This window comes from Heptranchias perlo, chromosome 10 (assembly GCF_035084215.1).
Source record: "Heptranchias perlo isolate sHepPer1 chromosome 10, sHepPer1.hap1, whole genome shotgun sequence".
NCBI classification, from domain to species: domain Eukaryota; kingdom Metazoa; phylum Chordata; class Chondrichthyes; order Hexanchiformes; family Hexanchidae; genus Heptranchias; species Heptranchias perlo.
In genome coordinates this window covers 52,915,616-53,203,973 of record NC_090334.1, presented here as the reverse complement: position 1 = coordinate 53,203,973, position 288,358 = coordinate 52,915,616, and the positions used below count along the sequence as shown (strand labels likewise).

The window sequence follows — 288,358 nt, the reverse complement described above, 5'->3', positions numbered from 1 at the left end:
TAAAATTTACCCCCAGGAGTGTAGGACTGAAGTGCAGCCAAAAGTTGAGGAGCAGCCCCTTGAAATAATGGAAGAGGAGCTGCAATCTCTCACACTCCATGTATATATGAAACATGGACTCGTCCAGGCCGCAGAAGTCACAGGCGGCCTGGGAGTCCGTAAAGTGACTTAAAACCCTATTTGTCAGTGCTGTTCCGTGCAACACTCTCCACCCAGATCCCCAATGGTGCATGGGAGGACTCCCGCGTAGAGAGCCCTCCATTGGGTCCCCCACGTCCGATGGATGGCAAGATAGCAGCCTATTGAATATCTCATTGCAAAAGCAATGCAACATTACTGTTTTTGTACATTTTTGGACCAATGTTTGTTTGAGTACTTGAGTTTTGTTTTTCCAATAATGTACAGTGGTTTCAAGATCTCCACTAACTGCAGTACTTTGTGACTTTTCTCTTGTGCAAGATCTGATTCCAGGAGGACATCCAATAGAAAAGACTGGAAAAAAAACTTTGAAGAGATTGAATCAGACAGACCTGCATCTTCTCACATGCCTAAAAATAAAAAGGAGGCCTGCTCCTACAGAGTCTTCAGAACAATTCCTAATCTACCTTAGGGACTACAAGGAAAGTAGGCTGTTAAAACTCTTGATAAATGTACTCGTCTTTCCCCCTCCACCCTTCGCTTCATACCCGGTGTCTGTAGTATCATCTGCAATTACAGTAACTGAGAAACACTCAGTACTCATTCTTGACAGCAGCGTTTTTAAAATTTACACAATGATGTAGCTACCTCCCCTATGCTTCCTGTATATAGGCCCACTGTGATCATTTGTATCCACTCCATGACATGGAATGATTCAGTGCAGCCAGGCAATGCTGTTGGTTGCTGGTATCTCGATTCTATTTTGAGAAAGACATTTAATAAAGGTAGTCACAAGGGGGAGTAGCAGACACACAGTAACGTCAGGACTGAGCACAGCAGAAGGCTGATAAGAAAGAAGAGAAAGAATTTGCATTTATAGAACACCTTTCATGTCCTCAGTACATTACAAAATGATTCCTAACCAATAAATTAATTTTGAAGTGTAGTTACTGTTATATAGACAGTTGATTGGATTTAAAAGGGATAAACCCATGACAAAGTACAATACAGGCGTTTGCAAGATACCAGTGCAGTAAGTTTTCTGCTTTCAAAATTTACATATTTTCATTTATCAGACAAGTAACGTATAATGCAGTTTGTGAAGAGGAGGGAAGGAGGTCTGTATGAATTTATGAAAAAGCTGTATTTAGAGAAAGTTTAACCTGTGTAATTTGTTTGCACAGTTCCTCTTCTCATGAGTTATTTTTTCTAACTTTTTGCTTTTTTGTTTTGTTTCCCATTTCACAACAGGGGAAGTTTTGGTGAAATTATGACAAATCAAAATGCAAGGAGTTTTGCTGCATCTGAATAGTGAGCTGCCATTGTCAAAATTCTGTCAGCTCAAGATTGGACTGAACTAGAAGATGTTGCAAGAAGTAGTGTTCATTTTGTTTTCAAAAGAAAAGGTTCATTTGGATATGGTGATGAAATAATATTGGAGAAGGATTTGCTGTAGTCACTATGTGTAGTCACATCACAAGTGCATTCAAAAAGAACCTGTTTATAATTTTTTCACTTCTCTTTCTCTGCTCTTCCTTTTTTTACTTTCCCTTTTCCTCTTCCTCTTTCACCCTCTTCTCGTTTTACCTCTCTCATTTGTCTTAGCAATCCATTTTCTGCACAATTTGCCCTGCTGTATGGGAAAGCTACGGGGGTAGGGAAGGAGCATCCCAGGGCTACTGAGCAAGAAGCGCAAAGGAATATGTCATCAAAACTGCAGAAATGTTGGAAACTAGCAGTGGAGCCCTATAAAAAAAGAAGAAACACAAATACCTATGTGACTCTGCTGAGGCAAGGAGCTTAATGTGACTGACATGGGCACTAGCCAAACTTGCATTTATATAGTGCCGCTAATGTAATACCATTATTCAAGAAGGGGAGTAGGGAAAAACCAGGGAACTACAGGCCAGTGAGCCTAACATCAGTGGTAGGAAAATTATTGGAAAAAATTCTGAAGGACAAAATTAGTCTCCACTTGGAGAAGCAAGGATTAATCAGGGATAGTCAACATGGCTTTGTCAAGGGAAGATCATGTCTGACTAATTTGATTGAATTTTTTGAGGGGGTGACTAGGCGTGTGGATGAGGGTAACGCAGTGGATGTGGTATACATGGATTTCAGTAAGGCCTTCGATAAAGTCCCCCACAGGAGACTGGTCAAGAAGGTACGAGCCCATGGAATCCAGGGTGCCTTGGCACTTTGGATACAAAACTGGCTTAGTGGCAGAAGGCAGAGGGTGATGGTCGAAGGTTGTTTTTGTGACTGGAAGCCTGTGGCCAGTGGGGTACCACTGGGATCGGTGCTGGGTCCCTTGCTGTTTGTGGTCTACATTAATGACTTGGATATGAATGTAAAAGGTATGATTAGTAAGTTCGCTGATGATACAAAAATTGGTAGGGTGGTAAATAGCGAGGAGGATAGCCTCAGTCTGCAGGACGATATAGATGGGTTGGTCAGATGGGCGGAACAGTGGCAAATGGAATTTAACCCGGAAAAGTGCGAGGTGATGCACTTTGGAGGGACTAACAAGGCAAGGGAATACACAATGAATGGGAGGACCCTAGGCAAGACAGAGGGTCAGAGGGATCTTGGTGTGCAAGTTCACAGATCCCTGAAGGCGGCGGAACAGGTAGATAAGGTGGTAAAGAAGGCATATGGGATACTTGCCTTTATTAGTCGAGGCATAGAATATAAGAGCAAGGAGGTTATGATGGAGCTGTATAAGACACTGGTTAGGCCACAGCTGGAGTACTGTGTGCAGTTCTGGTCGCCACACTACAGGAAGGATGTGATCGCTTTGGAGAGGGTACAGAGGAGATTCACCAGGATGTTACCAGGGCTGGAGCGCTTCAACTATGAAGAGAGACTGGGAAGATTGGGTTTGTTTTCCTTGGAGCAGAGGAAGCTGAGGGGGGACATGATTGAGCTGTACAAAATTATGAGGGGCACAGATAGGATGGATACTAAGGAGCTTTTTCCCTTCGTTGAGGGTTCTTTAACAAGGGGACATAGATTCAAGGTAAAAGGCGGGAGGTTTAGAGGGGATTTGAGAAAGAACTTTTTCACCCAGAGGGTGGTTGGAGTCTGGAACTCACTGCCTGAAAGGGTTGTGGAGGCAGGAACCCTCACAACATTCAAGAAGCATTTGGATGAGCACTTGAAATGCCATAGCATACAAGGCGACGGACCAAATGCTGGAATATGGGATTAGAGTAGACAGGGCTGATGGCCGGCGCGGACACGATGGGCCGAAGGGCCTCTATCCGTGCTGTATAACTCTATGACTCTATGACTCTAATATAGAAAAACGTCCCAAGGTGCTTCACAGAGGCTTAATCAGAAAGAGATATTAAGAGAGATGACCAAAAACTTGACCAAACAGGTGGGTTTTAAAGATTGAAAGTAAGATAGAGAGAGAAAGTGGCTGTATTTAAATATTTTTTGAAAATTCTAGTTCTTCTTCAGGGGTTCAAATCACAATTCCAACCTGGAACCCCAGGTAAGCCCCACTTCTGGCATTCAGTGGCCTGGTCTCACCAGGCATATTGGCTGCCGATCCTTCTGCCAATTTTGAGGCCAGGGACATGGAGTTCCGACATTCAGAGTTCCCACCCCCTCTTATGTTGTTGGCTTATAAGTGACAGCCAGAGGCTCGGCATCTTACAAAGCACCGTGGGAATTCCTGCACAGGGCCAGGACCCGACACAGTCAAGTCCTGGCCTAAATTCTTGCCCTCCTGGCAGACTCCCACTCAAGTTACGGCAAGAGTAAATCAGAAGGGCTGCAAATTTTCAGTGCCAGGACATGAGGAGATCAGGCTGAGAAACATTAGAAAAACTGCAGCATGATACTTACAAAACAGCTGCACTTGTAACTGTAACATTTACCACATATAAATTAGATCCCACATGTGCACAGGAATTGCACTTTCATTTAAATAACTGTACATGTTAACAATGTGGCCCATTTCTTGTTCCTACACCATCTCCGTTCTTGCAATTGTAAACAATTTTACAACACCAAGTTATAGTCCAGCAATTTTATTTTAAATTCACAAGCTTTCGGAGACTTCCTCCTTCCTCAGGCAAATGTTTTGCCTGAGGAAGGAGGAAGTCTCCGAAAGCTTGTGAATTTAAAATAAAATTGCTGGACTATAACTTGGTGTTGTAAAATTGTTTACAATTGTCAACCCCAGTCCATCACCGGCATCTCCACATCCGTTCTTGCAGACAGGAGATCAAAGAAAGCCAAAGGTGCATTCAGGACAGAACAAGGAAAAAAATGATAGAAAACATTTATTTGAAATTAAACACAAATTAGTTTGTTGCATAACCCTGGGGTTGGAACTCTGCTATGGTGAACTAATGGCAATGTGTTCAAATTTTCCTGGAGTGTTAGTGATGTTAATTGATACTGATTTGTAAAAGCTTGCAAACCATTAACAGCCAGAGGTTGTGGTCCATAGAATGACATAGGTAGAAAGAGGGATGAGGTCCTGCAGGCAGATTTTAAGGAGTTAGGAAAGAGATTAAGAAGCAGGACCTCAAAGGTAGTAATCTCCGGATTACTCCCGGTGCCACGCGCTAGTGAGTGTAGAAATAGGAGGATAGAGCAGATGAATGTGTGGCTGGAGAGATGGTGCAGGAGGGAGGGCTTTAGATTCCTGGGGCATTGGGACCAGTTCTGGGGGAGGTGGGACTTGTACAGGCCGGACGGGTTGCACCTCAACGGAGCTGGGACCAATGTCCTCGTGGGGAGGTTCGCTAGTGGTGTTGGGGGGGGGGGGGGATTAAACTAATTTGGCAGGGGGATGGGCACCAGGATGTAGCATTGGAAAGGAGAAACAAGGGGCACAAAGGATAGGGGGAGAAAAATAGCACTAAAGCAAGTAATAGTACAGTATTAGGTGGGATCAGACTGAGAGAGTACAAGAAAGTCTATGACTGGTTTGCAGTGCATTGGTGTAAATGCACGAAGCGTGGTAAACAAGGTTGGTGAGCTGCAGGTGCAAATAGCCACATGGGAATGGGATGTCGTGGCAATAACAGAGACCTGGCTCAAAAAAAGACAGGATTGGGTACTAAATATTCCTGGATACAAGGTGTTCTGGAGAGAGAGAGGATGTCCTGGAGGGGTCAAGGAAAGAATCTATTTGTTTAGAGTTAAGAAATAAAAGAGGTGCCATTACACTACTGGGTATATTCTATAGGCCGCCAACTAGTGGGAAGGATATAGAGGAGCAAATTTGCAGGGAAATTACAGAGGTGGAAAAGCTATAGAGTAGTGATGACTGGGGACTTCAACTATCCTAATATAGACTGGGATAACAATAATAATATAAGAGGCAAAGAGGGGGAAGAATTTTTGAAATGTGTTCAGGATAACTTTCTTAACCAGTACCTTTCCAACCCAACGAGGAAGGAGGCATTGCTGGACTTGGTCTAGGGAATGAGGTGGGCCAAGTGGAGCAAGTGTCAGTGGGGGAGCATTTAGGGAACAGCGATCATAGTATCATAAGGTTTAGAATAGCTATGGAAAAGGACACGGACAACTCTAAAATAAAAATACTCAATTGGAGGAAGGCCAATTTCAATGTGATGAGAACAGATCTGGCCCGTGTAAATTGGAATCAAAGATTTGCAGGCAAAACTGTAACTGAACAGTGGGTGGCCTTTAAAGAGGAAATGGTTCGGGTACAGTCTAGGCACATTCCCACGAGGCAGAAAGGTAGGGCAGAGCTCCCTGGATGACAAAAGAGATAGTGAGTAAGATAAAGTGCCACATGGTAGGCTTATCATCAAAATTGTGACCCATAGATTAAAGGGGGCAGTAGCAACATGGATACAGAATTGGCTAAGGGACAGGAAACAGAGAGTAGCGGTGAACGGTTGTTTTTCAGACTGGAGGGAGGTGTACAGTGGTGTTCCCCAGGGGTCGGTGCTGGGACCACTGCTTTTCTTGATATATATTAATGACTTGCACTTAGGTGTACAGGGAACAATTTCAAAATTTGCAGATGACACAAAACTTGGAAGGGTAGTAAACAGTGAGGAGGATAGTGATAGACTTGAAGAGGATATAGACAGGCTGGTGTCATGGGCGGACACGTGGCAGATGAAATTTAACGCCGAGAAAAGCGAAGTGATGCATTTCGGTAGGAAGAACGAGGAGAGACAATATAAACGAGAGGGCACAATTCTAAAAGGGGTACAGGAACAGAGAGATCTGGGGGTATATGTGCACAAATCGTTGAAGGTGGCAGGGTAGGTTGAGAAAGTGGTTAAAAAAGTATATGGGATCCTGGGCTTTATAAATAGAGGCATAGAGTACAAAAGTGTGGAAGTTATGATGAACCTTTATAAAACACTGGTTCGGCCACAACTGGAGTATTGTGTCCAGTTCTGGGCACTGCACTTTAGGAAAGATGTGAAGGCCTTAGAGAGGGTGCAAAAGAGATTTACTAGAATGATTCCATGGATGAGGGACTTTAGTTATTTGGATAGACTGGAGAAGCTGGGGTTGTTCTCCTTGGAACAGAGATGGTTGCGAGGAGATTTGATAGAGGTATTCAGAATCATGAAGGGTCTAGGCAGAGTAGATACAGAGAAACTGTTCCCATTGGCGGAAGGGTCAAGAACCAGAGGACATAGATTTAAGGTGATTGGCAAAAGAACCAAAGGTGACATGAGGAAAAACTTTTTTACACAGCGAGTGGTTAGGATCTGGAATGCACTGCCTGAGGGGGTGGTGGAGGCAGATTCAATCATGGCCTTCAAAAGGGAACTGGATAGGTACTTGAAAGGAAAAAAATTGCAGGGCTAGGGGAATAGGGCAGGCGAGTGGGACTAACTGGATTGCTCTTGCATAGAGCTGGCGCGGACTTGTTGGGCTGAATGGCCTCCTTCCGTGCTGTAACCTTTCTATGATTCTATGATTAACTTCATTTTAATTGTTTTTCTCAAACAGATGGATGAGATGGGGATTTCCCACATTACCATGTCTTGAAGGTGAATATTACCCTTTCAACTGGGAAAGATCAAAAGTATTCAAACTGAACTAATAAAATACTACACTCAGTTATTCAAACCTTGTCTTGTTCTATGGTTGGCTTTAAGATTATTAATTACCCGACTGCCGGGGACATGTGGGAACAGTTCCTGGCAGTTAAGTAAGTGGATCGGGGAGGGGCTCTGTATGCGATTACGGTCATGGGAGGGGGGTGTGGGGATAACCGGAGCAGGGAGGCCCAAGATTTCCTTTTGAGGTCCGGAGGAGCCACTCCTGCTCTTCCTGATCCAGATGGAAACCCTTAAAAAAAATTAATTTCTTACCTTTCCAGCTCTCTTCTGGGCTCCATGGTGTCTGTTGATGCTGGTGCCGACCTCGCTGAAAAGCAGTTAAAATGGTGTTGATATCTGAATGACATCATCTCACCCCGACTTTTGCATTTGAATTAGGCCCTCACCTATCTGGGGTGAGGGCTCGACATGCTGCCCAAAACGGGTCTGCCAAAATCGGTGCAGATGCAGTGTGTATCACGCTGTCGCGATTTTATCCCCTGCATACCCTGTTCTCGATGGGGAGGGGGGCCGGGGAGGGGGGGTTAAAATCAGGACTCAAGTTTCTACAGCTTTTCCTCACTTCTCCACCCTCGCCTCACGGTCAGGGATGTTACAAGGCAATTGGAGACTGAATGAGAGGAAAGAAACGGAGAAAAATCATTAAAAAATTTTAGGTGGCTATGTGGGCGTTACATCCTTTTCAGGATCTGCTAGGAGACCTTGACTGAAACTATTAATTTACTCAAAATTCTTCTCTTACATATTACATTTCAGACCTGTAATTAGCCAAAATCAAAGCTCTGAATCACAGCCTATTCAGGTTGATTAATGCAGTAAAATCAGTGCCAGCATAAAAAGACCCAGCTCAGTGGATGGTGTCCTGTTCGCACGAATTCGAATAAATGTCAGTAAACCTGCTAGTGAACTCCCACACTGCAGCCAGGATGCAGCTGAACATGAAGTGGCAAACACAGGACTTCTTCCCATAAAGTGACTGATGTCAAATTTGGAAGAAATGTAACTATTTTGCCTTTGTATAAATTCCTGAAAGTAATTATTCACAATGGTTCCATGCCTCACTGACGACAATAACTATGTCTGGACTGGAGGCAGCCTATGAGCAAATTATTAGACACATTTTTGATCAGCAAGGGAGTCAAAGGATATGGGGAAAGGGCGGGAAAGTGGAGTTGAGGTAAAAATCAGATCAGCCATGATCTCATTAAATGGCGGAGCAGGCTCGAAGGGCCGAATGGCCTACTCCTGCTCCTATCTCTATCTCTTATGGAGCATCCTCAATAAAAGCATGTTCAAGAATGCAATGAGTCACATCTAAAGAGAAATGAGAGGTAGCTTTTTATGATACAATGGGGAGAATTAAAGCACCATCAGTACTTGTAGTAATAAATATTGAAAAAAAATTAATTATTTTATACAAAATCAAATTATTCCCACACCTGTTAAAAAAATAGAAAGCGAAATGAGGACTGATGTAATAGTCAGTTTAATCCACCTGTGACTTTGTCACTCATGGATTATGAGAATTTTATCACTATGTAACTGGAAAATGTTACTTTCCATCTTTTTTCTGTCATTCCCTATACAATTTATACAAAGACAAAGGGCCCGATAATAACACGGAGGCAGGTTCGGGGGGGTGGCAATAGCGGGTGCGAGACCTGGAAGAAGTTTTGGCGCATCGGAATGTTCGATTTCAACATGGATACCTAATTATAATTTTACTTCCAGGTTTCACGTCTCCGATGAGCGTCAGTGGGCATGATGCGACCCCACATGAAGTGATCGCAACTCGACTATTTAAAGGGCCAAGATGGAATTTGAAGGATTTGGGAAGTTCTGTAAAGAGATGGCAAACTTTCAAGATGGACTCAGGACGTTCAAAGGCTGCGCCCTGCTTTAACGATGCATCACTTGATGTGCTCCTGGGTGCAGTAAGGAGCAGGAAGGAGATAATCTTTCCCAGCAATGGGAACAAGAAACCTGCTGCTGTCACGAAGAAGGCATGGTTAAAGGTGGCTGAGGAGGTCATCAGCAGGAGAATTGTGTCCTTTACCTGGATCCAGTGCAGAAAGCGCTTTAATGACCTAACCAGGTCAGGAAAGGTGAGTACAGTTGCAGATTCATCTACATCCTGTATGCACACCGCCCAACCCCCTTTTGTCAAGCGTACTCCATCACATTACTCCTCACAGCCACTAAACTTTGAAGAGCATCCATTGTTCACTTTCTGTACACTTCCTCACCTCCCCATTTATCCATCCACCACTGCCATTCGCCCCAATCCTTATGCAATGTGATGCATCTGCTTGATGGTCACCCTCACGAATGCATTGCATCCATCGGGTGAAGACATGCCGTACAGTTATTCATAGATCTGTTGTTCCCTCGTTGCAGAAGAGAGCACAAAATAGAAGGGAGAGGGAGAGGTCCAGAGAGGGCCTGCCACAGATAGTGCAGCTGACATCATCAGAGGATGAGGTCATGGAGATCAGTGGCATCTCTGCGTCCCTGACCATTGGAGATGGAGAGACTGGGACTTCGCAGCTGCCTGGTGACAGAATTAAATATCTCCGACCCACATCTCATACAGGACATTAGTAACATTGACTTGATTTCAACAACGAGTATATTATGATAATCGTGATTATGCTAAGTAGCAACATTTTACATTGCCAGTATTAATTCATAGCCATCTCTTCTCCCCTCCAGGGCCTTTCCCAAGTAGAACAGCAGAACATGGACTAATGACGATTCCTCAGAGGACCAGATTCCTTCTGAGGATTCACCATCACAGGACACATGCTCACCAGGCACCAGTGCAGATACTCGCACTTCGGTGGATCCTGTTAAACAGCTAGTTGGATTTTCATCTGGTGAGTCACAGTTCACAAGTGAGCACGAGCAGAGAGTGGTGGTAGGGACAGCTGTGGAGAGTCTGCCACAGAGGGCGCTCTCTCCTCTCCAAGCTCCGCTCAGCTGGACGTAGATGCTGAACCCCGGGGGCCATTGATGAAAAGGAGAATCATGGAGGGATAGCAGCAAATTTGCAAGATGTTGGCAGACATGCCATGCACACTCTCCACAATAGCAGAGAGTATGGAGGAGTCCACGTCGAACATTTGATGTTGCAGGCCATTGTGAGAATGTCTTTCATGAATAGATTGGCCTCCTCCACGGAACCTCAGTCGGAGCAATCTGATCAGTCCCTGCAGGTCAAGACCACGGCCATGCAGACTATGGATGTCACCAAGTCAGTCGCCTTATACAGGATGACAGATACCTTATCCATGGCCTTACAATGCGTCACTGATCTGCACCAAGCTGCTCTCCAGCAGAGTGGTAGGAGTGATGTGCCACTGGCCCTGGAGAGGGATGATGGCAAAAGGGGTCATGGAAGTGGGGACTCCACTCAAAGCGCTCTCGTGTCTTACCCGTTGCCTCCCCCCCCCATAACTAGTACCCAACATGCTGCCTCCTCTCCCGAGTCTGCCCCTGCAAAGGTGCAGATGAAGCAGTCTTTGGCGGGGCCCTCACAGGCTCCAAGACCCAGAGGTCATAGGCCAAGGTCATCTCAGCAGTCAGAGCAGGGATCTGAGCAGCCTGCCTCTATCTCTGCTGAAGCCACAGGGGTTCACCACGTAGGAGCGGTAGGAAAGCAATAGAAAAACAATGTAGTTCACCAAGGATATGCACATGGGTGTTTGTGAAAATGTTATGATATTAAGTTTCCTTTGTTTATGACCTCACATAAAATTTATTAATATGCACCACTTCCCTCTGTTGCCCATTCTTGCGGGTCGAGTGTCAACTCGCCTTTTCAGTTGCCTGGTGGTGAATGTGAAGACGTGAATTGACGGGACCAATTGGTGGATGTACAATGGGTGGATGATGGATTAAAGTACTGCTTTGTATGAGGTGGGAGGTGGGGGGTGCGGGGGATGTGATAGTTACTTTGGTCCAGTCTGATTGACTAACTGAACCTTCGAGCTGTTAGGGAATCCCTGGCATCCCAAGCAGCAATGTGAGCGCTGGTCTGGTGTTGGGTGCCCCATCTTCCTCCTCCTTGTCCTCCTCGTCCTCCTTCTCTTCATTGGAATTGTCATAAGATAATGAGTGATGAGTGCCTTGTTCCTCCTCCAACTCTAATCCTCGCTGCTGCGCAATGTTGTGCAGAATACAGCACACCACAATCATTCATGGCTGTCGTTGTATTGTTCTTGGGGTTCATTGGTGGGGTTCCTCAGAAGTGTCATCAGCCAGGTTTGAAGTGGGTATCCATTGTCGCCTGGCAGTCACCCCTTAAGGCTGGTTCCAGGTATGAAGAGGTCACGTATGTCGGACTGTTGCAGGATGAAAGCATCATGGCAGCTCCCAGGGAATCTGGCCCAGACCCGCATGATCCTTTTCTTGTGGTTGCACACTAGCTGAACATTGATGGAATGAAATCCCTTGCAGCTGATGAATACTCCTGATTGAACTGGCGGTCCTCGGATTGCTCCGTGTTTGCGATCGATGACACCCTGTACCAGTGGGAAGCCAGCCAGAGATGCGAATCTGAGTGGCCGTTCATTCTGGCTATTGTCATCACATGGGAAGTTGACATAACTCGCAGCCCTGGCAAACAATCCATCCATCACCTGCCCTATGTATTTATGTGCAGCCAACTGGGAGACCTTCGATATGTCTCCGGTAGTGCCCTGGAAGGTGCCAGAGGCAAAACAATTGAGGATAGTGATGACTGGTAATGCGAGACCACCAGGTCCAGCAGAGAGCAGCTCTTCTGCTAGGAGGCTGCAGAGGTCTCTGTTGCTCCCCTCCCTGTTGATCTCCTCTCTGTTGCTCCCCTCTCTCTTGCTCTCCTCTCTGTTTCTGTCCTCTCTCTTGCTCCCCTCTCTGATGCTCCCCTCTCTGCTGCTCCCCTCTCTGTTCCTCTCTTCTCTCTTGCTCTCCTCTTTGATGCTCCCCTCTCTGTTGCTGTCCTCTCTGATGCTCCCATCTCTGATGCTCCCCTCTCTCTTTCTCTCCTCTCTTGCTCCCCTCTCTGTTGTTCCCCTCTCTGTTGCTCTCCTCTCTGTTGCTCTCCTCTCTGATGCTCTCCTCTCTGTTGTCCACCTGCAGCTCCCACCACAGCACGACCTTGCTGCTGTGGACAGTGATTGTCTTCCTCATCTGAAGTCCAATCTAAAGCAGCCATGGTGGTGCCACCCATCCTGATGCTCTCTTTGTGAAAACCTCCAAACTTCTCCAATACGTCTGTCACCACAAGAACTCTCAGCAAACCGTTTACCAGAGGGAAATGAGAAAGCAGCTGTGAGCACTGAGCCTTTATTCATATCGGGACACCTGACCTTTAACCATCCCCATGAAGTGCCGCTCAATCTCACCTCCGTTTTACTGCCGAGTGTCCCAAGTCCTGGGAAATCCGTGCAGGAGACGTTAATCTCAAATTGCTGCCAAAATCTCACGACAGGATCCTCATTAACATATTATAATGACGGACCCACCTCTCAAGAGCGGGTTACTCGGCTGCACCCAAACCCACCTCTGTTAAAACCGGAAGTGGGCACGTTGGAGGTGGGTTGGGGTCGGATTTCAGATTTGTGAAATTTTAACCTATCCCCCCGCCACTGTCCTGCCCATCGTGGGGGGTAAAAATTCCCCCCAAATAGTCCAACTTCTTCCAGGTTTACTGGCATTTGTTCAAATTTGAGCCAGCATGAAACTATCCACAGAGCTGGGTCTTTTTATGCTGGCAATCATTTGGAGCACATAAATAAACCTGAAATCAATCACACACAAATGCTGGCCAACCATTCCCACACCTCTGCCAAAAGCACCCTGATCTTGTTAAGTTGCTAGGCCAGTGCACATTAATTCAAATTTTGATTCCTCTTTTACCGCACTCACCTCAGTGTCTCCTCAGTGCACTTTCAGTGAGAATCTCAATATTGAAGTGGAACCCTTATTCATATTTGACCAATTATATACTGCCTTCATTTAATATTGTTGTTCGCACTTTTTGCAGACTTTCTGTGTGTGACTTCCTTTTGGTCTAATTCATTTGAATTATGCAAAGAAAGTTTGGGAAAAAAATAACTGTTTTAAGTTGAGGAAGTTTGGTTGTTCTTCTCTTTCAGATTTAGCCCTTTAGCCTTTTTCTTCCTTTTTCTACTATCTTTTCTAATATCTAAGTTTTTGGGAGATGTGTCTTACACACAACTACAAATGATCTGAACAGCACAAATCCATATTTCTTCCATTTGTCATGCAGAACTTGGAAGAGAAACTTACAGCAGACACCCTGTGCTGCACAGCTGGTGAGTATTTGATCCCTGCACCGTCTTTGTCAATTCCACAAAAGCAATTCTCACAAAATGTTTCACAGAACAAGAAAATTAAATTAAAACACCCCAGGATCAGTTTTGATTTTATTTTTTCTCTGCTTGTCTTTCTCTGTGTGTCTCTGTACTTTGAGTTCCCAGTTAACCAAATAATTTGAAGTTGTCTTACCAGCTCACAAAGTAGGATGTGAATCTAAAATGTCTTAAATATATTTCCACAGAATGCTCAATATGCAGCCAGCCAAAGGAAAATAAAGAATTTCTGTCCCTTCTGTTTCGCTGTGTTATTTTAGCTCGTTTGTCTTTTGATTTCTTACGATGACTTCTTCCAACTCACCTTCTGACTTTTGGCTTTCACCATAGAATCTTCATCCTTTGCAGTTTGTTTCTTATTATCTCCTGTCGACATCTTAACTATCTGTCTTCCATTCTTCACATCTGAAAAGTCACCATCACTGAAATATTCCTGTTTGATCTAGATAGAATGTCTTTTCTTCTTCACCTGATCCAGATTTCTTCTTGATTCGTCTTCACCTGATCCAGATTTCTTCTTGATTCTTCTTTACCTTTTATTGCACTGACCTCTGTCTGCTGCTAAGTTCTTTTCCTTTCTGTTTTCATTTTGTTATATCTCAAATTTGTTTTCCATGAAAAGAATTTTCAGACAATGGAAGTCCCTTCCCAGTTAGGAGTCTGGGTCTCGTTGACCACTACAGTGCAGATCTACCTATTAACCCATTCTTTGCAATGTCACTGTGTTGCAGTAGCAGACTGTACATTTAGGGATTTATACGATATTTAGATTACACCCTGCCACCAGAGGCAGTCCTGGCTCTGGCAGCAATGCTGTAATGTAAGCAATATAGCTCCAGTGCTACTGGTGACATGGATATCCATTTCAATAGATTTTTTTTCACCATCACCAGTAACACAGCGCAATGTATGCACAGCTCTGCCGAGGGGAGGATCTTGTCATCGGTATGGACTACAGACAATCAAGAGGAGCCAGGGCAGCCCACCCTTATTGTCCCTGGAAAACATACAGAACACCAATGCTTCAGTTATGCATTATCTGTTAGCTTTTCAGTTTTTAAACACATAAAAGCATCTGCCTTGTGTATAGTGATCTATACAGACCAGGATCAATCCCTAGTATGTGCTGAATTAATCAACTCAACAGGACAACAGTAGAGTTCACCCTGAGTTAAAATAACACAGAGAGGAACTCGGGTGCTAACAAAGGAAATGAAACCCCATTTTGTTTAATACACGGTTCATTCAGAGAATGCTGCGATGGTGTCATAATTCACTCTCTGAGTAAAACTAGAACACCATCAGAAATCATGTTGCCACTAGGATTTCAATAAAGTGTAACGTTGCCTGTGTAAAATTTTCATAATTTGCCCACTTGACTTGTGAAAAATATTCAACAGATTCTGTCTTTTCAATCTTGGCCTGTGCCTTTAGAGGGCTTTTTGATCAATGTAACACTAGGGTGAAGTGCTAGAGCTTAATGTTACTGGTGGTGATTGTGCTGGGAGCAATTTAAGGTGGTGAAGAACAGCGCACAAAATACATTGACACAAGAAAAAGAAACTTGCATTTATATAGTGCCTCAACAAGACTTTCAGACTCGTCTTAAAGCATTTCACATACTGTAAATTATTTTGTAAGTGCATTGACAGTTATAATGTCGACAAACGCAGCAGGTCTTCTGTGCTAACAGTGTCCTAAAATGAGATGAATGACTAGCTGATCTATTTTTTGTGGTGTTGGTTGAAGAACGAAAGTTGACTAAGGCAATAGCATCAGAGCCATGGGAGAGCTCCCCGCTCTACCAATAGTCACAGCGATCTTTAACATCCACCTGAGTCACCGAAAGAGGCAGATGGAGCCGTCTTTAATGTCTCATCTGAAGAACTGCACCTCCATAAATGCAGCATTCCCTCAGTACTTCAATGGAGTGAGCTCAAATTATGTGCTCAAGTATTGGAGCAGGTCTTGAACCCACAACCTATTAAGTGACATCAAATCAACTTTTCAATGTATTTTTCAGATATTGTCAAAATTGTGTTGGTAACTAGGATATAAAAGATTATTATATGCTTGAAATTTTTAAAAAACTGCTGGAAATTAACTTTGATACTAAAAATATAGGGGTATCATCCTGGGTACAAGCATACAAGGATATTGACTGCTTCGTACTTGATATTATTAAACTAAAACAATAAATGTTGAAGACTCACGTAGTTTTATTAACTACGATTGTCTTAGTTTATCAATATCAAGCATGAGGCAGTTGATATACTTGCACTCAGAATGATTTCATAGGATCATAGAAATTGTAGATGAAAAAAGACCAAGGTCCACCTAGTTCGCCTTCTACCATCCTGATAATCATATGATACAATGATAATGAAGTTGTTGACTAATCATAGCAATCAATCTCTATCAATTATTCTACAACAGACCCAGACATGATGTGAGGAAACCCCCATTGATGGAGAGCTTTGGGAATCATAGCTCCAATGTCACCTGTTCCCCCCAAGCATGCGACACCTACTACATGCCATGTCTCAAATTGCTCATATACTGTATCCCAAAATGTTATCCCAAAATGTTTTCCCCATATTTGCTGTGGAATTGCACCCTGTTTCATTCATTTTGCTGTGGAGATGCCGGTGATGGACTGGGGTTGACAATTGTAAACAATTTTACAACACCAAGTTATAGTCCAGCAATTTTATTTTAAATTCACAAGCTTTCGGAGGCTTCCTCCTTCGTCAGGTGAACGATGTGACAGAATCTTGCTGACAGAATCCCTCTTCTAGTAATGGTGGCTTACCCTAAACACCTGTGGAAAGTGATGAAAGACCTGCATTTACCTACAAAGCTTTTATTGTAATTTTTTAAGCTGTGCTCCCAATGAAGAAAAAAACCTCCCAACTAATCAAATTGTAGACAAAGAAGAAAATGAAATGCTGGAATTTTAGAAACAAAATAGAAAATGCTGGAAATACACAGTGGGTCAATCAGCGTCTGTAAAAGAAGCACAGGTTAATGTTTCAGGTGTGACCGTTTATTAGTCCACCCAATCAATCTCAACAAAAAAATCTTTTCACCAGGGCTTGAACATCCTTTTTAGATTTTTTTTACCAAAACAAATGGATTGGATATCCATGTTATTTTAAATAAGAAAGAAGAAGAAAAGAATTTAAAATTTATAGAATGCCTTTCAAATCCTCAGGGTGTTTCAAAGCACTTCACAACCAATGAATTTTGAAGTGGAGTGACTGTTGTTGTGTCAACAAACACAGCAGTCAATTTGATTAAACAGTTCCCACAAACAGCAAATGAATGGATGGCCAGATAATATTGATGGTTCTGTAAAAGCCTTTAATTATATCACTGCTCTTACCTTTCAGACACCTAATCCACACTGCACAGTAGGGGAGGAAAGTTTCTTGTTTTCCTGATGGATTAATTTGCTGTGACCGATAAACCTTGTGGACTCAGTTGCAACACCTCAAGAATAAACTGTATGTTTGAATCCTCTCCACATACATTTTAATGTTGTTGCTCAAAACAAAACAAAGGTCTGTTCTTTCCCTGTGAAATTGCTTTACATTTGGCCACTAATCTAATGTGCATATAATCTGAAGTCATCAGAAATCTCTTTGGATGACTAAAGGTTGCTGATGAAATCCTGAGTGCTCAGTAATTTAAGGTGAAAAACTGTAGACCTTTCATTTAAATGAATTTCTTAGCTTTTTTTATCGACACACTCAGTACATGACGTAGGAATGTAGGGGGCTTTGCTATTACATTTTAGGTCCAAATGTAAGGAATCTTACAACACCAGGTTATAGTCCAACTGATTTATTTGAAAATCACAAGCTTTCGGAGGCTTTCTCCTTCGTCAGGTGAGTGTGGGATTCCAATGAAGGTTACCGCATTTATAGTCAGAGAACAATACCTGGTGATTACAGATAATCTTTCCAAGGTCCAGATCTTGGAAGAGCGACTTAAGCATTGCTTTGTTACTGGAGGGGGAAATAATCACCTAGGGTTCCCACTCCTGATTATTATCCAGTGACTCCCCTGCTGGAAAAGGCCACATGTGTGGACATCAGGATGAGAACAACAACAAGCTCTGCTGTGATGCCTTCAACAGAAAATTAACCTACAACACTCACTGTCCACAACATTATTTTTCATTTGTATAATATCTTCAAAGTAAAAGAGTCTCAGGACCATCAGAGTATATAAAGGTGATTGGAAAATGAAAGCTGAGCCAGGAAAGGACAGATTAGGAGGGGTGACCAAAAGCATGATCAAAGAGATGGGTATTGAGGAGGGTTTTAAAGGAGGAGAGAGAGGTGAAGAAATGGAGATGCTTATGGGGGGAATTCCAAAGAGTTGGTGCCAACACTTTGCTGCTGATGTCTAGGTTCACATATGAAGAGTGGCCACTTGATGAAAGTACTGGAGGGCTGTTGGCACCATTGAGATTGTACCCAAGCAAAAGTCAGCATCTTCAGGAGAGAACCAACTGCTAGCCCTGTTACTGAAAACTGCCAGCACAGCGGCACCAAGTTCCAGCAAAAAGGGGAGATGGGACCAGAGCTAGAATTCTGGCAGTCACATATTTAGAAATTTTTGAAGGGGGACAGCAGCACTGAGATTAATTTTTGTGATTTTTGAAACTTTTATTTGGTGCATTTTGAGATTGCATTATTTGTCATTCTCTTTTGTCCTATTTCTTTCATGTTTCAGCAAATATGCCTGGATGAGTGCAGCTCCAACATCACTCAAGAAGCTCAACACCATCCAGGACAAAGCAGCCCACTTGATTGGCTCCTCATCCACCACCCTAAACATTCATTCCCTCCACCACTGGTTGCAGTGTGTACCATCTATAAGATGCACTGCAGCAACTCGCCAAGGCTTCTTCGACAGCACCTCCCAAACCCACGACCTCCACCACCTAGAGGACAAGGGCAGCAGGCGAATGGAACAACACCACCTGCATGTTCCCCTCCAAGTCACACACCATCCTGACTTGGAAATATATCGCTGTTCCTTCATCATCGCTGGGTCAAAATCCTGGATCTCCCTACCTAACAACAATGTGGGAGAACCTTCACCACACGGACTGCAGCAGTTCAAGAAGATGGCTCACCACCACCTTCTCAAGGGCAATTAGGATGGGCAATAAATGCTGGCCTCGCCAGCGATGTCCACATCCCATGAATGAATTTTTAAAAATGGTGATTTTGTGGAACCTCTTGTCCAACTCATTATCAACTATCGCTAGATAATCCTTACCCATCACCCCTGTGCTCGCTGACCTACATTGGCTCCCGGTCCGGCAACGCCTCGACTTTAAGATTCACATCCTTGTTTTCAAATCCCTCCAAGGCCTCACCCTTCCCTATCTCTGTAACCTCCTCCAGCCCTACAACCCTCCGAGATCTCTGCGCTCCTCCAATTCTGGTTTTTCATCGCTCCACCATTGACGGCTGTGCCTTCAGTTGCCTAGGCCCCAAGCTCTGGAATTCCCTCCTGAAACCTCTCCGCCTCTCTACCTTTCTCTCCTCCTTTAAGACACTCCTTAAAACTTACCTCTTTGATCAAGGCTTTTGGTCACCTGCCCTAATATCTCCTTATGTGGCTCGCTGTCAAATTTTGTTTGATAACGCTGCTGTGAAGCGCCTTAGGACATTTGACTACATTTAAGGCGCTATATAAATTCAAGTTGTTGTTGTTGTACTTAGTGGAAACCAGATTATCCTCCAGAAGTCTTCTGTTTCTTTTGCACTTGCAGTCAATTTTCCAAAAACTAGCCTTCAATACAGCCACAGTCTCCTTAAGATCAGTAATATATTTAATTTTCAATTTTGCTTTTTGCATTTCTTGGAGTTTTTCACAGTCCTCAGGAATGTTTTCTAGATTGGGCTTTTCACCCAATGCACTTGTTCCCTGCATTTCTATAATTTTGGACCTTCCATTCTTGTCTTTGTAATTTCCTTGCACAAGAAATCAGATCCTCCTCCATCATTCAATGGAGGAATGTTTGATTCACTGGTTTCTGAGTTTGTTTTCTTTCCTGATGAACTTTTGTATTTTCAATTTCTGACATTTGCTCCAAGAGTTCTTTGTTTTCCAGCTCACAGGTGTCAGTCTACAACTACAGGTACTGTTTCTCACCTAAACAGAGCAGCTCACCTAGAAGTCTGATAGAAGTCACAGCTAAATGTCTCCCTGACTCATCAACCTTCACAGCCTAATAGCATGTTGCTTATCTGGTACTTCCGACAGCTGTGAGACTCAGCTCCCAAACAAAGCTGAAAAATTACAATATTTTATCCAAAAGTGCATTTCTATAATGCATTTAACATAGAAAAATATCCCAAGGTGCTTCACAGAGGTATAAAGAAAAATGTGGATACCAAGCCAACGTAGATATTAGGAGAGGTGCCTAAAGATTGGTTGAAGAGATAGGTTTTAAGAAGGGTCTTAAAGGAGGTGAGAGAGGCAGAGGGGTTTAGGCAGAGAATTCCAGAGCAGGTTTACTAACTGAGTGAACTGCCAGTAGGCGGGGAGATTATTGAGTATGGGGGAGGCACACAAACAGCTTTATTTTGTTCCCTAGATTTGTGATGATCTAATATTTCAATATCCTGGTACAGTAACATAGTGGTTCTGTTACTGCACTAGTAATCCAGAGGCCTGGATTAAATATGAGTTCAAATCCTACCATGGCAGTTTGAGAATCAGATGTGGCTATTTTCTGCTGACAGTAAACCAACACCATCTACCCCTAATAAAGTTGCAACTGATATTGGTAAAATTAGATTATGAAATAGTACTACAGCGCTACATAGGTCGTGTGAAAAAAGAATAGCTTTAGCTCAGTGGTAGTACTTTTACCTCTGAGTCAGTCTTTTGGATGGATCATTAAACCAAGGCCCCATTTTCCTGCTCAGAAAGATGTAAAGGATCCTATACCACTATTTGAAAAAGAGCTGGGAAGGTATCATGGATAACATTTATCCCATAACCAAATATATAGATTACTTTAGATTAAAATAGATTATCTAGTTGTCTATCTTGTTATTGTTTGTGGGACTTGTTATATGCAAATTGGCCTCCATGTTTGCCTACATGAAAACAGTGACTACACTTCAAAAATAATTAATTGGCTTTGAAGTGCTTTGGGATGTCCTAAAGATGTGAAAGGTACTATTTAAACGCAAGTTCTTTCTTTCTCAAAAACTGCGGGTATCTGTAGCACTAATCTACCATCAGCCATGAGAGGCACCAGAGACCAGGGCCGGCCTAACAATAAGTGGTACAGTATAGCACCCAATAAAGTAAGAACTGGAATGGCATAATAGACCATTCTAGCCGACTTTATCACTGCCGTTCCTCTTCTGAAGATCCTAACTCATGAGGAACTTTGATTCCATATTTACCAGCAGCAGTCAGGTAGCTCATGCAAGCGCCCATTCTTCCTGTGTGAGCCTTGGCATTGACTGTTGGTAGACTATTCAAGTGTGAGGACATCAAATAGAGTTGTATATCCAAATTTTCAGATAACACTAAGTTAGAAGGCACAGTAAGTTGTGTGGATGGGAGCAGGAAGTTATAAAGGGCCATAAACAGACTAAGTGAGTGGACAAAACTATGGCAAAGGGAGGTCAATGTGAGGAAGTGTGAGGTCATCCATTTTGGATCTGCAAAAGACAAATCGGAATATTTTCTAAATGGTAGCGAATAGGAGCTGTGGAGGAGCAAGGGGATTTAGGTGTACATGTAGAAGTGGGACGGGTTACACCCGAGCAGGACCGGGACCAATGTCCTCGCGGGGGTGTTTGCTAGTGCTGTTGGGGAAGGTTTAAACTAGAGTGGCAGGGGGATGGAAACCTGAGCGGGGAGTCAGAAGGGAGTAAAGTTGAGAGCAGCAAGAGAGGGGAAGACCCAGGGGCAATTTACAATACAAATAGTACAAACAGTTGTTCAAGAACAATTGAAAAGGAAAAGCGTAGAGCAGCAAAAAGAAAGTGTACTTTAGACACTACAGATAAAGTGAAAACTAGAAGGCGTAAGGCAATTATCCCAGCATCAAAGCTGAAGGTCAGGCTAGGGTGTGTGGCCCAACTAAGAGTTCTATATACAAATGCACGGAGTATAAGGAATAAATTAAATGAACTACAGGTTCAAATTCAAATTGAAGGGTATAACATGATAGCTATTACTGAGACATGGCTGCAGGATGGTCAGGATTGGGAACTAAATATACCGGGTTAAAAGGTCTACAGGAGAGATAGGGAAAATGGAAGAGGGGGAGGAATAGCCTTAATGATTGGAGATTAAATCACTTCAATGATAAAAGAGGATAACGAGAGGTAAGCAGCCAACAGAAACCTTATGGGTTGAATTGAGAAATAGGAAAGGATCTAAGACTATAGTGGGAATTGTGTATAGGACCCCTGGCAGCAGCTCTGAAGAGCTAGATTGTATAAATGCAGAGATTAGGCAAGCGTGTAAGAAAGACATAGTGGTCTTAATGGGGGACTTTAACCTTCACATAGATTGGGAAAAACGGACGAGCAACTGTCGGAAAGGTAGTGAATTTCTTGAGTGTATCCGGGATAGTTTTCAACAGCAGTATGTCCTAGAGGCAACAAGGGGGAAAGCCATACTAGATTTAGTAATGAGCAATGAACCAGATTTAGTTAACGGCTCAACTGTACGCGAACATCTATCCAATAGCGATCATAACATGATCGAGTTCAATGTGGTGTTTGAAAGGGAAAAAAATGAATCAGCTGCTAAGATTGTAGACTTGGGTAAGGCTGACTTCAATGGGATGAGACAGAGACTGTCCACAGTAAACTGGGCAAATCTGTTAATGGGTAAAACGACTGATGGTCAGTGGGAAATGTTTAAAGAAACATTTAACGTGATACAGAATTGGTTTATACCTCTGAGGGGCAAGAACTCTACTTGCCAAAAAAAAACAGCCATTGACAACTAAAGAGGTAAGGGACAGTATAAGACATAAGGAAAGGGCATAGAAAAAGGCAAAAAATGGCACAGGTCCTGGCGAATGGGAAAGACACAAAGATCAACAAAGGGTCACAAAACGGATAGTAAGAGCTACAAAAAGAGAGTATGAAAAGAAACTTGCAAGGGATATCAAAACCAATATGAGGAACTTTTATAGTTATATTAGGAAAAAGAGGGTGGTCAGGAGCAGTGTTGGCCCCTTAAAAACTGAAAGTCGGGATATTGTCATTGACAATGGGGAAATGGCAGACATGTTGAACAATTACTTTGCGTCAGTATTTACAGTAGAAAAAGAGGATAGCATGCCGGAAATCCCAAGAAAACTAATATTGAATCGGGGACAGGGACTCAATAAAATTAACATAAGTAAAGCAATAGTAATGAAGAAAATAACAGCACTAAAGAGTGACAAATCCCCAGGACCACATGGTTTCCATCCCAGGGTTTTAAAGGAAGTAGGTGAGCACATTGCAGATGCCCTAACTATAATCTTTCAAAGTTCTCTAGATTCAGGAACTGTTCCTCTAGATTGGAAAATTGCACATGTCACTCTGCTTTTTAAGAAAGGAGAGAGAGGGAAACCAGGGAATTATAGAACAGTTAGCGTAACATCTATTGTGGGGAAAATGCTGGAGTCTATAATTAAGGATAGGGTGACTGAACAGCTCGAGAATTTTCAGTTAATCAGAGAGAGCCAGCATGGATTTGTGAAAGGTAGGTCGTGCCTGACAAACCTGATTGAATTTTTTGAAGAGGAGACTAAATTAGTGGACAGGGGAATGTCAATGGATGTTATTTATATGGACTTCCAGAAGGCATTTGATGAGGTCCCACATAAGAGAGTGTTAGCTAAGATAGAAGCCCATGGAATCGAGGGAAAAGTACGGACTTGATTAGGAAGTTGGCTGAGCGAAAGGCGACAGAGAGTAGGGATAATGGGTAGATACTCACATTGGCAGGATGTGACTAGTGGAGTCCCGCAGGGATCTGTCTTGGGGCCTCAATTATTCACAATATTTATTAACGACTTAGATGAAGGCATAGAAAGTCTCATATCTAAGTTTGCTGATGACACAAAGATTGGTGGCATTGTAAGCAGTGTAGATGAAAACATAAAATTACAAAGCGATATTGATAGATTAGGTGAATGGGCAAAACTGTGGCAAATGGAATTCAATGTAGACAAATGTGAGGTCATCCACTTTGGATCAAAAAAGGATAGAACAGGGTACTTTCTAAATGGTAAAAAGTTAAAAACAATGGATGTCCAAAGGGACTTGGGGGTTCAGGTACATAGATCATTGAAGTGTCATGAACATGTGCAGAAAATAATCAATCAGGCTAATGGAATGCTGGCCTTTATATCTAGAGGACTGAAGTACAAGGGGGCAGAAGTTATGCTGCAGCTATACAAAACCCTGGTTAGACCGCACCAGAGGGAGTGCAGCCTAGGTTTACTAGAATGATACCCGGACTTCAAGGGTTAAGTTACGAGGAGAGATTACACAAATTGGGGTTGTATTCTCGAGAGTTTCGAAGGTTAAGGGGTGATCTGTTCGAAGTTTATAAGATATTAAGGGGAACAGATAGGATGGATAGAGAGAAATTATTTCCACTGGTTGGGGATTTTAGGAGTAGGAGGCACAGTCTAAAAATTAGAGCCAGACCTTTCAGGAGCGAGATTAGAAAACATTTCTACACACAAAGGGTGGTAGAAGTTTGGAATTCTCTTCCGCAAACGACAATTGATACTAGCTCAATTGCTAAATTTAAATCTGAGATAGATAGCTTTTTGGCAACCAAAAGTATTAAGGGATATGGGCCAAAGGCAGGTATATGGAGTTAGATCACAGATCAGCCATGATCTTATCAAATGGCAGAGCAGGCTCGAGGGGCTGAATGGCCTACTCCTGTTCCTATGTTCCTATATACACAAATGACTAAAAGTTTGTGTGCACATGTATAAAAAGTAATCAAAAAGGCTAATGGAATGTTGGCCTTTATCCCAAAGGAGTTGGAATTCAAAAGTGAGGAAGTAATGCTTCAGTTATACTGTGCCTTGGTCGGACCCCATCTGGAGCACTGCGTTCAGTTATACTGTGCCTTGGTCAGACCCCATCTGCAGCACTGCGTTCAGTTATACTGTGCCTTGGTCAGACCCCATCTGGAGCACTACGTTCAGTTATACTGTGCCTTGGTCAGACCCCATCTGGAGCACTGCGTTCAGTTATACTGTGACTTGGTCAGACCCTATCTGGAGCACTGCGTTCAGTTATACAGACCCTTGGTCAGACCCCATCTGGAGTACTGCATTCAGTTATACTGTGCCTTGGTCAGACCCCATCTGGAGCACTGCGTTCAGTTTTGGACAGCTCAGGAAAGATATATTGGCCTTGGAATGGGTACAGTGCAGATTCATCAAAATAATACCAGGGCTTAAAGGGTTAATTTATGTGGACAGGTTGCATAATCCTGACTTGTATTCCCCTGAGTTTAGAAGGTTAAGGGGTGATCTAATCTAGGTGCTTAAAATGATAAAGTTATTCAATAGTGTAGATACAGAGAAACTATTTCCTCTTGTAGGAGAATCAAGAACAAGGGGGCAAAATTTTAAAATTAAAGCTAAGCCATTCAGGAGTCAAATCAGGAAGCATTTTTTCTCATAAAGGGTAAAGGAAATCTGGAGCTCGCACAAAATTCTGTGGATGCTGGGTCAATTGAAATTTTCAAGACTGAGATCGATAGATTTTTGTCAGGTAAGGGTATCAGGGGATATGGAATAAAGGCAGGTAAATAGGGTTGAGGTACAGGTAAGCCATGATGTCATTAAATGGGGGATAGACTCAAGGGGCTGAATGTCCTACTCCTATGTTCCTATATGTAAAGCTGAACCTAACGGTTTCTTCACCTTGCATTTCTACGGGTGCACTTCCAGTAGGGACCTGGATAATGATGAGCAGGAACTCTAACTGATTCCACCCCACCCCCAAGCCAATTGCACCACCTCTGAGGTTGACTAACAGCTCAAACCAGAGGTAGAAACTGAGACCTTCCTGGACTGTATGCATCACCATGTAGCGTAGCATTTAGTATTTCAGGCAAATTTAGATATTAAAATAACAGGTTTAGAAGCCAAGAGCAAAATAGCTGTGACTCTTTTCTGCTGACAATAAGCCAACACTGTTTACCCAGAGTAAAGATGTGGCTGATACTGGTAAAATTAGACTATAAAATAGCACTACAGTGCTGCACAGGGCACGTGTACAGTGTGAGGAAAGGAATAGCAAGCTGCTCTGTAATTGACAAAGCCTGTCATCCCCTTTATCTTGAAGTCAGATCTCTTGAATCTGAATATCGCTAACATGCTACTTTAATAAAACGTATTTTTCAGTAAAAACGCACAATATCTTAGAAAGAAAACAGATCAGATCAGGTTTCAGGAATGTATAGAAGAATTGGTGAGGAATTCCCAACACTCATTGTGTAGCAATCTTCACTTTGTAAGGGAAAGGTTCAGTGAAGTGTTGTCACTGTGCCTGAGACAGTGGATCAAATATACAGAATTTTTTTGCTATGAGGGTTGAATGAATGTAACCTTGGGGGGTGGGTGGGGGAGGTGGTGAGTAATAGCCTCAAGATGTATCCTGAGCCATACATTATCCAAAATTAGAACGTCTGAACTGAAAGATAAAAATGACTGCAGTGCAGTTACATGAACGAATTAAACAAGTTCAGTGAAGTTTGTTTTTACTGATCTATGATGTTATCTCAGTGTCTGATTCAAATTACTGACACCCACATGTTGTACAGACTTGTAAGACAATTGAGCACTGTTTATTCACTCAAGTTTATCTCCTTACACATTACAGACAATGAATGAGTTTGGGAGTATCCTGGCTTTCAAACCAACATTTTTAATCCAGGTTTAAACTGTAGCTGCTTTTATATTAGGTTAACTGCAATGTTTCCAAAACTGGGGTCTTACACAGCTGGTGGCAATACCTTGAAAACTTATAGGATTTGCTAACATCATTTGTTGGGAAGGCTGATCTTTTATTGGGTGTTCCTGGCAGCCAGCCTTAGCAAACCTGGCACGTTTACTTTTGGGTTGTCATTGGCTGCACGAGATCCAAGAATTGGGAGCTGGAAGCCCTAGAATATTTCTCATGCAAGTTAAAAGCAGCTTAAAACTTTGTTATGGATTAAACCTATCTTGATTTAATTCAATATTAACCAGAATGTTTGATTCCGGTGTAAAACTGGTACAAAAACCTATCTCAAAAGCTGTAGATTTGGTTTTACATCAGACTATTGATGATATGGGGCCACTTTTAAGTCACTGCTCCCGGCAGGAAAAGGGCAGTTTTCTTTTAAAGGCTGCATCTCTGTTCTTGGTAGATCAAGGAGCTGAGCTTGCCCACTGGCGAGCAGTCTCCTGGGCTTTCTAGCTCCTGCTCCTGCTCACTTGTGCTCTGTGATTCACCATATGCAGACCTTTGTAATTCACTATCCATCCCACCCGATTTCTGTGCTGGTGCTTGGTGGGGATGGATTGAGTGCCAATGCTTCTTCAGGAGGATTGTCCCCCTCCAAGTCATGTTCTGATGGGTCCAAATCTTTGGATTGCACTAAAAAAAGGGGGAAAAGGGACAAGGTTCAACATTGCATGGAAAGGTTAGGCAGGAGCAATTGGTTGGCATTACTGTGCAGCACCAGAATGCTTTGCTGCCTGGAGATGTGATGGTTTGAGGAAAGAGAAAAGGTACAAATAATAGGTAAACACCCTGCTGAGCACAGCCTCCAGCCATGCCATCGTCAATGTTCCTTGATCTGCCTGCTCCAATGATGTCCATGACTTCCTTCTCCATCTAGGTGAGGACCTGGTTTGAGGCTAGCTCTCCCCGCGTCGAGTCCTCTCCTACTTGTTGTGAGCCAGCTTCTCCTGCAGAAAGAGAGTGAGAGAGTTAGTGTGTGGTTCTTGTACAGGATTGTGCAGATGTGTGAGGCAGCTCCTTATAGTGTGCATGCTAAGAGGGAGAAGCAGCAAGATGTGAGCAGGATTATAGAGTCATAGAGTCATAGAGTTATACAGCACGGATAGAGGCCCTTCGGCCCATCGTGTCCGCGCCGGCCATCAAGCCCTGTCTAATCTAATCCCATATTCCAGCATTTGGTCCGTAGCCTTGTATGCTATGGCATTTCAAGTGCTCATCCAAATGCTTCTTGAATGTTGTGAGGGTTCCTGCCTCCACAACCCTTTCAGGCAGTGAGTTCCAGACTCCAACCACCCTCTGGGTGAAAAAGTTCTTTCTCAAATCCCCTCTAAACCTCCCGCCTTTTACCTTGAATCTATGCCCCCTTGTTATAGAACCCTCAACGAAGGGAAAAAGCTCCTTAGTATCCATCCTATCTGTGCCCCTCATAATTTTGTACACCTCAATCATGTCCCCCCTCAGCCGCCTCTGCTCCAAGGAAAACAAACCCAATCTTCCCAGTCTCTCATCAGAGCTGAAGTGCTCCAGCCCTGGTAACATCCTGGTGAATCTCCTCTGCACCCTCTCCAAAGCGATCACATCCTTCCTGTAGTGTGGCGACCAGAACTGCACACAGTACTCCAGCTGTGGCCTAACCAGTGTTTTATACAGCTCCATCATAACCTCCTTGCTCTTATATTCTATGCCTCGGCTAATAAAGGCAAGTATCCCATATGCCTTCTTTACCACCTTATCTACCTGTTCCGCCGCCTTCAGGGATCTGTGAACTTGCACACCAAGATCCCTCTGACCCTCTGTCTTGCCTAGGGTCCTCCCATTCATTGTGTATTCCCTTGCCTTGTTAGTCCCTCCAAAGTGCATCACCTCGCACTTTTCCGGGTTAAATTCCATTTGCCACTGTTCCGCCCATCTGACCAACCCATCTATATCGTCCTGCAGACTGAGGCTATCCTCCTCACTATTTACCACCCTACCAATTTTTGTATCATCAGCAAACTTACTAATCATACCTTTTACATTCATATCCAAGTCGTTAATGTAGACCACAAACAGCAAGGGACCCAGCACCGATCCCTGTGGTACCCCACTGGCCACAGGCTTCCAGTCACAAAAACAACCTTCGACCATCACCCTCTGCCTTCTGCCACTAAGCCAGTTTTGTATCCAAAGTGCCAAGGCACCCTGGATTCCATGGGCTCGTACCTTCTTGACCAGTCTCCTGTGGGGGACTTTATCGAAGGCCTTACTGAAATCCATGTATACCACATCCACTGCGTTACCCTCATCCACACGCCCAGTCACCCCCTCAAAAAATTCAATCAAATTAGTCAGACATGATATTCCCTTGACAAAGCCATGTTGACTATCCCTGATTAATCCTTGCTTCTCCAAGTGGAGACTAATTTTGTCCTTCAGAATTTTTTCCAATAATTTTCCTACTACTGATGTTAGGCTCACTGGCCTGTAGTTCCCCGTTTTTTCCCTACTCCCCTTCGTGAATAATGGTACTACATTAGCGGTTCTCCAGTCCTCTGGCACATCCCCTGTGGCCAGAGAGGTTCTGAATATATGTGTTAGAGCCCCCGCAATCTCCTCCTTTGCCTCACACAGTAACCTGGGATACATTTCGTCCGGGCCTGGGGATTTATCCATTTTTAGGCCTGCTAAAACCGCCAATACCTCCTCCAGCTCGATATTAATATGTTCGAGTATATCACAGTCCCCCTGCCGTATTTCTATGTCTACATCGTCCTTCTCCATAGTGAAAACAGATGCAAAAAATTCATTTAGAACCCCTCCTACATCTGCCGGCTCCACACACAGATTGCCATTTTTGTCCCTAATGGGCCCTATTTTTTCCCTAGTTATCCTCTTACCCTTAATATACTTATAAAACATCTTAGGATTTTCCTTTATTTTGCTCGCCAGTGTTATTTCATGGCCCCTCCTTGATCTCCTAATTTCTTTTTTAAGTATCCCCCTGCACTTTTTGTACTCCTCTAGGGCTTCCTCCGTCTTTAGCCTTTTGTATCTGCCAAAAGCCCTCCTTTTTTTCCTAATCCATTCTCATATATCCCCTGACATCCAAGGTTCCCTGGAGTTCTTGGAACCACCCTTGACCTTTACAGGAACATGTTGCCATTGTATGGTCTCAATCTCCCTTCTGAAAGACTCCCATTGCTCCGATGCGGATTTTCCTACAAGCAGCTGATCCCAGTCCATTTTGGCCAGATCCTGCCTTATCCTATTAAAATCGGCCTTCCCCCAATTTAGAACCTTTATTTCCGGCCCCACCCTGTCCTTTTCCATGACCACCTTAAATCTCACCGAATTATGGTCACTGTCATCAAAGTGCTCACCTACTAGCACTTCTTCCACTTGGCCGGCCACATTCCCTAGAATTAGGTCCAGTACCGCCCCCTCTCTTGTAGGACTTTCTACATGCTGGCTCAAAATGCTCTCTTGGATGCACGTTAAGAATTTTGTACCCTCTAAGCCTTTTACACTCTGAGTATCCCAGTTAATATTGGGGAAGATTAGGAGATGGTCACGTGCCAGAAAGTGGCTCCAGTGTGAAATGAGAAAGCAGTCAGCAGAGGAGTGAAATGCTTTTCAGTTGCTACTCGGTTAAAGCAGAATGCTGCTTGTGCCCGTTCTGAGTAAGCGACATGTGAGTGTGTGATTAGAATGAGAAGGAGAGTTGGTACAATGTCCCCTTGTGATTGGAAGAGACTCATGTCGAGCCGAGGGGAAGAGTTTGGTGCTGAGGGAGGGGGAGTACTGTGGCAAAATCTAATGCAGAGAAATAGAGACAGGAAGACATGATTCTCGCCCTTGCTGTCCAGGTCAGGTCATTGAAGTGCTTTCAGCACTGAACTCATATGCTGGGGGTGATGGTCCAGGCATTGACAATCTGCCACCTCTCTCCAGGCCTGCTGCAGTATCTGCTTGGGCACCCACCCTCCTGCCATCCAAAGGGGAACAGGATCTGTCTGCATGCCCTCACCTGCTCCACAAGCACCTCCACCACTGTGTTAGAAAATCAAGACACTCTTGCCTGCAACATGTTGCCCTCCATAAACCACCCAGGAGCAGCACAGATTTACACAGAGTTGAATGACACCTCGTTTTACCAGGTGCATTCACTTTTCAAATGGGCACCGGGTCTGCTGGAAATCCCATCCTCTAATTGGGCAGGATGCCCATCACCCATGGAAATGTGTGGGCAGCTCGCCAATGAAATGTAAATGAGGCCCAACCATCAAAATGGTTCAGGCCTCCTGCTAATGATATTGGGCAAACGGCAATCACCCACAGTGAAAATCTACCTCTATGTGTTTCTGGATGACTTAATAGGAAATGTTTGGATTTATGTAGCTGTTAACCGTGTCAGTGGTTCAATTCCTAGTAGGTCCATAGTTAGCTTCTTATCTGAAAAGAGCAAAGATATGGGATTAGAGTAACTATTTAAACTGTAGAACCAGTGCTGGCATTGGCTGAATGACCTTTTGAGCTCAATTGTACGCTATAAATTTTAGTGTTGGTGCAAAGTGATTTTGGTTTTGCACAGACACTAAAGTTACAGTGTGAATCTAGGGTCAGGAATCAGGATCCGACTGGGTTCTGGAGTGAAGCAGAGTAAGACTCCCTAGAGGCAGTAGTCTCGCACCAGTTTAGTTTGACACTGCAAGAAGTGTAAATCTAGTGCAGTGTTGAAACTGGTTTACGAAGTGCTCGGGGGATCTGTTGGATCCTCAAACCCCCCCTCCCCCCCCTGCCCCCTGCCCAGCACTTTTTTAATCTAAATGTTCAGAGCCCTGGAATTCTCTCCTCCCTGCTATCTAAATATAAATTTCTAGCTGTTGGTAGAGAGCTGTATGCACAGTGTACTTAGGCAGGTGTAGAGCTCTCTCCCAAATAGGGTAGTTAGGGGGTAATTTTCTGAGTATGCACTAGTAGTAGGGAACCTGGCCTACTGTCGGCACATATCAGAACATCGGGGATGCGCTGCCATGAATTTCCGATGCACGACTGGAACTCACTCAGATAATTATCCCTTTAAAGTTCCAGGCTGGCAGGAGTTAAATAGTGTAAACAGGGTTCTGCCTGGCTGGAATCCTAACATAGCGGCTATTGGCCTGAGCATTGTAAATGCACCCATAAAACTCTCTTCCTGCCCAACAATCTTATCTCATAAGCCTGGATGTTGCTTATTTGTGCCACAAAGTATATCGCTATTATCTTGCAAGTTTCCTCGTGTTGTATTTCCTGTGTATCTGGGTAGCCCCTCTTATCTCAACTACCCTAATGTAGGGGAAATGAGCAGCTTGGGTTTTGATCTGATGTATTGGTGTAAATTATTAGCAGTTTCACCGGTGCTTTGCTAACATGTTAATGATTCAGTTATACTTCCATTCAGTTCAGAGCAGGATGACACAAACTGAATGCAACACCTGTGGATTTATGGTGATGACAGTCTATCATAAGACTGGAGGTATTGACTCAGGCTAATATATCTACTGGGTTTTCACTGCCATCTAAAATCAGCAACCATTTCACATCAACCACTTATATTCCAATGTGACCTTCTGTTTTGCCGCACTAAATTCCCTTGTAAGCAAATCTGAATGTAGAGAATAACTGCATGATAATACTCTAGAATCATAAAATCATAGAATGATACAGCACAGAAGGGGGCCATTTGGCCCATCGTGCACAGAGCTATCCAATTAGCACCGCTCCCCTGCTCTTTCCCCATAGCCCTGCAAATTTTTCCCTTCAAATATTTATCCAGTTCCCTTTTGGAAGTTATCTTTGAATCTGCTTCCACCACTCTTTCAGGCAGTGCATTCCAGATCATTACAACTCGCTGTGTAAAATAATGTTTCCTCATCTCATCTCTGGTTCTTTTGCCAATTACCTTAAATCTGTGTCCTCTGGTTACCGGCCCTTCTGTCACTGGAAACAGTTTCTCTTTATTTATTCTATCAAAACCCTTCATGATTTTGAACATCTCTATTAAATCTCCCCTTAACCTTCTCTGCTCTAAGGAGAACAACCCCAGCTTCTCAAGTTTCTCCAGGTAACTGAAGTCCTGCACCCCTGGTACTATTCTAGTAAATCTCCTCTGCACCCCCTCTAAGGCCTTGGCATTCTTCCTAAAGTGTGGCACTCAGAATTAGATACAATACTCCAGCTGGGGCCCAACCAGTGATTTATAAAGGTTTAGCATAACTTCCTTGCTTTTGAACTCTATGCCTCTATTAATAAAGCCAAGGATACCGAATGCTTTTTTTAACAGCCTTCTCAACTTGTCCTGCCACCTTCAAAGATTTGTGTGCATATATCCCCAAGTCTCTCTGTTGAGCAGAGTGGCTTCTATTTCACTTTAAATTTGCAGCAATTTATAGCGTAAGCAGGTTTTAAATGGGACTCTAGCACTTTGATCCAGTGTTCCTAAGTTTGAGACACTTACAGCCCCAATACTTGAGCTTGGCTGTTGCAAGTTGGGATGAGTTTCATCAGTTCCTGGCTAGGCTGCTAGGTGGAGTACATTATGAGTGCTACAGTTTTATAAGGGAGGACAGAAAAACTGACACATGCTCAGTCTTACTCGAAATAAAGGGAATTAGGGGTTACGGGGAGCTGGCAGGAAATTGGACATGAATTTAAATTTGAGGTTAGGATCAGATCAGCCATGATCTTATTGAATGGCGGAGCAGGCTTGAGGGGCCGATTGGCCTACTCCTGCTCCTATTTCTTATGTTCTTATGTTCTTTCATGCTGTTATGTTACAACAACAAGAGCAGTATAATAACATCAATTGACTGAATGAGTTCAAACAGTGCCACTTCACCTTTGTGTTACACTAATTTCAGTTTGGGTTTTTCATCCAGAACATGCTAGGCCTAAGACCTGCTTTCTCTGTTGGGTATCGGAAGATCCCAAGTAATTTTCATCCAGACTCTTAATAGGTGTGAGTTCAGAACATTGCCTATGATTGGCACCTAAAACAATTGGCACTTTAGTTGCTACATTTCCAATAGTTTAAGTTTCTAGTAGTTAATCACTACTGTTATGTAATTGTCATTATAAGGAAATTATTGTCAAGAATAATGACAAGAAAAATGGGGTATTTTATATTTACTAGGAGGATGAGCTAAGTAACAAATGCACAGGTTTTGTATTATCACTTTAGATCTCTAAAAGATAATATCTGCCAGCTTTTGTTCATGTTTCTAATAATACAGACATTTTTCTTAAGATTCTTTCTGGTTTGTGGTTTGACAGTTTTTTGAAGTGGTCTGAGAACACAGTTTGAAATGGAGCCCATTAAGACTGTCTCCACGGAAAGCAAAATGTTCTCAGTGTAGGAATCATTGCCATATTCTTTCGAGTCGGACATTTTAAGTGGGAACATACTTGGTAATAAAACCAATGTGCGAGGACCCAAGTGCAGACACATTTTCTGAAATATTTCCAAAGCATAAATCATATATTCAGAGGGGAAACAACATTACAACAAACTGTCAAATATCTCCAGCACAATATCAATGTCCATGCCCAAAATTACAATTGCAAATGTACAAGGATATTGATTCAAGTTGTGATCTAATGCAGATTGTAAGTAAAATGATCCTGGCATTTACTGTTCATGCAGAAAGTAGGTTATAGACCCTAGACAGGTGAATATGGTGTATTTCCAGTAGTGGTAAAGGTAACGAAGACTAGATGCTTCCGGGAGTATTGCAAAGTGAAATCCTTTAAATATCAGCACTGCCTTTTAACTTTAACTAAACTTCACAAGGCCGAGTTTCGAACAAAGTATGACAAATGATGGGGCTCTTTGCTCAGCACATTCCCCTCTGCAATTCTTTCTGTGTGATCTGGAAAACAATATACTGGTTGTATTTTTTCAAGTTTATGGGGTCATCATATATTTAATATGCCGCAATATTTGCTATCAAATGCAGACAGTTATAAAGTAGATTGAGCTGAATGATGTATAAACTTCCGGTGACAACAAATTTGGAAAGTTCCAGCAAATTGAAGAATTTCCATTTTTTAACATTCTATTTTTAAATCTGCCAGGAATCCCACACAAGAACTGCTTAAAATTGTTGGGCAACCCTTCTTTAAAGAGCATAAAGTATTTTAAACAATACTTACAACAAACTTGGCCATATGCATTTAAGATTTTGTTTCTTTCCAATTTCCATGAAGCAAATTCTACCCAATTATACAAAATATTATGCAGGAAAGGAAAAAAGTTGTTTGAATGCTACACGGGTTCCAGAATTCAAGTCAATTAATGTTTCACCTGAGCCAACTCAGACACTCCATTTATTAGAAATGTTTGATAAACCTGTCTTCATTTAATAAGTACAGGATGCAATAAAGAAAATTGTATCAATGCAGAAAGACCCTGAAATTACGCTGGATAAACATGAGCATGTGAATTTGTAATTACAGTGGTATGAAATTCCTTTGTCTACTATTTTAATAGAGGCATTAAAATAAACGGTCATTCTTCCGTTATAAAGGACAGAAAAATTGCATATGGGCATATTAAAGATCTGTAAGCTAATTTTGTGCCTTGTTTCATTTGCACATGACTTTATTGTGACAAAATGGTCTAGACATTCGATCACACCTGAAAATGGGCATGCAGGAACGAGGGTGTGTGCTACAAGCACGTGTTCACATGGTCCCAAAGATAATGGGCTCGATTTTGAAAGGGTAGCAGGATGGTAGCAGAGGGGTGGTCAATGGGCGTGTGGGTATCCCGACTAATAACCACCTACCGTTTCCCACGCGATCGCAAGTTAATTGGTGGCCTTTTATGTGGCTTCCGGGTTTGCTGTCCGAAAGTGGGCAGACAGCGCACCTGCATGACAGGCTGTCAACTGGAGCGGCTCTATTTAAAGTGTCAGCAAACACCAAGAATTCACAATATGGAGCAGCACAGGGGCAAGGCTGCTCCAAGGTTCAATGATGCCTCTCTGCAGCAGCTACTGGCCGGGGCGAGGAAGAGGAGGGAAGTCTTTTACCCCGAGGATGAAAGGAAGTGCCCTGCCTCTGCCATCAAGAAGGCCTGGCTCGAGGTGGCAGAGGAGGTCACCAGCAGGAGCAACATCTCCAGCACCTGGGTCCAGTGCAGGAAGCGCTTCAATAACCTAACTTATTGATTCTCCTGCATTCCGTGTTCCATATCACAACCCCCCACCACCCCACCAACTCATTCTGCACTGCCAAGACTACTCCATCACATCACTCCTCACACCCACTTAAGGCTCATCCTCAACTTACCTGCACTTCCTCAGCACTTCCTCACCTCCCCATTAGTCACCCCAACACTACCCCTCACCCCAATCCTCATCCAATGTGATGGCTCTGACTCATACTCACCCTCTGTTGCATCTCTTTCACGGTCAGCCTCACCCAAAGCAATGCATTCAACAGCTGACCACTTCACCATCACTCATCACACGTCTGTACTTTCTCCCCTTGTAGGAGAAGAGAGCTCAGAATGCACGCGAGAGGGCGAGGACTGGAGGGGGGCCACAGCAAATAGTGGTCCTCACAGACACGGAGCAGGAGGTCCTGCAGATCAGCCGCCTCCTCGAGTGCCTGTCTGTCGGGGACGCCGAGACTGGCACCCCATAAACGTCTGGTGACACAACTTTCACATTCATTACACACAACATGAATTGATGTTAAGAATGCTTGGCATGTCGAACACCTCAGTATGCTCATCGCAGCATCACACATCTGTAATGATGTTTAATATTGCCTTCTGTTCTCTTACAGGCCCTTCAACGACTGCAGTGATGGCAGAGGGCGATTCCTCAGAGGAGGTCCAGGCCTCTGAGGGTGCACTGTCACATCTTAGCGAGCCATCCACCAGCGCAGACACTCAGACCTCGGTGGGTCCTAGTAGTCATTTAGTTGGGTTGGCACCTGGTGAGTCACCACACACAAGTGAGCACGAGCAAATATTGGTGGCAGGGGCAGCTGTGGAGAGTCTGCATCGATGGGAGCACATTCCTCTCCAGGCTCTGCTTAGCTGAACCCCGGGGGCCATCCTTTAAAAGGAGAATGATTGAGGGACAGCAGCACATTTGCGAGGTACTGGAACAGATGCCACGCACACTCTCCACAAAGGCACAGAAAATGGAGGAGTCCAACTTGTACATGAGTGGAATGGTGGCGCAGGTACAGGAGGGAATCTATGAGATAGTGTCGCAGAGACATGAGCAACTGTCTGAGATAGTGTCGCATGTAACTGCTGAAATGTCTGAGATAGTGTCACAGATAAGTGTGGGAATGTCTGCGATGGAGAGAGGGCTAACCTCTGTTGAGCTTCAAGCACGGCTTGCAAATGAATCAATTCAGGCCCTGACAACGGCCGTTCGGACTCAGGGTGAACAACATTCTGCTGCCTTAAATAGGCTGTCAGATACTTTAGAAGTGGCCTTCCAAGGCATCACGCATGTCCTCCAAACTGTTGTCCAGCAGGATGATAGGAATGATGTGGCGAAAGGGGACATGGAAGTGGGGACGCCACTCAAAGAGCTCCCGTCTCTCCCCCGTTGCCTCCCTCTCAACCAATACATTCAATGCTGCCTCCAGTCAAGGTGGACAAATCAGCCGCTGCACAGGTGCAGGTGAAGCAATCTTTGGAGGGGCCCCTCACGGGCTCCAAAACCCAGAGGCCGTAGGCCAAAAACTTCTAAGCAATTAGGGCATGAACATGAGCAACCTGCCACTACCTCTGCTGCAGCCACAGGGGATGCACCACGTAGAAGTAGTAGGAAGAGAAAGGCTAAGGTTTTGTGATCACGAAGGGTATGCACAAGGGTGTCTGACAGACTGTCATGTTTTTCATTTATATTTGGGGTTTTTTATAATCACATTAAATGTTATCATTCTCACCACTACTGCCACATCTTGCCCATTCTTGACTGGCTTTTGTGATAGCGCCCTTTCATGAGGTTCACCATGAACAGCGACACTTGATGCCACCCATTGGGTCATTTTACAGTGGGTGTATGTGTAGTTGCAGGACTGTTTTGTGCAGGGAGTGGGGGGGAGGGGGGCTGGTGTGGGCGCTGGTCTTTCCAGGTGGTGTGAGGACTGGATTCTTCACACTTTCTGATGTTAGGAGAACCGTTCACATATGAGTGAAGCCACGAGAAGCCAGGTGGGCTGCTGCTCTGGCTATGGGTTCGTCCTCCTCCTCCGCCTCCTCCTCCGCCTCCTCCTCCTCAATGTGGATGGCAGATGTGGATGGGGCCTCCTCAAGCGGCACCCCTCTCTGTTGTGCCCTGTTAACACACTACTATAATGCGTCCCACTCTGTCTGGTGCATATTGAAGCACTCCCCCAGAACGATCAAGGCACCTAAATTGCATCTTGAGCAGCCCTATAGCACACTCAATAGTGGACCTGGTGGTGATGTGGCTGTCGTTGTATCGACGTTGTTGCTCAGTGATGGGGTTCCTCAGAGGTGTCATGAGCCACGTGTGCAGGGGTTATCCCTTGTCCCCGAGGAGCCAGCCCTTAAGGGTGTTCGATGCGTGGAAAAGGCCCGGGATGTTGGATTCCCTCATAATAAGGAATCTTGGCAGCTGCCAGGAAATCTGGCGCAACCGTGAAGGAATCTTTTGCGGTTGTCACAAATGAGCTGAGTGTTGATGGAGTGATACCTCTTTCTGTTGATGAACAGTCCTGGCTCATGTGGAGGTGCTCATATTGCTATATAGGTACAATCGATTACACCCTGCACCCGTGGGAAGCCAGCCACAGAGTGGAATCCCACTGCCCTCTTCATCTGGCTGAGGTAATCCATGGGGAAGTTGATGTACTGTGAGGCTCTGCGAAACAAGCCGTCGGTGATCTGCCTTATGCGCTTGCGTATAAATGACTGAGAGACCCCGGCAATGTCCTCGGTGGCACCCTGGAATGATCTGGAGGCGAAGAAGTTGAGGGCAGTGGTGACTTTAACAGTGACGGATAATGAGATGCTGCCAGGCCCAGTCGGGAGCAACTCGACATGAAGGAGGCTGCAGATGTCTTTGACCACCTGGCAACTCACTCTGAGCCTCCGTATGCACTGCTCCTCAGAGAGATCCGGGAAGCTGAGCCTCGGTCTGTAGACCCTGTGGTGAGGGTAGTGCCTCCTGTGATGGGGCTCCCTCTGTTGTTGCCCTCTGTGCTCTTGTGCAGGTGCCTACGGTGCAGCACTGTGTTGTGGAGTTCTAAGTGGCGGAAGTGCACGCCGTGCCTGGCGAGGATGGTGATGTTCCTCGTCCTCCGATGTAGTGGTGAATGAAGCCATCGCGCCCCCCCATCCTGATGGTGTCAGTTTGAGGGGGTCCGAAAATTTGGTAAATTTGTGTGAACAGAAGAATTCTGAATTTTCAGTCTAAACACAAAGATCTCCCAGCCAAAAGTTTGTCTGAGACACCTGAGTGCCTTGCTGCAATAACTCACCTTTTATCCTCATCTGTCAAACAGGCATTTAAACGTCCAACTGGCTGCCGGCTGAATCACGTCTCCTTGAACATGGAGTGTTTCCCACAGCATGGGAAGCGCAGTGAGGTTGAATTAAAATCGCATCCCTGCCTCAATCTCCACAAAATTAACGACTTAAACAAGATTAACGATGGGAATAAGTGGTTTAAATATCATCCCACCGGCTTTAGTTGCCAGCCGGACTTCCGGATTCGTGAAGTGCGCACGCACACAGGTGCGTCTGTGGCAACCTTAGAAGCCGACGGGTTGGAGCCGGCTTCCGAACCCGTTCGGGAATTTTGCCATTTTCGTAACACTCCACCCACCCCCAACGCAACTGCAATTTGATTTTAAAATTGAGCCCAATGATTCAGGCATGCAACCAGTGCTATGCATGCATGTTTGGGGGGATGGGGGAATTGCGCTTCACTGACACCACTTAAAGGCAGCCAGCACCTCTTAAAGGGGAGGTGCACACTGGTTGCAGACAACAGGGAAACTTGAAAAATGGCTGGAGGTCCAGACAGGGCACCCAGGTTCTTTGATGCTGGGTTGGAGGCCCTGGTCTAGGCGGTGGACAGGAGGAGGGAGATCCTGTTCCCCAAAGAGAGCAGAGAGCCCTCCAGGTAATACCTCCACTGTCAGTAGGAAGAGGTCGCTGAAGAGGTCAATGCCAGGAGCTTAGTTCCCAGGACGTGGCTGCAATGCTGGAATAAGTTCAGTGACCTCACTAGAGTTGTCAAGGTAAGAATACTGCTCTCTTACTGTCTGCTCACAACTCCACCACCTCCAGCCTCACTACTCACAATACTCCCCTCCCCCGCTTCCCCTCACTCGCCTACAATCACGGCACCACACTTCACTCCACCTCCTTCTCCTCATACTCACACACTTACCATTATTGCAACCCTCACTTCCCCACACCTCACGTCTTGCACACTACATACCAACTATTCTACCATGACAGGCATTTTCTCTAAACACCTCAAAAGGATGTCACTAGCACAGTCCCTTCTTTCTTGCAGGAGTAGGTCGTGCATAACTTGCACCAGGAGGTTCCAGCAGAGGAGGCCTAGCCCACCTGCACATCCTCTCTCCTGTGGAAGAAACACAAATTTCTAGGCCAATGACTCTGGCTTCGTCTCCTTCTCCAAAAGGCTGGCAAATGCTTTTTTATGAAGCCAGTATTCTTGAATTTCCTCATGGTTCCAGTCGGTAATTCAGCACGTGTGTAACAGTGTCAGTTTGCCTCAGTGGTAGATCAGTGGAAGCACTCTTACCTCTGAGTCAGAAGGCTGTGGGATTAAGCTCCACTTCAGAATCTGTGCATATAATCCAGGCTCACATTTCAGTGAAGTACTAAAGGAGTGCGACATTGTCAGAGGTACAGTTTTTCAAATGAGACATTAAACCAAGCACATCTGCCTGCTCAGGTGGATGTAAATGATCCCATAGTACTTTTCTGAAGAACAGCAGGGAGTTCTCCCAGTGTCCAGGCTAATATTCGTCCCTTGACCAACACACCAAAATAGATTAACTGGTCATTTATCTCATTTATGTTTATGGGACCTTGCAGTCCAAGAATTGGCTGCTGTGTTTTCTTACAAAAACAACAGTGACTACAGTTTAAAGGTAATTAATTGATTGTAAAGCACTTTTGGACCACCTGTGGACATGACAGGTGCTATATAATTGCAATTTCTTTCTTTCTCTTTCTTAACTGAGCCACACAGGTCACAAATTCCAAGGTTTGATTCCCAGTTTGAGTTATTTGATCTCAGCCAAAGCACCATCAATGGCAGGTCTATTGCTGCTTCAGCTAAGATTAGATAACTCAACACACAACTCCTAGACCACAGAGTGAAAAAATCAGGCAGGGTTTCCACTGCTGGTTGATATTCAATGGCTCCTGATGGAAAGTGCAGCCAGGGGAGTAGTACTTTGTACCTGAGTTAGGGAAGGGAAAATCCTCCCAGGTGAATAGTTTGCCGAACTCAGTGTCTTTTTTAAAAATTCATTCTTGAGATATGGGCATCGCCAGCATTTATTGCCCATCCTTAGTTTTCCCTGAGAAGGTGGTGGTTAGCCTTCTTCTTGAACCACTGCAGTCCATGTGATGAAGGTTCTCCCACAAAGCTGTTAGGTAGGGAGTTCCAGGATTTTGACTCAGCGACGATGAAGGAACAGCGATATATGTCCAAGTCAGGAGGGTGTGTGATTTGGAGGGGAACTTGGAGGTGATGGTACTCCCATGCATCATGAGTGTTATTGGAGCTGCAACCATCTAAACAAGTGGAGAGTATTCCATCACACTCCTGACTTGTGCCTAGTAGGTGGTGGGGAGGCTTTGGGGAGTAACGAGGTGAGTCACTCGCTGCAGAATACCCAGCCTCTGACCTGCTGTAGTAGCTATTGCAATTATATGGCTGGTCAGTAGCAACCACCAGGCTGTTGATAATGGGGGACTCTGCAATGGTAATGCCATTGAATGTCAAGGAGAGGCGGTTAGGCTCTCTCCTGTTGATGGTTTTTGTCTGACAAAAGTTCAACTGATCTTATAAGATTTTGTTGCAATAACTATTTTTAAACTGATTTGAATGCTCCACTTGAGGGAGCGAGTAGTAATCAAACAATGGTAAATACTTCCAGACTTATTTTGTAGACTCATCTACAAATGTACTCTGTTTAGGACTGTGTTTAGGACATTAAATAGATGGAATGTATAAGGAAGCAATGGCCTATATTAAGCAACTATCCCCATACTGCTCAGCATTTTGAAATAGTTGCTGTTAGTGTCCACCTTGGTTCTCATGTGTTAGTTGTTTGGAAAGTAATGGCCCAGATTTCTCTGTATCAGGGCATCAAACAGCATCTGCCATTAGTTAGACTTGCCCTTGCACATTTAGGTTTTTAAATTTTTTGCCCACTAAGTTGCTGAAAGAGCGAGCTGATAACAGCACAGAGACGGGAACCGGGCATCTGGGACCTGAGTGAATAGGGCAAGCAACTGTGTATCTCCTTAACCAATCAGATTGAAGGATTGCGAAATAAACAGTGCAAGGAATGAGAAGGAGGTGTAAATTAGAGTGGGTGAATTCAATGTTAAAAAAAGGCACAGAAAGAGAAATAAAGAGGGAAAGAAAGATTGGATTAAGAAAGAGAGAAAAAAGAGACAGAAAGGAACTGAGAAAGAACTAGAATCAGCCTGTTCCATTGGAGGAAGCACTGAGGGTAGCAAGGGCACAAAATGTACTCTGGGTGGGGAACTTCAATGTCCATCACCAAGAGTGGCTCGGTAGCACCACTACTGACCGAGCTGGCCGAGTCCTGCAGGACATAGCTGCTAAACTGGGCCTGCGGCAGGTGGTGAGCGAACCAACAGGAGGGAAAAACTTACTTGACCTCGTCCTCACCAATCTACCTGTCGCAGATGCATCTGTCCATGACAGTATTGGTAGGAATGACCACCGCACAATCCTCGTGGAGATGAAGTCCCGCCTTCGTACTGAGGACACCATCCAACGTGTTGTGTGGCACTATCACCGTGCTAAATGGAATAGATTCAGAACAGATCTAGCAGCTCAAAACTGGGCATCCAGAGGTGAGGTGAGAGTGACTGCCCTTGACATCAAGGCAGCATTTGACAGAGTGTGGCACCAAGGAGCCCTAGTAAAATTGAAGTCAATGGGAATGAGGGGGAAAACTCTCCAGTGGCTGGAGTCATACCTAGCACAAAGGAAGATGGTAGTGGTTGTTGGTGGCCAATCATCTCAGCCCCAGGACATTGCTGCAGGAGTTACTCAAGGCAGTGTCCTAGGCCCAACCATCTTCAGCTGCTTCATCAATGACCTTCCCTCCATCATAAGGTCAGAAATGGGGATGTTCGCTGATGATTGCACAGTGTTCAGTTCCATTCGCAACCCCTCAGATAATGAAGCAGTCCGAGCCCGCATGCAGCAAGACCTGGACAACATCCAGGCTTGGGCTGATAAGTGGCAAGTAACATTCACGCCAGACAAGTGCCAGGCAATGACTATCTCCAACAAGAGAGAGTTTAACCACCTCCCCTTGACATTCAATGGCATTACCATTGCTGAATCCCCCACCATCAACATCCTGGGGGTCACCATTGACCAGAAACGTAACTGGACCGGCCATATAAATACTGTGGCTACAAGAGCAGGTCAGAGGCTGGGTATTCTGCAGCGAGTGACTCACCTCCTGACTCCCCAAAGCCTTTCCACCATCTACAAGGCACAAGTCAGGAGTGTGATGGAATACTCTCCACTTGCCTGGATGAGTGCAGCTCCAACAACACTCAAGAAGCTCAACACCATCCAGGACAAAGCAGCCCGCTTGATTGGCATTCCATCCACCACCCTAAACATTCAATCCCTTCACCACCGGCGCACAGTGGCTGCAGTGTGTACCATCCACAGGATGCACTGCAGCAACTCGCCAAGGCTTCTTCGACAGCACCTCCCAAACCCGCAACCTCTACCACCTAGAAGGACAAGAGCAGCAAGTACATGGGAACAACACCACCTGCGTGTTCCCCTCCAAGTCACACGCCATCCCGACTTGGAAATATATCGCCGTTCCTTCATCGTCGCTGGGTCAAAATCCCGGAACTCCCTTCCTAACAGCACTGTGGGAGAACCTTCACCACACGGACTGCTGCAGTTCAAAAAGGCGGTTCACCACCACCTTCTCAAGGGCAATTAGGGATGGGCAATAAATGCCGGCCTCGCCAGCGACGCCCACATCCCATGAACGAATAAAAAAAAATTCACATAATTTTCAAAATTGTGAAAAATTGTAAGCAATTTCTGACAATTTTAATACCTTTATTAAGTAATGTCTGGTCCTTTGGTCTTACGTGCAGCTGGAGCTCTACACTGTGCTAAGCCAATTTAATGGGAGCTGTGCTAAGGTGGACAGAATTTTGCATCCTTATTCCATGAATTTATTGTACATATAATATTAGAGAATCCCAGTCTTGTGTGTCTTCCTTTCAATAGTGCTTGAGATAAGTAATCATTTCCTTATAATGAGACTTCTTTTGTTTACTGTCCATTTATTTGACATCTTCACATTGAACATTCACTGAAGAATGTGAATTTTGCAGATGAATGAATATAAAATGCTTTTATCTGTATGTGCCTCAGGTGGAGTGAATTGAAACAAAAGATATGAAACTGACTCCAACATTTGTTCAAAGTAAAAGCTGAATGGGCACATGTAGGGGCAAAATGACTTGGATCAACCACGTAAAATACAGCTGTACACAATTGAATAATTCAAAGAGGATCTTTTTATGTATACATAGCTTTAATCTCCCATCCTACTTAAAGATTTAGAAACGACAGGCAATAATTTGAAACTAGAAAGGCCTCTAGCATAGTGGCCACAGGCCAATAGAAATATTGTACATGCACTAATCCTTTAATCAACATCTTTTTTATCAAAGGGGAAAATCCTAAAACTTAATTATTAGGACTTACTTGATTTTTAGCAATTCTACATCCACATTACTTGTAATCTTGTTTTGAAAATCTTTCACAAAAAATGAGTTCTGTAACTTCAGTAACTTGCTTAACTGCAAAAAATATCAAACACAAACCAAAGTTTAACATGCATTTTCATATTCTGATTCCTCATTAAAGCAAAGGATTCTTATAATTTGCTTACTTGAATATTTGTTTTATTTATTTGAAAAATGTAGCAATCATTCAACAATAGTAACGGCATATCCCTCTGAGGATGCATGAAACAAATTAAATTCATTTTTACATATTCAGTTGTTTCAATCACTTTGACATTTTTGCCCTTTTTTATTTTGGTTTTCTCTTAGTTCTCCTTCACGAAGGTCCATTCTCCAGTGAACAGTGGCAATCTGCTTCCAGAGCTGTGCCAATGTCATTCTTCAGCTATCAGCTAGGCAACACATTAAAGTGACCCAGGATGACTCAACCTGTAGGCAAGTGCCTAGCCTCCATTCTGTTCTTCCATGCAACAGTGCAGCTGAGATCAGAAACTCTCCAAGTAGCTTATGAGTATCAGTGGGAGGCCATATCCTGTCATCCCATCTTACAGTGAATCGGTACACAAATGAGCTACATCACCTGATCAGCCAGCCTTTAATGCACAAGGATCTGAAAACACATTGGAAAAGAATATTTGCCAGATCACATGTTGCCTTTCACGTTTAGAAATAATTGTATTGACATGAATGAGGGAAGAACCCTGAGATAAAGAGGACAAGACAATCTGTTGAGCAAGGGAGAAGATAAAGAGAAAACATGCTTGGTTGGTATTTCCGCTTCTGCTGGAAACAACAGCAGTGGTTGCTGTCAGAGTCTAGCGAGCCCAAATTATAAAATAGTGTGTCCTCCGACTTACCATGAGTAAAATCACAGAAAATCCACTAGTACATATAAAAACTATTGAGGAGCTCCATCAATGACTGAGTGAGTTTATCCAGTAAGTATCTGAACTACATAGACCAGGAAGCTCCAAGTTTAAGCCGTGGTCTATGCTGAGTTCATTGGCCAAAAGTAGGGTACTACAATTGACCTCAGTTGCCCTCACTTAGGAAAGAGAAAATTGTCGAAGGTTCCCACTCAGTCACCCCTGCTGGAAATGCACATGTGAACATCAAGTGAGGACAGGATCAGGCTCAGCTCGAATGGTCCTGTGGTGCATAGCTGCTGAAACTCACTATCAAGGCTTACAAGTGAATAATACTGCCACTTGAGCCAGTTATGAAAGGACAACCTGCATCCAGTGAATGACTGCAGGAGAGGAAGCGGTGGAAGGATCTAATGGATGGTAGGGAACAATTAAAAGGCTGTCATTTTCTTTCTGGGTTCAGATGACATCCCATAAAACAGGGCACTTGTGGTTAATGCAGACATCTGATTGCCTTCATTAAATCATAGCCATATTATTCACTACCACTATATTTATAAATATAGTTCAGCTGCTTGTGTTTTAATACAGCATAAAATTCATGTTCTGTGACAGTTTGAATGTGATACATGAAGACAAATACATTTTTTTAATTCAAAGGAACAGGAAACTTAACAAGAATTTGAACAGTTGGGAACTCTGCAGATATATGTGTTAGTAAAGCATTGGGAGTAAACTGAGGCAAGAACTTTAATGAGCAAAATAGCCGAGGTATCAGGAACTGAATATAGCACAACATCAAAACACTCGCATTGTCAGTGGTATTCCAATGTCCCATTGAGTCCCCATCATCCCTTTTTGACAGAATAAGGATTAAGATTTGTACAGCTTGTTGATGTATAACCCCTACTACCCATATTAGAGTGTTCAGAAATTCTCTCTGGGCCATTATCATCCTTTTAATCTACACAGTAAGTCTTGGAACTGTCAGTTAAACTATAGAGGTCTGATGGATCTCACCTCTTCAAAGAAAAAGGATCCACTTGCTAAAGATATAACTTTCTGAAGAGCTGCCATGGTTCACAGGGAACCTTTTCCATCATCATTGTCATTAATTCTATGGGTCTAACGCACTCATGGAATCTCGGTTTTAATGGTCTCTTAATAATACCGATATACGGGCCCCGATTATCAAATGAAATTGCAGGTGTGTTGGGGGGCGGGGGGCTACGAAAATCGGGACAATCTCGAGTGGTTGAGGAAGCCGGCCCCAACCTGCCCACTTCCGGGTTTCCCACAGACGTGCCTGCGTGCGTGCATGCTTCCCGAATGTGGAAGTCTCGTCGGTAATTAAAGCCGGCGGGATGATAGTTGAAGAACCAAATGTACCTCACTGAGGTACTTAAGGTACTTTATTTCTGACATAGTAGATAGTTAAAACAATTTTAAACTTACCTGAGCGGCTTTCCCACAGCTTCCAATTCACCCCTGGGTGCCCAGATCAGGCAAAAATAAAGTAAATAAATTAAATAAAAAACCATTGCACAAAGTTAAAAAACTTCCACCGATGTTACCTGCAATCCCCTGCTCCAATGTCCGATGTCCCCATCTCTGATGTGCTCCTCTCCCCTCTGATGTCTCCCTCTCCGATGTCCCTCTCAGCCCCCGATGTCTCCCTCTCCGATCTCCCCCTCTCCCTACCCTATCTTCCCCTCTCCCCCGATCTCCCCATCTTCCCCCGATCTTCCCCTCTCCCCCCCCAACCTTCAGTACCCTTCACTCTCTGTTCCAGTGTCAGATGACGTCTCCCTCTCTCTCTTTCTCTCCCCCCGCCCCTTGGCGTTGCAGCTCCTGTCAGCAGCCAGCCTGTCAATCAAGCTGGCTGCCGGGCGCGAAACCCGGAAACAACTTTAATCACCATCAATTACATCGCGATCACGTCGGAAAAGGTAACTTTTTTTAAATTCGGATTTGCCATGTGCACATTCACCGCCCCCCCCCTCCCACTCTGATATCCTGCCATCATTTCAAAATTGAGCCCAATATGTTATTGATTTTTTTTTAAGGTTAGTTGAACCCAAAATCAGGAACTCATTAAACTTTTCACTGAATTGAAATTCTGACATTTGCATATTATCATACAGCCTCAAAAGCTCAGAGGGTAAAAGCACAATGTAATAGAGCACTGAACTATACACCAGTTTATGATCTGAGCTGAATTAGCTGATTTTAGCTGGAGAGGCAATGCAAGCACTATAACTACCTGCAGCTTTCTTGGAGTAGGGAGGGAAAAAAATCAGCCAAGCTTATGATCTTAGTCACAATTCAATGGAAAGTGCATGCATGGACATTGAGTGAGAAGAGTATTGGGCTCTGTTGATGCTTAATAGACTTCTGGCAATTGCTGTCCAGTCTTACACATGAAGAATGGCAACTAAGGTGACACACCAGAAGGCCACTGCTGATCATGATGGCATAAATCACCCTATTCAGGAGAGGAGGGAAGAAAGGGAGGAAACTACGAAAAAGACCTAAACCATTCCTTTTTAATATAAACAGGATACATTAATTACTTGAAATGAGGATATTTATAGTCTAATGTGAAGTAAACCAATAATGAAGAATTACAAAGAACTCTAGTTTCAAGGTGGAATTGACAGTATGACAGTGAGCTACACATCACTTGACGATGCATTAACACAGGACAAATAACCACTTTCTGCTGTAAGTGTTTATAAAGAGCTACACTTATGCCCTCCTTATTGATTTCATTTGAGAACTTCTGTTGATTCACAAAGAAAGGTATGAGAGTAGAGAATTTAAAAGCTGTAAATCAAAAAGTGGAATTGGGTCTCAGAGGATGTAAGCTGATACAAAATAAACATTATGGATGATTTACAGGGACAGGATAATGACAGCATATACAAAGACGAGGCAAATGCATTTTCTTTTCAAGTAATTCGATGTTTATCCATTGTAAACTTAATAGACTGAATAGTTACATGACCCAACAGTAACTTGATGTAGATAAGAAAAAATTGTATTTAGTTTAACCCTTGCCAATGATCCCTAATGGTTTCTTAGCAAATCAAAATCCATCTGCAGCTGAGCTTTCAGAAAAGGGAGTTTACTAACAGTCTGAAAACATTCCTAAGTCAGGTGAAAGTATATGTTAGCAATAATAGTGCAAAGATGAGAAGATCATTATTAGCCATAAATGCTGTTGACAAATATACTGTTACACATTCATAAAAATACTCTGGGATATACAACACACATAGTAATTGTTGCCCAAGTGCAAGTGGTGTTTTCACTTTATAAATTATTTTTATGTCTATTGCTAGAATAAATGAAAGATGGAGCCTCCAGTGGTTCATTAAGTAAAACACGCTGCCATGTGTTACACAAACCCATCAGAAAGGCACCAGGTTTAATATTTGATCTGCGCTGACTTGGCTGACCTTCACCAGGGTAGTCAGTGCTAGAGTTGCTCTTAGCATCGCTGGTTTAGAGATGGGGATAAAATCATCCAGGGTTTCGATGTAGTTATTGGGTGAAGACAAAGTCAAGTTTGGCTGTGATGCCTCTTTCTGCTCTCTATCTTGCTGCACTCATTGTCTACAACAACTGCTTGCACTTCTATAGCATCTTTAATGTAATAAAACACCCCCAGGTACCTCACAAAATAGAGAGTGGACCAAGCAGTAACAGAGAATTAGGAGACTTTACTATTGCTTAGCAAAAAAACAAATTTCAAGGAGGCTTTTAAAGGTGAGCAGCAAGTCAAAGTGTTTAAGGATTGAGTTCCAGAGGGTAGGGCCTACATACCTCAAAACTCTGCCATCAAATGAGGAATGCCTTGAGGTGGGATGCAGAGTTGGATACTGTAGGGCATGGGCTGGGATGTAGGACTGAAGGAGGTTGCAAAGATAGGCTTAGACAATGCACAGAAAAAGTTGTAAACAAAGAAAAGAATTTTGAATTCAGTACGGTGGAGTACATTTTCTGGGAGGGCCTTGTGTGGGCAGAACTTCCTCCCATCCCTACGAGGCCATTGACATAAAGAGTGGCAGGGCCTGGGCAGAAACTCCCTAACTTGCAAGTTCCTGTCCCTGGGCCCTCAATCGGGAACTGGCGAAGCATTGGCGCAAGTATGCCTGGTCTCCTCTTGGCCAAAACCGATGGAAGTGGGGCCCACCCACAGGTCCGTCTGAAGATGAGGAAGGAGAATAAATTTTAATTTTTTAATTTTTTAAAGCAGCCTCCTGACACAGGGAGCCAGCTTCTGCCAGCATTTTGGGTGGCTTTGGCAGCTGGATGCCCCAGATGTGCTGCTGGAGGTCCCTCCCTTGAATCTGCAAACTTCAATGAGGTCACTGGTGGAGTTACATGGTGGGCGTGATCCCGACAAAACTTTGAGGATTGCACCCTGCAGATTTTCTGGGTCAAACAATCAACCAGAAAGAAATTATTTCCTTAGGTGATTTTTTGGGTTCAGCAAGGTGAGAGATGCCAGCACTGGGAAATGAAATGCTTTCTGATTTCAGGCAATCCCAGGTCAAGCTAGCTGCAGAGTAAATCTGCCTCTACTTTAGGAGTCATTTTCAACTTTCTCCTATTGAAGTCAATGAAAAGCAAAGGAAAATTGGGTGGGTGTATAACTGATGTCTAATCTGCTACTGGCAGTTTTCTGTCCCTACTGAAGTTGAAAACGACAACCCTTACCAACAACTTTTAAAGAAGTATTCCCGACATCACCAGTGTGACATTTCACATTTCCCACATCAACTGCTATGGCCTCTCCGAGTGAGGTTGCAGTAGGCACATTGGACCTATGCCAACAGGTACTAGGTTGAGACTTCCTAAACTCACCTCACTCAAAACCCTTACAGCTGACAGTCAAAAGACTTTCATTCCACCAGCCTAGACTGCATTTGAACTCAGGTTCTGAAGGTGAAAGGTCAACATACTAAACTACTGCATCATCCAAGTCCATCTTATTAGAAAAAGATTCTTATAAGCAGTGGTAGAAATTCAAGTTTTCATTGGTAGATTTTCATCTTTACCCCTGGGTGTTAAACACTGCCTGGATGGATTGCAAAGAGGAAACTCTTGCAGGGAGGATCTCACACACGAAACAGAACCAGCCTGATTTTGCTTCCATGTGTTACGAAAAGGAAATGTGAAATTACATTAATGAAGGAATGGTTATCTAAGGTCTCCTGATGGCTCAGCTGGTTATGTGATTAAGTAGTAAAATAGTCTGACAAGGATCACTCTCCAAGCTCACACACGTAGATTGCCCATGTGGCAAGGTACCAGAGGGCATCATCGAGGGTACCCTTGCAAGGAATCATGCCTCCAGAAGTGGGGGAGGGGAATAGTTGCCAGATAGAAGAGATTATTAATTCAATAAATATAAAGAAAAAATATCAGGTGATAAAGAACAGATTAAACAGGTTAACAACATAAACAGCTTTATTAATTGTTAGAATTTGAGAAATATTGCACCAGAAAGTAAATTCCCAAATTATTTGGGGACGGGAAAGAATGGAGCTATGGGAAGGTACTTCTTGCATTTATAGCATATATTCATTACACATGCTGACCTCCCACTCATTCTGAGGGACACTTCATGAAATCACCTTCTTGGCATTCAGTTATTCAGCTGGCATTATTTCTCCCTTGACATTGAGCAACAACAATATATAGATTAGGAGTGAACTCTGACCTTACATCGTGGCTACTTACATATCCACACACCTTCTAGGAGACTTACGTAGTCCATGCACAATTGTCAGTGATGGTGAATGATCAGTAAGATTACATTACAGTATGAACTGTGTGCCCCCACAGAGTCATAACCTTCAGCAGAGGAGGAGAGAACAACTTGCATTTATACAGCATAGTTGCCTTTAATATAGAAAAATGTCACATGGCACTTCACAGAGGTAAAATCAGACAAAAATTGATGCCGAGCCAATGAAGGAGATATTAGGAGGGGTGACCAAAAGCTTGGTCAAAGAGGTGGGTCTTAAGAAGGGTCTTAAAGAAGGAGAGAGAGGTGGTAAAATGGAGGGATTTAAGGAGGGGATTCCAGAGTGTAGAGCCTAAACAGCTGAAGGCACATAGAATCATAGAATCATCCAGTCTGTCCACGTAACTGAAGTCCCTCATCCCTATCATTCTAGTAAATAATGCCAGGATAAATAAACCACATATGCCAGTGGTGGGGCAGAGAGTGGAGCATGGAAGGAAGCCATTCGGTCCATCAAGTCCGCGCCAGCTCTACGCAAGAGCAATCCAGCTAGTCCCACTCACTTCCCTTATCCCTGTAACCCTGCAAATTTTTTCCTTTCAAGTACCTACCCAGTTCCCTTTTGAAGGCCATGATTGAATCTGCCTCCACCACCTCCTCGGGCAGTGCATTCCAGATCCTAACCACTCGCTGTGTAAAAAAGTTTTTTCTCATGTCACCTTTGGTTCTTTTGCAAATCACCTTAAATCTATGTTCTCTGGTCCTTGACCCTTCCGCCAATGGGAACAGTTTCTCTCTACTCTGCCGAGGCCCTTCATGATTTTGAATACCTCTATCAAATCTCCTTGCAACTGTCTCTGTTTCAAGGAGAACAACCCCAGCTTCTCCAGTCTATCCACGTAACTGAAGTCCCTCATCCCTGGAATCATTCTAGTAAATAATGCCAGGATAAATAAACCACATATGCCAGTGGTGGGGCAGAAAGTGGAGCATGCACAAGAGGCCCGAGTCAAATGAATGGGGAGTGCTTGGAAGGCTGTAGGACTAGCAGGAGGTACAGAGGTCGGGAGGGGAGAGGCCATGAAGCGATTAAAGCCAGAGAATGAGAATTTTAAAAATTTGAGGTGTTGGGGGGAACCAGGAGCCAATGTAGGTCAGTGAGCACAGAATAAGGGGTGAGCAGGACTTGGTGCATGGTAGGATATGGGCAGCAGAGTTTTGGAGGCACCCCTGATAATATGATCAGACTTATTAACTATGCAGCAAAAGGAAAGCAGATATGGATTCTAAAGTTATTAATCATTCAGCATTTTTATGTAATTCACAACAACTTGTATTTATGTACGGCCTTTAATGTGGAACAACGTCCCAAGGTGCTTCACAGATAACTATAATTTACTAGCTCATCTGCTGTTGAAACCCTCCTCCATGCCTTTGTTACCTCTAGATTTGACAATTCCAATGCTCTCCTGTCTGGCCTCCCATCTTCCACCCTCCATACACTTGAGCTCATCCAAAACTCTGCTGTCTGTATCTTAACTCGCACCAAGTCCTGTTCACCCATCACCCCTGTGTTCTCTGACCTACATTGACTCAAGATCCAGCAACACCTCGATTTAAAATTCATATCTCTCCATGACCTCACCTCTTCCTATCTCTGTAACGTCCTCTATGTCTACTACCCTCCAAGATCTGATGCAATTATATCGTGTTTTCTTTAATAAAGCGTGATGATTGCAAGTGTGACTATAATGCTTTATAATGAATATTACAATAAATTCTTTATCCAATTTTGATGGAGGCAATTTAGTTTACCACCAGACTTCAATTTAATGTTACTAAATATAGAAAAATGTAACTGTTTGACATATGATTCTCTAACAAGGTGGGACTTCATGGTGGCTGCGCAATAAACCAAAAACTCCCTTTTGCTTTTACTTCTGTGAATTTTATTTTATTTTCTGTGAAAGTCAGAAAAGCATAACATAAAAGTTTTGAAATGAAGATTTTAAACACATTACACTTTTTCATTGAAAATACATCTGTAACCTGCAAGGTTATTATTCAATACCTTTCCAGTAATCAATTCTGAAAATCTCCTGTAGAACTCTCCCACTTCCAGTTTTCATAGTGAAAATACGTGGCAGATGCAGTATAATGTGGATAAATGTGAAGTTATCCACTTTGGAAGGAAAAAAACAGAAAGGCAGAATATTATTTAAATAGTGATCGATTGGGGAATGTTGATGTACAAAGGAACCTGGGTGTCCTTGTACAGCAGTCACTGAAAGCAAATATGCAGGTGCAGCAAGCAGTTAGGAAGGCAAATGGGATGTTGGCCTTCATTGCAAGGGGATGAGTGTACTGGAGCAAGGACATCTTACTGCAGTTATACAGGGCCTTGGTGAGACTATACCTGGAGTATTGTGCGCAGTTTTGGTCTCCTTACCTAAGAAAGGATATACTTGCCATTGAGGGAGTGCAATGAAGGTTCACCAGACTGATTCCTGGGATGGCAGGACTGTCGTATGAGGAGAGATTGAGGCAACTCGACTTGTATTCACTCGAATTTAGAAGAATAAGAGGGGATCTCATTGAAACATAAAATTCTGACAGGGCTAGACAGACTGGATGCAGGGAGGCTGTTTCTCCTGGCTGGGGGGGGGGGGTCCAGAACGAAGGGTCACGGTCTCAGGATACGGGGTAGGGCATTTAGGACTGAGATGAGGAGAAATTTCTTCACTCAGAAGGTGGTGAACCTGTGGAATTCTCTACCACAGAAGGCTGTGGCGGCCAAGTCACTGAATATATTTAAGAAGGAGCTAGATAGATTTCTAGTCACAAAGGAATCAAGGGGTATTGAGATAGAGGATCAGCCATGATCATATTGAATGGCAGAGCAGGCTTGAATGGCCTACTCCTGCTCCTATTTTCTATGTTTCATAGAATCATACAAAGATTACAGCACAGGAGGAGGCCATTCAGCCCATGGAGGCCATGCCAGCTCTATGCAAGAGCAATCCAGCTAGTCCCACTCCCCTGCCCTTCCCTGTAGCCCTGCAAATGTTTTTCTTTCAAGTACTTATCCAGTTTCCCTTTGAAGGCCATGATTGAATCTGCCTCCACCACCCTCTCAAGCAGTGCATTCCAGATCCTAACCACTCACTGTGTAAAAAGGTTTTTCCTCATATCACCTTTGGTTCTTTTGCCAATCACCTTAAATCTATGTCCTCTGGTTCTTGACTCTTCCACCAATGGGAAGAGTCTCTCTCTATCTACTCTGTCTAGACACTTATGATTTTCCTTCTGAAGACTCAAAGTGGCAATCCACCTCCTTGCCTCAATTATTTTTGGCAACAATTATGACCCACTCTTCCCTGTCCCCTCTAAATTCCAGAATTGCCTCCGATGTTACCCTCCAACCCTTTATATGAGGTTGTACCCCCTGTATACATGTGACCATTCTTCATGAAATGGCCTAGGCTCACACATCACTGCCAAGCCCAACCCCATCCTCAACCGCCATCTATATGCTCACTTCTCACTGAATGGCAATTGAGTTTGGGGACTCTGGGCAATGCCACTCTCTAGCCGGTGATATTGAGGTCAATTGTACTTCCCCTATCTGAGACTGATATCTCGGCACAGGAAAAGGATCAAAACTAGGACTGTAGGGTCCTGTACATTATCTACTGAGTTACCAGACCAACTAAAGTGAGCATCTCATCTGTTGCTGCCTCAAGGGTAAACTCTGAAATAACCTTAGGTTGCAAATGCAGTCGAGTCAAACAGTCCATGTTGAAAATGCTGTGAAAGCAGGAGTGCTACTCTGCTGTAAACAAATTTATATAGAATTCTTTCTTAAAATGTAATTGTAATACTAGCGGTTTGATTCTACCACCTACGCCAATTAAGAAACATTCCCTGAAGACTCCCATCATATATTAATGTTCCAGTAAGCGTCTTCAGACTGGTGATCATAGCACATTCTTCTTTGGAGTAGATAATTTCAACATTCTCACACTCTGGTCCCAGTCAAAAAGTCTTGAAAACCTGGCATATTGATCAAACAGCAGTAGTATGAATAAATGAAATAGCATTTAATTCTTGAAACTGTAATTAGTTTCAAATTTCTTTCAAGATGAACTACTCTTATGATCCTGATTTTTCCACATAGGTGCCTTTAAGCTACTAGACTTCATGTAGACAGTTGAATTAATATCCAGTATCAGATCAGTGCTGCTTCTGAATGAAACCAAGTACCGCCCTGTAGAAAAATAATGCAGTTATTAATCTGGCCAAATTAAGTTCCCAATATTAACAAATGCTGCACTTAGTATCAACATTCCAGATTTTGCAGAAATCAAAAATGTTTGCCATCCGTACAGAAACTATTCAGAGGAGGCAGTCTTGAACATGTAGTACCATGCAATTGACTACATTCTAATTTATAAACTTTACCTAAACTTTTAAAGTAAACACAACCGTGAGCAATCACTATCCAGTTTAATTTGTGAAGACAGAAAAAACGTTAACTATCCCACTGGCTCTTTTCATTGTGAGTAATCCCACGAATGGTTGTAGCCCAGTAATTAATGCACCATAAATACATCTGAGCATGTGTGGCGGTCTGGCTTCTTGCACGCAAGAACAACATGAGCAAGCAGTGTAACCGCAGCTCCCTCCCTACGTTGCTTCTAAAGTCAATACTGCTCAGTTTGGTGCTAAATGCCCGGACCATAAATCTCCTGCTTATTTTTTAAAAATTAGTCAAGGAATACTATGATAGTCAATGACAGAATTGGAGGGTTTTGCTGAAAGTAAAATTGTTGTGCAATAGATGCTACCATATAAAAAAAAACTATGGGAATATCACGACTGAATATTTTTAGCAACTCCATCCATTGAATTAGTGAACTGCTCATGGGTTAGCCTCCAGTTTTGGAGGGCTGCTTTATACTGGCACCTCCAAAACCCAATCGGAGTTGGTAAAGATTTTTTAGATTCACATCATGGTGATGGCATAATGCATGTGCACAAATCAGTTCAGTTAATTTTGTGGCCATTAAAATATTTTATTATATCCAGTAGGAACAACCAATTGGGGAATCATCTTAGACATTAATGTTTTTTTCTCCCTTACCCTGGTTTGACTTTGCCCTTGGGGATCTCAACTGCAGACAATTGTGTTTACATTGCTGCCCGAGACCTTCACTTTGGGTTTGGAACCAGTTAGGTTCCAAAGTTAGGTTGGGAGATCAATTAGATCTACCTTTTTAGCTCAGCATCTTTAGTATTGCACTGAAGTAGGAACCACTTCGCAGCAATGCTATAGATGGTGCTATGAAACAGCTATATACATCAGCATATTATCAATATTGAATGTTCTTTTTCACTCATCTCCCATGTGCTGTCCCTATATCCAAAAACAATATTCAACTCCTTTCAAAGTCTCTGCTGGCTGTGTTTATTGTGTTGGAAGCAGTCATTCTACTCATAAGAAACTCATCTTAAGCCCCATATTCCCTATAATTTAATCCTATATTATATTTTCCACACAAACTTTGTTACAATTATGTGGATATGATTTAACCCTACATTTTATATGTTTATGCTATTTGCCAAGCTACTGTGCTAGGCCATTAAGGTAATTGGGTGCAAAGTCATAAAGTAAGTACTCCAGTCCAGAGTCATAAAACTATAATCTAATTGTATGCTCTATTCCTGCCTCCATTATATGGTTAATAGGTCCATCATTGCCTTTTCTGCTGCCAGCCTGTGAAACTCACTTACACTTAGTAAAGCCAATCCTCAGCAGTATATAAACTGTCAATTCATGGTCACAACTAAAACACATCCAAAATTGGGATAGTTCATTGCCTCCTGAATTTTTATGCTATTTGCTCTTTTAAAAAAATATTCCATCTTGTAGCAGCTGTCATATTAGTTTACCCTAATACTTATGTCATTCCAAATTCATCAGATTTTTCTGCGCTAGCACTAACCAGTAGAGCTAATTTCATGAGATATTGGTCCTTATTACAGTTGCCATCAGCTGCACCAAAGAGGAAAAAAATAACTGTACCAGACCATGTTGTCTGATGGGTAATAATGAAGCTTTGGCACTGTTGTTGAGAGTGGCAGATTGCTGCAGCCTCCTCTCTATTATAGACTGACAGCAAACAACCCTGGTGGTTGTAAGATGGCCAGCATTTGTAGTCAGTATTTTCTTGAATGCGAAATCCCTCAAATATCTTATAATCTGAAAGACAGTAACAGCAAAAGTGTTACACATTTTACCTTTCATGCATCAGCACAATTGAGCTTTGAAGTTACATCCAAATGTGAATTGAACAATGTCAGAATTCAAAACCTGAAATTGCTCTGGACTATAATCCATTTAGCACCTCCAAATGTAGAAGTCATCTAATTGTGCTCCCTTAATTTTAAGCAAGATCAGTAATAAGTGCAGCACATTAATATTTACAAATATCTGGTCAACAGGATAGGTTTATCAAAAATATTGCAAAGTATTGGATATCAAATTCCATTATTTGCATACTACATCTTGACCACTAGCTGTGATGCCACACACGCACCCCTACTACAAATTAAAATCTTTGACAAAAGTTACACACTTGTGATATAAATGGACCATTTAATTTAGTGATTTGATATAGAATTTATCCCAGTTGAGATATGCATGTGCAAATATATAGTGAAAAAAAATCACACATCTTCCAACTTAGAGTCACTGCAATACCACAAAGCCTTCTCTGCATGACATAATAGAGAGGCACAAAATACAGGTGGCATAGCAGCACTGTTTATCAGAGCACCAGCACATCGTTCAATTCATCATCTGAGCTACAATGGGCATCAAAGTGTCAAAGAGATTGTGTGGCATCTATGTGGAAAGGAAGGAGTAAGATCAGCAGCAAAATAGGTTTGTGTTGTCTGGATGGTACCTTTTGCCTCATTGTAGCCATCCAAACAGAATTGATACTGACCTGGAAACAAACTGCCGCCCTGTGCACTTGGCAGTGGAGGCATGAAAGTGAGATGCGCGTGAATTGAAAATACACTGAAAATATTGCAAAGAGTATAGAGAAAACCTGTTGAGTCAGTTCAGATGATTTTTTATTGCATTTAAAAAGAGTTGTATGAATTACTTAGATGGGGATGGATCAAGGTGAATCTCATTCTTAGAATTCTGTATCAAATGCTTGAACACAAAATATGTCAAATTATCCCCATGATATTGGGACCTACATTAAGATTTTTGTAGATGTTTCAAGTGTGTATTTGGCCAATCTATAATGATGAAAGTTCACATTAGTTCCATTACAAATAAAATATATTTTCTTTTCCATCTATATCTGTGCAGTGTGATATGCCATTAGAAGGCCTGAGTTATACTGCTAATTCATTCAGCGGGTCACACAGATCAGCTTTTTTTTTTTATTCGTTCATGGGATTTGGGCATCGCTGGCGAGGCCGGCATTTATTGCCCATCCCTAATTGCCCTTGAGAAGGCTGCAAGGAGGATTTGTATCCGAGAAAGACTTTTTGTCCCCGCTGAAGGAATAATAAATTGGGGGAAGGAGGTAAGAATATTAAATCTAAAGCAATACCTTCCAGCCAGGACTGAGAATGATTAATACGATACAGTCCAGATTTGTAAAGATGCAACACTTCTTCAAAAGTTTCTAGCGTTTTATTAATCCCATATCGTAGGTCTCCTGGGGGCAATATAAAAGAAACAGTCAATTGTCGACGTTACCACTTCTCCATGGAAAAAAAATGCAAGTAAAGACAGTCATTACCTGTTGCATTCATAATTTCATACAGGAGAGGCCTTAAGGCAGAGGGTGCACTGTAGGGCAGCAGGTATGTGAAAAAATACCTTTAAAAGGAAATGGAAAACATTAATGGAGCAAACGCAGACAAAACTCAACACAAAAATATACATGTGGAATGTATATGGGTAGAATACAAGTGAATTTAATCGTTATGTGAAAGGAAATTAGAATTTCAGTTTTAATGGCTGTGTTGAAATGACAGTGAACATCAGAAGTTAAAAATGTACAGGAAACGCGACTGTCATGGACAATGTCCAGGTTTGTAGATACCTGAATGCGTTGTAAAGGTTTCTTTTTTCGTTTATTCTTTGACATTTCCCTTCGGCTGAACATTGAAGATTGAAATTCCTGGTGGGAAACTCCAGTACACAGTCACTGTCTGTCTTGCAGGAAAGTTCTTCCGTGCTGACATCGTCCAAGTCCGTCACTTTGAGTTCTCCGTCCACAATGACAAATTGACGCGGCTGGAAATCCAACAGAAGCACCGACCCAAAAGGCGAGTGAGCCAAGTAATGGAGCAGCTTCACTAGACTAAGACAAATCTGAAACAGATACAGCGCAGCATAGTACAAGCACGTTATCCTGGAACCGATACAGTCTACCCCGAAAATATAGGAATCATGACACCTGTAAAACGCCCCGGGGCATTCATTAGCATCTAAAAGCGGAAGTGCTGCCCGAAATTTTTGGGGGTCAACAAGTGTACTGCTAATCGTTTTTGTTTGCCAAGCGTTAATATTAAGCAGTTGGACAACACATTATAAATTCTTCTTGGGAAGCCCTCGTGGCTCAGTGGTTACAGCATTTTTTGAGTGCAATACTGAGCCGAACAGATTAGGATAGTTGTAGGTTCCCATGTTCACCATGGAGGCTCACACATGTAGAATGGGCGGTCGGGTCAGGTACCCGAAGGAACCGTGGCCCTGCAGTTCTTTATAAAAAGGGGAGAAATTTGGTGGGAAAATATCCTTTTAGCATTAGAGGAATGTGACTTTAAAATATAATTCTAACAGACTGAATGTTTCGACCGCTTTTTTAATTGATTTGTACAGTTTTGTATTCTAACTCTTGAGTGACGATATTCCTTTCCTATGAGTTTTGTTGGTGTGTTTGCCTGACTTAGAAGCTATTTCAATAACTAACCTTCAGCCGGTGGGTCTAGCTCTATCTACAGAACGGGTCAGTTTCAACCGGACCTTGTGAAACTGACAAACGCCTTCACTCACTGTAGATTTAGTAATGGTGAATTCTCCCGTGTGACTCCTCTCTGCAATGACACACACACGCCAGTTTTGCCCGGTTTTGTGCCTAAGACCTATTGATAATTAGTTATCCCATTTGGAGTACTGCATTCAGTTCTGGCCGCATCTCAGAAACGATATATTGGCCTTGGAGAGGATGCAGCACAGTTTCACCAGAATGATATGGGGGCTAAAAGGATTAAATTATGAGGAGCAGTTGCATAGACTAGGCTTGTATTCCCTTGAATATAGAAGATTAAGGGGTTATCTAATTGAAGTGTTTAAGATGATCAAAAGGAGTTGAAAGGGTAGGTAGAGAGAAGTTATTTCCTCTGGTGGGAGGAGTCTAGAACAAGGGGTCAAAACCTTGATTAGAGCTAGGCCATTCAGGGGTGATGTCAGAGAGCACTTCTTCACTGAAAGAGTTGTGGAGATCATAACCACTGCTCCCAATTTTTCAGTCAGCAGGTGCTGATAATGGTTCTGCTGTTGCCATTTACAGCTCCTCTAGACCCATCTTTGAGAATCATATAAAGGTTACAGCATGGAAGGAGGCCATTTGGCCCATCAAGTCAACACTGGCTCTATGCAAGAGCAATCCATTACCTGTCCCATTACAACCCTCCTTGCCTTGCACCATCATCCCTTTTATCATTTAATCACTCCTGCTCTCCACCCTATCACAGACCTTCCCTTTTGTTCTTTCCACACCTCCCTCCACCCCCATTTGCCTGGCTCTGGAATTCTCACCCCCAAAAAGCTGTTGAGGCTAGGTCAAATGGAAATTTCAAAATTGAGATTATAGATTTTCAAAAGCAAAATACTGCAGATGCTGAAAATCTGAAATAAGAACAGAAAAAGCTGGGAATACTCTAAGTCAGGAGACATCTGTGAAGAAAGAAACAGAGTTATCATTTCAGGTCAATGACCTTTCGTCAGAACTGGAAAAGTTAAAGATAACAGTTTTTAAGCAAGTACAGAGCCAGGCAAATGAGTGTGGGTGGAGGGGGAGGTGTGGAAAGAACAAAAGGGAAGGTCTGTGATAGGGTGGAGGGCACAAGTGATTAAATGACAAAAAAGGGATGATGGTGCAAGGCAAGGAGGGTGGTAATGGGACAAGTAATGGATTGCTCTTGCATAGAGCCTGCGTTGACACGATGGGCCAAATAGCCTCCTTCCATGCTGTAACCTTTATATGATTCTAGAAGATGGGTCTAGAGGAGCTGTAAATGGCAACAGCAGAACCATTATCAGCACCTGCTGTCCAAAAAACTGGGAGCAGTGGTTATGATCTGAAATTGTTAATTGATAGATTTTTTGTTAGGCAAGGGTATTAAGGGTTATAGATACATATCAGCCATGATCTAACTGAATAGCAGAACAGGTTTGAGGGGCTGAATGGCCTACTATTGTTCCTATGTTTCATTTTCTTACCCTAAATCTCTCTTCCCAAGGAGTTTGCAAAAGCTGAATCATCTCCACTGGAGTTCCCAGTTCCATCACTGCAGTTATTACAGGCCCATCTTCCAAACTACCATAGTAGCACTGACCATATAACTATATGGGGACAAAGGCTAAATTAGATAGGAATTACATACCAAAAACACAAGGACACAAAGTCAATGTAATGCTTTCATGTCAACATCATAGATAACAAACATAAACTTGTCCCATCCTATGGGTTGTCTTCATCAAACAGAACAACAACAACATCTACTTGCATTTATATAGTGCCTTTAAACATAGTAAAACATCCTAAGGACTTCACAGGAGCATAAATCAGACAAAAAAGTTGACACCATGCCAAAGAAGGAGACATAAGGACAAATGATCAAAAGTTTGATCAAAGAGGTGGGTTTTAAGGAGCATCTTAAAGGAAAAGAGAGAGAGGTGGAGAGCTTAGGGCCTAGACAGCACACAGCCTAAACAGAGGACCAGCATTTCCAGATATTCCTGCCCAGTAACAAATTAATCTGGGCAGAATCAAATAGCACAAAAGATTGCAGAATTTTAAGCATAAGTGAGTTGCACCCATAACTACTTTATGCTCAAGTATCTGTGATCTCAAGCTAGTTCAACAGTCTCTTCACCCAAACCCATCCCCACTCACAAAACTACCCAAGTTTAGTTTTTAATTGAGTTGTATCAAAAACAGCTTTTTACTTTTTAAAAAAAACCACTCAGCTCAAAAGTGTGGGATGGAAGTACAGCCAGGTTTTTTCTGTGTGTTTTTAGCCCCCCCCCAAGTTGAAAAAGGCAAGTTTCTGTTGATGAACCTCCTGAATGAGCACAATCACATTGCATCAGATTCCCAGGCACACAAGCACCTGTGGTCACATTAATCCAGCCATAATCACCTGCCCAGCTGTCAATTGAAGCTAAAGGTCTTGACCTGTTGCAGCAGAAATATCAGTTAGTTAATTGATGACCAGCAGTCGTTTGGAACCGCTGCTGCTGTAATCATCAATTAATTAATTTAAACAGAAAACCCAGTACTGCTTCCCTTGTCATCTCCAGCCTCACTCTGAAGGGGAATTGTTTTCCTTTACCTTTTATATTACCTCACTCTAGCACCTTGAAGCCTCATTGGTCCTGTTCTCGCTTTTTGTCACTTGTCCGAATATCTCTTTATGTGGCTCGGTGTCAAATTTTGTTCAATAATACTCCTGTAAAGCGCCTTGGGATGTTTTATTACATTAAAGGCGCTATATAAATGCAAGTTGTTGTTGTTCCAGTCACCAATGGAATACCTTCGATTACACTACTCGATTGCGCTGATTCATGGGAGATTTTACATTCAGGCTTATGCTAATAAGATTAGGCACAAACTTGGGCGTAACTTCACCTTGGCAAAACCAGCGCAGTGTCGGGTGCAATTTGCTGATTGCGCCCCTAGCGGAAACTCCAGACCCTCATCCCATTAACAAACCTCTGACACTGCTTGTGAAGTTGAATTCTTTTGGAATACAATACTGCTCACATAAAAACGATCACAATATAAACAAATGAGGTATTAACCAATAAGGTTTCTAATAAAGACGTCCAGTTAAAAACAATCACAATTCAAACCCAACAGGAATAAGAAAGGAGTTGTGGATAGTGGTTTGTAAATAGTTTACTCCCGTACTGTGCAATCCAGGATGTGATTGACCAAAGTAACGTGAGAATACTGCAATAGGAACAACAGAAGCACTGGTCGAGGAGGCAAATTCTATCTTTATTGTACAGGATTCTTGGATTTTTCCGTGCCTTGGGGATTACAAACTTATTGTTTACAATTAGAGACATTAGTTTATAGTAACTGAATAAGTTAAATTCTGATTCTGCTGTAGTGCGACTTTTACCATATTTCTGGGATGGAAATCCGTGATTAGGACCATTTTTCTGTAAAACCCATAAATCATTCCTGAACATTTAACCTACGAATTGAAGGAATGCGAACACTAGCAACGTGTTACCCGATCTTTAGAACAATGATAAATTAATACATTCTTAAATGATTAGAAAGCGACAACTCTCACCATCCCCACTACTGAATAATACGAATATAGTTCTACTATATATAGATTATCTATAAACAGCAATCATATTCACTTTGAATTCTGCCAATTGCCTCGCTATTTTATTAAATTAAATGTTACGTCTGCACAATTATAAGTAAATTAATTATAATAACGAATTATATTTTAAGTGCCTTTAACGTAAAAAAAAGTCCTACAAATGGAGATGGATGGGTAAGATGAATTTTGTCAAGTATGAGCTACTGACTTTAATTAAAAGGAATCTGTGCCACAATTCAGTGGGAGATAGGGTTACCTGGATGATATTCGGATGCCGAAGTTTTTGGAGCAGAGTAATTTCCTTGATGATTTTATAAGCTGCCAGTCTGTAACAATCCCTAGCTTGCCCATAACGCCGAATACAACGCATTACTTCGTCCCCCTGGCTGTTAACAGCTTTCAGAGCGATGGCGGTGCCGTCCTGCAGATTCCCTCTGAGAACAGTTTTAGTATAACCAGAGCCCAGGAATTCAATTCCTGTGATGTTCCTAAAGTCACTACATCCGACAGTACCCCTGATCAGATTACCCGCAGCTCTTCTCGTTTTCTCCCACAAAACACTGAAGACATCGACAGCAGTGTGAGATCTTCCGAATGAGGATTCCCGAGCACGGTAGGAATCAGAAAAGCCCACAGGTTGTCCTTTAGGCAGTGGTTGGCGTACGGGTTCTTGATAACGAATAATTTCTTCTACTCTTTCTTCTATTTGGTCCACGAGTTCACGTTGCCGAGAGCTAAAGAGCGACTCATGATTGCCAGAAACCCAACTTCTTTCAGCGGCACCCCTTCGCCACTGAGAGCTAGTGGATAATTTCAGAATCAGAAGTGCTACAGTGAAAAAGAGAGCTGCAGAAACAAAAACGAAGTAAAGCTTTCTCATCATGACAATCTTGCGCCGGGCCATTGCTGAAATGGCATTACTGCATCTGGTTGTAACAGGCTGTCACAGCAAACCCAACTGTTCCCAATCCATGCCAGATATCCGATCCTTCCCACAACATCCCGGAGGCGTGTCTCTGACCTGCTCCTCCCTCCCGAATACTGTACATACATAATTACCTGGGCGCAGCCCACGGCGCATCATGAACTATTTTATTGTACAGTCAATTAACTGATGTGTAACTGTAATTTACACATTTCATTTCTTGCTATATCATGGTTACGTTATTTGGGGGAAGGGTTCTCTGTGCAGCTTTAACATGCTCGGTCGATTGCTATGAGCATGCCTTTGAAGATTATATCTTGTTTGTGTTTCACTGAAGAGTACGGTTAAAAACTTTAAAAAGAGCTTAATCGTTACTTTAAATGTTTAATGTTTTATTGATGTGGATGACGCCTAAACATGAAATACTGCCTAAACTGACATTAATCGTTTAAATGCAGACATCGTAACTTTTTGATTCCCTGGTTAATGAAGTAGTTATGGGCGGAATGCAGTTATTAATACCCAAATGCCATAACAATGGCTGTACCGAAAACAGAGAACACTTCTCACACCATATTGGCACTAAAAAGCATCTCTTCTGTATCTTTCAAAGGATGAGGTGTCCTAGTGAAATGCCCCTGGATTTTATGGGTCGTTAGTTTCTCCCATCCAACCAACGCCAATGGATTCCAAATCTTTAGGAGAGATTTATTTCTCACAGCTCTGCTCTCTGACCAACGCTGTGAAAAATGTTGGCATTCTGCTCGACTCAGCTAAGTTTCAAACTTACACCCTTTCCATCAACGGACAGCTTACTTTCACCTCTTTGACATTGCCCGCTTCTGCTCTGCTGTTGCTGAGACCCTAGTCCGTGTCTTTCGTAGCTCTAGTTTTGATTTCTCCTTTCTGGCTTCCCATCCTCCACTCTTCATAAAAACTCCAACGTATTCATAACTCAGCTGCCAGCAAACTGTCCCGCACAAAAATGTTTGCCCATCACCTCCATCCTTACTGGCCTCTGCAGTCTCCTTTAGCCTTATGTCCCCCACCTGTACCTTTCAGTTTTCTAAGTCTGGCCTTCTTGTACATCCCCCCACCACTGGTGGCAGAGCTTTAAACCACCTGGATCTTATTCTCTGGAATTCCCTCTTTAAACCACCCTGCCTCTCCACTTCCCTCTCCAGCTTTAAAAATGTTCTCAAAACCCTTCTTTCCAACTAAACTTTCAGTCACAATTCGTAATTTCTCCTCCACATGGATCATCATTCATTCCTTTTATCTATTTGTATTCTTGTTATTCTCCCTCCCCCATGTAAATCACCTTGGGTCATTTTCCACGTTAAAGGTGATCTATATATGCAAGTTGTCATTGCATTTAAAGATTTTTTAAAAATATATTTTTTTTGTATACATATGAAAACCTTTTTGGAAGAAACTTCTATTTTGTTCAAAGCAATTTTGGATTCAAAAATAGATTACTATGTAATCGGGGTTTTGCACGCAGTTCAAACTTAAATCCATTTATGGTTGAATTGTTTTGAGAATCTGCATCTCTGTCAACTACTTTTTCTTTTTTAATACATTGATTTTTTTTCCAAATGCTATGAATTTTGTGCTCATCAAGTGAGGGATGTTAGTGTTTTTCACTTCAGACACCTCATGTTGATTTTAAAAACCTCATAATATGTAGTTCATATTATGCAGAGTACAACTTTGACTGTGTCTCCAATAATGAGGCTCAGCCCCAACCTCAGAAAAGCCAGTTTGGCAATTTTCCAATTTGCCTTTCTGAGTGAGATTGCCAATTAGACACAAGTTCATTCTTGTGCTGTGGGTCCATACTCACTAGAAACAGGATTTCGACTTCCCAAACTCATTTCAGACAGGATCCTAAAAGCCAGCAGAGAAATGAGCTTTCATTTGATAAGCCTGGGCTAGATTTCTTTTACGTTATCTTGTATGATATTTTTGTTTTATTATTATTGTTTTGTCATCACAAATAATACTCTTATTGCAGTCATTTTGTAAAGACTAATATATTAGGCTATAAATGAGTGGTCTACCAAAACATAATAAAAGATTGATATCTTCTTGCCTTAAGTGCATTATCTTGTATCCACCTTCCTTGTCATTACCATGAATGAAAGATAACAAAATCTAAAGATTACTTTCTTTGGTGTTCTCTTGGTCGTTACACAATCTAATGGTTAATGTGTGCCACCTTTCCAAAACTATTGAGTTTCTAATGTAAGTTTAAATCTAATTATTAATAACAATGTTTTATAATATAATCAAGCACCCTAGTTAAGGTGTCAGCCTTGGCTCAGTGTCACATTCATATCGTTGGCTCAGAAAGTTGTGGGTTCAAGCCCCACTCCAGCACTTGAACACAAAATCCAAACTGATACTTCAGTGCAGAATTGGCAGAGGTGCAGTCTTTCAAATGAGATGTTAAACCAAGGCCCCGTCTGCTTGCTCAGGTGGGTGTAAATGATCCCATGGCACCATTTCAAAAAGAGCAGTGGAGTTCTCCTGGTATCTTGGTCACTATTTATTCCCTTAACCAACATCACTAAATCAAACTATCTGGTCACTTATCTCATTGCTGTTTGTGGGACCTTGTGTGCAAATTGACTGCCACATTTCCCTATGTTACAAAATGATCACACTTTAAAAATACTGCACTTCATTGGCTGTGAAATGTTTTGGGATGGCCTAAGGTCATGAAAGGCACTATATAAATGCAAATTCTTTCTTTAACTTCCATTTTTAGCAGTGCATTTGCAGAAAACTGGCTTTTGATGGCACATGAAGTAAGTTGTATTTGTGTTTGCCTTAATTTTATTCAGAAGGTCTTTTCAACTTCTTATCCATCATGCCTCTAACTGTGGATTTTGACTAAATACCGAATACGTGTTTTGCCTGCAAATTGATCAGTCAGACTGTTAGGAAACCCTCAGGCTCTTTTTGTACAGAGGTCAAATGAGTGCTTACTGTCAAATTAAAGCAAACTACATACTGCCTGTTGACAGTGTGGTGACTGTCATTGTGGTTCAGTAATTGTAAACAATTTTACAACACCAAGTTATAGTCCAGCAATTTTATTTTAAATTCACAAGCTTTCGGAGGCTTCCTCCTTCGTCAGGTAAATGTTCAGGAGCTCCTTGAAGCCTACGCATTTATACATCACAGAACAATACATGGTGTTTACAGACTGCCCCTGCAACTGCCCGTTGCCAAGGCAATCACCGTGTTCAGACAGAGAGGTGTCACCTGCAGAACCCCCGAATACACATTCAACAAAAAAACAAACAGGGAAAAAAAACAGAGAGAGGCAGAAACATCCGGAAGGCAGAGAAAGCCAGCAAATGACCCATTATATTAAAAACAGATAACATTTGTTCGCTGGTGGGGTAACGTGTAGCGTGACATGAACCCAAGATCCCGGTTGAGGCCGTCCTCATGGGTGCGGAACTTGGCTATCAATTTCTGCTCGACGATTTTGCGTTGTCGTGTGTCTCGAAGGCCGCCTTGGAGTACGCTTACCCGAAGGTCGGTGGATGAATGTCCATGACTGCTGAAGTGTTCCCCGACTGGGAGGGAACCCTCCTGTTTGGCGATTGTTGCGCGGTGTCCGTTCATCCGTTGTCGCAGCGTCTGCATGGTCTCGCCAATGTACCATGCTCTGGGGCATCCTTTCCTGCAACGTATGAGGTAGACAACATTGGCCGAGTCACAGGAGTATGAACCATGCACCTGGTGGGTGGTGTCCTCTCGTGTGATGGTGGTATCTGTGTCGATGATCTGGCATGTCTTGCAGAGGTTACCGTGGCAGGGTTGTGTGGTGTCGTGGACGCTGTTCTCTTGAAAGCTAGGTAATTTGCTGCGAACGATGGTCTGTTTGAGGTTGGGTGGCTGTTTAAAGGCGAGTAGTGGAGGTGTGGGGATGGCCATAGCGAGGTGTTTGTCCTCATTGATGACATGTTGAAGGCTGCGGAGAACATGGCGTAGTTTCTCCGCTCCGGGGAAGTACTGGACGACAAAGGGTACTCTGTTGGTTGCGTCCCGTGTTGGTCTCCTGAGGAGGTCCATGCGATTTTTTGCTGTGGCCCGTCGGAACTGTCGATCGATGAGTCGAGCGACATATCCCGTTCTTACTAGGGCGTCTTTCAGCGTCTGTAGGTGTCCATCGCGTTCCTCCTCGTCTGAGCAGACCCTGTGTATTCGCAGGGCCTGTCCATAGGGGATGGCCTCTTTGACGTGGTTAGGGTGGAAGCTGGAAAAGTGGAGCATCGTGAGGTTGTCCGTGGGCTTGCGGTAGAGTGAGGTGCTGAGGTGCCCGTCTTTGATGGAGATTCGTGTGTCCAAGAAAGAAACTGATTCTGAGGAGTAGTCCATGGTGAGCTTGATGGTGGGATGGAACTTGTTGATGTTATCGTGTAGTCTCTTTAGTGATTCCTTGCCGTGGGTCCATAGAAAGAAAATGTCGTCGATGTATCTGGTGTATAGTGTTGGTTGGAGGTCTTGTGCAGTGAAGAAGTCCTGCTCGAACTTGTGCATGAAAATGTTGGCGTATTGGGGTGCGAATTTGGTCCCCATGGCTGTTCCGTGTGTTTGGGTAAAGAACTGGTTATCGAAGGTGAAGACATTGTGATCCAGGATGAAGCGGATGAGTTGTAGGATGGCTTCCGGAGATTGGCTGTTGTTGGTGTTGAGTATTGATGCTGTCGCAGCGATGCCGTCATCGTGGGGGATACTGGTGTATAGTGCCGAGACGTCCATCGTGGTGAGAAGTGTTCCTGGTTCAACTGGTCCGTGGGTACTGAGTTTTTGTAGGAAGTCTGTAGTGTCGCGACAGAAGCTGGGGGTTCCCTGTACGATGGGTTTCAGGATGCCCTCGATGTATCCAGAGAGGTTCTCACACAGGGTTCCGTTGCCTGATACGATGGGACGTCCGGGTGTGTTGGCTTTGTGTATCTTTGGGAGGCAGTAGAAGTCTCCCACGCGGGGATCACGTGGGATGAGAGTGCGTAGGATGCTTTGAAGGTCTGGATCGAAGGTCTTGATCAGTTTGTTGAGCTGGTGGGTGTGTTCTTTGGTCGGATCTGCGGGTAACCGTCTGTAGTGCTCCTGGTTGTCCAGTTGTCGGTATGCTTCTTTGCAATAGTCTGTTCTGTTCTGTATGACTATGGCTCCTCCTTTGTCCGCTGGTTTGATGACGATGTTGCGGTTGGTCTTGAGAGCGTTGATGGCGTTGCGTTGTGCTCGGGTGATATTCTGGACTGTCTTCTGAGTGCGGCTGATGAATCTGGCATTGACGCATTTCCTGACAGCTTGAGCATACATGTCCAGCTGAGGGCAGCGACCCTCCGGAGGAGTCCAGTTTGACTCTTTCCTCTTCGGTTGCTGTACCGCGGATCCCTCTGTCTGCTGTTCCGGATCGTCGATTGTCTCATTGGGTTCGCTGCTGAAATCTTGGGGTTTGTGGTAGAATTCCCGGAGCCTCATTCTCCTGATGAATTCCTCTGTGTCCGCCGCGAGACTAGTGGGATCCATTTTGGTAGTGGGGCAGAAATTGAGCCCTCGGCTGAGAACTTCGATTTCGTCTGCTTGAAGGGTGTGGTCGGATAAATTGACAATAGACTTCCCTGTGGTTGCAACCGTGGTACCAGGGGAAGCTTGGTCGTTGCTGGTGGTGATGCCGAGTTTCTCAAGCTTCCTGCTCTTGGTTTTCATGTAGGCAGCGTAGTTCCGTTGCCTCGTCTGTTTGGCGGTATAACGTAGCTGGTCTGCTAGTTCAGTATAACGTAGCTGGTCAGTATAACGTAGCTGGTCTGCTAGTGCAGCTGGTTCAGTAAGGAAGCTCTGATTTCAAACACTATCTATGGTTGCCAACTCTGGTTAGGCATATTCCTGGAGGTTTCATCACATGACCTCCCAACTCCAGCCCAGTCAAAAGCCTTTTCTCCCATCTCCAATATTTTTTAACTAATAAATGAAAGCATTCAAAGAAAATGTAAAAAGCACACCGTTTTTTTTAATGCCCCAATGATTTTTCTGCCCGGTTGCTTGCAGCAGTGTCCAGGAAATTAATCTTTAATTCCAGGAGACTCCAGGACAATCCTGGAGGGTGGGCAACCATAACACTATGAGATAGAACGGTCCATGTGCGAGCCTGTCCAGAAATGCCTGAATGACCCAGGATCAGAAATAAGAACCTGGTCATAGCAAAAGATTTGATACAGCTGTCCTCTCAGATTTAAGAGAAAAGATTATTTAAACCCATTTGAGATGTTGGTTGAGAGTGTGCTAACATGCACCATATCAAAGAATGTAAGGTTGGGATGTGAACTAATGATGTTGAGTACAATTCCGAGAGAACTGCACTGATATTTGATCATTCAGTTCATCCTTGCTGTTACATCGATAGTTGGTAGCTGGTTGCCACCAGCTTTTATATTTAGGGAGTCTAAGGAAGGTTATCTGTTTTCCTTTAAAATTAGTTTGCTGAGTGTCCAACTTGCATCATTCTTTTAGACAGAATTTGTATTATATGGTTCCTTTCATGTTCACAGGACCTCCCAAGCCTTTCACAGACAATTAAATACTTTTGAAGTGTAGTCACTTGTAAAGTAGATACATTTCATTTTATTGAATGCTTTGGGAGAGTCTTTGAGAGATCCTTGCTGAGTTGATATTGGGCTAAAATATATCAGCGTTGTTAATTTGTTAATTTTTTTTTGCTAATATTCCCCCACCTCTCCGGCGGAAACCGAATGGGACATACCTACCGAGGTCCCGTTCTCTTCCCGCAGGTACCGATTTTAACCTGGGCCCCACAAGGAATGTTTAGGCTTCATCTGCCACAGGCTTCCCCCCTCTTCCTGATCACGAGACCCTTCCGAACTCCCTCCCTGCGACTCACCTGAGTGGCAGGAACTGTCCTTTTAGTTTCCTACGCCCGATATTGTGCTCCTGCCTGCCGGCCAGCAGCTGCTTCCCTGCGGTTTTGGGTGGGAGACTGATGGGGCCTATCAAATGATGCACTGGAGTTAAAATCTCATAGACCTCACACTGCCGAGGTTAGGATAGTTTGCTGCCTGCCTCAGCGCGCGCCCGCCCGACTCCCACGCTGAGTTAAAATCGGGGCTCATATATTCAATATGAGTTCCCGTAGAATTGGGATTATGTCACCAATGTTTTAGTGTTAAGGTCAATGCACAATTCTTTTTGTGATGTTTAAGGTCACAGCAAAATACCTATTTTGGCACTTGCTACTTCGTTCAAGCCAATTTGTTCTGTCATGACTGTTCCGATATTTAACGGCATAGACATTAGCCCAACATCAACAGCAGCAATAATATTATGACATGTTGATAAGGTGAGATGAAGTAAAGTGAGAGCAGGCTCGTGTGGAGCACAGACACCGGCATAGACCTGTTGGGCCTCGTGGCCTATTTCTGTGCTGTAAAATTCAATGTAATTCTATGTAATATTATGATTTTAAATATGGCTTATACTGTCACAAAAATAAAACATGGGCCACTCAAATATAATGTATATCTAAATCAAATACTTTTTTATAATTTGATCAATCAAAGGTTTTAATATCCAAAATAGCCTAAGGGACTATTTGGAATAAAATTCCAAAATGAATAAATAAATTGATAGGGTATTGAGGAGCTTTGAATTCTTATAATATGTTTGGCACTCACACAATCCTGCCTCTTAAAGTGTGCTGGTACTATCTTAGCTGAGATATAAGTACTCTTTATTCTCCCCTGTCACCTTTGTGCCCTTTACAAAGACCGTCTACTTCAACTTCTGTGACCTCGCCTTCCTCCACCCCTACCTCAGCCCATCTGCTGCTGAACCCCTTATGTTTGCCTTTAATAGTTCCAGACCTGAGTATTCCAATGCTCTCTTGGCACACCTCCCATCCTCCATCCTCTGTAAACTTCAACTCATCCAAAACTCTGCTGCTCATATGCTAACCTACTCTAAATCCCGCTCACTCATCACCCCTGTACTCACTGACCCATATTGGCTCTTCGGCCACCTATGCCTCAAATTTAAAATTCACATTTGAACCCCTCCATGACCTTAACCCCCACCCACCTTCAGCGGATTATTAGCCGAGGCTTCTGCCACCTAATCCCCATGCTCTAGAATTCCCTCTCTAAACCCTTCAATCTCTCCACCTTCCTCTCCTCCATTTAGACCTTCCTTAAAGCCCACCTCTTACATCAAGTTGTTGTCACCTTTCCTAATCTCTGTTTTGCCTAGGTGTCCATTTTCTTCTGCACCTCTGTGAAGCACCTTGGGGTGTTTTGCTACATTAAAAGCGTTTTATAAATGCAAGTTGATGTTGTTGTAGCAGTACTTGTAAAGATTTCTCTTGGGTTAAAGGTCCCATATTCATGGCAACAGCTATTTAAACATTGATACAGGGCTTCTATGCAAAATCTTCTACCAGTCTTCAAATCTGTGCTCTGAACCACAGTTAATTCATTGAGCTGGGCCACCCTTTTCAGATACTGGAGTCTCTTTACAACTGTAATCTCATTTGCCTCCTGTGCAGGTCACTCATTCAGCTTTCTGTCTGGACTTCAGAGTCAGCAGAGGGTACTTTTAACCATGGCAGTGTAATTTAGCCTTCAAGCAGTAGGACAAGGATCTGCACAGCCATAAGTGTCCTGCCTTATCCCCTCTGCCACTCCACCTCCCTCTCCTCCTTTAAGACCCTCCTTAAAACCCACTTCTTCTATTTCCTCATATTTGCATCATAATAATCTAATTCAGCATGTAGTATTCTTATAATCAAACATATTGATCCAAATCAAATCACGTGACAAACTAACAAATAATATTTGCATGACTTTTAGTACAAAAATAAAATCTCAATTTATCTTTACCATAATCTTTTTTAAAAATGTAGATTTGATGGATCTTAATGAGTATATCAGCCAATGCAGTATGTCATGTTAAAATCTGTATTGGACATTATTTATTCATCATTTCATTAATTAGATTACAGTTGGAAGGCAAAATATTCTCTTGATCTTTTCATTGTGAACTGCTGGCGTGACATCAGCCGTCTCAATTGCTCTACTCCCCTCACTCACTCTAACCTACCTATCTCTGAACTTGCAGCACTCCGGTCTCTCGGGTCCAACCCTAACATTGTCATTAAACCTGCTGACAAGAGTGGCGCTGTTGATGTGAGGCAGACAGATCTCTATCTTGCGGAGGCTGAACGCCAACTCTCCGACACCTCCTCCTACCTCCTCCAGACCATGACCCAGCCGCTGAACATCAAACCATAGTTTCCCAGACCGTCACAGACCTCATCTCCTCTGGAGATCTTCCCCTCCCGGCCTCCAGCCTCATAGTCCCCCAACACTGCACAGCCCACTTCTACCTCCTTCCCAAGATCCACAAACAGGACTGCCCTGGGAGACCTATCGTTTCAGCCTGTTCTTGCCCCACGGAACTTATTTCCTCCTATCTCAATTCTATTTTTTCTCCTCTTGTCCAGTCTCTTCCGACCTACATCCATAACTCTTCTGACGCCCTCCGCCACTTTTAAGAGTTTCCAGTTCCCCGGCCCTAACTGTCTCCTTTTCACCATGGACGTCCAGTCCCTCTACACCTCCATCCCCCACCAGGACGACCTGCGGGCCCTCTGCTTCTTCCTTGAACAGAGGCTCAACCAGTCCTCATCCACCACCACTCTCCTCCACCTGGCTGAACTTGTTCTTATGTTGAACAGCTTCCCCTTTGACTTCACTCACTTCCTCCAGATAAAAGGTGTCGCTATGGGAACCTGTATGGGTCCTAGCTATGCCTGCCTTTTTGTGGGATACGTGGAACATTCCTTGTTCCAGTCCTACTCAGGTCCCCTCCCTCACCTCTTTTTCTGGTACATTGATGACTGTATCGGTGCCGTTTTCTGCTCTCGCCCCAAACTGGAAAATTTCATCAACTTTGCTTCCAATTTCCACCCTTCCCTTGCCTTCACATGGTCCATCTCCGACTCTTCCCTTCCTCGACTTCTCAATCTCCATTTCTGGGGATAGGCTGTCAACCAATATCTATTATAAGCCCACCGACAGCTACCTTGATTACACTTTCTCCCACCCCGCTTCCTGTAAGGACTCTATTCCCTTCTCCCAGTTTCTCCGTCTCTGTTGCATCTGTTCTGATGATGCCACTTTCCACACCAGTGCTTCCGATATGTCTTCCTTTTTCCTCAACCAAGGATTCCCCTCCACTGTAGTTGACGGCCCTCGACCGTGTCCATCCCATTTCCCGCACTCCTGTCCTCACCCCTTCCCTTTCCTCTCAGAACTATGATAGGGGACCCCTTGACCTCAGCTTCCACCCCACCAACCTCCACATTAAACATATCATCCTCAGCCTTTTCCGCCACTTCCAGCGCGATCCCACCAGCAAACACATCTTCCCCTCCCCTCCCAGCATTCTGAAGGGACCACTCCCTCTGCGACACCCTGGTCCACTCTTCCATCACCCCCAACTCCCGCTCTCCTCCCCACGGTACCTTCCTGTGCGAGTGCAGGAGATGCAACACCTGCCCCTTCACCTCCTCCCTTCCCACCGTCCAGGGCCCCAAACACTCCTTCCAGGTGAAACAGTGATTTACTTGTACTTCTTTCAATTTAGTGTACTGTATTCGCTGCTCACAATGCAGTCTCCTCTACATTGGGGAGACCAAACGCAGACTGGGTGATTGCTTTGCTGAACACCTCCGCTCTGTCCGCAAGCGTGACCCTGACCTGCCGGTCGCTTGATTCCCTGTCCCACTCCCACTCTGACCTCTCTGTCCTCGGCCTCTTACACTGTTTCAATGAAGCTCAACGTAAGCTTGAGGAACAGCACCTCATCTTTTGTTTAGGCACTTTACAACCTTCCGGACTCAACATTGATTTCAATAACTTCAGATCACATCCACTGCTCCCATTTTTTTGGTCAGCTAGTGCTGGTAATGTATCTGCTGCTGCCATTTACAGCTACCCCTGATCAATCTTTTGTTTCTTAACCTGTCCCATTACCACCCTTCTTTCTTGCACCATCATCCCTTTTGTCATTTAATCACTCCTGCCCTCTACCTTATCAGAGAATCTACCTCTTTCCTCCCCTCCCCTGGCTCTGTACTTGCTCAAAAACCTTAACTCTTTTAACATCTTCCAGTTCTGACGAAAGGTCTTTGACCTGAAACAGTAACCCTGTTTCTTTCTCCACAGATGCTGCCTCACTTGCTGAGCTTCTCCAGCATTTTCTGTTTTTATTTTATATTAAATATTTTCTGATGTGGTTTTCCAATCGCATTAAACTTTTAGCAATTGTGACGGTTCATTGTTAAGTGCATTAACTCACACGCTCAGAAAACGCAAATTACACAAAAATAAAAATAGAAAATGCTGGAAATACACAATGGGTTTCAGCCTCTGAGAAGAGAAACAAAATCTTCATGTTTTCCGCATGCACTCTTGAATCCGAACTGGAATATTGAACATCAATGAGATTTTCCACTTCTGAAAAAAGTTTTACGTTAAACGTCCGTAGAATTTGATAAACCGCCAGAATTTTATGTTATCACAGACTTCAAGCGTTAAAGGTTTATTTTCTTCATTCTCTAATTCGAAGTACATGGACAATTCACTGTTCAGTAATTACTGCAACAGGTTTATTTTTTGATGCTGTCATGTGCAATATCACCACCAATCTACAGCGCCCGGCTAGCTCAGTCGGTAGAGCATGAGACTCTTAATCTCAGGGTCGTGGGTTCGAGCCCCACGTTGGGCGAATTGTTTTTTTCAACTTCTTCATATCAACATTTTTATTCTTTTAAATTACAAAAGTATAAAATCTAATATACAGGCAACGTTTTTAAATTATATTTTTTCGCCAAATGTTATTCTTTCACAGTCATTAGCTTTCCCCGTTTTAAAAGGTGTTTTAAATTTATATTAAAATGTGATCGAGAACGTCTGCTCACTGGTCCGAACAGTATTTTAGCTTTTACTGGAGACCGACACATCTCGGCTCCAACAGCCGCAATGTCACGCCGCTTTCGCTTTCTGCTCCCCGTCCAGCAAACGCAAACGCGAATCTTTACGTCATCCGCGTTCTTTTTAAACTTTGTCGGCACCCGTACTCCGGCTTTGCGCCATGTTGTGTCTACGCCCGTGACGTCCACATAACGACGGCTTTTTTTGTGGAAACGGATTAATCTTTTCCGCGCTGCTTTGACCGATTTTTTCGGTTTCAGTTACTGTTTGAGGGTTATTTTACCCAATTTCAATCTCGGCACCGCCTTTGGCGTGAAAAAAATCTCGATAGAGAAATTAGGATTCCCGTTCCCGACTCCCTCTGCCTGAAAACACGGACGCCAACATGGCGGACGAGGAGGAGAGCAGCCTGACGACAGATGAGGGGGCTGTTACCGAGAAGCAACATGGCACCAAGCACTTGGAGACTTTGGGACAGCAGGGACCTGAACCACACACTGGCTGTGCCAATGTGCCCTGCAAGCAGTTCGAGGTCCACCCTTGCCAAGTGCTGCCAGAATATGTGCAGGTTGCTGTGGAGGAAGGGGCGACTCAGGTGGTGGGCACGTTAGCCGATGAAGGGGACGGGCTCCTGAGTGCCAGCGGGATTATGAATTCCTTGGTGGAGGCACCTCCAACTGCTGGCACCATGGCGGCGGTGAGCACGGGTGACTTCTCGGTGGCGGAGGAGCTGGAGAGCATTGCTATCGAGTCCACCCCCAGTACCATTATTTACGTGCAGCCCGATGGCACTTTCGTGGAGGGCACGGGATTGACCCCGGAGGAACAGCAACAACTGGTCGAGCAGTTAGCGAAGCAACAGGGACTGGTAGAAGTAAGCGAAAGTGAAGCGGCTCAAATGTTTGGTAGTCATCACCAGCAGCCACACGCTCAGTTTGTGCAGCATGTGGGGCTGACAGATGAACTGCAGCAAGTCATCGCTCATGTTACTAAGTCTCAGCAACATGCGACACATTTCAGTAAAACCAATGTTGTGCAATTGAACTCCGAGCCTGCTGAAAATCAGATTCTGCAGAAAAGCAGCTTGATATCATGTGTTCCCCCAGAAACTCGAGGGCTTTCCACGGAGCAACATCAGATGATACAAGTGCCTGTGTGCAATGCTATGATGCAGCAGGTGCATACGAGTGTTCATCCGAGTCAGGTTGTCCAAAGGATTGATTCTTACAACCCGGCTCAAGTTCAGCAAATAAATATTTCTACTCAGTCTTCTACAGTGAACCGGCCCAGTCAATCTAAGATTCTAACGGCAGTTTCACAGCAGCAAGCAGTCTTTACTCAGCCGTTGACTATCATTCATAATGCAGCGCGACAGTTGCAAAATGCTGCTCACCAGGCTGTCCTTCAGCAGAATCTACAACAAAGCATTGCACACGTACAGCAAAAGATGGCCCCATTGCGAGTAACACCCTCAACGCAGGTACTGGTATTTCTAGGTACTTTAACTGTAGTTTTTTAAGTGAACATAGATGATGGCTGTGAATAACACTTTTTGCAAAGTGTATATCAATACTATTTATAATCTAGTTCTGTACTTTTAAATGAATAGAATACATTGTGGTTCTTGTCAAAATTTAAAGTTAGGACACAACCTGATTCCAGAGCAAAGCAGAATAATACCACCTCCTCTGCAGTCTCACCTCACTTCTATTTTTGTCCTTTTTCTTTGAAAGTAAAAGCTGTTGGGCTGAAAAACCACCAGCCTACACAAACACATGATGCTACATGCAATGCTGGCATGCTTATTGGGTACCAATCCAAAGTATACAACATTTGCATAACTCTAGGCCTAGAAGTTTTTGAAATACAATCTACCATAATGTAAGCGTAATGATCTAAATTACTGCTGCTAATCCAATGGTATACCAGATTGATTTTGCAAAAGTTCACACAAGACTAAATCAGATGTGAATCACTCAATACACCTCCATATCACAATCCAGTTATGGAATACAACTGGTAACATGCCATTATTGTGGTTATCCATACAAGTACTTCAGGACAAAAAGAAAACCACAGTTGCTGGAAATTTGAAATAAAAAAATGCACAAGGGGTCAATCAACATATGAAGATAGAACTGCTTCTGGTAACGTCATCACATCTAGCTAGTTCTAATGAGTTATGAGGAACCTGGTTGCAATGATCAAAACTACCACCACAATGCTTAGGTCATTGCGCAGTGCTTCACACCAAAATTAGTCTTGGTGTGAACTTTGCAAAGTTAACTGAATATATCTTCCAATGGATCTGTAGCAGTAGTTTTGATTATTGCTCGATTATAATTGCTCAAGTTGCATAGTGTTCTTTCTGACAACAGGAGGTGCAGAGAACTCAAAACTGAAATGGCTATACTTTCATCACATTTGTATTGTCAATGCAAAGCTATTTTGTTTTGCACCAGTGGTAAGGATTTGTAGTATAAATCTGGAATCAGGGCCTGGCTGTAGCATATATTGTTCAGTACTACAGGCAGCATTGTATGTTTATGCGCACACATGCATTTTTGGCCCTACAACAACTTTAAATTTACATTACTGGTCGTGGTCTGGTAGTGGTAGTTTTACTGGTAATCGACAGGTGTTTTTGTGACTGGAAGGCTGTTTCCGGTGGGGTTCCGCAGGGCTCCGTACTAAGTCCCTTGCTTTTTGTGGTATATATTACTGATTTAGACTTAAATGTAGGGGACGTGATTAAGAAGTTTGCAAATGATACAAAAATTGGCCGTGTGGTTGATAGTGAGGAGGAAAGCTGTAGACTGCAGTAAGATATCAATGGACCAGTCAGGTGGGCAAAAAAGTGGCAAATGGAAATCAATCCGGAGAAGTGTGAGGTAATGCATTTGGGGAGGGCAAACAAGGCAGGGGAATACACAGTAAATGGAGGATACTGAGGGGTGTAGAGGGACCTTGGAGTGCATGTCCACAGATCCCTGAAGGTAGCAGAACAGGTAGACAAGATGGTTAAGAAGGCACATGGGATACTTTCCTTTATTAGCCGACGTATAGAATATAAGAGCAGGGAGGTTATGCTAGAACTGTATTAAACACTAGTTAGGGCACTGTTTGAGTACTGCATACAGTTCTGGTCACCACATTACAGGAAAGATGTAATTGCACTAGAGAGGGTGCAGAGGAGATTTACGAGGATATTTCCAGGACTGGAGAATTGTAGCTATGAAGAAAGATTGGATAGACTGGGGTTTTTTTTTCTTTGGAACAGAGGAGGCTGAGGGGTGATTTAATTGAGGTGTATAAAATTATGACAGGACTAGAAATAGTGGACAGGAAGGACTTATTTCCCTTCAGGGAGAGGTCAATAACCAGGGGGCATAGATTTAAAGTAATTGATAGAAGGATTAGAGGGGAGCTGAGGGAAAAGAAAATTCACCCAGAGGGTGGTGGGGGTCTGGAACTCACTCCCTGAAAGGGCGGTAGAGGCAGAAACCCTCATAACATTTAAAAGGTGCTTGGATGTGCACTTGAAATGCCGTAATCTACAAGGCTACGGACCAAGCTGGAAAGTGGGATTAGGCTGGATGGCTCTTTTTCAGCCAGCACATACACAATGGACCGAATGGCCTCCTTCTGTGCCGTAAATTTCTATGATTACAACTTCTTATAGTCATTGAGAAGTGAAACTACTTTGCATCAACACTACAGTTGTGTAAGTGGAGCTTAAGATATATTTCAATGCATCTCTGATGAGTTTCAAAAATTCAGGATCTGAAAGCTTCATTTTGTAAGTAGACTGATTGCAGCACTCTTGGCAGGCCTACATTATTAGATAAGGAGTTTGGAGTGCAACTTGTCCGAGCACCCAGATTCACGGACCGAAGATTCACAGTTATCAGAAAGTTTACAGTGCCTTTTACGTCAAAAAAATGATGAAAAGTATGCAGGGGATCACAGTATGGGTTATTCCAGTGTAAGTATTCCTTGGAAAACTCAGACCTGAAGAGAAACATGTTTGCATAACATACAAGAATTGTAGTCAAATTTTTTTAAGGAACTGTAGTTACTTGCCCAGCATGAGTAGTTGTCTTCAGGAGAGAAAGGGTGACTCTGTGCATTGTTTCTCAGTACTTTGTAGTTTTAATTGTTAATTTTGTTCACTGGTTTACCAATATAATGCATGTTTGACCATATCTATTCCTATTAGTTTGCTGCTTCAGAAGCAGATCTAACTGAAACAGGCTTTTTTCCCCCTTGAGTTGGTTTCCAGATTTTATGTTAGATTCTAGGGATGTGGAAAATCAAATTTAAAATAATCACATTAATATAATGCAAGTCACATGACATTACTCTGCAGACATCATTGGATAACAATCTAAGAGTTTTGAAAACTTTAATGCCTTGTGTGAAAGTATAGCAACACATTTGATTCAAGTTTTCTTCTATAGTCAGTGTCAAATTTGCAACATTTACAGTTTGTGTTTATGCAGTTTTTTTTAAAAGTATGCTGGCTGTCTATGATGTTGCATTTATAGAATTTTGGAGCCAATCAAGCTGAAATTGGGTGCGAAAAGTTCAGTTAAATTAAGAAAAATGATTTAAGATTTAATTAAAATTTTGTGATGTATTTTATTTTCACAACATTGTATAATACTCCCGGACACTTCTTTAGAGAACATGATCAAAATTATACAATGTACATCTGTAATTAAAAAGTTTAATAACCGTATATGCATCTAAAATAACTTGTTTTAAAATGTGGAATTGTTTCTTTTGTCTTTGTCTCTGTTCAGATGAGTGACTTATTTTTGTTGCTGATCCACAAGTTATGTGCCCATAAAGTTGCAGCTATGTTGGGAGAGCAGGAGTGCTACTCAGCTTGTAACTTTATTCTACCAATTCAGGTTGAGCAGTTGTAAAATGAACTCTGTTAATTTTTGTTTGATCTTGAAAGTTGCCCGTTTTAGCTTTTAAGCATCAAGTTTGAAACGTATGAGAATGTGAAACTGACAGTGAAAAAGTGCACATTTTTTGAAGTACGATTTTACCTAAACTTTTTACATTTTTTTGTAATACTGTTTTTGATTTCATATTCCTAAAGGACCCAGCATGTGTTTTACTTCTCTCTTTCTCTTCTCTTTCTCTCCTCCTCCCCCCCCACCCCCCCACCCCCCCCCCCCCCCCACTTCTCTCCTCTACCCCCTTATTCAGCCTGGACTGCTATAAAGTTGTGCCATACAAGCTGCAAAATGTTCAAGAAAAGTGTATTTAGATTTTTGTATGAATTAAGATAACCTACTAAATTGTATGCTAATTTCTATATTGCAAGCATAGGAATGTAGAGGTGATTGTGCTGAGTTTAAAAATGTAACCAGCTGTACGGTACTTCAAAATTGAGCTTTCAAATACCGAGTGTTAACTCATGAAGTTTATGCCCCATTAATAATTATCTCCATGTAAGCTTCAAAATATAATAATCTTGATAATTATTTCTAAATCTATTTTCATCCCCATACCCCTTAAATGCTGAAACTTTTTAAAAATACCCCATGTCTAGTAAATGTTGTTCTTATGGTTCATGTTGATTCATTTTATCCTGTTACTGTGCAAATCTAACATTTATTTTTCCAGGAGCAAGTACTTATCACTGATACAGTTTTTTTTAAATCATTTTTTTTCTCCTCATCTCTTGAAGGTATTAACTCCTTGGTAGGATAATGTTCAGCATAAAATTGACACCATCTGGTACCTTGCCCATGTAGCTATTCTTATGAGCTAGATAGCAAATGTTAGTGGGCTATTTGACTTCAGAGGGCATCCATACAGTGCAGTTCCAGCAGTAGTTGCAGGAGCATGATCAGGAGTGGGAACCTGAGTGCCAATTATTTAATTTATTTTTCTTCTCTTCTTACAGGTGTGCTGAGGCCAATTGTAATACCACCTAATACCCTAGGTGGCTCAGCTAAATCAGCACAGACTATGGATCAAATCTAGAACCTTCCTGATCTATATGGCTCAGTGACTTAATCATTGAATCCTAGGGGGAGCCCATCCTAGTTTTTTATGCTTTTAATATCTCATACGATCATAAGTGGTGCATTTGTGCATTGAAATAGAGCAATATTAGAAATACATACAAAATATTGATCTAATGTACTGAAATCTTCTAACTTGCTCAAACTAATTTATTAATACTTGCCTTTTAAAGATAAGCCAATAATACAAAATTATTCTGTTTTGAAAAGGGCATTTTAATAATGTACAGCTAAATTATTATAAAAGTAACTAAAATTTAATGGTTGTGAATATCTTTTTATTTCCCCACCAATTTTTTCTCCTTCCCTCTCCTGAAGGCCTTGCCTAATATTAAGACTCCAAATGGCCATTGTTTATGTGCAAACCTTAACACTAAGCCTTGGCCTTTTGACTCAAAGGGGGAGGTGTCTCGCAGCCAAATCCTCTTCTGTGCTCACCCAGCGTCCAAAGGCACGCTTCTAGCAGAGGTCATTTGATGGCAATTAGCAATGGGAACCCTGACTGATTTTGCTCTCCAACACATGGCAGCTGAGGCTGTCTTATTCCTACCCTGACTGAAATCAGCTCACTCAGTACTCTAACATGGGAACTTTCTGAACTGTATGGCTCAACTACTCATTGAATAAACATGCTGTGGTTGTGAACTTTAAGTCAGTGTATACTAAGTTCTCTCTTTTTAAAAATTTTCTTGCAGCATCAACTAGAAACTGTCCAAGTTCACATACAAACAGTCCAGGAGGAAAAAGATAGGCCTATGCCACCTCTAGCAGTGGTGCAGCCTAAAACAACAGTATCTGGTCAGCTGGCTAACCAAAGCACTGCTCTTTCAGGAGGAGTTAATATTTCTGGACCCCAAATCATTAGAATCCAGCCTCTTTCAACATCTGGACCACAACAGTATATTTTGCATAGCTCTTCTGAACCCCCAATTCAGCTACTTGTTCAGCGCCAGCCTCCGCCACTTGCACCCGTAAACTCCATTCGTGTGATTCCTGGGGTAAGCATCAGTGGACAATCTGGCATTTTCACTAATACTGTAACCACCAGCACATCTGCCACTACAACAGCTGTAGCAAATTCAGTTTCCTCCAGCCATTCCAAGAAGCATGAAGCTAGTGATAAATCAAAGGAGAAAAAACCTGTGAAGATCAAAACTCGATCTGGTCGAATATCACGACCTCCAAAATACAAAGTTAAAGACTACAAATTCATAAAAACTGAAGATTTGGCAGAGGGCCATCAGTCAGATTCCGATGACTATTCCGAATACAGTTTTGAAGAAGAAGATATAAAAACAAAAGTAGCTGATTCAAGCCTTTCGTTGCCTTGTTCTTTCAAACCCAAAAAGTTTAAATGCGACACTTGTGAGAAGTCCTATATTGGAAGGGGAGGATTAGCCCGGCATTATAGACTCAACCCATCTCATGGACAGCTGGCTTCTGTCTCTGAGGAACAGAGAACCTCTGTGAAAAAATCCAATGGAAATGTGATTGTTGGGGACAGTGGAGGAGGTGGTGATAGAAATGGCAAAATAGCTCCTGGACTAGTGATATCATCTATAAATACTGACACCACACCAGTGATGGTGGGGAGCACAGCCCCATCTGCCCAAGACTTCCAACAGGTGTGTAATGAAATACTATTCAGATTTTCTTTTCTCTTCTCTCACTAAGGTGGTGACATGCTGGAGTATAGTCCCAGGGGTACTGGCAGTGCTCTGACTGGGTATGAGGCAGAGGCATCACAGCAAATTCTTTCCTTGCCGAGCAGTTCTCTTTCTGTTTACCCGCTCCTCCTTGCCACCAGATCCACATACTTTTCAACAAAGTTCACTGGTTAGCAGTCAGGAGGAGGAAGTGTAACTTTTATTTAATTTTCGTCCACCCTTACCCTAGAGCATTGAAGCCAATGTAATGCCCCTATCGCTACTCTGGCTGACTCAGCTTACTCAGCACAGACTAGTGATCTAACTTGGGACCTTCCTGGTCTATATGATTAAGTACCACAATATGCACTGCGTTCATTGACTGAGATATTGACAGTAAGCATGATTATTAATTTTCAAAACTGTATACTGTCACTGACTAGGAGGTAAAATACAACATGGAAGGTACATATTGTTCAGAATTATGGTTCAATAATTCAGTCAAATAGCAAAGATATGAAACTATTTACTGGTATCAGTTTTTTTTCTCTTAAAATTCAGGTTGTCACTTACTGCTCAAATCACTCATCTGTTTAGTGTCTTAGAATCTAAATTCTGGTGGTCTTAGATATTCTGTGCAATGTATTGATTTTTGAGTGAAAATTTTTTCAAAGGAGTATCATGTTTTTTGTCATTCAGTAATGTTTGCACACTGATCAACTTTATTCTTGTGGCTTAAGCCCTAATTTGAACTCATCTGAATGTTTCTGCTTTGTAACACTGATAGCCACTTCTTATGGCAAAGGCAGTAAATCCTCTAGCAATCATTTTAAACAGCAGTACTGGAGGGAGACAGGGATAATGTAACCTCCATGAAATGCTGATACTGTATTCTATGGAATTATACTAAAAAAGGATACTGTATAGGTTTAAATTATCGCAAGTATTCAGGAAAGATGCATTTTATTTCTAGTTCTATAAGTGGTTTTATATGTTATAGCTAAGTTGTGGAATTCCTTATAAATGCAACATGAAAGGGACAGATTTCTATCTATCGTCACTATTCAGCACCACTGCCAACTGACCACAGAGCTGCATTGGCAGAGGCAATGGAGGTATCTGTAGTTGATTGTTCTCTCTGCCAAGGTCCAGTGGATGGTCTGGGGGAATAAAGAAAACCAATCTCAATTTGAGATAACAGTTGCTGTATTGCCATTTTCACTAAGCACTTGCCTTCCTACCTCGTATTAAAATTACTAAAGACTAGGATTGAAAAAAAATCTTTGGAACGTTCATTACTTTGTTTTTAACTGAACAAAAACAGCCTTTGCTAGAAGCAGTTGCATTTTGAAACCGATTCCAAAGGAGATTTCAAAATTGAAGAATAGACAATATGGAAAAGTAAAATTGAGCGACAGCAGACTTTATAACCTACCAGCTTTGGGAGCAAATAAACGATGTGCTCCAGTGTCATTCAATTTTATTTTTCCATCAACAACCTTTGCAAGTAGTTTGATTTGTACTGCAGTGTGCTTACTGGGCTAACATTTTAAATATTCCTACATTGTTCTGAAATTGGATATTTCAGAGGTAGGTATTTGCAGGCTCGTAGCAGAGAGAAAGAAATCATTGTTCATCAGATTGCCTGTAACATTTTAAATTCTGACAGTAACAGCAGTCTGTGTTTGTCTGTTTCCAGCTGCATAAGTGACTGTCAGTAATTGCAGCCTAGCTGCTGAAATGCCAACAGTCATTGCCTTGATCTGTTTCTGGTATCAATGGAGGTTTTGAAGTGCAGATATATGCTAACCTTCTGCTCCAAAGTGAAGTACCTATTCAGTTTGATTCAGATGCAACCAAATGCTTACTACTTTTGGTACTTTGGTTCAAACTCTTTCCCCTAAGTAACTTATAACTGCATTATCAAGCTCCCAATTGCCTAGCCTTTGGCTCTCCATTTGCCACGATACTTCAGTTGTTGATCTGCTCAACCACTTCCTCATTTCCACCTTTGATGCCTTTGTCCCCAACAAAACCTTTACTCTCCCTTTCTTCTAAGATTCTTGAACATATTGTCACCTCCCAAATTCTGTGTCCATCTTTACCACAACTCTAGGTTTCAATCTCTCCAATTACATTTCTGCCCCTGCCACCGCACCGAAACAGCCTGAACCCAGGTCGCAAATTACATCCTCTGTGACGGTAGTGCATTAGTCCTCCTCAACCTCTCTGCAGCCTTCGATATGGTCAACCACACCATCCTCCCCCATTGTTCCTCCTCCTTTGCCCAGCTCGTTGAGAGTACACTCACTTGGTTCCATTCTTACCTATATGATCATAGTTGGAGTATCTCCAGCAATGGCTTCCCTTCCCACCAAGGATCTAGCCTGGGCTCCTTCCTCTTCTTCATCCTCATCTACATGCTGCTCCTTGGCAACATCATTCACAGGCATTAGGTCAGCTTCCACAGGTATGCTAACGAAATCCAGCTCTACCTCTCCACCACCCCTCTCGACCCCTCCACTGTATCTATGTTGTCAGACTTATTGTCCGACATTCAGTCTTGGATGAGCCGCAATTTCCCCCAGCTAATCATGGTAAGACTGAAACTATTGTATTCAACCCCACCACAAATCCCATGCTCTTGCCACTGATAAGTACCACATAACAGACTTATTCGGAAAATAGAAGCACATGGGATTAAAGGGATGGTGGAACGCAGTTGACTAAGGGATAGAAAGCAGAGAGTAGTGGCGAATGAATGTTCACTAGACTGGAGAGAAGTATGCAGTGGGGTCCCCCGGGGATCGATATTGCTCTTTTTATAGGTAAATGATCTGAATTTGGGTATAGGGAGTACAATTTCAAAGTTTGAGGATGATACAAAACTTGGCAATGTAGTAAATAGTGAGGAGGATAGTAGCAGACTTCAGGAGGACATACAGACTGGTGAAATGGGCAGACACATAGCAGATGCAATTTAAGGTGGATAAATGTGAGGTGATGCACTTTAGGAGGAACAACATGGAGAGACAGTATAATCTAAATGGTATTATTTTGAGGGGGGTGCAAGAGCAGGGGGTGAGGATGCATATTCTCAAATCTTTGAAGGTGGCAGGGTAAGTTGATAAGGCGATGAAGAAAGCATATAGGATACTTGGCTTTGTAAATAGGGACATTGAATACAAAAACAAGTAAGTCACGCTAAATCTTCACAAATCACTCAGCTGGAGTATTGTATATACTTTAGGAAGGATATCAAGGCTTTGGAGAGGGTACAGAGGAGGTTTACCAGGATGATACCAGGGATGAGGGACTTCAGTTATGTGGAGAGATTGGAGTGGCTTGGATTGTTCTCCTTAGAACAGTGAAGGTTAAGGGGAGACCTAATAGAGGTATTCAAAATTATGAGGGGTTTTGATAGAGCAGGTAGGGAGAAACTGTTTCCTCTGGCAAGAGGGTCGGTAACCAGAGGTTATAGATTTAAAATAATTGGCAAAAGAACTGGAGGTGAAATGAGACATTTTTCACACAGAGGGTTGTTACGATCTGGAAAGCACTACCTGAAAAGGTGGTGGAAGCAGATTCCATAGGAACTTTCAAAAGGCAATTGGACATGTACTTGAAGAGGACTAATTTGCATGGTTATGGGGGAAAAAGCTGGGATTAAATTGGACAACACTTTCACAGAGCCGGCACAGGCATGACAGGCCAAATGGCCTCTGTCCTGTATGATTCCATCTACCCCGTCCACTGTCTTGGGTTAAACCAGATTGTTCCAACCTCAGCCTCTTATTCTACCCTGAGTTGAGTTTCTGACCCTATATTCTCCCCAACATAGAGATCGCCTATTTCCATCTCCCTAACATGGCCTACTTCCACTGTGCCTCAACCCATCTGCTGCTGAAATCCTCATCCATGCTTTTGTCACCTCCAGATTCAACTATTCCAAAGCTCTTCGGGAGGTCCTCCTATCTTCCATTCTCTGTAAACTTCAGCTCATCCAAAACTTTGGTGCCTGTATCCTGCAGCAAGACTTGTTCACCCATTACCCCTGTGCTTGCTGATCTCCTCGGCATCTCAAATTTAAAGCTCTCATTCTTGTGTTAAATCCCTTAATAGGCTTGCCCTGCTAAACACACTGTTCCTCTGACTCTGGCCTCTTCTTCCTTCCCCCCGCCCCCACCATTGGCACCCATGCTTTCAGCCACCTTCGTCCCAATCTCTGTAATTCCCTCCCTCTCCTCTTCCTTTAAGACCCTCCCTTAAATCCCATCTCTTTGACCAAGTTTTGCTCACCCCTTCTAATAGCCTTTTCTTTGTTTCGTTGGGACTTCTTTTCTGCATTAAGGTGCTATGTAATGCAAGTTGTTCTTGGATGACATCCATTTATTGATATAAAAACCTGACCAAGTAGTTTTCAAATCCAAAAAAAGCTCTGACATTGTGATTGGTTTACATTAAATATACAAACTTAAATCCCTTTACCTGTGATTACACTAGCAGTAAAAAAAAATTACTTTTCTTTGTCAAGTCACAATTTTATTTTCTTTAAGAAGGGAGCAGGAAAGAAAAGTTATATTCATACATGTATTTTAAGTTGTCACTGTACATATCTATATTTAATGAGGCCAGTATACGGTTTATGTCCACTTTCATTTTATTTCCCAGTATGATTTTTATTGTGACGTTTTGGCTGTAATGTTCTTCCTTGTCCCCTATGTTTCTGAGTAATTTACTGTGTTTCTAAGATTTAATTCAAAGATTGCTTGTTGAGATATATTGAATATAGAATTCCACTGTTTTGAGAAGGATTGAATTCATAGGTATGAACGTTGAGCAGGTTACTCTGATGTGGGATACATTCTGTATATAGCTCTTTTTGGAGGAGGAGTTTACTGCCTCCTGTGTTGTTTTACATGTATTCTGCTTTTGTCTTTAGACTGGTAATAAATATATTCCACTCTGTTATTTACTGACCCAAATACAACATTTATTGGCAAACCATTTCATATTCATCTCTGTGCATTATCTCTTCGCCTTTTGTACCTTTATAACAATACTATGCTTTATTTATGATGTGGAGATGCCGGTGATGGACTGGGGTTGACAATTGTAAACAATTTTACAACACCAAGTTATAGTCCAGCAATTTTATTTTAAATTCACAAGCTTTCGGAGGCTTCCTCCTTCCTCATGAAAGTATTTCATTTCGTTCACCTGAGGAAGGAGGAAGCCTCCGAAAGCTTGTGAATTTAAAATAAAATTGCTGGACTATAACTTGGTGTTGTAAAATTGTTTACAAATGCTTTATTTAGTATTGGGTGTTAGCCATTGTCCATATTGGAAACCACTTGATTTCAGGTAAATAGAGGTAAAATATGCAAGTTTTCTTTCTTATAGACTGAAAAGGTTACATTAGCACGACATTTCCCTGGACGCCGGCGAACTGTACGACGTGGCCGACCTCCGAAACACCACAACAATACTTATCATCAAGAGCAAGTCATGAAGAGGAAAGCAAGACTAAAAGAGGTATGAGATTTTGTAAATGTGGCTTGGTTAAATTTAGGTGCAGATTTTAAATCTAGATTGGACCTAAAATTTACTTAATGACCATTTCAAAATGTTCGAGGTGCTGGGAGGATGTAAAGGAGGGCAGATAGTGGAGAGGGGAAGGGTGCTAATGGGGTGGGTGTTATAATGGGGAGGAGGGAATGGGGGAAAAGATGAGGGGGAGAGGGGAAGGGTGGTGAGCAGGGAAAGGGACCAAGTGAGGGCTGGAAAAGCCTGAGCAGGATTGGGGATTCTGAGCTTGAACTTTGACTCTGGTGGGGTGGGTGACGGGCTCCTATTTGTGTCTCGGGAAGGGGTGATCAGCGAGAGAAGGGGAGGAGTTAGAGTCTGAGGGGAGGGGGAGAGAAAGAAGGGAATGGGGTGCGAAAAGAGGACGAGACCAGGAGTTTACTTCAGGGGTGGAGGCACCTAAGTTTGAAATTTGCTTCAGCTAGCAGGGGGATGCAATGTCCAATTCCTATCAGTTCCTATTTGTGCCTGAACTTGGAGGGTGTGCCTACGATTTATGTCTCAGCCAGGGTTGGGGGGTGGTCGGAGTTCGATTCGTGCATTAGCAGGGAGGTTCCTTTTTGTGCCTGTGTGGAGGGAACAGGTACGTGGCAGCCATCAATTTTAGTCACATGGGGAGGGGAACGAGGACATATAGATAATTTTAATCTCATAGGTAAGTGGGGACACACCTGCAATCAATTTTACTTTTCGCAGGGGGAGCATGCCAACCATTTAGGGAACGGGGGCATGCCAGACATCAGTTTGTGTTTCGGTGCGGGGTGCCTGTGGTTGGTTTGTACCTCATCCTGTTTCAGTGGCCATGAGAGCTTCATTCCTCTTTGCCTATGGTTTGGTCGCCTTTTCTGTCAAGGCTGCCCTGCTTTCCTTCATGCTCAGCGATATAGATTACAAGCCTATGAGCATTTGTTTTCATTCTGTTTCGTTAAATTTAAGTTTTACCAGTGAATGCTGCGGACACCAGGGAGAACTTTATATTCTTTGCAAAGTACTGCTTCGTTCCCTTGTCCAGATGTGACAATACCATCAAAATCTTTTACGATGCCGATTTTGACCATGTGTTCCTTTCTTTTTGCTCCTATTGATTTTTTTTTTTACAATCTTTTTCAATCTTAAAAGGTGCTTCATACTTTTTTTACAATGTCCATTTGTTTTTTTTATGAACCTTTCCATTTTTTTTTCCTGTTTGGTTCCGAAGGTGGGTTTCCAATCTTTCCCTTGGGTGGCCTGTCACGTAACATTAGGTTACATAATGTTATATTTACCACGCCACCTATAGATGCAATACCTTTGGCATGTTGAGACCACTCACCATTTTTAATATATGTAGCGATAGTTAGGAGTTTTATCAACAGTGTGATGATAAAGTTACAGGAATGAATTGTGATATTTACTAGAAGTCTGTGCTAGATGCAAAATTTCTAATATTAATAGTAGACAGATTATTTCTTAACATTTTTTCTCCCCTGACACCCCAAAATATTTAAACAAAAGCAAAATACTGCAGATGCTGGAAATCTGAAATAAAAACAGAAAATGCTGGAAATACTCAGCAGATCAGGTAGCATCTGTGGAGAGAGAAACAGAGTTGACGTTTCAGGTCAATGACCTTTCGTTAGACCTGGAAGTTAAAGATTGAACAGTTTTTAAGCAAGTACAGGGGGAGGAGGAGGACTGTGATATGGTGGAAGGCAGGAGTGACTTAAAGGGATGATGGTTCAAAGTAAGGAGGGTGATAATGGGACAAATAAAGGAACAAAAGATGGGTCCAGAGGAGCTGTAAATGGCAACAGCAGAACTATTACCAGCACCTGCTTTGGAAAAGTGGAAGCAGTGGTTATGATCTGAAGCTACTGAAATCAGTGCTGAGTCCGGAAGGTTGTAAAGTGCTCAATCAAAAGATGGGGTGCTGTTTCTCAAGCTTCCATTGAGCCTCATTGGAACAGTGTAGGAGGTCAAGGACAGAGAGGTCAGAGTGGGAGTGGGACAGACAATTAAAATGACAAGCGACCGGAAGCTCAGGGTCACTCTTGTGGATTGAATGGAGGTGTTCAGCAAAGCAATCACACTATCTGCGCTTGATCTCTCCAATGTAGAGGAGACCGCATCGTGAGCATAAGAAGATAAGAAATAGGAGCAGGAATAAGCCATACGGCCCCTCAAGCCTGCTCTGCCATTCAATAAGGAATGGCTGATCTTTAATCTCAACTCCACTTTCCCGCCCGATCCCCAAATCCCCTTGGTTCCCTTAGAGTCAAAAAATCTATCACAGCAAATACTGTACTAAACTGAAAGAAGTACAAGTAAATCACTGTTTCACCTGGAAGGTCCTAGATGGTGGGAAGGGAGGAGGTGAAAGAGCAGGTGTTGCATCTCTTGTGTTCACACGGGAAGGTGTGCTGGTGTTGGGGGTGATGGGCAAGTGGACTGGAGTATCTCAGAGGGAACGGTCCCTTTGGAATGCTGAAACGGGAGGGGAGGATAGATGCACTAGGTGGTGGCATTGCGGGGGAAGTGGCGGAAATGGCGAAGGATGATCCGCTGAATGCGGAGGCACTTCTGACGCCCTCCAACATTTTAACAGTTTCCAGTTTCCCGACCCTAACCGTCTCCTTTTCACCATGGGTGCCTAGTCCCTCTACACCTCTATCCCCCAGCAGAACGGCCTGCGGGACCTCCGCTTCTTCCTTGAACGGAGGCGCAAGCAGCCCCCATCCATCACCATTCTCCTCTGCCGGGCTGAACTTGTTCTTACACTGAGCAACTTCTCATTTGACTCCACTCACTTCCTCCAAATAAAAGGTGTCGCTATAGGAACTCGTAGCGCTTGTCTGCCTTTTTGTGGGCTACGTGGAACATTCTTTGTTCCAGTCCTACTCCGGTCTCCTCCCTCACCTCTTTTTCCGGTACATTGATTACTGTATTGGTGCAGCTTTGTGCTCTTGCTCCGAACTGGAAAATTTAATCAACGTGGCTTCCAATTTCCACCCCTCCCTCGCCTTCACGTGGTCCATTTCTGACTCTCCCCTCACCTTCCTCAACTGCTTTCTGGGGGTAGTCTATTAACTAATATCTACTATAAGTCCACTGACTCTCACAGCTACCTTGATTACACTTTCTCCCACCCCGCTTCCTGTAAGACTCTGTTCCATTCTCCCAGTTTCTCCGCCGTCTTCACATCTGTTCCGACAATGCCACCTTCCACACCAATGCTTCCGATATGTCTTCCTTTTTCCTCAACTGAGGATTCTCTCCCATTGTTGTTGACCGGGCCCTCGACTGTGTCCTTCCCATTTCCTGCCCTTCTGCACACGCAACCCTTCACCTCCCTCCCAGAACCATGATAGGGTTCTCCCTTGTCCTCACCTTCCATCCCACCAGCCTCCACATTCAACAGATCATCCTCTGCCATTTCCGCCACCTTCAGCGCGATGCTACCACCAAACGTATCTTCCTCCCCTTCACTTTTCAGCATTCCAAAGGGACCGTCCCTTCCACGACACCTTGGTCGACTTGTCCATCACCCTCAACACCCGCTCCCCTTCCCATGGCACCTGCCCGTGCAAGCGCAGGAGATGCAACACCTACCCTTTCACCTCCTCGCTTGTACGTCTTTCAATTCAGTATGCTGCATTCGCTGCTCATGATGCGGTCCCCTCTACGTTGGGGAGACCAATCGCAGATTGGGTGATCGCTTTGCTGAGCACCTCCATTCAGTCTGCAAGTGTGACCCTGAGCTTCCGGTCTCTTGCTATTTTAATTCTCTGTCCCATTCCCACTCTGACTTCTGTCTTTGGTCTCCTACACTGTTCCTTTGAAGCTGGTAATAGTTATTTTGTTTCTTTACTTGTCCCATTACCACCACCATCATCCCTTTTGTCATTTAATCACTGCTGTCCTCCGCCCTATCACAGACCTTCCCTTTTGTTCTTTACTCGCCTCCACCACCCCCCATTTCTCTTTCCCTGGCTCTGTGCTTGCATAAAAACTGTTCAATCTTCAACATCTTCCGGTTCTGACAAAAGGTCATTGACCTGAATCGTTAACTCTGGTGTTCTCTCCACAGATGCTGTGTATTTCCAGCATTTTCTGTTGTTAACCTAAAATATTTCTGCTGAGTATTTCCAGCATTTTCTGTTAACCTAAAATATTTCTTCCAACATCTCATCTGGAGTAAAAATAACACTGATACCATTTTGACTCAGGGCCCACCAGTTTGTTTGTTACATATTTGTTACATATATATTGGTTATTGTAGGGTGGTAAACACCTTGGAAAATGAACTCGGGGCATTTAAATTTCAACGGTTGCCTTTGTCTTTGCAAGTTTTTGTGGAGCTATCCATCTGCATCACATAAAATCATGTTTCAGTATTTTTTATACGTAATCGTACCTAATATCTTATATAATAGACTTGTGATCTAGTAGCAATGACAAAGCATGTTTATAAAAAGAAGAAAGAAATAACTTGTATTTTATAGTGCCGTTCACATGCTCAGGACATCTCAAAGCACTTTATCGCCAATTAATTATTTTTGAAGTGTGGTTATTTTGTAGGCAAACACAGCAGCCAATTTACACACAGCAAGGTCCCACAAACAGCAATAAGAGGAATGACCAGTTAATTTGTTTCTGGTGGTGTTGGTTGAGAGATGAAATTTAGCCAGGGCACTAGGAGACCTCCCTTACTCCCCTTCGAATAGAGCCTTTTGATCTTTTATGTCAGGCACATTTGAAAGACATTGTGAATATATTATACACCAGGAATTTTTTTCAACATCTTATTCCACCTTGTGCCAAAAGAATTTCTGGCATAGTTATCCTCTTCCCCCTTTACACATGCCTTGTTGTTCATTCTTGCCTAATTGACCAATTATGTTTTGACTTCAAATGTACCTAATGTTTCATTTTTTAAGTAAAGAGTAGCCTTTTCATTTTGGTGCTGTGAAACTATCGTATTGAAATTGCAGTACTGTTTTGTCCAAAAGCTTCTTGCAGCTTTTAAACTTTAAAACAAAGGTTTGTGTGTCAAGGACATTTGAATAGTCTAAGAAATAGGATCATGAAATCTTAATTTGCAATAGCTACTTTAAGCGATGTTACTATAATTCAGTCAAAATATGTATATCCTAATGTAGTAATTATAGTACCTTCATTGCAGGATACTGACTATCATGTTTTCTGACCAGCACATTAATTAAAATTATGTTTTAACTAGCTCCTAAAACAGTGTGATGATGAGGAACTGATGGAATTGGCTCTCCCCAGGCTTACAAAAGTCATTACTCTCTGGGAATTTCTGTTGATGAAGGTAAGCCACATTATCCTTGGAGCAAATGTGGACAGCTGTATTTTGAGCATTAATACAGAATAATTTTTACATAACTAACCGATGAATATTCAGGTCCAATTCCTAATATTTCATCCAAAAACTAAATTACCAGAATATACTCTCAGCTATCAAGCCTGAAATAAACTCTTAACAAATATCTCAGAACTGTCAACTGTTGCAGATTTTCTGCCATTCCAATATCTGCACAAGTTGTTCTTCCAATACAATTGATACAGGCTGTTCTGTACATTTTATTGCTGAATTATACTTAGTTCAAAATTCTCCTAAAGCTATTGTAGTTTTAGTGTGGAAATGCTATAGCTATCAAACCAATTTGACAATTACAATATTTAAGCAAATTTGCCCACAAAACATGCTCTCTTATGCTAATTTATATAAAAGATTGATGACGTGCATGATAATAGTTTCACAATAGGCCAAGTAATCTGAAGCCATTCAGAAAATTATTAATCTGCAGTTGATCATTTTATTCATCCAACATTATAAATACAGTAACATGCAAAGCATGGGAAACTTTAATGGATACATTATGCTGTTTCAGAGACAATAACATTTTTTATATTTGTTGGATTTATTATTTGTAAAACTTGAATGTCTGAAGGTTTTCATGGTTGCTTAAAGATGCATTCCTTCCTGGCTCCACTAGAAATAGACAAATTAAATACTGCATGATATTGCAGACTTACCATGCTCTGGAGGACCCTAAACAAAGATCTACTTTTTATTTAAAAACCTCAAGTGTGCATGTGTATATATGTGCATGTAACATCCCTCAATTCACAAGTTATTTATAAATCCACCATTTTGCAAGTCTTTCCACCCCTGTCGCAAACTGGAAATAATGGTGACCGAAACAGAATCCTCGGTGAGAATTGTTAGCAGTACGTCAGCTGTGATGGTTTCATGAAAGCTGCCACCCTGTGGTGCTGTACTCAAAATGGTGGACCTAGTAATTAAGGTGAGGAGTTCTGACTTTTCTTCCTAACTACTTCTCTCCCCTCCCAAAAAAAAAATCTGCTAAAAGCAGAGGGATAATGTAGTGTGCAGTCTGTCTGTAATTCCAGTATATGACCTTTCCTTTGGTTAAAATATGAACATATTTCCTTTTACCTTGGCCTTGGATGAAAACCTATCCTCAGCCAAAATGGTCTGGATTGATTGCCAGTTTTTGTATTGCTTAAGTCTCCTTTCTTGTGGATGAATTTCTCCCATTCCGATAGCCCCTCTGGGTGCAAACCACTTTGTGGATTTGGCATTGGTACATAATTGTTCTGTAATGCTTTTTCTCTCCTCATACTGCCACCCCTTCAGCACAGTTTTTTTTGTAAGCAGTAACTTTTTAATATTGTGACAAGTTTGTGTTCACAGAAAGATAGGTTTTAAATGGCTTCTGAATGATTTGCCCTGCCACCTTCCCAAGTCTTTTGGCAGATGGAGCAAAAACAGAAATGCCAGGAATACGCAATAGATCAGTTATCTGTAAAAAGAAGACAAATTAATGTTTTAGGTGTAACTTATTTGTTCTGATTGGTTACACCCAAAACATTAACCAGTCTTTTCCCTTTACAGATACTGATTGATCTGCTGTACTTCCTGCATTTGCAGGTTTTTTTTTTAATTTGAACTCTTTTGAGAGGTGGAATGTTTAAGAGCACGACTTGCGTTTCTAGTTACGAGTATAGTGGTTGCCACGGTAGCAGCAGCAGCTGAATTATATGCTTCCAAATTATTAATGGTCTTAGTATCTAGGAGCCCATTATGAAGGAATGCTCCTTTAAGGTTGTTCATACATCTCCCAAGGTGTTATTTTAGTAATGAAAATACTTTGTGGGTTTGGAAGAAAATGTGCCATTAATCAGGAACGTTGGCCTGTTGGGAAACCAGTGCACATAACAGAATTCTCACTTGAACAATAACTTGAGCAACTATTATGTTGTACAATAGTTAGTTACTCTTTTGTATTGTACGCTATAACAATTATACAGTTGGATCTTTAGGCATTCAAGTCATATAAGGGATAGATTTTGTTCTCCAGGAGAGCTGGATTTTCACGTTTACTGCTGAATTCCTAGGTTGAAAAAGGACGGCCTGCCAGACCACAATTTCCAGATGTGTATAAAGAGTTTGAGATGCTGCATAAACATGTTAAGAAAATGGCTGAAGAGCACTTAAATAGTTCCATTCGTATGATAAATCCTCAGCAACCCTTACAGATCTCTTGTCTACAGGTAAATGCTTTTACATTTTTGCCTATAGATCAAATATTAAAATAACAAATTTAGTTCCTAAAATTTTTCTTTCACCTATTATGCCATTGCCCATTTTTTGCATGAAGGTAATTAAGGACCATCAAATATACATAGGAATAATTAATACTGAAATAAATCCCTCCACTCTCCAGATTTACTGGGGTTGCCTTTTATTGGTATCTACAGTTTTGTTGGTGTTGGATATTTTGACCTTTTTTGCCAGCTACTAGTGCTTATTTATTGTTTACAGGTATCTCAAATTCTAAAACAGAAAAATATTTTCTGCTGGACCATTTTGTGTTATAATAAAACCTGTGTAATGTCATTTTCCAGCAGTTCAAGCCTAAAACCAGTAACTTTAAAGAGATTCTCACTAAGCCCAAGGGTTATATTTTATGCACGAGTATCTCTGCACTCCTCCAATTCAGGCCTCTTGTGTATCCCCTATTTTCTTCTCTCCACCATTGACTGTTGTGCCTTCAGCTGCCTATGGCCTAGGCTCTGGAATTCCCTCCCTCTGCCTCTCTGCCTCTCTCTCTTCCTATAAGACGCTTCTTAAAACCTATCTCTTTGACCAAGCTTTTGGTCACCTGTCCTAATATCTCCTTATGTGGCTCGGTATCAAATTTTGTTCGATCGCTCCTGTGAAGTGCCTTGGGATGTTTTACTACGTTAAAAGCCCTATATAAATGCAAGTTGTTGTTGAAGCATAGGTTAAATGAAAATAAAGCACCTCAATCATTGTTTCAACAAGGGAACCTTCAGGTCTCTTTCAGGGTCATTTGACTCCCTCTAAAGCCACATTTTTGGCCAAACATAATTGAATTGCTTCAGAGAGCATTTATTAAGCTGCACTTGGAGCAATGCCTGTTCTTTAAACACCTTGGGGTATTTTATTAAGTTAAAGGTCCTACAAAAGTACAAGTTGTTGTTCTGAAACACAATTGCTTGGTTCTTTCTGCCAAAGAGGATTTGCTTTTTGGTTGATCCGTGCATTTGTTTTTCCAATTATTTCCCATCTTCTCCTGAAAGCAACGAATTACGGTTCCATGGGTACTAGTGCACTTCAGTCCCTCACCCAAGAAGCCACTTGTCATGCGTTAGTCTAGGCAATGAAGCAGCTGCTCAACTCAATCAGCTTTAAGCAGGCTGGCCAAAGACCCCAGAATACAGTGCCTTGCTATCTTCTATAGCTGTTTACCAGTTGCCATTCTTCCAATCGGGTCTTCTCCTACGCATTCCCACCATCTCAGTTTTAGATTGCCACTCAGTCTTTTCCGGTATGGAATCTATTCTATCACCTGCCTGTTGCAGTCTTCTCACTGTAGCATGTTCTGTTACTGCACTCCTGCCACTGTTTTATTCTCTTAACTTGGCTACTCTGACCCCCAGCTGATACTAAACATCTCTATGTAATGTTGTCCAAAAGCATACAGCCGTCGGTTCTGTCTAATTCTTGGGGACCAACTCGGCACCATCCAGAAGTATTGGGCACTATCCTCGTTCAAATTCCTTTTCATATCCGATGATAGGTGCCTCCTGCAGAATGGTATCTCTACTTCCATCAAAAATATTCCTAGGTAGAATCATAGAATGTTACAGCACAGAAACAGGCCTTTTGACCCAGCAAGTCTGTGCTGGATTTTCTGTACATGGGCTGTCTAGTCCAATCCCACTCCCTTGCTTGTTCCCCATTCCCTCTAATATTCTTCTCTTTCAAGATAGAGTAACATGACTGTACACTGTTTTCTTTTCCTCTTCACTCATTATACAACTTTCTAGGTAAATTAAAGTCACTTTCACCTCGATGTTACCTGGATGAACTCCCTTCAGTGGAACCATTCTGTCATCAGTATTAACTTTCTTCAGTGTTCTTTTATCCTTCCGAATTCTTATTTGTACTAACCGCATATCCTGGTCTTTGAAAACTGATGTGGAGCCCCACTTCTTTTCCTTAACACTAGCTCCTTAATCATCATGATGGAAGTAACCAAGGATCCAGCAGGGATATTTGACCACAGATCCTTAACAGATACCAGCCTATCCTTACAATTTAGGGCTCATTGGTTACATCCATTGTCTAGCTTAAAATATATGGTCCAAGACGTGTGATGAAATGCAACCTTGACAGACTTCTCTCTTCATTTAAACCATTCTGACACCTTTTCTTCATTCTTTAGACAGTTCTTGGTTACCTTGTTCATCTCCTCTAGTAGTCTGGTATTGTAGCTATTCCACAAGAGTTCCAGCAACTCCCAGTTACCATCTTTCCACATTGAGTCATTACACCTGCTCAAAGTCTGCAAAACTTAGCCATGGATATTTCACATGTTTTTAATACTTTCTATTAAAGATCTGCTATCTGCCACAATACTCACGGTGTAAAAGAGAACATCTCTTTACTTCAAAATTTAGCTAGAGTTCATGAATAGTGTGAGTAAGTGTATAGCATTGCAATAGTTTTATGAATTGAGCAGAAGGAAATTGTAGCTTTTTCATGTCTTTCTCTCCCGCAAATGTTCTAGGTTGCCGAGTCATTAGGAATAACTGAGTATATGAACAAAGAAAACCAGCAAGATGCAAGCATGTCTCTGACTTACAGATTAGTAACTGTGGATGACCAAAACCATCTAAATTCATCTGGAGAAAAGCATATCATGGAGGTACATGAAAATTAAACTTTCGACGTAACGTAGTGATATCTATATTGCCTTCCGTCTTCTAGAGTAGCTGCTACAAACCTTTTCCTCAATCAAACAATAATGACTGTGTAGGAAGAGCAATGTTAATTTATCAATAATCTTCCATCATTAAATATTAACCTGTGCTTAAATGGATGACATGAGGTTTAACATCTGACAAACAGGAATTTAGGTTCAGTGAAACAGCAACTACAAGTGAAAAGGTTAATGAGGGGAATATTCCAAACCAATAATAATATGGTTTTGAAAATCCCCTCTTAGTTAAAATGCATGTATGTTTTGCTTTGGCAATACCATAAAACAACCACCACTTGCACCAGACCGTTCAGTCTTGGTATTTTGAGTTTCGAAACCCATATCATTTCCATCCCAAAGACTACCTATTTCCACTTGCTTGGAATTGTGTGCATCCATCCCTGCCTCAGCCCATCTGCTTCTGAAACTCTCATCCATTGCCTTTGTTATCTCCAGACTTGATTATTCCAATGTTCTTCTGGCCAGCCTCCCATCTTCCACCCTCTGTAAACTTGAGCTCATCCAAAATTCTGCCCATATCCTAACTCACATTACGTCCCGTTCTCCCGTTACCTCTGTGCTCACTGACCTATGTCGGCTCCTGGGCCAGCAAAGTCTCAAATTAAAAATTTTCAACCTTGTGAACCATTCCCTCCATAGCTCCTCCCCATCTCTGTAACCTCCATCAGCCCCGACAACCCTCCAAGAACGCTGCATTTCTCCATTTCTGGCCTATTGTGTATCCCTGATTCCCTTCGTCCCACCTCTGGCGGCCTTGCTTCAGCTGTCTAGGCCCCGAGCACTGGAATTCCCTCCCTAAACCTCTCTGCCTCTTATTCCTCGTTTAAGACGTTCCTTGAAACCTACCTCTTTCCTGTCCTAATATATCCCTGTGCAGCTCGGTGTCAAATTGTGTCTGATAATGCTCCTGTGAAGTGCCTTGGGATGTTTTACTATGTTAAAGATACTATATAAATGCAAGTTGTTGTCCATTTTTGTCTGATTACACCTCTGTAAAGAACTGTTGGATGTTTTTCTACATTAAAGGCACTATATTCCATCTACATTAGCAAAACATCCCAAAACGCTTTCCAGAGGATCAAGGAAAAAATGGATGCTGAGCCAAAAATGGGATATTAGGCGGCGTGACCAAAACCTTGGTCGAAGAGGTGGATTCTAAGGAAGTTCTTGAAGAGGGCAGGAGAGAGGTTTAGGGAGGGAATTCAAGAATGTAGGCCTTAGGCAGCTAAGACACAGCTGCTGATGCTGGGGTGAAAGGTGGAGGGATGGCTCAAGAAGCTGGAATCAGAGGAATGGGGAGTTGTAGTGCTGGAGGAGTTGAGGGATGAAGCCATGAAGGGATTTAAGCACAAGGATGAGAATTTTAAATTTAGGCATTGGGAGACCAGGAGCCGATGTAGGTCAGCGAAATCAGGGATGACAGGTGAGTGAGACTTGGTGCAGGATAAAGTACAGACATCAGTTTTGGAATAACCGAAGTATATGGAAGGTAAAGGGTGGGAGGTTGGTCAGGGGAGCATTGGAATAGTTGAAATAAAAACAGAAAATGCTGGAAATACTCAGCAAGTCAGGCAGCATCTGTGGAGAAAGAAACAGTTAACGTTTCAGGTCAATGACCTTTCATCGGAACTGGAAGAAGTTAAAGATTGAACAGTTTTTAAGCAAGTACAGAGCCAGGCAAAGAGATGGGGAGGAAAGAACAAAAGAGAAGGTCTGTGATAGGTTGGAGGACAGGAGTGATTAATTGACAAAAGGGATATTGGGGAAGGCAAGGAGGGTGGTAATGGGACAAGTAAAGAAACAAAAGATGGGCCTAAAAGAGATGTAAATAGAAACAGCAGAACCATTACCGGCACCTACTGTCCGAAAAAATGGGAGCAGCGGTTATGATCTGAAGTTATTGAAATCAGTGTTGAGCCTGGAAGGTAGTAAAGTGTCTGAAGGAAAGATGAGGTGCTGTTCCTCGAGCTTCCATTGAGCTTCATTCGAACAGTGGAGGAGGCTGAGGACAGAGAGGTCAGAGTGGGGCGGAGAATTAAAAATGGCAAGCGCCTGGAAGGCCAGGGTCACGCTTGCAGACAGAGCGGAGGTGTTCAGGAAAGTGATCACCCAAACTGCGTTTGGTCTCTCCAATCTAGAGGAGACTGCATCGTGAGCAGAGAATACAGTATACTAAATTGAAAGAAGTACAAGCTGTTTCACCTGGAAGGAATGTTTGGGGCCCTGGATGGTGGGAAGGGAGGAGCTGAAAGGCAGTGTTGCATCTCCTCCACTCGCACGGAAAGGCGCTGTGGAAAGGAGAGCAGATGTTTGGGATGATGGAAGTGTGGACCAAGGTATCGCGGAGGGAATGTTCCCTTTGGAATGTTGAAAGGGAGGGGAAGATGCGTTTGGTGGTGGGATCGCGCTGGAGGTGGCGGAAAAGGCGGAGGATGATGCGTTGAATGAATGTGGAGGGTGGTGGGGTGGAAGGTGAGGTCAAGGGAGACCCTATCGTCGTTCTGGGAGGGAGAGGAAGGGATTAGGGCAGAAGTGCGGGAAATAGGACGGACACGGTCAAGGGCCCTGTCAACTACAGTGGAGGGGAATTTTCAGTTGAGGAAAAAGGAAGACCTATCGGAAGCACTGGTATGGAAGGTGGCATCGATGGAACAGATATGATGGCGACGGAGAAACTGGGAGAATCCTTACAGGAAGCAGGGTGGAAGGAAGTGTAATCAAGGTAGCTGTGGGAGTCGGTGGGCTTATAATAGATATTGGTTGACAGCCTATCCTCAGAAATGGAGGTAGAGAAGTCGAGGAAGGGAAGAGTCGGAGATGGACCATGTGAAGGCAAGGGAAGGGTGGAATTTGGAAGCAAAGTTGATGAAATTTTCCAGATTGAGGTGAGAGCAGGAAACAGCACTCATACAGTCATCAATGCACTGGAAGAGGTGAAGGAGGGGACCTGTGTAGGACTGGAACAAAGAAATATTCCACCTATCTCTCAAAAAGGCAGACATAGCTAGGACCCATAAGGATTCCCATAACGGCACCTTTTATTTGGAGAAAGTGAGTGGAGTCAAAGGAGAAGTTGTTCATCGTAAGAACAAGTTCAGCCAGGTGGAGGAGGAGGGTGGTGATGGGCCTCTGTTCAAGGAAGAAGCGGAGGGCCCGCTGGCTGTCCTGGTGGGGGATGGAGGTGTAGAAGGACTGGACGTCCATGGTGAAAAGGAGATGGTTAAGGCCAGGAAACTGGAAACTATTAAAGTGGCGGAGGGCTTTGGAAAAATCGCTAATGTAGGTCGGAAGAGACTGGCCAGGGGGAGAAGAGAGTCGAGGTAATAAGAAATAAGTTCCCTGGGGCAAGAACAGGCTGAAATGATGAGTCCACTGGGGCAGTCCTGTTTGTGGATCTTGGGAAGGAGGTAGAAGGGGGCAGTACGGGGTTGGGGCACTATGAGGTTGGAGGCCAAGGAAGGAAGATCTCCAGAGGAGATGAGGCCAGGGACTGTCTGCGAAACTATGGCTTGATGTTCTGTGGTAGGGTTGTGGTCCAGGAGGAGGTATCGGAGAGTTGGCATTCAGCCTCCGCAAGGTAGAGGTAAGTTCGCCAAACAATAACAGAGGTGTCCATGTCAGGGTTGGAATAGTCACATTGGAATGGCTGGGTCTGGAGGTGACAAAGGCATGGATGAGGGTTTCAGGGGCAGATGGGCTGAGGTAGGGGTGGAGGTAGGCAATATTGCGGAAGCATGTGGTGAAGAGGATCTGGAGTCATAAGAACATAGGAGTAGGCCATCCGGCTTCTCAAGCCTGCTCTGGCATTCAACAAGATAATGGCTGACCTTCAACCTCAATTCCACTTTCCCGCCCGATCCCCATATCCCTTGATTCCCCTAGAGTCCAAAAACCCTCTGAGTGAAGAAATTTCTCCTCATCTCAGTCCTAAATGGCTCACCCCTTATCCTGAGACTATGCCCCCTAATTCTAGACTCTCCAGCCATGGGAAACAGCCTCTCTGCATCTACCCTATCAAGCCCTCTCAGAATCTTGTATGTTTCAATGAGATCGCCCCTCATTCTTCTAAACTCCAGAAAATATAGGCCCATTCTACTCAATCTCTCCTCATAGGACAACCTTCTCATCGCAGGAATCAATATACTGAACCTTTGTTGCACCCCCTCTAAGGCAATTATATCCTTACTTAGGTAAGGAGACGAAACCTGTACACAGTACTCCGGATATGGTCTCACCAAAGCCCTGTACAATTGCAGCAAGATTTCCTTATTCTTGTACTCCAACTCCCTTGCAGTAAAGGGCAACATACCACTTGGCTTCCTAATTGCTTGCTGTACCTGCATGTTAACTTTGTGTTTCTTGTATAAGGTCACCCAAATCTCTCTGAACACCAACATTTAATAGTTTCTCACTATTTTAGAAATATTCTGATTTTCTATTCTTCCTACCAAAGTGAATAACCTCACATTTCCCCACATAATACTCCATCAGCCAGGTTCTTGCCCACTCACTTAACCTGTCTATATCCCATTGCAGACTCTGTGTCCTCCTCATAGCTTACTTTCCCACCTAGCTTTGTATCATCAGCAATCTTGGATATGTTACACTTGGTCCCTTCATCTAAGTCATTGATATATATTGTAAATAGCTGAGGCCCAAGTACTGATCCTTGCGGCACCCCACTAGTTTTTTTTTATTCGTTCATGGGATCTGGGCGTCGCTGGCGAGGCCGGCATTTATTGCCTATCCCTAATTGCCCTTGAGAAGGTGGTGGTGAGCCGCCGCCTTGAACCGCTGCAGTCCGTGTGGTGACAGTTCTCCCACAGTGCTGTTAGGAAGGGAGTTCCAGGATTTTGACCCAGCGACGATGAAGGAACGGCGATATATTTCCAAGTCGGGATGGTGTGTGACTTGGAGGGGAACATGCAGGTGGTTGTTGTTCCCATGTGCCTGCTGCTCTTGTCCTTCTAGGTGGTAGAGGCCGCGGGTTTGGGAGGTGCTGTCGAAGAAGCCTTGGCGAGTTGCTGCAGTGCATCCTGTGGATGGTACTGCAGCCACTGTGCGCCGGTGGTGAAGGGATTGAATGTTTAGGGTGGTGGATGGGGTGCCAATCAAGCGGGCTGCTTTATCTTGGATGGTGTTGAGCTTCTTGAGTGTTGTTGGAGCTGCACTCATCCAAGCAAGTGGAGAGTATTCCATCACACTCCTGACTTGTGCCTTGTAGATGGTGGAAAGGCTTTGGGGAGTCAGGTGGTGAGTCACTCGCCGCAGAATACCCAGCCTCTGACCTGCTCTCGTAGCCACAGTATTTATGTGGCTGGTCCAGTTAAGTTTCTGGTCAATGGTACCCCCCAGGATGTTGATGGTGGGGGATTCGGCGATGGTAATGCCGTTGAATGTCAAGGGGAGGTGGTTAGACTCTCTCTTGTTGGAGATGGTCATTGCCTGGCACTTATCTGGCGCGAATGTTACTTGCCACTTACGAGCCCAAGCCTGGATGTTGTCCAGGTCTTGCTGCATGCGGACTCGGACTGCTTCATTATTTGAGGGGTTGCGAATGGAACTGAACACTGTGCAATCATCAGCGAACATCCCCATTTCTGACCTTATGATGGCGGGAAGGTCATTGATGAAGCAGCTGAAGATGGTTGGGCTTAGGACACTGCCCTGAGGAACTCCTGCAGCAATGCCCAGGGGCTGAGATGATTGGCCTCGAACAACCACTACCATCTTCCTTTGTGCTAGGTATGACTCCAGCCACTGGAGAGTTTTCCCCCTGATTCCCATTGACTTCAATTTTACAAGGGCTCCTTGGTTCCACACTCTGTCAAATGCTGCCTTGATGTCAAGGGCAGTCACTCTCACCTCACCTGTTACAGCCTGCCAACCTGAAAATGACCCATTTATTCCTACTCTGTTTTCTGTCTGTTAACCAATCCTCTATCCATGCTAATATATTACCCCCAACCCCATGAACCCTTATCTTGAGTGGCATCTTATTGAATTTTGAAAATCCAAATCTACTGCATCCACTGGTTCCCCTTATCTACCCTGCTAGTTACATCCTCAAAAAAAAAAACACAATTTCCCTTTCATAAAACCTTGTTGACTCTGCCTAATCATATTATGATTTTCTAAGTGCCCTTTTACCACTTCCTTCACAATAGGTTCCAGCATTTTCCCGACGACTGATATCAGGCAAATTGGCCTGTAATTCTCTGTTCTCTCTCTCCCCTTCTTTCTTGAATAGCGGTGCCACATTTGCTACCTTCTAATCTACTGGCCCCTTCTAGAATCTAGGGAATTTTGTAAGATAACAACCAATGCATCCATTATCTCTGCAGCCACCACTTTTACAACCCTAGGATGTAGCCCACCAGGTCCAGAGGATTTGTCGGCGTGTAGTCCCATTAATTAATTTCTCCAGTACTTTTTCTTTACTAATATTAATTACTTCAAGTTCCTCCCTCATTAGACCCTCGGTTCCCCACTATTTCCTTATTCCCCATTATGATTTCTCCTGCTAAGTGTTCCATGTTTACTTTCTCTTCCTTTTTGTATAGTTGTCGAAGCTCTTATAATCTGCTTCTATATTTCTTGCTAGTTTACTCTCATTCTGTTTTCTCCCACCATCAGTTTTTTGGTCATCCTTTGCTGATTTCTAAAACTCTCCCAATCCTTAGGTTTACTACTCTTTTTGGCAACATTATCATTCTCTTCTTTTAATCTAATACTATTCTTAACCACTTTAGTTAACCACGGATGGATCACTTTTCCCGTGGAGTTTTGATTCCTCAATGGAATGTATATTCATTGAGAATTGTGAAATATTTCGTTAAATGTTCGCCATTGCTTATCTACAGTCATATCTTTTAATTAATTTCTCAATCAACCGTAGCCTACTCGTCCCTTATACCTATGTAATTTGCTTTAAGTTTAAGACACTAGTTTCAGACTTAAGTATGGCACTCTAGAATTTCACATTGAGTTCGATCATATTATGATCACTGACCCCCAGAGGATCCCTTACCTTGAGATTACTAATTAACACTGTCTCATTCATTACACAAGACAAGATCTAAAATAGCCTGTTCCCTGGTTGGTTCCATGATGTATTGTTCTAGGAAACTGTCTCAAATGCATTCCATGAACTGGTCCTCCAAACTACTTTTGCCAATTTGATTTGCCCAGTCTTTGTGAAGATTAAATTCCCCCACAATTATTGCATTACTTTTGTTACAAACTCCGCTTATTTCTCGATTTATACTCTGTCCCACAGTATAACTATTGTTAGGTGGCCTATAAACTCCTCCCACCAGTGTTATTTCTTATCTCCACCCATACTGATTCTACTTCCTAATCTTCTGAGCCAAGATCCTTTCTCACTACTGTCTTTGTTATCCTTTATTATCAGGGCTACCCCCCCCTGCTCCTTTTCCATTTTGCCTCTCTTTTCGAAAAGTCAAGTACCCCGGAATATTTAGTTCCCAACCTTGATCATCTTGCAACCACGTCTCAGCAATGGCTACTAGCTCAACTCTGGGTTGAATTGAACACCAAGGTTGCAAACTGCCTCTTTCAGACAGTGGCTTGGTGAGGGGGATGGAGTCGGTCATGAGAGTACAGAGTTTTTGATGGGGGCTGCATGAATTTGTAGCTCACCCAAGACAACCAATTTGATAGCACAAAGGCAATGGATGCATTGAGAGAGGTAGGGGAAGCATGTGGATGAGGAAGAGGGAGAGGGCTGAGGATGGATCTGTGGGGGATTCCCAAGGTGATGGGACGGGAGAGGGAAGAGAAGCCAATGCTAGTGATGCTCTGGCTATAATTGGATAGGTAACAGTGGAACTAAGTAAGGGCAATCCCATTGAGCTGGACAACACAGGAGAGGCATTGGAGGAGGATGGTGACGACACATTTACAGACTTTGGAGAGGAAAGGTAGGTTGGGATGGCAGCCTGCGAGGACAAAAGGGTCGAGAATATGTTTTTTGAGGAGGGGGTGTTGACAGCGATTTTGAAAAGGGAAAAATGCTTCAGAGGGAACAATTTATAACATCAACTAGCCAGGGGACCAGGCGGGAATTGGGTGGTCGGCAGTTTAATGGGAATGGGGTCAAGGAAGCAGGAGTTGGGTATTGTGGATGAGGTGAGCTTGGAGAGGGGAGATGGAAGGGAAACTAGAGAAAGGCATGGGTTCAGAGCTAGGGTAGGGGACCTGGGGATAGGTTTGGCTTGGTGGGGAAGAGGAAGGTGGGAAAGCAGCAGATGTAGCTGAAAAGACCGTCCCTATCTTGGTGATAAAGAAAATCTTGAGTTCCTCACATTTGATGGGCACAATTAAATCCAACAATGAGTAGTTGCAACTTTAACATAAACTGTCAGTATACAGCAGGGAGAAATTGTCTTGACTGTTCCACTCTCCATACTTTTTTAATCTCACCCCTCGCAGTGTTCCCCCCGCCCCCCCCCCATCTTATGCAGGATTCAAGAGAATTGTGCACATTATATGGGTAGGCTAAGAATAGCAGATGTATTTTACTGAGAATAAATGTAATACAATGCATGTTGGAATATAAGTGAAATGTTAACACTGCTAATAGATATTCATTAAGGAAGATAACAAAAAGGTTTTGTTATGGACTATTTGCTGGCAGTGTTCTGTCATTGTGGTGCTCTTGTGAACAATGCTGATCAAGTAGTGTGATGCATCTTGATTCTTTGTTTACAAAAGACCAAATTTAAAATATTTTGTGCAGTTTTGGGCACCCTGCCATCAAAAAGAAAATTAATATATTCAGGAGAGTTCATAGAGAGTGATTAGGTTGATTCAGGGACTTTTCACTCGAGTCAAAGAGACACTCAGAACTGAACTTGTTTTAATTGGAGAAAGAAGATCGAAAATTTGCAGACGACACCAAATTGGGGGTATAGTTAATACTGAGGCAGACTGCAACAAAATACAGGAAGACATTAATAAACTTACAGAATAGGTGTGTAATTGGCAAATGAATTTCATTATAGATAAGTGTGAAGTATTACATTTTGGTAGGAAGAATAAGGAGGCCACATATTCCATGGATAATAAGAGTCTACATGGGGTAGAGGAGCAGAGGGAAATGGGGGTACAGATACACAGGTCACTAAAAGTAATGATGTGGGGTAATAAGGCCATTTAAAAAAAAAGCAAACCAAGCACTGGGGTTCATTTCTAGAGGGATAGAATTGAAAAGCAGAGAAGTTATGTTAAACTTGTATGGAACCTTGGTTAGACCACACTTGGAGTGCTATGAACAGTTCTGGTCTCCATATTATAAAAAGAATATAGAGGTACTAGAGAAGGTGCAAAAAAGATTTCCAAGTATGATACCAGAACTGAGAGGGTATAATGATCAGGAAAGACAGAACAGGCTGGGGCTCTTTTCTCCTAGAAAAGAGAAGGCTGAGGGATGACCTAATTAGAGGTCTTTAAAATTATGAAGGGGTTTGACAGTGTAGATGTAGAGAAGTTGTTGCCACTTGTGGGGAGTCCAAAACTAGGGGTCTACTACAAATTGTATATGTGCACAAAAATTGGTTTAATAGTTTAAATGGCCTCATCCTCTTTCATGCTTTTTTGTGATGCATTTCATATGAACAGATGAATGAGTATATTGATTTCCTCATAAAATATGTCAACAATATGAAGGAACTTGCAATATAATGAGATTCATTTCCAATATGACTGATTAAATGATTGTTGTGTCACGATAGCTGGTGGTATTGTTTCTTTAAAACTTTAGTAGGAACAAAGAAAAAGCAAATTGTTCCTTCTGCGCCACTTTTAGACTTGCAAAACCTTTAACTTTTCTCTTTTCAGCAGCACAATTTTCTTAATTTGTTACAGAATTAAAATCTGTTTTATGAGCTTGTATACTCAGCATAACTGTTCTGTTCAGCATACAAGCACTAATCCGCAGCCTGAACAGTGTGCTACTGTTTTTTCAAACACTGTCTCATGATGAACCTCCCTTGAGAAATGTGTTGAGAAACTTTCAATTAATTAGATTTATTTCCTTTTAAAATGATCTGTTTGCTCTTTTTCAGAGAGATTTTGGAACCTTATCCCCTTCATCAAAACGAATGAGGATAGATGACTCTATAGCGGGAACAGAAAACAACTTTAACCAAAATGGAATAGAGAGAACTGGAGAAGTAGAGTCACAAAGCTTAACTACTGAAGCGGGTAACATTGCATATATTGTCAATAATTTTACATTTAGACAGTCATTCTGGTATAACATATTGTCATGCCTTACCACTAATCTGGAAGAGCAGGATATGAATCCCAGCTGCTGCTGATGCATGCACTTGGAGCTCAAGCCAGGTGTAGCAGCCCTCCTTTCTCAAAAATAGAGTTTTAGCACCTGGTCGCAACCATTTTATGGTTAATAGTCTGGATTTAAATCAGGACAGGCTAGTTTTCCTGAGACTCCCAAATTTTGAACACTGTCCCAGCTTCATGTAAGACACTACAAAGAATTACTTAGAATTACATTGAATTTACAGCACAAAAACAGGCCACTTGGCCCAACTAAGAACATAAGAAATAGGAGCAGGAGTGGGCCGAGCAGCCCCTCGAGCCTGCTCCGCCATTCAATAAGATCATGGCTGATCATCCAACTCAACTCCACTTTCCTGCCCTATCCCCATATCCCTTGATTCCCTTAGTGACCAAAACTCTATCAATCTCAACAACTGAGCATCCACAGCCCTCTGGGGTAGAGAATTCCAAAGATTCACAACCCTCTGAGTGAAGAAATTTTTCCTCATCTCAGTCCTAAATGGCTAATGCCTTCCCTTGAGACTATGACCCCTAGTCCTAGACTAGGCTATACCGGTGTTTATGCTCCACACGAGCTGCCTCCCACTCTAGTTCATCTAACCCTATCCGCATATCCTTCTATTCCTTTTTCCCTCATGTACTTTTCCAGCTTCCCCTTAAATGCATCTATGCTATTTGCTTCAACTACTCCATGCGGTAGCAAGTTCCACAAGTGCAATATTATTGCAGTGAACCTCGCATAGTTAACCAAAGAGATCAATTAAAAGTGGTTAACTTAGTGGGGTAATGGATTAAAGGACACAGGCCACCCATCGTATAGTAGTTTGTCACCTGACTTTTTTTCCAGAGAGGTTTCCTTTCAAAGCTCAGGTCCTTTCTACTCCAGCTCTTCGATTCATTTCTTCCAGTTCTCAAGTATTTATTTAGAGATTTTAATTATTTTATTTAGATTTTTTAGATATTCCACGGATTGGTTCTGGTTTTCTGTAATGATTTCCACGATGAACAATTGCGGTGCATCAATCTGTATGTTGGTGGGGGGAAAAAAGTTCTTCATAGTACAGCTGATATCGCAGCATGCAAGTGTAGAAAAAAAAGTTCTTTTACATTCTCTTATTTCTGTTACCTTAACTTTTATTCTAATCAGCATCCACTTTATATCTTCTCGTACCTTTTAATGTTTCTGTAGTAATGTCTCTATATTGGTGTTTCTGCTGCTCATTAGTTGTCAACAACTGTATAGGATGACTTTATTTTGATGTCTCAAAAAGAAGAATCTTAGCGCTTGGAAGTGAATACTTTTTTACGTTTTGCGCCATTGTCACTATCGAGCACTCCCAGCTCAGATTAGATGCAGGACAAAGCACCCACACTCGTCAGAAATAATTTGCCTTAATCCCATCCTCAGAAGCACACTACTAAATAAGTGTGACATCCTTAAGGGAGAATGCCAATTTGATGCAACAAAAAAAATCAACCATACTGGGGATTTGTGCCTACTTGGAGCTGGATTGAGGCAGCCCAAACTAATTACACCTGGGACCCTTGCACATTAAGTTGTGTTGGATTCTCCCAGAATATAAAAAAAAGTGTCATAACCCACTGTACTGTATCCCCTCTTTTATTTACTTTTTTTAAAGAAATGTTCTACATCTTTAAAAATGTTAGTGGTTGGAGTTACTTCTCAAACCAGACCTGAAAAACATTTGCCCTCCTAGACCTCGGCCAGTCTGGTATAATTTAATAGCCATTTTTACAAAGAAGGAAAGTAGTTTTGTGAAATTTCTAGCTTTTGCATTTCATTGCCTATAACTGACCAGGAATGAAATGCTGTTTCAGATGTAATAAGAAGCAAATACAGTTTGGAAAACTGGAATTTTTATTTGTTTGGGGGGTGGGGTTGGGGGGGGGGGTGGTGAAGGTGATAGAAGATTCATTCTGCTACCACAGTGACTTTAGTTATATGAACTTTATTGGTGTCATTATATACATGCAGCTATATTTGATTGGTTTACTTACACTAGTGTACATATGTTTTTTTTTGTAGGCCAGAAACGAACTGAATATCCTACACTGAATGCTTGTGATACACATACAATGTATGGACCGGCAGCTGTTCAGGTAGTAGATAAGCATACAGATGATGGAGTGTTACTTTCTGGGAATAACATTAAAAATTCCAGTTCCGTGGAACAATCTAATTCTGATGAATTGCGTTACCGGGTAACACAAGTAACCCTGTCGAGTACTCAACTCCCCCTGTTGGAGCCACACAATCAAGTCCTAAATAACACTATTCAGGGACAAGATGATGATTTTTTAGCTATGGACACAGATATTACCGCAGAGGAATTGGTTCAAGAACAGTTGTCTAGTCAAAATATGTCTGAGCAGCTGAATAATACTGAACTAACCTCCACAGTGCAATCAGAGGATGAAATGACCAGTCAGAATTCACTTCTTCCAGATATGGCTAAGGGCAACCAAAAAAGATCTGAGGCAAGCAACTCTGTTCAGGATTTGCAGCATCAGATGGGCAGCCAGGATCCACTTGGCAATCAGGAACAGACTGAGCAGCTCAATGATTCTGACATAGCAGACCAGATGCAGCAGCTTGAGAAGGCTCTGTCTCGGGATGTGGAGCCCATAGGACAGGTTTGTAGCACTGAAAATGACCATTTACAGCAGCACCAAACTGAACAGACTTTTGAAACTGAAATCTCCACTCAAGTAGATCTTGATAGTCAGTTACCTTCTGAAGAGATGAATGGATTGCAAGTAGCCAATCAGAATAAAATGATGGGTCACTTTGAACAGAATGCTGATCAGAGAGATCAGGAGGGTTCAGAAGATATTCTAGAAAGCACAGTGTCAGAAGATATTCTAGAAAGCACAGTTACAGAAGATGGAGCATTAGAATTTCAATTACCTGTTGGAAGTCAGGAATTGTTGGCTCAGGGACATGAACAGATCTTCATTCAAACTTCCGAGGGACTAATTGTGTCACATGAAGGAACTGCCGTTGTGTCACAGACATCTGAAGGCATTGTTATAGTAACTAATGCTGATGGTACTACAATGCACATTCGAACACCTGATGGTGTTCCCTTTGAAACTGTAGAAGCACTTCTTGCAATGGATTCAGAAGGACAAACTGAAGGCCTGTTAGTTTCACAAACACAAACTGAAGTGGAACAATAATTGGGCTGTCCTGACCCCCATCTCCAAAAAAAAAATTAACAAAAATAACTACAAGGAACTTTGCTCTTGTTCAGTGAATTGCTGAAATACAAAAATAGGGCTGTTCAGTTTTGTAAAAGAAACTTGATATTTTCTGTTCCCTGTTGTGTTAAGGTGAACATTTATTACTTAATGTATTTTGTGTTAAACTTTACCGTCCCACAAGCTAACAAGTCTGTGGTACAAAAGTGGGTGTAAGGTTTCAAGAGTGGTTTACCTGAATGTTGCAATATGCCTGGCAAGGTATTTGAAAGAGTGAATTTCATAAACTGAATGAATCCAGGTACATTTATTGAAGTTTGTACTCTGGGACATAGATGTGACTGCAATAGACCAGAAAATGTGATGTTGCTGCACTGAATTTGAATGTTTTTTTTTTGCATCTTTACCTTCTACTCGTTGCTTACTGGAGATGACTATTTTGCCAAAATAGTATTTGTATACATTCTACTGCCTATTTTTGAAACTGCCATTAAAAGATTAATTGTACTTCCATGAAAAATTTATAATAAATATAAATCTCATGATGTTGCTTTGTTAATTGAAATTTTTGCTAAAATTTTAATTATTTAACCTCTGTAATTCATCTCAAATAAAACAGGAAAATGTTAAAGCTAACAGGTACTTAAAATGTCTTTAGATTATAAAATATTATTTGTAAATGATACAAATCTTTTAATTCCTTTAAATTTGCAAAAGGCCTGCAAGTTGCATGAAGATACTTGGTAGTTTCTGATTTAAAACATTGAATTTAAATTGCAGTTTTGAAAACAATTCTGAAGTACAAGGGTGGGTTTTGTATTTGTTTCACTATATAAAATTTAACATTGCCCAATTTGATCACTTACTAATTTTAAGAACTCATGGCCAAAGAAATTGGAATTAAACCTCAAAGATCAAAGAGCACAGTACTTTTAATATCATTTAATTAATTAATTAGATAACCTGCTACAAAAGTTTTTTTTTAAAAAGCCTGCAGAAGGGACTATAACTGAAGATGAAATGTTGAATATTAGTTCTGAAATGCTTGGGTTTTACCGTAAGTAAAATTTTACAAAAAAATGTGGCACAAACACATTTTTGGGCTACAAATTTGTAATTTTCTGATAGGGTTCATAAATCTCTAATTGTATCTTCAATTCAGGATTAGTAGACAAGTGTAAATGTATGGTGTTTGCTGCTTTAATGAGAAATTCCTTTTAAGTACAGTTCTGCATTGCATTTCAATCATTTACATTTCCCTTCTTTCAGTGCAAAATGTGGGTTGGAGTCCTCTGCAGTTTCTGCTCTTTCACTTGGTTTGCAGTCTTGCATCCATAAGTTTAAAATGGAGGATCTGATTTTCTGAGATGCGACAGTTGCAGTCAGTAGTGCTGGAGTAATGTTAGTTATCACCCAATGTAAACTTTGAGAACAAAGATTAAAGTGAGCCCTTTAACCTCTTAGTTACAAAGCTGTAAATAGGGCATGCCCCCATGCAGCATGTTTTCAATAGTGCCCAATACACATTCCTTTTTTTCCTACAACTGGTGTGAGTGATGCATTTAATGTGAAACTTGGTGTCCTTTTGTATTGGTTTGAGAGGATGTGGAAATGGGAAAGTTACATTATTATGCTATGTACATATCAGCTCATTACCTGTGAAGGCTGTTCATCAAATATGTATTAAGACTGTGTTGTGCATGTGAGAGTAGTTTCCAGTTTCTTCAGTGTACAATAAATCTTTATCAAAGAGCTGTAATTTGACTATTGTAAATAATGAAACTATTTAAAGACTGATGATATGAAAATAGCAGAAAATGGAATTTATTTTCTATTTTTAATTATAATATACATACAGATATAAAGTATTTTGTAATGTCTTGCTTGACTTATCAGTACATTGTAATCTTGACAGACAGCTTTGTTGCCTTAATTTGATGGGGTGGTTAAATGTCATCAATATTTTTCAGTCCAATTGGATGGGGATCTGACAACTTCATTGATGGACTGGCGGTTAATCATCGCTTGCTTAAAACAATTGACATTTACTTGTTAGAAGTCATTACAAAATGGAACTGCTCTCTGTCAAGGATCAACTTTGTAACAGGCCAAAGGTTGGTTTGTACAGTGTATTATGAACCTTTGTTAAAAACTGTTATAAATATTTGCTGTAGAATTTAATGTAGAGCACTTGTGCTTTTTTAGCTACGTGGGTCTTTATATTTTGAAAAGCTGCCTTGCTGTTTTAATCGGGTGAAAAACTTACAATTCTACCATCAAGCTCCATTAAACACTAGCAATATATGGAACAGTTTAAAATAAGCCGCCACAACAAATTTTTTTGCAGTTTTGGTATTCTTCACATCGCTTGAGAGTGCAAGACAAATACAACTTTAAATATCTTTCAGGACCATTGTTTAATAATTTCAACAATTATTTTTTCAGCATAAGTATTTCAACAAAGTTTCTAAAAAAGGAAATAAATAAATATATTTTTTCTTTGCCTTTTGTCATAATCATTGTCTTACTGGATTCTACCCTACTTTTAAAGCACAAAATTTGATAATGGATGAAACTTCTAATGATTCTTTTGCTGTTAATGTAAGTTATGTTCAATTATTTACACAAGCTTTAAGGTTAAGCTTGCGTAGGTGTTTAAACTTGTGCTAAGCTATTTTTTAAAAAAACTGCATGCTTTCTCAAATCAGAACTACAAGTTTTGCAGCAATTCAGTGATTTCTCTCAGTACCAGTTATGTAAATGTCTTCTCTTCCACTTGTGATTTTGTTACAGAAACCTGTGTCCAGTCTCCAATAGCATACTTTCAATGAGAAGTCTGGCTTTTTCTTCTATATAAGGCTGATATAGCCAGGCAGACAACTGCACCATCATAAGATCACAGCTACTGGTGTGGGCGATCTCTTGAACAATTAAGCTCTTGAGTTGCAGTTCTTTTTTGTACATCTCAGATAACTGAACTGAGTTTTCATCTGAAACAGAAAGTAGTTACAAATGACTAATCTGTTGAGTTAAATTCTCTTACATGCTTTTAAATCTACAGCATTAGATCATATTTCCAGTCTAAGTACATAAATGTTAAATAGTTAAACTAACATCTTAATACTGAAGCACTTGCCTTATAGTTCAAAGTCATAGTTTTAGTCTTTTGAACAGTTACACAACCACCCTCTGATGATTCAGCCAGTCAAGACAATTAGTTGCTGAACCTTTAGAGTCAAAAAGTCCCTGGTCTGTGCTAGGGTGACGTTAGGAATGCTACTGTTAGCCTCAGTGCCTCTGGGTTGGAGGGGAAAGCCAGTGTGGATTTCTGCACCCGGTCACTATCTAACAATTCATACTGGAAGTATGTACGTGTGGTCATTAGGAGAGGGCTGTATTAGATTAAATTATAATTTGCCCCCCCCCCCCCCCTGCCACGGTCAACTAGCCTGCTGGTTATTATGGGCTAGGTCTCATGAAGAATAGTTGCTTCAAGTTACTGGAAGGCAATACTGCAACAAGTGGTCCATGTCTTGGAGCACCGGTGGGAGAAAACTCAGAAAAAGGAAAGGGATGAACAATTTTAAAACAGTAGGTTGCACCCCAATATTTACACCAAGCAGAGATGGTTTATTTACTTGGGAAGAATAATCTTAAATACTCATTCACTTTCAGGATATGCCTCTCATTCTCCACACTTTAAAAGTAGGGTAAGAATGCTCATTTAAATTACAAAATCAATAGAAACATGTTAATGCCCTATAATTCCATTTAAAATTGTAAAATAACCACCTTCCTATGAATCAACAATTTGCAATTGGGTACCATTCCTAGTGCAAAAGAATGAGCATGTCACAATGAAGTGGAAGCAGGTAGTAAGGAAACCATGTGACTTATTCAACAATTTATTATTCCAATATAGAGAACACTGATTATAAAAGAAAAATAAGACAGTGGCACATTTCTGGATTATGATACCTATTAAATTACCCATACAGAAATATTTTGTAGGCCATGTGTGAAAGAGGGGCATTTCCCTTCCCGTTTCACCATATTGATAGGTCTCTAGGTCATATATTCCCTTTGTGGTTGCACATAGCTTCTCCATCTTTAATACCAGTTTGATCTGAAAAAGATTATACAAGAATTGTAACATTTAAACTACACATTGGCCTTCATTTAGGCAAGTGGGTTTGATTTTACCATTGTTCTCAAACAATTGAGTTATTGATAATGGATACTTCACTATTCTCACTGTAGCAAGAATTTACTTAAATATCTGCTTGATAACTGCAATAGTAAACTTGTAAGATGTTCAAAACATTACTGCTGAATGGTTTATCCAGGAAACTTAGGAAAGTTATTTCAATTATATAAAAGCTGTCACAAGGCACAAGTTTATTCAAGTAATAAAATGTCTCAATTAAAAATAAAATTTGCCTTTCACAAAACATATCTGGAAAAGGTGATCTGAGGTCATTGTGGTAGATCATTCAGGGAGATATGTTACAGAAAAGTAATGCAAAACTGCATTGCAGCAGGTAGAAAGCTGGATGCAGGATTTTCTGACCAAAAGGGTAATTCTATGCCCATATCTTTTAAATGTATCAAACTGAGTAAAATGGTTGTTTAAAAGTACGTGCATGGTTACAGAAATATCTTTTTAAAAACTTTTTGCTGGAAGATTCTTCAAGTAGGTGCAATCACCTAGTTACGAAGAAATCTGCAACACTAATGTCACCTTGGTAAGGGGCACTTTCACTTTGCTATGTATGATCTTTATTCTTTATCTCTTCCTTAATTCTCCCATTATCAACAGTTTTTTAAAAAAAAGACAGGCATGTTCCCTATATTCAGCATTTTTCTGATGCATAAGGTGACAGGAATATACAGCTTAGTTCTATAAAATGTTTTTGGTTTTGAAAACTCATTGCAGCTTTTAAGCATTTTTGCCATTTCACAATTTAAAGATCTGCATTAAATAGGGACTAATCCCACCAATGCCCCCAAATCCAATTATGTTGCCTTCTGCCACTGTACGCTTTTTAAAATGTTGACCAAAGCCTATTCTAACACAGCAAAAAGGGTTCGGATAATCTGATTTACCAGACCATCCAAGGATTTTTCAACAATCACACCTCTGCCCTCGGTCAGAAAAAGAATTGGTTTTGATTGGATGTGCTTCATAAGCTGAGCAATGCTCTACACTCACAGGTCTGCAACCACTTTAGTGCTACCTCACACAGGAACAAGTAATGGCCTAGAAATTAGATGCACTGTGCCTGTTTTTCAAGCATAAAATGGGCACTCATCCCAGGCCTTAAGCGCACCACCCGCCCTATTGATTGGACTGCTTTGTAGATGCCCAGAGAACAATTTGGGAAACTCATTCAAAAAAGGTGTAGGACCTTTTTGTGAAATTGGCCTGCCCCAGCACCTGACTTGCCACGTGATGAAATCACCCAGCAACTCCTAGTGCTAAGTCAATGAGGACCCTGCAGGAGTGCTGCTTAATGGGCTCAATCCTCCATATGGGTTAGTTGCTAGTTTGTCCTCAGACTGCAAGTTAACTTTTTGGGCCTTTTTTTAAGGCTATTTTCTGCATTCCACAAGTGGATTTTGAAGTCAGATCAACTTTGTACTGGCGATGGACTTCTGTCTGCCTTAGAAATAGTTGATTCCAGTCCTTGATAGACCGGTGGGGCTGGAAGAGGAGGGGGGGGGAGCAGCTGAGAAAAGTGGTAGGAGGAGAGCACGGCCCAGGAGGCCATACCCACAGTGCATCTTCAAGGAGTACATCTCATACCTCAACTTCACCAACGAACAATGTGTGAGGCACCTGCCTTTCACCAAGGAGACTGTAACCGAGCTCTGTCACCTGCTGCAGCCATAACTGGAACTCCAAATCAAGGCATAGATAGCACTGCCTGGGACTGTCAAAGTCACCGTAACCCTTAACATTTACGACATGGGGTTGTTTGCAGCAGGTGACACCACTGATAACTCAGTTTGCTGTGCATCACTATGTTATGAGGTCATGGAGGCTCTTGACATCAGGAGGAACACATACCTGGTTGACAAAAAAAACAAGGGCAAAAAGGTGCAGAGTGTATGAGCAGAAGGAGAAAAAGGTGTGGTGCAGTGATTATAGGAGAGTGAAGGGAAGCTGGGGAAGAGTGTTGAGAGTAGTGGGGCTGCAACTGGTGCAGGTACAAGCAGAGAGTAATTGAGATGGGAAGTAGGATTCTTGCCTTAACAACTCTGCTGAGGTCATTAAAGTTCTTTTGGCATTGCAGCCATGTCCTGGGCACTAAGCTCCTTGCATTGACCTCCTCAGCCACCTCTTCCCACTGGCGACAGTGGTGCTGCCTGCAGGATTTCTGCCCGGCACTCCCAGCCCTCACCCTCCGCCCCACGTGGGGAACAGGATCTCCCTCCTCCTGTCCACCGCCTACACCAGGGCCTCCAAAGCAGCATGCGCAAACCTGAGGGCCCACTCTACAGGTCTTACAGCCATTTCTCCCTTCAGATTCATTCTCTCCTGTCTGCAGCCATAGTACACCTCCCCTTTAAGAGGTGCTGGCTGCCTTTAAATGGCATCTGCGAAGCCAAATTTCCTGCTCCCCCCCCCAACCAAACAGATGCTCAGCTAATAAGCAGCATGGGTAGCGCTGGCTGCACACCTGACCTATTACAATGAGTTGCCAGTACCAGGAACAGGCACATGCAGCATATGCCCCACCCCATGTGCCAATTTTTGGGCACAATTAGATTTGTAGGCCAATGACTTCGGCAAACTATGACAAAGCACAAGTGGTTTTATTACAATCAGAAAGCCCAGGATTCTCCTAGGGTTCCCTCTTGGACTTTTCGAAGGATTTGTTTACTACCACCAAGTCTTCCACCATAGGGAGCTTCTCAACCTGTGGTAAAGTTCCTGCAGATAACCACTACTGTACTTCCTGCAGCCTTGGTATTAACAGAGCACTTCACAAGCCCATTTGGGCTTTATCTCCATGTATTACGTGCACCGATACACTCCCTTTATTCTAACCACGCAGTAGCCGGCGGATAAATTATTAGTTTTAAGATCCTTTCTCTGCCTCAAGTTCAATTTCCACATAAAGCTCCTACCTGACTCAGCCCTTCATCTTGCTTATAACCTAGTGCTTGCATGCAGTCATTTATGTTGCTTACATTGTTGCAAGGTCTGTTGGCTGTTTTCTCCAGGCAAAGAATTAAGGATATGGATCAGAATGAGCCTTCTCTACATTAGAGTGAATAATAGCACCTAAACAAAAATGCACAAGTTTCTTAAGTATGGTTTTCCTTGTGTTCCTTTAAGTGGTTTTCCTTGGCTGACTGCAATTCCCATCATTAAGATGGGAATTGCAGGATTAATATAGACATTAAACTTCTTGCCAAGTATGAAAAATACCATGCCAACATAAGTATTAACATTCTGTTGTGGTTGATGTACTTATGACAAACAAAGATCTTTTCAGTAAGTTCCTGTAACAATGTCATATTTCTTTCTGTCCTGTGTTTATTTTTTGTCAGCCAGGTATGTCATGCACAGAAATCTATCAGCATGGTTAAGAGTCTCCAAACTGAGGTAATGAGAAATCTACACAGGTAGGGTTTTTCTTTGTTCAATATGGAGGGCACACTCTCTTACCCTTAGGGACATATTTCACTTATGAAACATAGAGACTTTAGACACAGATTGATAGGGAGAAGGCTCAAGGACAGCAAAATAAATGCAGCCCATCAGCACTAGCAAGCATCCCACTGCTCACAGCCAGGATCACCCTACCCATTAACAAATTTGCTTGCAGGCTTATCTGGAAATTAGTGGGAAGAATCCTATCCCACAAAAGGTCTATTCCTCCAGATTCCAACAGTGAGCCAAGCTGGCTGGTCAACCAGTAGTGCCCTGGAGTACTGCAGACCTGCCTAGTTCAAGTATCAAATTACTAAGTCTACCACAGAGGGTTGACTTGGTATCTTGGAGCCACCTCAACTCAAACAGATTCTTGTTAACCCATGTTCTCTTCCCACACCCACCCCCACCTTTCCAAACTGATATATGAGCAGAACCTATGGTGATTTCCTTCCATTTATCCCCTCTTCCTCCCTTTGCTCTGAAGAAAATAGTCTCAGTACACCACTCAGTACCTTTTTATGTGAAACCAAGATTAGACACATAAGGGATAGAGAATTATGGCTACTGACAGATTCACTAATTTGATGACTGAACCATCCTCAGCCTATTTTTCTTTTTTAAAACTTGTTCCTTCCTGGAAGTGGGGAGATGGTTGAGGCTACGAATTGCTCCATAGCCAACACTGATGCTGCTCTGTGATCATCCAACAGATTTAAACTTGTGCAGGATGACATTACTTTGCAAAGTCCAATTTTTCCTTCCCTCAAGCTGAACACTCCACTACATGGTACTGTTTCCAGTAGCCCTGCGGAGAACTGAAGGTTGTCTACTTTTGTGGGTAAACTAATTTAATTGATAATGCTGTGGTTCTAACTCATGCCTTCTGTTGGAAGGCCAAGGCTCCACCACTACAGCAACTGAGCCAATTGCAACCATACTTTATCTTTACCAAAATATGACCAAGTTTTTTCACAATTCATTCAAATTCATACCATTTTGTCATGGATATTGAGCAACTCAGTGCAACATTCCTCCAGTTCTTTGTTATACTGAAAGTTAGCCTTTCCATGATTAGAGCTAGTATCTTCTCCTTCTAGCTTGGCTTGACTTTCACGCCTAAAGAAATTAATACATGAGTAGAATATCAATATCATGAATCGTTTAAAGGCAATGCTCAGGTGGTGAACAAATTGTTCTGTTTAATACAGCTGAACAATAAACACTACAAATAGATAAAAGGAATAAATCTGGACAAATTTTGTTTTTATTAAGGGGCACAGAGTACACCTTCCTGTGGTCATTAATGCCTAGCTACCCAAGAATATTACTGATTTAGGATTTTCAACAAATCAGATCTATCATTATAAATACCAAACATTAAGGTCTATTGGTGCTTTTTCTGATTATGTAACCAACCATTGTCCTGCCTAAATGAGAATAATCAAATAACTTAGATTTGTTTGTCCAAAGTTGTTTCCTCATTAATTAAACTGTCTTGTGGCAAATATAATTGTTCCAGGACTTAAAATTAGATTGAGGAAACAATCAAGTCTTACTTTAGCTACCAGTGACAACCAACATTTAAAATATTAGTAATAATTCAATTATGTCATGTTTGTTATTTTCCAAAGATGCAATAATGGTGATCACTTTAAAGCACATCAGCTTAAACTAGAATCTTATACAAAAGAGAGGCATAAGATAAGGCATGCATTTTGAATAAATTCACCAGAGGGAATGTACTTAAAAAAATCTTAAATATATTTGATACATAACACAGCTAGATATAAAACTTTGCAAAGACAGTGCTTACTGGTTGCTGAGTTTAATGTTAACAATTTTATTCACTATTGAGAATCCTGCATCATTAAATGTTTCCCATTTCAGCATGAAGTTATGCCAGTCTGCAGCATTGTCCTTTATTTTTCTGGCACTGTTGTTAAAATCTGTTTTTCTTGGAGTTATTAAACATGGACTAGTACATGCACCTATTAAAAAGCACAAATACAATGTCATTTGAAAAAAAGTGACAAGCCAAATATTGTAATGAAATCAGCAAACCTTAACTGAGTTACCATAAATAAACTAATGCTTAACTTTGCACAGATGTATCCACAGAAACAACATTATTTTTATAAAAGTTATTTCACAAACATAGTCAGCTTATTGCATTCTCACATCAATTTATCACATATGACAAATGTTCAACAAGAACATACAAGACAGGGTGGCCTGAAGTCAAGCTTGGTGATATGTTTTCATTATTTCAGACTGGGGTAACAACCTTATCACAGGAGTTTAATAGGGTCTATGGGGGATCCCATTAAACAACGTGCTGGCTCCAGTTTAACAGCTGCATAATAGCCTGCATTTCCCTCAGCACATTTTGTCAATAAGGATGGATTTTTGGCCTTTCAGCTTCTCTGAGATTTAGGGATACCATTCCTTGAGCAGCCAGAGGGAGCTGATCTTAATCTGCCCATTGTACAGTTTACCTCCAATGAAGACACAATGCGCTGCCTCAGATATGATTTTTTACGTTAAAAGAAATTGAGCTTAATCAAGTACCGTCGAAATAATTGTTATATCCTCCAAAATAGAACACTTGTAATCAATCACTATATTTCAAAATAGGCCACAGTATACCAAGCGGATTGAAATGTGAGACGTGATAAATCGTAAATCTTTCTAAATTCTCCCTAAAATGTCGTACGAAAGTTTATCAAGTTCCAACACAAAATACTTCACCTTCCATCTTCAACACAGCCGCGCATCCCAACCTCCAATAACCGCTCACTTCCGCTCTACCGCCGACCCGCAAACACGCTGACATCACTTCCGGTACCATCAAGTCGCCGACCTGAATGGCGGGGTTTGATTGGTGGAATGGCTGATTGAAGGAGGAGATGCGTTTGATTGGTTGGAGAGCCTATTGCAGGTGGCGGTCAGTCGAGTCTCATTGGCGGAGCTGCCAGTAGAAGAGAATAAGCGGATCTGATTGGCGGAGAGGTCCAGTGACGAAGATAGGCGGCGATCTGATTGGCGGAGCGGGGTGAGCGGGCGGTGAGTGAGGCGCTGCGCGGTTTGTGGAGGTTCTGGATCCGAAGGGGTTTCGCGTCAGACTCAACATGGCAGCCGCACCGTAGGGGTGGGGGAGGAGAGCCTATGATGACCTGAGGCTCGAAGGGTCCAGCTGGGAAGACTGTAAGTGGTGATGGGAGTCTGTCTGACAGACATGGGGAAGCACATCACTCACTTAGGCCTTACGCGCGTTTGCGTGCAAAGGGGAGGGGCAGGAATGGGAGCCTGGATAAGTGGGATAGGTACCCCGTTACTGCTAGGGCCGGCTTAGGGTACAGGAGACTTTTAGTGGCGTCAGTTTAACTGTCAGTGATCGGTTGAACTGTTTACCAAGTAAGTTATTGTAAAATGTATTTAACAAAAACACTTTGTTACAATTCACAAATGTTTGATTGTAGACAGGAGGCTGTAGGTTAAACTGTTTATAATCTTTAAAAATAATTGTCGAATCATCGCATTCTGATTGACAGCTGTAAGGTTAAAGATGTCTTCCTGTGACATGTAAAATTGTTTATATCCATGTATGTCCTCCACTCCAAAATTTGTACAATAATGGGTGATATTATCTGCTAAACCTAAATAAATTACCCAAAAAGTCTTCCAGTGCAAAAGAACTATGTAATATTCTGGAAACAAACAAAACTGATAATCACAAGTTCTGTGGCTACTGTTAGATGTAAGTTTAAAAATAAGTTACTAAAAGTCTCCTGTATCCTACTTTAAAGACCGGACTCTTTGTTACTGCTTCTTACAAAGCTATAGGGTTGTTACAAAGTGGAACTAAAGCAATCCTGAAGTAACTTCAAACATTCTGGCTGTAGACAAACACTAAGTTTTTACTTTAAAAGGATAAGCTGTACTTTGTGAATATATTACGTTATAGAGAGTAAGACTGCAGACTAGGCTTTAAATATTCACTGAATTCTGGAGAACCAATTCAAACATAGAGTGGAGTGAAGAACAACAAATTAAGATCAAGTACAGATTTACTAACCACTTTCAGAAAGGCTGATTGACAGCTAATGGTTTTAAAAGACTCTTAAACAGATTTGAAAGTTTTGTCAGGTATATGTAATGGCATGAGTCAGTGGCTTCCCAAAATGGAAGGGAAAGCCATTGTATATGAGTGCTAGAAATCAGCAGGAAAACTGGAGGGATAATTATGGTCTGAAGTTGTTTGTCAGTGTTCAGGCCAGAGGTTGAAGAGTCTCCAGAAGTAAGATGAGATGCTGTTGCTAAAGTTTGTATTAAGCTTTGGGGTAGAGGAGGAGGCCATTGATAGAAAGGTCAGAGTTAGAATGTGAGGGGAGTCGAAATGATGAGTCATGTGGATGTCAGGATCGTGCTTGCTGTAAGATTACAGAAAATCAGTTGCCATGCTGGTCAGTTTTAGTTTTGCAAATTACTTAGTGGTATTTCTTATGCCTGAAATTAAATCTAAGGAAACCAGAAAATACCTCCAAGGAAGTGTAATTGAATAATCGAAATGTTGTGTTATACTATTGCAGGAAATTGAAGATAAAATGTTAGAATAAAGGACAAGAACTGTAGTATTTATCTTCAGTCCAGCTGTTAACTTTCAGTTCCTGAGATCAGTGCAAAAATAAAGTACTGTCTTCCACCCACCCATCCTCCTGTTTTGGGAAGGAAGACTGAAAGAGATGAGGCATTCCATAGTTTTAAGATTCTTGCAGAGAATGAGTTAAAACAAGAGATGGTGCTGAGAGAGTTACTTGCTGAACTTGACTGAATGAAGGCCTGAAATGGTGGGTCCCTTTTTCAGGTGGTCTTTTCCTCCTACAATCTGCAGGCCTTTAAAACTCAACTTCGGTGTAACCTACTCATTACTTCTTGATTTATCTCATCTTCTCTCCTAATTTTTGCAACCTTGGCCCATCATCTTAGTTTCTTAATTTTAAAAAGCACCATCTCTGGTCCTGGAATATGAGAAATTTCAGTACTTTCGGAAGTCTCCTATCTTGTAGGGCATACTTAAATATTTAAATTTGTGGTGAACAGATCCTTGATTAGAGTTTGCTGTTTTGTAAAATTGACATTGTGCTGTATTTTTGTACATGTAGGATTGCTTCATTAAAAATATTATTTTGGTGTAAAACTTGTGCTAATACAAAACTAATGGAAGCTGATATGCAGTTAACTAATTTTCTCCCTTCCCCTTCTGAATTTGTTCCCACAGGTACGTGGTTACTTGCAGTACCTAAGAGCCATGGACATTTTACTACGTTAAAGGCACTATGTAAATGCAAGTTGTTGTTGTTGAGGTGGTTGTTTTTAACATGTGAACCGTGACAGAGTGTTGGCAGGCTATTCAATCGCTGCTAAGTTCCATCCTTTCCTCACTGGATATTAACATATGGGGTCAATTTTAACTCCCACCACTTGGTGGAAACCAAGCAGGGGCACGTAGATAAAATGGAGCAGGGAACTTATCCACTCCTTTCCCGCCCTGATCTGGCTGACTTCAATTTTAAATTGCAGGCGGCAAGGTCACCCGCCCCAAGCCGGGGTCCTCTCTAAATATGCAGATCGGGCTTCAATCTGCTACTTTAAACTGAGGCCTGAGCAGTGGTGGCTTCCCTGCCAGGCCAAACCTGCTGGGAACAGCAGTCAGTGCCAGAAGAGGCTCAGCAAGGTGAGCCGCCTGATTTTCACAGCTGGGCAGCCGCTTCCAGCCGAATTCCTGGCTGTTTTGGTTGAGAAGTCGGCAAGTGGCATGTTAATGAGGCCTGGCGGAGCCTCCCTGCAACTGCTCCAGGATGGGCCCGCCGCTCGCCTTGCAGCGTTCCTGCCCAGGAGTCAAAATCGAGCCCATGGATTCTTCCAGCACGGTTCACTGGATTTCCATCAGGAGCAAAAGCTCTGGCTAATTTTCTCCTCCCAAGCCCAGGGGCAGTGAGGCCAATTTTAACACCCATACCGATGCCCTGATTAAGTCAGCTAATTCATCACAGATGGGGAAATCGAACCTGGGACCTTTTGTGGCCTATTTGATTGATCTGCTCACTGTATAAACCCACTGACCTATAGGGGGAGCAGGTCATCTATCTAATATCCAGACTGTTGCAACTCTTCCAGGTTCACATACTAAAACCTTCAGTTCGACATTAGTTAGTTTTTGTTTTGTTGAAAAATCAACATATAGGGATCCTTTGGTGCTGGAGTTTTTTTTTAAGTTCTGAACGGTACTGATGAACTATTTGAAGTTCCTTTCATCTTTGTCCTCCCCTCAAACTTAATGCAGTAATGTTTTTCATGTAGTGCATCACAGTACAGTAAAACATGTAATGGTAAATGCAGTAGTCTTTCACTAGTTTAAAAGTCTGTTGAAAAGAAAATTGTATTTCTCTAAATTGGTAAATACATCAGATACCTTTGGTATGTCTCAATTTGTCTTTTGATACTCTGTTTTGAAACTGCTTCCAGGGATGGCCTGAGAGTTAATGGTTTGAGTAAGGCGCGCCTCCCTGCCCCCAACTCCTCCCTCCCCATAGCATAAATTGAAAGTCACGTATTGTGGGAATCATTACCTATTCATGATGTCTTGAGGCAGAACAGATATGTACGAAAATGCCTAATCACAGGCTATTCTGACAGTACCTTTATGAAGTACCCTGAAATGTGGGAACAAGGGTCGACAGAACAGTACTAGTATGTGTGCAGCTTTGCTATTTTTATCCCATGTGGGGTCTCTATGCTGATTTAAAAAAAACACCTGTTGCATAGGATTTTTGCGAGGATTATTTTAATTCTGTACATGACCATGTGATGAGATTAAATGGCTTGACGGTTGCTAGCAGTCCCCTATGAATCACTTCAATTCAGTGTGCTACAAGTACAATTTCCTTCCATCGCTACTATAGCAATATCACTTTTGTTTAATGCTTCTCTTTATCCCCAAGACCATTTCTTTCATGCATGCGATCTGGATGAATGCATTGCTATGCTATTCCTCCTGCAATGCTGTCCCTACATCGAATGAAATCTACCAAAACATAAGAAATTTTGAATTATATTCTTATAGCAGAAGTCTATTAAAAAGTGTAAATCTGGATACATTGATGTTTGTCTTTACTTTCAATAATTTTGTGTCCTTTGCAAATATTAGGTCATTGAGATGTTTCCTGTTCATTGCACAGGTCTCATTAAGCTTATTCTTTTGAAAATGTTTTTCAAAAATATCCTGTCTTACAACATATATTTTCATTAAATTCAAACTTTTAAAAACAAGGATCTGCCTTTTTTCTTTAAAAGGCTACTTTAAACAGTTCATTTGCCGCACCAATTAAATCAATGGACCCAATCCATTTAATGCCTTAAGTTTTTTTTAAAAAACTAAGTAAATGTAAAAAAATTTACAAAAAGTAGAGTTCCAGCAATGCTAACCAAATCTGAAAGAAAACTAGCTCAGACACTGTGGTAATTGAAATCCTATTGTTTTCTGACCCAGCCAAATTTTATGTCCACATGTTCTGAAAGCACCCACTCTTCCTATGGGTATGATTCCATAAGCTCTGGCAGCTTTCTGGTACCTCACCAAAGTGGCCATCTTTCATGTATGAACATGGACTGAGAGTATCAGTAGGCTATTCAACTGTGGAGATTATCACAGTGGAGCAGATCCTGTCCTCATTTGATATCCATGCACACACATTCGAAATGGGTCATCGAGTAGCAATCAGAAGTGGGTACCTTGGCCGTGTGACATTTATTTTGAGCCTAAGGGTGTCGAGGCAGTTCCAGTTCTGCAGCTGCTGCCTTAACTGAGATGAGCTAACTCGGCACAGACTTGAATATAACCTTGAACCCTTTGATGTAAACCACTTTTGAAGTGCAGTCACTGTAGGAAAAAGTACCTGATTGTTCACAGGAATGTTTTAAATGAAAGGAGTACCATTAGCTGCAGATACATTGTTCTCACACCATCAATGGCACTCTTAAACATAAAGCAGGGAACCGCTAGTGGTCCACCGGTGTCTAAAACACACGTTATTGTAGGTCCTGTGCGCTCTGGTCAGGTTTCACTTATTCAATGCTAATTTTATTTAGGAGTGGTAGCAGCAACAACAAACAATAGAGATTCTTGAGTGTCCATTTGGATGTTTTCTGATGCTGTATATTTAATATAAAAGTGCCTATGGAGGTGGTGCCAGAAATCCTGACTCTAAAGGCCTTTGTACATTATGCTGCTGCTGATAGAAGCCTAGACTTTGACAGTGCTCTAATGTAAATGTGGTGCCGTACTGCTTCTGGAGGTGCAAACCTCTAGATGGTTTTCCTTGGCTTGTATGGAAATAGCAGTTCTTGTGGAAGTAAATAAATGCCCATCTCCCATTATGAGCAAGCATTGCTGTTTTCTGCTTTCTGGGTATATCTGCTACAGGCATCAGGGAAGATTTGTAGCTGGAAATGTAAATTGTGATTTGTGGCTTTTAAACACGTGCATTGTGTACAAAATAGTGCTTGCATAGTTTTGTTGTTGCTAGTGCCTTTAAAATTTGTCCTGCAGTGTAAATGGGATGGGTTTCCTAGCACCAGGAATTCCAGCATATTACATAAACACATGAAGTAGGAAAAGGCCTGTAATATAAACCGGGTATAACAGTTTGCTCCTCAGCTATGAGAGCAGTTGGAGCTCTGGCTCCAGATTCTTCCTGTGATAGGCTACCCTAACTGGTGTTCCATGGGGAGCTAGCTGTTGGGCTTTGCTCAGTATGGTTTGCATTTTAAGCATTGGTTTGGTGTACGAAGTACTTCAACATTGCAAGACGTACTAGGGCAGTGTTCTGTTATTCATCTTATACTGCGTTGCTGCCTCCAGCCTAAATGAAAATGATCCTAATTCTGGCCAGCTCTCGTACATGGGACAATGGGATGATCTCTGTGAACACCATGTTTCAGGAGCTGGCACCTCAAGATTATCTATCAATTTTTTTTTTTTTAAATTGCCTTCAAATTTCAAGATTCTACACCTGTAACCATTTCCAAATGCTGTTTTACTTTAGATGTTTATCCCATGGTGGTTTTATGATGTTGGCAAACTTGTGTATGTTTGCTTACAGTACAAGCTGCTTCTAACAAACTAACCATTCAGTTAAGATTTTGCCTATTATACATGGCTGCTGGTATGCCCATTAATGATTTGTATTTTCTTGCTGGTACAGGTTTCTCTATACCAGCATGCCAGGTTTCAGTTGCAACTGTGTCATTGTGTTTGTCACATTATAGCTGCAGTCAATAATCCTGTTGTGCTATATCAGATCCCACTTCTGATTCTGGTGTGCATATCTTGGATCCCAAAATGTTCCATAGTAAATTAACTACTTACAGCAGCTAATTAAAGTGAAATTAACATCCATTATTAGCAATTAACTTACTTTTGATCTTTACCTCCTGAGTTTGGAATTTGTGATATTTGTCTGAGATAACTGACTATCAACACTATCCTTGTCAGAATCTTGACTATCCAATATAAACATGTCTGGTGTAGGTGGATTGTACCATGTATGAAGTTTGTTTGCCTGGTGTTAGAGTATTTCTAATTACATTTTCCTTTTTTTTTTGTTTTTTCCATATAAACAGTGTCTCATTGTTTGCCATGGCATTAGATGTGCGCTTCGCAACTTTTAAGGAGTTCAGTCCTTTATATTACCTACTTAATGCTATCCCTGCAAAAGTACAAAAAGGATTTCGAAATGTACTCGTGCATCTCACAGCGCTTGATGCCAATAAAGACTACATTGCAGTGGGCAGCAATATTGGTATGCTTTATCTCTACTGCAGACGGCTGAACAAGATGACAAAATATAATTTGGAGGTATGTTTGGGCATTAGCCTGTTGCTGTAGTTGTGTGAATAAAACTGTTGCTTGGGATCAGGTGATACCTTGGGTTAGATATTAACTTTTGACTGCTAGGACTTGGGCTGAAATTCACAGATCAGTGTGATGCAGTGAAAGTGTCCACTGTATCCTGCTATTAGGGCCTTCCATGCAATTTATTTTGACAGTTTCAATTCAGTTTCTAATGGGCATGGACTCACAAAACAAAACTGCCCCTAATTCAGTACTAATAGTAACTAAATGAGCAATTTTACTTAAAGACCACAGGATGACTGGTGTTGGAAATGGAAAAATGTCACACAAGTAGGAGCTACTGTGCAGAACTTGAAAGTACTATTCAGGCACATTGGAGTAGAGGGTATTTTTATCCTAACCATGCTACACCTGCCTTGGAGAGCTAGATGCTGACACTGGGTGCCCAAAATGGAAAGTGCTCCATTTCCCACTGCTGACATTCTTCACCTTAATGAGCACAAAATTCACAAAACAATTTTGTTTCTTTTATATAAAAGTGCTCAAGCTACTTAACAACCTGGCAGTATATGAGAATTGTATGATTTATATCAATGAGTGTTAATTGTATTCAGGTGGTGGGTATCAATTGGGGGCGCTCTGGTATCCTTTTTATAGGAGAGCTTATCTAGGGGGTTGTGTGTGTAATCTCCATGAATAAAAGCTTGGAAACAATGAAAAGACCAGGCTTGAGTATTCTATCCTTCACCACATGGCTTTCCATTTATAACAATGCAGTGCATTATAATTAAGACTTACTCTGTTTTGCAAGCTCACTTTTTTAAAAAATCAATCTAAAATCAACTATATGGTCCATATCTTGTTAAAAATCTTTCCTGTGTACAATTTCTGTCTGTTCAACTTGTCTCTGTATTTTATCAACATTTAGAATGGAAAACAGCGTATGTAACTTGTCACGCTCTAATTATATCCTCCCCCCAGTGGAGGCAGTTCAGTACCTCCACTGGCAGAAGGGTGTAATTATAACATGTCAAATTTACATAAGCAGTTTCCATTCATAAACGAAATATAAAAATAAAGGCAGAATGACTTGAAAATGGGGACTAAATTACACCTGCACGCTTGTGAACCCTGCTATACTTGGTCTTGGCCTTCACTCCCTGTGTGCAACACCACTGGAGATCAGCTAATGGTAAAAGCAGATCTTTTGAGTTTCAAACGTGTATCTACAGGAAAAAAAAACAAGTATGTTGATAATTGCATTTTATGATTCTGGTCTTTTACTGATCAGTTTCAAATGAGTGTGTTTTATTTAGCAGAGTTTTAAGAATTAATGTTGGGCTATTCTAATGCACTTGTAGGTAACTGAATCTAGTGTAAGCCACACAGACCAGAAGGGTCCTTGGTACATAGTAACTGTAGTAGGATAGTTGGGCCGAATGGCCTGTTTCCGTGCTATGGACTATGTAATTCTGTGTAATTTGGCCCATTGAATCTGCTCCACTATTTCTCTAGCCTTGGTAATTCTATATCTTTTAAAATCCATACCCTTGCTCAACATTCCTTAATATCCGTACTTCCCAAGGAAATATCTCTTTCCTTTTAAATACTTCAGTTTACTTTGTATCTATGGCCTTTTAGGGCACTGCATTCCACATCCTCTTAACCCTTAATTATGAAGATTTGCTTTTAACTGGCTTTGCTGTATTTGCTTTTAACTGACTTAATTCTAATTGTTCCCATGTTCTGTATTTCCCCTACTAGTGGAAAGAATCCTTTCATTATTTTAAACATCTTTATCAGATTGCCTTTATACCCTCATCTTTAGAGAATATAACCTAAGTTTACCCACTCCTTTATCATAGGTAAGCCCCTTCATCTCTGGTATCATTCTGGCAAATTGCCACTGCACTCCATCCAAAGCCAGTACATCCTTTCTATAACATGCTCCTGACTGTCTTAGCTCTAATTTTAAGATTATGACCCCTTGTTCTTGATTCCCCCACTAGTAAATAGTTCTTCCATATCTGCGCTATCAAATCCTATTAACATTTTAAACACCCCTCAATCTCCTATACCCATGGGAATTCAAGCTAACTTCATGCAACCTTCCCTTGTTTTTACATCCTCTTGTCAGAAGGCTAACTTCCTGTTAACCATTTTTTTAGCATCTGCGACTCAGCTTTGAATTAGTTTTGTATCTGAACCCCCAACTTCCTATATTCAGTTTCCAATCTCTGCTGTGTTAGTTAATTACGACCAGGGCAGTAATTAGGGTTTTATTTCAGATTTTCAGCATCCACAGTATTTTGCTTTTATGTTGGGGTACTGCAATTGGCATCGGTGACAATTGACAATTGAAGGATTTTGCTCGCAATTCTTTATTGTTGGTGATATTTTATCATTAGCCAAAGGATTGAGAAGAATGTCAATGACTCGTCAGTCCCACTGTTTTGAGATTCTGGTGTTTTTGTGGATGTACCCAAATATACCTTAAGTGTATCTTCAAAATAAATTAAAATGAGCAGACTTGTATGTTTCATAAAACTTGTGATCTAGTTTCTTGTTAAATTCATTTTTTGTTTATTAAGGGTAAAACTGAGATTATCCGAGTGGTGAAATTGTTGGCCTGCTTTGATGACCTTGTTGCTGTTGGGACAGCTTCGGGAAGGGTGGCACTTTTCCAGTTGGTTTCCCCATTGCCTGGAAGAAACAAGCAGGTAAATTATACATGTAAAGCTTTGGAATCAAAGTTTATTTTCTTCATAGCTTCCAAAATTTTGCTCTTGTGTGTGATAGACACTTGCAGATTTTCTCCTTTTTCAGCAAAAGTAAAGAAGTTATTTTATCATCAGTTTCTGTAACCACCAAAGCAGTTTGATACTGTATTAGGTGTACAGTTTTAGTTGGGATGAATACATTTGCTCTGGTGCTATTTTTTTTCTTTTGATGGGTAGATTTCCTTCCAGTTTTTTCCTTGTTTATCTTCTCTTTTGGAGGTCTGTACAAGCTAGACGTTACAGCTGAAAGTGCAATTGGATAACCTGCTTCCTGGTCTCTTGCAATGACTGCAGCTTTCAGCTGCTGATAGGAAGTGTATGAGTGGCCTGACTTTCTTCTGATTTTTCCTCCTTTCCTCCTCCCCAGTGAGTTACTAATGTGGGGAAATGAGATGTTATTCACTTTGGTAGGAAAAATAGAAAAAAGGAATATTTTTTAAATGATGAGAAACTATTAAATGTTGGTGTCCTTCTACATGAAACACAAAGTTAACATGCAGGTACAGCAAGCGATTAGGAAGGCAAATGGTATGTTGGCCTTTATTGCAAGGGGGTTGGAGTACAAGAGTAAGGAAGTCTTGCTGCAATTGTACAGTGCTTTGATGAGACCACACCTGGAGTACTGTGTACAGGTTTGGTCTCCTTACCTAAGGAAGGATATACTTGCCGTTAACGCGGTGCAGCGGAGGTTCAGTAGATTGATTCTTGGGATGAGAGGGTTGTCCTGTGAGAAGAGATTGAGTAGAATATATTCTCTGGAGTTCAGAAGAATGAGAAATGATCTCATTGAAACGTATGAGATTCTGAGGGGGCTTGACAGGGTAGATGCTGTGAGGCTGTTTCCCCTGGCTGGAGAGTCTAGAACTAGGGGACATAGTCTCAGGATAAGGGGTCGGCCATTTAGGACTGAGATCTGAAAAAAAAATTTCACTCTGAGGGTTGTGAATCTTTACCCCAGAGGGCTGTGGCTGCTTAGTCATTGAGTATATTCAAGACTGAGATGGATAGATTTTTGGACTCTAGGGGAAATCAAGAGATATGGGGATCAGGCGGGAAAGTGGAGTTGAGGTAGAAGATCAGCCACGATTGTATTGAATGGCGGAGCAGGCTCGAGGGGACTACCTCTGCTCCTTTTTCTTGTGTTCTTACTAGGTTGTGGGTTCAACCTCTACTCCTGGACTGGGGGAGTGCTGTGGTGTCAAAGATGCTGTTTTTCAGATGAGATGTTGTTAACCAGGTCCTCAGTGCCTGTTCAGGCAATATTAATGATCGCATAGCACTCTAAGGAAGAGCAGGGGAATTTCCTCACCGCCACCACCACCAATTACTCGGCATTACTGTAATTACTGTCTGTGAGATCGTACTGTGTGTAAAATGGCTGCTACGGTTACCTACCCAAGTCGTTGCACTTCAGAATAATGCGTTGTATGTGAAGTGCTCGGAGACAAAGATGCTCTGTAAATGCAAATCGTTTTCTGCCATTTATTAATCAAAACAAATTTCACACAAGAGCCTGATTCTATGGAAAACGTTCACCATATTGCCACTCTACATTTAACGTTGCATTTTGCATAAGCAAATTGAGTTAAACAGATGGCTTTCAGTGGAATGCAACCTTTTGTTTTGTAATCCTCACTAACAAAATTTGCTTAATTCATGATGTCTATTGGTATATTTAAGGAAAGAGGAATGCACTGATGAATAATTCATTTTTCATAGTGTTTTTTATTTCATCCATGGTCTGCCAAAAATGTTGTGGAGATGCCGGTGATGGACTGGGGTTGACAAATGTAAGGAATCTTACAACACCAGGTTATAGTCCAACTGTTTTATTTAAAAATCACAAGCTTTCGGAGGCTTTCTCCTTCGTCAGGTGAGCGAGTGTGGGATTCCATGGAAGGTTACCGCATTTATATTCAGAGAACAATACCTGGTCGTTACAGATAATCTTTCCAACTGCCCGTTGTCAAGGCAATCAAAGTGTTCAGACAGAGTGATGTTACCTACAGGAACACCGAATACACAAACGGCCAGAACACAAAACAGAGAGAGAGAGAGAGAGAGGGAGAGAAACATCCGAAAGGAAGAGAAAGACAGAGAATGACCCGTTGTGTTAAAAACAGATAACTTTTTTTCGCTGCTGGGGTCACGTGTAGCGTGACATGAACCCAAGATCCCGGTTGAGGCCGCCCTCATGGGTGCGGAACTTGGCTATCAATTTCTGTTCGATTTTGCATTGTCGTGTGTCTCGAAGGCCGCCTTGGAGAACGCTTACCCGAAGATCGGTGGCTGAACGTCCTTGACTGCTGAAGTGTTCCCCGACTGGGAGGGAACCCTCCTGTCTGGCGATTGTTGCGCGGTGTCCGTTCATCCGTTGTCGCAGTGTCTGCATGGTCTCGCCAATGTACCATGCTCCGGGGCATCCTTTCCTGCAACGTATGAGGTAGACAACGTTGGCCGAGTCACAGGAGTATGAACCATGTACCTGGTGGGTGGTGTCCTCTCGAGTGATGGTGGTGTCTGTGTCGATGATCTGGCATGTCTTGCAGAGGTTGCCGTGGCAGGGTTGTGTGGTGTCGTGGACGCTGTTCTCCTGAAAGCTGGGTAATTTGCTGCGAACGATGGTCTGTTTGAGGTTGGGTGGCTGTTTGAAGGCGAGTAGTGGAGGTGTGGGGATGGCCTTAGCGAGGTGTTCGTCGTCATTGATGACATGTTGAAGGCTGCGGAGAACATGGCGTAGTTTCTCCGCTCCGGGGAAGTACTGGACGACGAAGGGTACTCTGTTGGTTGCGTCCCATGTTAGTCTTCTGAGGAGGTCTATGCGATTTTTCGCTGTGGCCCGTCGGAACTGTCGATCGACGAGTCGAGCGTCATATCCCGTTCTTACGAGGGCGTCTTTCAGCGTCTGTAGGTGTCCATTGCGTTCCTCCTCGTCTGAGCAGATCCTGTGTATTCGCAGGGCCTGTCCATAGGGGATGGCCTCTTTGACGTGGTTAGGGTGGGAGCTGGAAAAGTGGAGCATCGTGAGGTTGTCCGTGGGCTTGCGGTAGAGTGAGGTGCTGAGGTGCTCGTCTTTGATGGAGATTCGTGTGTCCAAGAAAGAAACATATAGACACAGACATCAAGTTTTTACAGAGCTGCAAAAAAGCAGACAAGATCCCGAAAGGACTACAGATCACGAACCCACTCAAGTCGACCTACAACTCAGATTACGCTGAGAGACTCTGCCGTCGTACCTCTCGCACACTCCGCAACCATCTCGTACACCAACTCTACAGCAGACGCCGCAACCTCGAAACCAAGATAGAGTCCATAATCTGAACCTGTACTCAGGACACAGCAGACCAGCTACGAAACACCGCCAAACAGACGAGGCAACGGAACTACGCCGCCTACATGAAAACCAAGAGCAGGAAAATCGCATAGACCTCCTCAGAAGACTAACACGGGACGCAACCAACAGAGTACCCTTCGTCGTCCAGTACTTCCCCGGAGCGGAGAAACTACGCCATGTTCTCCGCAGCCTTCAACATGTCATCAATGACGACGCACACCTCGCTAAGGCCATCCCCACACCTCCACTACTCGCCTTCAAACAGCCACCCAACCTCAAACAGACCATCGTTCGCAGCAAATTACCCAGCTTTCAGGAGAACAGCGTCCACGACACCACACAACCCTGCCACGGCAACCTCTGCAAGACATGCCAGATCATCGACACAGACACCACCATCACACGAGAGGACACCACCCACCAGGTACATGGTTCATACTCCTGTGACTCGGCCAACGTTGTCTACCTCATACGTTGCAGGAAAGGATGCCCCGGAGCATGGTACATTGGCGAGACCATGCAGACACTGCGACAACGGATGAACGGACACCGCGCAACAATCGCCAGACAGGAGGGTTCCCTCCCAGTCGGGGAACAATTCAGCAGTTAAGGACGTTCAGCCACCGATCTTCGGGTAAGCGTTCTCCAAGGCGGCCTTCGAGACACACGACAATGCAAAATCGAACAGAAATTGATAGCCAAGTTCCGCACCCATGAGGACGGCCTCAACCGGGATCTTGGGTTCATGTCACGCTACACGTAACCCCAGCAGCGAAAAAAAGTTGTCTGTTTTTAACACAACGGGTCATTCTCTGTCTTTCTCTTCCTTTCGGATGCTTCTCTCCCTCTCTCTCTCTGTTTTGTGTTCTGGCCGTTTGTGTATTCGGTGTTCCTGTAGGTAACATCACTCTGTCTGAACACTTTGATTGCCTTGACAACGGGCAGTTGGAAAGATTATCTGTAACGACCAGGTATTGTTCTCTGAATATAAATGCGGTAACCTTCCATGGAATCCCACACTCGCTCACCTGACGAAGGAGAAAGCCTCCGAAAGCTTGTGATTTTTAAATAAAACAGTTGGACTATAACCTGGTGTTGTAAGATTCCTTACATTCCAAAAATGTAGTCTGTTTTTATTTGTCTGTCGATCACAGAGTTCAAAGAAAACGTTAATTTGTATCTTGTCTTGCAGTTCTGGATTAATTTTCTGCAAATTTGAGAAGTAGATTATGAAAAATAAAGTCTCTACATGTTCTACAATGTAGATGTATAGTTTTATTTGGGTATTGATAAAGTTTTAGTAGTTATTACCTTTCTATTTTGTAGATTCTTTATTGTTTGTTTTTCTTGACTTTTATTATGTAATTCTTGCTCCACAGTTGCGCCGATTTGATGTTGTGGGTATTCACAAAAGTCATATTACAGCACTAGCTTGGAGTACTAATGGAATGAAACTATTCTCTGGGGATGATCAGGGCAAAGTAGTGTATGCTGCGGTGGATTTAGATCAGGTATGAATATTAAAATGATAAATTGTGAACCTGTAGGCTTGCTGATAGGATTATAGATTTGTAAATGTATGGTAAATGCAACTATTTGGGGAAAAAACTGCTTTGGAGTTTTAATTTTTTTTGAATTTTAATACAAAAGTAAAGGAAAACTTTGAGAAATAGTGGTCCTGATGGTGTCTGCAGTTAAAAGAACGACATACTAGGTTCACAAGTAAAGAATCCTGGCAGTTTGCAGTTGCCAACACTCTTCAGTAGCAATTATTTTACTGGACTAGCAAAGTTGTGAATATTATTAGTATTTGAATAGTCAGATGGTGATAAATCAACCACTGAAATGTTTATTGGCTAGAATAGGGGCATTACAGATGAATTGTCCTCACCCAACATGTGCAGTTTCCAACAAGAGTAGGATGTGATCCCAGGGATTGGTACTGGGGCCTAATTTTTAACCACATATATTAATGACTTGGATGAAGGAATGGGAAGTTGTATATCCAAGGTTGCAGATAACACAAAGTTAGGAGGCACGATAAGTTGTCTAGATGGGAGCAGGAGATTACAAAGGGACATAGAGAGACTAAGTGAGTGGGCAAAACTATGGATGATGGAGTTCAATGTGGGGAAATGTGAGGTCATCTACTTTGGATCTGAGAGAGAGAATTCAGAATGTTTTTAATAGTAAGAAACTAGGAGCTGTGGTGGGGTAAAGAGATTTAGGTGTCTATGTTGACAGGTCACTAAAAGCTAGTGCAAAAGTACAAAAAACAATCAAAAAGGTTAATGGAATTTTGGCCTTTATCTTCAGAGGTTTGGAATTCAAAAGTGAGGAAGTGATGCTTCAGTAGTACAGAGCCTTGGTCAGACCACTTCTGGAGTACTGCATTCAGTTTTGGGTACCTAACCTTGAGAAAGATACATTGGCCTTCGAGGTGGTGAAGCACCGATTCGTTAGAATGATAGGGCTTAGAGTTAAATTATGAGGCCAGGTTGCATAAACTTGAGATTAGAAGATTGAGTGCTGATCTAATCAAGGTGTTTAAAATGATAAAGGGATTCAATAGGGTAGATGCAGCTAAACTATTTTCTCTGATGGAGGAATCCAGAACAAGGGAGCATAATAAAATTAGAGCTCGGCTATTTAGAGGTGAAATAAGGAAGCACTTTTTCAAGCTGCGGTGGGTGGGACGGGGGGTGGTGGTGGTGGTTTGGAGAAGGGGAAATAAATGCTCCTTGCATGTTCTCTCATATACCCATTTTTTTGGTCCATCTGTGAAAGTGATTGCCATTAGAGAAGGCCTTTTACCATGTTGGTGAACATGGGATCTGCTGTGAAATAGCTGCAGCCAACATCTGATGTTAACCACTGTCATCTGAATTGCAGATGCCAATATAAATCATATTCCCCTCATTTTGATTTTGTGCCATTTTGATGCATGACAATATAACTTGATAGCGAACTGTCTTGCTTGATTTTTACTGTTGGATGCCTGCCCTGTGCTGTGTGCCACAGCTGCTCTGTTTTTCTCACCACTAACTGTGCACCACTTTTCCTGTTTGGACTGCAAATGCACCAATACATGCATGACTTACTATCAGGAAATTTACGAACATTCCTACAAATGTAGGAACTAAGAGCAGGAGTAGGCCATTCGGCCCCTCGAGCCTGCTCTGCCATTTGATAAGATCATGGCTGGTCTATTTGTGACCTCAACCCTTCTTTCCCGTCTACCTACTATAACCTTTGACTCCCTTGTTAATCAGGAATCTATCTAACTTGGCCTTAAAAAATATTCAGTGACCCTGCCTCCACCGCTGTCTGGAGAAGGGAGTTCCACAGACTCATGACCCTCTGCAAGAAAACATTTCTCCTCATCTCTGTCTTAAATGGGAGATCCCTTACTGTGGCCCCTGGTTCTAGTCTCTCCCATAAGGGGAAACATCCCCTCAGCATCTACCCCTTCTGGTCCCCTTAGGATCTTATATGTTTCAATAAGATCACCTCTCATTCTTCTAAACTCCATTGTATACAGGCCCAACTTGTCCAACCTTTCCTCATAAGATAATCTCCTCATCCCAGGAATCACTCGAGTGAACCTTCTCTGAATTGCCTCCAAAGCAATTATGTCCTCAAATAAGGAGACCAAAACTGCACATAGTATTCTAGATGTGGTCTCACCAATGCCCTGTACAACTGTAGCAAAACATCTCTACTTTTATATTCCATTCCCCTTGCAATAAATGACAACATTCCATTTGCCTTCCTATTCACTTGCTGTACCTGCGTACTAACTTTTTGTGATTCATGCACTAGGACACCCAGATCCCTCTGTACCTCAGAGTTCTGCAATCTCTCCATTTAAATAATATACTGCTTTTCTATTCCTCCTGCCAAAGTGGACAAGTTCACATTTTCCCACATTATACTCCATCTGCCAAATTTTTGCCCACTCACTGGCAACCATTAACCTTATTCACTGAAGAATCGTACAATTTAATTTTTGAATTCAAGGGTAGTTGATGTTTGTTAGTGAAAGTAACTGCCGAGGGTTGTGTGTATTTTGTGTATTCAATTTTACTTCCTTTTCAAATGTTTTTCTTGATTTTTTTACAATGGGCCACAAATCGCTCCTGAAATAACGGAGGAGCTCTGTTTTTAATGCTGAATCGAAGGAGCAAATTCCTGCGTCTGCACTAAAACGCGGAAATCGTGAACTTGCTCCTATTGGTTTGCTGGCGATTTGACAGTTTCGAATTAAAGGGCCATCGCACACTGCAATCATAGAAATCATAGAAAAATTGCAAACTTGCTCATCTGCCCAGCTGGAAAGTAACTAATTACGCCACCAAACAGACATGCTTAAAAATACCAGGTCTAAACGAAGTTTTAAAAGTGCAGTTAATGACTGCCAAACAACCAAAAATTAAATTTTAAAAATGTGGAGTCTCATATTACTCCTTATTTTAATAATTTTTGGTCATTAAAAACAAATTTAAAATTTTTTAAAATTTTCCCTTCTGTCTCTTTAATTCAATTATTTCTTTGGCTTTTTAGAGAAAAGATTTAAAATTTTTATTTACAATGACATCCAAAATACTAACTTTAAATGAATGAAGTCTGCTAGACTGCTTGAGCAGTGTAGCCTGAATCTGTGGGCGTGACTTCTTTTCCTGACAGATTTTGTGAGCATGTCTTCTATTCTTGCATCAACTCGCGCTACTCAGAGGCTGGGTTGATAGCGCACAATTTTTTTAAAGTTTAAAATCAAGCAATTCGAACTTCACAGCCTGCAGGAAGTATTTTCATTAATTTAATTTGCAGGAGCTGCAGTGAGCGTTGCCACGCCACTCAGAGATTTGTGGCCCGTTGATTCTTCAGTTTGCATATGTAATTCTTCTGGTGAAATTTTGTGAAGTGAGATGAATGTAGAAAGGGAAAATTCATTGAGATTATTTCATAAGCAGCTGCAATAGCTTTTTGATGAGCAAAAAATGAAATTATATTCTGGCTGTATTCTTCGCTATTGAAGGACAAAAAGCACCAACATGGACCAGTGAAGATATATTTATTAATCTGTTTGAATTAGGATGTGGATTCTGTCCTGTATACTTATCTAACTGCTGTATTCTGTTTTCTTATAGGGTGTTTGTAATCCTAGTGTGATATTAGAAGAAACATCTCCTATAGTACAGTTGGACTATACTCAAAAGGTTCTGCTAGTTTCAACTTGCCTGCACTCTGTTCTTTTTTATACTGAGCAAAACATTATCAAACAGGTTGGAACCCAACCAAGAAAAAGGTAAGTACGTTCAATTTTAAATAATCAAACATAATAGAGAACATCAAGTAAAATTGCTTGAGGCTTCTGAGTTATCAAAATCATAACATTGTACACTTAGGCTTCTTAAAGCTTCCATGTTGATGGTAATGTCTGGACCAGAAGTATAAAAAAATGTCATAAATGTTGTAAAAGCAACATTTTAGGCTGCCCTGCTAGCTCAGTGGCTAAATCGAGTTGTACAGATAAGGAAGGTCCTAGGTTCCTACTCTGTGCTGAGTTAGGTGATCACAGCAGGGGACTATAGTTAGTTTTAGTGTCCCCCAATTATGGAGGGGAAAAATTCAGTTCCTGATTGTCATCCAGTGAACCTTGTTGGAAAGTGTCTTAACAGGATTGGGGTCAATTGTAGTGTCTCCTGTCCTTGAACAGACATTTTGCTATCCAGGTTTATATATAAAGTGTGCCTATGGATAAGGACTGCAGCTGCCCTGGAATGTTACTCTTGCATAAGTCCCTGCCTTCTGGAGAGATGAAAGGAGAGAAAATTGTAAGAATGCAAATTTCTGTAATGTATAAAGGAATGAAGGCATTCATCTGCAGTGTACAGAAAAACACCAAAACTGCCAGAGCTAGAATGTCTACAGCTTCTTAATTGTGCTGGCCATAAATGAAGCCAAGATTGTGATCTCCACCCTGAATAACAATCAACCTTTGAATGAATTCACTTTTTATACATCTGCAATTATTTTATGACCTAAAGGGATACAGCTCCACTTTAGCAGCATAATACATTTTTGTATTAGGTGGCATAATACTTTTGTCCTTCTAAAACAGTATGTCATCCAATTTACTGCAAGCATTGACGCAGGACATCTGCAATTGAAGTCTTGCATCTGAAGGATGACAAATTATTGTAGGGTGTGGATGATGTCTGCAAGGTTTAAAAAAAATGCTGAAAATAGCCAAAAAATCATAGTGGCTAAAATTCTGCTCCTTTGTGCTGAGTACATACTGGACACAGGAAGAGGAAATCCAAGAATGCTAGGCCCAGATTTTCTGTGGGGCCTGTGCTGGCAGCATAGCTGCTTTGTTGCACAAACTTCAACTGTGTGTGTGTCTGTTGAAACCAGGAAATTCTGATGCATGTGCCATAACAACTTGGAGCAGACATACCAGTGCATAGCCACTGGAAACTGTTGAAGGTGAACTCCTTGGATTCGAGTTTGTTCTCCGTTTTGGCAGTTTATTTGATTTTCTTCCAAGAGTCTGTGAAATTGGTCGACTTATTTTTAATTTGGAGTGGAGCATGGATTTGGGGGCATTTATTTCTGAACTTTACTTCTCTATCCCAAACTACCCAGCCATCTTGCCTGACATAAGTAAGTTCACTCACATCAGGGGCATACCTTTTGGATATTCTGCTGGCTCTTCATGAAATAGAGGAAGAATTCTACCAGCAGGTACAGAGGCAAATACTTCTGAATCATAGGGAGGTGCGGCACATATTGATCTATTTCAGGCCATGTTTACAGGCCAAGACCATTTACTGAGAATGTCACAAGAGCTGTGTCTCAGGCGATAGAGGTTCACCAAGGAGGCAGTATAGATCTGGCCACTTGCTACAAAAAAGATTTCCAAACTATCTCCAGGACCAGTACTGCTTGGCTTATGTCAATAAAGATGACTAATCATAGAATCATACAGCATAGAAGGAGGCCTTTCGGCCCATCTTTGAAAGAGCTATCCAATTAGTCCTACTCCCCGGCTATTTCCCCATAGCCCTGCACATTTTTCCTTTTCAAGTGTAGATCCAATTCCCGTTTGAAAGTTACTATTGAATCTGCTTCCACCACCCTTTCAGGCAGTGCATTCCAGATCATTACAACTCGCTGCATTAAAAAGCATCTCCCCTTCCCTCTGGTTCTTTGGACAATTATCTTAAAATTTGTGTCCTCTGGTTACCAATCCTCCTGCCAGTGGAAACAGTTTCTCCTTATTTGCTCTATCAAAACCCTTCATCATTTTGAACACCTCTGTTACATCTTCCATTTTCTCTGCTCTAAGGAAAACAATTCCAGCTTTTCTAGTCCCTCCACTAATGCCTAAAATATTTATACTACTGGCTCCTTTCAAAGTACCACAGGGGATATTTGCCAAATAAATCAGTATGGAATGCAGCTGCTTGAGTGGAAAGTGTATGCAGGTTGCAGGTGTGCCATTGAAGACCACTGCAAAGATGTAAGTACATCTTAACACTTGCTTACTATAGCAAACTTCTTAAAGGTTTTGAATTTCTTCCTCATTTGGAAGACTCCCTTAATTGCTGAAACTGCATTGTCCTGCCCAGCCACCTCTTCTCAGTCAGCTGTTGTATACAAAAATGGCTTGCGGGCCTTCCTTAACATTACTTCTAGAGTTGTCTTCACATATCTTCCAAATCTTCTCTCTCCCCCTCCCCCCCCCTGCCCCGGCACCCCTGGGATATTGTTAAACTTTTGACTCATTTTCTTAAGACATTCAGCAATAGCACAACAGGAAGTGTTTTCCCCACAACAGGAAGTGCAAGTACTACTTTACGGTGCTGCTCTTGCACTTTTAAGGCTCTGCCCAGAAAATCTGGTTCCCCCATGACTCCTGGTCTCCCAGCGCATGTTGCAAATTAAGCTGGGAGTGCACCTGCCATATGTTAATGAGGGGATCCCAGAAGACACTTGAGGCCGCCTCTTTGCACCAGTGGCACAAATTGCTCTGCACCAGCCGTGCATTGGGAGCAGAATTTAAGTCCAGAATTTGAACCAATCAAAAAACACTTTGACTCTAACTACGCTGTATCTAAGTAAATCACTTTAAAACTTCTTTCCGGATCCTTTCAGGGGCCATGTTCCTTCCAATGGATGTTTTACAACTAAAATTTGTAATCCAAGATAAACTGCTCAAAAATTAAGTCACAAAGGACACAAATTCATCAAAGCATTTCCCTCTCTCCACGGGCCTGCTTCTCCCTCAGGCTGGAGATCACAACCTTGATTTTATGTACTATGAAATTCCTACACTGTTTCATCTGAGGCTTTCTCCATTCATTCTCCCTCATCTGCACATGCCCCTCACCTCCATCTGTGCTCTTCATGTATGCCCTGTCCACCTCACTTCTTTTCTCATGCTGCAAGGTCCTATGCCTGTTCTTCCTCTTTTCCCTCCACCTTCAAATCTTCCAACATCTACACTTTCACAGTGTCTCACCATTGTCGGTCATAAATCCTGCTCTTATTACTGCAGAATACATTTTTCTCCAATTATGTATTTCTATTTTGCAATGAAGCTTTGCATTTTTTCATACTGTTTCATTTCACTCTGGATGAAAGGAATGTTACACTTAATTTCATTTCAGTCCTTGCATCATGTCACACTTTTGTACCCTAATCCTCAGCAATTGCCGGTCCAATTTCACTCAGATCATTCCAACTCCAGTTCCTCTGAATTCCTCCCAGGCCACGTCACTCCGCCGCATAATTTCTGACTCACTGTGGACATTGCCATGGCCTGTGTGTGTGTTTTTCTTGTAGGATAAAACTTTTATTGTATTTATACAGTATAGTGGTAAAGGATCAAGTTGATTCAATTCTTATACATTTTTAGAGGGTGCAATATTTCCCAAAGCCACTTGAAATGGATTTTCCTTCTCTCTGAAGGTGTTTGACCACCATATTGAAAATCTCCTAAGTAAAAATTTGAGCAAACAAATTTGAGTTATTCAAGTTATTCATATTAATTGCACAATAATGCAGCACAATTTTTTTCTCTGCAACACATGACTATCAGAAAATGTATTGCATTCTCAATCAATTATTATTGATAGAGAATGCTACATTTCTCACTAAAATGCAAATATTATAAGTATTAATGTTGAAAATTAGCTGTACATATAATCAGGAAACAATAATACATAACATTTTATATGGTAGATTTCAATTTTACAGGAGATTCATTTCATACTCTCAGGAAAACAATAGGCTGAAATATCTTTTAATCTCCCATGTCTCTAGTGCTGGCAGATTTGGAGCCTGTTTCCTACCAGGCCTCTGTAAACAAAGCGATGTGAATTTGTATGCTTCAAGACCTGGACTTCGGCTGTGGAAATCAAATATACAAGGGGCTGTTCAGTCAACTCTCATTTTAAAAGACGTATTTGCTAGTGGAGTGAAGCCATTTGAACTGTTTCCTCGAGTGAGTTTGGCAACTGGAAGCAAAGGTGTCATTAAGCCAACTGAGAGAAACCTTGGGCTGTTGAAGTGCTTCCTACATGATGGATGGGTGCTGAGCTGGAATGAGACTAGTATTTATGTGATCGATGCAGTCAACCAGGTATGCAAAAGGCAAAGCTGGTATAATGTAGGCAGCTGCATTTCTGTAGTTTTGTAACATGAATGATAAGTTGCTTATTATTGTTTGATGTTCCTTGATCAATTCTCATTCTGTGTAGTTGAAAATATGTATTTTAAGGCAATATAATCCTTGGGTACTAATTGAGGACGATAAACATAATTCCAAGTCAAGATATTTAATGCAGCTTTTTGTTAGTGACTACACCATATAATGCAGGCTTTTCTTTGCAGTTCTAGAATGTAAGATAAGTAAACTAAACTCTTGTTTGTAATAGCTGTCTAGCATGTGTGACAAATAAATTTATCTGCAGTAGTATCCTTGTTATAGTATAAATTTCATTAAATAGTTCTATCTTCCTGGGAAAAGGGACACTGGTTGTTTGCAGAGGTGGTTCCTCTTTTCTGATGCTTTTCTAGAATTCTGACTTCTAAAACTTTTTTCATATTTTACTACTGGTCAACTATCAGCATATAGAAGCATACAAACACAGTTTGTGAAAGTACTGTAAAAATACAGATTCATTTCAACTAAGATCTCTTATACCTAGTGATTTTTATAAAGGTGTGTTCAAATGATTTATTTTGCTTTGGAAAACTAGTAGATAAATGAATAGACTTCCGAAACATGGCTAAAATTGTCTACTACTTCAACAACGTAAAGAAAAAAGCTAAAACTGTTCCATGTTGCATTTTTTAAAAAAAGCAGACCTGTCACCATGTTACTGTCAGCTGCAGATCTTCCTTCAGCTCTATTCTGTAGTACAGAATTTGACAGTGATGTATGGTCAAGTGAAGTTTTGATCATTAAATTGGAAATCTTGTGACATTACAGGTAAAGGATATAATTTATAATGCATTAAAAATCTTGTCTGCCCTTACCCAGTCAGCATTTTTCCATTATGAATTCCTATGTCCACATTTATAATGAAGAACTGCTTACATAAACTTATGACACTGTGATTACACCCTCCTGCCAATGTCAACACTAGGGTGGAATAATTAGTGTAACAAGTTTACAATGGTAGTTCCCATTATAAATGTAGACAGGAATTTTTAATGAAATATAAAAGTAAGGACAGAATGTATGACTTTAAAATGGGGACTCAATTACATCTGCAGTCCTGAATCCAATCATCCTCACCACCACCTTCTCTAGGGCAATTAGGGATGGGCAATAAATGCCGGCCTTGCCAGCGACGCCCGCATCCCATGAACGAATTTTAAAAAACCTTTAACCCCATTTCACCTGAAGACTACGCTTGGTCTGGACTCCCATGTGCAGAGCCAGAGGAGGTTGACTGACTAGTAACGTATTTAAGATCTTGCATATGTTGCACACTTTCTGTCCACATTAACCTTACTTCCTGTGTCACAATTTTATGTGAACACTCATAATGGTCAAACCCTTAGTAAACATTTTGTAATGGGACAACCTATTTGCTTGTAGTTGTAGGCATCCCATCACCAGGTGGTATCCAATATCTGCAAAAAGAAAAAACTTTCACCTGGTGCTTTTCTTGTCTTTGGATGCACAAAAGCACTTCACAGCCAATTAATTACTTTTGAACTGTATTAATTGTTATGTTGGCAGATGTGGCAAGCTGTGTGCACACAGCAAGGTTCTACAAACAGCAGAGATAAAATAACCAGTTAGGAACATAGGAATGGGAGTAGGCCATTCAGCCCCTCAAGCCTGTTCCAACATTCAATTAGATCATGGCTGACTTGTATTATAACTCCATCTACCCATCTTGGTTCCGTAACCCTTAATACTCTTGCCTAACAAAATCTATCAATCTCAGTTTTTAAATTTTCAACTGACCCAGCCTCAACAGCTTTTTGGGGGAGATAGTTCCAGATTTCCTCTACCCTTTGTGTGAAGAAGTGCTTCTTGACATCACCCCTGAATGGCCTAGCTCTAATTTTAAGGTTATGCCCCCTTGTTCTGGACTCTCCCACCAGAGGAAATAGTTTCTCTCTATCTACCTTATCAAATCTTTTAATCATCTTAAATACCTCAATTAGATCACCCCTTGATCTTCTATATTTAAGGGAATGCAAGCCTAGTCTATACAACCTGTTCTCATAATTTAATCCTTTTAGCCCAGGTATCATTCTGGTGAATCTGCGCTGCACCCCCTCCAAGGCCAATATATCCTTCCTGAGGTGCAGTGCCCAGAACTGAATGCAGTACTCCCAGGTGGGATCTACCAGAGCTCTGTACAGCTGTAACATAACTTCCACCCCTTTGAATTCCAGCCCTCTTGAGATAAAGGCCAACATTCTATTTGCCTTTTTAAATTATATTTTGTACCTGTCCACTAGCATTTAGCTTGGTGGTGTTGGTTGAGGGACACTGGGAGAGTTTTCCTGCTCCTCTTCGAGTGGTGTTATCAGATTTTGCCAAATATCTTTTTTCATAATGCATTCTTTATCTACTGCCACAAACCATTTAAATCAGCTGCCAGTAGAAAACAAAGCAAGCAGACTACGTTAGTGAGCAATTAGAAAATAAGCTAGCCCACTTTATTCCCAGTGTGTCATGTTAGCTGATCTTGGCATGGATGCCATTAGAAGTGCAACAATGGGCTTCAAGACATGAGTTAGGAAAAGAGAAATAGGCTAGAGTTGTATTACTGATTGCCATCTGAAGATCGCTGCTGGACGTTCACGTGTAGACATCAGGTGAAGTCTGGATAGAGCTTGGCCGTGAACCCATTCCCCACAGTTAAATATTCTACCAACTAGTGTCAAAGCTCATTCAAGAATGATGGCCACTTATGCACTATACCAAAGGATTGCTGGTGCTCAGAGAACCGTATCCTGACAAGGAGTGAATGCCTTCAGAAAAAGGGAGGAGGGGGAAAGTTGGTGAAGATGGGGGCTGGAAAGCTAGCAAATTAAAGCTGCTGTTGAAAAAGATACACGTGGTTTCTGTCTAAATGCTTAGGTTGAAGAAGTCATAAAGAAAGCTCTTGACTAAGATAGCAACCAAAAACATTAACGGGATAAAACAGCTCAACTCTCCAATTTAATAAAGCAGATTTGAAAACACAAATAAACAAATAAAAAAGCTAGTTATGACCTAAATGGACAATAACCAAATATCTTTTAAATTTGAGTACAAAGCTACATAGAAGAAAACAATGAAAGCTGAGGGGAAAAAAATACTTGTTTGCAAGAAAAAATATTTAACCTTTTTGATAAAGGGAAGAATATAGGTCTACCTGTATTAGAGAGCTAGCCTGACCACTGGGTGCAGTAGATCATACGTCTACTTTAGTTTGTTGAAAGAAGCACCATAAATTCAGCACATTCTTATAAATTTCAGACCATGTCAGCAGAATACTGAATAGTACACAGGACTTTAACCCTTAAAGTTAAGGACAGAGTGGAATGAATTCTTGAAACCACTAATAGTGCCTATTATAAAAACAATTAAAGGTGCTTGAGGCATCTCTAACTCTGAGTAGGGGATCGGGCGGGAAAGTGGAGTTGAGGTCTAAGATCAGCCATGATCTTATTGAATGGCGGAGCAGGCTCGAGGGGCAGTATGGCTTACTCGAGCTCCTATTTCTTATGTTGGGTCAGAAATGCCTAAACTCAAGGACTACCAAGTTGGAGCACTGCCCTCTCATCCTCAGGATCTAGGTTCAAATTCAATTCAGACTGACTGGAGTGAAAGTCTCCTTTTCTGTAATGGCTTTAAGGGTAGTAAGTGAAAATAATTTAGGAAGTTCCTACTGGGTGTGACAGCACAGTGCAAAATACTTATAATTTGGTACTAAGTTGTCATTGTCCCTCAGAGGAGGCAGGATGTAGAAAATGAAAATATCACACTGGTGCAAACTTGGAGCAGCTTTGTGATGAGCTGGTGCCCACTATAAACTGGATTCAAACTAAGACTTATTTCAGCTAGCAATCAGAGGAGACTTTTACTCCAGTGTGCTTGTTTTTGAAATGGGTTTAGACCATTTTAGTACATGGGCTTAAACCATCCCAGGACCAGGATAGCTTTCGGCCTTAATTGATGCAGTTGGTGGCCATTTGGGGGTTTCATTTTTAAATTGTATGGATTTGGGGCATATTTGGCCGAAAAATTCTAAAGGCAAAGAACTAACAGGGCCTTGTACTGTATTGTTCATTCAAAGCACCATATTTTAAAAGTTAGAATATTTACAAAGTTGACTACTATTGTAATCTAATGGTGATATTTTACAGAGCAGAGAATTAAGAAATATTCTATGATTTGTTTTTGAAAGATACTTAATTTTTGATACATTTCTAATGCTGAAGACAATGTTTAAGTTCTAATGTTTACAGATACTGTATGAAAATGTGTTTTTCAAGCTAAAATGTTTTGTCGTGCTCAAAGGGGTTAAGTTGATGAAAGACAAGTCAATCAAGTAACTATTTCACTTTAATGTTTAATATATGACATTTGCAGGCTCTGATTGGTGGACTAGAAGGATTCAGTGGTATTGTGTCTGTTTCCTGTACAGAAGATGAGATTTTCATGTTGACCAATGAACGTGATATTATTCGGATTTCCAGCAAGCCAGAAGGTTTGATGACCACAGGTAAGAATGGAAGCTTGATTTAAACATAATTTCAGGCTAAGTAGGGAAATCCGCCATGTGGCATGGTACCGAGTCATGCAGATCAGAATGATACCAAATTGGATGCCTGGTCTCCGTTTAGTTTGTTGACTGTTGGGAATTGAAATTGGCCTTGTTGTCTGTGGACGATCAAAGGGGGCGGGGGTGAAATCAAGCAAAATCCCTGCTTCTGACTGCAACCTAGTACCCCTTAATAGAGAATGTCTAGATGGCTGGTGAAAACAGTAACTGAATTCTACTGCTTTTGAGGCTCATGACATTCATTGTCTAGACCAATGCATGAAGAGTGGCCATGTGGTGAGTATGAGAGCGCTGATTTCCAAGGAATTGTACCCCAGCCTTCAGTAGAGAAGAGGATAAAACGGGGTGGAGGTGAAAAGAGAGGCCTAATTTCAGATTCCTTTTAATAGAGATGCATTGTGCTAAAACACATTTTGAAAACATTTTCTGGGGAGTGGGGGGTGAGAATGAGGTTGATAGTGCAGTCCAAAAATTGCTGAAGGTTTTTGTAACTTAAATCGTGAGTTTTCTTCTTTGATATAGCCATACATATATATAAAATCATATTCCTATTTGGCTGTGTTTCCTAAGTTCGTAAAGGTTTGCACATGATACCTGACATGTCAACAGGTTTTTTTCCTCCGATGATTATTTACTGTGATAATCAAAGATCATTTTGATTTTCACATTAAAAGGACTGTGTTTGGCATATAAAAATTAGAATTGGACTTTTTATAAGCCACATAATCAGTGACTGTGAGAAAAACCTTTCTGAGGAAAATTTGTAAATGTCCCTACTTTTATTTCGTCTTGATATTCTGGGACTCTTATCTGCCATTTCCAAATGACGCAAGAGAGAAACATTTGACGTGATTTTTCCAGATAGGTTATTGGCGCCTTGAAGAATGACCCCAAATAACTTGCAATTAATATGGCCTGGGCGCAACCCAGAAGTTCGACCTGAAAATGTGCCCATTTTGCTGATGTCAAGTATCCTCCCAATCTCATTAGAATACACCTGAATTTAAAATGAGCATAATTCAGTGTAAACAATCGGGGCCCAAGGAAACGCTGAACCCACACCTGTATATTTTTTCTTTTGAGTCTTAAAGTTTAAGTTTCAACTCATTTAACCATCATTTTTAAGAACCTGCAATTGGGGAAGCTTTTCAACTTTTAATGTCACTTATACCAAAAAATGCATTAAAAGAAACAAAGTTCAGAGCAGGCCTCAATGAAGATAATTTTTTTTTAAAACGCTCAAAAATGACAATTAAAATACTAGAAAAAAGACTTGCTCCCTGCTGTGCCTGAAAATTTGGTTGCAACATTGAAAGACCCCCTGAACAACTGCAATTGAGGGATACTCACATTTGAGTCGGGGACGTGGCCAGTTCTATGGGCGGCGATTCATTCCGACGGAGGGTTTGACGGGCAGACGTAAAAGATCAAGGAGACTTGGGCATATTGTAGTTACACGCGTGACTCACTTATGCACAAAATTCCACTATCTTTTAAGCTAAGTAATTTGTTTGCGCCCAGATTACGGGTGTATCTGGGCATAAACTGCGGAGGAAACGCCAAGCCTATGTGTCTGATAGATCATCAATGTAAGATACTGGGGGTGATTTTAAACCCCAAAAACGGGTGGGTTGGGGGCGGGTGGGAGTTGAAAATAGTTTTTTTTGGGTTGCAACCGCAAAGTTTTCGGACTTTGCATTCTCAGTGGGAAGCCTGTACTTTTACGCTCCGACATTAAACCCGGAAATAAAGCCGGGTTGCGGTTGCGACCCAAAAAACAACTATTTATAACTCCCACCCGCCCCCAACCCACCCGTTTTTGCAGTTTAAAATTGCTCCCTCTGTCAGTCTTGCCCCTGCATCATTAGCATCTTTGGGTATTTAAGGGATGTTGGAATCTATCGTGGGGTTGACTGTCTTCTCCAGATATGTTAGACATATCTTTTGATTCAGACATACTGGGAAACTATAGCCAAGAGGATTAACACACTTCATTGTTTACTTGGGTACCCTTTGAACATTCTACTAGATTCTGGGATGAGCTTTTTCTTAATCTCCTGTCCTACACTCTGATGTGGAGTATTTTGGTGATGTGGTATCTATTGAACCTATTGTCATTTGTAATCAATCTGGATTCACGTGTTGCAGAAAGTAGCCCAATCAGGAGATTCTTTTATTCTCAAGACTAGATAAATTTCTGAAGAGCTGGCTCCTTTTTTCTGGACAACAGCACTTTAATGCAAGACTTCCTTTGCTAGGTCCAATCCATTAAGCTTTCCGAAAGACTGGTTCTGTGCACTGCAAGAGTGAGCATCAAGTAGCCTGTGCCTCACTTCCTCCAATTTTGGGGGTGCTTTTCCGACACCCATCCTACACATAGTCAGAAAATTCTATTATCTGCATTCTATTACAGCACTTAGAAAAATAATTGTTATGTTTTATTTATTCTTTATCTCCTTTAGACTTCATGTTGCTACACTATTAGATTGACAGCAGTGGTTTAACTAAGGTGATGGTTGTAATTGTATTATTAGAATAGTTTAAATGGTACCTTATGACATCAAAGTGCCACTGAAGTACATTAACACCAGGAAAATATCCCCAAAAGCAATTGAATAAATAACCTGTTGATGTTTTTGGTGGTATTGGTTCAGGGAGGAATGTTGGCCAGGCCACTGGGAAAACTTTCTAATTTCTCATAGTGCCAGAACAGGAAGGTGGGACCTCTGTTTAACCCCTCGTGTCTATGTTTCTGTTTAACTTCTGTGTTTCATTAACTCATTACTATTATGACTTGTACAACCATTTTGCATTGCTATTTTTCTGTATATTGTTTAAAATATTAAAGTAAAGAAAGGAATTTTTTTTATTGCACCACTAGACTTTTTTGTATATATTGCACATTTGGTTTTATCGATATTTTCAAATATAAGTGTATATGAAAATCTCTTCAAAATCTGGTTCTTAAAACATTTTCTCACATAACATGCACCAATGTTTGGGCCTATTTTTCAATATATGGAAAAACAATGCAGTAATTGTGTCTACATAGTAAAAATGGGAGCCAATTTGAGTTTGATGTTTACAGCTCAGTGATGGGAAGAGGAATGAAAGTCCTAGTGCCTATTTTTTCCTGTTAGCTGATTGGCCCATTTCCAATGGTAGCGTATTTGCAGTAGGTGTAGTGTTGCAAGATAAGTGTGTGCATGCAGTAAGTGATAGGTTGAAATTGATAGTCCGTGAAGCTGTTGCATTGGACTATTTCCAAATTAATTTTAATTGAAAGCAAATCATATGGCTTATGTAACTATCAAACAGTTGGTTTTTAATGTGTATGCATTTTTAATTTAATTTATCATTGATTAATACTGTTTACTTCTCCCAAAATATGTTCTTGAAGTCAGATTGGAAAGATATTATCACATAATTTAAACTTTTCTCACTTCTGCTTTGTTGACTGAACTAATTTTTTTTACCTTTGCTTGATCTCTCTTTCTGTGCTGACCATTCTCACACCACTAATACTCTTGTTTCATTACCAATTTGATGCTGAATTTACATCTTCAGTTTTTTTTAAAATGCTGATTGTGGGCTCCTCTGATGAATCAGCGAGTAATTGAGCCATATGGATCAGAACAGTCCCTGATTTGATCGTGTTCTATGCTGCATTAGCTGATCTCTGCCCCTGGATCTGCGGAGAATTATCCAGGGTTCCTATTCTAATCACTGCAGCAATCCCAGCAGTGAATGAACGTGTATGGACATTGGGTGAGGACAGGATCCGGTTTGGCTGCGTTAGCCTACTTACGGTCACCATGGATGCTTACACATCCATGGAACTGTGTCCAATGAGGAGTCAATGTCTTTGGGGAGAAAGGGGGAAAAAAAATTAAAGAACACTTTTTGAAATACTGTTTGTGGAGACTGTCCTGAGTAGCAGATTTTTTCCCCTTTTTTTTGGTGCAGTTTCTAAATCTGATGTAAATTTAATACAGATATAATTACATTTTCAGGTGTAAATTCACAATTAAACTCCCTGCTGACAGCCACCTCCAGTGAATCAATTCAACAAACAATAATCTCAACAGATTTGAAAGAGGTGCAAAGTGAAAATAAAACTTCAGGAACTGGTACTTTTGAAGTGCAACATCCATGGACTTCAGAACCTGAACAATTGCAAAGTTTGACTACAAAATATGATGCTGAAAGACACACCTGGGACGAGACAAGAGAAGGAAGATATTCACTAACCAGTGAGCCAAGGAGCAGAAGCAGTTCTATAAACAGTGGTATTAGTGTTTTTAGCAACATAACAACTCCAGAACATCAGGTAGGAGCACTTTCCTCATCTGTGGCATTAACAAAGATTCCAGACTCTTCAGGAAGGTTCAGCACAATAAACATGGAAGAATTCAACCAACAACTTGTCGTTGTTTCCTTAAAAAAGAAGAAGAAACGAAAGAAAGGTATTTTTCAAGTGACCTTTGCCTTTATTAATTTCAATAAAGTTAACATCGGGACGTTTCCTTTAAATGTACAAACCACCATTGAGATACAGGACTACAATGACTACCTCTGAAAACCTGAAGTGATTATATTGGTGTTTGGTGACAGTCATTCAAGTTAAACTTTAAGAGAAAGTCTGAGAGGCATATAAGTTTTTGGGGTAGACAAGAAGCTGTTGCACTCTCTTTTAGCCTAATTCTTGGAGTAGTATTTCTGCAGTAAACTTGTTCAGGTGGTTTTGCTATTTACTCTTCATGTGACCCAAATTCTCATAACTTCTAAAAGTAGAAAATTTTGATGTGATAAATAAGGGAAAACTATTTCCACTGGTTGGTAAGTCAGTAACTAGAGGGCATACATTTACAGTCACAAAGAGCAGAGAGAGGTTAGAAGAATTTTTTTTTTACTCAGGGTTGTGATTGCTCTACCAGAAACAATTATGGAAGCATAATCCATAATGGATGCAGTGGACCAAATGTGTTGTAAAATTCTACGGTTCTGTTCTAAATGTACATGGCCCCTTTATAATGGTAATACCATAGCACAACTATATATTGTAGTTAAATGTGATATTAAATTGTCTGTTGATCATAGAATAGAATCATAGAAAGTTACGGCACAGAAGGAGGCCATTCGGTCCATCATGTCCATGCCGGCCGAAAAAGAGCTATCCAGCTTTATCCTACTTTCCAGCACTTGATCCGTGGCGCTGTAGGTTACGGCACTTCAAGTGCACATCCAAGTACTTTTTAAATGAGTTGAGGATTTCTGCCTCTACCACCCTTTGAGGCAGTGAGTTCCAGACCTCAGTCACCCTCTGGGTGAAAAAAAATCTCCTCAGCTCCCCTCTAATCCTTCTACCAAATACTTTAAATCTATGGAATGATATGGTATGAACTGATTTCCTGTTTCCTGGATAAAGTTTCTTATGTTTTTCAATAATTGCCTGTAATCTCTGTTGTACAGCAAGTTCTGCATCAGAAGGCAGTCTCATAAAACATGAAATTGACTGTTCCAATGGGTCCCAAAGTTCAGAGCCAGCACATTTGAGTGACTTTGCTATTGATGGCTCCATAACCACAACTTGTGATTTGTCTGATCAAATGAGTTTATTGAGCAGCAGCCTGGATCGCTTGACCACCGATTCTCCTGAAAGAGAGAGCCAGATTAGTACAGACTGGAATAATATTTTGCAGGAAGAGAAGAATTACAACCTTTTTGGCTCCATGCAGCCTCCTGAATCTGTACCTACATTACAGGATGATCCTCTCCCCTTAGACTGTTTACCTGAATCTTTGAGGAATACAAATACAGTGAATGAAATGATATATTCCTCCAATCTGAGTTTAGCCGAATGTTTAGATCCTGTATCTTCTGTCAAATTAGAAATTTTAGACAGTTACTGCAGTGAAAATGAAGATTGCAGAGGCATGGTTTCGCTGTTGAATTGTTCTGAACCAGTAGCTAGCCTGCAAGAAAATTTAGATGGCACTATGCTTGATGTAGCCTGCAACAGTGAGCCTTTTGAATTAAGATCTCAAAATCCAGAAAATGTTGTGTTGGCTGGTAACCTTAATTTGCAAGAATCTTTAAGTGAAAGCTCAGAGTCTTACTTGGATGAGCGACATGCACTACTGATGAGAATTCTTTCGCCAGATAGAGATCAGAACAAACAAGAAACAAAAGCATTTTCCCAACTATATGTTTCATACAATGAACCGCATTCATTAGACCCAACTGAAACTGAACAAACATTTGAGACCGTTGGCTGTAATGACAGTGGCGCCACTGGAAAAAAGTGTGTCCAAGAACACCATTTATCATCCAGTGATGATGAAGATATTTATGCTCATGGAGCACCTCATTCGTTATCTGAGGCCAACATGACCGAACTCCATCACAGTTGCAATGCTAAAGAATCGCTAGGTGCAGTTTTTCAAGATTTGAATAATTCTGTTCAAGATGAAATAGAAATTTTAAAATCTGATCAGGTGAAGCAAAAACTAATTTTGTTTTTTTTAAGCTAGCAGCTACTGTTAAGTTTAATTTCTTAACTTGCTTTTTTATATGTACTGTTTTTCAGTTATTCATCTGCTCTTTAATGTAACTTTTTGTTAATAAACAATAATAGATGAATAGTAGTGAAGTACAAGATAATTGATAGAGAGCTCTGATGTCAATAACAGCATAGCTTGAACTGCTTTGGATGTCCGAATTCTGTGACTCTATTACTGACTTAAATATGAAACCTGCAGAATCCTGAGTTATTGAATTTGGCACAAATTTTTGGAAATGAGGATTTAGCTAATGGAACTTCTCTTGAAATCCATGCAAAAAACAGGCTATTGAAATTCATTGACTTGTTTGTTTATCTTGTGTTGATAGTTTGCTGAGAGCTGGATGGGTTACTCTGGCCCTGGGTATAGCATCCTCAGCCTGGTAGTCTCCGAAAAGCATATCTGGTGTTTAGATTACAAGGGTGGGCTGTACTGTAGCCCTTTTCTTGGTACAAGCCTGCGGTGGCAGAAGTTTGAAGATGGTGTCCAGCAGGTGGCAGTATCGCCATCAGGTCAGTGAAGATGCGGTGTTGTCATTCTGATGTGTTCTGAATTACTGCCAGTAATTATACAGCTAAAATTCTTAAATGTTCATTAAATTCCAGTCTTCAATTTGTGCAGCTTTCTCATTGTAAATTTTTACTTCTAATAGAATATAAATGATGTACAAATAAAACTTAAAACGTGCGTTGCAGAATGTAAAGAGGAATAACACATAGTAATTATGCGATAAACACAGTTTCTGTATACACTGTTCTTGTGCCTTATTTGCAAAACAATTGTTCAAATTGGAGCTTTTAAAACCTGTTCTTGTTTTGATTTTTAACAACCTTGGAATTATTTTAACTTTCCAATACACAGGTGTGTTGTTGTGGAAGATTGAACAAAAATCAAGCAAAGCATTTGCCTGTGGTAAAGTGACAATGAAGGGAAAGAGACATTGGTATGAGGCATTACCACATGCTGCATATGTTGCTTTAAGTGATGACACTGCATGGATCATCCAAACCAATGGAGAACTCTATCTGCAAACAGGTATTTCAGGAATACACTTATTATTCCAATAATATGCTTGCAGCAGAAAGTGTTCTCGTGAGTGGGCACAATTAATATTATAAAGTTTATTGCACAAATTGACAAAAGTTTGGTGTATTTTAAAAGAAAAGAAAGACTTGCATTTATATAGTGCCTTTAATAACCTCAGGAGGTCCCAAAGTGCTTTACAGCCAGTACTTTTGAAATGTAGTCACTGTTGTAATGTGGGAAAATTAAAAAGATAATGCTTGTAAAATGAAGTGAAACTTTGACTTTTTTTTTAAAATGAACATTTACCAGGTCTGTAGTATTTCTATAGAGCAGGGCAGTGGAACTAATTGGATTACTCTTTCAAAGAGCCAGCACAGGCACAATTGGTTGAATGGCTTCCTCATTCTGTGCTGTATGATTCCATAGAGGTCCAGTATACATCATATTTTACCTAGCATCTGCATTTCCTTTGGTGATGAGTGCTAAAATGATTTCAGACTAGACTAAAGATTGTAGGAAAAGCTTGAGCCTGTCAAAAATTAGATCAGGGCCATCCATACAAATTTACTACAAGTACAAAATACTGCAGAAAAAAAGGGAAAATTAATTGTCACAAGTTGTAAGAATTATAAAAACTTATTTTGAGTTAAAAATGTTCAAAAAATCCTCAAATTAATTAGAACCAGCTATTGATTTGGGACAAACTATTCCTTTGCCCATTGCATTTTTTCTCTCTGCTCTCTGAAGAAGATGCTGTTGGAGTATACTTTCACAGATGCCAGTCATGACCAGTTCCAAACCCAAGTGAGCCGAGATGAGTGTCAGCAGGCTTTTGGGAGCATCACCTAATATCCCTATACATGCACTTTTGGACAGTAATCTGGATCAGGAATCCTGGCTACTTTGTTTTCCTCTCCCTATCTAAGGGGTGTTGAAGCAAATTGTAGTGTCTGGCTGACTACAGTTAACTATGCACCATAGATACACATTTAAATTCCTACTTCACATTTGCCTTCGCTCTTCCTCCTCCTTTCTCTGGGTGAATTTTAGCTAATCATATAGAAAATCACAAGGTATATATGGGGGAACATATGATGTTGAAATGTAGTATTTTTGCGCTCTCTTTGTAATGTTATCTTCAGGTTAAGACCAAGTTCACATCAAGAAATCACCAAATATTAGGCACATTCCAGTTTGTAAGGAGTAAGGGTTCACTTACAGGAGTGATCTTCGGCATTGAACTTTAAAAAAACTCAAAATGGAATGTCTTCTAAATTCTCCATCTCCAAGAGGTTTGTGTTGTGTGGCTGCACAGCAAGTTTTTCTCATGTTCATAAATTGCACATAAATTGAAGATTTTAAAAAAATCTTAAAGCTTTGCAAACTACACACAGCTTTAATGTGTTCATTCACTTTTTAATAAACAGGTAGATGTACTTGTATTTGTAAGTGATATCATTCAATGTAATAATTCTGCAGATTTATGTACTTCAGTTGCAATTTTAGATAATGGCTTGGCACATAACTGTTTCCAACTTTGCTACTTTTCTACTTGATTTTCCGTCTATCAAATATGCAATACAGACCTATTACAATCCATTCTTAAAGATTATCAATCTGTGAGCTTGACTACCTTGTACCTGGTAAACTATATTAAAACATGATGCTGCATATGAATGTAAAACTCCATTTTTGAAAAATTGGTCCACATTGTGAAAGACTTCAGAACCATTCACATAAGCCACAGCCTATCCCATTCGCATGTATATTTTAAAGATTTGCATCTTCCCGTTTGCATCGTACTTGTTTCCTGTGTCATTGTCAATCATGCCTAAGTGTTACTTTGAAGCTGTAAGGCGTGTGTGTATATGTGTATATGTACACTTTAAGTCCTCCTGAAGGTGGGTGGGGCTGTGCACCAAATCACTTTCCCTCCCCATTCTTCAACCCCACATCATGGCCCTGAAAGCCAGCCTGTATCCTGGCTTGATACCACTGCAACCCCCCCTCCCTCAGCTTAGCCGTATCCTATCCCACCTCTCAGCAAAAATGAGAAAACAAGACAAGGTACAGAAGAGAGAGATTATAGGTTAGAAAATAAGACTACTTTGACTCACTATGAATAGCATCATGGGAAATCCAGTACTTTGATTTTTATAAATTTTGTCAGACTCCATCTATGGCAAAATTGACTTTAAAAAATGTAAATATTTGGATGCAGTACCTGTAATGCCTGTTGGTTGTGTTGTGATGGGGATTTTCAATGTTAAATGTCACATAATAGCTAGTGTACAATATATGGAGAGTTAATAGTCAAAAAAAACTGGTTGAGGCTGCATATGGTTGCAGGCTCTGGTTACCAAATGCCAAACTTTCTGAGCCTCTATTGTGTTAGCCACCATCCGTGTTGGTGGAGGTAAGTAAGAGCATTTACAAAGAAAGTAAACTTTAAAAAAAAAAAAAAAATTTTGTGCCTTATAACTCTCCAGACTTTCTCCTCAACATCCTCACTGACGTTCTTTGTGATATCCTAACTCCAGGCCCCTGTGGCATATGCTCCTCTAGAGCCCTCTCTCGACAGCTGCGGACTGAATCTACTGCTCCTGCTGATGCCCCTTGCAGCCAATGATGAAAAACAGCCCTCCACACCCTTCCCCACCCACTACCTCAGATATAGGCAGCCCCAATCAGCTACGCATCCACTAGTTTTGATTCTCTGGCAGTTTCCTACCGCCCCCTCCCCCTTCGATTGCTGTATTCTCTTAGCCCTCTTTTCCCCATGGGCTTTAAATTCTGCCCCCTCCACAATTGCTGTCTACATTTTACGGCCTTTTATTTTCTTCACCCTCTTTTCCCCCCCCCCCCCCCCCCCACCAACTACAAGGATGAATTTTTCTGCGCCCCACACCCTCCGCTCGATGGTAGCATCTTCTTTCCACACAGCCATAAAAGCAGACCTTCCCCTGCCCATTGACGTGATTCTGCGTGACTGGCCCAGACGCAGGGTGCAATCCCATCCTCCTGCAGTGAGCTGTAATATGGCCTTGGTGTGAACAGACCCCCCCCCCCCCCATGAGCAATTAGTCCTTTGAACTCCCCACGCCACTAGACCTTGGTTGCCCTTACTGAGGATCTTTCAGTTCTACGGTATCCCCTCCCCACTAAGCAGCATTTTGCTTCCCCTCTGACCCTCTCCCTCCCCCTGTCCCCAGTCTAATTATCTCCGTTTGACCAGGACAATAGTGGACCACCCAGGTTAGGTATCTGATCACCATGACTTCCACAGAGCAATGACTTATTTCCATTCTTTCATCGCCAGACATGCATCTTGTAGCCAACTTGACTAAAGAGCCCTGCTTGCGTTTCCACCAAGGAGCATAGTCACTAGTTGGCCAGTGGTCAAACTTCACTCAAATAGCCATTAATGAGCCTCGAAGGTTAATTTAGGCTATTTGGCTGTGGAGAGCATCACAGCCAAGGCTACTTCTGACCTCCAAGTATGCATGATTTCCAGGAGGGGTCACAGGAGCGCCTTTAGGGAAAAGGAACTTGGCTTTCTTTCCCCACCTTCCCCCATTTTAGCCATGGGGAACTGTGGCTAATTGTAGTGTTCCAATTGCTGTCTTAGGAACTCCAAACAGAGTGGGATTGAACCTCTGACCTTCTGGTCTGTGTGGCAGTGTAATACTAAGCCATACAGTCCAGTGAGCTTAATGGGAGACTCTGATTTGACCTGCCCTTTCACAAGTATTTAAGATAAAAGCAATGTGTGTCATCATGTTACTATTTAAAACTGGATGAAGGGAACATGTTGATCGTAGTATCAACTTGCCCTTTACGAGAATGACAGGAGGCTGTTAGCAGCTGGTAATACTAAGATACAAACTGTTAAAGCAGTATTATGTTTTCCAGGAAAACAGTGACTGGACATATATTTGAATGTGAAATATATGCACTAACATTTAGTAAAGGTGTTGCGAAAGTTTTGAACAGGAATACTGGGTAATACGGCTAGAGGAATAAAATATAAAAGTCAAGATATAATGGCGAATCTATATAAAATCTTAGTATGGCTGCAATTAGAGTACGGTGTGCAATTTTGGGCTCCACACCATAGGAAAGATGTTGAGGCAATAGTGAAGGTACAGCGCAGATTCTCTATAATACTGTCTGGTATAAGGAAATACAAATACGAAGAAAGGATTGAAAAATTGTGGCTGTTTTCATTTGGAATAGAGGTGTTTAAAATGATGAAGGAATAGGACAGGGTAAACTGTTTCCAGAGCCCGAGGAGTCTAGAGTAAGGGGACATAGATATAAAATCAAATGTAAGAGATTGGCGGCACAGAGCAGGCAAAATTTTTTTTTTACACGAGGGTTGAGACTGTGGAATGCACTACCAAACTTGGTGGTTGAGGCATAAATAGGTGGTTGAAGGAAAAAGAGATATTGGTGTTAACATTGGATAGCCTGGTAATGAAGGATAGAATACTAAAGCCTGGTCTTTAGTTATTTCCAAGCCTTTATTCAGAGATTCCCTTATATACACACACCACACCCCAGCTAAGCTCTCCTACAAAAGGGATACAAGAGAGTCCCCAATTGAGGCAGGAACCCTCACAACATTCAAGAAGCATTTGGATGAGCACTTGAAATGCCATAGCATACAAGGCTACGGACCAAATGCTGGAATATGGGATTAGAGTAGACAGGGCTGATGGCCGGCGCGGACACGATGGGCCGTGCTGTATGACTCTATGACTCTATGACTCTATGATATCCACCACCTGAATACAATTAACACTCATTGATATACATCATACAATTAACAGAGGGAGGGTGTGAACATGGGATTAGGACAACTGCTAATATGGAGAATAAACACCAAAATGGTCTGGTTGGGCGGAACGGCCTGTTTCTGTGTTGTAATTTCTATGTAATTCTGTACATACAGAAAATGCATATTGTGCGAAGTGCTACTCTGTATAGTACTTCAGTCAGCGAATTGTATTTTTATTTTGGAAAGAGTGGTCTGATTTATTTTAGGCATTTGAACCTTATCTATAAGTTCTCTTCTCTTCCCATTTACAATTTGTAGTTTATGTATTTGAGCAAGAAATAATGTAGTTCAAGTCTTTCTCAAAGGCCAGGCCATTTTCATTGCATACCATGAGAATGTTAGTTGGAATTATGATGCCTTTTCTTCACTAGTACAGATGTAGAGAATAATACCTAGTCACAGGAATGATGAAAAGTGCAATAAAATAAATTGAATTGAATCTTTGTCTCAGAGGTTGACATATGTTGGGTTGGAGTACAAGATTGGATTTACTGGCTGTAGAGTGAGATGGTAACATGTAAAAGTTTGTTCTCTGAAAATTCTGGCAGATAATTGGAGCATGGATAATGAAGATGTAATTTTTTAAATAAAAGAATGTTATATTTTAGAAATATTCTTGCTGTGTAATCTGGTGGCTTCACTGAGCATGGTAAAGACAGCTAATGTAGGTGAATGGATAATGAAACTGACTGTGATATAAGATGTCGTGTATGACATCAGAGGTTGGGAAAGACAGAGATTGAACCTGTAATGGAGTGCAGTGCTAACGGAGTGAGGACATTCAAATGGGAATTTGATGTGTGGGGGAAGGAGGTGCTAAGTGATTTAAACCAAAGCACTATAGACTAAGACTGGGCGGAGCATAAAGGGAGCCACACGAGGAATCAAAACAAGGCAAGGAGGAGCGCAGAGGGTAAGTCAGTAAGTGCTTAGTTCGTTGGTTGGTGGTCTTTAGTGGTTGGTTAGTGTTATAGTGTTAGATAAACAGTAAAGTGCCTTAAAGCTAAACAAAGTTTAATTAACTGTTAGCTTACATGGCAGGACAGCTGGGCCCACTGCATGCACATCCTGTGCCATGTGGGAACTCCAGAACACTTTGTGTGTCCTGGAGAACCACATGTGCAGGAAGAGCCGCCAACTGCTCAAGCTCAGGGTTTCTGAGTTTATGGGGTGGCTGGCGTCACTACAGTGCATATGGGAAGCTGAGAGTTTCGTGGCTGGCATATTTCAGGAGGTGGTCACCTCGCAGCTACAGAGAGTTCAGGCGGAGAGGGAGTGGGCGTCCACCGGACAGACTAGGAGGAACAGGCAGGCAGTGCAGGAGTCCCCTGGGAGTGTGGCACTCACAAACCGGTATTCAGTGTTGAATACCAGAGAAGGTATTGACACCTCAGGGGAGTGCAGTCAGGAGCAAATCCATGACACCGTGGGAGACTGCACAGGGGGACAAAAGAAATGCAGTTGTTATAGGGGATTCAATAGTCAGGGAGATAGACTGACGTTTCTGCAACCATTGATGTGAGTCCTGCATGGTGTGTTGTCTCCCTGGTGCCAGGATGAAGGACATCACTGAGAGGATGCAGAACATTTTGACGGGGAAAAGGGAACAGCCAGAAGTCGTGGTCCATGTGGGAACCAACGATATAGGAAGGGAAAGGGTTGAGCTCCTGCAGTCAGATTTTCAGGAGCTCGGGAGGAGGTTAAAAAGCAGGACCTCAAAGATAGTAATCTCTGGATTACTCCCAGTGCCACGCGCTAGTGAATATAGGAATAGTAGGATAAGACAGGTTTAATGCGTGGCTGGAACAATGGTGCAGGAGGGAGGGCTTCAGATTTCTGGGGCAGGAGGGATCTGTTCAAGATGGACAGGCTGCACTTCAACAGAGCTTGGGACCACTGTCCTCGCGGGGAGTTTAACCAGTGCTGTGGGGGAGGGTTTAAACTAATTTGGCAAGGGGGTGAGCACTAAGATGAAATATTAGAGAGGAAAAACAAGGTGCACAGAGGACTGGGAGGGACAAGCAGCACTAGAGTAAAGAATGGTCCAGAAATAGGAGGGATCAGATGGAGCAAATGCAAGGCAGTCCGATGAGATTGGAGTGCATAAGTGTAAATGCACAAGCGTGGTAAATAAGGTTGGTGAGTTGCAGGTTCAAGCCGCCACATGAGACTATGATATAGTGGCAATAACAGAGACATGGCTCAAAGAAGGGGAGGATTGGGCACTTAATATTCTTGGCTACAAGTTATTCAGGAAAGAAAGAGGGTGGCTGTATTGATCAAAGAAGCTATTATAGCACCAAAAAGGGATGATGTAGTTGAGAAGGTCAAAGACAGAATCTATTTGGTTAGAATTAAGGAACGAGAGGAGCTATTGCGCTACTAGGTGTATACTATAGGCCACCAAATAGTGGGAAGGAGATAAAGGAGAACATTTGCAGGCAAATTACAGGAAGATGCAAGAACTATAAGAGTAGTGATAATGGGGGATTTCAATTATCCCAATATAGACTGGGACAGGAACAGTGTAAAGGGCAAAGAGGGGGAGGAATTCCTGAAATGTGTACAAAAGAACTTTCCAGAACAGTGTGTTTCCAGCCCAACCATGAAGGAAGCAGTGCTGGATCTAGTTCTGGGGAATGAAGTGGGGCAGGTGGAGCATGTTTCAGTGGGGGAACATTTGGGGAACAGTGATCATAATATCATTAGGTTTAGAATAATGATGGAAAAGAACAAGGAACAATTAAATGTGAAAATGCTTAATTGGAGGATGGCAAATTTCAGCGAGTTAAAAAGGGATCTTGCCCAGGTGAATTGGAATCAAAAATTGATGCACAAAACAGTAATTGCACAATGGGAGGCCTTCAAGGAGAAGTTGGTTCAGGTACAGCGTAGACACATCTCTACGAGGGGGCATCCAAAGCTAGAGCTCCCTGGATGACTAAAGATACAGAAACTAAATGGTACAATTTTAAAGGGGGTGCAGGAACAGAGACCTGGGGGTGCACATACACAAATCTTTGAAGGTGGCAGGACAAGTTGAGAAGGCTGTTAAAGAAGCTTATGGGCTTTATTAATAGTGGCATAGAGTACAAAAGCAAGGAAGTTATGCGAAACCTTTATAAAGCACTGGTTAGGCCTCAGCTGGAGTATTGTGTCCAATTTTGGGCACCACACTTTGGGAAAGATGTCAAGGCCTTAGAGAGGGTGCAGAAAAGATTTACTAGAATGATGCCAAGCATGAGGGAGCATAGGAACAGGAATAGGCCATTCAGCCCCTCGTGCCTGCTCCGCCATTTGATAAGATCATGGCTGATCTGTGATCTTGCTCTATATACCTGCCTTTGGCCCATATCCCTTAATACCTTTGGTTGCCAAAAAGCTATCTATCTCGCATTTAAATTTAGCAATTGAGCTAGTATCAATTGCCGTTTGCGGAAGAGAGTTCCAAACTTCTACCACCCTTTGTGTGTAGAAATGTTTTCTAATCTCGCTCCTGAAAGGTCTGGCTCTAATTTTTAGACTGTGCCCCCTACTCCTAAAATCCCCAACCAGCGGAAATAGTTTCTCTCTATCCACCCTATCCGTTCGCCTTAATATCTTATAAACTTCGATCAGATCACCCTTTTACCTTCGAAACTCGAGAGAATACAACTCCAATTTGTGTAATCTCTTCTCGCAACTTAACCCTTGAAGTCCGGGTATCATTCGAGTAAACCGACTCTGCACTCCTTCCAAGGCCAATATGTCCTTCCGAAGGTGCGGTGCCCAGATCTGCTCACAGTACTCCAGGTGTGGTCTAACCAGGGTTTTGTATAGCTGCAGCATAACTTCTGCTCCCTTGTACTCTTGTCCTCTAGATATAAAGGCCAGCATTCCATTAGCCTTATTGATTTTTTTCTGCACCTGTTCATGACACTTCAATGATCTATGTACCTGAACCCCTCGGTCCCTTTGGACATGCACTGTTTTCAACTTTTTACCATTTAGAAAGTACCCTGTTCTATCCTTTTTTGATCCAAAGTGGATGACCTCACATTTGTCTACATTGAATTCCATTTGCCACAGTTTTGCCCATTCACCTAATCTATCAATATCGCTTTGTAATTTTATGTTTTCATCTACACTGCTTACATTGCCACCAATCTTTGTGTCATCAGCAAACTTAGATATGAGACTTTCTATGCCTTCATCTAAGTCGTTAATAAATATTGTGAATAATTGAGGCCCCAAGACAGATCCCTGCGGGACTCCACTAGTCACATGCTGCCAGTGTGAATACTTACCCATTATCCCGACTCTCTGTCGCCTTTCGCTCAGCCAACTTCCGAACCAAGTCCGCACTCTTCCCTCGATTCCATGGGCTTCTATCTTAGCTAACACTCTCTTATGTGGGACCTTATCAAATGCCTTCTGGAAGTCCATATAAATAACATCCATTGACATTCCCCTGTCCACTACTTTAGTCAACTCTTCAAAAAATTCGATCAGGTTTGTCAGGCACGACCTACCTTTCACAAATCCATGCTGGCTGTCCCTGATTAACTGAAAATTCTCGGTGTTCAGTCACCCTATCCTTAATTATAGACTCCAGCAATTCCCCCACAACAGATGTTAGGCTAACTGGTCTATAATTTCCCGGTTTCCCTCTCTCTCCTTTCTTAAAAAGCGGAGTGACATGTGCAATTTTCCAATCTAGAGGGACAGTTCCTGAATCTAGAGAACTTTGAAAGATTATAGTTAGGGCATCTGCAATCTGCTCACCTACTTCCTTTAAAACCCTGGGATGGAAACCATCTGGTCCTGGGGATTTGTCACTCTTTAGTGCTATTATTTTCTTCATTACTGTTGCTTTACTTATGTTAATTTTATTGAGTCCCTGTCCCCGATTCAATATTAGTTTTCCGGCATGTTATCCTCTTTTTTTTCTACTGTAAATACTGACGCAAAGTAATTGTTCAACATGTCCGCCATTTCCCCATTGTCAATGACAATATCCCCACTTTCAGTTTTCAAGGGGCCAACACTGCTCCTGACCACCCTCTTTTTCCTAATATAACTATAAAAGTTCCTCATATTGGTTTTGATATCCCTTGCAAGTTTCTTTTCATACTCTCTTTTTGTAGCTCTTACTATCTGTTTTTTGACCCTTTGTTGATCTTTGTATCTTTTCCATTCATCAGGATCTGTGCCATTTTTTGCCTTTTTGTATGCCCTTTCCTTATGTCTTATACTGTCCGTTACCTCTTTAGTTGTCCATGGCTGTTTTTTTTGGCAAGTAGAGTTCTTGCCCCTCAGGGGTATAAACCGGTTCTGTATCTCATTAAATGTTTCTTTAAACATTTCCCACTGATCATCAGTCGTTTTACCCATTAACAGATTTGTCCAGTTTACTGTGGACAGTCTCGGCCTTACCCAAGTCTGGAATCTTAGCAGCTGACTCACTTTTTTCCCTTTCAAACACTACATTGAACTCGATCATGTTATGATCGCTATTGGATAGATGTTCACGCACAGTTAAGCCGTTAACTAAATCTGGTTCATTACTCATTACTAAATCTAGTATGGCTTGCCCCCTTGTTGCCTCTAGGACATACTGCTGTAGAAAACTATCCCAGACACACTCAAGAAATTCACTACCTTTTTGACAGTTGCTCGTCTGCTTTCCCCAATCCATGTGAAGGTTAAAGTCCCCCATTAAGACCACTATGCCTTTCTTACACGCTTGTCTAATCTCTGCATTTATACAATCTAGCTCTTCAGAGCTGCTGCCAGGGGTCCTATACACAATTCCCACTATAGTCTTAGATCCTTTCCTATTTTTCATTTCAACCCATAAGGTCTCTGTTGGCTGCTTACCTCTCGTTATCCGCCTTTATCATTGAATTGATTTCATCTCTAATCACGAAGGCTACTCCTCCCCCTCTTCCATTTTCCCTATCTCTCCTGTCGACCTTATAACCCGGTATATTTAGTTCCCAATCCTGACCATCCTGCAGCCATGTCTCAGTGATAGCTATCATGTCATACCCTCCAATTTGAATTTGAACCTGTAGTTCATTTAATTTATTCCTTATACTCTGCATTTGTATATAGAACTCTTAGTTGGGCCACACACCCTAGCCTGACCTTCAGCTTTGATGCTGGGATAATCGCCTTACGCCTTCTAGTTTTCACTTTATCTGTAGTGCCTAAAGTACACTTTCTGCTGCTCTACGCTTTTCCCTTTCACTTGTTCTTGAACAACTGTTTGTACTATTTGTATTGTAAATTTCCCCTGGGTCTTCCCTTCTCTTGCTGCTCTCAACTTTACTCCCTTCTGACTCCCCGCTCAGGTTCCCATCCCCCTGCCACTCTAGTTTAAACCTTCCCCAACAGCACGAACAAACACCCCCGCGAGGACATTGGTCCCGGTCCTGCTCGGGTGTAACCCGTCTCGCTTGTACAGGTCCCACCTTCCCCAGAACCGGTCCCAATGTCCCAGGAATCTAAATCCCTCCCTCCTACACTATCCCTGCAGCCACGCATTCATCCTGTCTATTCTCCTGTTCCTATACTCACTAGCACGTGGCACTGGTAGTAATCCTGAGATCACTGCCTTTGAGGTCCTGCTTTTTAATTTATCTCCTAACTCCTTGAATTCACCTTGCAGGAACTCATCCCTTTTTTTTATCTATGTCGTTGGTACCGATATAGACCATGACTATTGGCTGTTCAGCCTCCCCCTCCAGAATGCCCTGCAGCCGTTCCTTGACCCTAGCACCAAGGATGGAAAAATATCATCCTGGAGTCACGTTTACGGCCGCAGAAACGCCTATCTGTTCCCCTTACAATTGAATCCCCTATCACTATAGCCCTGCCACTCTTCTTCCTCCCCTCCTGTGCAGCAGAGCCACCCGTTGTGCCACGAACTTGGCTCTTGCTGCTTTCCCCTGATAAGCCATCTCCCCCAACAGTATCCAAAGCAGAATATCTGTTTTAGAGGGAGATGGCCCCAGGGGACTCCTGCTCTACCTGGTCCTTTTACTCTGCCTGGCGGTCACCCATTTCCTTTCTGCCTGCGTAATCTTTACCTGCGGTGTGACCACCTCACTGAACGTGCTATCCACGATAGTCTCAGCATTGCGGATGCTCCACAGTGAATCCACCGGCAGCTCCAGCTCCAAAATGCGGTTTGCCAGTAGCTGCAGTTGGACACATTTCCTGCATACATGGTCACCAGGGACACTGGTAGTGTCCATGACTTCCCACATAGTGCAGGAGGAGCATATCACGGGTGTGAGCTCTGCTGCCATGACTTGCCTTAGATTTACCCTGCGTTCACCCCTCAGACTCTCCTACCGCTCTCGGTCTCTCCTTTTATACTGTCCTCACCTCTCGGACTCACCTGCGACGTTGCACAGTCGTCTCTTGTTGCAGGTCTGCTGCTGCTTCTATCCCCACTCTCAGTCTTCTGCTGCTCAGGTCCGCCGCCGGTCTGCGGAAAAAGTTAGGAAAAGCAAGGCAAAGCAGCATCTCCTTCCCCCACTTCACCGAACTCCCATACTTACCAAACTCTGAAGTGATCACTCTGTGCTCCGCTGCACTACGTGCTCGATTAGCACTAACAGGCCCCTGTTTTTCTACAGTTTGTGACTCGGATGAGTCAGGCCTGCTCCACCTTCAGGAACCAGTTTAATCTAGCTAACCAATAAACTAACTACAGCAGCTCTCTCTGCTGAAGCCTGACAGAAACTTAAAAATTTAAACTTTAAAATTGAACTTAAACAGTTGATAGGGACTTCAGTTATGTGGAGAGATTGGAGAAGCTGGGGTTGTACTCCTTAGGACAGAGAAAGTTAAGGGGAGATTTGATAGAGGTTTTCAAAATCGTTAACAGTTTTGCCAGAGTAAATAAGGAGAAACTGTTTCCAGTGATAGAAGGGTCAGTAACCAGAGGACACAGATCTAAGGTGATCGGCAAAAGAGCCAGAAGCAACATGAGGAAACATTTTTTTAACGCAGCGAATTGTAATAATCTGGAATGCACTGTCTGAAAGGGTGGTGGAAGCAGATTCAGTAGTAACTTTCAAAAGGGAATTGGATAAATACTTGAAGGGAAAATATTTACAGAGTGATGGGGAATGGGACTAATTGAATAGTTTTTTCAAACAGCCAGCATAGGCATGATGGGCTGAACGGCCTCATCCTGTGCTGCAGCTACTATGAAACTATGAACTTCTATTTCGAGTTTTTATTTCTTGTTAATAGTTTGCTTAGAAATAAACTTCTATATTTAACACGTGCGGTCAAGAACACCCTGAGAGAAGTAACCAGCTCTCATGTGGCCTATAGAATTTGTACCATGTATATAAGACACACTGATCAGAACTATTTTCCATACACCACCAGTACAAAATAATGGAACAGCTGTGCATTCACTGTCAAAGTGCCTGGTAACTCTCACTCACATTTACTTCCCTGTAATAGCGCAGACTCGATGGGCTGAATGGCCTCCTTCCGTGCTGTAACCTTTCTATGATTCTATGATATGCGCCTATCCTTCATACCAAACACAGATTTAATTAAAACATCGCCGATCTCAGTCCCAGTCTCTTGTAAAGATTACTGATCAACACTGTTTAATACTGGTTGGATATGATTGTGCATTCAGCTGGTACTAATTTTTCCCAACTCCGGCACACTGACTTTGAGATGAGCTTCTGACCCCATATCCTGTCCATTGCAAAAACTGCCTACTTCCACCTCTGTAACATAGCTCACCTCTGCCTCTACCTCTGCTCTTGTGGTGCTGAAACCCTCATCCATGCTTTTGTTACCTCCAGGCTCTCCTGGCTGGCGCCTCATTCATAAACTTCAACTCATCCGAAACTCTGCTTCCCGTATCCTATTCTACGACAATTTGTGCTCATCCACACTAAACCAAATTTGGCTCTGGGTTCCTCAATGCCATCGATTTAAAACTCTAATCTTTGTGTTTAAATCCATCCCCAGCCTCACCTCTCCAAATCTCTGTAGTTCCCTCCAGCGCTACAATTCCCCCTCCCTGGAAGACTCCACTCTTCTGACTCTCGTCTGTATAACTCTTCTCTGCCCCCTTCACCCCACCATTGGTGGTTCTGCCTGCATCTACCTAGGTCCTACGTTCTAGAATTCTCTCACTAAACCCATTCACCTATCTACCTCCCGAACTTCCTCTCCTCCTTAAAACCACCTTTTTGATCTCCTACTATCACCTCCTTTGCCTCGGTGTCCATTTTTTCATTATACCTTTGAAGTTGTAGCTGTTGCTGAAGACAGGAATATTCTGAGACAAAATGCAGTATTTTGGCAATGGTATGTTATTTTTTGCCTTTTCATTATGATACCTTTTCGGGGTTGAAACCAGATTTATGTAAACAGAATAGCTAAGTCTGTTTGCACTGGGGTGGGGTTGGAATGTGGGATTTCTCTCTGGTGCGTTCCTGGTGCCTCAGCAGTGAGGGGAGGTGGGCATGGGTCCAACAGCACTGAAAGAGGTCACTGGTCTGGCTGCCTGGTTTGTTATTTTCTACTAGATCTTTGCAAACATTGAAATCAATGTTTTCTGATTGGTCCCTGGAATGATTTTTATATCTACAACAGGTGTGTAATCAACATATATGAAATGGATCTATCTTGTGCCTTATGTTCCGGCTCTGGTAAAAACATACAATAAAACCTTTTCCGAAATAAAACATTGCAATTTTTCCTTGACCTTTTCTCCAAATAATTTTGAAAAACATCCAAACAGATATTGTTAGAGACTGAAGAGAAGCATTGCACCAGTTGGACCAACTAAATGCTACTGATGCATCCTGGGAAATGGTGCACATTGCACATCCAGAGACTGCAGGGTTTACCTTCAAGTCCAACCCTAAGTCTTTGGAAGAGACTGAGGCCTTGAAGTAAAAACTTTTAATGTAGATATTAAAAGACACAGTGAGTAAATGTAGGAAGAAATAAACAGAAAACCTTTGAATAAAAAGTAAAGTAATCTGCACCTAGAACAAAGAACTTGGAGTAGAGCTTGGAGGCGCAGTAGCGCCACCTACACTGAGAAGCCTGGAGGACAATTTTTATGTGTTTGTGAATCTTTTGTTCATCAGTGTTGAGAGTTGGGTTTAGAACTATCCACTTTGGACACCCAGTGTCAACATTGAGCGCTTAAAGGGTCACAGGCATACTATGGTTAGATGTAGATTAAGGTTTCCCTGTCTCAAACCAAACTGCAGCTGTATTACATTTTTCCATTTCCCACACCAGCAATCCTGTGGCCACTGAGTGAAATTCCAGTTATTGCCAATTTTGTGCTGTGGGCCATACACACTTGGAACTGGATTGAGAATGACCAACTCATCTCAGCCCCAGGACATTGCTGCAGGAGTTCCTCAGGGTAGTGTCTTAGGCCCAACCATCTTCAGCTGCTTCATCAATGACCTTCCCTCCATCTTAAGGTCAGAAATGGGGATGTTTGCTGTTGATTGCACAGTGTTCAGTTCCATTCGTAACCCTTCAGATAATGAAGCAGTCCATGCCGGCATGCAGCAAGACCTGGACAACATCCAGGCTTGGGCTCATAAGTGGCAAGTAACATTCGTGCCAGACAAGTGCCAGGCAATGACCATCTCCAACAAGAGAGAGTCTAACCACCTCCCCTTAACATTCAATGGCATTACCATCACTGAATCCCCCACCATCAACATCTTGGGGGTCACCATTGACCAGAAACTTAACTGGACCAGCCATATAAATACAGTGGCCACTAGAGCAGGTCAGAGGCTGGGTTTTCTGCGGTGAATGACTCACCACCTGACTCCCCAAAGCCTTTCCACCATCAACAAGGCACAAGTCAGGAGTGTGATGGAATACTCTCCACTTGTCTGGAGGAGTGCAGCTCCAACAACACTCAAGAAGCTCGACTCCATCCAGGACAAAGCAGCCCGCTTGATTGGCACCCCATCCACCACCCTAAACATTCACTCCCTTCACCACCGGCGCACAGTGGCTGCAGTGTGTACCATCCACAGGATGCACTGCAGCAACTCGCCAAGGCTTCTTCGACAGCACCTCCCAAACCCGCGACCTCTACCACCTAGAAGGACAAGGGCAGCAGGCACGTGGAAACAATGACGATCCGGATTCTTTCCCCTCAGTCTGGTTCAGTAATAACTGCAGTCGAATACATTTTAAAGTTCAGCACAACTTTAATAGCAGGGTTCTTAGTCTGCAGCATTGATTTGGACTCCTGATAGAGTCCCTCTATGCTGGCAGAGCAAGAACAAAAACATACAGAAATCCACACGTTTTTATACAGATGAATAGGGTTGGAACATACTTAACGAGGGTCAACACCAATCATAAGCCGGGCATAGGTTGCCATGCGAGGTTACATTATTTCCGGCCAATCATAAATCGTCCATGTGCTGATCATGCTGCTGTTAGACATCAAAGGGGATACTTCCTCACCTTCCAACTTGGAATGTTCTTTTCTGTTCCTTATCTCCCAACCTGGAATGTCTTTCAACTTTGGCTAAGCTCGTTACCTATATTGATCTGCCATAAACATGGAGACATTCAGACCAGTCCTTGACTCACATCAAAGACCTATCATTGATAAGACAATGCAGGCCTGCTGACTAAGCAAACATATGGCCCAGCAGGAGGGCCAGGCCACTTGTATCAATCTCAGTTACTAACTAATTAACCCTTTCTAACCATTTTGCATTCTGCTTCTTTGCCACATAGGCATCTTAATATTTTACTAAAAACTGACCACGTAGGGATTCTCAACAACACCACCTGCACGTTCCCCTCCAAGTCACACACCATCCCGACTTGGAAATATATTGCCGTTCCTTCATCGTTGCTGGGTCAAAATCCTGGAATTCCCTCCCTACAGCACACGGACTGCAGCAGTTCAAGAAGGCGGCTCACCACTACCTTCTCAAGGGCAATTAGGGATGGGCAATAAATGCTGGTCTCGCCAGTGACGCCCACATCCCATGAACGAATTTTTAAAAAACTCATCGCAAGTAGGAACCCCACAACAAGCAAGCAGAAAAGACTTTTATCCTATTGGTCTGATACCAGAGGAGTCACCCACCTTGTTCTAATTGTGATCCTGTTGATTTATTGAAGGAAAGTAAATTTGTTACTGATGGATGAGGTCAGTTGCAAATAGTTGCTGGCTATGAAATAATGTGCTTGATCCTAGTTGGGCTGAGTTGGTCACTGGATAGGAACACTATCCTTTCACCTCTGGAAAAAGAGTTTGCTGCTAACACAGCCTGATGGGGACAAAATATTCAATTTTTACTGCTTAACAGGATACTTTAGTAAATAATTTTGGAACATCTTTATACAGTTTCTGATCAGCATTTAAGTTTCTTCTGTTGAGCAGAAGTCCATGTCACAACTGCCCACAATTTAGCTCTAAACAGGGTGTCTAGTGTGGGAATTGGAAATTACCTACTTGTGTTGTCATTGTTTTATGATTTGGTCAGTTCACTTTTTTTGAAGAGGTAAAAGATTCTTTTACTGCTTTTAATCAATCTTCTATCTCATTTGGGATTGATTAATGCTGATATTGAATGCAAAGAGTAAAAGAAATGTTCCATTCCCTAATACTGACATACTTTACGTTGAGCATGAAATTCACCAAAATAATAATTACAGATTTGTGTTGTAGTTTATCTGGCTCTCTTATTGGGTACAATACTGTTTATAGAATGAATTACTTCATAAGTTGCTATGGTATTGTTTATTTGTGTTTGCCTACATAACAACAATGACTACACTTCAAAAAATCTAATTAATTGGCTGTGAAGTACTTTGGGACATCCTGCGGTCATTTAAAGGTGCTACACAAATGCAAGTTTGTTCCTCTTTTTCTCCTTTCCCTTTTTCTCTCTTTTCCCTTTCTCTACCTCTTGCATTCTTCTTTTCTTTTTGATTATCTGCAACTACTAACTGGAGTTTTGCATTTTTTTTGTTTTCAGACCTTTTGCTTACCTAGCAATTTGGAGTGGGAAACACAGAAGAATGATAGCTAATAATGTTTTAAAACTTGTACTGTAGTACATTTAATATAATTGTATTCAGTTTAGATTTTCTTTGTTTCCTCATCTTGAGGCCTTAGTGCAGATCGACCTTGTGCCAGAGCAGTGAAGGTGGATTGCCCTTATCCATTAGTGCAAATTACTTCCAGGAATAATGTGGTATGGGCACTGACAGAGCAGCGAACAGTTCTCTTCAGAAATGGCATAAGTAGCTTTTGTCCAGAGGGAGAACAGTGGATGTCTGATATTGTAAGGTAGGCAGATTTATTTGTTGATGTGAAGAGCTGTTCATATAATTTTCTTTTGAATGTTTTCTGAAAAATTTCAGTTCAAATCCATTTTGATTTATTTTCATGATTCTGGTTTTCATACCATAATATTTTTCCACATACAATGGGTAATCATCTGAAACCATATCATGGTATGTGAAGAAGCTTGTCATTTGAACAACAATGACTGTTTAACCTTCAGTTAGTAATCTTTTGGAATACCAAGCAATGTTGTGCAACACCGCTTATCTGCATTTGAGCAAATAAGCTTTCTTCTGGATGACTAACATAAATTTATTAGAATTTCACTAAATTTGAAGTGTCTTGTGAAGCTTTTATGCCCCCCCAAAATTCTTCTAATTGTTGAAACATCCACCTTTGCCACTATATACCTTATTTTCTCACCTAAATATTTTTTCCTTGAATGTTTGCTAACCTTTTCCTCAAATTCTAGTTTCTTTTAAAAATGGGTATGATTTGAAATGTTTTAGTTCTCAGTTTGATATACGTTTATCATAATGGGTTAATATTTTGAAAATGCAATTTAAATGTAATAACCAGTCCTTCACTGTACTTAAATGAGATACTAAACTGAGCCTCCCTCTGCTTGTTTCAGTGGTTCAAGAGAATGTTGACGATCCCAGGGCACTATTCAAAAAAGAACTGAGTTCTCCTGGTGTCCTGACCCACATTCCTATGACAAATGCCACCATCAAAAACAGATTAATTGGTCATTTAGTGCATTGCTGTTGGGTCTTGCTGCGCACAAAATTGCAGCCGTGTTTGCCTACATAAGTTATTGCCCTCAAAATGAATTCATTGTATATGAAGCACTTTGAGACATTTCTGTGAGATTTTTTTCTATTAAGTCACCCAAAAGGATTCTATCATTTGATTCTTTTAGCAAATGGGCATAATGAAGGAAGGTTTCCTGTATTTGCTGCTTCCAGCAAAATAACCAGGCACCCTGAAAGAACTGATTTGCTACAAGAAGAGGAAATGAGGGGCATAGATAAGGTAGATAGTCAAAATCTTTTCCCAAAGGCAGGGGAGTCTATAACAAGGGGGCATAGATTTAAGGTGAGAGGGGAGAGATACAAAAGGGTCCAGAGGGGCAATTTTTTCACTCAAAGGGTGGTGAGTGTCTGGAACGAGCTGCCAGAGGCAGTAGTAGAGGCGGGTACAATTTTGTCTTTTGAAAAGCATTTGGACAGTTACATGGGTAAGATGGGTATAGAGGGATATGGGCCAAGTGCAGGCAATTGGGACTAGCTTAGTGGTATAAACTGGGCGACATGGACATGTTGGGCCGAAGGGCCTGTTTCCATGTTGTGAACTTCTATGATTCTATTCTATGAAACCAAAAAGTACACATTTGTATACAATGAGTACGCATGCCTATGCCAATGGCTCTTCAAAGTTGAACATTATAGAGCAGTAAGGAGATTACATTTAAAATGGACATCCAGTATCGTTCCCTTGCACTGATGCTTATGGATTTGTTTACATGCCCCATTATTGTATTTTCTTTCACAACTGCAGTTTGGAAACTTGCATCAGTTCTGCACCTATATAATAAAATTGAATTTTTAAAAAATAATTTCCTCCCTTTATAGTGAAAGGCAGATGCTGGAGCCAGTGTGTATAGCATTGGGAGACCAGCAGACAGTCTGGGCTTTAGACACAAATGGCAACCTCTGGTTCCGTACTGGCATCTCTTCAAAGAAACCTCAAGGTGAAGATGACCACTGGTGGCAGGTAAGAACTTTGTCAGATACAGTGAAATATTATCTGTTACGAATAACAAATATCAGAAAGTGGAGCCCTGATCTTAAAAGAAGTTGATATTGACTATCAAAAGAAAAAAATAACGTACTACCTGACGCTGGTGAAAGAACTACTTTTAAATGGCCTTTAAATTGTCCTTTCATTTTAAGTTGGCCATCTACATAAGAAACATAGCTGTGAATGGGAGGAATTTTAACCACAGAGAAAGATTCGTGATCGTCTTAAATAGGATTTGCAGTCAGATAATTGGGGAAGGATTTGCGACTCTTTAATTCAATCAAAAGGTTCTTCTGATATCTTAAACTATGAAAATTAAGTTTTGTGGAGTTTTTGAATGTTCTTGGAATTTGCAAATTAAATTGTTCTCCTCTTTCCAGATGCTATTTTATAAAATATAAACTGTGAAAGTTCATGTTAACTTTGTGCCAAGTTTTTATTAAGCACTTGTTATGCTGACCTCACATGGAGTTGTCATTTATTTGCATACTTTTAGTAAAACTAGTGAGGGGGTTGTTTGGACATTTTTTTAATGAATGTTTGACCTGGATGGTCACCTGTATTTATTTTACCCATCATTAGAACTGCACTGTAAGCACTTTAGCAGATACTGTTAGTGTTGAAATGCACTAACGAAATACTGTGGATACGTGGGCTAGATGGACCAAAGGTCTTCTCCTGCCTGAAACTTGCTATGTTATGACGACTTTGCAGAGACAAACAAGCCTGCTCCTTAAGAAAAGTCTGTGTGTGAATATTAGTCAACATTATGTTTCTAGCTCCAAATGAACTCTGAGACTAGGCATCTTGGCAATGGCCCAGATTTTCCTGCAACTGCAACATAGACTGTAAATTTAGCCGTTTAGCATGCTGATTTTGCCGTCGCTACGTTCCTCCGTATTTTCCTGAATTTGTAATTAGAATACGCTGTATTGAGGCTGGAGATGGTTTGGAAGTGGCGTGGACATTTTTTTCCTGGTGAATCCATGAATGTATTAACTGGGTGGCACTTCAGATTTGCATTAAAGGATGATTTTAAAACTTAAGTATGGCACTTAACTACAGTGCTACTCCCACCAGGTCGATCACTTTTTGGTGGAATCCGTCAACCTGCTTCCGTTTCGAGCACATCATGAATTTTTTGCATAGAATGTACAGCACAGAAACAGGCCATTTGGCCCAACTACTCCACACAAGTGTCCTCCCACCCCTCTTCATTTAACCCTATCAATATAACCATCTATTCCTTTATCCGTCATCTGTTTATCTAGCTTCCCCTAAAATGCATCTATGCTATTTGCCTCAACTACTCCTTATGATAGCGAGCTGCACATTCTAACCACTTTCTGGGCAAAAAAGGTTTCTCCTGAATTCCCTATTGGATTTATTAGTGACTATCTTATATTTATGACCCCTAGTTTTGGTCTTCCCCCACAAGTGGAAGCATCTTCTCTACCTCTACCCTATCAAACCCTTCCATAATCTTAAAGACCTCGTTCAGGTCACCCCTCAGCAAGTATAACCTTTCAGTTCTGGTGTCATCCTTAAACCAGATCCGTACACAGTACAGAATTTGAGTATGGAGATTCCACAGGTGTGCTAAGCCTGTTCTCTAGACTCAGACCGGCCTATGTTTTAATCGCTTGAGCGATTTGTGCCAGGCCATCAGCGCTATTTTTAAATCTAAGTGGCAGCGGCATGAAAAATGTGAGATTCCAGCAAAATAGTGATTGCTATTGTTTTTTTGGGGGGTGGGGGGGTGGATCTGAAAATTAGCTTTCAACTGTTATCGACACAGGGTAATAGTGGAGCGGCACAAAAGTTGCAGGAAATATGGAATGCCATATGTGATGATGTAAGTCACTTATTCCATAATTTCCTCTTGTGTGCCATTTACATGTCCCAATGTAGATGTGCTATTATAACGGTGCAAGTCTCCAAGAAAATCTGGCCCATTGTAACTATCAACATGCCCTTGAGAAAGTGTTCATGAGCAAAGCATTATAGTAGTTCTCCTTTAAGAAAATTGTAAATAAAAATGATGTCTGTAGAATTTGATGCTTATTATAAACAAACAAAAAACATAAATAAGCAAAATTATAATTCATCACTTCTATTGCCGAAGCTGTATGAGATTTCTTTTATCATAGACTGGGGCTAATGCAGATTACTAATAAGCCAAATACTGTGATACCTTTTCCCCAAAAATTAGTGACACACAATTTCAAATTGCAATTCTATCATATTACCACCTAAAAGTGCAAAAGCAAATTGTTGACATTTAAAAGGATTAACTGTAATAATTGTCTTAAGGGAATATAATTGTATCTATAATTTAAAAGTTGTTACGTTTTGGTGCTTATGTTGAGGAAATAATAGTGTTAGAAAGTGGATTATCCTTCCATTGTACTGGTAAGAACTTATATGCATTCTTGACTAAGTACAGTGGAATGTTTTTGCATGCATTAGGTTATAATGAACTTGAGGGATATTTCATGTAGCTGTACCAGTACTATTTAAGTCAGAAAATTTATGATTTGGTTTAAAAAAAAATTGTGCTCTTTTGATATCTTCTGGTACCTGAATATACTGTATCTGTATTGCAATAGTACATAATTGCATTAATATGTTATAAATTATTCCCCATTTTTGGTCCAACTGACTTGGACATTTGTGCAGCTGAGAGGGCAAAATGGTAGCGACACCTAGACTGGTGCTAGTGACCATGACACAGGATGTGTGAGGAATTGCCTTGAGTGTAATTCTTTCCTCCAGTTTTTCTTCCACCTCTCCAGGGAGACACCACAGCCTCAATTTCTCACAGCTCAAATAAAGAACTTGAGTGGAGCAGGAATCAAATCTGCATTTGTTCCTTGCTCTGCGACTGAGCATTAGCACTCTTGCACTTAATACTTGTGTTCCGTCATGTGTTTGACCTTCTTTTCTGCCCCATCCCCCTCACTGCATTTAAAAATGTGTTTGTTGCGTTAGAAATGTTACGCATCTGAGATTTATCTACTATGTATGACATAACTAAGTTGCACATAAGTGTCATTGTTGAATTTCCTCTACCTTCACTCAGCAGTGCAGTTAAAACTATAGAGGGAATTTTAACTCACAGCCAGGAAACTGGATCCATAGGCCACCCGTCCAAGCGTCTCCATGGGAAGCCCAGCCAATATTAACTGTTGGGCCTCATTTGCATCCCACTGGCCAGCTGCCCATCTGAAACGGGTGTAAAGAGGTAAATTGCCACCTACCGACAGGCCAACATCGGCGGCCCAGAGGGCATCCACTGGTACTCATGGATGTTGCAGTGGAAGGGTGTCGGCAGAGTCTCATGGGTGGGAATGGGGGAAAACCAGGGCAGACTTCTCTTGTAGAGCCTGGTGGAGCACTCCTGCTCCTCTTGGCCCCACAAAGATAAGTTTAAAACTTACCTTTTAGGGCCTCAGCTTCTGCCCTGACAAGTTTTACTGAAATTCAGTATTAAACCTTAATTTTTGGATCAGAAGGACCATGGGGAATGCTTTTGTGAGACTTGGTTCTTTTCTAGCAAAAATCGCACATAGACATCAAAGTGTACTTTTCAAAATTAGAATTTTTTTTGAAAGGGAAAGTTTTTTAAAAATTTATTCATGGGATGTGGGCGTCGCTGGCGAGGCCAGCATTTATTGCCCATCCCTAATTGCCCTTGAGAAGGTGGTGGTGAGCCACCGCCTTGAACTGCTGCAGTCCATGTGGTGAAGGTTCTCCCACAGTGCTGTTAGGAAGGAAGTTCCAGGATTTTGTCCCAGTGACGATGAAGGAACGGCGATATATTTCCAAGTCGGGATGGTGTGTGACTTGGAGGGGAACGTGCAGATGGTGGTGCTCCCATGTGCCTGCTGCCCTTGTCCTTCTAGGTGGTAGAGGTCGCGGGTTTTTTCTGTCGAAGAAGCCTTGGCAAGTTGCTGCAGTGCATCCTGTGGATGGTGCACACTGCAGCCACAGTGCACCGGTGGTGGATGGGGTGCCAATCAAGCGGGCTGCTTTGTCTTGGATGGTGTCAAGCTTCTTGAGTGTTGTTGGAGCTGCACTCATCCAGACAAGTGGAGAGTATTCCGTCACACTCCTGACTTGTGCCTTGTAGATGGTGGAAAGGCTTTGGGGAGTCGGGAGGTGAGTCACTCGCCGCAGAATACCCAGCCTCTGACCTGCTCTTGTAGCCACAGTATTTATGTGGCTGGTCCAGTTAAGTTCCTGGTCAATGGTGACCCCCAAGATGTTGATGGTGGGGGATTCGGCGATGGTAATGCTATTGAAGGTCAAGAGGAGGTGGTTAGACTCTCGTTGGAGATGGTCATTGCCTGGCACTTGTCTGGCGCGAATGTTACTTGCCACTTATGAGCCCAAGCCTGGATGTTGTCCAGGTCTTGCTGCATGCGGGCACGGACTGCTTCATTATCTGAGGGGTTGCGAATGGAACTGAACACTGTGCAGTCATCAGCGAACATCCCCATTTCTGACCTTATGATGGAGGGAAGGTCATTGATGAAGCAGCTGAAGATGGCTGGGCCTACGACACTGCCCTGAGGAACTCCTGCAGCAATATCCTGGGGCTGAGATGATTGGCCTCCAACAACCACCACCATCTTCCTTTGTGCTAGATATGACTCCAGCCACAGGAGAATTTTCCCCCTGATTCCCATTGACTTCAGTTTTACTAGAGCTCCTTGGTGCCACATTCGGTCAAATGCTGCTTTGATGTCAAGAGCAGTCACTCTCACCTCACCTCTGGAATTCAGCTCTTTTGTCCATGTTTGGACCAAGGCTGTAATGAGGCCTGGAGCCGAGTTGTCCTGGTGGAACTCAAACTGAGCATCGGTTAGCAGGTTATTGGTGAGTAAGTGCCGCTTGATAGCACTGTCAACAACGCCTTCCATCACTTTGCTGATGATTGAGAGTAGGCTGATGGGGCGGTAATTGGCCGGATTGGATTTGTCCTACTTTTTGTGGACAGGACATACCTGGGCAATTTTCCACATTGTCGGGTAGATGCCCGTGTTGTAGCTGTACTGGAACAGTTTGGCTAGAGGCGCGACTAGTTCTGAAGCACAAGACTTCAGCATTACAACCGGGATGCTTTCGGGGCCTGTAGCCTTTGCTTTATCCAGTGCACTCAGCCGTTTCTTGGTATCACGTGGAGTGAATCGAATTGGCTGAAGACTGGCTTCAGTGATGGTGGGGATATCGGGGAGAGGCCGAGATGGATCATCCACTCGGCACTTCTGACTGAAGATGGTTGCAAATGCTTCAGCCTTGTCTTTTGCACTCACGTGCTGGACTCCGCCATCATTAAGGATGGGGATGTTTACAGAGCCTCCTCCTCCTGTTAGTTGTTTAATTGTCCACCACCATTCACGACTGGATGTGGCAGGACTGCAGAGCTTTGATCTGATCCGTTGATTGTGGAATCGCTTAGCTCTGTCTGTAGCATGTTGCTTCCGCTGTTTAGCATGCTTGTAGCCCTGAGTTGTAGCTTCACCAGGTTGGCACCTCAATTTTAGGTACGCCTGGTGCTGCTCCTGGCATGCACTTCTGCACTCCTCATTGAACCAAGGTTGATCCCCTGGCTTGTTGGTAATGGTAGAGTGAGGAATATGCCGGGTCATGAGGTTACAGATTGTGCTGGAATACAATTCTGCTGCTGATGGCCCACAACGCCTCATGGATGCCCAGTTTTGAGCTGCTAGATCTGTTCTGAATCTATCCCATTTAGCACGGTGATAGTTCCACACAACACGTTGGATGGTGTCCTCAGTGCGAAGACGGGACTTCATCTCCACGAGGACTTGTGCGGTGGTCACTCCTACCAATACTGCAACAGGTAGATTGGTGAGGACGAGGTCAAGTAGGTTTTTCCCTCGTGTTGGTTCGCTCACCACCTGCCTGGTTCGCTCACCACCTTCAGGACTCGCCCAGCTCGGTCAGTCGTGGTGCTACCGAGCCACTCTTGGTGATGGACATTGAAGTCCCCCACCCAGAGTACATTCTGTGCCCTTGATACCCTCAGTGCTTCCTCCAAGTGGTGCTCCACATGGAGGAGGACTGATTCATCAGCTGAGGGAGGGCGGTAGGTGGTAATCAGCAGGAGGTTTCCTTGCCCATGATTGACCTGATGCCATGAGATTTCACGGGGTCCGGAGTCAATGTTGAGGACTCCCAGGGCCACTCCCTCCTGACTGTATATCACTGTATCGCCACCTCTGGTTGGTCTGTCCTGCCAGTGGGACAGGACATACCCAGGGATGGTGATGGAAGAGTCTGGGATGTTGGGTGAAAGGTATGATTCTGTGAGTATGACTGTCAGGCTGTTGCTTGACTAGTCTGTGGGACAGCTCTCCCAATTTTGGCACAAGTCCCCAGATGTTATTGAGGGCCACTTTGCAGGGTCTTTGTCGTGTCCGGTGCCTAGTGGTCCGTCCGATTTTATTCTTATTGTGACTTTCTGTCGCAAGATTGTACAACTGAGTGGCTTGCTAGGCCATTTCAGAGAGCAATTAAGAATCAGCCACATTGCTGTGGGTCTGGAGTCACATATAGGCCAGACCGGGTAAGGACAGCAGGTTTCCTTCCCTAAAGGGCATTAGTGAACCAGATGGTTTTTACGACAATCCAGTAGTTTCATGGCCACCATTACTGATCCTAGTTTTTTAAATTCCAGATTTTTATTTTAATTAATTGAATTTAAATTCCCCAGCTGTCGTGGTGGGATTTGAACTCGTTACTTCGGATTATTAGTCCAGGCCTCTGGATTACTAGTCCAGTAACATAACCACTATGCTACCGTACCCGTTATGTGGTGATTTGTTTTAAAAAGCATTTCTATTCTAGGTGAGCATTACAGATTATGTGGTCTTCGATCAGTGCAGCATCTTCCAGACAATAATCCATGCAACACACACTGTAGCCACGGTTGCTCAGGCTCCAGTAGAAAAAGTGGCAGATAAACTGCGAGGTGCCTTATGGTCACAACAGTCTCCATCTCATCCGAGTCTCATCAGTCTCAACAGCAGTGGTGTGTGGATTACATCGGGGAAAAATGAGTTCCACGTGGCGAAGGGCAATCTATTAGGTTGGTCAGTCTTTTGAATTATAAATGAAATTTATTATAATTGCTCTTCTATTGAGAGTTTGAAGAAAATCAAATTCCTTAACAGAATTATATTTTTAGTTTGTCCTGTTGTTTCATTCACTTTGGATCTTTGGAATTCTCTACCCCAGAGGGCTGTGGAGGCTCAGTCATTGAATACATTCAAAACAGAGATCGATAGATTTCTAGATATTAAAGGCATCAAGGGATATGAGAATAGTGCAGGAAAATGGCATCGAGGTAGAAGAGCAGCCATGATCTTGTTGAATGGCGGAGCAGGCTCGAGGGGCTGGATGGCCAACTCCTGCTCCTATTTCTTATGTTCTTACTTAGGTATCCCTCTGCAAAGCACCATTCCTAACTAAGAGGGCAAGCAGGTGATTTTTTTCTTTGGCTTTTGCCAAGGCCATTTATGCAAGCTATTGGAAGGGGTACAAAATTTATGTGTAACCAGTGGTGCCACTCCATATGCCAAAGTACTGTACTGCCAGTTTATCCATTGTTTAGAATATTAATCATGAAATTTGTAATGAAACCATTTTTGTACAATACATGCCCTACATTGAAGGTAAATACTTCCAATTTTTTTTTTAAAAACTGTATTCCAACAAAATATATCTGAGAAAGTAATTTTTATATTATTTGGAATTTTCAACTAAACAGCAATTGGTGCTTGGTTAGGTTAGCCAGAGATACCAGTGCAAATTGGCACTGTCTTAAATTATTTGAATAAATATATGTGACAATTAAAATGAATTGAGTACTTACCAGCTGTTTGGAAACCTTTTGTGAGCATCAGAAAATTCATCCACCTTATTGCATATATAAATTCATTTGTGTTTTGAATGTTACAGCTGTTTCTAATTAAAATGTATTGTGTTGATAATGTGATTTTGTTCACTGTGATCTTGCATTGGACTAAAATGTTTAGCCTCAATGTATTAACTTTGAAGGAGAGGGAATTGAAATTTTCAGGCTGGTAATGTATCGCAACCAAAGAAAATGTGTTCTTATAGAATCATAGAAGTTTACAACATGGAAACAGGCCCTTCGGCCCAACATGTCCATGTCGCCCAGTTTATACCACTAAGCTAGTCCCAATTGCCTGCACTTGGCCCATATCCCTCTATACCCATCTTACCCATGTAACTGTCCAAAATAGAGGTGGAGGTGGAGCGGGAGGAGGTGGAGCGGGAGGAGGTGGAGCGGGAGGAGGTGGAGCGGGAGGAGGTGGAGCGGGAGGAGGTGGAGCGGGAGGAGGTGGAGCGGGAGGAGGTGGAGCGGGAGGAGGTGGAGCGGGAGGAGGTGGAGCGGGAGGAGGTGGAGCGGGAGGAGGTGGAGCGGGAGGAGGTGGAGCGGGAGGAGGTGGAGCGGGAGGAGGTGGAGCGGGAGGAGGTGGAGCGGGAGGAGGTGGAGCGGGAGGAGGTGGAGGCGGGAGGAGGTGGAGGCGGGGGAGGAGGAGCGGGAGGAGGGGGCGGAGGAGCGGGAGGAGGGGGTGGAGCGGGAGGTGGGGGAGCGGGAGGAGGGGGGAGGAGTGGGTGGAGGTGGGGGAGGGGGAGGAGCGGGAGGGGGAGGGGGTGGAGGTGGAGGAGGGGGTGGGGGAGCGGGGGGAGGGGGAGGGGGGGGGAGGTGGGGGAGGTGGGAGGAGGTGGGGGAGGTGGAGGAGCGGGAGGAGGTGGAGGAGCGGGAGGGGGTGGAGGTGGGGGAGGTGGGGGAGGAGGTGGGGGAGGTGGGGGAGGAGGTGGGGGAGGTGGGAGGGGGTGGAGGAGGGGGAGGGGGTGGAGGAGCGGGAGGGGGTGGAGGTGGAGGAGCGGGAGGGGGTGGAGGTGGAGGAGGGGGAGGTGGAGGGGGAGGAGGGGGTGGGGGAGCGGGAGGAGGGGGTGGGGGAGCGGGAGGAGGGGGAGGAGGGGGTGGGGGAGCGGGAGGAGGAGAAGGAGGGGGTGGGGGAGCGGGAGGCGGGGGAGGAGCGGGAGGCGGGGGAGCGGGGGGGGGGGAGCGGGTGCGGGAGCGGGAGGCGGGGGTGGAGGTGGGGGAGCGGGAGGAGGGGGAGGAGGTGGGGGAGCGGGAGGAGGGGGTGGAGGTGGGGGGAGCGGGGGGGGGGAGCGGGTGCGGGAGCGGGAGGCGGGGGTGGAGGAGCGGGAGGGGGTGGAGGGGGTGGGGGAGCGGGAGGGGGGGTGGGGGAGGAGGGGGTGGGGGTGCGGGAGGAGGGGGTGGGGGAGCGGGAGGTGGGGGAGCGGGAGGTGGGGGAGCGGGAGGAGGGGGTGGAGCGGGAGGGGGTGGAGGGTTCAATACTTGTGAACAGTTCAGAAGCAGAACTGTAATGTAATCATGCTGGAGATCACATTTTTGTTAGTCACAAATACAAACTGAATTTGATCTTCCTATGTCAGTAAGATATTTAAAAAAAATCTAATTTCCCTTACTTTTATAGCTACATTTTGGAAGACAGTTGTACCTCGAGGAACTGTATCAGCTATAAAATGGGCTTTTGTCATGGCTTCCATGGCCACTACTAAAAAAGGTTAGTAGCTGCCACAGGCAATTTTGTAAATAGTTCATGCAGTTGTATCCTTTTATTGTAACTTTCATGCAGGCTAAACCAACTGCTTCTTTGCTTTATGGGTGTAAGAATATAAGGCAGCAGTAGATCTCCTGTTTCTGTTTTTTACTGCAGCCCCACTCTGTGGTCCTAGAATTCCCTTGAAGCAACATCCCCTCTGTGGCTCAACTCAGATGCTGGCATGTTCCGCAGGGTGGTTCCTGGGAAAAAATAAAAAGGAAAAAAATAGAAAGCACCAAAAACTGAAATAAAAACCAAGTTCTTGAAGTGCACAAATCTGTTAGCATCTGAAAAGAGAAATGATGGGCTATTGTTCTGGATGCAGGTCCTTCATCAGAACTGGAAACTGGGAGGTCAGCAACCCTCTTTATAGGACAGAGCAGAGAGATTTTGATGGGGAAGGAAACAAAATGGGTGATGTCGTGGGTTAGACACTAGGATCTGATTTCAATTCCAGCCCAGAATGATGGATGAAAGTCTCATCTGTCTGCTGTTAAGGATCCTATGTGAAATGAGTTTAGTCGTCTCAGTCCAGTTACTAGTAGGCATGGCCCATCGTATCAAACTAGCCTGAATTTGGTACTATTTGGCAATGTCACTCAAATATGGATGGTTGGTGTGTGAAATGGAAAAATTGCCCCACTGTTGCAAATATAGGGTGCTCTTCTGAGGGGACTAGGGAAGAGTAGAGGTTGGTCATTTCCCTCAGAAGATTGGAGCGATTAGATAGAAACCATGTTAGGGACGAATGTGCATGATCTCTGCATCAAGCTGTGTTGTATCTAATCTGGAAGTGCTTGGTGCTAACACTGGGGGGCGGGGGCTCGGGGGGTGATTTTAACCCCCAAGAACAAGTGGATCGGGGACGGGTGGTAGTTAAAAATAGTTGTTTTTTGGGTCGCGACTGCAACCCGGCTTCACTTCCGGGTTTAACCCACCCATTCTTGGGGGTTAAAGTTACCCCCTGGGTGTTTCGTTCCCCAGCACTAACACCCTGATTAGCATAAAAATGTAAGAAAATGGTGGAGGTTGGGGCGATGAGAAGAAGGGAAGAGGGTCAAAGAGAACAACAGTTAGTGTACTAACTCCTATTACAAAAAAGTAGTTAATGGATTTAATAGTTTTCCAATAGATTTGTGAAAAAAGCCAAGAAAGGTAACAAAAATATTGACATACGTAGATTATCTCAGTCGGGAAGTGAAGCAGTAATCGGTAGACAAAACAAAAATGAAAACTGATCCAAAATGGAGGACAATTAAGAGAAAGATAGATGGGAGAAATAGACCAAAAAATGGGACAGACACCTAAGATCTGAAGTTGCAAAAGTTAAAGTTCAAACCAGCATGCCAAGGAGAAAGAAGAGATACTTTTCCAGCCGTTTGTGCTGAGCTTGGTTGAAGCCATATGGGAGGGCAGAGAGAGAGAATACCCATAAGTTCTCGGCCTGTGGACACATCAGAAACTTTCCCATGTGCTACAGACACTTTCCCACATCCTGCAAGCATATAATTACATGCAGGATGTAAAACATTTACTTATATAGATGGAGAGAAAAAATCATTTGGCCGTGTTTTGTTTTATGCCACATATCACGGATTCTATCAGATACACCCAATCTCTTGAGGAAAATAACCAACCACAGTTAAAGCCTCTGGGAAGCTCATGCTATGTGAAATTTCTCTTGTGTCTGAAGTTAATCAAACAGGAACACCCAGGGTATTATTGAAACCTTATTATCCACCTAATTCTTTGCTGACCATTTGCTTTTCTGTACATGGCAGGTGCCATCATGTTCAAGGCCACTGATTTGCACTTTCATAGAAAAGTAGATGGAATTGTGGCATGCAATCCCCAAAACACTGGTGAAAATCCTAGCATAACATAGCATAATAAAAATGGATTTGACTTTTTTAATAAATGGAAAACCATTAAGAGCCTTAATATAAAAACAGAAAATGCTGGAGAAGCTCAGCAAGTCAGGCAACATCTGTGGAGAAAGAAACACAGTTAACGTTTCAGGTTGAAGACCTTTCATCAGAACTGGAAGATGTTAAAGAGTTAACAGTTTTTAAGCAAGTACATAGCTTGTGGACTGAACACCTCTGCTCAGTCTGCAAGCATGACCCTGACCTGGTCGCTTGCCATTTTAATTCCCCGTCCCACTCCTACTCTGTCCTTGGCTTCTTACACAGTTCCAATGAAACTTGAGGAACAGCACCTCATCTTTTGTTTAGGCACTTTCCAACCTTCTGGACTCAGCACTGATTTTAATAACTTCAGATCATAACTACTGTTCCCATTTTGTGCTGGTAATGGTTCTGCTGTTGCCATTTACAGCTCTTCTAGACCCATCTTTTGTTTCTTAACCTGTCCTATTACCTTCTTGCCTTGCACCATCATCCCTTTTGTCATTTAATCACTCTTGCCCTCTACCCTATCACAGACCTTCCCTTTTGTTCTTTCCTACCTTCCCCCTCTCCCATTCCCTGGCTTTGTACTTGCTTAAAAACTGTTGACTCTTCAGCATCTTCCAGTTCTGATGAAAGTCTTCGACCTGAAAGGTTAACTCTGTTTCTTTCTCCACAGATGCTGCCTGACTTGCTGAGTTTCTCCAGCATTTTCTGTTTTTATTTCAGATTTCCAGCATCCACAGTATTTTGCTTTTGATTAGGAGCCTTAATATTTTTTACCTGCACTTATTTTTATTTCTTTCAATCTCATTCTTAAACAGATATTTATTCAGTTATCTTTTAAAGGAGTTAATTCAACTCTGATTTTTGCTGTTCCACATACATACTTTTTTGGGGGTGGAGAATTTCTTAAATTTCCTTGTATTAATTGAAGGTTGCAAATTTTGCACTTACGTCTGCAGTCATGGTCCACGTTAAATAACTTTCCTGCATCTATGTTATCCTCATTGTTTAAAGATCTGGATCGCATCTCCTCTCAACCCAATATTCTCCAATGAATACAAGTTCCATTTTGTGGGCCTGGTTCCATTCTTTGTGACCTAAAGCATTAATTACTAGAATCAGCCTAATAGCTCTCCTCAGGATCTTTTTCTGTGCATCAACAACTTGCATTTTTTATAACATCCCTCACGTAGACAAAAGTATGAGCGCTTTACAAGGTAGTGAAGATACTAAGCAAGAGATGGGACCGATTAAGGGAGGGTGAAAAGGGAATAGAAGGCAAGGTCTAAGATTTTTTGGAGATTTTCAAAGTAAGGGAAGGGGGTAAGCAAGATGAAGTGGTTTTGGGAGAGTTTTCAAGAGCAAGAAGAGTGGCTAAAAGATTGGCTTTTAATGGTGGAGCTGAAGAAACAAATGTGCAAGCTGTGAGAAGATTGTTGACGTGAAGTGGATTGAAGCCATAGGATTTGGCAGCTAGGGTGAGGACCTTGGAGAGATTTGGAAACTGGGGTGAGTTATGATCTTTAAGTCAATATGCTGGGGTTGGGATTGCAGCAGATCTTGATTAGGATAAGTGGTAATGGATGTTCAGAATTTCATCCAAGAGCTGCAGAGTTCTTAATTCAAGTTTGTGAAGTGTGGAGGTGTGGATTAAGATTTCAGCAGCAGTGAGTGAGAAATATGGGACAAAACAGGGCATTGTTCTGGAGGTGGAAAAATGCAGCCTTGGCAACTGACTGGTATTGGGATATGAATAGCAGCTTTTGGTCAAGCAGAACAATGAGGTAGTGTGCCACCTGGTTTAGCCTGAGCTTGTAACTGGGGAGACCAATAGAGCTAGACCGAGAGGCACATAAGTACTAGTATAAACCTGGGAAGATGGGTTCAGTTTTGTGATGATGAGGTGAAGGAAATTTTAGCTATTGCAAGATCTAATGTTAAACAGGCAGCTGAATAGTATGTCAACAAGATTGGATGTGGAGATGCCGGTGATGGACTGGGGTTGACAAATGTAAAGAATCTTACAACACCAGGTTATAGTCCAAGTTTTATTTGAAAATCACAAGCTTTCGGAGGCTTTCTCCTTCGTCAGGTGAATGTGGGAATCCTTGAACATTTCGCATTTATAGTCAGAGAACAATACCTGGTGATTACAGATAATCTTTCCAACTGCCCGTTGTCAAGGCAATCAAAGTGTTCAGACAGAGAGGTGTTACCTACAAGACCACTGAATATACAAATGGCCAGAACACAAGACAGAGAGAGAGAGGGAGAAACATCCGAAAGGAAGAGAAAGACAGAGAATGACCCGTTGTATTAAAAACAGATAACTTTTTTTCGCTGGTGGGGTTACATGTAGCGTGACATGAACCCAAGATCCCAGTTGAGGCCGTCCTCATGGGTGCGGAACTTGGCTATCAATTTCTGCTCGACGATTTTGCGTTGTCGTGTGTCTCGAAGGCCGCCTTGGAGAACGCTTACCCGAAGATCGGTGGCTGAATGTCCTTGACTGCTGAAGTGTTCCCCGACCAGATTGGAGTCAGTGATGGTAGCAGAGTGTGTTATCATTTTGAAAATAGGGTGCAAAAAATTGCACAGGATACTCTACATGTGGACTTTCCAATGATAATGCACGGTTATAACAATTGCTTCTGAATTACAATCAAATTCCCTTGATGTATCCAATCATTTAATTGGTCATGTTGCTAACAGCTTCAGAGTGACTGGTACTTTCAGTGAATGTTCAATAAACACATCTAAATCCTTTCTCCTTTTCCACATTTGCTAATAGGCATGTGTGACCTTTGAGTGCAAAAATGCAATGTCTGCCAGCTCACTGGATACCTTCCATGACTGGTGGGTATTACATGCCATTCCTGTATTATTTCCCTTGATTTTACTGTTTAAATTTAATATTATTAGTATCAGTTTGGATTGGTCAAGTCCTCCCTGAATTTACAGTGCTCCTCTATTTCAGAAGAGGTGCCTGATGATTGGATTTTGTCCAATCCCACAGTTGTCAACCCATTTCAAAATAGGATTTTCCTATTTCCAAAATAGGATCTATTCACTTTGTACATTTTTTGTTTTTATTTCATTTTTTCAAAATTTCAGTGTGCATTACTTTGCATTATAAACCATTTTGTGCTACTTAGCCCATTGTAATTCTCTACCGTTTTGTCGAGCCTCTCTCTCAAATGCTGCAATGTGCTGCACTGTGAAGTGGTGGTACAAGGGTCTCCACCTGAAATTTTCCAAAAAGTATACTCCTGATTTTAATTGTGCAATTGACAAATGGTGGGCAGGTGCTGCGTCACGGGAAGAAAAAAGGAAAAGGACCAGTGGATCTATTAAATAGTTCAATTTTTATTGGGCCTTTTCACCTTGTCTTTATTTGCTTCACAGCAAGAAATGGATCAGTACTGATCCCAACTCTGACAATATTCTGCAGTTGGGCAGGTCATGAATAGTGATCCAGAAACAAGGAGCAGCAAGTTGGTCAAGGACTGCAGTGGACCCCTATGGCCAAATTTTGAATATAACTGCATTTAGTTTAGGTATCCTAGATTCTTTTGGATGCCATCAATCTGCTTAAATCACTTGACCTCAAAATGTGGTGTCACAGTAAATTTTATAATGTGCCCTTCTCTATCATTTATGAATAGTGTAAATACCAGAAGATGCAGAAACAGATCTTTGAGGAAGTTCACCAAACATCGCCTTCCCCAAATAGTCCTTTCCATTCAGCACCACTTGCTGTTGCTTAGAACTGCCGAGCCAGTTTTCAGACCAGCAAGGTAATTTGCCATTAGTTCCATGAGCCTCAAATCTGGATAATCCAGGTAAATTAAATCCACCAGATGGCTCTCATGTACAAATTTAGTAACTTCAAAACTTTCCAACGAATCTGTGAGGCATGATTTATTGCTTCTAAAATCTAATTGTAAAGCACATCTTAAAATTGTTAACATTATTACATTATATTTTAAAATTTCTCAAACAGCATCAGTTGATTTCAACTGAGACTTATTTGTTAGCACTTGAGCCAGTGTTTACTGCAGAAAGGAGAGATGCTGCCGCTACATACAACAGTCTGTAAATCCAAAGATGCCGCACAGAATGATGAAGCTTCATGCACAGATTCTCTTGGCCGTGGAGCTCTCTTCTAGACACCATTTGGAACTCAGTCCTTTGTACGCACAAGTTCAAATTCAGAATTAGCGGTACCCTATTGAGCCAGGGCTGCTGGGGCATACATTAAGTTGAAAAATCTGTTGTCTGCTAGTACCCCTGCACAATTTCTTCAAAGCTTTCTGATGCCAATACCACTGGAGTAAATGGAGTTGAGGTACAGACCAGCCATGATCTAATAGAATGGCGGAACAGGCTCGAGGGGCTGAATGGCCTACTCTGTTTCTATGCTTCGTGATATCTCTTTGCTTACAATTACCTCTGGCTCTATTGTTATTGTGCTGTAAAGTGTGTGGATGTGGTGGAGGATTTTTAATCTGTAGTAAAACAGCTGTCTTTTAAAATAATTAAATTCCTAAGTAAATGCAACAAACAGAACAACTAACTTTTAAATCTTTATTTTAAAAAATGAATGATCGCTGTTTAATAGACTGCTAGATCATGGCCTATTGCTTTACCATTTGCCCTGATTAATCCATCTGTGTTACAACTGCCCCTCTAAATTATGGAAATCTCCATGATGCTTTTTTTTTCTGCACCTGTGCTCATTGGATAGTGCTGCAGTAATAACGAAAATGACCTTTTATGTAACATGATTTCTTCTGTAGGAAGTTTTCTGTGGCTGGGACAAAGCAACAAGGACCTCTTCTGCATCAGTGATCAAAGTCCTGAGTTTCGGCCCTCCACTGTACAGTTACCCCCTGATGTAGAGATGGTACAATTTTCTGCCAGCCACGATGCAGTTTGGGGTCTGGACTTTACGGGCAAGATTCATATAAGGACGTTGTCACAAAACTGCCCAAGTGGTATGCATTGGACCAAACTGGATCTTACACAGTTAGGTGAGGTTATTTTTTTTGAACCGTTTTGTTACAGCAAGCAGTTTACCTTATTTGCTAAGGACCTTGCACTACACAAGGAGTCCTCCTGCATTTACCTGAATATGTCTACTGTTTTCTTCTTCCCCCCCCCCCCCCTCCCCCCCACTTACACCTTCACTACACTGGTAGGATGTTTCTATCTTCCACATTCATATCCTTCCAGTCTCTCTGAAAATATAAAATTTAATCAAACCCTGGACCTACTGGCATATGGGCATATTCTAATGTAGCACATCATCCAGTACCTCTTTTTTTGGAAAACAGAAGTAATGTCTCTAAATTGAATATTGTATTTAATTACTACAATGTGAGCAACAGCAAAAAAAAAGCCTTTGCTTGGCAATAATGGCCAATCCACAGCTTTAATTTTATTATTTTGCAGTCTGCTTTTGTTTACAATACAAGTGTAGCAAATTAGTTAACAGAAAATATTCAGTTAGATGTACACCTTATTTTCCTCCGCCCACCCATGCAGTTAGGGAAAATAGCTACAAATCTTAACCATTGGGGGTTGGGGTGGAGAAGTGAAGATTTCCTGTCCAGTTGGCGATCTACCATGTCAACCATCAAAGTAGAAAAAATCTGATTGGCTGATTGAAGCAGTTCAACCATCAAAGAATAGTAGATAGTATGAGGTAAAATCGTTCTTTGTTCTGTATGACTATTTCGAAGTGTCAGTAATGCAATCATTAAGTACTTGTGAATTAATAATTTGTTTAATTCAAACTGAATATTTAGAATCATTCCTCTAATGTTACTGTGGCTATTGTTTGTGTTCTCAAATTTTCAGAAACTTGTCACAGATTGTGCTGTTTTTTTTAAATATACCTACTATAAGCATTCAAGGGTAAGTTAGTTTAAGTGCCCTTTTCTGATCTATTCTTCAAACGGGCTCAAACCCCAATGTTGATTTAATATATTTTATCATATTTCTTTAAAAGGAATGGATTATCATTAGTAGTGTGAAATTTTGTATCTTGTCACAGCTAACAATTTTTTGTGTCTGGAGTTTTGTTTATAAGAGCTTTATTGGGTTGATGGCAGACAGAAATGTGTCTTTGGTGTAGTTTTATGTTGACTTAAAAACTGGGCCACATATGCAAGTAGCCGGGTAACATGGTCACTAGTATTCCAGAAGCTGTGTGTTTACCTTCTCAATCGTAATCTATGGTATCATATTCATAATATTGTTACTTTTATATTACAAGAATCTGTGCTTTTGTGGTTAATAGCCCTATCTTTAAAGGAATCAGCAAAACACAAGAATTTTTTACTGCTCAGACGTTCTGACACTGGAGCTGAGATCTGTTTGGATACTTAGAACTCCATCATCATTTGGGGCTCAAGTTGTAATATCTCCATCTTGAGACTGCATTCTGTTTATCTGAGGCTCCCTGTTATAATTTCTTAGAATTAAACTGTTGCTCAGCATATTAGAGAAGCTCCAACTTGTTTTGTTAGACTGCTTTAGCTAAAGAAAAATTGAATAGGATAAATTAACCCCACGTGATCATAGAGCGCAGAAGGAGGCCATACGTCCCCTTCGTGCCTGTGCTGGCTCTTAGAAAGAGCTATCCAATTAGTCCCACTCCCATGCTCTTCATCGCCCTGCAAATTTTCCCCCTTATCCAGTTCCCTTTTGAAAGTTATTTTTGAATCTGCTTCCACTGCCCTTTGAGGCAGTGCATTCCAGATCATCATAACTCGCCGAGTAAACATTTTTTTTCCTCCTTTTGCTTCTGGTTCTTTTGCCAATTACCTTAAATTTGTGTCCTCTGGTTACTGACCCTTGTCTCTCCTTATTTACTATTGTCATGCTAGTTATTTCATAGTTATTTATTGTACTGTACATATTTGCCTATTATCTTTACACTTCAACAATTTGTAGGAACAAATAAATTTGATTAATTGCTATGGTCTTTTTTTTTATTCATTCATGGGATGTGGGCTTTGCTGGCAAGGGCAGCATTTATTGCCCATCCCTAATTGCCCGTGAGAAGGTGGTGGTGAGCCGTCTTCTTGAACCACTGCAGTCCGTGTGGTGAAGGTTCTCCCACAGCACTTGCTGTTAAGCAGGGAGTTCCAGGATTTTGATCCAGCGACGATGAAGGAATGGCGATATATTTCCAAGTCGAGATGGTGTGTGACTTGGGGAACATGCAGGTGGTGTTGTTCCCATGTGCCTGCTGCCCTTGTCCTTCTAGGTGGTAGAGGTCTTGGGTTTGGGAGGTGCTGTTGAAGAAGCCTTGGTGAGTTGCTGCAGTGCATCCTGTGGATGGTACATACTGCAGCCACGGTGCACCAGTGGTGAAGGGAATGAATGTTTAGGGTGGTGGATGGGGTGCCAACCAAGCGGGCTGCTTTGTCCTGGATGGTGTCGAGCTTCTTGAGTGTTGTTGGAGCTGCACTCATCCAGGCAAGTGGCGAGTATTCCATCACACTCCTGACTTGTGCCTTGTTGATGGTGGAAAGGCTTTGGGGAGTAAGGAGGTGAGTCACTCACCGCAGAATGCCCAGCCTCTGACCTGCTCTTGTAGCCACAGTATTTATGTGGCTGGTCCAGTTAAGTTTCTGGTCGATGATGACCCCCAGGATGTTGATGGTGGGGGATTTGGCGATGGTAATGCCGTTGAATGTCAAGGGGAGGTGGTTAGATTCTTGTTGGAGATGGTCATTGCCTGGCACTTGTCTGGCGCGAATGTAACTTGCCACTTATGAGCCCAAGCCTGGATGTTGTCCAGGTCTTGCTGCATGCGGGCAAGGACTGCTTCATTATCCGAGGGGTTGCAGATGGAACTGAACACTGCGATCTTCAGCGAACATCCCCATTTCTGACCTTATGATGGAGGGAAGGTCATTGATGAAGCAACTGAAGATGGTTGGGCCTAGGACGCTGCCCTCAGGAACTCCTACAGCATTGTTCTGGGGCTGAGAATGATTGGCCTCCAACAACCACTACCATCTTCCTTTGTGCTGGGTATGACTCGAGCCACTGGAGAGTTATCCCACCTGATTACCATTGACTTTAATTTTACTAGGGCTCCTTGGTGACACACTCAGTCAAATGCTGCCTTGATGTCAAGGGCAGACCGTCTTGCCTCACCTCTCGAATTCAACTCTTTTGTCCATGTTTGGACCAAGGCTGTAATGCGGTCTGGAGCCAAGTGGTCCTGTCGGAACCCAAACTTAGCATCGGTGAGCAGGTTATTGGTGAGTAAGTGCCGCTTGATGGAAGGCGTCGTCGACAGTGTTATCACTTTGCTGATGATTGAGAGTAGACTGATGGGGCGGTAATTGGCCGGATTGGATTTGTCCTGCTTTTTGTGGACTGGACATAACTGGGCAATTTTCCACATTGTCGGGTAGATGTCAGTGTTGGAGCTGTACTGGAACAGCTTGGCTAGAGGTGCAGCTGGTTCTGGAGCACAAGTATTCACTACAGCTGGGATGTTGTCGGGGCCCATAGCTTTTGCTGTATCCAGTGCACTCAGCCGTTTCTTGATCACGTGGAGTGAATCGAATTGGCTGAAGACTGGCTTCTGTGATGGTGGGGATCTCGGGAGGAGGCCGAGATGGATCATCCACTCGGCACTTCTGACTGAAGATGGTTGCAAACGCTTCAGCCTTGTCTTTTGCACTCACGTGCTGGACTCTGCCATCATTGAGGATGGGGATGTTTGCAGAGCCTCCTCCTCCCATTAGTTGTTTAATTGTCCACCACCATTCACGACCGGATGTGGCAGGACTGCAGAGCTTTGATCTGATCCATTGATTGTGGAATCGCTCAGCTCTGTCTATAGCAAGTTGCTTCCGCTGTTTAGCATGCATGTGATACTGTGTTGTAGCTTCGCCAGGTTGGCACCTCATTTTTAGGTATGCCTCGTGCTGCTCATGGCATGGTTTTCTACACTTCTCATTGAACCAGGGTTGATCCCCTGGCTTGTTGGTAATGGTAGAGTGAGGAATATGCTATGCCATGAGATTACAGATTGTGCTGGAATACAATTCTGCTGCTGCTGATGGCCCACAGCGCCTCATGAATGCCCAGTTTTGAGCTGCTAGATCTGTTCTGAATCTATTCCATTTAGCACAGTGGTAGTGCCACACAACACATTGGATGGTGTCCTCAGTGTGAAGATATGAAGCAGGTCTATGTATTTGTCAGTTTCTGGCTTCCATATTGCCAGCTCTTGTAAATTCTAGTGGGCAGTGTTGCTGCTAAGTACAGTAATTGTTAGCCCCAGGCTATGCAACTTAAAACCTAGCCTACTTGATCACGATGGACGTAGGCTGCTCGTGGGTAACTTAGTGTAACCATTAGAAATGGTACTCAAAAAGCAAAATTGAAACTTGTTTTTCAATAGCTTAGATTCATTTGGCTATCCTTTGAGGTGATTTGTGAGTGGTTCCCTGTCATAACCCCAAAATAGTATTGGCATACTGAACGAAGTCAATTCCATAGCTCAGTCATGGCCTCCTTCATATATTTAAAGTTGCAAAGAATATTTTAAGCTTACATAGTACTGCCTCAACCAGTCAAGTAAAGACTTGCCATGGCTCTTTGCCATGACCCTTATGTCTTCACAGTACATAGAATTAATAATCACTAACAATCATACTCACTATTAATAAAAAAAAAAGCAGCCATGAAAGTAATGCAGGTCTGTAGACAATTTTAGTTGTAGGTAGCAGAGCTTGTAAACATACTTCTATTCAGAGAGCTCACTAAATGTCAGAACATACCTCAGATGGAAATGAAAACAGCAATGCAGAGTTGGCGTTATCTGACCCTGTGTTGTGGATCATGGTGATGTTGTTTAAAATCAAAACATTTTAACAGCTGTATCATCATGTGATTGCTCTAGTGATACCCAAAGCATATGACATGTTGTGGCATTTTGATAACTGCTGATGTAGTAACCTTGCATGAAAAAATATAACTGCCGGGTTGTCTCTAATATTCAGCAATTTTTTTTTGCATGTTCTAAATGATTTAAAGTTGGATTATTGAATCTTTCATAAGCTATTGTGAAACCGGTCCCATCATTTTCTTACAGTAATCTGATTATTTTTAGTCCTGGTCCTGTCGTAGTCCAAGCACTTGGACATTAGTCAATTCTAAAAGGGACCTAACATTTCTGTACATAAATCTGGAAAAGGGAAATGCAACACTCTACATTTCTAAACTGAGCAAGCATTCATTTACATAAATTCAATGAATGCACTGAGAAAGAGAGAGAGAGAGAATGTGTGTACGTGTACTTAAGCACGTTCGGATCTATTTATAGCTAGAGCTTCGTTCAGTTGATGGCATTATAACTTGAGTGTCAGAAAGTTGAGTATTGAAGCTCCATAAGCACATAATCTATGCTGACACTTCAGTGCAGTGCTGCATTGCCAGAGGTGCTATCTTTTGGTTGAGAAATTACACCAAAATCTTGTCTGCCTGTTCTGGTGATTCAGTTGGATGTAAAAGATCCCATGGCGCTATTCAGAGAAGAGTAGGGAGTTCTAGCCAATATTCCTCCCTCAGCCAACATCATTGAAACTGATTACCTGATCATTTATCTCTTTTCCAATGGTGGGATCTTGCTGTGCTCAGAATAACTGCTGCATTCACCTACAGTATTTGCACTTCAAAAGCAATTCACTGGTTGTGAAGCACTGAGATATCCTGGGAACATCATAAGGTGCTATATAAATTCAAGGCTTTTAAAAAAATATATATATATAATATACATGTCTATGTTCATCAAACAAGACTGACTTTGAAACACTCTGAACAATCTACATCAGTGTAACCATGAAGTACTTCTGATAGCCACCAGTTAAATGATTTGCTTTCTATGCGAGTAAAAATACATTGTTTAGACACCTCTGGTATATAGCGTACAATTATTTTTACTAACCAATTCACTCCACATGCTTGTATAGTTGAAAAAGTATATTCCAGAGGCAGATGGAATGGCTTTGTCATTGCTGACGCACAATGCTGATGATGGAATGTTAACCTTGAAATATTTAGCTGTATACAGCTTTGGAGACACTGTGCCTCCAGCTAAGCCATCTGGAATATTGTACAGTGTAGTGATGTCTATTCTAGGACTTGTAGTATGAAGCTTCTATCAGTATAGTTAAGAATTTTTTTGTTGTTGTTTAAGCTGTTCTGTTATGATAGCGAGGCTTATATTATTTAAAGGAATTGAAGTGGGTTCACTCAATTGGATTTACTCATTTAACACTGTCTAAATTAAACCAATGCAAGAGGCCAAGCCTATATATAGCATGTAGGAGCTCAACATAACACTTTGGCCTTCTATACAATCTGAATAAAGTGTTGGATTAAATCTGCTGAAACAACTAACCTTTATTTCTGTACAGAAGTTGCTTTTTTGCAGTAATATGAAGCTAACCGATCTTTAATTTTTAGAATCCAAGAAATGCCATTTCAGAGGAAATCTGGATATTTCAAATTAAACTAAATTAGAGATTTTCATTTACACTGTTTCAAGAATACTCTTCTTTTGCTGTGAATAACTCAGTTTGTCTGCTAGGTGCAAATGCTAATTGTAGGACTTAGCTATTCAAGCTACAATCAAACGATGGCTTAGGTAGTTCTGCTGATAATCGCACTGTGTCTTGGGTCAAATCACTCGTTTTTATTTTATATCACTGCTGTATCTTTAAGCTTCTCAAACATAAGCTGCAGCCTATGATAGGCGTTTTTCACATTTTATTATGTTTATGTTCATGGTTTTTATCAGTGCAAATGACTAATCAAACTTTTAGTTTGTGAGGTCTTCAACTTGCAGACAAAGCTCCAGGTATGGTTATGTATATAGAACAGAGTATTTAATAATAACAGTAAGGTGATGCAAATCAACAACTACAATCAATCAATCTCTCTCTCCTTCTCCCTCTCTCTCTCCCGTTCCTCTCTTCTGGGTCTTGCCTTGTATATTCAACTTCCCCTTCTCTAAGGGTGGAAGGAGCCACAACTCCACCTTCCTTAAGTCCAGTCCCTCAGGATGATGACAGGAGGAAAACTTGAAACCTAAAAGTAATCAATCAGCATTCACCGTTACTTCAGACTGTATTTCTAACCTGAAGCTTCGTTGCAAAAGATTTTTTTTTCTCTTCGGGGGCTGAATGGCTGCCTTCTGTTCCTATGTTCCTAAAAGTTTTTTTTAATCCTCAGGATGTATAAAATTAGCAAGCCTAGCATGTGGAAGTCAGCATGTGTGGGCTTGTGATGTTGATGGAATTATTTACTTCCGTGTGGGGACACAACCATTGAACCCCAGCATGATGCTGCCTGCTTGGATAACCATTGAGCCACCAGAGCAGGTAGGCACCCGAGATATGTATTTTTCTTTCTCTTGCTCATTACGGTAAAGGATGTCTGTGACGGGAAATGGAACACTTCTACACTTTGGGCACCAGCATCAAGCACTCCCGGCTTAGGTGTAGCATACCAGAGTGCAAAGTAACACGCACTATCCACTGCTCCAACAATGTACCTTAACCCCAAGCTCCAAATAATGCACCAATGTGAATTTTTCCATTTCCCAAATTAGCTGTACTTGTGGCTTCTATGCTAATCTGTGAAATTAGGGGTAATTTTGTACTGAATTGAAATGTTCGGTATTAGTGGTTGGTATGAGAAAAAGTGGATGCATTGATTTGCTCAGGTGAATTACATTGACATTTTACTTGAGGGAAGACCGGTATTGGAAGTATGCACCACAGTGGAATTTTTATAAATACAAGTGGTATTCAAGTTACTGAGAATAATTCTTTAGCCTTGTCATTTGTTTCTTTGTCCCTCTTATGTTCTGAAATGCTTATGATTTTAATACCATTTGAGCAAGGAATACAATTATGCCTTTGTTAACATTTTGAAGCTGCTGTGTCTCACAGTTTTTTTTTTCATTTTTCCATCCTTTGTCTTCTCCCCATTTTTCTCTCTTTATCTCTCATGTCCTGAAAGCAATGACTCATCCGGACGTATGGTTCCATGAGTGCAACACCCCATGTGTGAACGTAGACAGATTATAGGCAGGCTGTTTGACTGTGGAAGGTGAACCGGATTCTTTCCTTGTCCAACATCAGTGTGCACACTTTCCAGCAGAGGCCACCAAAATATAGTGATCAGCAGCATGAAGCCTGACTGATTTCCCTTCATGTTGTTCCCCACCTCCAAACCCAGGGCACTGAGGCTAATTGTAATTTCCCCTCTGCTGCCCTTGTTGAGATCAATTAACTGCACAGAGTAGGGACTTTCCTAGTTTGTATGGTTCACTACCACACTGCTTGCTTTACTCTCTAAGGATACCCTGAAGACTTATTTTTAAAGTTTAATATTAAAATATGCCACTTAATGAGTGTCGTATTACAAATTTGATCCATACTTAGAGCTAAATATTCATACTGAAGGCCAAATGGCACTCCTGGTAGCTTTATTTAGAAATGGCACTGGCATTTGTTTTACACCACTAGTTCCTAACACTCTAATTGGCTAGAATAATGACACAGAATGGAAGTGAACGCTGCAATCACACATTTTATCTTCACTACTGCACAGCATTGTAAATTAAAACCTATCTATCAAAATGGCATACATTGATTTTGAGTCTTTTTAGAGAGTTTTCTGCACATGTGCAGATTAACTGTATTGAGCGTAACTTCGCTACAAAGCTAATGAAGATGGTAGATCCAAAGCTGGATTTGGATATACTTGTATACAGTGTAAAGAAATGCAAATTTCTTCAAATGGGGACAGAAAATCCAGTTGGGGACTATTACTTAAATGGAAAGACAAGAATTTCCCTGAATCTGTGTGCAACCCATGAGTTAAGAAAGAGAAAAGATAAGAAAGACAATGGACAAGAAAATGAGAAGACATCTAGAGCAGATGCAATGCTTTGCCCGCCAACTTACATTTTTGTCCACTGAAGAATCCATAGGCATCATTCCTGGCCCTCTCCCTTTCCTCATTTTTACATGTTTCCTCTTGGCACAGTATCTGCGGATATGGGGTCAGTTTCCACACGTAAGCCAAAATCGTCCAACTCTGTCTCGCCATGGCCGCTTCTATATTGTATTGTCAAACTGCTTCCAAACATCGAATCATGGCTGAGCAGACCTTCCAGCAATTGAATATTGAGAACACCAAAGCCTTCTTTTGATCCTGGCAAAATCTCTATACCCTTTCCTCCAACTCCATCCCCCAAGTCCTGCAACTTGTTCAGGCTGAACCAGATGTGCACAACCTTAGAGCCCTGTTAAACACTACTGAGCTTCAAATTCCATAACCTATCCATTATCAAACAGTTTACTTCCACCTCCACACCATTGCATCCCTCCACCACTACTGAAACCCTTATTCATATTTTTGTTGCTCCAGACTCTCTTTTATCAATACCAGCCTCCCAAGTTTTACCCTACACAAATTCTGACTCCACTACATCTCCATCTACATCCTGCACTTCATCCTGCTCATCCATCACCCTGTCTTCACCAACCTCCAGTGGCTCCCTGCCTGCAATGTATCAAATTCACAATCCTTGTCCTCATTTATAAGCTTCTATGTCCTCATCCCATGTTATCTCTGCAACTTGCTCCAGCTTTATGTCTCAACCTGTGCTCTTCAATCCTCATATGTGACCACCTGTGCATTCCCTGCCTCTTCTCTGCTCTTCCATCAATCATATGCTCTTAATTCGTATGTTCGTAAAAGCCTCCACAAACCTATCTTTTCAGCTATGATTTTGGCCATTTCTCAACTCCTCTACAACGTGGAATCGGTTTCTCCACTGTGAAGCAACTTGGGATATTTTGTACATTATGAGTGAGTGCTATTTGAATGCAGATTATTTTTCTAACTTATGTTAGAATAGCTATTGGTAACTCAGAAATGTTATGATGAACAATTTCTTTGGCCTTGCAGTGTGTGAGCTGAACACTTTTTGAAATGGTTGGCCTATGATGTGCAGAATTTCCTTGAGCGCTAGTGCTGTAAGGGCTAAGTGAACCCACAAAACCCTCAGTAGGAGCACTTGCTCATTGCACACTGCATCATCTTCAAAACCTCAAAAAATACATACAACAACTTGCATTTATATAGTGCCTTTAATGTAGTAAAACATCCCAAGGCACTTCATAGAGGTGTAATCAGACAAAAATGGATGCTGTGCCAAAGGAGGAGATATTAGGAGCGGTGACATGGATTTTAAGAAGGATCTATAAGAACACTGGGATATATATGCTGACGACAATATTTATAAGGGCACCAGACATATCACCTTAACTCCTTGTTGAGGAGCTGTCTGAGTTTACCACCAGTCTATGCCAAATTGGCTTACATCAACCATTTCAGATTATATTACATTTTCACTACCAACGTTCCACCAGGATCCGCACAAGGTATTAAGTGAATAAATTAACTTTCTTGACTATTATCAAAAAAGTCAGACAACAAAGTCATGAACTAAATTTGTTTATTGACCTTGGAATCATAGTTAGCACACTTGAACTTAAGCATTGAGTATGCAAATAATTAATAGATAGAGATTACAAGGGCAGTTCAGTTATGTCACAGTCATTCAGCTGTAACTGTTTGATTATAAATTTACAGTTGAGTTCTAAGATTAATATAAATTGATGAGATTAATTTAGGATTAGTCTCCTTAGATAACTAACAGTCAGGCTATTAAATAGAGTAAAATCTATATGCTTATAGTTAACAATGTTTGTAGAACTTATATGACCATAGATGAACTGGTTGCCTCGCATTCCTCTGGGTGTTAGCCTTCTGAGACATTATAATGATGAACCTCCATCTATAGAGGTGCTATCCATTCCTCCTAGATCCTCTGTTCCTGTGTAAATTCACCTTGCGCGCTGGTAGCTGTATCTGGACTAACTGGCTCAAATTTCCCCTCCCTTGATCTCAGGAAAATATGCACATCTAAATGGCGAACTTGTATCTGGCTGGTAAAGCTGTACAATCTTAACTCCTGCAATCTTCTCTCTATCTCCAATTTTATAGAGACACCCTTCCACATATACCTGACAAAGTAGGAACTAAAGACAGAACTTCAGTGTCGTAAACTATCTCACATATCGGTAATTTCCAGAGAAACCTCTTAAATTGTATTGACCAATCTGAATGACACACGTTGGAAGAGTTTAGCCCTTCTGATGTCAGTCACCTCACATAGCCCTCTTGGTACCCCTGATGATCTCCATCACTTAGATATGCAAGATCACTGTGTAGGTTGTCTGGAGGCTTTTTGTTAGCAAAGGCCTGAAGCTAGGAGTAAACAAGTAACCAGTTAGTGTTTTTAACTGTATTATGCCTCAAACTGCCTTTTAATATACAAACTTCAACAGTGTAGCAAGATGCGGTGTTGACAGTTCTGTGAAATGGCAAATAAATTGAGCATATTTGCTTTGTGAATGTCCATAACTTTGTGAGAGAAAACACGCTATTGTGAAGTCAGATTGAGAACTTTGGTTCCTTGTATTATCTAAGCATGCACCTTGGCCAGTAATTCTGATTAGATTTTTTTTCAGTTCAAAGTCAGCTTTCAAAGAGGATTTAGAAACTTACTATTGGTGGTTAGCTGATAGTTTATGAATTATAAAGCCAGAATTTTTCATGGAGCTTTATACATAAATCTGCAATCTCACTGTATACAGTGATGTGTCTCCTAGGCAACATTTTGGTGATTTGAAACTACACATTTCTATGGGTGGACATGTAAAGTATGATCGTTTACTTGTAGCAACAGAACTTTATAATGTACTGTCTAGACATTATCTAAAATATAAAGCGTTTAGGAGATCTATTAACAGCTTTATAAAATATTTTAAAATCCAACAATTGCTCCTTATTGGGAGTGGAGGGCTTATGCAAAAACGCTATGTTTATATTTATCATCCAGTTTTTTATAATTACTTGTTCTAGACAAGCCAACATGTTATGGAAAGTTTTTTATAGCAAGATGCCCAAAGTGATGTCATCCTTTTCATAATCATTTTTTTTAAAAAATCTCAAACTCGGGAAATGTCAAGAATTGACCTCAGTGGGACTGTGAACACCAGAGAAGATTAGGATTTATGATCATAAAGAGCGAGACAGATTATAGATTTAAACATATAGTGGTGTGTTTATTTTTAACAATCACATATATCAAAAATATTTTAAAACCAAGATGAGCAAGGCTTGCACCAAATGAACAAAACTTGATGGATCAGCCTATAGGGTGGAAAACTAAAAGTAATCCTTTAAAACTGATCATTTTTCAGCTATTTGTTGTGTACTGTGGAGAAAATAAAACGTGTGACCGAGATGCCTGACTTTTGAGGGCCCTTTCATCTCTAAGCCATATCATCATCCTCTGTTGTGCGTAGGACCCTTTTTATCCCACATACACAAGCTTGAACTCTTCTGCTGGTAATTGTTGTAAGTGTGTAATAATCAGCATGTGAGAAGCAGGTTTTCAAAAAGGCAGTGTCAACACTTTCGTGTTAGTAAACTTTTCTTGACTGAGATTATTTCACTTTTATGGCAGTTTCTGATTATAAAATCAGTAGGAAGCCTGTGCTTTTTACTGAGTCGTAATTCCTCAGAAATATCCTGATGATTTTACCACCTGTAAAATTTATTTCTTTAGTACAGAGAAAATCCAAATGCTAAGGACTTAATGACACTATATTGGAAAAAAATGATTAATGTTAACCTGGGAGCAAATAAATTAGAGCAAAGGAAATATGATTTGGAGTAAAGAATTAAATTCCTTTACAGTATTTGAACAGCAATACCAGGATTTTTCATTAAGCTCCTACTGCTTGAATTCGGATCCACACTCTGTGTGTAGCCATGGTGATTTTGTTTGTGATTTGAAACCACACAACTTCATCAGGGGATGGTTCTGTTTCAGGTTCAAGTTTCAGATCTTTTCTGAACAGTTGTTGATGCGGCACCTAAACTATGCATGCTGAGGAAAGCACAGCCACGTTGCCAAAAGGCTAGACATGGCTGTTTTATCAGGCCCTCATATTAATTCTGATCCCAAACTGTTGCATTTTTCCTCGGGGTCTGTCATCGTGAAAGAGGGGGTCACCAGCTCTCACTGATTCATTTAGTTGTCATTCAAGTGCAAACCTAGCCAGTGAGTATTGGTAGGTTATTCAGCAATGGGAGTCATCACAATGAAATGTGTCATGTCCACACTGTGTTCATATATGTGCATTTGCAGTCAAGGTCCAGAGTAGAAGACTTTGCTGTATTTTTCCCAACATTCCTAGCCCAAGGAAAGTGAGGCCAGTCGTAGGACCTCTGCCTCCTTAATTGGAATCAATTAACTCAATACAATCCAAAGATCGATACTCCATTTATATGACAGAAACACTTCCTTTGTCATTTGGCTAATTATTTTCAATTTAGGATGTGTTAATGGGGTGAGAAGAAGTAAGGTGGGAGGGGGCTCGTGTGGCGCATAAACACCGGCTGACTGATTTTACCTTTTTTGTCCTCTTCTGGTCCCGACTCCTTTTCCCGATTGGTTGACTTGGCAAAAAGCCACAACTGCTTCCCTTCCCAGGCCTATGGTTAAAACAGCAGTCAGGCCTCAATGACATCTATGGTGCCCGATCTGTATATTTAAATTAGGACCCCGCCAGTTTCCAGCTGGTGTCTTTCATCCCTGCTCAGGGACAGAAGGATCAGGAGTTCTTCTCCGGGCCCCATAAGGAAAGTTTAGGCCTCCCCTGCTCTGGGGAGGCTTCCCTCCCACCGCCCCCATTCCAGGCGACTTGCCTGAGCGCCGGGGACCACTTCTGCGGTTCCCGACGGCAGCCTCCTGCCATCCTACATTCCACTCCCATTCAGCTGCCACTTCTTGCCAGTTTTGGGCGGGAACCTAACTGGGGCTAGCACTTAAAATTTCCCAGGCTGCATACTGCCAAGGTTGGGATGGTTTGTCGCCGGCCTCGGCCCTCGCCCACGAGTGCCGCCCTGAGTTAAAATCAGAGCTTCAGATTCAGTGGCACACTATATTTACCAACTGAGCCATCAAGAGCTTTTTTTATAGTGGATAGATTTTTGTTGTAGAATTTAGCTAACCTTTTATTTAACTGTATATTGTTTTACATTTACTGCGGTAATAGAATGTAAGCAGGCTTGTGTCATATTGGTGTTACTTATTCAAATCTATGAATGGTCTAGTGCTGGTGAAAGGAGTACTGTATAGTGAAGCATGTTAATAAAAATTTGAATAAATTTCAAATGTATCTGGTATGTGTCAGAAGGTCTCCCGTTGTTTGCAGCTATAGTCCTTTTTTAAAAAATACATTTAAATCCTAATAATTGTACAGTTAGTTAACCAAGTTTGGTTTATACTTGGATTAGAATTTATGTAGCTCGCATATTAGAAAGAAGGCTCAATATGTGATGCAATTTTTGTACTTAAACAACTGAATCAAATTTAGAAGTTACTTAGTAAAATATACATGCAATTATCCTCGTGTTTAAAATGCTACGCCATAGCTCTGTATAATCTTAGTGGGAACCGAAATTTCACAGATTATAAAGTTCTGTACACCACATACTCATAAGTAATTTTACCAACAGTCGCTATTATAGAAAAGTGCTCTGTCACGTATGTTCTGTGTGATGAAATTGTATTAATCACCGTTATCTATACAGAAGTGCTGTATGTCACGTATTTATAGGAAAACATGGTACAAAATAGGGAGTGTCAGGCATCCTTTATCTCCCACCACAGTGTGCTGAACCACACCTTTTATAAGCAGAGCTAGTGCTAAATAATCTAATGCAAAAATGTGCCTTGAAATCACTACTAAGGGGCAGAAATGGGTATTTTACAAACTATTATTTCATCTTTTAGTAAGTGTTTGTGAATTATTGCAGATTAACTGCATTTGTTGCTCTAAGATATTGAGTGTTATTCTGGGTTATAAAATACCGAGTGCTATTTTGGGTTTTAAAATATTGAGTGCTATTTTGCTTTATAGGAGATGATTGCTTTTGAAATATTCAAATAACGCATATACATAGTGATATTGACATAATGAAATATCCAATTCTGTGAAATTAGTGAATATATTATGTCATCCCTAGAATTGTCTTTCCAGCTTAGATTTGCTTTAAATCTGTGAATTCCTTTACATAGGTTTCTTTTTTTAAATGCATTTTTAAAAATGATTAAAGTAGCATTCAGTGTTTCCTGGATGGGCCTTTCTAAGATTTTGGCTTATTCATAGTGGTGCTGAAAAATCCTCTAATACAGTAATGCAGCCGAGATGTCAGGACTAGTTTTATTACTGTAATAACATAATCCTACAAAAGTATATACACTTTAAATTCCTGCTTTTTCTGTCTCCTCTCTTCTTCCTCTCTTTTTGTGGGTTCAAGTCCTACCCCAGGACTAGAGCACATAATCTAGGGTGATATTTCAGTGCAGTAGTGAGTGCTGCACTGACGAAGATGCAGTCTTTTGGATGAGATGTTAAACTGTGTCCATGTCTGCCTGCTCAGATGGATGTAAAAGATCCCATGGCACTTTTCAAAGAAGAGCAGGAAGTTCTCCTGGTATCCTGACTAACATTTCTCCCTCAACCAACACCACCAAAAACAGATAACTGGTCATTCATCTCATTTGCTGTTTCTGGGATCATGCCCTGTGCAAATTAGCTGCCATGTTGTCTACTTAACAAGTGACTGCACCTCAAACGTAATTCATTGTCTTTCAAATACTTGGTACATTCTGAGGACATGAAAGGTGCAATATAAATGCAAGTTTGTTTTTTTTCTTTCCCTTTAAAATTTTACTGATCTGTTTTCCTGGGCCCCAGCTGACATCATCCATTGTTAAACTGGAAGCTACTAAAGTTCATTCCATGATTGGCTGAAAATTAGTTCCAACGATCAGTTTTCAACTAATCTGGAGATAGATTGTTAAAGTTCCCCCCCTAATTCTGTTAGAGTTGAAACACTGATGCCTCTACTTGGACCACCCTCCACAATTACAAAGCACCCAACAATGTAACTTGTAGGCAGTTGAGGGCAGCAATCACGCTTAAATGAGTTGTCGCACTAGCATTGGCACAGATATTAAACAAATTGCTCTGGCCTCCATGCTCCCCCATGGTCAGGCACAGGGATTGTGATCCTTTAATGTCTCGCCCTTTAAAAGACTTGTCCCACACAATTTGGATCAGGGTACGGAAGGCAGGAAGTTGTAATTCTTAAACTACAGCTAAACCAAAATAAGGGATTTAATTATAAATGTACAGAAGGTCATGCCAATTATTGACCACCTTTGCTATCTGAAAATACTGAGACCTTTTCAGAAAGGCCAGTGCCATAAGCTGAATAATCATTGCGGAACAGATCATAAATGTTGTAACAGCAAAGATGGTCATATTTGCTTAAAGGTCCGAATCATCCGCTTTCTCTTCCCTTGCCTCCCATTTCTCTTTCCCCCCCCCACCCCCCTTCCTGGGGTCAGTGACTGGTGTTGGGTACAGTTCTATGACCCCTATAGTTCTCTGATACCTCATCCAAATGTAAATTCTTCATGTGCAAGTTTAGTGTATTAATAGTTTTTCAACTGTCGAGGTATCACAGTCGACCCTCTTGTCGCCAAATATTCCACATAATGCATTTTCCAGTAGGAATCATTAGGAATCAGAAGTGGGAACACTACCTTTTTTTAAAAAAAGTCTTTCTGGTGCTTTTATCAGCTACTCAGCAAAGATTATCGTGTTCTGTATGGCTGTAGGTTGCCTTTAACCCAGTTGTTCCTGCCCCTTTCGAGGCACTGATGGTAGGCCTGTTGCCTAACCATATCCCATGGGCAGCCTTGCTATTTTGTAAATAGTAAATGATGAGAAATATAAATATTATATCACTGATTTACACATGGGGAATGCAATAAAACATTCAAGGAGTTTTGATTGTACACAGGAAGATATTTGTAGCTATGCAAGAGCATTCTGGTAAAGAATTGTCAAGACTTAGGAGCCAAGAGTCATCAGCAAATGATCTAAGGAAAGATGTTTAGCATCTTTAGTGAATGCAGGCTCCATTTTAGAACAGAGGACTTGAGATTGATTGACCAGAGTTTAAAGTGAATGGATTGAAAATTGCAGGCCAGGGAACACAGAAGCAGAAAACTCTAGCCCAGGTCAGTTCTCTTTCAGCAGAGGCCATTTCAGTTAGTCTGTTTGGCCATAAACTATGGCTTCAATATATTGCCATGCAACCAACAAAAGTAAATGCAGAGGAAGTACTTCTACATTGTTTATACCTAGTCTACTGATTGACTAATCATGCATTTGTATGCTACTTTCATTATGCTGTCTGAACACCATAGTTTTATTTTAATTACCTGTCTAGATGTAGTGAACTGAAAGGGAGCTACAGTATAAAAAATAAATTGGAAGGAGTATACTGTTTGATTGAATAATTGCCTGGTGTCCAACATATTAATCAGTGAATTAGGTAATCAGGATAAATATTTCTTGTGTATCAGCACAGCTCTACTAACTTTCAAGCAATAGGAACAGAATATCTGCAGCCTCTTAATTGATCTTACCAATCATACTTATGTTTAAAAAAGACACAGAGCCAGGCTTCTGAAGCCTGAATAGCAAACTCTGAGTGAACTCATCTAGTGTTTATATAACAGCAGTTAGACTTTGTGCCCTTAAAGACACACAGATTCACGTTAGTAGCAGAATAAATATGGCATACCACTCCAGTGGTTATGAAACATTGTCTGTTTGTATGTGTATATATATTATATAAAATTAAATTTCAGAATTTTAATTATTTTAAGGCTTTGATGTGCTTTCAACAAACTCTTCTACTTAAAGCCTTTAGGAACACAACTGATCAGCATTTATTCCAGCCCCAACGACCAGATGCTTTGGGTCATTGACAGTCGAGGAAATGTCCATGTGCGAGTTGGAATAACCGAGGCAATGCCTGTAGGCACTGATTGGGAACATGTGCCAGGTAAAAATAGAAATCATTGTATGCCATGATTTAACTAATTTTACAACACCAAGTTATAGTCCAGCAATTTTATTTTAAATTCACAAGCTTTCGGAGGCTTCCCCCTTCGTCAGGTGAACGATGTGAAATGAAAGCTTGTGAATTTAAAATAAAATTGCTGGACTATAACTTGGTGTTGTAAAATTGTTTACAATTGTCAACCCCAGTCCATCACCGGCATCTCCACATCATGATTTAACTATTGTACTTAATAATTTCAGTCTATTAGAGACTTTATCAACAGCTGAGGTAAGATTAACTGACCTATAATTTCCTACGTTATTCTTGTCTCCTTTTTTGAAGAGGGGAGTCAGATTTGTCAAATTATCACCATGGCCGCCTCTATTTCTCCCCTAGCTTCCCTCGGGTATCCAGATGTAAACTATCAGATTATAATGATTTATGTGCTTTAAGTTTGAGTAACTTTAATACCATTTCTCTGAGTAGTGGTCCCCACTAACTTGTCTCTGGGTGGTTCTACAATTCTAGTATCCACCTCCTCTGTGAAAACTGAGGCAAGGTACTTGTTTAGTATTTCTACCATTACTACACTCTCCACTGCAAGCGTGCCACCTTCATCTCTTAGCTGATGTATCACTACCATGACTAATGTGCTGATTTTTTAAAAAAACTTTTTGTTGCACTTTCACATTTTGCTAATTTTCTCTCAGGCTTCCTCTTAGCCTTTTAAATCTCCCTTTTACTGCTTTTCTTCTGTTCATTGTGACTTTCATTTTTATTATCTGCCCTGTAAGCACTAAATGTTCTTCTTAAAGTTAATGTTTCTGTTCGCCCATGGAACTCCAATCCTTTATTTCCTTATTAGAATGTACTTGATTTCTACCCTTTCCATTATTCTGTTTAAATATTTCTCATTGCTGATCCGTGATTCTGATTGGTGATTTTTCCTTCTATTAAATCTGGACATGGTCCCTTTTTACCTCACTTAGCTTTTTTTCAATCAAGTCCCTTGACCTCAACTTTTTTTTTCCCCTTTTTTTTGTTCTTGCATTGAACCTAATTATATTATGATCACTTCTTCCTAAATATTCCCCTACTGTTGGGTTGCCTGGTTTCTCTGCTTCCTAACCCTGAAAGAGGCTAAGTAGTGCTTCCTCCCTCTTTGGACTAGCAGTTGGAGGATAGTGTGTAATGGTAAATGACCTTTTAAGGAACTGATTCAAATAATGGGAAGATCAAAGGAAAGAATCGTCTACTTCTCAATAAGATCCATTTTTCGTTTACATATCTCACTTTGTTAGAAACCTTACAATTTTTAGAATTTTTTTATGTTGCATATAATAACTTATCAAACATTTTTTACAGGTTTGCAGGCAAGTCAATTAACAGTGAGCAACAGAACAGTGTGGGTACGTTGTTCTAATGGAGATGTGGCACGTCGTTATGGAATAACTAACAAAAATCCTGCAGGCGATTATTGGAAAAAGATTCCTGGTAATGTGACATGTTTAACAGGCAAGTGTTGGTAGCAAATTGATGTGTGCAAAATATTTTTTCCCCATGAAATGCATTAAGGTCATTGCCCAATTTCCAATTAAAGTTTAGAATCAAATTTTGTGGATGCTGTTCCAGCACAAACTCTATTGAGTTGTACTGATGTAAAAGTCAGTCTCTTTAATAAGAATGAGTATGCAATTTATTTTTATAGTACATTAATAGTTTATGCACACACACCCCGACACGGTGAATAAGTTCTGGTAAGAAAGGAGTTGATCATTCACGAAGAGGCATTAGTGAGTGAGAGAATAACTAAGCAATTACAATGGTCTATGCAGGTCTAAATTTTCAAATTTAGTGAAGAGCTATATACTTGAGCCAATAATATTCTAAAAGTTTTTGTACATTAAAAATAACAGTGATCGTTATTTCTGGCAACAACATTCATCCAGCATTTTAAAATTGCTTTTAGTTCCACCGTGAGATCTGAAGCATAAATTCAGAAGTTTCAATGTATAACTAGCCCCTCCCATTGATGCAGTAAAAACAGCCTAGTATGACACCATCCTTGATCTGTAGTCACTACAGAATAGTCTATTGTCGCATCTGGGCAACTTAACTTTCACAGTTGAAGGTCCACAATGGTAGAAATGTAGCCTGTGACTATTAGCTATGAATCATAATAGCGCAGTGTATATTTAAACCACTTTTTTTTTTCTTTTTATATCATCCAATTTTCCCTGGAATGAGTTACCAGTGGTCTTCTGATATCAAACTTACCATCTTCATGCATCAGCCTAGATATTAAGTGTTCAGTTTTTCAGCTGTCACAGCCAAAGGTGATACCATTTACACCCAGAATCCAAATATCTGCACTTTCAGCAGGTAATCATTTGATAGCAATTTATTACAGCATTCCTATTTCTTTTCCTCCTGCCCACCCCTCTCTCCCTTTTTATTGGCAACAATATTTATTCCTGCAACCCCATTACCCGTTTGACTAAATCGGCAATGACTAGGAACTGAAACCTGGAACTTCTTGGTTTGTATAACACAGTGCCACACCAAGGTTTGTTCATCCACTGACTTATTGGAGTTATAACTTGGCATTGACTACTGTTTTAGTTTACAACAATTTCACCTGACAATGATGAAGTAATTACCTGGCAATTGCAAGAATTTCCAAACCTATTTTCCAAATTATAACATTGTTTTTTTAAAAAGAGGACACTCAGAACAACTTTTACTACAAGAATAAAATTACATACAATATCAGCTTGTCCCTTTTTTTAGAGAAGTCATTGTATAAAATACTACTTTGTAATCAGGAAGGAGGATCTCTTCCCAAGAAAATGTCCACCCTTCAATTGGAGATACAACATTGTTTGGAATTACTGGTTGAAAGAGTTCCAACTTTGATAATAAATGAATTGCAGCATTTAGGTTTGTTTTGGGTTATTTGATTTGCTTGGGTGTTCGTTTTCAAGCTTTTTAATTTCATATACTGTTCCTACTTTCTATATAGTTACTCCTCAAGATGAACTATGGGCCATTAGTACTGGAGGCTCCCTTCTTCAGCGACTTACCAAGAATTTTAGCCACACTGATACACTAGTTAACCCCAACCGTATCACTCTTTTGGGTCAATCTGAGGACTTTGATGATGAGTGGGAGGTCATCTGAAGATCAGAGGCATTGCAGCTTTCATTGCATTAAGGGCACTTAACCAAGCCATGACTATCACCATTTTCTTTATTCCTTGTAAATTGTTGAGCCCATTAGGGTTAAATGTTGCATTCAGTTAAAATCTTGTACAAGTTTCTAAATTTTTGCAATGTCAATATAAATGTTTTAATTAATGCATCTTTTGGCTCTGCCAGAGTTAGTATACAAAGAGGTATATTATTCAGCAAAGCAACTAAAGGGCTTGGTGTGCTGCCTTCTAATTGACAGCTATTGACTGAGTATGCTGCTTCTTCTACAGAGTAGGACATATGGACTGGCTTTCTGTTACTAATCACTTATTTATCCATGTATCAATCTCTGAATTGTTGCTTTCCTGCAGTTGTTTGAGATTCCCACATTGCCTGAAAAATTGTCTATTGTTTTGTTGATTTATGTAGATTAGACTTTAAACATGTCAGGAACAATAAACTTGTACATCAAATGGCAATAAGGTGCAAAAATGATTTGCATCTATAGCTATGTTATTCTCCTTTTGCTACTTTTACCACCTTCCTCCTGGTAAGAAGAGAAGCGATCTTGAATAGGGGTGATCTTCTAACCACCGCTTATGCAGTTCCATCAATGGTCAACAGTAAGTATATTCCTGCAGAGCAGCACTGATTTTGTCAATGCTTCAGCCACACCCGAGATGCAGCAACTCCACCAGTTTGACTGAAAGCAAGTGAATTTCACTGAACTTAGGGTCACCACATTCAATTTCAATTAAATATGAATTCAAACTAATTCCTGTGGCTGGGAATAGAGCAATCTCCAGCTATAAATTTACCAGTCTATCATGGATGCATTTTAAGAAATGGACTTGGGAGGTACAATAGAAATAATATTGTCATGATTTAAAACTTTCTTGTTTTAGGGTATTATTATTTAAGGTCTTTTCTAACTGCCAATTACAGCCTAAGCAAATATTTTAATTTTAATTTTCTTTATTACTAGGAGTTGTAGATGTCCGAGCAGAACATTACTGAAAGTCTTGTAGAAGCAAATTGTATATAGATTAGACTTTGCTATCAAATGATTATGCTATCTTCCAAAAAAAGCCTTATGTTAACTACCTTTACTGTAAATAGTATATGTGCACAACTGTAATAGTAATTTGAAGTTCAAATGCTTTTTTGCAATTTTTTAACTCCTGAAAACTGACATAAATTGGCTATAATCAAGTTATAGCCAAAATTCATTAGTGATGCTTTCGCCCAACCCACACTCAAATGGAAGAAATAACAATGTTTACACTTGCCAGATATATATTAATAAGACACTTGTGTATAGATTACATACAGTTTGTGTACATTCTGAAAATTTAGTCTGTTGCATTTTGCACTTTGAGCATTCCTAATGAGCATCTTGTTAAAACACAGATACTCCAAAGCTTGAGGAAACTTACTTATTGCAAAGTGACTTATTATATTCATTATACAATATGCTATATCCCCATTATGTTGAAATGATGACTAACTTTATTAGTTTTGTTCCAGGGGTCCATGAATTACACTTAATTTTTTTCCGTATAAACGACAAGTATGAAATATCTAAAAACAGAAATAGTTCACCCAGGGGAAAATAACATCCAAAAACAAAACAAAATTAAAAAAAACTAACTGTAGCTTTAGCATTAATTCAGTTATCCAAATATTGGTAGTTTATTGTGAAACATAACCTTTTAAAATGCAGTTCTTTTGTTGGACTACCTACCTAAATCTTTTAAACTACTAAGGATTTGCATTGTGAATATTGTAGCTATGTAAAGGTACATGACAAAGTTCCAGTTAATTGTCTGAAAAATTCAACTCATGAAAGATTACTCTTTATGTTGATAGTTGATACTATGTTTCATGTTTATATTGATGCTAGAAAATGTCACTCAGTGGGGAATGAGAAGCCACTTGTCTGATCATTTATGTTTACCTTGCAATCCAACAAATTGGATATTTGGCAAAGTCTAAATTTTTAAAATAGTTTGATAGAATATTAAGCAGATGATGAAATTTAAAATATGATTTAAAAATGGAGAACTGGATGATGGAGTGGGTTAGCATACTGCCCTGTCATCTAAGTTTGAATTCAGTCCACACTAATGGAGTGAAAGTTGTGTGTTTTTACCAGCTGTAAGGGTCTTCCATCAAATGAGTTTGCATAGTCTCTTCTCTGTCCGTAGTGTTCATAGTGTTCACAGGTCTGCAGCAAAAACCTGTATAAAATTGAACAAAAATTGGTAGTATCACTGAGCCGCTATGAAATTTAGTGTGCAAAATGGAAATATTCACACTGGTCCAATAGGAGGTGCTCTTACATTTAGGCGCATTGTTGGACCAGAGTAAAAATAATGTTGCTCTGCATATAGCCTTTGATGTAGCTGACCTGGGAACAATATACTTGATTGTGATGTCTGGGTGCCAAAAGTGGAAAGTGTTCCATTGCCCAGGACTGTCATCCCTCACCATGTTAGGAACAAAACAATATAAATTCAATGTGAAATGTGAGATTTTAGACTATTATTTGTACCAACTCCAATGGATTAGTGAAATGAATTGTAAAAGTCTGCCAGATGTCAAGAGACTAGTTTGCAAATGTAAATGACTGACCTATGTAGGCCAACAAAATTTACCATTCCTTTTAAAGATATGAGCAATTGTTATTTGTCTTTTTTTAAAGCTGAATTGCTCAGCATAATTTTCATTCTTGGAAAGTATTTCCAGTAATTGTTACTCATTCAGTGTTTTAGATGCAGTATATGAATTTAAAATGTTTTTTTAAAAGCCGTTTATTAAATATGTCTCTGGTAGTACGTTATGAGTTGAATTCACTGTGATTGTTATACCCTGTGAATGGATGGGGGTAATATTTTGAGTGAGTAACCTGCTGCTTTGATACTTTCAAAGGAATGCATGCATACATGTGACATTGCAGCTTCACCTTGATTGTGGCCTTTTTGACATGTCGTTCCAAATCTTTTACAGTCTGGAATATGTGTAGATATTAAAGTGTAAATCGTAGATTAATTACACAGTAAATTGAAAGACTGTTGGCTATGGCTGTATGAATTCACTAGAAAAAGCTCTGGTGGTATTTAAGCCATGTAACCAGAAAAATATTACATGCATGTTCCTGTATTGTATATTTAAACTCTTATTTATGAATGGTTTCTAATTGCACCTAACAGAACTTATTAAAAAATGTTTATAATGTTTTACATTATGTATCAAAGCTGGTACTGTTGCTTAAACACTACCTGTACTTGGTTGCATACTCTTTAGCAAAAATGAAATAAAGAAACTAAAATATCTTTTCTACATGCATATTTGTATAAAGTTTTAAAATTCCTTGATTTTTAACTTGAATTAAATGTGTAATCTTCCAAAGCTGCTGATTGCATTTTTGCAGGAGTTGGGGATTGACAAACAAGATTGCACCCTGTCTATATAATCCTATCTACAAGAGGATTATTAGTTTTCTTACAGCTACTTGGAACATGTTGCCGCAAGAATTCCTTGACCTCTGTGCCTTTTCTCAATATAACAAATCTGTCTCCTAATGCAGTAGGATCAATGTTCCCTTCATAGATTTTGTTTTTTATGCTTTTCTTTTCAATTTAAGCCAAGAGAGTAATAGGATTCTATTCACATTGTTGATACAATACCAAACATCCATTGCAGGGCCTGTATATTCATATCCATCTCAAGTGTTCATCATTGTTCTGATGGATATGTGACTTGTGTGATGACTTCAATAAACAGGCTTGGGTTAAATGTCTAAAGTGTCTCAGGAATACTTTTCCCAAAACAGATACTTCTGCACTTCACCTTTTAGGAATTCCAGTGGTAAATCTAATCTGTCTGGCACTGAGATTTTACCCTGTACTCCAAAATAAGAAGGGTCCTAAAGGTTTAAAAAAATGATGTATAAAAAAAAAAGCTTAAAGTGCTACTATCTTACCCCAAGTGACATTTACTAGGTACAATGTTTGTTCCTTGCATTGTTGGAACTTGAGACTCTGTTAGTCACTTGTAGTCATCCTACCCTTCTGTGCAGCTCTCTCCCTAGACTCCACTCAACTACTGATGCAACTCCCTCCCTAAACCGCTTCACCTCTCCGCTTCTCTCTCTACCTTTAAGCTTTGTCACCTCTCTTTACTCTCAAAGGCCCAGCCACTGTTCTTTCTTTATTACATTAAAGGCACTATATAAATGCAAATTGTTCTTGAAGCAGTCCTATGGGTTATCTCACTAATTGCTTTGCTTCTGCTTGACCTAAATTATTTTTTGTTCCTATTTTTTATTTAGTCCAGTGATCCTGTATATATTAGAACCACTCAACACATTTGATTTGTTGCCTCGTCTGAAATATTGCTGAAGTCAGAATATCAGAATTCCTGTTCTTTCAGTTAACTCATATCAAATAAATAAAAGGAGTGTTTTCATCATTGTTGTTAACCAAAGCTACATTGCCCCATAATTTGTCAGAATCAATGCAATAGCATGCAACAGAATAACACAGGCTTGAAAATGTTATTTTTAATGTTTGGACACTCAATATAAACTTGCTATAGCTTGTTATGAACAAAGTGAAGCTCTAACTTAGACATACCAATAGTTTACCAACAATCTTCCATCAAATGCTTCCAACTATATTGCTATTTTATGGAGAAATTCAGCAATCCCACTAATCGATCACCAGCCAACAAACTTATTTTTAATGTCTCTAACCATTGCTAACCTATAAATGATAATGTAAATTTGCATCTATAAGTGGGAAACTGTATATCTCAAGCTGAGAATTGTTCACCAATATCCTTTATGTACTGATTTAATTTCATAACTTTTAGGTTGTATTTTTTGTCGTCACTCTAGAAGATCAATATATTGATAGTTACACAGCGTAGTCTGATGGCTACAATATTTATGCCTAATCTATATATAATACAGTATAACTTCACTATAACGAACCATGCTTATAACAAACCCCTGGTTTTAATGATTCTGATGGCAAGACCCGATTTTTTTTTTTGAATCAACCCGACTACAACGAACATGACCGACCCAGATGTGACCATGGAATTCAAGCTGAGGCTAAGTGAAATATAACCTATTGTAGTGCGAATCTCGCATGCCGTATGCATTCGTTGCCTGATGAGATGGCCCGCCATCTGCACACAAACTGCAAAATGGGGTAACTTGCGTGAAGATGGTAAGAGGTAGTCTTTGTCTCTGAAAACAAAACTTCAAATCATGCATTGAGTAAAACACAAATAATATGAAGATCTATGCTGTATAACTTTTTAACAGAATAAAATGTTCAAATCAAATTCATAATTTCTTCATTTTTCTGATGCAGCAAATTGGCAAACCCTACCATAGTAATACCATACCCTGATATAACTATCTTTTCTGTCAGTTCCAAGGAGGTTCATTATAGTGAAGTTCAACTGTATATCTAAGCAAATTCAAAGTTGCTAGTATTTCTAAAGTCCAGAGACAATAGTAATGGCTGTTATGTTTGCTTTTTCTAACCCTTGTGCTTAGCACCTAAGGGCATTCTTAAGCAAGGCCTTAGAAACCAGAGTTTGTCTATATATCCAATATCTGAGAATGTTCTGAGCTTAGGGATTGAACAGAAACCATTGTCTTTGTATTTAGCTCCTGTATGATCTCCTAGACTTCAGAAAGCAGTATCAGAGTGGCTTGGCTATAAACCATAAAATAGACATCTTAACAACAGATAAGCATTAGCAAATACAGCAAATTACAGTATTTTTCAGATCAATTAACTAATGTTCCCTCCTAAGATATACAAAAAATGTGACACTTCATTAATTAGACTGATGCTAAACTTTAACTGGTGTTTGTACAGTAACTCTTTACATGTAAAATTATATGGCCCATGGAGCCTCAAAGTGCCACCTTCACACACACCTTAGTACAATGGTAGGATATGAACTGAGAGCATGCTCCCAGAGATAAATGATTGGTACCTTTTTTGAAATTCAACAAGGAACAAAATATTATTTTTTACATGTATCTTTGACAATTGCATAATGCTATCAAATATCCACAGGATTTAAAATAGAGTTGCTTGCTTGCCAGGGTGCACCTTTTATTCCCTTTGAAGTTAAAAACTGACCTTTCATAGTGGAGTTTACTTAACTTCCTTTAGGTTTGAGACAATCACCAATTGACATATGTTGCACTTTAACTTGATTTGATAGATTTCAGGACAAAGCCAGTTGTCTGTGGTAAGTGGATTTCTACCTGCTTGCAATCAAAATGTATTTTCATTGGAATAATGGCTTTGAAGTGAACTTTTGCATTATAGACTTTTTAAAATATTCTTTCTTGAAATGATGGATGTGCTGGTAAGGCCAGCATTTATGGCCCATTCTTAGTTGCCCGGCGAAGGTAGTGGGGACTGACTTCTTGAGCCGCTGCAGTCCGTTTGGTGAAGGTGCTTCCACAATGCTGTTGGGAAGGGAGTTCCAGGATTTTCACCTAGTGACGATGAAGGAACGACTATATGTCCAAGTCAGAAGGGTGTGTGACTTAGCGGGGAACTTAGAGGTGATGGTGTTCCCATGCACTTGCTATCCTTGTCCTTCTAGATGGTGGGGGTCTTGGATTTGGGTTTGCTGTTGAAGAAGCTTTGACGACTTGCTGTAGTGCGTCCTTTAGGTAGTCAACACTCCAGCCACAGTACGCCAATTGTGGAGAGAGTGGATGTTCAAGCTAGTAGATGGGATGCTGATCAAGCAGACTGCCTTGTCCCGGATAGTGTTGTGTTTCTTATGATGCAGCTGCACTTATCCAGGCAAGTGGAGAATATTCCATCACACTTCTGACTTGTGCCTTGTAGGTGGTGGAGCACCATAATGTGTATTCCTGCAGCCTGAGGAAAGCATGCTGGCGTTAACTAAAATAGTTGCATGTAATTATGGAATGAACATGCTTTCTCCTGCAACCCATTTTCGTTGTGTTGATCACATCACTTTGAACAGCTAATCACAAACTTCTACAAGGATGATACTTAAGCGTGCAATCAGCTCTCAGAGATGCATTTTTCTGTTGTAGCTTAGTGAGCCACTACACATTCAGTATGTTGGCTGCGAGGTGCTTTGAGACATCCTGAGGTTGTGAAAGGCACTAGTATGTGTATACAAGTTCTTTGTTTACTGCAATCTTTCGACCAGAACCTCTATGGCCACATACTTCAAAAAGAATTATAGACCTTACTAAAGTTATGATGTGTTCTAAAGATCAAACTGTTTAATTGGCAACAAAAGTCTGGAAATCCTAGCAAAAACTTCTGTAAAAGTTTTTGTTAAATACTAGCAGATATCCTGTGGTGTTGCTCACAGAGAATCAGAGAACAAACTGTTTTATAACCATATGGATGTTCTTTCATGTCGGGGATAACCTCAGGACCACTGAATTATGGGAATTGAATATGTCTCATTCCATTTGTATTACATATTCTTCCTTGTTGCCTTGGGAATCAAATTATGAGTCTCCATTATTCTGTGAAAATAAATATATATTGCATTACCTATGTATTTAATGGTTATACCTTGCCATTTTTAAAGCTAAGGACACACCATAAGATGGAATGCAAGATGTACCCGTTGGAGTTAGGTACCTGGTATTTAGCAGTACTATGGAGGGTGTGGGGTTTCGCTTACTGGGGGCGGTCCTGGGTTTTAATAGCACGAGGGGGGAGGGGGACGAGGAGGTTTGGTAGAAGTGGTGCAGAGTCCTGAAGTCTGACCATATTGGGGTAGGGGTACTGGAGTTTGGCAGCTTAAGGAGGGAGACCTATGGTCTGGTCCCAGTTTGGGGAGGAACTTGAGTTATGGCAGGCTGTGGAGGAGAAACCGGAGGTTTAGCAGAACTGAAGGGAAATGTGGGTTTTGGCTCACTGTGTGGGATTGCTGGATTCCTGAGATCTATCAGTAATGAGGGGAGGAGGAAGCCAGGGGCCTGAGAAGCTTTCAAAATTCAACTCAGTTCTTTATTTTGGGAAAACAAAGAATTCAAATTAAGATGAGGACAGGCATTCTTTTTTGTCTCTTTCTCTGTACCTTTATCTGCCAGCTTAACTTGCTTTCTAAAGTAAAAAATGAACAGCTTTTAATTGAAGGTTTTTTAATTGTCTAATTCATTGTCCAGTTTGTATTCAAAAAAAATTAAAATACACAAACTAAAATACTATTCTACACAATTTGACTTTTCCACTGAAGAATTAATAATGGAATGCTTATAGATTTTGTTTATGTTCAAATTATAAGTGCAACCTGTCATAATTGATGTTTGCCTGATTTTCTTTTTCTCCCTTCCCTCCCAAGCACACACTTCTCACGTGCACATACATACGGTCACTGCTTTAAAAAATAGTACAATAAACTTTACCTGAATAAAGCTTTTGAAATTATCGTCTAGATTTTCTCCAAATAATTTTGGAAAAAAACAACCAAGTCAATACTGGTGAAAGCTAAAGAGAAAATTATGGTAGTTGGGTTGACTAAAAGCTACTGCTGGATCCTGGACGAGCAGACTGCAGGATCTGCCTTCAGCTAAAATAGACATGACTAAGCAAAAATATTACGTCCAGGCTTTTGGGAAGCTGAAATTTTAATGAAGGGATTAAAAGACACACAAGATAATTCAGTGGTTAAATTTAACCATGTTATTGTAAAATATGTAACTTTCTGAATGTTTTATTTTTCTTAACTTATTTTGGACTTTTCAGTTTCTGCGGGTGAGGGTTTTTTTTTTCTAAAAAGCATTCTGAATAGTTTGGTTCATTTTTTTCTCTTTTTTCGAAATTGATTCTTATGAAACCAGCTAATCTTGAATGATTACTAAGTCCTTACAGTTTCTTCAGCAGTTCTAAGTCTCTTTCCTTACTTTTAATTTGTATGTTCCCTGCCTCATCAGTTCTGCTTTTCTGCAGTTTTACATGGAGCCAATCAATAAAATCTGATGGCAAAAGTGTGACATGAACCAAATGCGACGGACAAGAATGTGTGCTGGATGTAAGACTTTTAATATATTAGATATGTAGCTTTTAACCAGAATATACAAAGTAGTTTACGGGCATAAATTAAAAGTTAAATATATTCCTGATTGAATATCTATCTGTTTATAAAGCTTAGTTTCTGTAAATAATGTGTTTGCAATGGAGGGTTTCTGGGAGATTTAAACTTGTTTAATAGTCTTTTATTTTTCCCATATTGATCAAATCACAACATTAGGGTCAATTTGTAAAATTCTTGTTGAACTCCTTATCAGTTTTGCTGGAAATTTTTACACAGTGAAAAATATCAAACCACAAAAAAGTGTGGAAATGTAAGAATTTTTTTTGTCCCTCACCCCTACCCTTAAGCGGCTCTATATCTTTGGCTTGCATTGCATGTGATTTTTTTTTTCTTCCTACGTCTTATTTCAAGAAATTAAAGATTACAAACACTTTCAAAAACTCTTACAAAAGAGGAAAGTTGTATAGTGGTTTCCACACTGATACAGTGGCGTATATTCTAAACGTAGCATTTACGTGAGGCTACTTTGGCCTGTGCATCTTTTGGAGAGTAATTTAAAATGTCCATCTAAGAGCACTGACGACTCGTCAAAAAAAGTATCTCATTAGATTTGAAGCGTTATGGGAAGTCCTGAGAAGTATTAGGACGCATAAGACGCTATGTAAATGCAAATTTCTTCTGTCTTTCTGTGTAGGCAGCTGTTTTCCTCCACAGACTAACCTATAATGAGAGGATTCTGACTCTTTCAACAACCTACGACTAATAACATTCCGCAAAGCTCGGGGCGAATTGCACTGTGAACTTGGAGGGAGGAGGCTCGTTTGGCGCATAAACACGAGCCTTGACCTGTTGGGCTGAATGGCCTGTTTCTGTGCTGTACATTCTATATAACTTGAATAGGTCTTTATTTTTGTAATTCAATCTTGTGTTCCTTCTACATTCTATACCCCTCTTAAAAAGCCTTCCCCTCTTCATGTTTTAAAAAAAGTAATTAACCTATAATCTATCAAAGGTTTTATATATTAAATACAACGATAGTGCCGAGATTAAATACGTCTCGTAAAGATTAATATTTTATAAAGAAAGTTTTAAAAGACTAGCTTTGGTATTAAATAATAGAGGAATGTTGTAACTGATACAAGTCGGACAAGAAGAAAAATAAGGATCAACATATAAAGTAAGATATCGTGCACGTAATGGGCCTGGACGTGTCTGACTCTTTACAAAACATGGGCTTACTATCAGCTGTTGGAAACTTAGTACAACTTTAATGACGTAAACGGAGGGTGTTCCTTCTGCTTTTCCCTCATTAGTCAATATCAGGGCGGTGGGGTGAACCCGGCCAATGCCAGAGCCGCCAGTCAGGGGGCGTGTGGATAAAAGGGGTGACAGTAGCGCGGTGCCCGGCTCCAGGACGGCAGAGACCCCCCCTGACACCCGGCTCCAGGACGGCAGAGACCCCCCCCCCTGACACCCGGCTCCAGGACGGCAGAGACCCCCCCCCCTGACACCCGGCTCCAGGACGGCAGAGACCCCCCCCTGACAACCGGTTCCAGGACGGCAGAGACCCCCCCCTGACACCCGGCTCCAGGACGGCAGAGACCCCCCCCCCCTGACACCCGGCTCCAGGACGGCAGAGACCCCCCCCCCCCCTGACACCCGGCTCCAGGACGGCAGAGACCCCCCCCCGCCCCTGACACCCGGCTCCAGGACGGCAGAGACCCCCCCCTGACAACCGGTTCCAGGACGGCAGAGACCCCCCCCGCCCCTGAACCCGGCTCCAGGACGGCAGAGACCCCCCCCCCCGCCCCTGACACCCGGCCCCAGGACGGCAGAGACACCCCCCTGAACCCGGCTCCAGGACGGCAGCGACAGCTCGATTTAAGTCCCCCGATCGGGTGCCCGGGACCTCGGCAGACACTAGTTTGGGAGCCGCCTCACTCCGCTCTCAGCCCAGGGGCGGACCAGTTTCCGCGAGTCCTCCAACTTGTGGGACCAGGAGCTCGGGCAGCGTCTCCCGGTCATGCCGTGGGATATCAGTTACTCGTCCCGCGGCCGCGGCCAGGACTACCGCTGCCAGAAGCGGTGCAAGAAATCATCTTTTGCTTTCTACCAGGCGGTGCGGGACCTCTTGCCCGTCTGGATCCTGGAAGAGATGAGGACGATGGAGGTGTTCCACTGGGAGGACAGCGGGCGGATGAGCACCTACTCGCCGTCTGAAGCCCTCCTGTACGCCCTGGTGCACGACCACCAGCAGTACGGCCAGTACCTGCTGTCCAAACACCCCCAGGCAGCCCTGGCCATGCCCAGCAAGAGCTTCTGCTGCTGCCAGTCATCTGCCCCGCACATCGCCATGGCCGTGCGCTACAACCGCGTCGCGACCCTGGGACGGATCCTGAAAAGCCTGCGAGACTTTCCCGAGAGCGACCGCTCGGGTTACATCAATCGCCGGGGCTGTGTGCATGTGGAGAGCGGCAAAACGCCGCTGCATTTGGCGTGCGAACTGGCGAGACCCGAGTGCCTGACCTTGCTGCTTGGACACGGCTCGTCTCCTTACCTTACAGACTGCGATGGAAACACACCCCTGGATACATTACTCGCCCAGCTGTGCGACAATGACCAGGACACACTCAGGAAGAACACCTGCCTGCACAACCTCTTGCTCTTTATGCCAGAAATGAAGTTTAAAATGAAAACGGTGCTGAAGGACAACGAAAGTCTCTGGCAGAGTTTACTTGGGGCAGATGTCTTTCAATGGCTCTCGGGTTTCAGTCCTCCCCCGCTGTTTATAAGGGCCATGCAAACTTTAATCGGGACGATTGCTCCCGAGAAATTCCCAGAGGGACTAGATGAACTGCCTATATCCCATCTGCTTAAACCTTTGGACTTTAAACTAACGGTAGAGGGAGGGCGCGGCCCGACAAATAGTTACAAATTTAAAAGGTTGTAGCACTTATGATTACGAAAGTTTTGAAATGACTGTAATAAAATAATCTTAAAAAGCGTTGTTTGGAGTACCTGTAAATCGAAGTCTATCGATCTGTTCTAGATGTGTCGAACGGTTATGAGGTGCACTTTGGAATTAGCAACTTCGTAAACGTTTTCAGCAAAGTGAAGAGTCGAGCTGTTTGATTTCCGCAGTTTATAAAATATTGTTGATTTGAACTTTCTTTTGAAAGAATAAACCCATTTAGTGCATTCGGGTATGAATTGGGTCACTACATCCTCTGAGTTCGGGTTTCATTACATGTAGTAAATAGTTCATCAAAACTTGGCGTTTGTCAGATCAACATTCACAGATTCTGATACCGCAGTGAAGATTTTTATTGCACTGTTATATATTCCATTTAATGATTATACGAATCTTAACACCACTGATAATAATGACAGTATAGGAGCGCCCTGTGTACAGGTCCTGTCAGGTCTTCTGACCGTTGTGTAGTTCCCATGGTAACACTGTGAAATCTTTGCTATTCCGATATTTTACTCATGATGTGGAGATGCCGGTGATGGACTGGGGTTGACAATTTTACTCGATCGATTACACAAACACCACGGAGGGAAACAGGAGCAGGAATCTGAGGCTCGAATTCTTCTCACAAAAGCAGCAAACGTGAAGTGATAGTGAATTACCACAGGGTCCACAAACTGGGCCCGTTGCTATAGAAACGATTACAACATTTCTATAGTACCCAGCGAAATGTATAATGAAAAACTGACAAACTGGCCCCTTAGGCTCCTTTTGCCAAACTGCCGCCAACGACCTTCTCACAGGCAGGCAGCAAATTCAACTGAAAAGTACTGTATTGACAAAAAGATAGAGTCATAGAGTTATACAGCACGGATAGAGGCCCTTCGGCCCATCGTGTCCGCGCCGACCATCAGCCCTGTCTACTCTAATCCCATATTCCAGCATTTGGTCCGTCGCCTTGTATGCTATGGCATTTCAAGTGCTCATCCAAATGCTTCTTGAATGTTGTGAGGGTTCCTGCCTCCACAACCCTCTCAGGCAGTGAGTTCCAGACTCCAACCACCCTCTGGGTGAAAAAGTTCTTTCTCAAATCCCCTCTAAACCTCCCGCCTTTTACCTTGAATCTATGTCCCCTTGTTATAGAACCCTCAACGAAGGGAAAAAGCTCCTTAGTATCCATCCTATCTGTGCCCCTCATAATTTTGTACACCTCAATCATGTCCCCCCTCAGCCTCCTCTGCTCCAAGGAAAACAAACCCAATCTTCCCAGTCTCTCTTCATAGCTGAAGCGCTCCAGCCCTGGTAACATCATGGTGAATCTCCTCTGCACCCTCTCCAAAGCGATCACATCCTTCCTGTAGTGTGGCGACCAGAACTGCACACAGTACTCCAGCTGTGGCCTAACCAGTGTTTTATACAGCTCCATCATAACCTCCTTGCTCTTATATTCTATGCCTCGGCTAATAAAGGCAAGTATCCCATATGCCTTCTTTACCACCTTATCTACCTGTTCCGCCGCCTTCAGGGATCTGTGAACTTGCACACCAAGATCCCTCTGACCCTCTGTCTTGCCTTGGGTCCTCCCTGAGATGACGGCTCATTGTATTGCAAATTATATATTCCAGGATATGTTCAAAATATATTTATAGTGGAGTAAATCTGAGTTTATATGAAGGTACAGGGATGTTAAACTACCTTCAGGTCAAATTATTTTCCCAATGCAACCAATCTTTAGGTAAACGAGTGAGTCTCCCGTGGCGTTGCTCACGACGATTTAGAGGACACAATATAGTATGGGGTCAGTCAAATTGTGTTTTTTTATTATTGAGTATTATAGGAGTGTTAATAACATAAGGCTCAAATTCCGTGATCATATACATATTTGCATAGAAACTGTAATCAGTGGCCTTGATTATAATTTAAAGTTCATCTAACAATATAGTTAATTTTATCTCTTACTTTTATTGAAGCCCAGGATGCCCAGGAAGATGGTTGCTTCCACCAAGTAACACTTACTCTGTCACTCTATTTCTCTCATGCCCGGCTGTCATGTTTAAATTGTAGTTACTGTACAAACTTACCTTTGAGTCCTTCCAGCTCCTGATATGCTACTCCAAGCTAAGGGGTACTATGCTCTGTATTGCCACCTGCCTGACGCTTACTGAAATGGGGCCTCTTGCTGCCCCCTCAAGAACCTCCTCTATGCTAATGTAAATTTTTAAAAATTATTTTGCAGCTCTTTCAAATTAAGAAGCTGCCACAGCCACTGTGGATGCCCCTCCTGTGCTGGCTTGCTGCCCTGACCAAATCTTTCCTGTATCGATATTGGTGTAACCTCATATCCATAATAAAATACAGAAAGTTCCCAGAACGTTCTCTTTGACCCGTGTTAGTAAATTAGAATTAGAATGAAAATGTAATCACTAGACAGAAATGCTTTATTTTATATGTTAAGATAGAGGCTATTAGATTTTGCATTATAATACGATGCAGACCATCGAATCTCTTGAATTGTAGCTGACCTTATAACACTGGCAGTCTAATTACCCTTTTTACAAAAACAATCCTACAAGGCCATCCTGTGAAAGCAATGCAGCCATGTGATTAGGAGGTGATTAGGAGGTAACATTCCTTCAGTTAGATAAAAGGCCTTTATTGTTCACTAATATTAGCATTTGAGGTTGTTTGTTTTGTAATTTTTCTTCAGCACAATAGTTTAATTGGGAGGTGTGCTGCAAGTCACATAGGGTGTAGCTTCAGGACTTAAATAGAGGGACAGTTAGCAGCATTGTTGAGTCTGCAACCCTGGGATACGAAAGCTGACAATTACAATTAAGGTGGAACATATTTTGGTGCCTACCAGATTTGGTAATCATCAATCTGTTTAGTTTGCCCCACAATGGAAACACTCCCTCATTGATCAAAAGATTCTCCGTGTTCAGTTGTTCCGAAGAATGCTCAGAATAAAGGGGTTGCCATGACAGTTGAGCAAACGTTTCTGCAAACAATCCATCAACAAACGTACTCACCATTTAATGTACTGTAGTAGAGTGCTCAGTGCACAGGGAGAGAGCGCCACCTAAAATGCAATCCCACACATTTCATCTACAGTAATACTGGGCTTCTGGTAAAATATCCTGGTTTAGAGTTCCAGATAAAAAATTATCGGCTCAGTGTTTGTGCTTCTAACCCTTTATTATCTCTATTATACCTTTCCTCCGTTCAATGCTACTTATCCATGCCTGAACATTGTCTCAGTTCATCATTCCAGGTCATCACAATCACTGGAATGATTTCAGTTTGTGATGGCATAATGGATTTACAGTGACATGTTTTTGGAAAATTGAAGTGTAAAGCATCAAAATCTAATGTTTTAGATTATTTTCATTTGTATATCTCGCATCTAATGGAAAAAGAACTGCAGAAATAAGTTCATCTTCCTTTTCAAGCCCGTAAAAATATATCCTATATATCAACATGAATTTAAAGTCAATTAATAAACAATCTATACAACTTCTTATAGGAATAGTAGAATCTTTGAAAATTGTGTGCAGGCAAATAAAATTACATATTAGAAAGACAGAAAACGGAGATTGAGAAATATGCACACTTGTCACACTGAAGTATACCGAATGACTAAAGGATAATGGCAAAGATTGAGCCTGTTAGTTTTCTCATTTGATGTTTTGATGAGATTACACAGATCGGCCTGAATTTCCTGGATCGCACTTGTGCAGAATTTATGCCAGTTTCTGAGCTGATGTAGCAGACAGAAACTTACACCAAAGTTTCTTGCAGCGCTCATTTGCCTATGATGGACTGTAAAAGCCGGGGTAAAACAAACCCAAATGCAACACCACCAATAGGAGTAATAACGAGTGGGCTGCTGTTTTCTGTCATAGCACCCACTCTAAGCACCTCTGCTGTTCCTCTACCTCTTCTATTATTATGCAGAACAGGGGTACACCCATTGGGAAGGCTTGTTCCTTTTGAGCACATTGTGAGGGGGGGGAAGGGGAGTCTGAAAAATTTCAGACTGATACTGACAGCACATTGGTTAAATATACTGCAGATTTCAATGAGAAAAATTCCCCCAAAAAAGCAAAGAAAATCACTATCGGTTCCAGAAATCTCAATTATGCCAATATCAGGTGACTTCAGGCCGTGCTAGGCCTAAAGTTTTGGGTGTACATCTATGCCAGCACATTATTCATAGAAATCCAGGAAACTCGTGTCAGCTGGTCTTTTGCATGGGGCGGAGTTATGTAAATGAGCGCCAGAGGTTTTGGGGGACGTATCTCAGAGGCGACGCAAATGATTGAGGATATTCGTGCACAGTGACATTTCAGTGTAAATCTGGTGTAAACCATCTTGAAATTTGGAATTCTTAATTTTGTTAATTTACCCTCCGCCATTGTCTGTGATGTATTTGAAAGCCATTGCCACTTGCTGCTTCCTGTTATGCACCACCTTCTTCTGCAAGAAAGCGGGACATGTGTCGGTGAGTGTCCTGCAGGATGTTTGGGTGATGTGCCTGTCATGGTTGAATAGCTGCCTGTGTGTGTGACCTTTAAGTTGTGGGTGTGCAGCTTGCAACAGTGGTAACGTGTGAGAGTGAGAGAAAGCTTCTGATTGGAAGAGTTGAGTACTGATTGAAAGAGTTTGTTGGTAGGTGGGTGATGGGGAGTGTAGTGTGTGGAGCAGTGGGTGCGGCTTGTGGTGCATTTGGTAGGAGATGCCACTTGACAGTTGACCTCACTCACCTTGACCGCTCGTGTCAAAACATTGAACCTCTTCCTGCACGGCATCCATGTTGATGGTGCTATGCGCCTGGCATTGACTTTGTCCTGTACTGCCTCCCACTGCCTCTTGATCATTTGTCTGGAGGGTCTCTTGCCCGCCTGTAGATATAGCATGCCCCTCCTTCTGTCCACCTCTTGCATCAAGGCCTCTAGTGCATCAGCAGAGAACCTTGGTGCATGCACTCTCGCAGGTCTGTACAAACTCAGATCGGCAGATTGGTGAGGTCTGGCGTGTAGATTGGAGGATCTGGGATTTAGTAGTGCGCAATCTTTATTCAATGTTTTAACATAACTCATCAGTTTGCATCTGTGTTTTACGTGTGCGATGTCTGATCTTCGTTCAGACTCTGTGTGGACCTGTATCTTATATTTTGCACATAAGATGTGCAGGCTGCCTTTAAGAGGTGCGAGGCACTCACATGAGATCAGGCCCCCTACTGGTGAGAAGCCATTCAACAGTGCAGCGAGGCCTGGCTGCTCGCCGAAACTAGGTAAATGAGCAGGCAGCAAGAATCTCACGTGCTGCCTGCATTGGAACGACTGGGCACGGATTAATCGCGCACCGCGACCCCCACCCCCAGATTCGGGGGTTATCGAATTTAACCCTCAATGACTCATGCTGAGGCAATATTCAATGGGCACTGACAACCTTCTGATTTTTATACTTCATGAACAAAAAACACAATACTGAGGATGCTGGAAATCTGAAACAAAAACAAAAAGCATTGGAGGCATTCAGCGGGTCAGGCAGCATCTGTCGAGAAGACACAAGTCAGTTGATACTTTAGGTATAAACCCTTCCTACATTCCAAGCTCTCTTCCTCTTTTCCTCCTCTAGATGTTTCCAGGTAAGATACGCCAGGCCCCAGTACATCCAGTTTTGCTCGCAGGCCAACAGCATACGTCGTCATTCACTCTTCCCCTCCCAGGTACCAGCCAGAGACATCAAGCTGGGGGAATTAGTGAGTGAACTGGTTAATGCACAGTGCATGAGTGATTAGGAGGAGCTGGAATAGAACATTAGGCAGAAGATGATGGTCACCAGAGGAGCAGGACACATGCATGCTACCCCCCCCCCCCAACCCCGCTCAAGATCCTGGGGAACCAAATCTTATAGATCCTGCTTTTAAAAGGGGGAATATTGCAGAGCATCAAATGCATGTGCAGGCACTCGTGGCGATGGCCGACACTGTGCAGGAACCCACTACCCGCATCTTTGGAAAAGTGATGGATGGCATCCTAGGGCAGATACCAGCTCCAGGGGGCCCACACGACAATGGCCTCTTCTGTGGATGCCCAGACTGCTGCCATAGAGGTTAAGGGTGCCAGATTGGAGAAAACTCACTCTTCCAGCCTCTAAGTAATTGGGCAGGGGTACATACAGGTTTCTTACGGGGCTTGACTGTTCTCATTAGTGCTATTAGATATGTTATCCTGAAGATCATTGGCTGTACAGAGCTTTTGCCCAATACTAGTGGTGTGACAGGAATGCACTCAGATGGTGCCGTACTCCCTCTTGGAGAGCAGCATATATGGACTTTCTAGACAGCTCCCTCCAGTGCCTGCATTTGTGACAGAAAGGAGTCATGGCCAGTTTGTCCAGGCAGCAGCACAGGAGATGCAGCCTGCAGCAGGTCCATCTCAGTATTTGAGGTGAGGGCCAGGCCCAGACCTAGGAGGCTCATATTGGTACACAGCAGCCAGCCACCTCATACACTCCTGCCCATTCAGGCAGCTGCTAGACGGATCATTAGATTAGGGTTAAGAGTTCCCAATTTACACGCTACCACAAAGAGAAACACAGCGATAAGAAGGACTAGGCATGCATACACACTGGACGCTGATTAAAATTATGGGAGCACTACAGCTATGCGCATGTAATCATTGTACTTGGCAGTGTTTGGCAATAGCTTTGATGAAGTGGCATGAATGAGTTGCTGTGCAGAGGGAAAGTTCTATTGATTACGGTATGTTAGAGGTGTCATGGGGCAAAATGTACACAGGACTCTTCATATAGTGACCAGATGTGATAGTCAAGAGATGTCCAGTTTTGGTATGGTACAAAGGCACCTAGCTGCAGTGAATGGTTGTCCTCCACATCTTCTTCAGGCTGTTGCTGCTCAGGCAAATACTAATAGGAGTGCCCTTACCTGCAAGTGCCTTCAGTGCAGCCTCACCAGCCTAACCTCCCTGCATTCATGTGTCTTCAACCAGGAAGTAAAGTAGAAAGGAATCCTCAATGAGCAACCCATTGTGTTCCCTGTCTTGGGGGGGGGGGGAGGTCCCGCAGCAATTGGCAGGAACCAGAAGACAAAAAAAATTATAAATTGGTAGAGAAATAAGAATTCTGTAAAGCTTTAAAATATCTGTTTTTGATTCTTTAAGTTTATTTCTGTCTTTTTCCACCACTTATGCAGGTGTATAACATATTCCAGTCAAGAATGTTAGCTTTCACAAAACTTAGTCTGTGTCTTGAAAACTTATTATTTAGGCTCCAGTCAAAATGTATTGGTTTTCCATAATTAATCTTTTATTTTGGTTATCCAGGTGACTGGTACATAAGGAAACCCATCACAGGGCTTTCTTTACCTGATATGAAGTGCACATTTTCTCCTCCTAGGAACGCACCCCACTTCCCTGCATCTAGGCAGCTTAGGTGGAGGTTGTCAACAACCAAGGGTTAGGGTCCCCAATATCCACATTTAACCAACTAAAATAGCTCAGCTTATCAGAACAGAAAACTTGTAAGGTTCCCACTACTTGTCCAGCTGGGACCAACTTACCCATTAGGGCATTGGCTTGCAAGGTCATTTGGAGTCATGTGAGAAGTCTGCAACCTCAAATGACTGGTCTTGTTAGTGCACCAAGCTGTCCAGCCAATCATCAACAGTTACATAGAATACTGCAGATCTGCCTAGCTCAGGTACCAGATTACTGTTTCACCCTCTTCCCCCAAGGAGTATAGACACTAGTTAGTGGACAATTGACTAGCGTGGGCTTGAGCCCTAGCTATATTGATAGCAGGCACCAAGAATTCCTCCCAAGCAGCCTGATGAGCAACACAACTCACCATAAAATGTGAGGGTGTCACTGATTGCACTCATATGCCAGTTTGTATATTTATACAGATCGCTCTTGCTTTAAAAATCAGAAAGGGATATTACTCCCTTAATGTGGAAATAGTATGCAATCAGAGACAACAATGATAACTCAGTGGTAGCACTCTTGCCTCTGAGACTTGAGCACAAAAATCTAGGCTGACGCTCCAGTGCAGTACTGAGTGAGTGCTGCACTGTCAGAGGTGCCATCTTTCACGTGAGAAGTTAAACCAAGGCCCCATCTGCCCTCTCAGGTGGACGTAAAAGATCCAATAGCATTACTTCGAAGAAGAGCAATGGAATTCTTCCTGGTGTCCTGGCCAATATTTGTCCCCCAACCAACATCACTAAAACAGATTATCTGGTCATTATCACATTACAGTTTGTGGGACTGTGACTACACTTCATAAATACTTCATTGGCTGTAAAGTGCTTTGGGATGTCCTGAGATCATGAAAAGTGCTTTTTGGATGCAAGTCTTTCTTTTCTTCACTTATCATGAATGCAAGAAGTACCTACTAACATCTATCCTAATTCCATGTTTATGTAACTCATACTCATATGCCTTTGTACAGAGATAGAATGGCATTTCTTGGTTTCTATTTAATCATCCTGGCAATACATCCTAACACTCTATTTGCTTTTCTAACAGCCTCACAGTCCTGTCATAGACCTTTAATGATTCAATTACTGTAACACCCAAGTCCTTCTCTCAAAGCTTGAATGTTTCCTTTATATCTCATCATCAAAACTGGAAATGGATGTATTTTCCTCTGACACTGGTTTATAATAACAGCTTAGTAAAAAGATTTTTCACACACAGAGGAAAATATACCCAAGGTACAGTTGGACTAGAGCTCTTACAATCACCCTAATGGGACATCATTATAGTTCTACATACAGCTAGCCCAATAACTTTAACAGGAGAGTGCTATACTCCTAGTCAGTCAACCCAAGTTGAAATTCCTGTCATGGTGATCTTTGAAACTTAATTCACCCCAACAGTTCATGATAAGGCTACTAAGCAGAGCACTTCGCATTAAGATTAGCAGATGGGCATCTGCTAATAACTTACCAGCACTGATGAACAATAACTACAGAGATCTAATATAGAAAAATTGTCGACATAAATGTAATGAGAAGAACATCTTTGGAATGTTGATGGCCAGGTTCAAATCTTCTTGTGTATGAGGGAAAGAAATGTTTTTACAGTATTCTCCATGGAGAAGCAGAGACATTAATTTATCTGTGTTGACTCTGACTTTGATGGACAAGCCAATGCACAGCCTTTGTTGTCTTCCAAGGAAGATGGATAGAGTCAAAAAAGATTTTCACTCTAAGGCCATTGGAATCATATGACAGTAGTCATGGAGATACTTACACCAAATACAAAGATGAAGAGCATTGTTCTACTCTAGCTCAATTTTAAAAAATATTGTTCGCTTTAAAAGAAAACTGCAGGTCACTGCATAGCACTTAAGTTACATTTCCAGTCTTCATCTTTGCCCATTGAAGCATGTGACAAATTATTGTTTTTATATTACATCGATGTTATCCTCTTGAATTTTGTCAAAGTGAACACAGCTCTTGCACTTCATCTGGCATCATCAAAACATTTGGTCAGCAGTACTCAGTAAATGGATTTGGATTTTTGCCAGATTTGGATTTGTTTTGCTGTGCCAAGTTCAAAATGCTGTCAATAACTGTGGTGGGACTAGACTACGATGATAGTTGCTCTGCCCATAGAATGCAGCTCTAGAACACTTTTCCTTCTGATTTATTCAAAGCTCCTTTACAGAGGCAGCTCAGTTAGCTGCTTGGCATTGTTTAGACACTAACATTCCATGCATTATAGGCTCCTGGAAAATGGAATTTATTTTTGGAAATACTGAAACAAGAATTCTTAAAATAACATGTCAACACTGTCAAAAGAATGGAATTTATTTTGTTAATAATTTCACAAATAAAATGAGTGAATCTCAGGTTTCAAAACTTCAAGGAAAGAAGTATTAAAACGTGGGGATTTTCATCTTCAGCATACATCGGGTGGGCAGACCAATCATAACAACTATATGACGTTGCCAGCAAGAGGCCAAAACCATTCTGATGGTCGGGCTTCATTTGTATTCAACTGGCAAACTGCCAGTACGTTCCAAGTGTTGATGGGTAGCTCACTGTTTTGGGGGGGCGGGGGGATGTGAGAAAGCCAGAAGGCACTCAACAGAGCACGGGCCTGCAGCAAGAGATGAAAGGGGAGGGCTGGGCCGATCTAGGTGCAAGGCAACAGAGAGCATTATTGAAGAGAGATTGGCAGCAAGCCACAGGGAGAACTCATCTTGCTGCCCAAAAAGTGCCACATAAATTATTTTTTATTCTTCCCAGAGTTGCTGCCAGCAATCCCTTTAAGGGATTCTGTTTCTGGCCGTTTCACACTCTGTATTGTGGGCGGGTCCAGCACTCAGCTGGCACTGTGCTTTACTGCACCAAAATGTCATCGGGGTCCTAAAGACATCGTAGCACCCCGGGATTCGCATTAAATAATGAGCCTCCCGCCTGTTTTAGGAGGATGCACTGGCCGTCTAAATCAGGTCCGCATGGAAATAACCAGCGGGCGGGCGGGCCTCAGGCAGAAAGTCAGCTGGTTTATTTTTGTCATTTTGGCCTCGCTACCACCCGAAACTCATTGAAAACGGGACGGTAGAGAGACCAAAATCAGAGCCCTAATGTTTACAGCCTAGATATACTACACCAGCACCAGATTAACTCTATGTTAGCGGAATTAAATTAATGAGTAGATTTCATAGGGTGAAAGCTCTCTACTACTCCCTGAGAGATGAAAGGATGTAACAATTTTATACCATTCCTGTGCACTAAATAAGAGCTCTTTTGAAATCCACACTTAATTAATAAAAAATGGCAATGTATATCTGTTTCTTTTACCTGTAAGAAAGTCACACAGTTCAGATGGATTCAGAATTGAAAGAAACTCCTTTGTAAACCACACTAACCAAATCAGATCAATGAAAACTATTTTTTTTATAATTAACTGAAGATATTTTACTTATGTTTTTGGAAATGGCCTAAAGTGAATGCTGGAATGATCTCAAAATGTTTACACAGAAAATTGCACAAAAAATGATATGGATAAACATACAAACAGAGGATATCTCTCTGGTGACAGTTAGCTGCAGTTAGTATGAAAACATTATACGAGTGGGTGAGATTGCCTTATAAAGCTCTTTTAGGCTGTTATTATATTACTGACATCGATCTGAGATCATTATCTGCATTGTGCTAGGCTCAGCCAGACCTGAGTTATACTGCAGGCATCATTATACTGCAGATTGCACTCTCCCAAACCAGGGAGAGTGCAATCAGCAGTATGATGATGCCTGCAGTATATGCATGTTTGTACACATGTGTAAAGCTCGGCTTCTGGGCCGTTCATTTTAATTTTATGAGACCATAGGCTGCAACACCCCTTTTCTCTTATCTTTGAAACGATTCCTTACTAAATTTTAAAAGTTTTCAGATGGTCCAACAGATCGCCTGGACACTTTTTAAACTGGAGTTAGAATACAACTGGTGTGAGGTACAGCTGGTGTAAGACTGCCCACTGGTGGTTGTCTCACGAGACAGATCATCAACCTGAATCCTGAGTTATACTGCCACTTTTATGTTGATGCTAACCCCAAACCACTTTGCATAAACACAAAATTGGTAGTAAAATGGCCGCATTACATAAGGGACATCAATCTCACAGTACTCACCCTACGTTTGATTTCTCATAGGTTTGAAAATTAATATCTCCTCCATTTACCTCTCAGTTGGGTACAGTTCCAATGGCACTAATGGCCCTCCAGTATCTCACCTACGTGCCATTCCTTATATGTGAGCTTGAACAGTTAATGTTCAGTCTATTTAACTGGGAAGCCAGCACAGCCAAGCCCAATCATGTCCCTAACCAATGTCTACACATGGATAGTATTCAGGAACAGGGACCCTGGCTGGTATACCCTTCTCTAATGCAAGACCACTAAAGCAAACTGAAGCATCTCCTCATTGATGCCCTGGCTGGGATTGTTTAGCTCAGTGTAAATCAGGGGTCAAATCAAGGACTATCCTGGTCTGTACTGCTTAGTACCACACCAAGTGATGCATTTAGCTATTGAGTCCCAAAAGTACCATTTAACAACAAGAGGAGAGTTTACCCATGCCAACAAAAACGCAAAACAAAACAAACATGTAATGCCCATAATATTGTTGTGGAATTTCTGAGTACTCTTTTTATATAAATGTCTGTGTTGGTACAGTACAGGATTTATATTACATGTGCCACTTAAATATTACTTCAGAAAAGGGCAGTCATTCTAACAGACAAAAAGATATGTATTGGCATAAATGCATTTCTGCAATTTGTTCAACAACTCACTAAAGTGAGGAGCTGTAGAACTGGATACTGCAAATGAAACACAATTCTTGTAAATGTTGGAATAAGTCATTTTTATAAAGTTACATTTTACTTCATCAGCAAAGCTTATTCTTCCTCATTTGTTGTCCTCATACAAATTCTATATTCCAGCATCTATAAAGGGGAAAAGTACCTAGAGACGCTGTCCTTTTAAATCTTAGTCTATTTCTCTCTCCCCCACCCACAAACACAGCTGCATGTATAGGTTTATTCTGGCACATGTTATCGATTGTTTTCTCCTCAGGCTCAACTGAGATTAAGGTGTGGCAAAGTTCTTAGTTTCGTCTTGTACCAGTTTCGAGTTTTGGAAATTGAAAGTCTTTTTCCATAGTTTTGTGAGACGTAGAGTTACAGCCAGAATTAAAGTAACACCGATTGGAAAATCCAAGCTATAAAGTCTGCTGGTGTGGTGCATCTTTTTGGTACCAGGATTATGAAGGCTTGTGTTCCGATCTTGTCACTCAACTAAGCTTTGGCACAGAAATCAAAATTTGTGTCAAATGCAATGAATTCTTCAAGGGTACTCAAGATACTTGTTTATGTGGCTTTCAGGTCAAGTGACTTCTAAATATTTGAAACTGGCTTCAAATTGAATAGAAGGACTTCCTGTGATCATTTAATCTAGTGTCAAGTTATCCTGACAACAAGAATGTCCATTAAGCTTCCTTCAATTTTGAAGAAGTCTCAAACAGTGCATTATTTCGAAAGTATTTTTCTAGCCTCTGGCCTGGTGGAGAATTGACCTTCAAAGGATAAACTGTCAGAGGGATGTGCTATTCTCACTCTCTGGGCTACTCCAGCATCATCCCCAAGGATGATAAACCTAGTAATGTATTAGTAGTTCTGGCACCAAATCTGGTACCAGACAATGTATCCAACACATTTAGTTAATCAACCGACAATACTACAGAAGTTTATCATCCTCACAGCAGACTTTTGCCCATTTATGGGTAGATAGTTCGCAAAGTCTTTTCTGTGACCATCATATTTCCATCATCAATTCTTTAGCTTTGCTGCTTTGTTATCTTGTGCTGTTGTATTGATCTGCATTCCCGATAAATTATTCGACTTGAATAGAGGTAAGTGCTGCACAAGTAGTGCAGGTTTGAAACTGGCAAGGGAGATGTGGACATTGTAACTCATTGATCCAGCTCAAAAATCACATTAGAAATAGAAACATTGAGGGCAGCACAATGGGGCCGATTTTGGGATGGCCGAGCGGGTGCGTTGGGGGTTGGGGGGGCTCCGAAAATGGCGGAATCCCAGAGCTGGTTCGGAGCCCGGCTCCAACCCATTCACTTCCAGGTTCCCCAATGACGTGTTCGGGTGCATGTGCAGATCCCACATGCGGGACTCCCACCTGCAATTAAAGCCAGCGGGATGATAATTTAGATACTTATTTAGCTAGTTGAGGTACATGACAGACCTCATTAAGTGAAGATTTTGGCAGGGGTGCAATTTTGAAGGATCCTCAGTGTGTTTCCCGTGCTGTGGGAAACACTCCCTGTTGGAGCAGACGTGTTTCAGCCAGCAGCCAGTGGGAGTTGCAAAGGATTATTTGACAGTTGGGGGGAAAACCTCATTTATTGCAGCAGGGCACTCTGTCACTTCAGATAAAGTTTTGGCTGCAACATTTTTGTCTTTCCACTCAAAATTCTTAATTGATACCCTAAACTCTGCTGTGCAAACACATTTAACTACTTTGTGGACCCCCTCAAACTCACACCATCAGGATGGGGGGGGGGGGGGGGCGCCATGGCTGCATTCATCACTTCATCCGAGAACGAGCAACATCACCAGCCTCACCAGGCACGCCGTCCACCTCCGCCACGTGGATCTACACAACACAGTGCTGCGCCACAGGCACCTGCACAATACAGTCGTGCAACTACACATACACCCACTGTAGGGTGACCCAATGGGTGGCATCAAGTGTGGGTGTTCATGGTGAACCTCATGAAAGGGACTTATTACACAAGCTAGTCAAGAATGGCCAAGATATGGCAGTAGTGGTGACAATAATAATATTCAATGTGCCATTAACAAAAATCAAATATAAACAAAAAACATGACAAACCGTTAAACACCCTTGTGCATCCCCTTTGTGCTCACAAAACCTTCGCCTTACGCTTCTGGCTACTCCTACATGGTGCTTTCCCTGTGGCTGCAGCAGAGGTAGTGGCAGGTTGCTCTTGGTCATGCCCTGATCAATTAGATGCTTTGGGCCTACGCCCTCTGGATTTCGGTGCCCGTGAGGGCCCCTTGAAAGACTGCTCCACCTGCACCTGTGGAGGGGCAGGCTCGGCATTGCGGGAGGCAGCATTGCGGGTACTGGTTGAGAGGGGGGCAACGGGTGAGGCGTGGGGGCACTTTGAGTGGCGTCCCCACTTCCATGTCCCCTTTCGCCATCATCCCTCTCCTGGGCCACGCCCACATCACTCCTACCACCCTGCTGACGACAGTTTGGAGGACATGTGTGAAGCCTTGTAAGGCCAGTGCTAGTGTATCTGCCTGCCTGTTTAAGGCGGCAGAAAGTTGCTCACCCTGAGTCCGAAGGGCCATTGTCAGGGCCTCAGTGGACTCACTGTGAGCCGTGCTTGAAGCTCGATGGAGGCTCGCCTTCCCTCCACTGCAGACATTCCCACACTTAACCACGAAACTATCTCAGAGATGCCCTCATGTCCCTGTAACAGTATCTCAGAGATCCCCTCCTGTACCTGTGCCACCATTCCACTCATGCAGGAGTTGGACTCCTCCATCCTCTGCGCGATTGTGGAGAGTGCGCGTGGCACCTGTTCCAGCACCTCGCAAATGTGCTGCTGCCCCTCGATCATTCTCTTTTTAAAGGATGGCCCCCAGGGTTCAGCATCTGTGTCCAGCTGAGCAGAGCCTGGGGAAGAGTGTTCCCACCGACACAGACTCTCCACAGCTGCCCCTGCCACCAGTTTCTGCTCGTGCTCACATGTGTGTGGTGACTCACCATTTGCGACCCCAACTAAGTGAGGATGGGGACCCACCGAGGTGTGTGCATCTGCGCTGGTGGATGGCTCACTCAGATGTGACGGTGCCCCCTCAGAGGCCGGCAGGTCCTCTGAGGAATCGCCCTCCTCAGTCATGGCGGTCGCTTAAGGCCCTGTAAGAGAACAGAAGACAATATTAAGCATGATGACAGATGTTGAGGTGCTGAAGATGGCAAGGCATGTTAACATCATTTGCTATTGTGAGTGCTGAATGTTAAGGTTCTGTCACCAGCCGTTTGTCGGGTGGCAGTCTCGGCATCCCCGACGGACAGGCACTCGAGGGTACGGCTTAGTTCCAGAGCCTCCTGCTCCGCGTCTGTGAGGACGACCTGATGTTGTGGCCCCCCTCCGGTCTTCGCCCTCTCCCGTGCATTCTGGGCTCTCTTCTCCTATAATGGGAGAAAGTAGAGATGTGTGAGTGAGGGGTGGTGACGTGGCCAACCGCTGAATGCATTGGTTTGGGTGAGGCTGACCGTGAAAGAGATGCATCAGAGGGTGAGTATGAGACAGAGCCATGACATTGTATGAGGATTAGGTTGAGTTGTAGTGGTGGGATGAGTACTGGGGAGGTGAGTAAGTGCAGGTAAGTTGAGGATGAGCTTTGAGTGGGTGTGAGGAGTGATGTTGTAGAGTAGTGTTGGCATGTACAGAATGAGTTGTGGGGTGGGGGTGGTGATGTGGAAGACGGAGTGTAGGAGAATGAGTAAGTGTACTCACTTTGGTTGACCTAGTTAGGTCATTGAAGCGCTTCCTGCACTGTATCCAGGTGCAGGAGACTTTGCTGCTGCTGGTGACCTCCTCTGCCACCCCGAGCCAGGCCTTCTTGGTGGCAGAGACAGGCCACTTCCTCCCATCCGCTGGATAGAAAATATTCCTCCTCCTCCTCACCCCATCGAGTAAGAACTGGAGTGAGGCATCAGTAAATCCTCCCCTCCCCTCTCCCCATTCTGCAACATCATCGAATTATTAATCTCAACTGCATTGATGTGAGGAAATGCCAAAAGGAGGTTAGTGTCTCCTTACCAGGATTTGCTACCTGCCTGTTTTTGGACGGGGCACTCCAGCTTTTGAGTGGATTTTTTAGAATGAAAGCAAGGTGCCAGAAGTCTGGTCTTTTATCCAAAACAAGTCATTTTTCCTCCTGTTTGCTGGTTATTAAGCTTACTAAGATTTTTACTAAATTGCCATCATCAACAAAACAAACTAACCTTGATCCCACCTCCCTGTCACACCCCTATCCCACCTCCTGTTTGTTTTTGAATTTGGCAAAGAGTGATATCCTCACTCCCCACGGTGAGGTGGGTGGGGAGGCTGACTGCACAGCTTCTTTTGGCGGGCCGAGAGCAGCAATGCTAGAGACTTAGAAATATACAGATACGTTGTAAGCACTGATTGGGCAGGGGAGGTTAGGAGAAAAATAAGGATTTGACACCCACAAAACAATTGCCTCCACTGATCATTAAATCACTGGGAGCACTGCAGATATTGAAGCAAATTTTAAAAGTATTAATTAATTGCTTAAATGTTGCAATAGTTAATAAATGTGCCAAAGGTTCTTATGGCAGATTGAATTTTGGGTTATCTGCTTAAGGTTGTGGAGCAGAAGATGGACCTGGTGTTTCAGTTGATAAATGATTGAAGGTCCATTGTGTCATGAGGCCATAGGGAAAGTGGAGAAGGTAGGGATAGCTAGGACAGTTTAATATAAAACTAGAAGTCCGATACCTAGTTTATACAAGGCCTCAGTACACTTGCATTTAGTCACTGCGTCCAATTTTAGTCCCTTCAAATGGCAGGAGATAGCAAGGCCCTGGAGTTTCACTCTATTAATGTGCAGCTTGTATATGATCACAACAAATGGATCATGCAACGGATCATGGAGACAAGGGCTACCTCTTTCTAACACAGTTATGACGCCCCTTCACAGCCCCACCACACCTGAGAAGATCAGGTATAACGAGAGCCCTGTCACCATAAGGTGGATCATCGAGCTCACTATTGGGCTCCTAAAACAAAGGTTCAGGTACCTTGATAGGTCCAGGCGCTCCCTGCAATATACTCTGGAGAGAGTCGCCTGCATAATTGTGGCCTACTGCATCCTGCACAATATCATGATCCAGCGAGGATTGCAGCTGAAGGAGGCGGATGGGCAAAAAGAGACTTCAGCTGACAAGGAACAGGTGAGCAAAAGGGAGGGAGAAGTAGAGGAAGGAGGGCCAACATATTCCCTTGCAGCCAGATATGCAAGGAATGCATTAATTGCTCAATGCTCAATTCCCTGCCATGAAAACTGAAACTATTCCTCTCTGCAGGAGCATTCCTGGTAACCTAGGTCACCACTCCCCTAATCCTGCATTGTATATATTAATGATCTGGGCTTGGATATAGAGGGTATAATTTCAAAGTTGCAGATGACACTAAACTCAGAAATGTAGTAAACAATGTGGAGGATAGTAACAAACTTTAGGAGGATATAGACAGATTGGTGAAATGGGCAGACACATGGCAGATGAAATTTAACACAGAAAAGAGTGAAGTAATACATTTTGGTAGGAAGAATGAGGGGGGCAATATAAACTAAATGGTGCAATTTTAAAGGAACAGAGAGACCTTGGGTTTACATACACAAATCGTTGAAGGTGGCAGAACAAGTTGAGGAGGCTGTCAAAAAAGCATATGGGATCCTGGGCTTTATTAATAGAGGCATAGAGTACAAAAGCAAGGAAGTTATGCTAAACTTTTATACAACATTGTTTAGACCTCAGCTGGAGTATTGTGTTCAATTCTGGGCACCACACTTCAGGAAGGATGTCAAGGCCTTATAGGGGGTGCAGAGGAGATTTACTAGAATGGCGCCAGGGATGAGGGACTTCAGTTACGTGGACAGCACTGGAGAAGCTGGGGTTGTTTTCCTCACAACGGAGAAGGTTAAGAGGAGATTTTATAGAGGTGTTCAAAATCATGAAGGGATTTGATAGAGTAAATTTTTCCAGTGGCATAAGCGTCAGTAACCAGAGGACACAGATTTAAGATGATCGCCAAAGTACCAGAGGTGACATGAGGAAACATTTTTTTACGCAGCGGGTTGTTATGATCTGGAATGCACTGCCTGGAAGGGTAGTGGAAGCAGATTCAATAGTAACTTTCAAAAAGGAATTGGATATATACTTGAAGGGAAAAAAATTACATAGCTATGAGGAAAGAGCAGGGGTGTGGGACTAATTTCAAAGAGCCGGCACAGGCACGATGGGCTGAATAGCCTCCTTCTGTGCTGTATCATATACTGTGATAACAGTGAAGCTATTTACAACAATGACTTACTGACAAGGCAGACTAATAAGCCGTTCTACAAACTCACAGCAGACCAAAATGCCAAAAGTAATGAAGGTTTTATCATGCAGTCAAACACAAACAGCTGCTTCAAACCATTAATCACCGAAGTGTCATTCCATGGTGTCTTTTTAAAAGAGGATTTACTCAATCTGCTACTTCTATGAGGTGCTCTCCCAGTGGCTTCAGCTGAGCTGGTGGTAGGTTGCTGTGGACGATGTAGGTTTCTTTGAGATACTTGTGGCTGGTGACCTGTAGGAGCTCGAACCCATGGGGCATGGCTGTAGACTGTAGTCCTGCGGCTGCTGCCGAGACAGTCTGGCCCAACCAGCTTTCAGGCACCATGGCGAGTATTGGTTGAGAGGTGGTGAGGGAGCAGACATGCTGCCATCCTGAGAGAGGGCATCACTTGCCTGTCCCATAGCACCACTGGCACTCCCATGGTGCTATGGTGCAACACTCCCAATGATCTGAGGGGGGGCAGACTGCAGGAGATGAGTGACACCTTGAAAACCCCTGTTTACATTGTCCACCATAAGACCATAAGGGATAGGAGCAGGAATAGGCCATTTGACGTTTCGAGCCTGCTCTGCCATTTAATGAGATCATGGCTGATCTGATTTTTACCTCAACTCCACTTTCCCTCCCTGTCCCCATATCTTTTGACTCCCTTGCTGATCAAAAATTTGTCTAACTCAGCCTTGAATGTATTCAATGACTCAGCCTCCACAGCTTTTTGAGGTAACGAATTCCAAAGATTCACGACCCTCCAGGAGAAGAAATTTCTCTGCATTTCTCTGCATTAGCCCCCATGAGGAGTGACATCCACTCAGCATCTACCCTATCGAGTCCATAGAGTCATAGAGTCATAGAGTTATACAGCACGGATAGAGGCCCTTCGGCCCATCGTGTCCGCGCCGGCCATCAGCCCTGTCTACTCTAATCCCATATTCCAGCATTTGGTCCGTAGCCTTGTATGCTATGGCATTTCAAGTGCTCATCCAAATGCTTCTTGAATGTTGTGAGGGTTCCTGCCTCCACAACCCTTTCAGGCAGTGAGTTCCAGACTCCAACCACCCTCTGGGTGAAAAAGTCCCCTCAGAATCTTACATGTTTCAATAAACAGTCCATCCCTCTGCTGCATCAGTCTCTCCTTGGTGGAACAGACGTTGGACCTAGCGGACTGAGCTTCCATCAAAGCTGCAATGGCTGGTGAAATAGGCGCCTGCTGTGAGGACCCAGCTGGAGTATTGCTGGAGGTGGCCACTCGCTCCAAGATAGATTGCAGAGTGGAAATGCCATGTGACAGAACTCCACACATGCCAGAAATGAACTCCTCCATACTTTCAGACATGGTACTCAAGGTCTTTAGCCGATCTTCCAATGTCTCATATAGTTACTGGTGTGCCTCAAGCATTATTCTTCTCATGGCCTAGTCCCTCGAGGGTCTGCATCTCTGTCCCGCTCAACATCGCCCTATGGTGAGTAGTCTCCTACGTTGTCCTTACCACCAGTACCTGCTCCTGCCCACTTGTGTTTCACTAGGTGCAGGCCTTTCTAACTTGCTATCTATTTCACCCAAGGGCCATTCTTTGCACTGGTTCTTGGGAGGGATGGAGCGCCTGATGCTTCTTCTTCAGGAGGGCTACACTTCTCCGAGGTGTCCTCTTCAGGAGCTTCTTGGGGAGGTTTTTGCTGCTGAGAAATATCTAGAGGTAAGGTGAAAGAGACAAGATTTAGTGATGCCAATGAGAAGCTGGACATCTGCGCATGAAAGGCTTGACGATACTGGTTGAGCGTTTGAAGTTAGTTGAAGGTGCAATTGCTTGCGGTACACAAAGGGGTACAAGCAATAAGTAGTCACCCTGCTCAGAGGAGCTGCCAGCCTCGCCATCTCCAATGCTGCTTGCTCTTGCTCTGCCACTTATTTCCAGTGCCTCCCGCTCCACCTGGGTGAGGACCATGACAGGTGCTCCTCCTCCCATCTTATTTCATTCCCTCCTGTTGTGCGCTGTCTTCTCCGGCAGAGGGAGCAGGAGAGAATTATGAACGGCTACTGAGAAGGCAGGGGCTTGTATCTGGGACTTCTGCACGTAGTGCATAAGCTGAGAGGGGGAAGAAACAAGATGCTAGGAGAATGGGAAGGTATTTAACGGGAAGTAAGTGGCTTGACCGGCCGATTCCCCCTCCAAACAAGCCTCGAACCTGGGGCCCGATCTCTCCCTCCCTCCCTCCCAATTGCCAGGGACCGACCCCAAGGATCCCCAGCTGCGGCCTCTTGGCGCTGGTTTTCCAGCCTGTCAGTCCAGCCGGCTGCCGGGCAGGAAACGGAAAAAGAAAATGATAATGAGACCCTGCCGTTAATATCAGCAGGATCTCTGCGTCCCCAACCTTGCCTGGTTTCCGCCCCTCCCTGCACCCCTCCCCACCCCCCAACTACCACACTCCCCTGCACCCTCCCTGCCTCCTTGTAAATATCGGGCCCTAGCTTCAGAGGTTATAAGGAAGTTATGTTGAACCTTTATTAAACACTGGTTCGGCCACAACTGGAGTATTGTGTCCAATTCTGGGCACCGCACTTTAGGAATGATGTGAAGGCCTTAGAGAGGGTGCAGAAAAGATTTACTAGAATGAGTCCAGGGATGAGGGACTTCAGTTACGTGGATAGACTGGAGAAGCTGGGGTTGTTCTCCTTGGAGCAGAGAAGGTTAAGAGGAGATTTGATAGAAATGTTCAAAATCATGAAGGGTTTAGATAAAGTAAATAAAGAGAAACTGTTCCCACTGGTGGAAGGGTCAAGAACCAGAGGACACAGATTTAAGGTGATTGGCAAAAGAACAAAAGGCAACATGAGGAAAAACTTCTTTACGCAGCGAGCAGTTATGATCTGGAATGCGCTGCCTGAAATGGTGGTGGAAGCAGATTCAATCGTGGCTTTCAAAAAGGAATTGGATAAATACTTGAAGGGAAAAAATGTGCAGGGCTACGGGGAAAGAGCGGGGGAATCGGACTAACAGGTTTGCTCTTACAAAGAGCTGGCATGGGCTCGATGGGCCGAATGGCCTTCTTCTGTGCTGTAGCCATTCTGTGATTCATTCTATTCTAGGTCTGAGTTCTGAAGAAAGACTGGAGAAACTGGCTTTTCAGCCTGGAAAAGAGGAGTCTGACAGCTCATCTTAAATAGGTGGACAAGAAAATTAAGGGCATGTGTCATAGTTCGAGAATTTTGATACTTTTTTTCACAGAAAGGATTTGGGAATGAGTAATGTTTCAATTGTGTTTTAAAACAAACTGAACTTGCATAGGTTTTAAAAGCCATAAGCTGCAGCCTCTGAGACAGAAGGAGAGGGGTTTCAGGTGTTAATTGCAGTGGTTGCCACAATGACTGGGGACAGTAAGCCATTCGTCATCTCATCTCAGACAGCCTAGCAAAACAACCACATCTATTGTAATGGGGATGATTTTATTCATATGAGTCAAACGTGAGGTGTCTGTTGAGAATATACTGTTGGGAGAGGGTGTCGTTTGTTTACTTGACAGGCCTACTGGTGAATCATAGAATCATAGAATCATAGAAGTTTACAACACAGAAACCGGCCCTTCGGCCCAACATGTCCATGTTGCCCAGCTTATACCACTAAGCTAGTCCCAATTGCCTGCACTTGGCCCATATCCCTCTATACCCATCTTACCCATGTAACTGTCCAAATGCTTTTTAAAAGACAAAATTGTACCCGCCTCTACTACTGCCTCTGGCAGCTCGTTCCAGACACTCACCACCCTTTGAGTGAAAAAATTGCCCCTCTGGACCCTTTTGTATCTCTCCCCTCTCACCTTAAATCTATGCCCCCTCGTTATAGACTCCCCTACCTTTGGGAAAAGATTTTGACTATCTACCTTATCTATGCCCCTCTTTATTTTATAGACTTCTATAAGATCACCCCTAAACCTCCTACTCTCCAGGGAAAAAAGTCTCAGTCTATCCAACCTCTCCCTATAAGTCAAACCATCAAGTCCCGGTAGCATCCTAGTAAATCTTTTCTGCACTCTTTCTAGTTTAATAATATCCTTTCTATAATAGGGTGACCAGAACTGTACACAGTATTCCAAGTGTGGCCTTACTAATGTCTTGTACAACTTCAACAAAAATAGGAACTGAAGTAGGTCATTCAGCCCTTCGAGCCTGTTCCACCATTTGGAAAGATCATGGCCAACCTCTACCTCAACTCCATTTACTCGCCTTTGCTCCATATCCCTTGATACCCTTGTAAAAATATTGATCTCAGTCTTGAAAGTTTCAACTGGCCCAGCATCCGTAGCCAGAACAAGGAAATATGCCTTCCAAGGTGCAAAGGTAGAGAGAACATAGGAGAAAAGAGACTCAGGGCAGTCAGTCAGTCAGATAAGTCTGGGAAGAGAGTCTGGCCTAGCAAGGGGGAACTCATTCATTTCAAGCCCAGAGCCAATCAGAATCTGGTTGACCAAGAAATGGAGTGAGCTTACAAATAGGGCAATGTGGCATATTTTTAAAAATTATTTTTCTTGTTTTCAAGGAAGGTTCTCTAGTTGGTTGGATCAAGGTGAGATTTGATGACAACTGTTATTCTGTATGTTTACTTGCTGTCTGTAAAATAAAATAGCTTAATGATTCATATCAGGTTTTGTCTCTCTAAAGTGTTTCTCAGGCCACCTACTGAAAGTTTGGAGAAGCGCATGTGAGGGCTCGTGTGAAAGACACACTATCCAGTTCAGATCGTAGGGGAGTCCTGTTGTTACACCGATATCGTATAATTAGATATTGAGTGGTAAGGGCCAATTCCTGCACATAGGGCACTCGACAACAACAACAAGAGCATCTTCCATTCATTTAGTGCCTTTAACATTAAAAAAATCTGAAGGTGGTTTTACAGAGGTGTAATCAGAACAAAAAATGAACACCAAGCCAAAGAAGGAGATATCAGGAGGGGTGACCAAAAGCTTGGCTGAAGAGAAGGGGTTTAAGAAGAGTCTTAAAGGAGGGGAGGGAGGTGGAGAGATAGTGGGATTTAGGGAGGGAATTCCAGAAGGTGGAGCCTAGGAGACTGAAGACAAGACCGTCAATGGTGAGGTGAAGTGGGCGGGGGGGGGGGGGGGGTGCAGGGAATGTACAAGAGACCAGAGTTGGAGGAACTGAAAGTTTAGGGAGGGGTTGTAGGAGGTTTCAGATATTGGGAGGGGTGGGGCCATGAAGGGATTTAAACATGAAGGCCTAGAAATTTGATAGCACCAAAAACGGGCATACAGGGGGTGGGGCGCGCACTGCAGGCACTTGTTAGTGTTGTCCCCGGCAGCACATGATACTTTTGTGACCTGCACTTCATTATGAGTCAGGTGTACAGCCAGCACTACCTGCGCTATTCATTGGCTGCATGCCTGCTTGAGGTCCTGATATCGGGTGTGTCTCACGCCACTTAAAGGCAGCCAGCACTTCTTAAAGGGGAGCTGCACTCTGGCTGCAGCCAACGGGGAAACACTTATGAATAGAGAAATGGCCGCAGCAAGTACTGAAAGGACACCAATGTTTTCTAATGCTGCCTAGTACGTCCTAGTGCAGGCAGTGGAGAGGAGGAGGGAGATTCTCTTCCACCCCCGGGGGCAGAAAGCCCTTTAGGTAATATCTTTGCTGCCAAAAGGAAGATATCGCAGAGGAGGTCAATGACAGGAGCTTATCTCCCAGGACATGGCTGCAATGTTGAATGACCTCACCAGAGTTGTTAAGGTTACAAGACCACTCTCTTACTCTCTGTTTGCACCTCCACTACCTACAGCCTCACTACTCCCCTCCCCCGCTTCCCTTCACTCTTCTATAATCTCTGCATCACACTTCACTCCACCTCCTACTCACACATTTACTATTCTTGCAACCCTCACTTCCCCACACCAAACATCTGACACACTGCACATCAGCTTTTTTACCATTACATGCACCTTTTCTAAACACCTCACAAGACTGACACCAACACACTTCCTTCTTTCTTGCAGGAAAAGATTGCCCATCACTTCAGACAGCAGCCTGCCATCGGAGGAGGCCGACCCGCTTGTACATCCTCTCCCCCTTCGAAGAAAGCATGCTGACCATCACAGGCAGGGGCAGAGTCATGCCCATGGCGACAGGCAATGCTGGAGGAGACGTCGTGCAGGGTCTTAGAATGGTCAGGCTAGCATTGGAACATTCGAGTCTAGAGGTGACAAAGGCATGGATGAGAGTCTCAGCAGCAGATGGGCTGAGGTAGGTGATGTAACAAAGGTGATGTCAATTAGATGGTCTTTGTGATGGAGAGGAAGTACAGCTTGGGGTCAAATAGGAGGCCGAGGTTGCACACAGTCTGGAATCAGTGCAAGAGCACGGAGTTTATGGTGAAGACCGTAGACAATGGCTTCAGTCTTCCCAATGTTTAACTGAATGAAATTGCAGCTCACCCAAGACTGGATGTCGGACAAGCAGTCTGACAATGTAAAGGCAGTAGAGGGGACAAGAAAAATGGTGGAGAGATATATCTTGGTGTTATCAGCATACATGTTCAAGCTGACTGCACAGATATTGTCACCAAGGGGCAGCATGTAGATGAGGAAGAGGAGGGGGCCAAGGATATATCTTTGGGGGTCTCCATACGTAATAGTGTGGGGGCGGGAAGAAAAGCCTTTGCTTGACATGGTCTTGCTACGATCGGATAAGCAAGAATGGAACCAAGGGAGGGCAGTCCCACTGAGCTGGACATGGAGGAGAGGTCAAGGGAGCAGCAGATGAGTCTCATGGATAAGATAAGCTTGAAGAGGGCATAAAGAGAGATGGGAAAGAAACTAGAGAAAAACATAGTGTTAATTGTATCCATGTGATTTCTAGCAATTAGTGTTAATTGTATTCAGGTGGGGTGTCTCAATTGGGGCTCGATTGTATCCATATATAAGAGAACTTATGTAGGGTGTGGTGTGTGTAATGTGGAGCTCTGTGAATAAAGGCTTGGAAGCAACTGAAGACCAGGCTCTAGTATTCTATCCTTCACCACCTGGCGATCCAAATTATAACACATTGGTTTAGGGTTAGGCAAGGGGAGCCTGGGGGAGGTTTGGCTTGGTGGGCAAGAGAAAGGGGGTAAGCAGCAGGGACAATTGAATGGATGGTCAACCTTAGTGACAAAGAAGTCCATGAGCTCTTTGCACTTGTTGGAGGTGAGGGTGGAGGAGCAGTGGAGAGTGGAGGAAAGAAGGATGATCCTGGAGTAGTGAGTGGTTTTGGTAGAGGAGAGTGAGGCCCAATAGCACTTGATGTGGCCTAGCCAGATCTGGAGATGGATGGTTAAACCAGTCGTGCACCACATGTGCACAAATCTGTGCCCCTTGGATTTAAGGGAGCGAAGATGGGGCCATACTAGAGGGTATCGACCAGGATGGGAGAGAGTAACATTTCTGCTGGGGACAAGGGCATCAAAAGTGGTGAGGGAGTGAATGCAGTTTTAAGTCACTTGAGCACAGAAGATGTTCCAACCATTTACTGGAGTGACCAGCACTGCTGTACCTGAGAGAAAACCTGACATTTGTAACAGTATGGAATAGGTAAATCTGGAATATTGATTTGAAGTAAATTGTGAGAGTAGAGCAAGGGGGCACCAGTTCAAATTAGGAAAAAGGCAAATTTAGGACTGACTTCAGCAATTTTATCTTCATACAGAGTGATCAACACATGCAACAGATTCCTGGATAGAGTAGTGGAGTCATAAGCTCTGGAAGCTTTTAAGAAACAATTTGATGCTGTAATGGCGGGACTGTAATATGCTTGTAGATAGATTAATTAAAGATGGGTTGAATGGCCTTCCTTATCCATAATTATCTTGAGAGTTTATGATGGCATAACTAGAGATGAGGGATGGTTTAATGTTGCACATAGGCTACACCATGCCTGGATGGGACTGGCTTGATGGACCAAATGGTTTATCCCTGTCCTTTTATGTATGTTCAAATGCTGCAAGGGAAATACCATAAGGTACACATTTGACCTTTTTCTTCTCTGCACACTACCCATTAAAGTGGAAAAGTCCAGGAGAATCCAGTAGACTCAGAGTCCCAAGTTCTAAAAATATCACTGAGACAACCAACTTTGCAGGGGGGTTTTTGGGAAAAAAAACTGTTGTTCCACAAATCACTTGCAAAGTCACAAACACTCTGCAAACTTAACCATTATTCTGGAGAACAAAATATTTTTCGCTGTATATTTTTGCTCCATTTTAAATTAATTGTTTCCTAATTCCTTTTTAACTTTCCTGTATGTGACACATTGTTGTTCTGGGTGAAAGGGCAGGCAATGACAGCTCATGTCTATGCTGCCAGTGAACCCAACACTGGGAGGTGCATGAATGTCAACTGGAGAGATTCATTTATTTTTCTTGCTTTCTTTAGTGGAGCAATTGGCATCTGTTCAGCGTACCATTCCCTCCCCCATGTCTATCACTGAATTCAAAACTTACAAAGTGAAATGGGGGCACAAAGCTGCATCTATCTCCTTGGCACTATGCCCTGGAATTTGCTCTCAAAACCAGCGCTCACCGTTATTTCAGTGCAAATGGTAGAGGAACTGTCAGCGACTGCACATGAACAATTAAACACGGAAATCTGGAAATTCCTCTACCAGATGCCCTGTTCATCCAAAAGCTTCGCAGGAAGGAGATCTCATCAGCTGACTCAATGTTGGAATGAATGGACCAGCGCAAAGTTGTTCTCCTGCATTGTGGGAAACAAATTAATCTCCCCAGAAAAAGGTACGGCCAGTTTTTTTTAGTCTAACCAAAATTTTAACCGAGTGGTAAGTCTTAGTGACTGCCAAACAACCTCTATGGTGCTGAAAATTTACTTTCTCAAGTGAGGAATCTCATCCCATCACATTTTAATTGTTTTGGACATTTAAAAAAATTGAAAATTAATATTTTTTAACTTTTTGTAAACACTAGGCTTGGATTTGGATATAGTTTTCTTGGATATATACTGTAGTAATAAAAACAGGAGTATAACATGAGCAAAGCTATATTGACATCCCACACTCTTGTGCTTCAAAAAAAATCAGTTCATATCAGTGGTATTGATTTTTTAATATAAGTTATATTAAAACACTTCCAACATATAGGCCCAGATTCAGTGCAAAGTTGGGCCTATATGTTGGAGCTCTAACACATTGTGGCACCTCACCTCCCAGAATGTATTTGATTTTAAATGGAACTGATCTTAGAGTTTCCTTGAATTTATAACACAGGACTATAAACTATTCCACTCTATTTTATTTATCTTAGCTGACTAGTTCAGATTTGTATGTAAATAACTGTAGTATATTTTACCTTGGGTCAAATTATGATAGAATCATAGAAGTTTACAACATGGAAACAGGTCCTTCGGCCCAACATGTCCATGTCGCCCAGTTTATACCACTAAGCTAGTCCTAATAGCCTGCACTTGGCCCATATCCCTCTATACCCATCTTACCCATGTAACTGTCCAAATGCTTTTTAAAAGACAAAATTGTACCCGCCTCTACTACTGCCTCTGGCAGCTCGTTCCAGACACTCACCACCCTTTGAGTGAAAAAATTGCCCCTCTGGACCCTTTTGTATCTCTCCCCTCTCACCTTAAATCTATGCCCCCTTGTTATAGACTCCTCTACCTTTGGGAAAAGATTTTGACTATCTACCTTATCTATGCCCCTCTTTATTTTATAGACTTCTATAAGATCACCCCTAAACCAGGGAAAAAAGTCTCAGTCTATCCAACCTCTCCCTATAAGTCAAACCATCAAGTCCCGGTAGCATCCTAGTAAATTATTAGAATCATGGAGCAAAGGAAGTGTTTCAGTTTAAATCTAACTACATCCAAATCCAAGCCTAGGGTTTACTCAAAGTGTGATAGAATTTGTAGGCCATTGTCTCCAGACAACCATTATCATGAAAATGCTGACTGCAGTTTACTCTGGAAAGCAGCATTTCATGTTAAATCAGAAATGAACAGACTAAAACCTCTTTTGCATAAAAGATACCAACTGTACAAAAAAGTTTGTAAATTGAACCTCTATGATCATTTTTGGTGTGCTAAAAATAATAAAAACCAGAAAATAACAGATTTAATTCATCAAATGCATTTTTTACAATGTAAATTTAGATTCCATTATTCTTTATCAATATAAATTCATAGGGACAAAATTTCCTTGGATGTTCTGCCGGAGTCCTGATATAACTCCGATGGGAGTCCAATGGAATGGCTTGAAAAGGCCGTGACTCGGATACACCGGATTCCAACCTGCTTTGGGAATTCTTGTTTGGCCTGGTAAAGGGCGGAGCTTCCATCCATCCCTTGCGAGGCCACTGATCCTGGGAGATCCCGTTTCCCTGCCCATATGGGATCTGGTGTGAGGCTGGAGACGAAGGCAGATGAGCCACATCAGTCTCCAAAAGTTTGCACTTGGGCCCCATCAGCAGGTGGGCGTCCAACCAGTCAACCTTGACCCCTGAAGCTGGCATTTTTTAAAAAAAAGTTTGAGTATCAACTCTTTACACAGAAGGCCAAAGGAGGTAGACAATAAGATCTCAAAAGGGGGGCCTGGGAACCCCCCACCCCCCACCCCCGAATCGCTGGTAGGTATCAAAGCTACTGGTGCCCATTGTGATGCGGGCATCTGCTGGCCGCAAGCCCAAGAGGTGCCCCCCCATTGATCCTGAAAACTCAGATGGGGACAGTGCTGGAGGGTACCAGTGGTCACAATTCTGACATAACTGTCAGCATCGTGGCCCGCAGATTTTCAGCCCCAGCAACAAAGGACTTTATTTATTAGAATGACCTGTCACAATCCAGCTGCCACAGTGTGAATGAGTTTTCAGATTTTTAGTGGACTATTAGGCAAAGACCATCACCAAATAAAATCATTAACTGGCTTATTCCACAGGATGCCTATAGAATGGAGAATGGTAGTGACAAGAACTGTGTAACATCAATCTCCCAGCTGAAAGAAGAACATTATATCTGTAGGAAATTAAGAAAAATCTGGGGATAAAAATTAATGTATATCATCGCCCATCCTATTACTTCATGTAGTAAGAACCACACTTCAAAATAATTTCAAAACATGCAAAAGGGCACTATGCCAACTGTTATCAAGTCACTTGTGTTGTATGTTATTTCGAAATGGTTTTTTTCATCAGATTCTGACAAGTTCTAGCAAAATGTTGTTAATGTAACATGAAATATATTGCTATTTTCTAAGATGTGTCAATGCGGAATGTAGAAAGACGTGCCAGGAGCAGCACCATGCATTCCTCAGAATAAGGTACGAACCTAGTCAAGCTACTACACAGGGCCTAACACCAAATACAGCAAGCTACAGACACAGTTAAGTGGTCCCACATCCAACAGATCAGAGCAAAACCCTGCAGCCCTACAACATCCAAACAAGAAATGTGGTGGACAACCAGGCAACTAACAAGAGGAAGAGGAGGCTGTATAAACATCCCTATCCTCAACCATGGTGGAGCCCAGTACGTGAGTGCAAAAGACAAGGCTCGCATGTTGGCAAAGATCTTTTGCTGTGTAGGATGATCCTATTCAGCATCCTCCTGAGGTCCCCACCATTACAGATACCAGTGTCCAGCCAATTTGATTCACTCCATATAACAATAAGGAACAGTTGCATGCACTGGACACAGCAAAGGTATGGACCCTGATAACATTCTGGCTGTAGCGCTGAAGACCTGTGTACCAGAGCAAGCTGAACCCCTAGCCAAGCCAATACAGCACAGCTATGACACTGGCATCCCACAGACAATATGGAAGATTGCCCAGGTATGTCCTGTCCACAAAAAAATGGAGAGATCTAACCTGGCCAGTTACTGCACGATCAGCCTCTACCCAATCATCAGTAAAGCGAACATTCAGTAGTGCCCTGAAGCGATACCAACAACTTGCTCATCAATGCTCAGTTCAGATTCTACCAGAACCACTGGACTTCAGACATCATCACAGTCTTGATCCAGATGGATGCAAGAGCTGAATGCCAGAGGAGAGGGGAGAGTAGCTGCACTCGACATCAAGGCAGCATTCAACTCAGTATCTTACCAAGCAGCCCCAGCAAAATTAAAGTCAATGGGGGTTGATGGGAAAGCCCCCCAGTGGCTGGAATCATGCATGACAGACTGCAAGATGGTTGTGGTTTGCCGATACCAGTCATCACAGCCCCAGGATATCACTGCAGGAGTTCCTCAAGGAAGTGTCCTCAGTCCAACCAACTTCAGCTGCTTCATCAGTGACCTTGCCTCCATTTTTAAAAAATTATTTTATGGGATGTGGGCATCGCTGGCGAGGCCAGCATTTATTGCCCATCCCTAATTGCCCTTGAGAAGGTGGTGGTGAGCCGCTTTCTTGAACCGCTGCAGTGCGTGTGGTGAAGGTTCTCCCACAGTGCTGTTAGGAAGGGAGTTCCAGGATTTTGACCCAGCAATGATGAAGGAAGGGCGATATATTTCCAAGTCGGGATGGTGTGTGACTTGGAGGGGAATGTGCAGGTGGTATTGTTCCCATGTGCCTGCTGCCCTTGTCCATCTAGGTGGTAGAGGTCGCGGGTTTGGGAGGTGCTGTCGAAGAAGCCTTGGCGAGTTGCTACAGTGCATCCTGTAGGTGGTACACACTGCAGCCACGGTGCGCCGGTGGTGAAGGGAGTGAATGTTTAGGGTGGAGGATGGGGTGCCAATCAAGCGGGTTGCTTTGTCCTGGATGGTGTCGAGCTTCTTGAGTGTTGTTGGAGCTGCACTCATCCAGGCAAGTGGAGAGTATTCCATCACACTCCTGACTTGTGCCTTGTAGATGGTGGAAAGGCTTTGGGGAGTCAGGAGGTGAGTTACTCGCTGCAGAATACCCAGCTTCTAATCTGCTCTTGTGGCCACAGTATTTGTATGGCTGTCCAGTTAGGTTTCTGGTTAATGGTGACCACCAGGATGTTGATGGTGGGGGATTCGGTGATGGTAATGCCGTTGAATGTCAAGGGGAGTTGGTTAGACTCACTCTTGTTGGAGATGGTCATTGCCTGGCACTTGTCTGGCGCGAATGTTACTTGCCAGTTATCAGCCCAAGCCTGGATGTTGTCCAGGTCTTCCTGCATGCGGGCACGAACTGCTTCATTATCTGAGGGGTTGTGAATGGAACTGAACACTGTGCAATCATCAGCGAACATCCCCATTTCTGACCTTATGATGGAGGGAAGGTCATTGATGAAGCAGCTGAAGATGGTTGGGCCTAGGACACTGCCCTGAGGAACACCTGCAGCAGTGTCCTGGGGCTGAGATGATTGGCCTCCAACAACGACTACCATCTTCCTTTATGCTAGTTATGACTCCAGCCAGTGGAGCGTTTTCCTCCTGATTCGCACCAGACAAGTGCCAGGCGATGACCATCTCCAACAAGAGAGAGTCTAACCACCTCCCCTTGACATTCAACGGCATTACCATCGCCGAATCCCCCACCATCAACATCCTGGGGGTCACCATTGACCAGAAACTTAACTGGACCAGCCACATAAATACTGTGGCTACAAGAGCAGATCAGAGGCTGGGTATTCTGCGGCGAGTGACTCACCTCCTGACTCCCCAAAGCCTTTCCACCATCTACAAGGCACAATTCAGGAGTGTGATGGAATACTCTCCACTTGCCTGGATCAGTGCAGCTCCAACAACACTCAAGAAGCTCGACACCATCCAGGACAAAGCAGCCCGCTTGATAGCCACCCCATCCACCACCCTAAACATTCACTCCCTCCACCACCGACGCACAGTGGCTGCTGTGTGTACCATCCACAGGATGCACTGCAGGAACTCGCAAAGGCTTCTTCGACAGCACCTCCCAAACCTGTGACCTCTACCACCTAGAAGGACAAGAGCAGCAGGTACATGGGAACAACACCACCTGCACGTTCCCCTCCAAATCACACACCATCCTGACTTGGAAATATATCGCCGTTCCTTCATCGTCGCTGGGTCAAAATCTGGAACTCCCTTCCTAACAGCACTGTGGGAGAACCTTCACCACACGGACTGCAGCAGTACAAGGCGGCGGCTCACCACCACCTTCTCAAGGGCAATTAGGGATGGGCAATAAATGCCGGCCTTGCCAGCGACGTCCACATTCCATGAACAATTAAAAAACAATTCCCATTGACTTCAATTTTACGAGGGTTCCTTGGTGCCACACTCAGTCAAATGCTGCCTTGATGTCAAGGGCATTCACTCTCACCTCACCTCTGGAATTCAGCTCTTTTGTCCATCTTTGGACCAAGGCTGTAATGAGGTCAGGAGCCGAGTGGTCCTGGCGGAACCGAAACTGAGCATCAGTGAGCAGGTTATTGGTGAGTAAGCGCTGCTTGATAGCACTGTCGACGACACCTTCCATCACTTTGCCAATGATTGAGAGTAGACTGATGGGGCGGTAATTGGCCAGATTGGATTTGTCCTGCTTTTTGTGGACAGGACATACCTGGGCAATTTTCCACATTGTCGGGTGGATGCCAGTGTTGTAGCCGTACTGGAACAGCTTGGCTAGAGGCGCGGCCAGTTCTGGTGCACAAGTCTTGAGCACTACAGCTGGGATGCTGTCAGGGCCCATAGCCTTTACTGTATCCAGTGCACTCGGCCGTTTCTTGATATTACGTGGAGTGAATCAAATTGGCTGAAGACTGGCTTCTGTGATGGTGGGGATATCGGGAGGAGGCCGAGATGGATCATCCACTTGGCACTTCTGGCTGAAGATGATTGCAAACACTTCAGCCTTGTCTTTTGTACTCACATGCTGGACTCTGCCATCATTGAGGATGGGGATGTTAACAGAGCCTCCTCCTCCCGTTAGTTGTTTAATTGTCCACCATTATTCACAACTGGATGTGGCAAGACTGCAGAGCTTTGATCTGATCCGTTGGTTGTGGAATCGCTTAGCTCTGTCTATAGCATGTTGCTTCCGCTGTTTCGCATGCATGTAGTCCTGAGTTATAGCTTCACCAGGTGGGCAGCTCATTTTTAGGTACGCCTGGTGCTGCTCCTGGCATGCTCTTCTACACTCCTCATTGAACCAGGGTTGATCCCCTGGCTTGTTGGTAACGGTAGAGTGAGGAATATGCCAGGTCATGAGGTTACAGATTGTGCTGGAATACAATTCTGCTGCTGCTGATGGCCCACAGCACCTCATGGATGCCCCGTTTTGAGCTGCTAGATCTGTTCTGAATCTATCCCATTTAGCACAGTGATAGTGCCACACAACACGGTGGATGGTGTCCTCAGTGCGAAGATGGGACTTCATCTCCACGAGGACTGTGTGGTGGTCACTCCTACCAATGCTGTCATGGACAGAAGCATCTGCGACAGGTAGATTGGTGAGGACGAGGTCAAGTAGGTTTCTCCCTCGTGTTGATTCGCTCACCACGTGCCGCAGGCCCAGTCTGGCAGCTATATCCTTCAGGACTTGGCCAGCTCGGTCAGTAGTGGTGCTACCAAGCTACTCTTGGTGATGGACATTGAAGTCCCCCATCCAGTGTACATTCTGTGCCCTTGCTAACCTCAGTGCTTCCTCCAAATCGTGCTCAACATGGAGGAGGACTGATTCATCATAAGGTCTGAGGTGGGGCTGTTCACTGATGATTCCACAGTATTTAGCTGCATTCACAACTTCTCCGATAATGAAGCAGCCCATGCCAGTTTATAGCAAGACTTGGATAACATCGAGGATTGGGCTGACAATTGACAGGTAACATTCACACCACATACGTGCCAGGTCATGACCACCTCGAAAAAGAGAAACCTCCGCCACCTCTCCTTGACCTTCAACAGCAGTCCCATCGCCACTGAGCAGACACTGAACTGGACATGCCATATCAACACCATGGCTACAAGAGCAGGTCAGAGGCTGGGTACTCAATGACGAGTGGCTTACCTCCTGACCCCTCAAAGCCTCTCTGCTGTCTACAAGGCTCAGGTTAGGTGTGTGATGGAATACTCTCCACTTGCCTGGATGAGTGCAGCTCCAACAACACTCAAGAAGCTCGACACCATCCAGGACAAAGCAGCCCGCTTGATTGCCACCCCATCCGCCACCCTAAACATTCACTCCCTTCACCATCAGTGCACAGTGGCTGCAGTGTGTACTATCCACAGGATGCGCTGCAGCAACTCGCCAAGACTTCTTCGACAAAACCTCCCAAACCCATGACCTCTACCACCTAGAAGGACAAGGGCAGCAGGCACATGGGAACAACACCGCCTGCACATTCCCCTCCAAGTCACACACCATCCCAGCTTGCAAATATATCGCCGTTCCTTCATTGTCGCTGGGTCAAAATCCTGGAACTCCTTACCTAACAGCACTGTGGGAGAACCTTCATCACACGGACTGCAGCGGTTCAAGAAGGCGGCTCACCACCACCTTCTCAAGGGCAATTAGGGATGGGCAATAAATGCTGGCCTTGCCAGCGACGCCCACATCCCATGAACAAATAAAAAAAAGTATGTTTGATCTACAGGATGCACTGTGGCAACTTGCCATGGGTGCATTGACAGCATCTCACTCCCCTGTGACCTCCACCACCAAGATGGACAAGAACAGCAATGTTGTGGGAAAATTATCACCTTGAAGTTTCTCTCCAAGTCACACACCATCCTGACTTGGACATTTATCACCGTTCCCTCATCATCGCTGGGTCAATGTCCTGGAATTGCCTACCTGAAACCATTATGGGAGTACCGTCACCACAAGGACTGCAGCTGTTCAAGGAGAAGTCTCACCGCCACTTTCTCAGGGTAACTTGGGATGGGCAATAAATTCAACCTTGCCTGTGTTGCTCAAACCCAAGAACTAATAAAACTTGTGCCCATGTGCATGCTATCATCTTCACTGCAGCAGTTTGCAACCTGTCATAGAAAATGGTGTAAGAACAAAACATTTTTGTCCAAATATAATCAACTGTCCAGCGAATAATTTCTGGATCATGAAGATGCCTTTCATCTGTGCTGGGTTAGCTGATTTTGGATGACATTACAATATGGTCACTACAATTGGTTTCAGCATTCCTGGGCTAGGGAGGGGAAATATCAATCATTGTTTCTTTCCTGATCATTATCTAGTGAGCCCTTTGCTGAATCTTGTGCTTTAGTGGGCATTAGATGAAAACAGCATCAGGCTTAACTGTGATGTCCCCTATGGGCGAATAGCCTGCTAGCATTCATTATGTAGGCTACATGGCCATTTCAGAGAAAGATAGATACCCGGAGAGGTTCAGTGGATGGTCAGTAAACAAATTGTTATGTAAGGCTTCATTCAATGACCTTGTGTCCAGTCCTATTTACATTGCAGTTTAGTGCAACAGATGCAACTGTTTATTGTATTAGACCTTCCAAGGAAAAATAGTTAGGCCTATAATTATTGCAAATCTGCAGTGTGCTGATGCTTCTGTTCAATTCTCGATTTACTGTTAAATTCTTTTTGGCAATTTAGCCTAAATCACGGTGTAATGTTTATTCTGCTACCTTCTATGGTTGAGAAAAATCATTTGAAGGCGGGTGATAGAAGCACTAAATCGAAATACAGTGACAAAGGTTTTCTGTTAGATCCCTGGGCTCACTACGAATTACCTTAATATTGGGTAGGTGAAGGCACATTGCAGGAGTGGTCTGAGATGCTAAGACCAAGAGAAATATCTGTAGTAGAAAACCCAAAAACTGCAGAGCCCTGAAATTATTGTCTCTTTTTCACTCTGCAACAAAATCTGAACCTAACACGAGAAAAACTTTTTAGTACAGTGTTGGCCATGACATCCACAGGCATTGACAATAAGAGCTAACCATCTAGATGTGTAATCTACTATCAAGTTTTGATTTACTCCCAGTCTGCATTGGGCCCATTATATCTATACCCACCCTTTTCTCAGCTTTGTTAATAATGGGTGGGGTTTGTAATTATGTTATGGTGCAATTTCCCCCAGTTTATCTGTTCACTTACAATGATCATATATCCTACAACATTTGGCCATATCCTTGGAGATGTTAGGCCAATAAAAATGTTGCAACAATCTGCTCTTTGTGCAGTTTACCCCTGCTGCACAGCAAACGGAATGGCCTGGGCTACTTTTAACAAACCCTTACGATAGGCCACAGGCAGCACTAACAACTACAATACTTCTGGTTCCTAACCCTCAATTGTGCCCATCTAATCATAAGAAAGATAGTAATGCCTTTGAAAGAATAGTGAGATGAACAACAAAGATGATTACCGATATCACGCCTTTAAGTTACGAGGAAATATTACAGAAGTCAACTTGTTTTCTTTGGAAAAGAGGAAATTTTAGGGTGATCTAAATGAAGCTTTAAAATTTATGAAGGGAATTGACAAAATTGTACCAGGAAAACGAATCACTATAGCAAAGGGTTCAGATACCAAGGGGCACCAGTTAAAAATGAGAGAGTTAGGAGTAAGAAAGAAGTGAGGTGCACTATTTTCACTCAAAAGATAACAGTTTTGGGATAAGTCACTAAGGGGAGGTTATTGAAGCAGACTGTATAAATGGGTTCAAGAGATAATTGGATGTATTTCTGGATAGAGAAGGAATTGAAGATTATGGTAAGAAGGTATAAGGTGAGGTTGATTTCTATAAAAGGGATGGGCTCATTATACTTAAAAGCCTTTGTCTGTTCCTAAAAATTCTGATGTATTTTGTCTCAGATTTCAATTAATAATTTTTGTGGCAAATCTTAGTTATGGAATCCAGTCACACTGCCTCATGTTATCAATGAATGGAGATGCCCAGGAGGAAAATTGTAAAGAGTCTGTTTCAATTTATCTATATCATGTTTAGTGCTTACTAACGGTGCTGGCACTGTTGTTTAATCTTCTCTATGTTTACCTTCAGCTGTTTGTCAACATACTTCTATATATTGAGAATAAATAACAAGTGTCAACTGAAATTCTGGAATTGGGTCAGAGTTATGCTCGGATCAAGTATCATCGTGGCCAAAGTCAGACCATTGCAAACAATAGCTTTTTATTGAGGAACAGAGAGACAGATTGGTAACCTACTGAACTAGACAAAGTTGTTTTTTATATATATATATATAATTAGACACACCAAAAAACAATTTACAACTTCAAAAAAAACAAAATCAATGGGGTAGATTTTGACTTTATGCGATAGTGTAGAACGGGTGATAGCGAATCAGCAGCTATTTCACATCTTTCCCAATTTTTATTTCCAATGAAATCAACAAAATGTTCACTGAAATACATTTTTGATCTTTAGTTTATTCACTTGACAGATAGCAAATAATCCCTTTGTGACAAGAAAATTCTGAGTATAATACTGTCAAACCCTATCATGAGCAACAAGTCAGGATGAAGAAACACTTGCAATGTACACAATTGACCAAACATTACTGACTATATAAAGATATCTTCAGCCAGAAATGCTGAGTGGATGATCCATCTTGGCCTCCTCCCAAGATCCCCACCATCACAGAAGCCAGTCTTCAGCCAATTTGATTCATTCCACGTGATATCAAGAAACGGCTGAGTGCACTGGATACAGCAAAGGCTATGGGCCCCGACAACATCCCGGCTGTAGTGCTGAAGACTTGTGCTCCAGAATTAGCCGTGCATCTAGCCAAACTGTTCCAGTACAGCTACAACACTGACATCTACCAGACAAAGTGGAAAATTGCCCAGGTATGTCCTGTCCACAAAAAGCAGGACAAATCCAATCTGGCCAATTACCACCCCATCAGTCTACTCTCAATCATCAGCAAAGTGATGGAAGGTGTCGTCGACAGTGCTATCAAGTGCCACTTACTCACCAATAACCTGCTCACTGATGCTCAGTTTGGGTTCCGCCAGGACCACTCGGCTCCTGACCTCATTACAGCCTTGGTCCAAACATGGAAAAAAGAGCTGAATTCCAGAGGTGAGGAGAGAGTGACTGCCCTTAATATCAAGGCAGCATTTGACTGAGTGTGGCATCAAGGAGCCCTAGTAAAATTGAAGTTAATGGGAATAAGGGGGAAAACTCTCCAGTGGCTGGAGTCATACCTAGCACAAAGGAAGATGGTGGTGGTTGTTGGAGGCCAATCATCTCAGCCCCAGGACATTACTGCAGGAGTTCCTCAGGGCAGTGTCCTAGGCCCAACTATCTTCAGCTGCTTCATTAATGACCTTCCCTCCATCATAAGTTCAGAAGTGGGGATGTTTGCTGATGATTGCAACGTGTTCAGTTCCATTTGCAACCCCTCAAATAATGAAGCAGTCCGTGCCCGCATGCAGCAAGACCTGGACAACATCCAGGCTTGGGCTGATAAATGGCAAGTAACATTCATGCCAGACAAGTGCCAGGCAATGACCATCACCAACAAGAGAGAGTCTAACCACCTCCTCTTGACATTCAACGGTATTACCATCTCCAAATCCCCCACCATCAACATCCTGGGGGTCACCATTGACCAGAAACTTAACTGGACCAGTCACATAAATACTGTGGCTACAAGAGCAGGTCAGAGGCTGGGTATTCTGCAGCGAGTGACTCACCTCCTGACTCCCCAAAGCCTTTTCACCATCTACAAGGCACAAGTCAGGAGTGTGATGGAATACTCTCCACTTGCCTGGATGAGTGCAGCTCCAACAACACTCAAGAAGCTCGACACCATCCAGGATAAAGCAGCCCACTTGATTGTCACCCCATCCACCACCTTAAAGATTCACTCCCTCCACCACCAGCGCACAGTGGCTACAGTGTGTACCATCTACAGGATGCACTGCAGCAACTCGCCACGGCTTCTTCGACAGCACCTCCCAAACCTGCGACCTCTACCACCTAGAAGGACAAAGACAGCAGGCACATGGGAACAACTGCACGTTCCTCTCCAAGTCACACACCATCCTGACTTGGAAATATATCGCCGTTCCTTCATCGTCGCTGGGTCAAAATCCTGGAACTCCCTACCTAACAGCACTGTGGAAGTGACGAACCGGATTCTTTCCCCTCAGTCTGGTTCAGCAAGAACTGATTCGAGTACACCGTAAAGTTCAAACAACTTTAATAGCAAATCTTAGTCTGTAGCTTCAATTCAGATTCCTGAGAGAATCCGAACGATTCTAACAGAATAAGGAGACAAAGACAAAGACAAAGACTCATACCTTTATACAAATCCATAGGGGTTGGAACATCATTAACACAAGAGTCAACACCAATCATAAGCCGGGCACAGGTTGCCATGCGGGGTTACATTATTTCCGGCCAATCATAGACAATCCATGTGCTGACCATGTTGCTGTTGGACATCAAAGGGGATACTTCCTCACCTTCCAACTTGGAATGTTCTTCCCTGTTCCTTCTGTTCCTTATCTCCCAACCTGTAATGTCTTTCAACTTTGGCTAAGCTCGTTACCTATATTGATCTGCCATAAACATGGAGACATTCAGACCAGTCCTTGACTCACATCAAAGACCTATCATTGATAAGACAATGCAGGCCTGCTGACTAAGCAAACATATGGCCCAGCAGGACGGCCAGGCCACCTGTATCAATCTCAGTTACTAACTAATTAACCCTTTCTAACCATTTTGCATTCTGCTTCTTTGCCACGTAGGCATTTTAATATTTTACTAAAAACTGACCACGTAGGGATTCTCATTCCACCCTTTTATCATTTAATGATAACCAACCCTTGTTCACTCATCAGTTCTGCCTAAGCAGAGTCTAATACTCGAATTTGTTCCATTGCTGCCTTACAGCAGATTTTAACGCAAGCAACGATCAGGCCAAAAGTAAGTATTGCTACAATTAGAATAACTAATCCATGCATCAAGTACGATCCCCATGAGCCACTGAGAAGCCATTCTAACCAACCTTCTCCCAGGGTTTGGTGTAATTTTGTTACGGCTTTCTGTATATGCTCAGCCAGATTAGTTATATTTTCTGAGTTATCTGGTATGTAGGTGCAGCATTCTGATCCAATCAGTGCACAGGTTCCCCCTTTTGCGGCTAACAGGTAGTCTAAAGCCATGCGATTCTGCAAGGCCATTGTCCGAATGGCTATCATTTCTGCATTAGTATCCTTCAGTGCCACTGCGGTGTCATTGGCTACTTCTTCTAATACCGAAGCCATCTGCCGAATTTCCTTAATTGTCCTGGCTACCCCATACCCAGGGAACAAAATAGCGAAATATCGCTCCGTTTCTGTAATTTCCCTTTTAGACCTATACTGGTAATGATCCGCTAGGGAAGGCAAGTGATGAACATGGGGTACTACATATCCTAAATAACAGGACCCGATCCAGTTCTGAGGCAACCATGGGTATGCCTTATGGCCGCATATGAAATACGTACCATTATATGCAGTTAAATTTCCCTCTTTAGCCATATATATAAGAGGCTGAGAGTCAAGGTGATTCCACAGCAACCCACTGGTTTTATTAAGCGTTGGGGCCCACTGGCCCTGGAACATGCCCTGGGTAGTCAGGTTGACTATGGGCGGTAGCCAATAGTGGGTGGTGCTGCAATCACTATGTCCCATAAAAGGGCCATTATTTGGGGCATTCTTATTCCAACATATCGTCCCGTTTGGTCTAGACGTATTGGTCAAGAGCAAGAACGGGGGCTTATGGGCTTGATTGTAATTAGGCTGGTACCATCCTCTAAACTCATTAAGACTATACCCCGCTGATGCCCATTCTATTGTTTCCGGGGTTCCTATCGCATTTCCCGAATTGTTTCGTCTAATGACCCATTCCGCAGATTCATGGGACATAAAGGGAATCGGCTTTAAAGGGATACCTCCCTTGGAATGGATAGGAATGTGAGAACACACCCAACAGCTAGAGATACCCTGCCATTTGGCATACACATAACTCATGTACAGGAAGGTGTTAACGTGCAGTTCGCACTTTTGGAGTTGGAGATCTCTCTTACGTCTCTGTAGCAGAGAACCCTCTAATCTTGGATAGTTAAAAATCTCTATGGGGGCTAACCCATTACGCTTTCTCCCTTGGTTAAATCTCAGGTACCGATCGTACCTCTGTGTATCTCTCTCTTGTTCACACAACTCAGAGGTCTTTTCCCCTTCATGTTTACAAACATAATCATATTTGCACTCAGTCCAATAACAAGGTATTCCTCCATGCGATATTCCAAACTCTATCAAGCGGTGGGGCTGCCTCAGGAGCCCGGCACATCCATCTATCCGGGTGATGTTCCACCTTCCGAATCCGTCTGGGTCATTATCGTTGCATCGAAGTACGTCTCCTTTGCATAAGTGGTGTATGCGCTTAGGCTGGTCCCGTCGACATGTTCTCTCTTTGGTTACTCCCAGGGTCAGCAAGAGTTCAAGGCAGAAGATCCAAGGGAAGACTTTCATAACTGGTCACGATACCTATATAGGGAAGATTTCTTAGAAGAAAAGAAAAGTTAGCATTTTAAGTTTGAGACGTGGGACTGATAGTTTTACAGTGGTGGAGGTGAACCCAAGCACTCTTCCCCTCTACCTTCACAACGGTAGGGGTGGTGAGTAGAACCTGATAGGGCCCCTCCCAACGAGGTTCCAGTCCTTTCCTTGTCCAATTCCTGATTAACACGTACGTTCCCGGTTCAATTTTAGATGGACTGGCTATAGGAGGAAGTTCGACGTAGGCAGCTCGTACCCGAGAGTGGAGGCTTCTCAATGCCTTAGTTAATGACAAAATATAATTAGTCATTTCTGTCGTCATGTGGTGAAAGTGGACAGTTTTCGGAACGTTTTGATTCCACGGGGTCTTGAGGGGTCTCCCGTATATAATTTCAGCAGGACTTAACCGTGCTACCCCAGCCGGAGTAGTACGTATCTGAAATAAGGCTATAGGAAGAAGTTTAAGCCAAGTAGTACCAGTCTCTGCCTGCAGTTTAGCCAGTTTATTTTTCAAAGTCTGATTAGCTCGTTCGACCAACCCAGCAGCCTGTGGCCTGTAGGCACAGTGTAACTGTTGTTTAATGCCCATTTGGGTGCAGAATTCCTTGTTCACCTGACCCACAAAATGAGGGCCGTTATCTGAACTCAATTGATTTGGGATTCCGTATCTAGGGATGATCTCTTTCATCAGAACTTTTACAACAGTGGAGGCTTTGTTATCTGTTGTCGGATAGGCCTCTATCCATTTACTAAATACATCAACAATAACTAGGCAATATTTATAACCCTGACATCTTTCCAACTCAATGTAGTCCATCTGGAGGGTCTCAAAGGGACCTTCCGGCAAAGGGGTCTTTCCCCATTCGCAAGGCACTCCCTTCCCAGGGTTGTATTGTTGACAAATGAGGCAGCGACTGCTAATGCTCTGGGCTTGGGCTTGCAACCTAGGATGCCACCAAGTGGCCAGCAGCGTACCACTAACAGCTTTGGCACCACAATGAGTTGCAAAGTGTACACATTCAATAACCCATACTGCTAATTTATCTGACATACAGGTCTGCCCCACAGGGGTAACCCATAATTTAGATACACAGTCATAAGTACAACCAAGTTGTTTCCACAATTGTTTATCACAGTCAGGAGCGTCCTCCTGTAATTTAATGACGTCTTGGATGGTTGGCATTGGTTTTTCAGAGGGAGACTTGCTCTGTTTTGAGCTTTTAGTCTGACTCATCATTCTAGGGACAACCACCCTCTGTGTCTGGGACGCTTCCTTAGCTTCCTGATCAGCATATCTATTCCCTATATCTACTGGGGTCTGTCCTGTCGTGTGGGCGGGGCATTTTATAACCGAGATCTGTCTTGGTAGCATAAGGGCTTGTAACAAATCTGAAACTAACTTCTGATGGGAAATCTGCGTACCTACAGAAGTCAGAAACCCTCTGTTTTTCCATAACTGTCCAAAATCGTGAACTACCCCGAAAGCGTATCTCGAATCTGTATACACATTAACCCTTTGGTCTTTCCCGAGGACACAAGCTCTTATCAATGCAAACAGCTCCGCTTGCTGGGCAGAATATGGAAACTCAAAAGCAGCAGATTCAACAGTTTTACCGTCCTGGTCCACTATTGCATATCCAGAAAGTTTCTTTCCAAAGGAACCAATAGAGGCACTCCCATCTACGTACATAGTTATGTCCGGATCCTTTATTGGGACATCAGATAGATCATCTCTGACAGAAGTGTCTTCCTTAATTAAAGATAAACAATCATGTCCTGGATCAGTCTGTTCCATGGGTGGTTCTGTGAGAAAACATGCTGGGTTGATAGTAGTACAATGTTTAAATCGCAGTCTAGGATTATTAAGCAGATATATCTCATACTTATTCTGTCGAGCCATGGTAAGATGTTGAGTCTGCAGCTGTCCTAATAATGCAGTTACCGAGTGTGAACTGTATACAGTGATGTCCTGTTGTAAAGTCAGATTAGCAGCTGACTGTAGGCTATTGTAAATGGCCGTTAAAATCTGAGTACAAACTGGATGTCCTAGTGCTACCGGATCTAACTTCGAAGAGTAGTACGCTACCGGTCTATGCTTGTCGCCATGTTTTTGAGTCAAAACAGCAGTCGAGCAATCAGCGAGGATAGTACAGTACAACTGAAATGGTCTGTCATACAGGGGTCTCCCCAATGCGGGTGCTTGTGACAAAGCTTCCTTTAATCTCTCAAATGCTCCCAAGGCGTCAGAATCTAGTTGAAATTCGCCCTCTATGCTGGTGTATGGCGTTAATAATTTAGTGTCCAAGGCAATGTTAGGGATCCACTGTCTGCAATAGTTTACCATTCCCATCCACTGCCGTACCTCCTTTGCAGTGCGAGGTACAGGGAATTGACAGATTGGTTCAATCCTGCTTCTTTCTAGGCTCCGCTCGGTTGCTGAGAGCATAACTCCAAGAAACTTAACCCTCTGTTGGCCCACCAGTACTTTCGACTGGGATACTATGTACCCTAGCGAGGATAAGTGATTTAGCAATTGGGCAGTGTCTTTTCGGTTACTCTGCTCATCAGGGCTGGCTATCAACAGATCATCCACATACTGGACTAGCGCAGACCCTTGTTTCAAAGTCAATGTCTGTAATTGTTCCTGTAAGCATCTAGAAAATAATGTTGGGGAGTTAACGAAGCCTTGTGGCAGTCGGGTCCAAGTATATTGCTGTCCCTTGTAAGTGAAGGCAAAAAGGTACTGACTTGATGGGTCTAGCGGTAAGGCGAAAAAGGCGTGTTGAAGATCGACTACTGCAAAGACTTTGGCTGTTGCAGGAACTTGAGCCAGAATATGAGCTGGATTGGGCACTAGCGCGTGCAGTGGCTGTACAATGGCATTGATTGATCGCAAATCCTGTACTAATCTGTACTGGTCTGGCTTGCCTGGCTTTGGAACTGCCAGTATCGGCGTGTTACACGGGGACTGACATTTAATCAAAATCCCTTGTTTTAACAACCCAGCGATCAATTTGTCAATGCTTGGTATCGCCTGTTGCTTTAGTGGATATTGTTGAATAGAGGGTAATACAACATTTTCCTGCAGGGCAATATGAATAGGAATCATTTTAACGCATCCTACCTGTGTGGGATCCTCCGCCCACACTTGCGGATTAACATATTCTGGTTTTTCATTGCCCACATGGTGGCGCAATTGTGCCCTGTTAACCCTTGGTGTCTGGTAAAACAGAATAGTCCGGCCGCATGACAGGGTCTGTTTCTGTCGATTATTTGGATCAGCTTGTTCGACTGTCTGTTTTATCATGGGTCCTAAATCTTTCGCATGGTACGGGTGATATGTGGGGCTCCCTTTATTTCAAAGGGTCCTGGGTCCCATCCCATTGTTTCTGCAGCACGTCGAGTGATGTAACCTGTAACAGGTGCATCCTTCCACAACTCTGAGGGGATCTCAACATACTCTGCTCTCCCTTCTGGTCCTGTAACCATAGCCCGGCGAATAACCTCCCATTCCGTTCCTATATAGCTTCGGTAAAAGTCCTCCAATTCCTTATTTCTCCCACTCATATCGTAGGCCAAGGTTACATGAAGGGAACCCTCATCTTCGAAGTCTAGAGACCACCATTGTGGGGTGATGGAAACATAACACTGCATTTTAGGGGCCCATGGTTTCACAATCAGTCCTTCGTCCCCGCACTCAATGCTCAGGCGGAATGCACATAGCAAGTCTCTAGTCATGAGGTTACAGTCTAGTCCACTTGTAATTACAAATTGGTGTTTCACTGACTCATTTCCAAATTGTACTTCCACTGGTTCAGCTATCGGGTATTGGCTCACTTGTCCCTGAAAACCAGACAGACTCTGTTTTTCCCCGGACTCAGGGAGATTAAGCTCTGATCGGACAGATGACATGGTTGCTCCGGTGTCTACCAAGAATGTATGTGGGTTTCCTTTAATCATCAGTGGCAGAACGGGCTCCTGCTCTGACTGGATCCCGTTTACCACAAGGTTAGCTGGGGGAACGGATTGTTTTGGGAAAAGTCCGTATATCTTCCTCGTCCTCGATTCCCTTGCCAACCTCCTCTTCGCTGCCCTTGCATATGGCCCCCTCTTCCCTGTCTACGGGAGGGACATTCCTTGCTCCAGTGGCCTAGCTGACCACAATTGAAACAGGCATCTGACCCTGTTTGTCTCCCTCCTCCTCTTCTCCCTTCAAAATTACGTCTCGGAGGAATGTAGGGTGGGCCATAGTTAGGGGCGGTTGGTCCGTTAGGGTGTGTATCGTACCCATACCCTTCTCCGTTAACCCATCCTGGAACACAATACTGAGGCTCCATCTGATATCCTGTTCTGTCTGAGGTGCGTTTCGGCCCTTCCTTTTTCACCACATACTCAGTTTTAACTCTAACTTGGGCCTGACCTTCCTGGTGCTTATTATCCATCCAGTAGTATTTTACTGCCCTATTCATCTGGCTGGAAGTATTCTCTGACCAGTCCATATTATTAGTCCTAATTGCTTGAGAAACCGGAATCGGTAGGCAGTTCAGTAGCATAGCGCAGTACTGTGGTGAGTCTCTTCCCTCACGGTACGCTGTGTCTCCTGATTGATTCCGGTATACTTCCGAGAATCTTTCCAAATATTCATCTGCTCCTTCTCCCTTTTTAGGCCTGGTGTCTAAGATCTTAGTTATGTCAATTGGTTTTTGTAGAGTAGCACTAAGGGCACCCAAAAGACGCTCCTGGCGCTCAACATCATTGTTTGGTATCTGTGCTACCAATGCGACATGAGTCTGGACATTCAATTGGTCCAGGAATTTGGTATGTTCAGCATGGGTTAAAACTTGCTGTATTAGCGACCATAAGTCCCTTGATTCTGCATTATAGACAGAAACGGTAGTCTTAAGGAATTCTATAAATGCGGTAGGTGACTTTCTCCTATCCAGCACCCCGGTTAGAATGGCCATTATCTCGTTGGGTTTCCATGGACAGTACACATCTATCGTTCGGGAGTTGCCGGCTACTCCAACATTGGCTGGGTTTGGGTCAAAAGTGGGATTAGGCATCGGCCTCATTGGTAACTGACGAGGGGTTGGCTCATACCTAGCTAGTGTCTCAGTAGTACGTTCTAAGTTTAGTGATGGCAAGTCGTCTCCTGACTCTTCAGTTTCTGTGTCTCTAAGTCCCTGACTGTCCAATCTCTGATCTCTCTGCTGACTTAAACTAAGTGGGCTGACTGAGAATTTAAATGTTGGAGCCAATAATTCCCTAGTTTTACTTCTAGTACGGGAAGCAACCGGGGAGACAGTTTGAGGCATTATCACAGGGGTCTGAACAGTCTGTACCGTAGGCACTGAAGAATAGATATTACTGTACTCAGGAGGGGCACTAGGACCCTGGGGAGCTACACGGGACCTACAATTCCACTCATCCAAATCATCATCGTCTCCCCCAGCCAAGGCAAGGCCAATCATTGGATTACATAATCCACTTTTCTCAACCAGTTTGGGTTCGCCCGAAGTCTTTTCAGACCTCTTTTTAGAGCACTTTTCATGAGCACATTCTCCTTTTAGGACCTCTACGGACATGACCACCCCTCCTTCAGTGAGTCCTATCCCTAACTTCAACGCATTATCCTGCCAACTTGCTAATAACGAAGCTTCTTTCAGTTCTTGACAGTACTGTCTCCATAAAGCAATTAAATCTTTGGTTGCTTTATTTCCGTTATTTTTCCAAATTAATTCCTGTGCTTTTATGGCAGTATCTAGGTCTTTAATTCCTCCCAATGGCCATTGATCATTCCCCAGTTTTTTATTCAACCCGCCTGACAATTGTCTAAATTGTTTTGCCTTGTCCGGATATTTTTCACACAAAGTCTGTAAGGCACTCCCTGGTTCTGCAGAGGTATCCAGACAACTACCCATTCTATGTCCCGTTTTCCTTTACTCTTAGTCAACTAATTAATACAACCGTATTTGAACAGAATTCAAAGATGGACCTGACTCCTTGTGCCTCACAATCCCAAGTGCCTTTGGTCTCTACGCCCACTTCAGGGTCCTGACCTTCGCGTGGGGGATCTCCCCTCTTAACAACCGGTCTAAGGCTGCGCGTTGAGACAGGCACTTCCTCCCTTAGTCGATCAGCACAAGCAATCAGTTCCTGTTTATACCCACTCCCCAGGGACTCGAAGTTCCTGTTTATACCCAATCACCAGGAACTCGAACCCTAATCCTCAGTGATAATTTTAATCACTGACTCAAGATTCCGGTTTATATCCAATCACCAAGAACTCGAACTCTAACTCTCAGTGATAATTTTAATCACTGACTCAAGATTCCGGTTTATAACCAATCACCAAGTACTCGAACTCTAACTCTCAGTGATAATTTTGATCACTGACCCGAAGTTCTAGTTCGATCACTGACCCGAAGTTCTAGTTCGATCACTGACCTACCGCTTACAAGTTATTCCCTCAGTCCCTGTACTGACCCTCAGTGATATTTAACCATTGACCTCTTTCTGCTATTTCTGTTTATTCGCCAGACTGACCTGAATCTCGTAAGGACGCCACACGAGTGTTAGCGATTGGACGATTCGTCGTCAGACTTAACAGATTTAGGAAAGCCGATATAGTAAAGAAAAGTTTACTCACACCGGGCGCGCCCTTCCCGTCCTCTGTGTCCAAGACAAACCGCCTCTTACTCCGCGAACTCTCGGTGAACGACCGTTGAAATCCCCGTACGGGCCACCAAATGACGAACCGGATTCTTTCCCCTCAGTCTGGTTCAGCAAGAACTGATTCGAGTACACTGTAAAGTTCAAACAACTTTAATAGCAAATCTTAGTCTGTAGCTTCAATTCAGATTCCTGAGAGAATCCGAACGATTCTAACAGAATAAGGAGACAAAGACAAAGACAAAGACTCATACCTTTATACAAATCCATAGGGGTTGGAACATCATTAACACAAGAGTCAACACCAATCATAAGCCGGGCACAGGTTGCCATGCGGGGTTACATTATTTCCGGCCAATCATAGACAATCCATGTGCTGACCATGTTGCTGTTAGACATCAAAGGGGATACTTCCTCACCTTCCAACTTGGAATGTTCTTCCCTGTTCCTTCTGTTCCTTATCTCCCAACCTGGAATGTCTTTCAACTTTGGCTAAGCTCGTTACCTATATTGATCTGCCATAAACATGGAGACATTCAGACCAGTCCTTGACTCACATCAAAGACCTATCATTGATAAGACAATGCAGGCCTGCTGACTAAGCAAACATATGGCCCAGCAGGACGGCCAGGCCACCTGTATCAATCTCAGTTACTAACTAATTAACCCTTTCTAACCATTTTGCATTCTGCTTCTTTGCCACGTAGGCATTTTAATATTTTACTAAAAACTGACCACGTAGGGATTCTCAGAAGAACCTTCACTACACGGACTGTAGTGGTTCAAGAAGGCGGCTCACCACCATCTTCTCAAAGGCAACTAGGGATGGGCAATAAATGCTGGCCTTGCCAGTGAAGCCCAAATCCCATGAACGAATAAAAAAAAGTAAAACTGAGTCTTGGTAATAATATGCATATATTAGGACATTGTCAAGAACCTGGTTACACTGTTTTAACTGGATTTCATTGAACTTTTCAATTAAATATAAATACCAGTAGATATTTGGTCACATAGTCATGGTGTGGAATCATTTGCGAGTGGAAAAATTTTGACTTCAATGGAAATGGAAATCGGGAGAGATGTATAACAGGCGGCTGATCCGATATCGCCTGTTTTACACCATTGACCAAAGTCAAAATTACCCTCATTGAATGCCATTTCAGCTTTTTAAAAAATTGTTAAATGTGTATCTTTTCAGTTCTGAGACTTTTCTGCCCTGTTTTGATGAACAATACCGAACAATTGATGTTAATTCATTGATTGTGAAGCGTTTGGAATGTCTTGAGATCATGAAAGGTGCTATATAACTGCAAGTTCTTTCTTTCTTTCAAAACGTGGCTTTTGGTTTTCTTAATTATTGTATATGAACCATTTTTAAATGAATCAATGTAATGGGAAATGTTCCTTCCATTTCACCCACTGTAAAGTGCCTCCTACATTTGCAGAATTCACCAGAACAAGGAGGTATGGACTTCTGGCCTGTTTCTGTCATAGTCGCCTTTGATTTGATGTGTGATTTGAGAGGAAGGTTACATTTCATCCTTTCTCTCCAATATTGTTTCCCTCCCTTTGGTTCTGATGATTGAAGTTGCTATCCAGAGAAAACCTGAATGGGGCTCAGATTTGAACCTGGGTCTCCTAGTCCGTGCCTTGATTATATGCTTTCTACTGCTGTAATTCATTTATTGATGTTCATGATGGTCCTGCTCCTAAATCGGCTCCATTAAATAAAGATCTGATGACTGATTTAGAATTTCTGAAATCTAACCAGAAATAGTAAGGAGAGAGGTCACTTGAGAACAGGTATTCCATGACCCCACGGTTTGGTTCCCTTGCTTCAGGATTACGCCTACAAATAATAAGCTCCTGCAGAATGGGCTGAACATTTTAGGGGCATACTCGTTTAAAAATACAGTTATACAATTCAATCAGGTTTACTTATATCGGGTAATATTGATTGACTCTCCCTGTTTAACCACATTGATAATACTTAATTGTGAGGTTGCTGGAAATGCACAAGGATTGATTACCAAATGGTAAAAGAGTAAGGAACAATATGTGAGTCCTGTATTGTGTTGTTCTCCTTTTTCAGCTGCTTGGCAACTAATTTTCTGTTCCCCAGCTACTTAGTTTGAATAATTCCTTCATTAAGTATCATCATGCCCCTAAAGGGAGTGATTATAATACGTCTGATGTTACGTCCTCGACAGCTGCATCTTAACCACACAGTCATATAATTGCAGCTAAAAGAAAATCACACAAATATATGATTGAGTGAATCCACTGATTAATTGTTTCAAAGTTCACCAAATAGCCAAGTTGTGTTGAAAAATATCTGTGCTGTGTGATACAGAAGTCTTAGAGCATCAGTATCATTACACCTTTAAGGACCAGAGTAGATCAATTAAGACAGCCAAGAGAGTGAAACGAGAGCAATGGATAGTCTAAATGGGAACAGGTGTGTGAATCAGTTGAAGAATGGAGCCAGACTAAAAGTGTTTGGGGACATTTTCATCTGCAGCATATATCCGGCTTTCTGCCTGCCCGATGATGTCGGTTGAAGACCCAATCGGTTTTGGTGATCAGGAACTCATAAATACGAGTGGCAAGCTGCCATCTGGAATTGTGCTGCTTTTCGGCAGCTTGCCATTTGGGAGGGTGGAAAATCTGGCAGCTGCTTCTTAAAGCCAGCCTGCACCTCTTAAAGGGGAGGTGTAGTTTTCATTGGTGGTTTGTGAAAGCACGTTGTGGAACAGCAGGCATGATGCCAATGGCCAGGGCACCCTACATTTCTGATACAATGGTGGAGGTGAATACTGAAGAAATCAGGACCAGCAAGGAGACCCTGTTTCATTCAGCTCACACACAGGTGCCACAACTAATAAGGCAGCATGCAAAGAGAGAAGCAACTAAGCAGGTCAGTGCCAGCAGCATTACACCCAGGACCTGGCTGTGGTGCCGGTAAAGGTTTACTAACCTTACCAGGACTGCTAAGGGAAGCCGCCTCCTCCCATCTCTCTACTCTGAATGCAATCCCTGCAACACACTTTTTTTGCGAGCACTGCCAATCCTTTCCTCTCCTACTGCACAAGCCTTTCCTCCAATCACAATGAGACACTTACCTCTTTCTGCTTACCCTCACACACTCAACACTTGTTCAAAACTGGCACAATCAACATTCTGTTTTTATTTTGTTTGGACTTGGATTAATTCTTACATTTTTGTTAAGTTCTTTGACACTATACACACTTTGGGGAGATTTTCAACTCTGCCTCAAATTGGACAGTCGCAGGGCAGAACGTCTACACCCACGCAATGGCATTAGCAGGAGGCCCGAACACCCCAAGTGGATGTATCTGTGTTGGCTCTTGCAAGGTATGCAGTTATTGACAGGTGCTTGCTATTCTTCCCTGGTGCCAACGTGCTTATTTTAGCAAAAGGAAAATACTGCGGATGCTGGAAATCTGAAATAAAAACAGAAAATGCTGGAAATATTCAGCAGGTCAGGCAGCATCTGTGGATAGAGAAACAGAGTTAACAATTCAGGTCACTGACCTTTCATCAAACTTAATTTGCAGAATTTCATCTGTGGCTCAGTTGGTAGCACACTCGCCTCTGAGTCTAGGAGGTTTAGGGTTCAGAGTCCCACTCCAGAGACTTGAGCATATAATCTAGGCTGGGAGTGCTGCACTGTCTGTAGTTCTGCCTCTTGGAGGAGGCATTAAAATGAGGCTCCGTCTGCCCTCTCAGGTGGTCGTAAAAGATCGCATGGGACTATTTGAAGAAGAGCAGGGGAGTGCTCCATGATGTCCTGGCCAATATTTATCTCTCAATCAACATCACGGAAAAAAACCCTCAGATTATCTGGTCATTATCACATTGCTGCTTTTTGGGGGCTTAAGTGACAGGTGCTTGCTTGTTATTCTTCCCTGGTTCCAGTGTCTGTATTTTAACAAAGAAAAATACCGCGGATGCCATATAAATGCAAGTACTTTTTCTTTTTTTAATTTTAGCAGATTTCTACAAAAAGAGAAAGGGAACTTGTTAGCGTAGGGCATGCAACCAATGGTTGTGCATATAGTCTGAAGGCCACTACAGTGCCTTACAGTGAGTGTGTGTTTGTAATGAGAATGAGTGGTGGTGTAGTGTGCTATTGTGCTGGGTGATGCAGGAAGTAATGGAGGGGAGGGAATTGTTGAGACTGCTGGGGTGAAGGCCCGTATAGAGAGGGATAAATAAGGGAAATCAGATGGTGGTTGTGAGGACAGCCATGATGCATGCATCTTTCACCAGTTCTTCATCCTACTTCTATTCCAACCAGACCATCACAGGCTGGCTATTTGGTGACCAGGGATATCCCCTTCAGACTTGGCTCATGGCTCCTCAGGAACCCGGGCACAGATACAGAGCTGTCTTACAATGAGAGGCATGTCGCCACTAGAAATCTTATTGAGCAGACCATCGGCGTACTCAAATAATGATTCCACTGCCTGGACCATTCCGGAGGAGCTCTTTAGTTTACCCTTCTCCCAGCTGATCGTGCTCTCACCTGTCTTCTTTGGTGCTCCCCCTCCTTCTTCAGACCCACCAGATCACCCATGAGTGAAATTAAATATTTGCAAGGCAGACAAGCTGTCCAGCACCAGCAAAAAGTAGTTCCCAGAACACACACGTCAGTCATGGAATGGAAGAAATAGCCAAAAAAGGCCCAGAAGTTGACAAGCAGTCTAACAGGACAAACCAGCAACTAACCTGTATGAAGGGGATGAGCCCTTTAAATGGCACTCCTGCAGATTCCTTGTGATTGTAAACGCTATGATTTGTTGGGCGGGTTTATCACGTGGCGAGTCAGGCACTGGGACAGACCAGTTTCCCGAAAGGGTCCTACAACCAGCGAGGGACCCTTATTTTAATATGATAATGAGCTTTTTTGAATACTTACAGCACGTGCCCTGGACGCCGATGGCAGGTCGTGCACTTCCAGCACAGGACGGCCACCTGCCATTTCGGACCCTTAGGCAACCGTTTCACACCTGAAAAACCGCCGGTGCGATCCAATTTCTAGGCCAATGTGCTAGTGCCCTGGAACATCCAGCTAGTGTGTGCAGTGAGTCAATATAGCACAGGATTGTGCATATGAGTCAGAGATTGGGATTGTTGCTTTCCTCACACCTCTCTGCACTTTTAGCCTCCAGCATAGTGGAGTGTGCAAAGGTTTAAAATAGGGATAGGCCAAAAGCTCAGTTCCTTTGGAGTTTTGCCAACGGCATTGCTTTAAAGGATAATATGAGAGCTCAGGAGCTTTATCATAGAATAATTAAAATTCAGTGCCAATCATAGAATTATTGCAGCCAATTCTTCTTTGCAGTAAGTAGAATTGTAACACCAAAACCCCTGTTAATGGAAGTTTAGCACTTTCCAAAATTACTGATTCATTTTTTAAAATGTGCATATAGTGGGAATAAATTGCTCCTAACCTTTTGCTGCTTTATATCTATAATGAGGTTTAAATCAATTATACTCCAGACAGAAAATGAGCCAAAAATAAATAAAAATTAATTGGCAGTGCAAACATAGGCTAATGTCATCTGGTTGGCACTGTTAACTTTTTTCCCCCCCTCATCTTATAAATGTACTTCTGTACCCCTGAACTTTACACTGTTGCACAGTTGAAAGGATGGGCACAAAATCTTTATCAATGTGACTTCTGTGCTGGCTACTCGGTTATGTAAAAGAATGGACCAGGAGATTTTTCCTCTGATTTTGTTCTTCACTCTCATTGTAAGAACCAAGCTTCTGATTGGCGCCTTCTAATGATATGATCAGATTCAGATGGTCGCCACGTGTTGAAGTATGAGCACAGACATGGATCCCACCAGTCTACAGTGGAGATTAGGTATAAACAATAATGTTTCCTGTCAGTGAATTAAATACACATAAATAATACATGTGTAGGTGAATAGGGATTGAAGGAAAATCATACAATAATCAGCAATTGACAGAAAAAAGGAACTTCACAAAGCCAGGACTTGATACAGTATCCTAATGATAGATTCTGCTGAATCATAACTGACCTTCTTAAGTATGATAATCTATGCAGAATGTCACATTAGCCAGAGAAGCATTTAGAGCAGACATATAAGGCCAAGAACTGTCCTACGTGCCTCTTTCATGGAAAGTGACGTAGCATTCACGTCTGAATCCATCGTCTGCTTTCCTGCTGCCTTGTGATTTCCCCCAGTTATGCCAGGCTGTTGCATGACCCAGCAGGTGGGGGGGGGGGGGGAATGGCAGCCACTCTTGTTTTCCTTTCACAGGCATATCCTCTTTTTTTTAACTTTTGAGATTTCTTTAATCAATACTCCTGCAATAGATGTTGAAAACTGATATGATTGAGGATAAGCCAGTGATGGAAGGGTGGAAACAGTCAGGGTGTGACAGACATTTCTTCACATTTATGTGATTTGAAAGTAGAATTTGAACATTTTTTCCACTCACTGTTGACTCAAATTCCTGGGGCATTGGGACCAGTTCTGGGGCAGGAGGGGCTTGTACATGATGTATGGGTTGAACCTCAACAGGGCTGGGACCAATGACCTCTCAGGGAGGTTAACTAATGCTGTGGGGGAGGGTTTAAACTAATTTGACAGGGGGGAGGGGCACCAGGATAAAACATTAGAGAGTAGATACAAGGTGCAGAGAGGACTGGGAGACACAAACAGCATTAGAATAAAGAGTAATTCAGAAATAGGAGGGATCAGAGAGGGGGGTATGCAAGGCAGACTATGATGGATTTGGAATACATGTGCGTAAATACACGGAGTGTGGTAAATAAAGTTGGTGAGCTGCAGGCACAAGTAACCACATGGGATTATGATATAGTGGCAATAACGGCGACCTGGCACAAACAATGGGAGGAATGGGCACTTAATATTTCCGGCTGCAATGTATTCATCGAGTTACATCAAAACTACAGCACAGAAACAGGCCAAACTGGTCTATGCCGGCCTTTATGCTCCACACAAACCTCCTCCCTCCCTATTTCATCTAACTCTATCAGCAAACCCTTCTTTTCTTTTCTCCCTCATGTGCTTATCTAACTTCCCCTTAAATGCATCGATACTATTTGCCTCAACTACTCCTTCTGGTAGCACGTTCCACATTCTCACCACTCCTTGGGTAAAGAAGTTTCTCATGAATTCCTTATTGGATTTATTAGTGACTATTTTATATTTATGACCTCTCGATTTGGACTCCCCCACAAGTGGAAACATTTTGTCTATGTCTACTCTATCAAACCCTTTCACTATCATAAAGACCTCCATCAGGTCATCCCTCATCCTTTGTTTTTCTCGAGAAAAGCGCCCCAGCCTGTTCAACCTTTCCTGATGAGTATATTCTCTCAGTTCTGGTATCATCCTTGTGAATCTTTTTTGCACCTTCTTCAATGCCTCTATATCCTTTCTATAGTATGGAGAACAGAACTCTGCACAGTACTCCAAGTGTGGTCTAACCAAAGTTCTATACAAGTTTAACATAATTTCTCTGCTTTTCAGTACTATCCCTCTGGAAATGAACCCCTGTGCTTGGTTTGCCTTTTTTTTAATGGCCTTATTAACTTGCGTCACTACTTTTACTGATTTGTGTATCTGTACCCCTAGATCCCTTTCAGACTCTAATAATTCAAGCAGTATGTGGCCTCGTTATTCTTCCTACCAAAATCACCACCTCACACTTATCTATATTGAAATTCATTTGCCAATTACATGCCCATTCTGCATTATTTATTAATTAATGTCTTCTTGCATTTAGATGCATTCCACCCTTTGTATTAGGTAAGATAGGGAAGGAAAAAAAGGAGGGGGTCGCAGTATTGATCAAAGGTACTATTACAGTACTAGAAAGGGATGATGTACTTGAGGGTTTAAAGACAAAATCTATTTGGTTATAATTAAGGAACAATTGAGGAGCTATTACGCTGCTGGGTGTATAGTATAGGCCAATTAGTGGGAAGGAAATAGAGGAGCAAATTTGCAGGCAAATTCCAGAAAGATGCAAGAACTTTAGAGAAGTGATAATCCGGGACTTCAATTATCCCAATATAGACTGGGACAGGAACAACGTAAAGAGCAAAGAGGGGGAGGAATTCCTGAAATGTATACAAGAGAACTTTCTTGATCAGTATGTTTCCAGACCAACGAGGAAGGAAGCAGTGTTGGATCTGGTTCTGGGGAATGAAATGGGGCGTGTGGAGCATGTTTCAGTGGGGGAACATATGGGAAACAGTGATCACAATATCATTAGGTTGTTCTAATCTGGAATGCCTGAAAGGGTGGTGTAAGCAGATTCAATAATAAATTTCAAAAGGGAATTGGATAAATACTTGGGGAAAATTTTGCAGAGCTATGGGGAAAGAGCAGGGGAGCGTGACTAATTGGATAGCTCTTTCAAAGAACCGGCACAAGCATGATGGGCCGAATGGCTTCCTTCTGTGCTGTATCGTTCTATGATTCTATGGTCCAAATCTCATATTTAAAATAAAGGCCAGATTTTAACCTCCCCTGCCCGGCAGGAACAGTACATGCGGGGGTTAAGATAGCGAGGATGGGCCCAACGTGTTCCCACTCCCTTCATCTAAATTTGCCTGAATTCAGACACAGGAAGGTCACCTGCCCCAGAGGAGCGGGGCCCTAATTCAAGTCGAAAAGTTGCATCCCGATGACTTTATTGCGACAGGCACGTAATTTTAACTGAGGGCCCGACTGACCGCACAGTTTTGAACCCACCAGAAAAAATTGGCGACAGGCAGGATCCTGGCTACCAGAGGCCCAACTAAGTTCATTTTTTTTACTATTTAAAGGATCGCTGTGGGCCAGGACGGGCTCCTCATGGCCCCACAAGCATACCTTGGACATCCCCTGCCTCGGTCTTCTCCCAGCCTTGATTTCAGACTTTCCCAAAACCGTACTGCACCCCCCCCCCCCACAACTATTGCCGGGAGCCATTTTCATGGGACCCTAGCAGCAGCCTGACCCTCTACGAATTTCGACTACCACGCGCTGGCAGTGATATCATTCTCGCCAGTTTCAGGTGGGAGTCAGTATCGGAGCGTGCTAATGAGGTCAGGGAGTTAAATCGTGCTCACATTCCAAGGGGCCAGATGGATAGTCACCCGCTTCAGTTCCCGCACCGAATTAAAACCAGGGCTTAAGAGAGATTTAGGCTATAGGTTTTTATCGAATCAATTGTCCCTTTTTTGGAATGCATTTAATTGAAATAAGACTTTTTCTCATTACTGATTTGAAAAGTTCTGAGTTTGCCTTTCCTACGCTGCAGATACAACAACAGCAACTCACACTTAGATTGTTCCTTTAATGTAAAAATGACCTCAAGGCAATTCAAAGACATGAGCAGTAATAACAAGCTGAGAGACAAACAAAAGCATGGTTTCGATGAGGATTTTAACAGCGGAGAGAGAAGTAGCCAGCTGGAGGGGATTAGGAATAGAATTCTGGACAGTTGGCATGATGCAGGTAAATGGTCTGCCACTAGCAGTAGAGTGGAGGGAAGGGGAAATGCACAAGAGGTCAGAATCAAAGGAAGAGCGTGGGTTGAGGCTGAGGACTGGAGAAGGTGGCAGAGGGAAGGTGGGGCAAAGCTATGGAGGCATTTGCAAATGAGGATAAGGATTTTGAATTTGGTTTATTGGGGGACATGGAGCCAGTGGAGATCAGTGAGGACGAGGGTGATCAGCAAGCAAGATTTAATGCGGAACAGGATCCAGGCGTTGAAGTTTGGGTGGGTTTGGGTTTGCATGGAGTAGAGCTCACGTGGCTGGCAATGAGGAGAACGAAAGTGTGAAGGTAATA

General features: G+C 42.3%; 5 protein-coding genes, 1 long non-coding RNA gene and 1 other non-coding gene across 8 annotated transcripts; 4 read left to right on the top strand and 3 right to left on the bottom strand.

The window, feature by feature from the left end:
- Positions 1-55,452: 55,452 nt before the first annotated feature.
- LOC137326781 (extracellular tyrosine-protein kinase PKDCC-like) lies at positions 55,453-64,859 on the bottom strand. Its single transcript, XM_067992176.1, has 7 exons — positions 64,236-64,859; positions 61,854-61,976; positions 59,449-59,720; positions 59,143-59,222; positions 58,951-59,058; positions 57,402-57,578; positions 55,453-55,583 (listed from the first exon to the last, which is right to left on the bottom strand). Exons 1-7 carry the CDS (start codon positions 64,857-64,859, stop codon positions 55,453-55,455), a joined length of 1,515 nt encoding a protein of 504 aa, XP_067848277.1.
- Positions 64,860-76,657: 11,798 nt separating this feature from the next.
- trnak-cuu (transfer RNA lysine (anticodon CUU)) lies at positions 76,658-76,730 on the top strand. The gene has a single exon. It is a non-coding gene; the product is annotated as a tRNA-Lys (tRNA).
- Positions 76,731-77,132: 402 nt separating this feature from the next.
- Positions 77,133-116,577, top strand: znf839 (zinc finger protein 839). The gene is made up of 8 exons (XM_067991778.1): positions 77,133-78,416; positions 83,679-84,608; positions 90,033-90,164; positions 95,434-95,526; positions 97,641-97,796; positions 100,343-100,480; positions 110,644-110,782; positions 112,929-116,577. Exons 1-8 carry the CDS (start codon positions 77,322-77,324, stop codon positions 114,080-114,082), a joined length of 3,837 nt encoding a protein of 1,278 aa, XP_067847879.1. The 5' UTR covers positions 77,133-77,321; the 3' UTR covers positions 114,083-116,577.
- Positions 115,906-124,577, bottom strand: cinp (cyclin dependent kinase 2 interacting protein). 2 transcript variants are annotated; one of them, XM_067991779.1, is made up of 5 exons: positions 124,518-124,577; positions 123,583-123,757; positions 122,762-122,885; positions 118,082-118,229; positions 115,906-117,093 (listed from the first exon to the last, which is right to left on the bottom strand). In XM_067991779.1, the coding sequence occupies exons 1-5, from the start codon at positions 124,522-124,524 to the stop codon at positions 116,891-116,893; spliced, it is 657 nt and encodes a 218-aa protein (XP_067847880.1). In that variant the 5' UTR covers positions 124,525-124,577; the 3' UTR covers positions 115,906-116,890. The 2 variants fall into 2 exon arrangements, with proteins under 2 accessions (XP_067847880.1, XP_067847881.1); XM_067991780.1 differs by having other exon boundaries at positions 118,100-118,229.
- A 286-nt stretch (positions 124,578-124,863) lies between these two features.
- tecpr2 (tectonin beta-propeller repeat containing 2) lies at positions 124,864-221,396 on the top strand. Its single transcript, XM_067991777.1, has 20 exons — positions 124,864-124,973; positions 131,451-131,685; positions 134,274-134,402; positions 139,176-139,307; positions 142,947-143,104; positions 147,130-147,448; positions 151,916-152,048; positions 156,122-156,574; positions 157,581-158,605; positions 159,000-159,183; positions 159,533-159,706; positions 177,690-177,870; positions 179,502-179,643; positions 186,547-186,787; positions 189,237-189,326; positions 196,078-196,311; positions 203,549-203,697; positions 214,258-214,399; positions 215,765-215,914; positions 217,422-221,396. The coding sequence occupies exons 2-20, from the start codon at positions 131,467-131,469 to the stop codon at positions 217,577-217,579; spliced, it is 4,413 nt and encodes a 1,470-aa protein (XP_067847878.1). The 5' UTR covers positions 124,864-124,973; positions 131,451-131,466; the 3' UTR covers positions 217,580-221,396.
- On the bottom strand, positions 156,578-225,144 carry LOC137326560 (uncharacterized). The gene is made up of 2 exons (XR_010964222.1): positions 219,743-225,144; positions 156,578-157,763 (listed from the first exon to the last, which is right to left on the bottom strand). It is a non-coding gene; the product is annotated as an uncharacterized lncRNA (long non-coding RNA).
- Positions 225,145-228,032: 2,888 nt separating this feature from the next.
- ankrd9 (ankyrin repeat domain 9) lies at positions 228,033-229,669 on the top strand. Its single transcript, XM_067991776.1, has one exon. The coding sequence runs from the start codon at positions 228,689-228,691 to the stop codon at positions 229,613-229,615; it is 927 nt and encodes a 308-aa protein (XP_067847877.1). The 5' UTR covers positions 228,033-228,688; the 3' UTR covers positions 229,616-229,669.
- The last annotated feature ends 58,689 nt before the right edge of the window (positions 229,670-288,358 follow it).

What these genes read in the sequence shown, in the direction of transcription:
- ankrd9 (XM_067991776.1), top strand. Translation starts at nt 228,689, where the DNA reads ATGCCGTGGGATATCAGTTACTCGTCCCGCGGCCGCGGCCAGGACTAC.
- tecpr2 (XM_067991777.1), top strand. Translation starts at nt 131,467, where the DNA reads ATGGCATTAGATGTGCGCTTCGCAACTTTTAAGGAGTTCAGTCCTTTA. An exon ending in GAAGAAGAAACGAAAGAAAG is followed by an intron (nt 156,575 to 157,580) that starts GTATTTTTCAAG and finishes TCTGTTGTACAG; the next exon opens with CAAGTTCTGCATCAGAAGGC. An exon ending in ACTGGATCTTACACAGTTAG is followed by an intron (nt 196,312 to 203,548) that starts GTGAGGTTATTT and finishes TTTAATCCTCAG; the next exon opens with GATGTATAAAATTAGCAAGC.
- cinp (XM_067991779.1), bottom strand. An exon ending in AACATTAAACTCAGCAACCA is followed by an intron (nt 122,886 to 123,582) that starts GTAAGCACTGTC and finishes TAATTTCTTTAG; the next exon opens with GCGTGAAAGTCAAGCCAAGC. An exon ending in TCAATATCCATGACAAAATG is followed by an intron (nt 118,230 to 122,761) that starts GTATGAATTTGA and finishes AATCTTTTTCAG; the next exon opens with ATCAAACTGGTATTAAAGAT.
- znf839 (XM_067991778.1), top strand. Translation starts at nt 77,322, where the DNA reads ATGGCGGACGAGGAGGAGAGCAGCCTGACGACAGATGAGGGGGCTGTT. An exon ending in GGAAAGCAAGACTAAAAGAG is followed by an intron (nt 90,165 to 95,433) that starts GTATGAGATTTT and finishes TGTTTTAACTAG; the next exon opens with CTCCTAAAACAGTGTGATGA. An exon ending in AAGCTTAACTACTGAAGCGG is followed by an intron (nt 110,783 to 112,928) that starts GTAACATTGCAT and finishes TTTTTTTTGTAG; the next exon opens with GCCAGAAACGAACTGAATAT.
- LOC137326781 (XM_067992176.1), bottom strand. Translation starts at nt 64,859, where the DNA reads ATGAGAAAGCTTTACTTCGTTTTTGTTTCTGCAGCTCTCTTTTTCACT. An exon ending in AACCTTTACAACGCATTCAG is followed by an intron (nt 59,223 to 59,448) that starts GTATCTACAAAC and finishes TTCCTTTTAAAG; the next exon opens with GTATTTTTTCACATACCTGC. An exon ending in CCATCAGACAACATGGTCTG is followed by an intron (nt 55,584 to 57,401) that starts GTACAGTTATTT and finishes ATTTTTCTACAG; the next exon opens with GGCGGTACTTGGTTTCATTC.